This window comes from Heterodontus francisci, chromosome 39 (assembly GCF_036365525.1).
Source record: "Heterodontus francisci isolate sHetFra1 chromosome 39, sHetFra1.hap1, whole genome shotgun sequence".
Lineage (NCBI taxonomy): Eukaryota > Metazoa > Chordata > Chondrichthyes > Heterodontiformes > Heterodontidae > Heterodontus > Heterodontus francisci.
In genome coordinates, this window is record NC_090409.1 from 7,524,715 (window position 1) to 7,813,072 (window position 288,358).

Below are 288,358 nucleotides of genomic sequence, written 5' to 3' on the forward strand. Positions count from 1 at the left end.
ATGATACCAGGTGAACAGTAGAAGTGAGGAGAGCGTGTTCCCCTGATGGTTTAATATAGTCAGGATATGTTACCAGGTGAACAGTATAATTGAGGAGAGTGTGTTCCCCTGATTGTTTAATATGGACAGGATATGTTACCAGGTGAACAGTAGAAGTGAGGAGAATGTGTTCCCCTGATGGTTGAATATAGACAGGATATGTTACCATTTGCACAGTGTAAGTGAGGAGAGTGTGTTCCCCCGATGGTTTAATATGGACAGGATATTTTACCAGGTGAACAGGATCAGTGAGGAGAGTGTGTTCCCCTGCTGGTTTAATACACACAGGACATGTTACCAGGTGAACAGTATAAGTGAGGAGAGTGTGTTCCCCTGATGGTTAAATACACACAGGACATGTTACCAGGTGAAGAGTATAAGTGAGGAGAGTGTGTTCCCCTGATTGTTTAATACACACGGGACATGTTGCCAGGTGAACAGTATAAGTGAGGAGAGTGTGTTCCCCTGATGGTTTAATACAAACGGGACATGTCGCCAGGTGAACAGTATAAGTGAGGAGAGTGTGTTCCCCTGATTGTTTAATGCACACGGGACATGTTACCAGGCGAACAGTATAAGTGAGGAGGGTGTGTTCACCGGATTGTTTAATACACAAGGGAAATGTTACCAGGCGAACAGAATAAGTGAAGAGAGTGTATTCCCCTGATCGTTTAATATACAATGGACATGTCACTAGATAAACAGTATAAGTGAGCAGAGTGTGTTCCCCTGATTGTTTAATGCACACTGGACATGTTACCAGGTGAACAGTATAAGAGAGGAGACTGTGTTCCCCTGATGGTTTAATATACACAGGACATGTTACCAGGTGAACAGTATAAGTGGAGTGTGTGTTCCCCTGATGGTTTAATACACACGGGACATGTTGCCAGTGAACAGTATAAGTGAGGAGAGTGTGTTCCCCTGATGGTTTAATATACACAGGATATCTTACCAGGTGAACAGTAGAAGTGAGGAGAGTGTGTTCCCCTGATCATTTCATGTACACAGGTCATGTTACCAGGTGAACAGTATAAGTGAGGAGAGAGTGTTCCCCTGATGGTTTAATATAGACAGGATATGTTAGCAGGTGAACAGTATAAGTGAGGAGAGTTTGTTCCCTTGATTATTTAATACTGTCAGGACATGTTACCAGGTGAACAGCATAAGTGAGGAGAGTGTGTTCCCCTGACTGTTGAAAAGACAGGCTATGTTACCAGGTGAACAGTAGAAGTGAGGAGAATGTGTTCCCCTGATGGTTTAATATAGACAGGATATGTTACCAGGTGCACAGTGTAAGTGAGGAGAGTGTGTTCCCCTGATGCTTTAATATAGACTGGATATGTTACAAGGTGAACAGTATATGTGAGGAGAGTGTGTTCCCTTGAAGGTTTAATAAACACGGGACATGTTGCCAGGTGAACAGCATAAGTGAGGTGAGTTTGTTCCCCTGATTGTTTAATGCACACAGGACATGTTACCAGGTGAACAGCATAAGTGAGGTGACTTTATTCCCCTGATTGTTTAACACTGACGGGACATGTTGCCAGGTGAACAGTATCAGTGAGGAGAGTGTTTTCCCCTGATTGTTTAATGCACACAGGACATGTTACCAGGTGAACAGTATAAGTGAGGAGAGTTTGTTCCCCTGATTGTTCAATACTGACGGGACATGTTACCAGGTGAACAGTATAAGTGAGGAGAGTGTGTTCCCCTGATGGTTTCATACACCCAGGACATGTAACCAGGTGAACAGTATAAGTGAGGAGAGTGTGTTCCCCTGACGGTTTAATACACACAGGACATGTTGCCAGGTGAACAGTGTAAGTGAGGAGTGTGTGTTCCCCTGATGGTTTAATACACCCAGGACATGTTACCAGGTGAACAGTATAAGTGAGGAGAGTGTGTTCCCCTGATTGTTTAATACACACAGACATGTCTCCAGGTGAACAGTATAAGTGAGGAGAGTGTGTTCCCCTGATGATTTAATACAAACGGGACATGTCGCCAGGTGAACAGTATAAGTGAGGAGAGTGTGTTCCCATGATTGTTTAATGCACAAGGGAAATGTTACCAGGCGAACAGAATAAGTGAAGAGAGTGTGTTCCCCTGATGGTTTAATATACACAGGACATGTCACTAGACGAACAGTATAAGTGAGCAGAGTGTGTTCCCCTGATTGTTTAATGCACACTGGACATGTTACCAGGTGAACAGTATAAGTGAGGAGAGTGTGTTCCTCTGATGGTTTAATATAGACAGGATATGTTACCAGGTGAACAGTATAAGTTTAGAGTGTGTTCCCCTGATGGTTTAATATAGACAGGATATGTTACCAGGTGAACAGTAAAAGTGAGGAGAGTGTGTTCCCCTGATGATTTAATATGGACAAATATGTTACCAGGTGAACAGTAGAAGCGAGGAGAGTGTGTTCCCCTGATGGTTTCATATACACAGGTCATGTTACCAGGTGAACAGTATAAGTGAGGAGAGATTGCTCCATAATTGTTTAATGCACACTGGACATGTTACCAGGTGAACAGTACAATTGAGGAGAGTGTGTCCCCTGATTGTTTTATATAGACAGGATATGTCACCAGGTGAACAGTAAAAGTGAGGCGAGAGTGTTCCCCTGATGGTTTAATATAGACAGGATATGTTACCAGGTGCACAGTGTAAGTGAGGAGAGTGTGTTCCCCTGATGGTTTAATATAGACAGGATATGTTACCAGGTGAACAGTTTAAGTGAGGAGAGTGTGTTTCCCTGATGGTTTAATATAGACTGGATATGTTACAAGGTGAACAGTATATGTGAGGAGAGTGTGTTCCCTTGAAGGTTTAATAAACACGGGACATGTTGCCAGGTGAACAGCATAAGTGAGGTGAGTTTGTTCCCCTGATTGTTTAATGCACACAGGACATGTTACCAGGTGAACAGCATAAGTGAGGTGACTTTATTCCCCTGATTGTTTAACACTGACGGGACATGTTGCCAGGTGAACAGTATCAGTGAGGAGAGTGTGTTCCCCTGATGGTTTCATACACCCAGGACATGTAACCAGGTGAACAGTATAAGTGAGGAGAGTGTGTTCCCCTGAGTCTTTAATATAGACAGGATATGTTACCAGGTGAACAGGATAAGTGAGGAGAGTGTGTTCCCCTGATGGTTTAATATAGACTGGATATGTTACAAGGTGAACAGTATAAGTGAGGAGAGTGCGTTCCCCTGAAGGTTTAATAGACACGGGACATGTTGCCACGTGATCAGTATCAGTGAGGAGAGTGTGTTCCCCTGATAGTTTAATGCACACAGGACATGTTACCAGGTGAACAGTATAAGTGAGGAGAGTGTGTTCCCCTGATGGTTTAATACACACAGGACATGTCACCAGGTGATCAGTATAAGTGAGGAGTGTGTGTTCCCCTGATGGTTTAATACACACAGGACATGTTACCAGGTGAAGAGTATAAGTGAGGAGAGATTGCTCCCTAATTGTTTAATGCACACAGGATATGTTACCAGGTGAACAGTTAAAGTGAGGCGAGAGTGTTCCCCTGATGGTTTAATATAGACAGGATATGTTCCCAGGTGAACGGTAGAAGTGAGGAGAGTGTGTTCCCCTGAGTCTTTAATATAGACAGGATATGTTGCCAGGTGAACAGGATAAGTGAGGTGAGTTTGTTCCCCTGATTGTTTAATACTGACGGGACATGTTGCCAGGTGAACAGTATCAGTGAGGAGAGTGTGTTCCCCTGATAGTTTAATGCACACAGGACATGTTACCAAGTGAACAGTATAAGTGAGGAGAGTGTGTTCCCCTGATGGTTTAATACACACAGGACATGTCACCAGGTGATCAGTATAAGTGAGGAGTGTGTGTTCCCCTGATGGTTTAATACACACAGGACATGTTACCAGGTGAAGAGTATAAGTGAGGAGAGATTGCTCCCTAATTGTTTAATGCACACAGGATATGTTACCAGGTGAACAGTAAAAGTGAGGCGAGAGTGTTCCCCTGATGGTTTAATATAGACAGGATATGTTGCCAGGTGAACGGTAGAAGTGAGGAGAGTGTGTTCCCCTGATGGTTTAATATAGACTGGATATGTTACAAGGTGAACAGTATAAGTGAGGAGAGTGCGTTCCCCTGAAGGTTTAATAGACACGGGACATAGAACATAGAACATAGAACATACAGCACAGAACAGGCCCTTCGGCCCACAATGTTGTGCCGATCCTTTGTCCTCTGTCAAGGACAATTTAATCTATACCCCATCATTCTCCTTTATCCATATACCTATCCAAAAGCCTTTTGAAAGTCCCTAAAGTTTCTGACTCAACAACTTCCCCGGGCAAGGCATTCCATGCCTCGACCACTCTCTGGGTAAAGAACCTTCCCCTGACATCCCCCTTATATCTCCCACCCTTCACCTTAAATTTATGACCCCTTGTAACGCTTTGCTCCACCCGGGGAAAAAGTTTCTGACTGTCTACCCTATCTATTCCCCTGATCATCTTATAAACCTCTATCATGTCACCCCTCATCCTTCTCCTTTCTAATGAGAAGAGGCCTAGAATGTTCAGCCTTTCCTCGTAAGACTTATTCTCCATTCCAGGCAACATCCTGCTAAATCTCCTCTGCACCCTCTCCAAGGCTTCCACATCCTTCCTAAAATGAGGCGACCAGAACTGCACACAGTACTCCAAATGAGGCCTTACCAAGGTCCTGTACAGCTGCATCATCACCTCACGGCTCTTAAATTCAATCCCTCTGCTAATGAACGCTAACACCCCATATGCCTTCTTCACAGCCCTATCCACTTGAGTTGCAACTTTCAATGATCTATGCACATAGACCCCAAGGTCTCTCTGCTCCTCCACATGCCCAAGAACCCTACCGTTAACCCAGTATTTTGCATTCATGTTTGTCCTTCCAAAATGGACGACCTCACACTTTTCAGGGTTAAACTCCATCTGCCACTTTTCAGCCCAGCACTGCAACCTATCCAAGTCCCTTTGCAGACGACAATAGCCCTCCTCGGTATCCACAACTCCACCAACCTTTGTATCATCTGCAAATTTACTGACCCACCCTTCGACTTCCTCATCCAAGTCGTTAATAAAAATCACAAACAGGAGAGGACCCAGAACTGATCCCTGCGGCACGCCACTGGTAACTGGGCTCCAGGCTGAGTATTTACCATCTAAGACCACTCTCTGCCTTCTATCAGTTAGCCAATTCTTAATCCAACTGGCCACATTCCCCACTATCCCATGCCTCCTGACTTTCTCCATAAGTCTACCATGGGGGACCTTATCAAATGCCTTACTAAAATCCATGTACACCACATCCACTGGTTTACCCTCATCCACTTGCTTGGTCACCTGCTCAAAGAATTCAATCAGGCTTGTGAGGCAAGACCTACCCCTCACAAAACCGTGCTGACTGTCCCGAATCAAGCAGTGTCTTTCCAGATGCTCAGAAATCCTATCCCTCAGCACCTTTTCCATCAACTTGTCTACCACCGAAGTAAGACTAACTGGCCTGTAATTCCCAGGGTTGTTCCTATTCCCTTTCTTGAACAGGGGCACAACATTTGCCACCCTCCAATCACCTGGTACCACCCCCGTCAGCAGAGAAGATGAAAAGATCATTGCCAGCGGCTCTGCAATTTCATCCCTTGCTTCCCATAACATCCTTGGATATACCCCGTCAGGCTCGGGAGACTTGTCTATCTTCAAGTTATTCAAAAACCCCAACACATCTTCCCTCCTAACGAGCACTTCCTCGAGCTTACCAGTCTGCTTCCCACCGTCCTCTTCAGTAATACACCCCTTCTCATTCGTAAATACCGAAGAGAAGTACTCATTCAAAACCTCACTTATCTCTTCCGGCTCAACACAGTCTCCCGCTATTGTCCTTGACCGGACCTACGGTCCCCCTAGTCATCCTCATATTTCTGACATACGTGTAAAAGGCCTTGGGGTTTTCTTTTATCCTACCCGCCAAGCATTTTTCATGCCCTCTTAGCTCTCCTAATCCCTTTCTTCAGATCCTTCCTGGCCATCTTGTATCCCTCCAGAGCTATGCCTGTGCCCTTTTTCCTCAACTTTATATACGCATCCTTCTTCCTAACAAGACTCTCAACCTCTCTTGTCAACCACGGTTCCCTCACATGACCATCCCTTCCCTGTCTGACAGGGACATGCTTATCAATGGCCCCTACTATCTGCTCCTTGAAAAAGTTCCACATTTCGACCGTGCCCTTCCCTGCCAGCATATGCTCCCAACTTATGCTCCTCAGTTCCTGCCTGACAGCATCATATCTACCCTTCCCCCAATTGTAAACCTTGCCCTGTTGCACATACCTATCCCTCTCCATTACCACAGTGAATGCTACAGAATTGTGATCACTATCTCCAAAGTGCTCGCCCACCAACAGCTCTATCACTTGCCCTGGTTCATTACCTAGTACCAAATCCAATATTGCCTCCCCTCTGGTCGGGCAGTCTACATACTGAGTCAGAAAAGCTTCCTGGACATACTGCACAAACACTACCCCATCCAAACTATTCGATCTAAAGAGTTGCCAATCAATATTTGGGAAGTTGAAATCCCCCATAATTACTACCCTGTGACTTCTGCTCCTTTCCAAAATCTGTTTCCCAATCTGCTCTTCCACCTCCCTGCTGCTATTGGGGGGCCTATAGAAAACTCCCATCAAGGTGACTGCTCCTTTCCTGTTCCTGACCTCAACCCACAGTGCCTCAGTCGGCAGATCCTCCTCGAAAATTCTTTCAGCAGTTGTTACACTATTTCTAACTAACAATGCCACCCCCCCACCTCTTTTACCACCATTCCTAATCTTATGAAAACATCTATAACCAGGTACCTCCAAAAACCATTCCTCCCCCTCACCTATCCACGTTTCAGTGATGGCCACAACATCGTAGTCCCAAGTGCCCATCCACGCCTTCAATTCACTCACCTTATTCCTGATGCTTCTTGCGTTGAAGTATACGCACTTTAACTCTTCTCCGTGCCCATCTGTCCTCTGTGACAGTGCTACCTTCCCCAATACCTCACTACACTCTTTGTCTTTCTGAGTGGACCCACTGGTCCCTGGATTACAAGTCCGGTTCCCATCCCCCTCCCAAACTAGTTTAAACCCTCCCGAACAGTACTAGCAAACCTCCCTCCCAGGATATTGGTGCCCCTCTGGTTCAGATGCAGCCCGTCCTGTTTGAACAGGTCCCATCTTCCCCAGAATGCAGTCCAATTATCCAAGAACTGGAAGCCCTCCCTCCTACACCATTCCTGCAGCCACGTGTTCAGCTGTGCTCTCTCCCTATTCCTAGCCTCACTATCACGTGGCGCCGGCAACAAACCAGAGATAACAACTCTGTCCGTCCGAGCTTTCAGCTTCCAGCCTAACTCCCTAAACTCACATCTAACATCTGTGCCACCCTTCCTTCCTACGTCGTTGGTGCCAATGTGCACCACGACCTCTGGCTGCTCCCCCTCCCCTTTAAGGATCCTGAAGACGCGATCACAAACATCACGGACCCTGGCACCAGGGAGGCAACAAACCATCCGTGCGTCTCGCCTGCGCCCACAGAACCGCCTGTCCGTACTCCTCACCATCGAGTCCCCGATGACTAGTGCTCTCCCATTCTCCCTCCTTCCCTTCTGAGCCACAGTGCAGGACCCCGTGCCAGAGGCCTGGTCACTGCAGCCTGCCCCCGATAGGCCGTCCCCCCCAACAGTATCTAAAACTGTATACTTGTTGTTGAGGGGAACGACCACAGGAGATCCCTGCACTGACCTCTTCCCACCTCTAACTGTTACCCAGCTGCCTTTGATTTGTGGAGTAACGACCTCCGTGTGGCTTCTATCTATCAAACCCTCAGCTTCCCGAATGATCCTCAGTTCATCCAGCTCCAGCTCCAATTCCCTAACACGGTCTGATAGGAGCTGGAGACGGATGCACTTCCAGCAGGTGAAGTCGGCAGGGCCACCGGAGGTTTCCCTCACCTCGAACATTCTGCAGGAGGAGCAATACACTACACTGGCTGCCATTTCTTTTATTCAATTACCCCTTAGTTAAGTACAACTATAGATATTAACAAAAACAGTAAATAGCTTACCTGCTCAGTCCTTTTTGGTTAGAGGAGGAGGGTAAAAAGGGTCTTATTATTAGGTTAGAGGAGGAGGATGGGTGGGAGACACTACATGTGTAGTGGCTCGGGTTTACTCAGCTCCGCACCTTTAAGGAAAATACCTACCCAGGAGTCCTCGCTGCCGACCAGCTTCCGGTTCCTCCGGCGCCAAAAGAAACTCAAAGACAAGGAAAACAGTAAGTAAAACAGTAAGTACTTACTTTTAAAACACAGCTCCTGATGCCTTCACTCACCCACCGAAGAGTCGCTACCTTCTCCTGCTGCTCCGCCGGGAAATGAGGCCGAGTCCACGGAGCTCCGCACCTTTAAGGAAAATACCTACCCAGGAGTCCTCGCTGCCGACCAGCTTCCGGTTCCTCCGGCGCCAAAAGAAACTCAAAGACAAGGAAAACAGTAAGTAAAACAGTAAGTACTTACTTTTAAAACACAGCTCCTGATGCCTTCACTCACCCACCGAAGAGTCGCTACCTTCTCCTGCTGCTCCGCCGGGAAATGAGGCCGAGTCCACGGAGCTCCGCACCTTTAAGGAAAATACCTACCCAGGAGTCCTCGCTGCCGACCAGCTTCCGGTTCCTCCGGCGCCAAAAGAAACTCAAAGACAAGGAAAACAGTAAGTAAAACAGTAAGTACTTACTTTTAAAACACAGCTCCTGATGCCTTCACTCACCCACCGAAGAGTCGCTACCTTCTCCTGCTGCTCCGCCGGGAAATGAGGCCGAGTCCACGGAGCTCCGCACCTTTAAGGAAAATACCTACCCAGGAGTCCTCGCTGCCGACCAGCTTCCGGTTCCTCCGGCGCCAAAAGAAACTCAAAGACAAGGAAAACAGTAAGTAAAACAGTAAGTACTTACTTTTAAAACACAGCTCCTGATGCCTTCACTCACCCACCGAAGAGTCGCTACCTTCTCCTGCTGCTCCGCCGGGAAATGAGGCCGAGTCCACGGAGCTCCGCACCTTTAAGGAAAATACCTACCCAGGAGTCCTCGCTGCCGACCAGCTTCCGGTTCCTCCGGCGCCAAAAGAAACTCAAAGACAAGGAAAACAGTAAGTAAAACAGTAAGTACTTTTAAAACACAGCTCCTGATGCCTTCACTCACCCACCGAAGAGTCGCTACCTTCTCCTGCTGCTCCGCCGGGAAATGAGGCCGAGTCCACGGAGCTCCGCACCTTTAAGGAAAATACCTACCCAGGAGTCCTCGCTGCCGACCAGCTTCCGGTTCCTCCGGCGCCAAAAGAAACTCAAAGACAAGGAAAACAGTAAGTAAAACAGTAAGTACTTACTTTTAAAACACAGCTCCTGATGCCTTCACTCACCCACCGAAGAGTCGCTACCTTCTCCTGCTGCTCCGCCGGGAAATGAGGCCGAGTCCACGGAGCTCCGCACCTTTAAGGAAAATACCTACCCAGGAGTCCTCGCTGCCGACCAGCTTCCGGTTCCTCCGGCGCCAAAAGAAACTCAAAGACAAGGAAAACAGTAAGTAAAACAGTAAGTACTTACTTTTAAAACACAGCTCCTGATGCCTTCAGTCACCCACCGAAGAGTCGCTACCTTCTCCTGCTGCTCCGCCGGGAAATGAGGCCGAGTCCACGGAGCTCCGCACCTTTAAGGAAAATACCTACCCAGGAGTCCTCGCTGCCGACCAGCTTCCGGTTCCTCCGGCGCCAAAAGAAACTCAAAGACAAGGAAAACAGTAAGTAAAACAGTAAGTACTTACTTTTAAAACACAGCTCCTGATGCCTTCACTCACCCACCGAAGAGTCGCTACCTTCTCCTGCTGCTCCGCCGGGAAATGAGGCCGAGTCCACGGAGCTCCGCACCTTTAAGGAAAATACCTACCCAGGAGTCCTCGCTGCCGACCAGCTTCCGGTTCCTCCGGCACCAAAAGAAACTCAAAGACAAGGAAAACAGTAAGTAAAACAGTAAGTACTTACTTTTAAAACACAGCTCCTGATGCCTTCACTCACCCACCGAAGAGTCGCTACCTTCTCCTGCTGCTCCGCCGGGAAATGAGCCTGAATTACTTCTTCAAAGAACTCCAATAAATTGGTTAAACATGATTTCCCCTTTCAGAAAACCATGTTGATTCTGCCTGATTACCTTGACTTTTTCTAAATGCTCTATTACATATTTAATAATAGCTTCTAACATTGTTCCTAAGAGAGATGTTAAGCGAACTGGCCTGTAGTTTCCTGCTTTCTGTCTCTCTCCCTTTTTGAGTAAAGGAGTTTGTTATTTACCAATCGAATTCAACCTTCTCTGAATCTAGGGATTTTTGAAAAATCAAAACCAGCGCATCGACTATCTCACTAGTCACTCTTCAGGATCGGGGGACTGTCATTCCGCAGCTCCAACAATTTGCTCAGTATCACTTCCCTGGTGATTGTAATTTTCTTGGGTTTCTCCCTCCCTCCCTTCCATTTCCTGAATTACAGCTAATAGTGGGATGTTACTTGCATCCTCAATAGTGAAGATCAATGCAAAATAGCTGCTCAATTCATCTGCTATCTCCTTATTTTCCATTATTAATTTCGCAGACTCACTTTCTGTACGACTAATGCTCACTTTGTTAACTCTTTTCTTCTTTAAATATCTATAGAGACTCTTCCTATCTGTCTTTATATTTCTAGCCAGCGTTCCCTCGTACTCTAATGTTTCCTTCCTTATTAAGCTCTAGTTGTTCTTTGCTGCTTTTTATATTCTGTCTAATCTTCTGCCCTGCCACCCATCTTTGCACCGCTAAATGGTTTATCTTTAAGTTTGATACTATCTTTAGCTGTTTTAGTTATCCACGGATAATGCCTTTCAGCCTTTAGGTGTGATAGTTTTCCTAGTATCCTCTTTTCTCTGGTCATGGTGATTGTTTTAAGTTCCTCACTTCCTTTTGCCTCTTGATTTAGGTATATTTGGAAGGTTTGCTAAGTCTTCTACAATGAAAATATACACAAAATAGCTGTTCAGCACCTCCACCATGTCCTTGTTTCTCATTATTAATTCTGCAAACTCACTTTCTAGAGGATTAACACTAATTTTAGTTTCTATTTTCCTATTTAAATACTTGTATAAACTCTTATCCTCTATTTTTAGATTACTAGTTGGCTTTCTCCCACACTCCACCTTTCCCTCTTTTTTATCATTGATTGCTGGTTCTTAAAATGTCCAATCTTCTCACCCACCAACAATCTTTGCAGATTTGTCGTGTTTCTTTCAATTCAATATTATCCTTAACTTCATTATTTTGCCGCGTATGATGCAACCTTCTGCAAGAGCCTTTCTTTCTCATTGAGATACATCTTTGCTGAGAGTTATTAAGTATCTCCTTAAAAATCTGCCACTGCATCTCTACTGTACTACCTTTTAACCTAGTTTCCAAGTTCACTTTTGCCACCTATGCCTTCATATCCTTATAATTACCTTTATTTAGGATTTTTTTTTAAACTAGTCTTAGACCCACAGTTTTTCCTTCAGTCTGAACATTTAAATGCTATCATGTTATGATAATTGTTGTCTAAAGACTCCTTTTTTAGGAGGTTCTTCATTAATCCTGTCTCATTGAACATTACCAGTTCTAGAATAGTTTGCTCTCTGGTTGACTGCAGAACGTGCTGCTCCAAGGAACTGTCCTGAATACACTCAATGTGATAATTCTTTAGGCTACCTTTGCCAATCTGATTTGCCCAATCTACATGCAGATTAAAGTCACCCATAATTATTGTGGTACCCTTCTTCCACACCACATTCAGGAGGAGCAATACACTACACTGGCTGCCATTTCTTTTATTCAATTACCCCTTAGTTAAGTACAACTATAGATATTAACAAAAACAGTAAATAGCTTACCTGCTCAGTCCTTTTTGGTTAGAGGAGGAGGGTAAAAAGGGTCTTATTATTAGGTTAGAGGAGGAGGATGGGTGGGAGACACTACATGTGTAGTGGCTCGGGTTTACTCAGCTCCGCACCTTTAAGGAAAATACCTACCCAGGAGTCCTCGCTGCCGACCAGCTTCCGGTTCCTCCGGCGCCAAAAGAAACTCAAAGACAAGGAAAACAGTAAGTAAAACAGTAAGTACTTACTTTTAAAACACAGCTCCTGATGCCTTCACTCACCCACCGAAGAGTCGCTACCTTCTCCTGCTGCTCCGCCGGGAAATGAGGCCGAGTCCACGGAGCTCCGCACCTTTAAGGAAAATACCTACCCAGGAGTCCTCGCTGCCGACCAGCTTCCGGTTCCTCCGGCGCCAAAAGAAACTCAAAGACAAGGAAAACAGTAAGTAAAACAGTAAGTACTTACTTTTAAAACACAGCTCCTGATGCCTTCACTCACCCACCGAAGAGTCGCTACCTTCTCCTGCTGCTCCGCCGGGAAATGAGGCCGAGTCCACGGAGCTCCGCACCTTTAAGGAAAATACCTACCCAGGAGTCCTCGCTGCCGACCAGCTTCCGGTTCCTCCGGCGCCAAAAGAAACTCAAAGACAAGGAAAACAGTAAGTAAAACAGTAAGTACTTACTTTTAAAACACAGCTCCTGATGCCTTCACTCACCCACCGAAGAGTCGCTACCTTCTCCTGCTGCTCCGCCGGGAAATGAGGCCGAGTCCACGGAGCTCCGCACCTTTAAGGAAAATACCTACCCAGGAGTCCTCGCTGCCGACCAGCTTCCGGTTCCTCCGGCGCCAAAAGAAACTCAAAGACAAGGAAAACAGTAAGTAAAACAGTAAGTACTTACTTTTAAAACACAGCTCCTGATGCCTTCACTCACCCACCGAAGAGTCGCTACCTTCTCCTGCTGCTCCGCCGGGAAATGAGGCCGAGTCCACGGAGCTCCGCACCTTTAAGGAAAATACCTACCCAGGAGTCCTCGCTGCCGACCAGCTTCCGGTTCCTCCGGCGCCAAAAGAAACTCAAAGACAAGGAAAACAGTAAGTAAAACAGTAAGTACTTTTAAAACACAGCTCCTGATGCCTTCACTCACCCACCGAAGAGTCGCTACCTTCTCCTGCTGCTCCGCCGGGAAATGAGGCCGAGTCCACGGAGCTCCGCACCTTTAAGGAAAATACCTACCCAGGAGTCCTCGCTGCCGACCAGCTTCCGGTTCCTCCGGCGCCAAAAGAAACTCAAAGACAAGGAAAACAGTAAGTAAAACAGTAAGTACTTACTTTTAAAACACAGCTCCTGATGCCTTCACTCACCCACCGAAGAGTCGCTACCTTCTCCTGCTGCTCCGCCGGGAAATGAGGCCGAGTCCACGGAGCTCCGCACCTTTAAGGAAAATACCTACCCAGGAGTCCTCGCTGCCGACCAGCTTCCGGTTCCTCCGGCGCCAAAAGAAACTCAAAGACAAGGAAAACAGTAAGTAAAACAGTAAGTACTTACTTTTAAAACACAGCTCCTGATGCCTTCAGTCACCCACCGAAGAGTCGCTACCTTCTCCTGCTGCTCCGCCGGGAAATGAGGCCGAGTCCACGGAGCTCCGCACCTTTAAGGAAAATACCTACCCAGGAGTCCTCGCTGCCGACCAGCTTCCGGTTCCTCCGGCGCCAAAAGAAACTCAAAGACAAGGAAAACAGTAAGTAAAACAGTAAGTACTTACTTTTAAAACACAGCTCCTGATGCCTTCACTCACCCACCGAAGAGTCGCTACCTTCTCCTGCTGCTCCGCCGGGAAATGAGGCCGAGTCCACGGAGCTCCGCACCTTTAAGGAAAATACCTACCCAGGAGTCCTCGCTGCCGACCAGCTTCCGGTTCCTCCGGCACCAAAAGAAACTCAAAGACAAGGAAAACAGTAAGTAAAACAGTAAGTACTTACTTTTAAAACACAGCTCCTGATGCCTTCACTCACCCACCGAAGAGTCGCTACCTTCTCCTGCTGCTCCGCCGGGAAATGAGCCTGAATTACTTCTTCAAAGAACTCCAATAAATTGGTTAAACATGATTTCCCCTTTCAGAAAACCATGTTGATTCTGCCTGATTACCTTGACTTTTTCTAAATGCTCTATTACATATTTAATAATAGCTTCTAACATTGTTCCTAAGAGAGATGTTAAGCGAACTGGCCTGTAGTTTCCTGCTTTCTGTCTCTCTCCCTTTTTGAGTAAAGGAGTTTGTTATTTACCAATCGAATTCAACCTTCTCTGAATCTAGGGATTTTTGAAAAATCAAAACCAGCGCATCGACTATCTCACTAGTCACTCTTCAGGATCGGGGGACTGTCATTCCGCAGCTCCAACAATTTGCTCAGTATCACTTCCCTGGTGATTGTAATTTTCTTGGGTTTCTCCCTCCCTCCCTTCCATTTCCTGAATTACAGCTAATAGTGGGATGTTACTTGCATCCTCAATAGTGAAGATCAATGCAAAATAGCTGCTCAATTCATCTGCTATCTCCTTATTTTCCATTATTAATTTCGCAGACTCACTTTCTGTACGACTAATGCTCACTTTGTTAACTCTTTTCTTCTTTAAATATCTATAGAGACTCTTCCTATCTGTCTTTATATTTCTAGCCAGCGTTCCCTCGTACTCTAATGTTTCCTTCCTTATTAAGCTCTAGTTGTTCTTTGCTGCTTTTTATATTCTGTCTAATCTTCTGCCCTGCCACCCATCTTTGCACCGCTAAATGGTTTATCTTTAAGTTTGATACTATCTTTAGCTGTTTTAGTTATCCACGGATAATGCCTTTCAGCCTTTAGGTGTGATAGTTTTCCTAGTATCCTCTTTTCTCTGGTCATGGTGATTGTTTTAAGTTCCTCACTTCCTTTTGCCTCTTGATTTAGGTATATTTGGAAGGTTTGCTAAGTCTTCTACAATGAAAATATACACAAAATAGCTGTTCAGCACCTCCACCATGTCCTTGTTTCTCATTATTAATTCTGCAAACTCACTTTCTAGAGGATTAACACTAATTTTAGTTTCTATTTTCCTATTTAAATACTTGTATAAACTCTTATCCTCTATTTTTAGATTACTAGTTGGCTTTCTCCCACACTCCACCTTTCCCTCTTTTTTATCATTGATTGCTGGTTCTTAAAATGTCCAATCTTCTCACCCACCAACAATCTTTGCAGATTTGTCGTGTTTCTTTCAATTCAATATTATCCTTAACTTCATTATTTTGCCGCGTATGATGCAACCTTCTGCAAGAGCCTTTCTTTCTCATTGAGATACATCTTTGCTGAGAGTTATTAAGTATCTCCTTAAAAATCTGCCACTGCATCTCTACTGTACTACCTTTTAACCTAGTTTCCAAGTTCACTTTTGCCACCTATGCCTTCATATCCTTATAATTACCTTTATTTAGGATTTTTTTTTAAACTAGTCTTAGACCCACAGTTTTTCCTTCAGTCTGAACATTTAAATGCTATCATGTTATGATAATTGTTGTCTAAAGACTCCTTTTTTAGGAGGTTCTTCATTAATCCTGTCTCATTGAACATTACCAGTTCTAGAATAGTTTGCTCTCTGGTTGACTGCAGAACGTGCTGCTCCAAGGAACTGTCCTGAATACACTCAATGTGATAATTCTTTAGGCTACCTTTGCCAATCTGATTTGCCCAATCTACATGCAGATTAAAGTCACCCATAATTATTGTGGTACCCTTCTTCCACACCACATTTATTTCTTTTTGTATACTATCCTACAAAAAACAATGTAGGTCACTGAGCTCAGGGATGTTGCGTGAATTAGATTTAGTGTGAATTAGGATATGGACAGCAGAGTTTTGTACAGACTCTGGTTTATGGTGGTTTGTAACAGGGAGAGTAACCAGGACAGCATTGGAATAGTAGATTTGACAAAGACACAGACCAGATTTTATGCAGCAAATGGGCACTCATGGAGGAGGATATTTTGAAGGTGGTCGTTGTTAAGAACAGTAAAACAGTTAATCATGGTTTCTAGAATTAATAGCTGGATAGAGAGACTTACCAGGGACACCAACAATAGCGAGGATGGGATAATAAATGTGTTGAATCAGCATCAGTGCCCAGTGGATCCGATGCGCCAATGTTATCCAATAATAATCCGCAGTAAGATAATCAAACCAACAGGATAAACTCCTGTCCATTGTTGTAACATTCCAATCTATTCTGAGATTCTGATCTATCCTCTCCATCTCGCTGGAGCCGCTGATCCCTGTTAGTGCCGGGGGTGATACTCCTGCAGACATGATGGAAGAACACATTAAAAGGAGTCCTGTATTAATAGAAGAAGGAAACCCTCCACTGACGCAATTAGAGTCCATGGATTACATTAATTACAGTCACTGAACAAACAGGTTCAGTTAACCCCTTTCAATCCAACACTTTCTGTGCCACAATAAAGCAGAACATTTACATGGTCTGCATGGGATGTATGAGAGTTGTTGAGGAAAGGAAAGGTGCAAATAACAGAGGCACTGGCCAGGAGCTTCCAATACTCCTTGGATATTGGAGTGATGACAGGAGACTGGACGGTTGTAAATGTTAGATCTTGTTTAAAAAAAGGAGATATGGACTAAGCCCTGTATTTACTGACCAGTCAGTTTAACGTCCCTGGTGGGGAAATTTCAACCATCAACCAGGATACAGATACCTGCTGTTTTGAAAAACAAGGGTTTATAAATGTCAACTACCATGAACATGTTAAAGGCAAATTGTATCTAACAAGCTTGAAGGATTTATTTGATGGAGTAATATAGGGGATTTATGATGGTTGTACAGCTGGTGTTATGTATATAAACTTTCAAAAGACGTTTGATCAAGTGCGATTTAATAGACTTCTTCGGAAAACTGAACCCAATGATCAAAGTGACAGTGGTTGTGTAAACATCCAATTGGCTAAGGCACAGAAAATAGATTGTTTTTCAGGCTGGGGTGAGTATGCAGAGCTGTTCCAAAGCCATCAATAACAACAACAACATATATTTATATATGAACACACGAAGTAGGAGCAGGAGTAGGCCACTCGGCCCTTCGAGCCTGCTCCACCATTCAATAAGTTCCTGGCTGAACTGATTATTTCACATTTCCATCTACCCCCGGTAACCTTTCACCCCCTTGCTGATCAAAAACTATCCAGTTCTGCATTAAAAAAATTCAAATTCTCTGCTTCCACTGCCTTTTGAGGAAGAGAATTCCAAAGACTCTCGACCCTTTGAAATGAAACAATGTCTCCTCATCTCTGTCTTAAATGGGTGACCCCTTATTCTTAAACAGGTGCACCTTCCCCCCTCTGTCACCTAATGATCTGTGCCGAGCAAAGGACTCAGTTATATCCCCTTACACTCCCACCTCAATTAATTTCACGCTCGGTATGCCGTTGATCTCTTTTCCATCGTATCACCTCCTGCCTCACTTCCTTGACCAGGAGTCCTACACACACCACAACTAGTGGACACACTCACCCAGCTCAAGTATTTTCCCTCCACCTGGACCCCTCCCTCTGGCCTCTTACCCACTTTTGATCGTTTTATTGAGAAATGTCGGTGAAACATCGGCCATCACAATTTCTCTGCTCCCCTCACTCACTCTAATCTGTCCCCCTCTGAACTTGCTGCACTCCGTTCTCTCAAGTCTAATCCCGACATTGTGCTCAAACCTGCAGACAAGGATGGTGCTGTTGTTGTCCGGCGTACCGACTCCTACCTTGCAGAGGCTCAGCATCAACTCTCAGACACTTCTTCCTACTTTCCTCTCGACCATGAACCCACCAGCGAACATCAAGCTGCTGTCCGCAGGTCTGTAACTGACCTCATCTCCTCTGGAGATCTTCCCGCTACAGCTTCCAACCTCACAGTCCCACAACCACGGGCAACCCACTTCTACCTCCTTCCTAAAAGCCACAAACAGGACTATCCCAGCAGACTCATTGTTTCAGCCTGTTCCTGCCCCACTTGAACTTATTACTTCCTATCTTGAGTCGATTGTTTTCTCCCCTCGTCCAGTCTCTTTCCACCTACATCCGTGACTCTTCGGACGCACTACGTCATTTTGACAATTTCCAGTTCCTCTTCATGATGGACGTCCAATGTCTCTGCACCTTCCATCCCCCACCAGGACGGTCTTAGGGTTCTCTGCTTCTTCCTTAAACAGAGGTCCATCCAGTCCCCATCCACTACCACCCTCCTCCGCCTGGCTGAAATTGTTCTCACATTGATCAACTTCTCCTTCAGCTTCACTCATTTTGTACAGCTATAGAGTTATACAGACTATAGACAGACCCTTCGGCCCATCGTATCCATGCTGGCCATCAAGCACCTATCTATTCTAATCACATTTTCTGGCACTTGGCCCATAGCCTTGTATGCTATGGTGTTTCAAGTGCTTCTCCAAATACTTTTTAAATGTTATGAGGGTTCCTGCCTCTACCATCCCTTCAAGCAGTGTGGTCCAGATCCCAACCACCCTCTGGGTGAATTTGTTTTCCTCAATTCCCCTCTAAATCTCCTGCCCCTTCCTGTAAATCTCTACCCCCTGGTTATTGACACTTGCGCCAAGGGGAAAAAAAACGTTTCTTCCTATCTACGCACCTCATAATTTTGTATACTTCTATCAGTTCCCCCTCAGCCTTAGAGTCATAGAGTCTTACAGCATAGAAACAGGCCCTTCGGCCCACCGCGTCCATACCGGCCATAATGCCTATCCATACTAATTCCACCTGCCTGCATTAATTCCATATCCCTCTATGCCTTGCTCATTCAAGTACCTGTCCAGATGCCTCTTAACTGTCGCTACTGTTCCTGCCTCCACCACCTCCTCAGGCAGCTCATTCCTGATACCCACTATTCTTTGTGTGAAAAATGTACCCCTTTGATCCCCCTTAAACCTCGTCCCTCTCACCTTAATTCTATGTCCTCTAGATTTAGTCGCCCATACCATGGAAGCAGACTCTGGCCAACTACTCTACCTATGCCTCTCAGAATTTTATATACCTCTATCATGTCCCGTCTCTGCCTCCTTCGCTCCAGGGAAAACAGACCCAGCCTATCCAATCTCTCTTTATAACTCAAGCCCTCCAAACCAGGCAACATCCTTGTGAATCTTTTCTGCACCCTCTCAAGCTTCATCACATCTTTACTGTAGTGCAGCGACCAGAACTGCACACAGTACTCCAAATGCGGCCCAACCAACGTTATGTCTAACTGTAACATAACATCCCAACTCTTGTACTCAATGCCTCGACCGATGAAGGCATGCCAAATGGCTTCTTCACCACCCTGTCTACCTGTGTTGCCACTTTCAAGGAACTACGTACTTGCACCCCAAGATGCACCCGAAACTGATAAGTGGCAAGTCGCATTCATGCTGGAAAAGTGCCAGGACACGAACATTTCCAATAAGAGAGAATCTAACCATCTCCCCTTGACAGTCAATGGCGTTACCATCACTGAATCCCCTACTATTACCATTCTAGGGGTTATTATTGAACAGAAGCTGAATTGCAGCTACAACAGCAGGTCAGAGGCGAGGAATCGTGTACAAAATCATGAGAGGTATAGACAGGGTGGATAGCAAGAGGCTTTTTCCCAGAGTGGGGGTTTCAATTACGAGAGGATACGAGTTCAAAGTGAAAGGGGAAAAGTTTAGGGGGGATATGCGTGGAAAGTTCTTTACGCAGAGGGTGGTGGGCACCTGGAACGCATTGCCAGCGGAGGTGGTAGATGCGGGCACGATGGAGTCTTTTAAGATGTATCTAGACAGATACATGAATGGGCAGGAAGAAAAGAGATACAGAACCTTAGAAAATAGGCGACATGTTTAGAGAGAGGATCTGGATCGGCGCAGGCTTGGAGGGCCGAAGGGCCTGTTCCTGTGCTGTAATTATCTTTGTTCTTTGTTCTTTGAAACCCGAGGCGAGTAACTCATTTCCTGACTCCCCAAAGCCTTTCCACCATCTATAAGGCACAAATCAGGAGTGCGATGGAATACTCCCCACTTGCCTGGATGGGTGCAGCTCCAAAAGCATTCCAGGAACTCAACACCATCCAGGACAAAGCAGCCCTGCTTGATTGATTGATTGTGGCTGGCGTGTCATTGACTCCCTCCAGCACCAGCACACAGGGGCAGCAGTGTGTACCATCTACAAGATGCACTGCAGCAACGCACCAAGTCTCCTTAAACAGTACCTTCCAACCCCGCGACCTCTACCACAAAGAAGGACAAGGGCAGTGATGCATGGGAACATCACCACTGCAAGTTCCCCTCCAAGTCACACATCATCCGGGCGTGGAACTATATCGCTGTTCCTTCACTCTCACTGGGTCAAAATCCTGGAAATCCCTTCCTAACAGCACTGTGGGTGTACCTGCACCAGTTGGATCAAGAAGGCAGCTCACCACCACCTTCTCAAGAGCAATTAGCGATGGGCAATGAATGCTGGCCCAGACAGCCACGCCCACTTACCATGAAATAGTAAGAAGGTAACAGTAGTTCCTTCTGGCTGGACGACTGTGGAGAGGTGTGGGAGGAAGACACCAACATTGTAACAGGCTGCAGTACGTCTGTGAAGGACAAGGAGGGATAGATTGTCTTTGTAACAGTCACACAGCATGCCATTTTTAACAATCTTATCTGCATGCCCTGCCATAGAACTATTCACATGCATCCAAACTGCTGCTGCACCCCCATTAAAATTACACCCTTTATTTTCCATTGTCTCTCCTGTCCATCCTATGAAAAATGTATCATTTTGCGTTTCTGTTAATGTTTATCTACCATGTGTACGTCCATTCCATCAGTCTGTCTATATCCACTTGAGGTCTATCAATATCATCCTTATCGTGCAATACACTTCCAGGTTTTGTGGAAAGTGTAAATTTTACAATTATGCCAATTTCAGGGCGGCGCAGCGGTTAGCACCGCAGCCTCACAGCTCCAGCAACCCGGGTTCAATTCTGGGTAGTGCCTGTGTCGAGTTTGCAAGTTCTCCCTGTGTCTGCGTGGGTTTCCTCCGGGTGCTCTGGTTTCCTCCCACATGCCAAAGACTTGCAGGTTGATAGGTAAATTGGCCATTAGCAATTGCCCCTAGTATAGGTAGGTGGTAGGGAAATATAGGGACAGGTGGGAATGTGGTAGAATACGGAATTAGTGTAGGACTAGTATAAATGGGTGGTTGATGGTCGGTACAGACTCGGTGGGCCGAAGGGCCTGTTTCAGTGCTGTATCTCTAATCTACACTCAAGTCCAAGTGGCTAAAATATATCATGAAAAGTTACAGACCTAGTAACGACCCCTGTGGGAAACTTCCTTCAGTTCTAACAACAACCTTTCACCCCCTCTCTCTGCTTCCTGTCATGCAGACAACTTTGTCCCTTTTATTCCATGGGCTTTATCTTTGTCGACAAGCCTGTTAAGTGACACTTCATCAAATGCTGTTTGGAAGTAATAGGGAACAAAGAAATGGCAGAATAATTAAATACATACTTTGGTTCTTTCTTCTCAAAGGAGGACACAAATCAGTATTAATAGGGAAATGGTGTTGGGTAAATTGATGGGATTTAAGGTTGATAAATCCCCAGGGCCTGATAATCTACTTCCCAGAGTACTTAAGGAAGTGACTCCAGAAATAGTAGATGCATTGCTGGTCAGTCTTCAAAATTCTATTCTGGAACAGTTACAATGGATTGGAGGGTAGCCAATGTAACCTCATTATTTAAAGAAAGAGGTAGAGAGACAACAGGGAATTATCGAGGGGTTATCCTGACATCAGTAGTGGGGAAAATGCTGGAGTTCATTATAAAAGATGTAATAACAGAGCACTTGGGAAACAGTGACAGGATCGGACACAGTCAGCATGGATTTAGGAAAGGGAAATCATGCTTGGCAAATCTACTGGAATTTTTGAGGATGTAACTAATAGAATAGATAAGAGGGAACGAGTGGATGTGTTGTATTTGGACTTTAATAAGGCTTTCAATAAGGTCCCACACAGGAGATTAGCGTGCAAAAGTTAAATCCCATGGGATTGGGGGTATGGTACTGACATGGATAGAGAACTAGTTGGCAGACAGGAAACAAACAGTAAGAGTAAATGTAATATATCCAAGTTTGCAGATGACACAAAGCTGGGTGGGAGGGTGAGCTGCGAGGAGGATGCAGAGAAGCTCTAGTGTGATGTGGACAGGTTGAGTGAGTGGGAAATACATGGCAGATGCAGTATCATGTGGATAAATGTGAAGTTATCCACTTTGGTGTCAAAAACAGAAAGGCAGATTGTCTGAACGATGATAACTTTGGAGAGGGGGAGGTGCAGTGAGACCTGGGTGTCCTTGTGCACCAGTTGCTGAAAGTAAACATGCAGGTGCAGCAGGCAGTTAAGGAGGAAAATGGTATGTTGGCCTTCATAGCGAGAGGATTGAAATACAGGAGAAAGGGTGTCTTGCTGCATTTATACAAGGCTTTGGTGAGGCCAAATTCATCCACATTTGCCCCAGTCAGTTAATTTTGTTTTGGATTATTGTTTTAAAAGCTTTCCCAGCACCGTGGTTTAACTGGCTGTCCTCTATTTGCTGGACTTGTCCTTACACTCTTTTTAGGACAATGGTGTAACATTTACAATTCTCCAGTCCTTTGGCACCATCCCTGTGTATAAGGAAAACTATGGTCAGTTTCTTCACAATTTCAACTCTTATTTCCCTCAGCAACCAGGATGCTTTTTGTATTAACATCTTGAAGTGCAGCACGCGTTTCTAATACCTCCTGCCAAGAAAACATGCTATGCTGAATGAGAATTTTTAATTCACTGGTTGGAAACCAACATTAAACTTTGAAATTGGAAAGCTGGAATCCTGCATTTAACATTTTAAAAGCTGGTAGTCAAGATGGCCACCACAATTTGCATTGAAATACCTCACATTCCAGGACATCGAAGTGGAGATGTATGTCTTCAAAGCTCCCACCCACGACAATGTTTTGAACAATTGAGTAGATTATCTGGGATCACCCTCATTAGCAAGACATTCAAAGCCATCTTGCATCATTTGCTCGCGGAGACGTACCTGCAGGAGAAACATTTACAATATAATTGGAGAGAGATTTGGGATTCTTAGACATCCAAACTCATTAAAGGAAGAAAGGTACTGATAGACCATGTGACAGCCCCCCTCCCCCCCCCACCCCAGTCTATGTAAACATAGAACATAGAACATAGAACATACAGCACAGAACAGGCCCTTCGGCCCACAATGTTGTGCCGATCCTTTGTCCTCTGTCAAGGACAATTTAATCTATACCCCATCATTCTCCTTTATCCATATACCTATCCAAAAGCCTTTTGAAAGTCCCTAAAGTTTCTGACTCAACAACTTCCCCGGGCAAGGCATTCCATGCCTCGACCACTCTCTGGGTAAAGAACCTTCCCCTGACATCCCCCTTATATCTCCCACCCTTCACCTTAAATTTATGACCCCTTGTAACGCTTTGCTCCACCCGGGGAAAAAGTTTCTGACTGTCTACCCTATCTATTCCCCTGATCATCTTATAAACCTCTATCATGTCACCCCTCATCCTTCTCCTTTCTAATGAGAAGAGGCCTAGAATGTTCAGCCTTTCCTCGTAAGACTTATTCTCCATTCCAGGCAACATCCTGGTAAATCTCCTCTGCACCCTCTCCAAGGCTTCCACATCCTTCCTAAAATGAGGCGACCAGAACTGCACACAGTACTCCAAATGAGGCCTTACCAAGGTCCTGTACAGCTGCATCATCACCTCACGGCTCTTAAATTCAATCCCTCTGCTAATGAACGCTAACACCCCATATGCCTTCTTCACAGCCCTATCCACTTGAGTTGCAACTTTCAATGATCTATGCACATAGACCCCAAGGTCTCTCTGCTCCTCCACATGCCCAAGAACCCTACCGTTAACCCAGTATTTTGCATTCATGTTTGTCCTTCCAAAATGGACGACCTCACACTTTTCAGGGTTAAACTCCATCTGCCACTTTTCAGCCCAGCACTGCAACCTATCCAAGTCCCTTTGCAGACGACAATAGCCCTCCTCGGTATCCACAACTCCACCAACCTTTGTATCATCTGCAATTTTACTGACCCACCCTTCGACTTCCTCATCCAAGTCGTTAATAAAAATCACAAACAGGAGAGGACCCAGAACTGATCCCTGCGGCACGCCACTGGTAACTGGGCTCCAGGCTGAGTATTTACCATCTAAGACCACTCTCTGCCTTCTATCCGTTAGCCAATTCTTAATCCAACTGGCCACATTCCCCACTATCCCATGCCTCCTGACTTTCTCCATAAGTCTACCATGGGGGACCTTATCAAATGCCTTACTAAAATCCATGTACACCACATCCACTGGTTTACCCTCATCCACTTGCTTGGTCACCTGCTCAAAGAATTCAATCAGGCTTGTGAGGCAAGACCTACCCCTCACAAAACCGTGCTGACTGTCCCGAATCAAGCAGTGTCTTTCCAGTTGCTCAGAAATCCTATCCCTCAGCACCTTTTCCATCAACTTGCCTACCACCGAAGTAAGACTAACTGGCCTGTAATTCCCAGGGTTGTTCCTATTCCCTTTCTTGAACAGGGGCACAACATTTGCCACCCTCCAATCACCTGGTACCACCCCCGTCAGCAGAGAAGATGAAAAGATCATTGCCAGCGGCTCTGCAATTTCTTCCCTTGCTTCCCATAACATCCTTGGATATACCCCGTCAGGCCCGGGAGACTTGTCTATCTTCAAGTTATTCAAAAACCCCAACACATCTTCCCTCCTAACGAGCACTTCCTCGAGCTTACCAGTCTGCTTCCCACCGTCCTCTTCAGTAATACACCCCTTCTCATTCGTAAATACCGAAGAGAAGTACTCATTCAAAACCTCACTTATCTCTTCCGGCTCAACACACAGTCTCCCGCTATTGTCCTTGACCGGACCTACGGTCCCCCTAGTCATCCTCATATTTCTGACATACGCTTAAAAGGCCTTGGGGTTTTCTTTTATCCTACCCGCCAAGCATTTTTCATGCCCTCTCTTAGCTCTCCTAATCCCTTTCTTCAGATCCTTCCTGGCCATCTTGTATCCCTCCAGAGCTATGCCTGTGCCCTTTTTCCTCAACTTTATATACGCATCCTTCTTCTTCCTAACAAGACTCTCAACCTCTCTTGTCAACCACGGTTCCCTCACATGACCATCCCTTCCCTGTCTGACAGGGACATGCTTATCAATGGCCCCTACTATCTGCTCCTTGAAAAAGTTCCACATTTCGACCGTGCCCTTCCCTGCCAGCATATGCTCCCAACTTATGCTCCTCAGTTCCTGCCTGACAGCATCATATCTACCCTTCCCCCAATTGTAAACCTTGCCCTGTTGCACATACCTATCCCTCTCCATTACCACAGTGAATGCTACAGAATTGTGATCACTATCTCCAAAGTGCTCGCCCACCAACAGCTCTATCACTTGCCCTGGTTCATTACCTAGTACCAAATCCAATATTGCCTCCCCTCTGGTCGGGCAGTCTACATACTGAGTCAGAAAAGCTTCCTGGACATACTGCACAAACACTACCCCATCCAAACTATTCGATCTAATGTAGCTTTTTGTAGCTTTTTGTTACACACAGCAGACAAACTTTGCAAGCTAACCAATGCAAGACCCTGGTTGGGCTGTCTTACGCTCTCTTTCTCTCTCCAGGTAACATTGTAAATGTTGTAAGCTGTCTGTGACTGCAGAACATCCAAGTCCACCATTGCTACAGAGACCTGGGGAGAAAGCCACTGAGCATTACTGTCTCCAAGAAACCCCTGAACCAGGCGGACAAGCTGCATGTCCACTTCCACCAGCCAGAGACTTTGGAACCATGAATTCAGTCAGAGGAAAAATGAATTACCAGACACCACAAACTTTACATTAGTTTTACTTCTTCTGGACTCTAATCCAACCCAAACTATTCTCCATCACTCTGTAACCTATTTGTGTGTCCGTGTGATTCTCATGTGTGTGTGTGAGTATGAAAGTTGAAGCAGAGTTTACGATTTTACTTCAATCGATATTTGATTTTCAGTACAATAAAATAACCTCTTTCTTGTTTAAACTAAAGAAAACCTGCCTGATTGATTATTTTATGATCCTAGCACTTGAAGTATTAAACACTCACTGAATTGGTAAACACATGCACTATGCAAAAAGGAATAAAGCCTGTGGCATCGAACAAGGAGAGTGACAAGACGGGAGCCTTTCGACCCCTCCTCACCTGAAGTGTAACATAAATTTGGGGCTTGCATCTGGGATCAAAAACCAAAGACTGTTGAGAAATTGGGAGTGGGGAACCAAATGGTTCCCTAGCAAAACTTCAAAAACTTCAATATAGTTTTAATTGGGTTTTTCACTGCTGGAGTATTTAAATGTCCACATTTGAGGCAGTACCTTCCTAACCCAGAGTGAAGTAACTTGGGGCAGGTTAGATGCCCTATTCGTTGAAGAGTTGAGGATTGTACAAAATACAGTATAGTGCAGGAACAGGCGATTCGGCCCTCCAAGCCTGCGCCGATCTTGATGCCTGCCTAAACTAAAACCTTCTGCACTTCTGGGGACCATATCCCTCTATTCCCATCCCATTCATGTATTTGTCAAGATGCCTCTTAAACGTCGCTATCGTACCTGCTTCCACCACCACCCCCGGCAGCAAGTTCCAGACACTCACCACCATCTGTGTAAAGAACTTGCCTCACACCACCCCTATAAACTTTACCCCTCTCACCTTAAACCTATGTCCCCTCGTAACTGACACTTCCACCCTCTGTCCATGCCACTCATAACTTTGTAAGCCTCTGTCATGTCGCCCCTCCACCTCCGTCGTTCCAGTGAAAACAATCCGAGTTTATCCAACCTCTCCTCATAGCTAATGCCCTCCAGACATCCTGGTAAACCTCATCTGTACCCTCTCCAAGGCCTGCCCGTCGTTCTGGTAGTGTGGCGACCAGAATTGCACACAATATTCTAAGTGTGGCCTAACTAAATTTCTGTACAGAACTGAGCAGTAAGGGATTACTATCCGTCCAAAAGCTAGGAAAGCCGAAATCCGAAAACATGTGCCAACCATTTTGCCCTTGAACCTGAAAAATATAACAGGTTTAGAGTTGGAGGTCAATCATCTGAGCTCCAGGACATCACTGCAGGAGTTCTTCATGGTAGTGTCCTAGGCCCAACCATCTTTAGCTGCTTCATCAATGACCTTCCTTCCATCATAAGGTCAGAAGTGGGGATGTTCGCTGATTATTGCACAATGTTCAGCACAATTCGTGACTCCTCAAATACTGAAGCAGTCCATGTAGAAAACAAGCAACACTAGGACAATATCCAGGCTTGAGCTGCGAAGTGGCAAGTAACATTCGCGCCACACAAGTGCTGGGCAATGATCATCTCCAACAAGAGAGAGTCTAACCATCTCCCCTTGACATACATTTGCATTACCATCGCTGAATCCCCCACTATCAATATCCTGGCGTTACCACGGACCAGCAACTGAACTCCTTCTTTGGCCTCCATGTCTCGAGACACAATGGGTAAGTGCCTGGAGGTGGTCAGTGGTTTGTGAAACAACGCCTGGAGTGGCTATAAGGGCCAATTCTAGATTAACAAACTCTTCCACAGGTGCAGCAGATAAAATTGGTTGTCGGTGCTGTTACATAGTTGGCTCTCTCCTTGCGCTTCTGTCTTTTTTCCTGCCAACTGCTAAGTCTCTTTGACTCACCACACTTTAGCCCCGCCTTTATGGCTGCCCGCCAGCTCTGGTGATCGCTGGCAACTGACTCCCACGACCTGTGATCAATGTCACAGGACGTCATGTCGCGTTTGCAGACGTATTTAAAGCGGAGACATGAACGGCCGGTGGGTCTGGTACCAGTGACGAGTTTGCTGTACAATGTGTCCTTGGGAATCCTGCCATCTTCCATGTGGGTCACAGGGCCAAGCCATCTTACGCGCCGCTGGCTTAGTATATGCTGGGGATGTTGGCCGCCTCGAGGACTTCTGTGTTGGAGATATGGTCCTGCCACCTGATGCCAAGGATTCTACAGAGGCATCGAAGATGGAATGAATTGAGACGTCGCTCTTGGCAGACATACATTGTCCAGGTCTCGCTGCCGTAGGGTAAGGTACTAAGGACACAGGCCTGATACACGTGGACTTTTGTGTTCCGTGTCAGTGCGCCATTTTCCCACACTCTCTTGGCCAGTCTGGACATAGCAGTGGAAGCCTTTCCCATGCGCTTGTTTAATTCTGCATCGAGAGACAGGTTACTGGTGATAGTTGAGCTTAGTTAGGTGAACTCTTGAACCACTTCCAGAGTATGGTCGCCGATATTGATGGATGGAGCATTTCTGACGTCCTGTCCCATTATATTCGTTTTCTTGAGGCTGATGGTTGGGCCAAATTCATTGCAGACAGTTGCAAACCTGTCGATGAGTCTCTGCAGACACTCTTCAGTATAAGATGTTAATGCAGCATCTTCAGGTGAGAGGAGTTCCCTGATGAGGACTGTTCGGACTTTGGTCTTCGCTCTAAGACGGGCAAGGTTGAACAACCTGCCAGCTGAATCTGTGTGGAGGAAAAATCCTTCTTCTGAAGACTTGAACGCATGTGAGAGCAGCAGGGAGAAGAATATCCCAAACAGTGTAGGTGCGAGAACACAGCCCTGTTTCACGCCATTCAGGATAGGAAAGGGTTCTAATGAGGCTCCGCTATGCTCAATTGTACCTTTCATATTGTCATGGAATGAGGTGATGATACTTAGTAGCTTTGGTGGGAATCCAATCTTTTCTAATAATCTGAAGAGATCACGTCTGCTGACGAGGTCAAAGGCTTTGCTGAGATCAATGAAAGCACCGTAGAGGGGCATCTGTTGTTCGCGGCATTCCTGCTGTAGCTGGCGAAGGGAGAATAGCATGTTAATGGTGGATCTCTTTGCTGGAAAGCCACACTGTGCCTCAGGATAGACACGCTCAGCCAGCTTCTGGAGCCTGTTTAAGGCGACACGAGCGAAGACGTTCCCCACGATGCTCAGCAGGGAGATTCCACAGTAGTTGCTGCAGTCACCGTGGTCACCTTTGTTCTTTTAGAGGATGATGATATTGGCATCGCGCATGTCCTGTGGGACTGCTACCTCATCGCAGCAGAGGCAAAGCAGTTCGCAGAGTGCTGAAAGTATAGCAGGCATGGCAGTCTTGATGATTTCAGGGGTAATTCCGTCCTTCCCAGGGGCTTTTCCACTGGCTAGAGAATCAATGGCATCACTGAGTTCCGATGTTGTTGGCTGTACGTCCAGCTCATCCATGACTGGCAGAGACTGGGCTGCATTGAGGGCGGTCTCAGTGACAACATTCTCCCTGGATTACAGTTCTAGGTAGTGCTGCACCCAGCTTGTGGAGTAACCATATAAATACAGTGGCTGCAAGAACAGGTCAGAGGCTTGGAATCCTGCAGCGAGTAACTCACCTCCTGACTCCCCAAAGCCTGTCCACAATTGACAAGGTACAAGTCAGGAGTGTGATGGAATACTCTGCACTTGCCTGGATGTGTGCAGCTCCAACAACATTCAAGAAGCTCGACACCATCCAGGACAAAGCAACGCTCTAGATTTTCACACCCCATCAACAAACATTTACTCCCTCCACCATCAACGCACAGAGGCAGCAGTATGTACCATCTACAAGATTCACTGCAGCAACGCACCAAGGCTGCTTAGACAGCACCTTCCAACCCACGATCTCCACCACCTAGAAACACAGGGCAGCAAATTCATAGGAACAATACCATCTGCAAGTTCCCCTCCAAGTCACACACCATCCTGACTTAGAACTATATCGCTGTTCCTTCACTGTCGCTGGGTCAAAATCCTGGAACTCCCTTCCTAACAGCACTGTGGATGTACCTACCCGACATGGACTGCAGCGGTTCAAGAAGACAGATCACCAACTCCTTCTCCAGGGCAATTACAGATGGGTAATAAATGCTGGCCTAGCCAGCGTCGCCCACATCTCATGAATGAATAAAATAAAACAGCCATGAGCAAGAAGGGAGAGGTGGAAACACAAGGGGTCCTCCTTAGGCCAGAACAGACAATGCTGAGAACAGGAGTGATGCCCAAAAGCCTGTGTGTTTCCACTGTAACAATCACCTCCGAGCTGACTGCTGGACGTTGCAGTGAAATTGTGTCGGATTAATCAGGATACACCAGAACAGTTCAGGAAATGGGGCCCTGATGGGAAACACCGAAGACCAGGCTGTGACTTTAACTGTGGCAGTAAGACCCAGTATGCCCAACACAGAGAGTGCTGGAAAATTTAAGAAAATCCCTGCGAGATAGCAGGATTTTGTATCCCAAGGAAAAGTGACCTAATACCCCTCGAATGCAGCAAGGAAGCCCAAAGCCGTACTTGGGATAAAGGGGCCAACCGTTCCCTCCTGCTGGGAAAATGCACTCTCACGGCACAGTGGCGCAGTGGTTAGCACCGCAGCCTCACAGCTCCAGGGACCAGGGTTCGATTCTGGGTACTGCCTGTGTGGAGTTTGCAAGTTCTCCCTGTGTCTGCGTGGGTTTTCTCCGGGTGCTCCGGTTTCCTCCCACAAGCCAAAAGACGTGCAGATTGATAGGTAAATTGGCCATTATAAATTGTCACTAGTATAGGTAGGTGGTAGGGAAATATAAGAACAGGTGGGGATGTTTGGTAGGAATATGGGATTAGTGTAGAATTAGTATAAATGGGTGGTTGATGTTCGGCACAGACTTGGTGGGCCGAAGGGCCTGTTTCAGTGCTGTATCTCTAATCTAAATCTAATCTCCCCCAGAGAGGGCATCGAACGCTCAAGTATGAGTAAACAGTATTGGGGAAGGTAAATGCCCAGGACTCCATATCGAATATATCTGGAGTGCAGCTTTGTTTCAGGACTGGCAACCCTGGGGATTGTCCCTAATTTACCTGTAGACAGGGTGAACCTGTTCCTGGGTAATGATCTGGTCAGGGTGAAGGTGCCAGCTTCCGCAGCGGTTTTAGAGAGACTGAAATAGATGAGATAGACAGAGCAGTTACAGCAGAAGGCCCCTGACATTATTCCTGCCTTTGTGTTGTGCTGGTCCATGGTCAAACAAGCTCCATCGGAGGAGGCTGAACTGACAGTGCAGGCGGATGACCCTCCTGTCTAGTTATCCGAAACCTTCTTTGGGAATTCAGAGGACAAAAAGGATGTGTTAAACAGATCTTCCTTGGTCGAGGCTGAGCAAGCTGACCCAATGTTCAAAAAGTTAGCACAGACTGTCTAAAGTTAAACTGAAGCAGAGGGAGTTCCAGAGTGTGACTATTTAAAGAATGAAGTGACGATGAGGAAATGGAGACCTCCTTAGAGAACTGCGGATGAAGAGTGGACAGTGGCTCACCAGATAGTTGTTCTGCCCAGGTACCATAAGTAAATACTGGGAATAACTCAGGAATTCCAATGGCTGGATATGTCGCCATGAGAAAAATCCAAGCCTGCATATGACACTAGTTTGACTGGCCATGACTCCACAAAGATGTGATGGAGATCTGTAAAACTGTTCACATGTGCCAGGTTGTGGGGAAGCCACAACTTGAAATAAAAACTGCACCCCTAATTCCCAAACCAGCTTTTGGGGAACTCTTCAACAGAATGCTGGTGGATTGTGTGGGACCCTGACGAAAACAAAAGGGGTCAAGCAGTATCTTCTCACCATTATGGATGTGGAGAGGCTATTCCACGGAAGAACTATCTCTGCAAGGTAGTGGTGGAGGGGCTAAACCAACACTTTACCCACATGGGCTGCCTGATGAGATCCAGTTGGATCAAGGCACGAATTTCATTGTATTAGGAATGATGTCAAAAGAACAATTAAACACAATATTATAACCGAAGCATTAAAGATGCAGTCTAATTTAACCATTATCTGGAATGTGTAAACTTAGTTTTCAGGATGATAGCTTGTAACAATTAATCAAAATATTGCCCCTGTGGATTAGGGATGACATGTAACTTAAAAATTAAGTGGGATATTTTAGACTCTGTTTTAGTTAGCACGTCTAATTTAACAATTAAATAGATTATACACTATGTATTAGTGATGACTTCTAATTTAATGAACCAGAATATTATAGAGTGAATTAGTGATGACATCTAATTTAACAATTAAACATAATATTCCACACGGTGTATTACTGATGACATCGAATTTAACAATTAACCAGTATATTATCCCCTGTGTATTAGTGATGGCATCTAAAGTAACAATTAACCAGAATATTATCCCCTGTGTATTAGTGATGACATCAAACTTAACAAATAACCAGAATATTACACACTGTGTATTAGTGATGACATCTATTTCAACAATTAACCAGAATATTATACACTGTGTATATGTGATGACATCTAATTTCACAAATAACCAGAATATTATCCCCTCTGTATAAGTGATGACGTCTAATTAAACAATTAACCAGATTATACATCGTGTATTAGTGATGATAACTAATTTATCAATTAATCAGAATATTGTACCCTGTGTATTATTGATCATATCTAATGTAACAATTAACCATAATATTATACCCTGTGTATTAGTGATGACATCTAACTTAACCATTAACCACAATATTAGACACTGTGTATTAGTGATGACGTCTAATTTAGCAATTAACTGGAATATTATCCCCTGTGTATTAGTGATGACATCTAATTTAACAATTAACTGGAATATTATCCCCTGTGTATTAGTGATGACATCTAATTTCACAATTAACTGGAATATTATCACCTGTGTATTAGTGATGACATCTAATTTAACAATTAACCGGAATATTATACCCTGTGTATTAGTGATGACATCTAATTGAACAATTAACCAGAATATTATCACCTGTGTATTAGTGATGACATCTAATTTAACAATTAACCGGAATATTATCACCTGTGTATTAGTGATGACATCTAATTTAACAATTAACTGGTATATTATCACCTGTGTATTAGTGATGACGTCTAATTTAACAATTAACTGGAATATTCGCCCCTGTGTATTAGTGATGACATCTAATTCAACAATTAACCAGAATATTATCCCCTGTGTATTAGTGATGACATCTAATTAAACAATTAACTGGAATATTATCCCCTGTGTATTAGTGATGACATCTAATTTAACAATTAACTGGAATATTATCCACTGCGTATTAGGGATGACATCTAATTTAACAATTAACAGGAATATTATTCCCTGTGTATTAGTGATGACATCTAATTGAACAATTAACTGGCATATTATCCCCTGTGTATTAGTGATGACACCTAATTTAACAATTAACTGGAATATTCTCCCCTGTGTATTAGTGATGATGTCTAATTTAACAATTGACTGTAATATTATCCCCTGTGTATTTGTGATGACGTCTAATTTAGCAATTGACTGGAATATTCTCCCCTGTGTATTAGTGATGACATATAATTTAACAATTAACTTAAATATTATCCCCTGTGTATTAGTGATGACATCAAATTAAAAAAAAAATACTGGAATATTATCCCCTGTGTATTAGTGATGACATCTAATTTAACAATTAACATGAATATTATCACCTGTGTATTAGTGATGACGTCTAATTTAGCAATTAACTGGAATATTATCCCCTGTGTATTAGTGATGACATCTAATTTAACAATTAACTGGAATATTATCCCCTGTGTATTAGTGATGACATCTAATTTAACAATTAACTGGAATATTATCCCCTGTGTATTAGTGATGACGTCTAATTTAACAATTAACTGGAATATTCCCCCCTGTGTATTAGTGATGACATCTAATTCAACAATTAACCAGAATATTATCCCCTGTGTATTAGTGATGACATCTAATTTAACAATTAACTGGAATATTCGCCCCTGTGTATTAGTGATGACATCTAATTCAACAATTAACCAGAATATTATCCCCTGTGTATTAGTGATGACATCTAATTAAACAATTAACTGGAATATTATCCCCTGTGTATTAGTGATGACATCTAACTTAACAATTAACTGGAATATTATCCACTGCGTATTAGGGATGACGTCTAATTTAACAATTAACTGGAATATTATCACCTGTGTATTAGTGATGACATCTAATTTAACAATTAACCGGAATATTATACCCTGTGTATTAGTGATGACATCTAATTTAACAATTAACCGGAATATTATCACCTGTGTATTTGTGATGACATCTAATTTAACAATTAACCGGAATATTATCACCTGTGTATTAGTGATGACATCTAATTTAACAATTAACTGGAATATTATCACCTGTGTATTAGTGATGACGTCTAATTTAACAATTAACTGGAATATTCCCGCCTGTGTATTAGTGATGACATCTAATTCAACAATTAACCAGCATATTATCCCCTGTGTATTAGTGATGACATCTAATTTAACAATTAACTGGAATATTCGCCCCTGTGTATTAGTGATGACATCGAATTCAACAATTAACCAGAATATTATCCCCTGTGTATTAGTGATGACATCTAATTAAACAATTAACTGGAATATTATCCCCTGTGTATTAGTGATGACATCTAATTTAACAATTAACTGGAATATTATCCACTGCGTATTCGGGATGACGTCTAATTTAACAATTAACTGGAATATTATCCCCTGTGTATTCGTGATGACGTCTAATTTAACAATTAACTGGAATATTCTCCCCTGTGTATTAGTGATGACATCTAATTGAACAATTAACTGGCATATTATCCCCTGTGTATTAGTGATGACATCTAATTTAACAATTAACTGGAATATTATCCACTGCGTATTAGGGACGACGTCTAATTTAACAATTAACTGGAATATTATCCCCTGTGTATTAGTGATGATGTCTAATTGAACAATTGACTGTAATATTATCCCCTGTGTATTTGTGATGAAAACAAAGGTGACCGCGGTGACTGCAACAACTACCGTGGAATCTCCCTGCTCAGCATAGTGGGGAAAGTCTTTGCTCGAGTCGCTCTGAACAGGCTCCAGAAGCTGGCCGAGCGCGTCTACCCTGAGGCACAGTGTGGCTTTCGTGCAGAGAGATCGACTATTGACATGCTGTTCTCCCTTCGTCAGATACAGGAGAAATGCCGTGAACAACAGATGCCCCTCTGCATTGCTTTCATTGATCTCACCAAAGCCTTTGACCTCGTCAGCAGACGTGGTCTCTTCAGACTACTAGAAAAGATCGGATGTCCACCAAAGCTACTAAGTATCATCACCTCATTCCATGATAATATGAAAGGCACAATTCAACATGGTGGCTCCTCATCAGAGCCCTTTCCTATCCTGAGTGGTGTGAAACAGGGCTGTGTTCTCGCACCCACACTTTTTGGGATTTTCTTCTCCCTGCTGCTTTCACATGCGTTCAAATCCTCTGAAGAAGGAATTTTCCTCCACACAAGATCAGGGGGCAGGTTGTTCAACCTTGCCCGTCTAAGAGCGAAGTCCAAAGTACGGAAAATCCTCATCAGAGAACTCCTCTTTGCTGACGATGCTGCTTTAACATCTCACACTGAAGAATGCCTGCAGAGTCTCATCGACAGGTTTGCGTCTGCCTGCAATGAATTTGGCCTAACCATCAGCCTCAAGAAAACGAACATCATGGGGCAGGATGTCAGAAATGCTCCATCCATCAATATTGGCGACCACGCTCTGGAAGTGGTTCAAGAGTTCACCTACCTAGGCTCAACTATCACCAGTAACCTGTATCTAGATGCAGAAATCAACAAGCGCATGGGTAAGGCTTCCACTGCTATGTCCAGACTGGCCAAGAGAGTGTGGCAAAATGGCGCACTGACACGGAACACAAAAGTCCGAGTGTATCAGGCCTGTGTCCTCAGTACCTTGCTCTACGGCAGCGAGGCCTGGACAACGTATGCCAGCCAAGAGCGACGTCTCAATTCATTCCATCTTCGCTGCCTTCGGAGAATACTTGGCATCAGGTGGCAGGACTATATCTCCAACACAGAAGTCCTTGAAGCGGCCAACACCCCCAGCTTATACACACTACTGAGTCAGCGGCGCTTGAGATGGCTTGGCCATGTGAGCCGCATGGAAGATGGCAGGATCCCCAAAGACACATTGTACAGCGAGCTCGCCACTGGTATCAGACCCACCGGCCGTCCATGTCTCCGTTATAAAGACGTCTGCAAACGCGACATGAAATCGTGTGACATTGATCACAAGTCGTGGGAGTCAGTTGCCAGCATTCGCCAGAGCTGGCGGGCAGCCATAAAGACAGGGCTAAATTGTGGCGAGTCGAAGAGACTGAGTAGTTGGCAGGAAAAAAGACAGAGGCGCAAGGGGAGAGCCAACTGTGCAACAGCCCCAACAAACAAATTTCTCTGCAGCACCTGTGGAAGAGCCTGTCACTCCAGAATTGGCCTGTATAGCCACTCCAGGCGCTGCTTCACAAACCACTGACCACCTCCAGGCGCGTATCCATTGTCTCTCGAGATCAGGAGGCCCAAAAGAAAGAAAGAAAGAAAGAAGAATTTGTGATGACGTCTAATTTAGCAATTGACTGGAATATTCTCCCCTGTGTATTAGTGATGACATCAAATTTAAAAAATTACTGTAATATTATCCCCTGTGTATTAGTGTTGACATCTAATTTAACAATTAACATGAATATTATAACCTGTGTATTAGCGATGAAGTCTAATTTAGCAATTAACTGGAATATTATCCCCTGTGTATTAGTGATGACATCTAATTTAACAATTAACTGGAATATTATCCCCTGTGTATTAGTGATGATATCTAATTTAACAATTAACTGGAATATTATCCCCTGTGTATTAGTGATGACGTCTAACTTAACAATTTACTGGAATATTCCCCCCTGTGTATTAGTGATGACATCTAATTCAACAATTAACCATAATATTATCCCCTGTGTATTAGTGATGACATCTAATTTAACAATTAACATGAATATTATCCCCTGTGTATTAGTGATGACGTCTAATTTAACAATTTACTGGAATATTATCCCCTGTGTATTAGTGATGACATCTAATTTAACAATTAACCGGAATATTCTCCCCTTTGTATTATTGATGACATCGAATTTAACAATTAACTGGAATATTCTCCCCTGTGTATTAGTGATGACACATAATTTAACAATTAACCAGAATATTATCCCCTGTGTATTAGTGATGACATCTAATTTAACAATTAACATGAATATTATCCCCTGTGTATTAGTGATGATATCTAATTTAACAATTAACTGGAATATTATCCCCTGTGTATTAGTGATGACGTCTAACTTAACAATTTACTGGAATATTCCCCCCTGTGTATTAGTGATGACATCTAATTCAACAATTAACCATAATATTATCCCCTGTGTATTAGTGATGACATCTAATTTAACAATTAACCGGAATATTCTCCCCTTTGTATTATTGATGACATCGAATTTAACAATTAACTGGAATATTCTCCCCTGTGTATTAGTGATGACACATAATTTAACAATTAACCAGAATATTATCCCCTGTGTATTAGTGATGACATCTAATTTAACAATTAACATGAATATTATCCCCTGTGTATTAGTGATGACGTCTAATTTAACAATTTACTGGAATATTATCCCCTGTGTATTAGTGATGACATCTAATTTAACAATTAACTGGAATATTATCCCCTGTGTATTAGTGATGACATCAAATTTAAAAATTAACTGGAATATTATCCCCTGTGTATTAGTGATGACATCTAATTTAATAGTTAACTTAAATATTATCACCTGTGTATTAGTGATGACACATTATTTAACAATTAACCAGAATATTATCCCCTGTGTATTAGTGATGACATCTAATTTAACAATTAACATGAATATTATCACCTGTGTATTAGTGATGACGTCTAATTTAGCAATTAACTGAAATTTTATCCCCTGTGTATTAGTGATGACATCTAATTTAACAATTATCTGGAATATTATCCCCTGTGTATTAGTGATGACATCTAATTTAACAATTAACTGGAATATTATCCCCTGTGTATTCGTGATGACGTCTAATTTAACAATTAACTGGAATATTCACCCCTGTGTATTAGTGATGACATCTAATTCAACAATTAACCAGAATATTATCCCCTGTGTATTAGTGATGACATCTAATTTAACAATTAACTGGAATATTCGCCCTGTGTGTTAGTGATGACATCGAATTCAACAATTAACCAGAATATTATCCCCTGTGTATTAGTGATGACATCTAATTAAACAATTAACTGGAATATTATCCCCTGTGTATTAGTGATGACATCTAATTTAACAATTAACTGGAATATTATCCACTGCGTATTAGGGATGACGTCTAATTTAACAATTAACTGGAATATTATCCCCTGTGTATTCGTGATGACGTCTAATTTAACAATTAACTGGAATATTCTCCCCTGTGTATTAGTGATGACGTCTAATTTAACAATTAACTGGAACATTATCCCCTGTGTATTAGTGATGACATCTAATTGAACAATTAACTGGAATATTATCCCCTGTGTATCAGTGATGACATCTAATTTAACAATTAACTGGAATCTTATCCACTGCGTATTAGGGACGACGTCTAATTTAACAATTAACTGGAATATTATCCCCTGTGTATTAGCGATGACATCTAATTTAACAATTAACTGGAATATTATCACCTGTGTATCAGTGATGACATCTAATTTAACAATTAACTGGAATATTATCCCCTGTGTATTAGTGATGACATCTAATTGAACAATTAACTGGAATATTAGCACCTGTGTATTAGTGATGACATCTAATTTAATAATTAACTGGAATATCATCCACTGCGTATTAGGGACGACGTCTAATTTAACAATTGACTGGAATATTTTCCCCTGTGTATTTGTGATGACGTCTAATTTAGCAATTGACTGGAATATTATCCCCTGTGTATTAGTGATGACATCTAATTTAACAATTAACTTAAATATTATCCCCTGTGTATTAGTGATGACATCGAATTAAAAAATTAACTGGAATATTATCCACTGCGTATTAGGGATGACGTCTAATTTAACAATTAACTGGAATATTATCCCCTATGTATTAGTGATGACATCTAATTTAACAATTAACATGAATATTATCACCTGTGTATTAGTGATGACGTCTAATTTTGCAATTAACTGGAATATTATCCCCTGTGTATTAGTGATGACATCTAATTTAACAATTAACTGGAATATTATCCCCTGTGTATTAGTGATGACGTCTAATTTAACAATTAACTGGAATATTCACCCCTGTGTATTAGTGATGACATCTAATTCAACAATTAAAAAGAATATAAAAGGGCACGGTCGAAATGTGGAACTTTTTCAAGGAGCAGATAGTAGGGGCCATTGATAAGCATGTCCCTGTCAGACAGGGAAGGGATGGTCATGTGAGGGAACCGTGGTTGACAAGAGAGGTTGAGAGTCTTGTTAGGAAGAAGAAGGATGCGTATATAAAGTTGAGGAAAAAGGGCACAGGCATAGCTCTGGAGGGATACAAGATGGCCAGGAAGGATCTGAAGAAAGGGATTAGGAGAGCTAAGAGAGGGCATGAAAAATGCTTGGCGGGTAGGATAAAAGAAAACCCCAAGGCCTTTTACGCGTATGTCAGAAATATGAGGATGACTAGGGGGACCGTAGGTCCGGTCAAGGACAATAGCGGGAGACTGTGTGTTGAGCCGGAAGAGATAAGTGAGGTTTTGAATGAGTACTTCTCTTCGGTATTTACGAATGAGAAGGGGTGTATTACTGAAGAGGACGGTGGGAAGCAGACTGGTAAGCTCGAGGAAGTGCTCGTTAGGAGGGAAGATGTGTTGGGGTTTTTGAATAACTTGAAGATAGACAAGTCTCCCGGGCCTGACGGGGTATATCCAAGGATGTTATGGGAAGCAAGGGATGAAATTGCAGAGCCGCTGGCAATGATCTTTTCATCTTCTCTGCTGACGGGGGTGGTACCAGGTGATTGGAGGGTGGCAAATGTTGTGCCCCTGTTCAAGAAAGGGAATAGGAACAACCCTGGGAATTACAGGCCAGTTAGTCTTACTTCGGTGGTAGGCAAGTTGATGGAAAAGGTGCTGAGGGATAGGATTTCTGAGCATCTGGAAAGACACTGCTTGATTCGGGACAGTCAGCACGGTTTTGTGAGGGGTAGGTCTTGCCTCACAAGCCTGATTGAATTCTTTGAGCAGGTGACCAAGCAAGTGGATGAGGGTAAACCAGTGGATGTGGTGTACATGGATTTTAGTAAGGCATTTGATAAGGTCCCCCATGGTAGACTTATGGAGAAAGTCAGGAGGCATGGGATAGTGGGGAATGTGGCCAGTTGGATTAAGAATTGGCTAACTGATAGAAGGCAGAGAGTGGTCTTAGATGGTAAATACTCAGCCTGGAGCCCAGTTACCAGTGGCGTGCCGCAGGGATCAGTTCTGGGTCCTCTCCTGTTTGTGATTTTTATTAACGACTTGGATGAGGAAGTCGAAGGGTGGGTCAGTAAATTTGCAGATGATACAAAGGTTGGTGGAGTTGTGGATACCGAGGAGGGCTATTGTCGTCTGCAAAGGGACTTGGATAGGTTGCAGTGCTGGGCTGAAAAGTGGCAGATGGAGTTTAACCCTGAAAAGTGTGAGGTCGTCCATTTTGGAAGGACAAACATGAATGCAAAATACTGGGTTAACGGTAGGGTTCTTGGGCATGTGGAGGAGCAGAGAGACCTTGGGGTCTATGTGCATAGATCATTGAAAGTTGCAACTCAAGTGGATAGGGCTGTGAAGAAGGCATATGGGGTGTTAGCGTTCATTAGCAGAGGGATTGAATTTAAGAGCCGTGAGGTGATGATGCAGCTGTACAGGACCTTGGTAAGGCCTCATTTGGAGTACTGTGTGCAGTTCTGGTCGCCTCATTTTAGGAAGGATGTGGAAGCCTTGGAGAGGGTGCAGAGGAGATTTACCAGGATGTTGCCTGGAATGGAGAATAAGTCTTACGAGGAAAGGCTGAACATTCTAGGCCTCTTCTCATTAGAACGGAGAAGGATGAGGGGTGACATGATAGAGGTTTATAAGATGATCAGGGGAATAGATAGGGTAGACAGTCAGAAACTTTTTCCCCGGGTGGAGCAAAGCGTTACAAGGGGTCATAAATTTAAGGTGAAGGGTGGGAGATATAAGGGGGATGTCAGGGGAAGGTTCTTTACCCAGAGAGTGGTCGAGGCATGTAATGCCTTGCCCGGGGAAGTTGTTGAGTCAGAAACTTTAGGGACTTTCAAAAGGCTTTTGGATAGGTATATGGATAAAGGAGAATGATGGGGTATAGATTAAATTGTCCTTGACAGAGGACAAAGGATCGGCACAACATTGTGGGCCGAAGGGCCTGTTCTGTGCTGTCTGTTCTATGTTCTATGTTCTAATATTATCCCCTGTGTATTAGTGATGACATCTAATTTAACAATTAACTGGAATATTCGCCCCTGTGTATTAGTGATGACATCGAATTCAACAATTAACCAGAATATTATCCCCTGTGTATTAGTGATGACATCTAATTAAACAATTAACTGGAATATTATCCCCTGTGTATTAGTGATGACATCTAATTTAACAATTAACTGGAATATTATCCACTGCGTATTAGGGATGACGTCTAATTTAACAATTAACTGGAATATTATCCCCTGTGTATTCGTGATGACGTCTAATTTAACAATTAACTGGAATATTCTCCCCTGTGTATTAGTGATGACGTCTAATTTAACAATTAACTGGAACATTATCCCTGTGTATTAGTGATGACATCTAATTGAACATTAACTGGAATATTATCCCCTGTGTATTAGTGATGACATCTAATTTAACAATTAACTGGAATATTATCCACTGCATATTAGGGACGACGTCTAATTTAACAATTAACTGGAATATTATCCCCTGTGTATTAGTGATGACATCTAATTTAACCATTAACTGGAATATTATCTCCTGTGTATTAGTGATGACATCTAATTTAACAATTAACTGGAATATTATCCCCTGTGTAATAGTGATGACATCTAATTGAACAATTAACTGGAATATTATCACCTGTGTATTAGTGATGACATCTAATTTAACAATTAACTGGAATATTATCTCCTGTGTATTAGTGATGACATCTAATTTAACAATTAACTGGAATATTATCCCCTGTGTAATAGTGATGACATCTAATTGAACAATTAACTGGAATATTATCACCTGTGTATTAGGGACGACGTCTAATTTAACAATTGACTGGAATATTATCCCCTGTGTATTTGTGATGACGTCTAAATTAGCAATTGACTGGAATATTATCCCCTGTGTATTAGTGTTGTCATCGAATTTAACAGTTAACTTAAATATTATCACCTGTCTATTAGTGATGACACATTATTTAACAATTAACCAGAATATTATCCCCTGTGTATTAGTGATGACATCTAATTTAACAATTAACATGAATATTCGCCCCTGTGTATTAGTGATGACATCGAATTCAACAATTAACCAGAATATTATCCCCTGTGTATTAGTGATGACATCTAATTAAACAATTAACTGGAATATTATCCCCTGTGTATTAGTGATGACATCTAATTTATCAATTAACTGGAATATTATCCACTGCGTATTAGGGATGACGTTTAATTTAACAATTAACTGGAATATTATCCCCTGTGTATTCGTGATGACGTCTAATTTAACAATTAACTGGAATATTCTCCCCTGTGTATTAGTGATGACGTCTAATTTAACAATTAACTGGAATATTATCCCCTGTGTATTAGTGATGACATCTAATTGAACAATTAACTGGAATATTATCCCCTGTGTATTAGTGATGACATCTAATTTAACAATTAACTGGAATATTATACACTGCGTATTAAGGACGACGTCTAATTTAACAATTAACTGGAATATTATCCCCTGTGTATTAGTGATGACATCTAATTTAACAATTAACTGGAATATTATCACCTGTGTATTAGTGACGACATCTAATTTAACAATTAACTGGAATATTATCCCCTGTGTATTAGTGATGACATCTAATTGAACAATTAACTGGAATATTATCCCCTGTGTATTAGTGATGACATCTAATTTAACAATTAACTGGAATATTATCCACTGCGTATTAGGGACGACATCTTGTTTAACAATTGACTGGAATATTATCCCCTGTGTATTTGTGATGACGTCTAATTTAGCAATTGACTGGAATATTATCCCCTGTGTATTAGTGATGACATCTAATTTAACAATTAACTTAAATATTATCCCCTGTGTATTAGTGATAACATCGAATTAAAAAATTAACTGGAATATTATCCCCTGTGTATTAGTGTTGACATCTAATTTAACAGTTAACTTAAATATTATCACCTGTGTATTAGTGATGACATCTAATTTAACAATTAACTGGAATATTCGCCCCTGTGTATTAGTGATGACATCGAATTCAACAATTAACCAGAATATTATCCCCTGTGTATTAGTGAAGACATCTAATTAAACAATTAACTGGAATATTATCCACTGCGTATTAGGGATGACGTCTAATTTAACAATTAACTGGAATATTCTCCCCTGTGTATTAGTGATGACGTCTAATTTAACAATCAACTGGAATATTATCCCCTGTGTATTAGTGATGACATCTAATTGAACAATTAACTGGAATATTATCCCCTGTGTATTAGTGATGACATCTAATTTAACAATTAACTAAAATATTATCCACTGCGTATTAGGGACGACGTCTAATTTAACAATTAACTGGAATATTACCCCCTTTGTATTAGTGATGACATCTAATTGAACAATTAACTGGAATATTATCCCTGTGTATTAGTGATGACATCTAATTGAACAATTAACTGGAATATTATCCCCTGTGTATTAGTGATGACATCTAATTTAACAATGAACTGGAATGTTATCCACTGCGTATTAGGGACGACGTCTAATTTAACAATTGACTGGAATATTATCCCCTGTGTATTTGTGATGACGTCTAATTTAGCAATTGACTGGAATATTATCCAATGTGTATTAGTGATGACATCTAATTTAACAATTAACTTAAATATTATCCCCTGTGTATTAGTGATGACATCGAATTAAAACATTAACTGGAATATTATCCCCTGTGTATTAGTGTTGACTTCTAATTTAACAGTTAACTTACATATTATCACCTGTGTATTAGTGATGACACATTATTTAACAATTAACCAGAATATTATCCGCTGTGTATTAGTGATGACATCTAATTTAACAATTAACATGAATATTATCACCTGTGTATTAGTGATGACGTCTAATTTAGCAACTAACTGGAATATTATCCCCTGTGTATTAGTGATGACATCTAATTTAACAATTAACTGGAATATTATCCCCTGTGTATTAGTGATGACGTCTAATTTAACAATTAACTGGAATATTCCCCCTGTGTATTAGTGATGACGTCTAATTAAACAATTAACTGGAATATTATCCCCTGTGTATTAGTGATGACATCTAATTTAACAATTAACTGGAATATTCGCCCCTGTGTATTAGTGATGACATCTAATTCAACAATTAACCAGAAAATAATCCCTGTGTATTAGTGATGACATCTATTTAAACAATTAACTGGAATATTATCCCCTGTGTATTAGTGATGACATCTAATTTAACAATTAACTGGAATATTATCCACTGCGTATTAGGGATGACGTCTAATTTAACAATTAACTGGAATATTATCCACTCTGTATTAGTGTTGACATCTAATTTAACAGTTAACTTCAATATTATCACCTGTGTATTAGTGATGACACATTATTTAACAATTAACCAGAATATTATCCCTGTGTATTAGTGATGACATCTAATTTAACAATTAACATGAATATTATCACCTGTGTATTAGTGATGACATCTAATTTAACAATTAACATGAATATTATCACCTGTGTTTTAGTGATGACGTCTAATTGAGCAATTAACTGGAATATTATCCCCTGTGTATTAGTGATGACATCTAATTCAACAATTAACCAGAATATTATCCCCTGTGTATTAGTGATGACATCTAATTTAACAATTAACATGAATATTATCACCTGTGTTTTAGTGATGACGTCTAATTGAGCAATTAACTGGAATATTATCCCCTGTGTATTAGTGATGACATCTAATTCAACAATTAATCAGAATATTATCCCCTGTGTATTAGTGATGACATCTAATTTAACAATTAACTGGAATATTATCCCCTGTGTATTAGTGATGACATCTAATTAAACAATTAACATGAATATTATCACCTGTGTTTTAGTGATGACGTCTAATTGAGCAATTAACTGGAATATTATCCCCTGTGTATTAGTGATGACATCTAATTCAACAATTAACCAGAATATTATCCCCTGTGTATTAGTGATGACATCTAATTTAACAATTAACTGGAATATTCGCCCCTGTGTATTAGTGATGACATCTAACTTAAAAATTAACTGGAATATTATCCACTGCGTATTAGGGATGACGTCTAATTTAACAATTAACTGGAATATTATCCCCTCTGTATTAGTGTTGACATCTAATTTAACAGTTAACCAGAATATTATCCCCTGTGTATTAGTATTAACATCTAATTTAACAATTAACTGGAATATTATCACCTGTGTATTAGTGATGACATCGAATTCAACAATTAAACAGAATATTATCCCCTGTGTATTAGTGATGACATCTAATTAAACATTTAACTGGAATATTATCCCCTGTGTATTAGTGATGACATCTAATTTAACAATTAACTGGAATATTATCCCCTGTGTATTAGTGATGACATCTAATTTAACAATTAACTTAAATATTATCACCTGTGTATTAGTGATGACACATTATTTAACAATTAACCAGAATATTATCCGCTGTGTATTAGTGATGACATCTAATTTAACAATTAACATGAATATTATCACCTGTGTATTAGTGATGACGTCTAATTTAGCAACGAACTGGAATATTATCCCCTGTGTATTAGTGATGACATCTAATTTAACAATTAACTGGAATATTATCCCCTGTGTATTAGTGATGACATCTAATTTAACAATTAACTGGAATATTCTCCCCTGTGTATTAGTGATGACGTCTAATTTAACAATTAACTGGAATATTCCCCCCTGTGTATTAGTGATTACATCTAATTCAACAATTAACCAGAATATTATCCCCTGTGTATTAGTGATGACATCTAATTTAACAATTAACTGGAATAGTCGCCCCTGTGTATTAGTGATGACATCTAATTCAACAATTAACCAGAATATTATCCCCTGTGTATTAGTGATGACACATTATTTAACAATTAACTGGAATATTATCACCTGTGTATTAGTGACGACATCTAATTTAACAATTAACTGGAATATTATCCCCTGTGTATTAGTGATGACATCTAATTGAACAATTAACTGGAATATTATCCCCTGTGTATTAGTGATGACATCTAATTTAACAATTAACTGGAATATTATCCACTGCGTATTAGGGACGACATCTTGTTTAACAATTGACTGGAATATTATCCCCTGTGTATTTGTGATGACGTCTAATTTAGCAATTGACTGGAATATTATCCCCTGTGTATTAGTGATGACATCTAATTTAACAATTAACTTAAATATTATCCCCTGTGTATTAGTGATAACATCGAATTAAAAAATTAACTGGAATATTATCCCCTGTGTATTAGTGTTGACATCTAATTTAACAGTTAACTTAAATATTATCACCTGTGTATTAGTGATGACATCTAATTTAACAATTAACTGGAATATTCGCCCCTGTGTATTAGTGATGACATCGAATTCAACAATTAACCAGAATATTATCCCCTGTGTATTAGTGATGACATCTAAGTAAACAATTAACTGGAATATTATCCACTGCGTATTAGGGATGACGTCTAATTTAACAATTAACTGGAATATGATCCCCTGTGTATTAGTGATGACGTCTAATTTAACAATCAACTGGAATATTATCCCCTGTGTATTAGTGATGACATCTAATTGAACAATTAACTGGAATATTATCCCCTGTGTATTAGTGATGACATCTAATTTAACAATTAACTATAATATTATCCACTGCGTATTAGGGACGACGTCTAATTTAACAATTAACTGGAATATTACCCCCTTTGCATTAGTGATGACATCTAATTGAACAATTAACTGGAATATTATCCCTGTGTATTAGTGATGACATCTAATTGAACAATTAACTGGAATATTATCCCCTGCGTATTAGTGATGACATCTAATTTAACAATGAACTGGAATGTTATCCACTGCGTATTAGGGACGACGTCTAATTTAACAATTGACTGGAATATTATCCCCTGTGTATTTGTGCTGACGTCTAATTTAGCAATTGACTGGAATATTATCCCCTGTGTATTAGTGATGACATCTAATTTAACAATTAACTTAAATATTATCCCCTGTGTATTAGTGATGACATCGAATTAAACAATTAACTGGAATATTATCCCCTGTGTATTAGTGTTGACTTCTAATTTAACAGTTAACTTACATATTATCACCTGTGTATTAGTGATGACACATTATTTAACAATTAACCAGAATATTATCCCCTGTGTATTAGTGATGACATCTAATTTAACAATTAACATGAATATTATCACCTGTGTATTAGTGATGACGTCTAATTTAGCAACTAACTGGAATATTATCCCCTGTGTATTAGTGATGACATCTAATTTAACAATTAACTGGAATATTATCCCCTGTGTATTAGTGATGACATCTAATTTAACAATTAACTGGAATATTATCCCCTGTGTATTAGTGATGACGTCTAATTTAACAATTAACTGGAATATTCCCCCTGTGTATTAGTGATGACATCTAATTAAACAATTAACTGGAATATTATCCCCTGTGTATTAGTGATGACATCTAATTTAACAATTAACTGGAATATTCGCCCCTGTGTATTAGTGATGACATCTAATTCAACAATTAACCAGAAAATAATCCCTGTGTATTAGTGATGACATCTATTTAAACAATTAACTGGAATATTATCCCCTGTGTATTAGTGATGACATCTAATTTAACAATTAACTGGAATATTATCCACTGCGTATTAGGGATGACGTCTAATTTAACAATTAACTGGAATATTATCCCCTCTGTATTAGTGTTGACATCTAATTTAACAGTTAACTTCAATATTATCACCTGTGTATTAGTGATGACACATTATTTAACAATTAACCAGAATATTATCCCTGTGTATTAGTGATGACATCTAATTTAACAATTAACATGAATATTATCACCTGTGTATTAGTGATGACATCTAATTTAACAATTAACATGAATATTATCACCTGTGTTTTAGTGATGACGTCTAATTGAGCAATTAACTGGAATATTATCCCTGTGTATTAGTGATGACATCTAATTCAACAATTAACCAGAATATTATCCCCTGTGTATTAGTGATGACATCTAATTTAACAATTAACATGAATATTATCACCTGTGTTTTAGTGATAACGTCTAATTGAGCAATTAACTGGAATATTATCCCCTGTGTATTAGTGATGACATCTAATTCAACAATTAATCAGAATATTATCCCCTGTGTATTAGTGATGACATCTAATTTAACAATTAACTGGAATATTATCCCCTGTGTATTAGTGATGACATCTAATTAAACAATTAACATGAATATTATCACCTGTGTTTTAGTGATGACGTCTAATTGAGCAATTAACTGGAATATTATCCCCTGTGTATTAGTGATGACATCTAATTCAACAATTAACCAGAATATTATCCCCTGTGTATTAGTGATGACATCTAATTTAACAATTAACTGGAATATTCGCCCCTGTGTATTAGTGATGACATCTAACTTAAAAATTAACTGGAATATTATCCACTGCGTATTAGGGATGACGTCTAATTTAACAATTAACTGGAATATTATCCCCTCTGTATTAGTGTTGACATCTAATTTAACAGTTAACTTAAATATTATCACCTGTGTATTAGTGATGACATCGAATTCAACAATTAAACAGAATATTATCCCCTGTGTATTAGTGATGACATCTAATTAAACATTTAACTGGAATATTATCCCCTGTGTATTAGTGATGACATCTAATTTAACAATTAACTGGAATATTATCCCCTGTGTATTAGTGATGACATCTAATTTAACAATTAACTTAAATATTATCACCTGTGTATTAGTGATGACACATTATTTAACAATTAACCAGAATATTATCCGCTGTGTATTAGTGATGACATCTAATTTAACAATTAACATGAATATTATCACCTGTGTATTAGTGATGACGTCTAATTTAGCAACGAACTGGAATATTATCCCCTGTGTATTAGTGATGACATCTAATTTAACAATTAACTGGAATATTATCCCCTGTGTATTAGTGATGACATCTAATTTAACAATTAACTATAATATTATCCACTGCGTATTAGGGACGACGTCTAATTTAACAATTAACTGGAATATTACCCCCTTTGTATTAGTGATGACATCTAATTGAACAATTAACTGGAATATTATCCCTGTGTATTAGTGATGACATCTAATTGAACAATTAACTGGAATATTATCCCCTGTGTATTAGTGATGACATCTAATTTAACAATGAACTGGAATGTTATCCACTGCGTATTAGGGACGACGTCTAATTTAACAATTGACTGGAATATTATCCCCTGTGTATTTGTGATGACGTCTAATTTAGCAATTGACTGGAATATTATCCCCTGTGTATTAGTGATGACATCTAATTTAACAATTAACTTAAATATTATCCCCTGTGTATTAGTGATGACATCGAATTAAAAAATTAACTGGAATATTATCCCCTGTGTATTAGTGTTGACTTCTAATTTAACAGTTAACTTACATATTATCACCTGTGTATTAGTGATGACACATTATTTAACAATTAACCAGAATATTATCCCCTGTGTATTAGTGATGACATCTAATTTAACAATTAACATGAATATTATCACCTGTGTATTAGTGATGACGTCTAATTTAGCAACTAACTGGAATATTATCCCCTGTGTATTAGTGATGACATCTAATTTAACAATTAACTGGAATATTATCCCCTGTGTATTAGTGATGACATCTAATTTAACAATTAACTGGAATATTATCCCCTGTGTATTAGTGATGACGTCTAATTTAACAATTAACTGGAATATTCCCCCTGTGTATTAGTGATGACATCTAATTAAACAATTAACTGGAATATTATCCCCTGTGTATTAGTGATGACATCTAATTTAACAATTAACTGGAATATTCGCCCCTGTGTATTAGTGATGACATCTAATTCAACAATTAACCAGAAAATAATCCCTGTGTATTAGTGATGACATCTATTTAAACAATTAACTGGAATATTATCCCCTGTGTATTAGTGATGACATCTAATTTAACAATTAACTGGAATATTATCCACTGCGTATTAGGGATGACGTCTAATTTAACAATTAACTGGAATATTATCCCCTCTGTATTAGTGTTGACATCTAATTTAACAGTTAACTTCAATATTATCACCTGTGTATTAGTGATGACACATTATTTAACAATTAACCAGAATATTATCCCTGTGTATTAGTGATGACATCTAATTTAACAATTAACATGAATATTATCACCTGTGTATTAGTGATGACATCTAATTGAACAATTAACATGAATATTATCACCTGTGTTTTAGTGATGACGTCTAATTGAGCAATTAACTGGAATATTATCCCCTGTGTATTAGTGATGACATCTAATTCAACAATTAACCAGAATATTATCCCCTGTGTATTAGTGATGACATCTAATTTAACAATTAACATGAATATTATCACCTGTGTTTTAGTGATGACGTCTAATTGAGCAATTAACTGGAATATTATCCCCTGTGTATTAGTGATGACATCTAATTCAACAATTAATCAGAATATTATCCCCTGTGTATTAGTGATGACATCTAATTTAACAATTAACTGGAATATTATCCCCTGTGTATTAGTGATGACATCTAATTTAACAATTAACTGAAATATTCGCCCCTGTGTATTAGTGATGACATCGAATTCAACAATTAACCAGAATATTATCCCCTGTGTATTAGTGATGACATCTAATTAAACAATTAACTGGAATATTATCCCCTGTGTATTAGTGATGACATCTAATTTAACAATTAACTGGAATATTATCCCCTGTGTATTAGTGTTGACATCTAATTTAACAGTTAACTTAAATATTATCACCTGTGTATTAGTGATGACACATTATTTAACAATTAACCAGAATATTATCCCCTGTGTATTAGTGATGACATCTAATTTAACAATTAACATGAATATTATCACCTGTGTATTAGTGATGACGTCTAATTTAGCAACTAACTGGAATATTATCCCCTGTGTATTAGTGATGACATCTAATTTAACAATTAACTGGAATATTATCCCCTGTGTATTAGTGATGACATCTAATTTAACAATTAAATGGAATATTATCCCCTGTGTATTAGTGATGACGTCTAATTCAACAATTAACCAGAATATTATCCCCTGTGTATTAGTGATGACATCTAATTTAACAATTAACTGGAATATTTGCCCCTGTGTATTAGTGATGACATCTAATTCAACAATTAACCAGAATATTATCCCCTGTGTATTAGTGATGACATCTATTAAAACAATTAACTGGAATATTATCCCCTGTGTATTAGTGATGACATCTAATTTAACAATTAACTGGAATATTATCCACTGCGTATTAGGGATGACGTCTAATTTAACAATTAACTGGAATATTATCACCTGTGTATTAGTGATGATATCTAATTTAACAATTAATTGGAATATTATCACCTGTGTATTAGTGATGACATCTAATTTAACAATTAACTGGAATATTATCACCTGTGTATTAGTGATGATATCTAATTTAACAATTAACTGGAATATTATCACCTGTGTATTAGTGATGATATCTACTTTAACAATTAACTGGAATATTATCCCCTCTGTATTAGTGTTGACATCTAATTTAACAGTTAACTTAAATATTATCACCTGTGTATTAGTGATGACACATTATTTAACAATTAACCAGAATATTATCCCCTGTGTATTAGTGATGACATCTAATTTAACAATTAACATGAATATTATCACCTGTGTTTTAGTGATGACGTCTAATTGAGCAATTAACTGGAATATTATCCCCTGTGTATTAGTGATGACATCTAATTCAACAATTAACCAGAATATTATCCCCTGCGTATTAGTGATGACATCTAATTTAACAATTAACTGGAATATTCGCCCCTGTGTATTAGTGATGACATCTAATTTAACAATTAACTAGAATATTATCCACTGCGTGTTAGGGATGACGTCTAATTTAACAATTAACTGGAATATTATCCCCTCTGTATTAGTGTTGACATCTAATTTAACAGTTAACTTAAATATTATCACCTGTGTATTAGTGATGACATATTATTTAACAATTAACCAGAATATTATCCCCTGTGTATTAGTGATGACATCTAATTTAAGAATTAACATGAATATTATCACCTGTGTATTAGTGATGACGTCTAATTGAGCAATTTACTGGAATATTATCCCCTGTGTATTAGTGATGACATCTAATTTAACAATTAACTGGAATATTATCCCCTGTGTATTAGTGATGACATCTAATTTAACAATTAACTGGAATATTCGCCCCTGTGTATTAGTGATGACATCTAATTCAACAATTAACCAGAATATTATCCCCTGTGTATTTGTGATGACATCTAATTAACAATTAACTGGAATAATATCCCCTGTGTATTAGTGATGACATCTAATTTAACAATTAACTGGAATATTATCCACTGCGTATTAGGGATGACGTCTAATTTAACAATTAACTGGAATATTATCCCCTGTGTATTTGTGATGACATCAATTAGATCATGTCTGATCATCTACCACAATGTCACTTTCCCATGCTATCCCTTGATGCCATTTGTCTCCTGAAATCCATTGATTTCAGTCTTGAACATGCTCAGTGTTGATCTTCCACTGCCTCTGTGGTGGTGAATTCCAAAGATTTACCACCCTCTGAGTGAAGAAATTCTTCTTCATCTCAGTCTTAAATTGCTTACCCCTTATTCTGAGATTATGTCCCCTGGTTCAAGACTCACCACCCAGGGGAAACATCCGATCTGCATCCACCCCGTCACCCCCTGTACAAATGTTGTATGAGATCACTTCTCATTTTTTGAAACCCGGGAGAATACAGGCCCACTTTTCTCAATCTCTTCTCATCTGACAATCCTGCCATCCCAGGGATTGCCTGCTGAACCTCAGTTTCACTCCCTGCATGGCAAATATATACTTCTTGAGACAAGGAGACTAAGACTGTACACAATACTCCGGGTGCAGTCTCACCAAAGTTGTATACAATTGCAGCCAGACATCTTTACTCCTGTACTCAAAAACCCTTGAGATGGAGGCCAACATACCATTTGCCTTCCAAACTGATTGGTGCATCTGCACACTGGCCTTTAGTGATTCATGAACAAGAAGACCCACGTCCTTTTGGAAATCAACACTTCCCAACCTCTCACCAGTGAAAAAATATACTGTCTTTCTGTTTTTGTTTTACCATAGTGGATCAGTTGATACTTATTCATATTATATTCCAGCTGCCATATTCTTGCCCATTCTGTTCGCCAGCCAAATCCGCTTGAAGCCTCCTTGCATCCTCCTCACAACTAACTTTCCCACCTAGTTTTGTATTATCGGCAAATTTGTAAATATTACATTTGGTCCCCACATCCAAATCATCTATATAGATTGTGAACAGCTGTGGCCCTAGTACTGATCCTTGTGGTATCCCCACTCGTAACAGTCTGCCATCCTAAGAATGACCCGTTTATTCCCATTCTCTCTTTTCTGCATGTTAACCAATCAATCCATGGCAGCATATTACCCCAATCACATGTGCTGTAATTTTGTTTACTAACCTCCTGTGTGGGATCTTATCAAAAGTCTTTTGTAAATCCAAATACACCACATCCACTGGTTCTCCTTTAGTAATGCTGCAAGTAATATCCTCAGAAAACTTCAACAGATTTGTTACACATGATAACCCTTTCATAAATCCCCTTTGACTCCGCCAATTTTATCATTATGTTCTAAGTTATAGTTATCACAACCTTTACAATTGATTCTAAGATTTTTCCGATTACCGACGTTAAACTAACAGGTGTGTAGTTCTCATTCTCCATCTCCCACCCTTCTTAAATAGTGAGGTTACATTTGCTACTTTCCAGTCTTTAGGATCTCTCCCAGAATCTATAGAAGATTGAAAGATACCAACCAATACATCCACGATCCCGATTACCACCAGTCGTTGGCAAAATGCTGGGACTCTATTCTAGAGGATGTGATAAATGGACAGTTGGATAATAATCTGTTTGGGCATCGTAAACATGGATTTATGAATGAGAAATCATCATTGACGAACCTGTTGGACTTTTATTGAGGATGGTTACTAACAAAATTGATAAAGGGGAGTTGGTGGACGTGTTATACTTGGATTTTCAGAATGTTTTTGATAAAGTCCCCCACAGGAGGTTGGTAAGCAACATTGAAGTACAAGGGATAGGAGGTAAATACTGGCATGGATTAAAGATTGGTTAACAGGCAGAAAACAGAGAGTAGGAAGAAACGGGTCGTTCTCACTTTGGCAGCTGTGACTGGTTGGGTACCGCAAGGATCAGTACTTGGGCGCCAGCTGTTAACAATATATGTCAATGATTTGGATGTGGGGACCAAATGTAGTACTTCCAAGTTCTCAGATGACACATAACTAGGTGGGAATGTATATTGTGAGGTAGATGCAATGCATCTTCAAGGGGATTTGGATAGACATAGTGACTGAGCAAGAACTTGGCAAATGGAATATAATATGGGCAAATATGAGGTTATCCACTTTGGTAAGAGGAACAGATGTGCAGAGTATTTCTTAAATAGTAAAAAAATTCGGAAGTGTAGATGGACAATCGGACCCGGGTGTCAGTAAATCACTGAAAACTAACATGCAGGTGCAGCAAGCAATTAGGAAGGCTAATGTTCTGTTAGCCTTTATCACAAGATGATTTGAGTACAGGAGTAGTGAAGTCTTACTTCATGTGTATAGAACCTTGCTTCGACCACACCTGGAATATTGTGTGCAGTTTGGGTCCCCTTACCTTAGGAAGGATATTATTGCCATAGAGGGAGTGCAATGAAGCTTCACCAGACTTGTTCCCGGGATGGCGGGACTGTTCTATGAAGAGAGATTGGGGAAACTGGGCCGATATTCTAGAGAGTTTCAAAGAATGTGTCGGGATCTCATTGAAACGTACGAAATAATTAAAGGGATAGACATCGTAGATGCATGTACGAAAATTCCCCTGGTTGCGGAATCCAGAACTAATGGATAACATTTCAAAATAAGGGGGAAGCCACTTAGGACAGAGATGAGGAGAAAACTTTGACTCAGAGGTTTCTGAATCTTTGGAATTCTGCATCCCAGGCGGATGTGGAATCTCAGTCGTTGAGTATATTTAAAGTATAGATTGACAGATTTCTAACTGCAAATGACAAAAATGGGATATGGAGATTATGTGTGCAAAAGGCATTGAAGTGGATGATCAGCCATGGTCATATTGAATGGAGCAGCCTCGATGGGCTGAATGGCCTACTCCTGCTCCTATGTCCCTATGTTCGGAAGCTGCTTAACTCTTTCAAACTCGAGGTCAGTTTAGTCAGGCTGCTTTCGGAGGGTTTGGAATGTTTGACGGTACACTTCTGGTACTATCTCATGTACACCCAGGATAGCAATTTTAGTCATCTCATAATCTGATGAACTTTCATCTAGCAATAGTGAATAAATCTCATGGGATTTTCCTGTTACTTTGTTTTGTAAAAACAGTGTCCAGCTCTCTGACGGCCATTTCGGTTGCTTTACAAGCTTTTCACAAGTGACGAAAGATTCTGCCACATCCTCCTCATTGAACTTTGTCATGAACTGGGAGAACTTTAAGAGCTCAGTACATGGTCCTGAGCTAGGGGTAGCTCCCTCACTAGCTGTGCCTTCACTGGGTGTATGGGTCTTCCTCTAGATGTTTGAGCCGCCTTAACTCCCTTTCCTCCTTCTCCTTCTGGAACACTCTGACTTTTTCCCTTTCGTGACACTCACTCTGTTCTTTCTCGCTCTCTCTGGAATTCTAATTCTAGTCTATTCTGTTCTAGTTTTACCTTAGCTAACATTACTCTATCTGTTAGTGATTCTAACCCTGTTTGAGTCTTCAGCTTCAAGTGAAATATGGTTGGCCAAAAGTCTTAGGATTTCGGGTTTCCTACCTTTTGGACAGAGAGTAATCCCTAACTGTCCACATACATTACTCAACTCTTCAACAGCACACACACACACACCACAGTCCAGACCCTGAGTCTTATATATTTCCACACACACACACCACAGTCCAGACCCTGAGACTTATATATTTCCTCACACACACCACAGTCCAGACCCTGAGACTTATATATTTCCACACACGCACACCACAGTCCAGACCCTGAGACTTAAATATTTCCACACACACACACCACAGTCCATACCCTGAGACTTATATATATATACACACACACCACAGTCCAGACTCTGCGACTTATATATATACACAAACACACACCACAGTCCAGACCCTGAGACTTATATATATATATACACACACACACCACAGTCTAGATCCTGAGACTTATATATTTCCACGCACACACACCACAGTCCAGACCCTGAGTCTTATATATTTCCACACACACACACCACGGTCCAGACTCTGCGACTTATATACATACACAAACACACACCACAGTCCAGTCCCTGAGACCTATATATATATATACACACACACCACAGTCTAGACCCTGAGACTTATATATTTCCACACACACAGACCACAGTCCAGACCCTGAGACTTATATATATATATGTACACACACATGCCTGATAACCTTGATCCAGTTCGCTGATGAAATAATCTGAGTGTTGATGGGGATAGCATGATTTGCATTCTCTGTATGGACTTTCAAAAGGCTTGTGATCAAATGACATTTCATAGACTTGCTATGAAAAATGGAACATATGGATTAATGTGACAGTGATAGTGTAGATATGGCATTGAGTCAGGGGCAGAAAGCAGAGATGTGGTGAACAGGTACTGTTCAGACTGGTGGTGGAGGGGGAGTATACAGTGTTGTTTTCCAGGGGTCCACATTAGAACTATTGCTGTTCCTGACCTATAGATATGTAGATACATGATATCGATTTATATGTAAAAAAAAAACATAATTTCAACTCTTGCAGATGACATGAAACTAATAAATAAGGCTGGCAAGAGCACAGACCACAGAATTATCCAACCTCACATACCTTGTTTTTTTATCATTTATTCTGGACTCTAAACCAACACAAATTTAGTTCTCCATCTAAATTGTTTGTGTGTGATTTTCGTGTGTGTGTGTGCGTGAATGTGTAGCTTTTTTGTTATTTTATTTAGATAGTGTTGAGATTGTTACATATAACAAACACATGTCTTGTTTAACCTCAAGAAAACCTGTCTTATTGGTTCTTTCATGATCACAACAAAGGTAAAAGGTACAATTATCACTGAGGTGGTAAGCGCACGTCCACTGCTAAAAAGCAATAAATCATGTTGTGGTCAAATAAGAGACAGGATAAAAGGGGGGTCGGGGATCCTTTCTCACCTGGACGTAACAGAAATTTGGGGATTCTCATTATCGTAACCCAACGACAAACGAGACATTGGAAGTGGGAAAATCAGTTGATCCTGAGAAAAAAATAAATATGTCAATGTAGGTTTTATTGTTGTTTTCACTGCGGGAGCACAGGCACGTTCACATTCGAAGCCAGTATCTTCCAAAGCCACATCATACGAACATATGAACACACGAATTAGGAGCAGGAATAGGCCACTCGACCCCTCAAGTCTGCTCTGCCAAACAATAAGATCATAGCTAATCTGATTGTATCCACGACTCCTCATTCCCGCCTACCCCGATAACCACACCCCCTTGTTTATCAAGAATCTATCTATACCGGCCTTAAAATATTTAAAGACTCTGTTTCCACTGCCTTTTGAAGAAGACTTCCAAAACTCACGACTCTCTGGAGAGAGAAAACATCTAATCTCTGTCTTAAATGGGCGACCCCTTATTTTTAAATAGTGACCCCTAATTCTCGATTCTCACTTCCACCCTGTCACATTATTATTTTATTTATAGATACAGCACTGAAACAGGCCCTTCGGCCCACCGAGTCGGTGCCGACCAAGAACCACCCATTTATACTAACCCGACAGTAATCCCATATTCCCTACCACTTACCTACACTAGGGGCAATTTACAATGGCCAATTTACCTACCATCTGCAAGTCTTTGGCTGTGGGAGTAAACTGGAGCATCCGCTGAAAACCCACGCAGTTACAGGGAGAACTTGCAAACGCCACACAGGCAGTACCCAGAATTGAACCTGTGTCCCTGGAACTGTGAGGCTGCGGTGCTAACCACTGTGCCACTGGGCCGCAATCAACTTGCCTCTTACTCTTCTAAATTCCAGCGTACACAAGCCTAGCCTGTCCAATCTTTCCTAATAAGACAACCCGTCCATTCCAGGTATTGGTAGAGTAAACCGTCTCTGTACTGCTTCCAACACATTTACAGCCTTCCTTAGATAAAGAGACAAATACTGTACACAGTACTCCAGATGTGGTCTCACCAATGTCCTGTATAACTGAAGCATGACCTCCCTACTTTTGTATTCTATTACGCTTGCAATAAATGCTATCATTCTATTAGCGTCCCTACTTACATGCTGTACCTGCATACTAACATTTTGTGATTCATGCACTCGGACACCCAGATCCCTCTGCGTCAGAGCTCTGCAATCTCTTATCATTTAGATAATAAGCATTTTTTAATTCTTCCTGCCAAAGTAGGCAATTTCACACTTTCCCAAATTCTCCTCCATTTGCCAGGTCACTTACTCTATCTATATTCCTTTCTAGCTCCCTTATGCCCTCTTCAGTTCCTTTCCTGCTTATCATTGTGTCATCAGTAAATATAGCAACCATACCTTCCGTCCATTCATCCAAGTCCTTTGTATAAGATCCCCGTGGAACACCATTCATTACATCCTACCAACTCGAAAATAACCCATTTATGCCCACTGTCTGTTTCCTGTTCGCTTGCCAATCTACTATCCATGACAATATGTTACACCCTATACCATGAGCTTCTATTTTCGCCAAACCTTTGAAGTGGCACCTTACCAAATGCATTCTGGAAATCTAAGTCCAGTACATCCACCAATTTCTGTTTCTCCACAGCACATGTTATTACTACAAAGAACTCCAACAAATTGATTAAACATGATTTACCTTTCATAAAGGCATATTTGTTCTGCCTGATTACCTTGGATGTGAAGCTAAATGTTCTGCAGTTTCCTATATTCTGTCTCCCTCCTTTTTCGAATAAAGGAGTTACATACAGAGTGAAGTAACTTGGGACAGGTTAAACGTCCTCTCTGTTGAAAAGTTGAGTGATGTCGTTGGGCAGTTAGGGATTATTCTCCGTCCAATAGCCAGGAAATCCAAATCCCTAAAACTTGTGTCCAACCATTTTTGACTTGAAGCTGAAGACTCAAACAGGGTTAGAATCACTAACAGTTAGAGTAATGTTAGCTAAGGTAAAACTAGAACGGAGGAGACTAGAATTAGAATTCCAGAGAGAGCGAGAAAGAGCAGAGGGAGCGTCAAGAAAGGGTAAAAGAAAGAACATTCCAGAAGGAGAAGGAGGAAAGGGAGTTAAGGTGGCTCAAACAACAAGAGGAAGACCCAGGACACCCCGTGAAGGCACAGCTAGTGAGGGAGCTACTCCTAGCTCTGCACTGTCTGCTGAGCTCTGCAACTTCGCCCAGTTCATTCCAAAGATCAATGAGGAGGATGTGGCAGCAATTTTTCGTCACTTCTGAAAAGCTTGCAAAGTAGCTGGAATGGCCAGCAGAGAGCTGGATGCTGTTTTTGCAAAGGAAAGTAACAGGCAAAGCCCATGAGGTATATTCACTGTTACCAAATGAAGGTTCATCAGATTATGAGATGATGAAAAATGCTATCCTGGGCGCATATGAGATAACACCAGAAGCATACTGCCCAAAACTCTGAACTGTCCGAAAGCAGCCTGAAAAAACTTACCTCGGGTTTGAAAGAGATAAGCAGTTTAAGAACATAGGAACATAGGTGATGTAGTAGGCCATTCAGCCCATCGAGCCTACACCGCCATTCAATAAGATCCTGGCTTCTCGTCCACTTCAATTCCGTTTATCCCCCACCCTATCCCCACTTCCTTTAATGTCATTTGTATTTAGCAATCTGTCAATCTCAACATACTCAATGGCTGATATTCCACAGCCCTCCGGGGTAGAGGATTCCAAAGATTCACAACCCTCTGAGTAAATAATTTTCTCCTCAACTGTGTCCTAAGTCACTTCCCTCTTATTTGGAAATTGTGTCTGCTGTTTCTAGACTCCCCAAACAGGGGAAACATCTTACCTGTCTATACCTTTAAGTGCGTTGTAGGTTTCAATGAGATCACCCCTCACTCTTCGAAACTCTAGAGAATACAAGCACAGTTTGCCCAATGTCTCTTCATAGGACAGTCGCGCCATCCTGATGAAACTTCGTTGCCCTCCTTCGATGATAATAATATCCTTTCTAGGTTAAAGGGACCAAAACGAGTCACAGTACTCCAGGTGCTGTCTAACCAAAGTTCAATACAACTGATGCAAGGCTTCACTACTCCTGTACTCAAATCTTCTTGCGATATAGGCGAGCATACCATTAATCTTCTCATTGCTTGATGAACCTGCATGTTAACTTTCAGTGACTTATTGACGAGGACACCCAGGCTCCTTTGGACACCGACACTTTCTAATCTCTTAGCATTTAAGAAGTACTCTACATGGAAACACAGAAAATAGAAGCAGGATTAGGCCATTCGGCCCTTCGAGCTTGCTCTGCCATACATTATGATCATGGCTGATCATCCAACTCAATAACCAGTTCCCGCTTTTGCCCCATACCCTTTGATCCCTTTAGACCCAAGAGGTAGATCTAACTCCTTCTTGAAAACATACAATTTTTGGCCTCAACTGCTTTCTGTGGTAGAGAATTTTACAGGCTAACCAATCTCTGGGTGAAAACAAAATCTCCACATCTCAGTGCTGAAAGGTTTACCCCGTATCCTTAGGCTATGACCCCTGGTTATGGACTCCCCCACCATCGGAAACATCCTTCCTGCATCTACCCTGTCAGGTCCTATTTGAATTTTATAGGTTTCTATGAGTTCCCCTCTCACTCTTCTGAACTCCAGAGAATATAATCCTAACCAACTGAATCTCTCATCATACGTCAGTACTGCCATCCCAGGAATCAGTCTGTTAAACCTTCGCTGCACTCCCTCTATGGCAAGGGTATCCTTCCTCAGATAAGGAGAAGAAATCGGCACACAATATTCCAGGCGTGGACACACCAAGGCCCTTTATAATTGCAGCAAGACATTCCTGTTCCTGTACTCGAATCCTCTCGCTGTGACGGCCAACATGCCATTTGCCTTTTTTACCGCCTGCTGGACCTGCATGCTTAGCGACTGGTGTACGAGAACACCCAGGTCTCGCTCCGTATTCCCCTCTCTCAGTTTATAGCCATTCAGATAATAATCTGCCTTCCTGTGTTTGCTAACAAAGTTGATAAACCTGCATCTATCCACATTATACTGCACCTTCCGTGCAATAGCCCTCTCACTCAACTTGTCCAAATCACCCTGAAGCCTCTCTGTATCATCCTCAAAACTCACCCTCGCACCCAGTTTTGTGTCATCTGCAAATTTGGAGATATTACATTTAGTTCCCTCATCTAAATCATGAATATATATTGTGAATAGCTAGGGCCCGAGCACCAATCCCTGTGGTACCCCACTAGTCACTGCCTGCCATTCGGAAAAAAAGACCCATTTATCCCTACTCTGTTTCCTGTCTCCCAACCAATTTTCTAGCCATTGCAATACACTGCCCCCAACCCATGCGCTTTAATTATACACGCTAATCTCTAATGTGGGACTTTGTCAAAAGCCTTCTGAAAGTCAAAGTAAACCACATCCACTGGCTGCCCATGAGCTACTCTACTGATTACATCCTCGAGCAATTCTAGTAGATTTGTCAAGCAAGCCTTTCGTAAATCCATGCTGGCTCTGCCCAATTCTAGCACTGTACTCTAAGTGTTCTGTTATAAAATCTTTGGTAGTGGACTTTAGAATTTTCCCCACTACCGACGTCAGGCTGACTGGTCTATAATTCCCTGCTTTCTCTCTACTTCCCTTTTTAAATTGTGGGGTTATATTAGCTACCCTCCAATCTGTAGGAACTGTACCAGAGTGTGCAGAATATTGCAAAACGACCACCAATGCATCCACTATTTCTAGGGCCACTTCCTTACGTACCCTGGGATGAATGCCATCAGGCCCTGGCAATTCATCGGCCTTCAAACCCATCAGTTTCCCCAACACCATTTCTCTACTAATACTGATTTCCTTCAGTTCCTCTCTCTCACTAAGCCCTGTGTTCCCCAACATTACTGGTATAATATCTGTGCCCTCCTTTGTGAAGGCAGAACCAACGTATGCATTTAGTTGGTCAGCCATTTCTTTGCTCCCCATAATAAATACCTCTGTTTCTGACTGTAAGGACCTACATTTGGCTTCACCAACCTTTTTTTTTCTCTTCACATAACTATAGAAGCTTTTACAGGCAATTTTTACATTCGGCACAAGCTTACTCTCATACTCTATTTCCCCTTCTTAATCAATCCCTTGGTCCTCCTTTTCTGAATTCTAAACTGCTCCCAATCCTCATGCCTGTTGTGTTTTTGGCGAAGTTCCAAGACATTTACTTGCATCTATTGCGATCTCTAATTCCCTTTGTAAGACATGGTTTGGCTAACTTTTTCGTTTACTTTTGCGCCAGAGAGGGATAAAGAATTGTTGCAGTTCATCCATGCGCTATTTAAATGATTTCCATGGCCTATCCACCATCATCCCTTTAAGTAATTTTTACCAATCCGTCATAGCCAACTCTCACCTCATACCTTCGTAGTTTCCTTTACTAACATTCAGGACCCTAGTCTCAGAATCAACTATGTCTCTCTCCATCTTGAAGAATAATTCTATCATATTATGGTCGCTCATCCCCAAGGGGTCTTGCACCATTAGATTGTCAATTATTCCTCTCTTTTTACACAATACCCAGTCTATAATGGCCTGTTCTCTAGTTGGTTCCTTAATGTATTGGTGCAGAAAACCGTCCTATATATACTCCATGAATTCCTCGTCTACAGTATTGTGACTACTTTGATTTGCCCAATCTATATCCAGATAGGTGGTGGGAACTGAGGGGATGGCTTATTAGCTGCATCCCCTTTCCCCCACTTGCCCTTCCACCCCCCTTCCCTTTCCCAGCTCCACTCTCTCAGCTGAACCCCGGCGCACCCCCTCCCCCTCACAACCCCTTCACAGGCCCCCTCGCACCATCGTCCCCCTGCACAACCTTCCCCTGCACCCCCAACCACTTACAGCCCCCTTCCCAGCTCCCCCTCGCATCCCCTTCCCTCCCCCTCGCATCCCCTCCTCCCACCGGCATCCTCCTACTCCTGTGTAGGGGCCCTAACAACCCCACTGCCTTGTGGGCGTCTCGGGAGAGACCAAGGCTAAGGGAGTAAATCCTAACAGAAAATCCGGAGCAGAACCCCTTCGGCGGTCATGTGTCACCTTTGGCATGTTTCCGGCAGTTCCTGCAGCCATACCGGTGCCAAACGTCGTGCTCGGCACTTCTTTGGATCCCACCAGAATGGCCGAGAGGGGGGTTTTGACGCCTGGGCAACTCTCAAACTCCATACATTCGCCCAGGCATGCGCCATGGAGAGGTCACTCCATATTCGCCTCACAGCGACTAAAACAACATGGAAGGCAGCAGTCACTGGTTAGAAGTCCGGCTAAATTGGCGCAGAGATTGGGCGCCACGGGTTGCCTTTGACGGTCGGAGAGGGCATCGCACCTCACTGGACAGCTATCGCCTGCCTCAAAGCGGGAAACCCCCTTTCAATAAGGTTCTGTCTCGCCACAGTTCACATGCTTCAATGCATGCTTGGAGTGGTTCCTCGTGCTGCTGAATACATGTTTATCTGAGAGTGCTGAACACAGGCTGTCAGTGTACATGAGGGTGAAAATGATATATTCACTTCACTGTGTAATATTAGAGGTTTGCTGGGGAGTGGAGTTGTTCGCCATGCTACTGAATACATGTTCAAATGAGAGTGCTGAAAACAGGCTGTCAGTGCACATGAGGGTTTCCATGATATATTCACCTCACTGTGCAATGTTAGGGGTTTGTTTGGGAGTGGTGTGGTTCCTCGTGCTGCTGAATACATGTTTAACTAAGAGTGCTGAACACAGGCTGTCAGTGCACATGAGGGTGAAAATGAGATATTCACCTCATTGTGTAATGTTAGTGGGTTGTGGTGGGGAGTGGTTCCTCGTGCTGCTGAATACATGTATAACTGAGATTGCTGAACACAAACTGTCACTTCACCAGAGGGTGACGATGACATATTAACCTTACTGTATAATGTTAGGGCTTTTGTGCCAAGTGAAGTGGTTCGCCGTGCTACTGAATACATGTTCAAATGAGAGTGCTGAACACAGGCTGTCAGTGTACTTGAGGGTTTAAATGATATATTCACCTCACTGTGCACTTTTAGGGGTTTGTTGGGGAGTGGAATGGTTCCTCGTGCTGATGAATACAGGTTTAACTGAGAGTGCAGAACATAGGAGCTCAGTTCACATGAGGGTGAAAATGATATATTCACCTCACTGTGTTATGGTAGGGGAGTGATTCCTCGCGCTGCTGAATACATGTTTAACTGAGAGTGCTGGACACAGGCAGTCAGTGCACATGTGGGTGAAAATTATATATTCACCTCACTGTGTAATGTTAGGGGGTATGAGGGGTGGGTAGTGGCTCCTCGAGCTGCTGAATCCATGTTTAACTGAGAGTGCTGAACAAAGGCAGTCAGTGCCTATGAGGGTGAAAAAGATATATTCACCTCACAGTGTTATATTAGTGGTTTGGTGCGGAGTGGTTCCACGTGCTGCTGAAAACATATCTAACTGAGGGTCCTGAACACAGGCTTTCAGTGCACATGAGGGTGAAAATGATATATTCACTTCACTGTGTAATGTTAGGTGTTGGTGAAGAGTGGAGTGGTTCCTCGTGCTACTGAATACATGTTTAAATGAGAGTTCTGAACACAAACTGTCAGTGCACATGAGGGTGAAAATGATATATTCACCTCACTGTGCAATGTTAGGGGTTTGGTGGGGAGTGGAGTGGTTCCTTGTGCTGCTGAATACATGTTGAACTGAGAGTGTTGAACACAGTCTGCCAGTGCACATGAGGGTGAAAATGATATATTCACTTCACTGTGTAATATTAGGGGTTTGCTGGGAAGTGGAGTGGTTCCCCGTGCTGCTGAATACATGTTGAATTGAGAGTGTTGAACACAGTCTGTCAGTGCACATGAGGGTGTAAATGATATATTCACCTCACTGTGCAATGTTCGGGGTTTGGTGGGAAGTGGTTCCTCGTGCTGCTGAATACATGCTTAACTGAGAGTGCAGAACATCGGAGCTCAGTTCACATGAGAGTGAAAATGATATATTCAGCTCACTGTGTAATGTTAGGGGTTTGTACGAGTGGAGTGCTTCGCCATGCTACTGAATACATTTTCAAATGAGAGTGTTGAACACGATCTGTCAGTGCACATGAGGGTGAATATAATATATTCAACTAACTGTGTAATGTTAGGGGTTTGGTGGGGAGTGGTTCGTCGTGCTGCTGAATACAAGTTTAACTGAGAGTGCTGAACACAGTCTGTGAGTGCACATGAGGGTGAAAATGATATATTCACCTCACTGTGTAATGTTAGGGGTTTTGTGGGGAGTGGAGTGGTTCCACGCGCTGCTGAATACATGTTGAACTGAGAGTGTTGAACACAGTCTGTCAGTGCACATGAGCGTGAAAATGATATATTCACCTCACTGTGTAATGTTAGGGATTTGCTGGGGAGAGCAGTGGTTCCTCGTGCTGCTGAATACATGTTTAACTGAGAGTGCTGAACGTAGGAGCTCAATTCACATGAGGGTGAAAATGATATATTCACCTCACTGCAATGTGAGGGGTTTGGTGGGGAGTGGAGTGGTTCCACGTGCTACTGAATACATGTTCAAATGAGAGTGTTGAACACAGGCTGTCAGTGTACATGAGGGTTTAAATGATATATTCACCTCACTGTGCAATGTGCGGGGTTTGTTGGTAAGTGTAGTGGTTCCTCGTGCTGCTGAATATATGTTCATCAGAGAGTGCTGAACATAGTCTGTCATGCACATGAGGGAGAAAATGAAATATTCAACTCACCGTTTAATGTTCGGGGTTTAATGGGGAGTGGAGCGGTTCCTCGTGCTGCTCAATACATGTTTTACAGAGACTGCTGAACACAGGCTGTCAGTGCACATGAGGGTGAAAATGATATATTCACCTCACTGTGTAATGTTAGGGGTTTTGTGGGGAGTGGAGTGGTTCCTCGTGCTGCTGAATATATGTTGAACTGAGAGTGTTGAACACAGTCTGTCAGTGCGCATGAGGTTGTAAATGATATATTCACCTCACTGTGTAATGTTTGGGGTTTGGTGGGGAGTGGAGTGGTTCCCCGTGCTGCTGAATACATGTTTAATTGAGAGTGTTGAACACAGTCTGTCAGTGCACATGAGGGTGTAAATGATATATTCAACTCACTGTGCAATGCTCGGGGTTTGGTGGGAAGTGGTTCCCCGTGCTGCTGAATACATGTTTAATTGAGAGTGTTGAACACAGTCTGTCAGTGCACATGAGGGAGAAAATGAAATATTCAACTCACCGTTTAATGTTCGGGGTTTAATGGGGAGTGGAGTGGTTCCTCGTGCTGCTCAATACATGTTTTACAGAGACTGCTGAACACAGCCTGTCAGTGCACATGAGGGTGAAAATGATATATTCACCTCACTGTGTAATGTGAGCGGTTTGGTGGGGAGTGGAGTGGTTCCTCGTGCTGCTGAATACAGGTTGAACTGAGAGTGTTGACCACAGTCTGTCAGTGCGCATGAGGGTGTAAATGATATCTTCACCTCACTGTGCAATGTTCGAGGTTTGGTGGGAAGTGGTTCCTCGTGCTGCTGAATACATGTTTAAGTGAGAGTGCAGAACATCGGAGCTCAGTTCACATGAGAGTGAAAGTGATATATTCAGCTCACTGTGTAATGTTAGGGGTTAGTGACGAGTGGAGTGCTTCGCCGTGCTACTGAATGCATTTTCAAATGAGAGTGTTGAACACAGTCTGTCAGTGCACATGAGGGTGAATATAATATATTCAACTCACTGTGTAATGTTAGGGGTTTAGTGGGGAGTGGTTCGTCGTGCTGCTGAATACATGCTTAACTGAGAGTGCTGAACACAGTGTGTGAGTGCACATGAGGGTGAAAATGATATATTCACCTCACTGTGTAATGTTAGGGGTTTTGTGGGGAGTGGAGTGGTTACACGTGCTGCTAAATACATGTTGAACTGAGAGTATTGAACACAGTCTGTCAGTGAACAGGAGCGTGAAAATGATATATTCACCTCACTGTGTAATGTTAGCGGTTTGGTGGGGAGTGTAGTGTTCCTCGTGCTGCTGAAGACATGTTTAACTGGGAGTGCTGAACACAAGCTGTCACAGCACATGAGGGTGAAAATGATATATTCACCTCACAACTTAACAGAACATTACAGCGCAGTACAGGCACTTGGGCCCTCGATGTTGCGCTGACCTGTGAAACCATCTGACCTACACTATTCCATTTTCATCCACATGTCAATCCAATGACCACTTAAATGCCCTTAAAGTTGGCGAGTCTACTACTGTTGCAGGCAGGGCGCTCCACGCCCCTCCTACTCTCTGAGTAAAGAAACTACCTCGAACATCTGTCCTATATCTATCACCCCTCAACTTAAAGCTATGTCCCCTCGAGTTTGCCAACACCATCCGAGGAAAAAGACTCTCACTCTTAACCCTATCTATCCTTCTGATTATCTTATATGTCTCTATTAAGTCACCTCTGCTCCTCCTTCTCTCCAACGAAAACAACCTCAAGTCCCACAGCCTTTCCTCATAAGACCTTCCCTCCATACCAGGAAACATCCTAGTAAATCTCCTCTGCACCCTTTCCAAAGCTTCCACATCCTTCCTATAATGCGGTGAACAGAACTGCACGCAATACTCCAGGTGCTGCCGCACCAGAGTTTTGTACAGCTGCAGCATGACCTCGTGGCTCCGAAACTCGATCCCCCTACTAATAAAAGCTAACACACCATATGCCTTCTTAACAGCCCTATTAACCTGGGTGGCAACTTTCAGGGATTTATGTACCTGGACACCAAGATCTCTCTGCTCATCTACACTACCAAGATTCTTCCCATTAGCCCAGTACTCTGCATTCCTGTTACTCCTTACCTGCTGGGTAAGTAAAAACTATAAAATTGGGTGGTTTAAAATCACTTTCTTTTAATTTTGGTGGCAGCAGCTTTGACAGTAGCGGAGGTATGGAGCGAACCTGCAGCTGAGAGGTCAGTTTCGTTGCAAGTTAAAAGTTAATTCCTTTTTGTTTTCGGAGGACCAGGGGACTGCTGGGTCAGTAAAAACTATATATTTGGTTGGTGGCTGTACCCGAGACACTACGCATGTCGTGTCTCCCACCCACCCTCCTCCTCTAACCAAAAAAAAACGACTCTGCTGTGTTGAAGAACAAAGAAGAACAAAGATAAGTACAGCACAGGAACAGGCCCTTCGGCCCTCCAAGCCTGCGCCGATCCACATCCTCTCTCTAAACATGTCGCCTATTTTCTAAGGTTCTGTATCTCTTTTCTTCCTGCCCATTCATGTATCTGTCTAGATACATCTTAAAAGACTCCATCGTGCCCGCGTCTACCACCTCCGCTGGCAACGCGTTCCAGGTGCCCACCACCCTCTGCGTAAAGAACTTTCCACGCATATCCCCCCTAAACATTTCCCCTTTCACTTTGAACTCGTGTCCTCTCGTAATTGAAACCCCCACTCTGGGAAAAAGCCTCTTGCTGTCCACCCTGTCTATACCTCTCATGATTTTGTACACCTCAATCAGGTCCCCCCTCAACCTCCGTCTTTCTAATGAAAATAATCCTAATCTACTCAACCTCTCTTCATAGCTAGCGCACTCCATACCAGGCAATATCCTGGTGAACCTCCTCTGCACCCTCTCCAAAGCATCCACATCCTTTTGAAAATGTGGCGACCAGAACTGTACGCAGTATTCCAAATGTGGCCGAACCAAAGTCCTATACAACTGTAACATGACCTGCCAACTCTTGTACTCAATGCCCCGTCCGATGAAGGAAAGCATGCCGTATGCCTTCTTGACCACTCTATTTACCTGCGTTGCCACCTTCAGGGAACAGTGGACCTGAACACCCAAATCTCTCTGGACATCAATTTTCCCCAGGACTTTTCCATTTACTGTATAGTTCACTCTTGAATTGGATCTTCCAAAATGCATCACCTCGCATTTGCCCTGATTGAACTCCATCTGCCATTTCTCTGCCCAACTCTCTAATATATCTATATTCTGCTGTATTCTCTGACAGTCCCCTTCACTATCTGCTACTCCACCAATCTTAGTGTCTTCTGCAAACTTGCTAATCAGTCCACCTATACTTACCTCCAAATCATTAATGTATATCACAAACAACAGTGGTCCCAGCACGGATCCCTGTGGAACACCACTGGTCACACGTCTCCATTTTGAGAAACTCCCCTCTACTGCTACTCTCTGTCTCCTGTTGCCCAGCCAGTTCTTTATCCATCTAGCTAGTACACCTTGGACGCCAAGCGCCTTCACTTTCTCCATCAGCCTGCCATGGGGAACCTTATCAAACGCCTTACTGAAGTCCATGTATATGACATCGACAGCCCTTCCCTCATCAATCAACTTTGTCACTTCCTCAAAGAATTCTATTAAGTTGGTAAGACATGACGTTCCCTGCACAAAACCATGTTGCCTATCACTGATGAGCCCATTTTCTTCCAAATGGGAATAGATCCTATCCCTCAGTATCTTCTCCAGCAGCTTCCCTACCACTGAAGTCAGGCTCATCGGTCTATAATTACCTGGATTATCTCTGCTACCCTTCTTAAACAAGGGGACAACATTATCAATTCTCCAGTCCTCCGGGACCTCACCCGTGTTTAAGGATGCTGCAAAGATATCTGTTAATGTCCCAGCTATTTCCTCTCTCGCTTCCCTCAGTAACCTGGGATAGATCCCATCCGGACCTGGGGACTTGTCCACCTTAATGCCCTTTAGAATACCCAACACTTCCTCCCTCCTTATGCCGACTTGACCTAGAGTAATCAAACATCTGTTCCTAACCTCAACATCCGTCATGTCCCTCTCCTCGGTGAATACCGATGCAAAGTACTCGTTTAGAATCTCACCCATTTTCTCTGAGTCCAAGCATAACATTCATCCTTTGTCCTTTAGTGGGTCAATCCTTTCTCCAGTTACCCTCTTTCTCCTTATATATGAATAAAAGGCTTTGGGATTTTCCTTAACCCTGTTTGCTAAAGATATTTCATGACCCCTTTTCGCCCTCTTAATTCCTCGTTTCAGATTGGTCCTACATTCCCGATATTCTTTCAAAGCTTCGTCTTTCATCAGCCGCCTACACCTTATGTATGCTTCCTTTTTCCTCTTAGCTAGTCTCACAATTTCACCTGTCATCCATGGTTCCCTAATCTTGCCATTTCTATCCCTCATTTTCACAGGAACATGTCTCTCCTGAACGCTAATCAACCTCTCTTTCAAAGCCTCCCACATATCACATGTGGATTTACCTTCAAACAGCTGCTCCCAATCTACATTTCCCAGCTTCTGCCGATGTTTGGTATAGTTGGCCTTCCCCCAATTTAGAACTCTTCCTTTAGGACCACTCTCGTCTTTGTCCATGATTATTTTAAAGCTTACGGAATTGTGATCACTATTCCCAAAGTAGTCCCCTACTGAAACTTCAACAACCTGGCCGGGCTCATTCCCCAACACCAGGTCCAGTATGGCCCCTTCCCGAGTTGGACTATTTACATACTGCTCTAGAAAACCTTCCTGGATGCTCCTTACAAATTCTGCTCCATCTGGACCTCTAACACTAAGCGAATCCCAGTCAATGTTGGGAACATTAAAATCTCCTATCACCACCACCCTGTTGCTCCTACATCTTTCCATAATCTGTTTACATATTTGTACCTCTATCTCACGCTCGCTGTTGGGAGGCCTGTAGTACAGCCCCAACATTGTTACCGCACCCTTCCTATTTCTGAGATCTGTCCATATTGCCTCACTGCTCGAGTCCTCCATAGTGCCCTCCTTCAGCACAGCTGTGATATCCTCTTTGACCAGTAATGCAACTCCTCCACCCCTTTTACCTCCCTCTCTATCCCGCCTGAAGCATCGATATCCTGGGATATTTAGTTGCCAATCATGCCCTTCCCTCAACCAAGTCTCAGTAATAGCAATAACATCATACTCCCAGGTACTAATCCAAGCCCTAAGTTCATCTGCCTTACCTACTACACTTCTTGCATTAAAACAAATGCACCTCAGACCACCAGTCCCTTTATATTCATCATCTGCTCCCTGCCTGTTCTTCCCCTTAGTCACACTGACTTCATTATCTAGTTCCTTACAGGCTTTTGTTACTACCTCCTTACTGTCAACTGACCTCAATTGGTTCCCATCCCCCTGCCACATTAGTTTAAACCCTCCCCAACAGCGTTAGCAAAAGCACCTCCAAGGACATTGGTTCCAGTCTGGCCCAGGTGTAGACCGTCCAATTTGTAATAGTCCCACCTCCCCCAGAACCGGTCCCAATGTCCCAAAAATCTGAACCCCTCCTTCCTGCACCATCTCTCAAGCCACGCATTCATCCTGACTATTCTTTCATTTTTACTCTGACTATCACGTGGCACTGGTAGTAATCCTCAGATTACTACCTCTGAGGTCCTACTTTTTAACTTGGCTCCTAACTCCCTAAACTCTGCTTGTAGGACCTCATCCCGTTTTTTATCTATATCATTAGTGCCTATGTGCACAATGACAACTGGCTGTTCACCCTCCCCCTTTAGAATGTTCTGCAGCCGATCTGAGACATCCCTGACCCGTGCACCTGGGAGGCAACATACCATTCGGGAGCCTCGTTTTCGACCACAGAACCGCCTATCTACTCCCCTTACAATCGAATCCCCTACGACTATAGCCCTTCCACTCTTTTTCCCGCCCATCTGAACAGAAGAGCCAGCCACGGTGCCATGGACCTGGCTACTGCTGCCTTCCCCTGGTGAGCCATCTCCCCCAACAGTATCCAAAACGGTATACTTGTTTTGGAGGGAGATGACCGCAGGGGACTCCTGCGCTGCCTTCCTGCTCTTTCTCTGCCTTTTGGTCACCCATTCCCTTTCTCCCTCAGCAATCCTAATCTGCGGTGTGACCAATTCACTAAACGTGCTATCCACGACCTCCTCAGCATCGCGCATGCTCCAAAGTGAGTCCATCCGCAGCTCGAGAGCCGTCATGCGGTCTAACAAGAGCTGCAGTTGGACACACTTCCTGCACGTGAAGGAGTCAGGGACATCAGCCGTGTCCCTGAGCTCCCACATTGAGCAAGAGGAGCATGACACGGGTCTGAGATCTCCTGCCATTTTTAATCTTAAGCTTAACTTAGTTAAATGAAAAAGGAACGAAAAGTTTTTACCAATCACAATAAACCAGAGAAATCGAAAAAGCCTTACCTTATAAACACCCCACCGAGTCCTTTTTTTTTGGTTAGAGGAGGAGGGCGGGTGGGAGACACGACAAGTGTGGTGTCTCGGGTTCAGAAACCGCCCAAATATATAGTTGTTTACTTACCCAGCAGCCCCCTGGCCTCCGCCGAAAAACAAAAGGAAAGTAAATTTACTTTCAAACTGACCTTCCCAGCTGCTCACTCGCTCACTCACTGCTCCCGAAAAAGCTGCTGCAATGAAGGGAAAGTTATTTTAAACCACCCAAATATATAGTGTTTTACTTACCCAGCAGCCCCCTGGCCTCCGCCGAAAAACAAAAGGAAATTAAATTTACTTTCAAACTGACCTTCCCAGCTGCTCACTCGCTCACTCACTGCTCCCGAAAAAGCTGCTGCAATGATAAGGTAAGCTTTTTATTTAAAAATTTCTGTCCGTTGGATTGCCAAGCTAACAAGTTTTGACTTTTCTTTTTAATTTTTCAGTAGATTTGTTGGGAATTTAGAATAGTGGGATGTGGGATGTAAGGGTCGCCAAGAGTGTCCCTGCTGACTGCATCTGCTGGACGTGCACCCAAGTCCAGCTCCTCGAGAACCGCGTTAGGAAACTGGAGCTGGAACTGGATGAACTTCGGATCATTCGGGAGGCGGAGGGGGTTATTGAGAGGAGCTATGGGGAGGTAGTCACACCTCAGGTAAAAGAAGTAGGTAGATGGGTTACCGTCAGGGGAAGGAGAGGGAACCAGCAGGCAGTGCAGGGATCCCCTGTGGCCGTTTCCCTGAACAACAGGTATACCATTTTGGATACTGTTGCGTGGGACGACTTACCAGGGGTAAGCAATGGCGTACAGGTATCTGGCACAGAATCTGTCCCTGTTGCTCAGAAGGGAAGGGGGAAGAGGAGCAGAGCATTAGTCATTGGGGACACCATAGTTCGGGGAACAGATATGAGGTTCTGTGGGAAACAGAGAGACTCACGGTTGGTGTGTTGCCTCCCAGGTGCCAGGGTTCGTGATGTCTCGGATCGTGTTTTTGGGATCCTTAAGGGGGAGGGGGAGCAGCCCCAAGTCGTGGTCCACATAGGCACCAACGACATAGGTCGGAAGAGAGATGGGGATTTAAGACTGAAATTCAGGGAGCCAGGGTGGAAGCTTAGAGCGAGAACAAACAGAGTTCTTATCTCTGGGTTGTTGCCCGTGCCACGTGATAGCGAAGCGAGGAATAGGGAGAGAGAGAGGAGTTGAACACGTGGCTGCAGGGATGGTGTAGGAGGGTGGGTTTTGGTTTCCTGGATAATTGGGGCTCTTTCTGGGGTAGGTGGGACCTCTACAAACAGGATGGTCTTCACCTGAACCAGAGGGGTACCAATATCCTGGGGGGGTGGGGATTTGCTAGTGCTCTTCGTGGGGGGTGGGGGGGGGGGGTTTAAACTAATTCAGCAGGGGAATGGGAACCTAAATTGTAGTTCCAGTGTACAGGATGTTGAGAGTAGTGAGGTCAGGGATAAGGTTACAAGGACGCAAGAGGGCACTGGCAAGCAAGAACTTGGTTGAAAGAGTGTCTACTTCAACGCCAGGAGCATCCGGAAAAAGGTGGGTGAGCTTGCAGCATGGGTTGGTACCTGGGATCTCAATGTAGTGGCCATTTCGGAGACATGGGTAGAGCAGGGGCAGGAATGGATGTTGCAGGTTCCGGGATTTAGATGTTTCAGTAAGAAAAGAGAAGATGGTAAAAGAGGGGGCAGGAGTGGGGGGAGGCATTGTTAATCAAGGAGAGTATTACAGCGGCAGAAAGGACGTTTGAAGACTCGTCTACTGAGGTAGTATGGGCCGAAGCTGGAAACAGGAGAGGAGAGGTCACTCTGTTGGGAGTCTTCTCTTTACCTCCGAATAGTGCCAGAGATGTAGAGGAAAGGATAGCGAAGATGATTCCCGACAGGGGCGAGAGTAACAGGGTAGTTGTTATGGGGGACTTTAACTTTCCAAACATTGACTGGAAATACTATAGTTCGAGTACTTTAGATGGGTCAGTTTTGGTCCAGTGTGTGCAGGAGGGTTATCTGACACAGTATGTCGACAGGCCAACCAGGGGCGATGCCACAATGGATTTGGTACTGGTTAATGAACCCGGCCAGGTGTTAGATTTAGATGTAGCTGAGCACTTTGGTGACAGTGATCACAATTCAATTAGGTTTACCTTAGCGATGGGCAGGGACAGGGATATACCGCAGGGCAAGAATTATAGCTGGGGGAAAGGAAATTATGATGCGATTAGGCAAGATTTAGGATGCGTAGGATGGGGAAGGAAACGCAGGGGATGGGCACATTCGAAATGTGGAGCTTATTCAAGGAGCAGCTACTGCGTGTCCTTGATAAGTATGTACCTGTCAGGCAGGGAGGAAGTTGTCGAGCGAGGGAGGCGTGGTTTACTAAAGAAGTTGAAGCGCTTGTCAAGAGGAAGAAGGAGGCTTATGGTAGCATGAGAAGTGAAGGCTCAGTTAGGGCGCTTGAGAGTTACAAGCTAGCCAGGAAGGATCTAAAGGGAGAGCTAAGAAGAGCGAGGAGAGGACACGAGAAGTCATTGGCGGATAGGATCAAGGAAAACCCTAAGGCTTTCTCTCGGTATATCAGGAATAAAAGAATGACTAGAGTTAGATTAGGGCCAATCAAGGATAGTAGTGGGAAGTTGTGTGTGGAATCAGAGGATATAGGGGAAGCGGAAAATGAATATTTCTCGTCAGTATTTACAGTGGAGAAAGAAAATGGTGTCGAGGAGAATACTGAGATTCAGACTACTAGGCTAGATGGGATTGAGGTTCACAAGGAGGAGGTGTTAGCAATTTTGGAAAGTGTGAAAATAGATAAGTTCCCTGGGCCAGATGGGATTTATCCGAGGATTCTCTGGGAAGCTAGGGAGCAGATTGAAGAGCCTTTGTCCTTGATCTTTATGTCGTCATTGTGGACAGGAATAGTGCCGGAAGACTGGAGGATAGCAAATGTTGTCCCCTTGTTCATGATGGGGTGTAGAGACAGCCCTGGTAATTATAGACCTGTGAGCCTTACTTCGGCTGTGGGTAAAATGTTGGAAAAGGTTATAAGAGAAAGTTTTTATAATCATCTTGAAAAGAATAAGTTCATTATTGATAGTCAGCACGGTTATGTGAAGGTAGGTCGTGCCTCACAAACCTTATTGAGTTTTTCGAGAAGGTGACCAAACAGGTGGATGAGGGTAAAGCAGTGGATGTGGTGTATATGGATTTCAGTAAGGCGTTTGATAAGGTTCCCCATGGTAGGCTATTGCAGAAAATACGGAAGTATGGGGTTGAAGGTGATTTAGAGCTTTGGATCAGAAATTGGCCAGCTGAAAGAAGACAGAGGGTGGTGGTTGATGGCAAATGTTCATCCTGGAGTTTAGTTACTAGTGGTGTACCGCAAGGATCTGTTTTGGGGCCACTGCTATTTGTCATTTTTATAAATGACCTGGAAGAGGGTGTAGAAGGGTGGGTTAGTAAATGTGCGGATGACACGAAGGTCGGTGGAGTTGTGGATAGTGCCGAAGGATGTTGTAGGGTACAGGGGGACATAGATAGGCTGCAGAGCTGGGCTGAGAGATGGAAAATGGAGTTTAATGCGGAAAAGCGTGAGGTGATTCACTTTGGAAGGAGTAACAGGAATGCAGAGTATTGGGCTCATGGGAAAATTCTTGGTAGTGTAGATGAACAGAGAGATCTTGGTGTCCAGGTACAAAAATCCCTGAAGGTTGCCACCCAGGTTAATAGGGCTGTTAAGAAGGCATATGGTGTGTTAGCTTTTATTAGTAGGGGGATCGAGTTTCGGAGCCACGAGGTCATGCTGCAGCTGTACAAAACTCTGGTGAGACCGCACCTGGAGTATTGCGTGCAGTTCTGGTCACCGCATTATAGGAAGGATGTGGAAGCTTTGGAAAGGGTGCAGAGGAGATTTACTAGGATGTTGCCTGGTATGGAGGGAAGGTCTTACGAGGAAAGGCTGAGAGACATGAGGTTGTTTTCGTTGGAGAGAAGGAGGAGGAGAGGTGACTTAATAGAGACATATAAAATAATCAGTGGGTTAGATAGGGTGGATAGTGAGAGTATTTTTCCTCGGATGGTGATGGCAAACACGAGGGGACATAGCTTTACGTTGAGGGGTGATAGATATAGGACAGATGTTAGAGGTAGTTTCTTTACTCAGAGAGTAGTAGGGGCGTGGAACGCCCTGCCTGCAACAGTAGTGGACTCGCCAACTTTAAGGGCATTTAAGTGGTCATTGGATAGACATATGGATGAAAATGGAATCGTATAGGTCAGGTATTTTCACAGGTCGGCGCAACATCGATGGCTGAAGAGCCTGTACTGCGCTGTAATGTTCTAATTCTAATTCTAATTCCTTCCAAAGTGAATCACCTCACATTTTTCCGCATTAAACTCCATTTGCCATCTCTCAGCCCAGCTCTGCAGCCTATCCATGTCCCTCTGTAAGCAACAACATCCTTCGGCACTATCCACATCTCCACCGACCTTCGTGTCATCCGCAAATTTACTAACCCACCCTTCTACACCCTCATCCAGGTCATTTATAAAAATGACAAACTGCAGTGGCCCCAAAACAGATCCTTGCGGTACAGCACTAGTAACTAAACTCCAGGATGAACATTTGCCATCAATCACCACCCTCTGTCTTCTTTCTGCTAGCCAATTTCTGATCCAAAGCACTAAATCACCTTCAACCCCATGCTTCCGTATTTTCTGCAATAGCCTCCCGTGGGGAAACTTATCAAACGCCTTACTGAAATCCATGTACACCACATCCACTGTTTTATCCTCATCCACCTGTTTGGTCACCTTCTCAAAAAACTCAATAAGGTTTGTGAGGCACGACTTACCCTTCACAAAACCGTGCTGACTATTGCAATTGAACATATTCTTTCCAAGATGATTATAAATCCTATCTCTTATAACCTTTTCCAACATTTTAACCACAACCGAAGTAAGGCTCACAGGACTATAATTACCAGGGCTGTCTCTACTCCCCTTCTTGAACAAGGGGACAACATTTGCTATCCTCCAGTCTTCCGGCACTATTCCTGACGAAAATGACGACACAAAGATCAAGGACAAAGGCGCTGCAATCTCCTCCCTTGCTTCCTAGAGAATCCTAGGATAAATCCCATCTGGCCCAGGGGACTTATCTATTTTCACACTTCCCAAAATTGCTAACACCTCCTCCTTGTGAACCTCAATCCCACCTAGCCGTGTAGTCTGTATCTCAGTATTCTCCTCGACAACGGTTTCCTTCTCTACTGTAAATACTGATGACAATTATTCATTTAACGCTTCCCCTATCTCCTCTGATTCCACACACAACTTCCCACTACTATCCTTGATTGGCCCTAATCTAACTAGAGTCATTCATTTATTCCTGAAATACCTATAGAAAGTTTGAGGTTTGGTGAGGAGTGGTTCCTCATGCTGCTGACTACATGTTTAACTGAGAGTGCTGAACACAGTCTGTCAGTGCACATGAGTGTGAAAATGATATATTCACCTCACTGTGTAATGTTCGGGGTTTGATGGGAAGTGGTTGCTCGTGCTGCTGCATACATGTTTAACTGAGAGTGCTGAACACAGGCTGTCAGTGCACATGAGTGGGAAAATGATTTATTCACTTCACTGTGTAATGTTCGGGCTTTGGTGGGGAGTGGAGTGGTTCCTCGTGCTGCTGAATACATGTGAAAATGAGATTGCTGAACACAGGCTATCATTGCACATCAGGGTCAAAATGATATATTCACCTCACTGTGTAATGCAAGTTGTTTGGAGGGGTGGGGAGGGGTTCCTCGTGCTGCTGAAGACATGTTTAACTTTCAGTGCTGAGCACAGGCAGCCAGTGCATATGAGGGTGAAAATGAAATATTCACTTCACTGTGTAATGTCAGGAGTTTGGTGGGGTGTGGTTCCTCGTGCTGCGGCATGCTTGTTTAACTAATATTGCTGAACACTGGCTGTCATTGCACATCAGGGTGAAAATTATATATTCACCTGACTGTGTAATGTTAGGGTTGGGTGGGAAGTGGAGTGGTTCCTCGTGAAACTGAATACATGTTTAACAGAGACTGTTGAACACAGGCTGTCAGTGCACATGAGGGTGAAAATGATAAATTCATCTCACTGTGTAATGTTAGGGGTTTGGTGTGGTGGGGAGTGGTTCCTCGTGCTGCTGAATACATGTATAACTGAGAGTGCAGAACATCGGAGCTCAGTTCACATGAGAGTGAAAATGATATATTCAGCTCACTGTGTAATGTTAGGGGTAGGTGTCGAGTGGAGTGCTTCGCTTTGCTACTGAATACATGTTCAAATGAGAGTGTTGAACACAGTCTGTCAGTGCTCATGAGGGTGAAAATGATATATTCACCTCACTGTGGGATATTAAGGGTTTGGTCGGGAGCGTAGTGGTTCCATGTGCTGCTGAATGCATGTTTAACTGAGAGTGCTGAAAACAGTCTGTCAGTGCACATGAGGGTTAAAATGATGTATTCACCTCAATGTGTGGCATTAAGGGTTTGGTCGGGAGTGGAGTGCTTCCTTGTGCTACTGAATACGTGTTCATTTGAGAGTGCTGAACACAGGCTGTCAGTGCACATGACGGTGACGATGATATATTCACCTCACTGTGTTATGTTAGGGGTTTGGTGGGGAGTGGAGTGGTGGTCGTGCTGCTGAATACATGTTTAACTGAGAGTGCTCAACAAAGACTTGCAGTGCACATGAGGGTGAATATAATATATCCACCTCAGTGTGTAATGTTAGGGGATTTGTGAGGAGTGGAGTGGATCGTCGTGCTGCTGAATACATGTTTAACTGAGAGTGAAGAACATAGGAGCTCAGTTCACATGAGGGTGAAAATGATATCTTCGCCTCACTGTGCAATGTTAGGGGTTTCGGTGGGGAGTGGTTCCTCGTGCTGCTGCATGCATGTGTAAATGACATTGCTGAACACAGGCTGTCACTGCACATCAGGGTGAAAATGATATATTCAGCTCACTGTGTAATGTTAGGGATGGGTGGGAAGTGGAGTGTCTTTTCGTGATACTGAATACATGTTTAACTGAGAGTGCAGAACACAGGCTGTCAGTGCACATGAGGATGAAAATGATATGTTCACCTCACTGTGTAATGTTAGGGGTTTGGTGGGGAGTGGTTCTTCGTGCTGCTGAATACATGTTCAACTGAGAGTGCTGCACACAGACTGTCAGTGCACATGAGGATGAAAATGATATGTTCACATCACTGTGTAATGTCAGGGGTTTGGTGGGGAGTGGTTCCTCGTGCTGCTGCATGCATGTTTAAATTACATTGCTGAACAAAGGCTGTCAGTGCACATCAGGGTGAAAATGATATGTTCACCTCACTGTGTAATGTTAGGGGTTTGGTGGGGAGTGGTTCTTCGTGCTGCTGAATACATGTTTAACTGAGAGTGCTGCACACAGACTGTCATTGCACATGAGGGTGAAATGATAAATTCACTTCACTGTGTAATGTTCTTGGTTTGCTGGGAAGTAGGGTGGTTCCTCGTGCTGCTGAACACATGTTTAACTGAGAGTGCAGAACATAGGAGCTCAGTTCACATGAGGGTGAAAATGATATCTTCACCTCAGTGTGTAATGTTAGGGGTTTCTGTGGGGCGTGGAGTGGTTCCTTGTGCTGCTGAAAACATGCTTAACTCAGAGTGCTGAACACCGTCTGTCAGTGCACATGAGGGAGAGCATGATATATTCACTTCACTGTGTAATGTCAGGAGTTTGGTGGGGAGTGGTTCCTCGTGCTGCTGCATGCATGTTTAAATGACATTGCTGAACACAGGCTGTCACTGCGCATGAGGGTGACGATGACTGTGACACCTCACTGTGTAATGTTAGGGGTTTTGTCGCTAGTGGAGTGGTTCGCCGAGCTACTGAATATATGTTCAAATGAGAGTACTGAACACAGGCTGTCAGTGTACATGAGTGTTTACATGATATATTCACCTCACTGTGCAATGTTAGAGGTTTGTTGGGGAATGGAGTGGTTCCCCGTGCTGCTGAATACATGTTTAACAGAGAATGTTGAAAACAGGCTGTCAGTGCACATGAGGGTGAAAATGATATATTCACCTCACTGTGTAATGTTAGGGGATTGGTGTGGTGGGGAGTGGTTCCTCGTGCTGCTGAATACATGTTTAACTGAGAGTGTTGAACACAGTCTGTCAGTGCACACGAGGGGGAAAATGATATATTCACCTCACTGTGGGATATTAAGGTTTTGGTGGGGAGTGGAGTGGTTCCTTGTGCTACTGAATTAATATTCAACTGAGATTGCTGAACAAAGGCTGTCGGTGCACATGAGGGTGAAAATGATGTATTCACCTCACTGTGTGACATTAAGGTTTTGGTCGGGAGTGGAGTGGTTCCTTGTGCTAGTGAATGCATGTTCATTTGAGATTGCTGAACAAAGGCTGTCGGTGCACATGAGGGTGAAAATGATGTATTCACCTCACTGTGTGACATTAAGGTTTTGGTCGGGAGTGGAGTGGTTCCTCGTGCTGCTGAATACATGTGTATCTGAGAGAACTGAACACAGGAGCACATTGCACATGAGGGTGACGATGATATATTCACCTCACTGTGTTATGTTCGGGGTTTGGTGGGGAGCAGAGTGGTTCCTCGTGCTGCTGAATACATGTTTAACTGAGAGTGCTGAACACAGGCTGCCAGTGCACATGAGGGTGAATATAATATATTCACCTCCCTGTGTAATGTTATTGATTTGGTGCGGAGTGGAGTGGTTCCTCGTGCTGCTGAATACATGTTTAACTGAGAGAGCTGCACACAGGCTGCCAGTGCACATGAGGGTGAATATAATTTATTCACCTCACTGTGTAATGTTGGGGATTTGGTGGGGAGTGGTGTGGCGCCCCGTGCTGCTGAATACATTTTTAACTGAGAGTGCTGAACACAGGAGCTCAGTGCACATGAGGGTGAAAATGATATTTTCACCGAACTGTGTAACGTCAGGGATTTGGAGGGGAGTGGTTCATCGTGCTGCTGAGACATGTTTAACTGAGAGTGCTGATCACATGCTGTCAGTGCACATGAGGGTGAAAGTGATGTATTCACCTCACTGTGGAATGTCAGGTGCTGGTGTTGGGTGGTTCGCCGTGCTGCTGAATACATGTTCAAATGAGAGTGCTGAACACAGGCTGTCAGTGTACATGAGGGTTTAAAAGATATATTCACCTCACTGTGCAATGTTCGGGGTTTGTTGGTAAGTGGAGTGGTTCCTGGTGCTGCTGAATACATATTTTTCAGAGAGTGCTGAACATAGTCTGTCAGTGCACATGAGGGTGAAAATGAAAAATTCAACTCACTGTGTAATGTTCGGGTTTTAGTGGGGAGTGGAGTGGTTCCTCGTGCTACTCAATGCATGTTTTACAGAGACTGCTGAACACAGGCTGTCAGTGCACATGAGGGTGAAAATGATATATTCACCTCACTGTGTAATGTTAGGGGTTTTGTGGGGAGTGGAGTGGTTCCTCGTGCTGCTGAATGCATGTTTAACTGAGAGTGCTGAACACGAGCTGTCAGTGCACATGAGGGCGAAAATGATATATTTACCTCACTCCGTAGGAGAACTTTACAGCGCTGTTCAGGCCCTTCGGCCCTCGATGTTGCGCCGACCTGTGAAACCATCTGACCTACCCTATTCCATTTTCATCCAAATGTCTATCCAATGACCACTTAAATGCCCTTAAAGTTGGCGAGTCTACTACTGTTGCTGGCAGGGCGTTCTACGCCCCTACTACTCTCTGAGTAAAGAAACTACCTCTGACATCAGTCCTATATCTATTACCCCTCAACTTAAAGCTATGTCCCCTCGTGTTTGCCATCACCATCCGAGGAAAAAGACTCTCACTATCCACCCTATCTAACCCTCTGATTATCTTATATGTCTCTATTATGTCACCTCTGCTCCTCCTTCTCTCTAACGAAAACAACCTCAATTCCCTCAGCCTTTCCTCGTAAGACCTTCCCTCCATACCAGGCAACATCCTAGTAAATCTCCTCTGCACCCTTTCCAAAGCTTCCACATCCTTCCTATAATGCGGTGACCAGAACTGCACGAAATACTCCAGGTGCGACCTCACCAGAGTTTTGTACAGCTGCAGCATAACCTTGTGGCTCCGAAACTCGATCCCTCTACTAATAAAAGCTAACACACCATATTCCTTCTTAACAGCCCTATTAAACTGGGTGGCAACTTTCAGGGATTTATGTACCTGGACACCAAGATCTCTCTGCTCATCTAAACTACCAAGAATCATCCCATTAGCCCAGTACTCTGCATTCCTGTTACTCCTTCCAAAGTGAATCACCTCACACTTTTCCGCATTAAACACCATTTGCCATCTCTCAGCCCAGCTCTGCAGCCTATCAATGTCCCTCTGTAACCAACAACATCCTTCAGCACTATCCACATCTCCACCGATCTTCGTGTCATCCGCAAATTTACTAACCCACCCTTCTACACCCTCTTCCAGGTCATTTATAAAAATTACAAACAGCAGTGGGACCAAAACAGATCCTTGCGGTACACCACTAGTAACTAAACTCCAGGATGAACATTTGCCATCAGCCACCACCCTCTGTCTTCTTTCAGCTGGCCAATGTCTGATCCAAAGCACTAAATCACCTTCAATCCCATACTTCCGTATTTTCTGCAATAGCCTACCGTGGGGAACCTTATCAAACGCCTTACTGAAATCCATATACACCACATCCACTGCTTTACCCTCATCCACCTGTTTGGTCACCTTCTCAAAAAACTCAATAAGGTTTGTGAGGCACGACCTACCCTTCACAAAACCGTGCTGACTATTGCTAATGAACTTATTCTTTTCAAGATGAATATAAATCCTATCTCTTATAACCTTTTCCAACATTTTGCCCACAACCGAAGTAAGGCTCACAGGTCTATAATTACCAGGGCTGTCTCTGCTCCCCTTCTTGAACAAGGGGACAACATTTGCTATCCTCCAGTCTTCCAGCACTATTCCGGTCGACAAAGATGACATACAGATCAAGGACAAAGGCTGTGCAATCTCCTCCCTGGCTTCCCAGAGAATCCTAGATAAATCCCATCTGGCTCAGGGGACTTATCTATTTTCACACTTTCCAAAATTGCTAACCCCTCCTCCTTGTGAACCTCAATCCCATCTAGCCTAGTAGTCTGTATCTCAGTATTCTCCTCGACACCATTTTCTTTCTCTACTGTAAATACTGACAAAAAATATTCATTTAACGCTTCCCCTATCTCCTCTGATTCCACACACAACTTCCCACTACTATACTTGATTGGCCCTAATCTAACTCTAGTCTTTCTTTTATTCCTGATATACTTATAGAAAGTTAGAGGTTTGGTGGGGAGTGGTTCCTCGTGCTGCTGACTACATGTTTAAGTGAGAGTGCTGAACACAGTCTGTCATTGAACATGAGGGTGAAAATGATATATTCACCTCACTGTGTAATGTTCGGGAACAAAAACAAGAAATGCTGGATTCACTCAGCAGGTCTGGCAGCATCTGTGGAAAGAGAAGCAGAGTTAACGTTTCGGGTCACTGACCCGAAACGTTAACTCTGCTTCTCTTTCCACAGATGCTGCCAGACCTGCTGAGTGAATCCAGCATTTCTTGTTTTTGTTTCAGATTTCCAGCATCCGCAGTATTTTGCTTTTAGTGTAATGTTCGGGGTTTGGGGGGGAGTGGTTCCTCGTGCTGCTGAATACATGTTTAACTGAGAGTGCTGAACACAGGGTATCAGTGCACATGAGGTTGAAAACGATATATTCACCTGACTCTATAATGATAGGGGTTTGGTGGGGATTGGAAGGGTTCCCCGTGCTACTATGTGCATGTTTATCTGAGAGTGCTGAACACAGGAGCTCAGTGCACATGAGGGTGAAAATGATATATTCACCGCAATGTGTAACATCAGGGATTTGGTGGGGAGTGGTTCCTCGTGCTGCTGAATACATGTTTAACTTTCAGTGCTGAGCACCGGCAGCCAGTGCATATGAGGGTGAAAATGATATATTCAACTCATTGTGTCATGTTAGGGGTTTGGAGGGGTCGGGAGTGGTTCCTCGTGCTACTGAATGCATGTTTAACTGAGAGTGATGAACATAGTCTGTCAGTGCATATGAGGGTGAAAATAATATCTTCACCTCACTGTGTAATTTTAGGGGTTTGGTGGGGAGTGGAGTGGTTCTTCGTGCTACTGCATACATGCTTTACAGAGACTGCTGAACACAGGCAGTCTGTTCACATGAGGGTGAACATTATACATTCACCTCACTGTGTAATGTTAGGGGTTTGGTGTGGTTTGGAGTGGTTCCTTGTGCTGCTGCATGCATGTGTAACTGAGAGTGCTGAACACAGGCTGTCAGTGCACATGAGGGTGAAAATGATATATTCACCTGACTGTGATGTTCGGGGTTTGGTGGGCAGTGGAGTGGTTCCTCGTGCTGCTGAACACATGTTTAACTGAGAGTGCAGAACATAGGAGCTCAGTTCACATGAGGGTGAAAATTATATCTTCACCTCACTGTGTAATGTTAGGGGTTTCGGTGGGGCGTGGAGTGGTTCCTTGTGCTGCTGAAAACATGCTTAACTCAGAGTGCTGAACACCGTCTGTCAGTGCACATGAGGGTGAGCATGATATATTCACTTCACTGTCTAATGTCAGGAGTTTGGTAGGGATTGGTTCCTCGTGCTGCTGCATGCATGTTTAAATGACATTGCTGAACACAGGCTGTCACTGCACATGAGGGTGACGATGATATATTCACCTCACTGTGTAATGTTAGGGGTTTTGTCGCTGGTGGATTGGCTCGCCGAGCTACTGAACATATGTTCAAATGAGAGTACTGAACACAGACTGTCAGTTGACATGAGGGTGTAAATGATATATTCACTTCACTGTGCAATGTTGGGGGTTTGTGTGGTGTGGAGTGGTTCCAAGTGCTACTGAATACATGTTTAACAGAGAGTGCAAAACACAGGCTGTCAGTGCACAAGAGGGTGGAAATTATATATTCACCTCACTGTGTAATGTTCGGCGTTTGCTGGGGCTTGGAGTGGCTCCGTGTGCTGCTGAATACATGTTTAACTGAGAGTGCAGAACACAAGCTGTCAGTGCACATGTGGGTGAAAATGATAAATTCACTTCACTGTGTATTGTTCGGGGTTTTGTGGGGAGTGGAGTGGTTCCTCGTGCTGCTGAATACATGTTTAACTGAGAGTGCTGAACACAGGGTATCAGTGCACATGAGGGTGAAAATGATATATTCACCTTACTCTGTAATGTTAGGTGTTTGGTGGGGAGTGGAAGGGTTCCCCGTGCTACTAAGTGCATGTTTAACTGAGAGTGCTGAACACAGGAGCTCAGTGCACATGAGGGTGAAAATGATATTTTCACCGAACTGTGTAACGTCAGGGATTTGGAGGGGAGTGGTTCATCGTGCTGCTGAAGACATGTTTAATTGAGAGTGCTGATCACATGCTGTCAGTGCACATGACGGTGAAAGTGATGTATTCACCTCACTGTGGAATGTCAGGTGCTGGTGTTGGGTGGTTCCCCGTGCTGCTGAATACATGTTTAACTGAGAGTGCTGAACACAGGCTGTCAGTGCACATGAGGGTGAAAATTATTTATTCACCTCACTTAGTAATGATAGGGGTTTGGTGGGAAGTGGAGTGTTTCCTCGTGCTACTGAATGCATGTTTAACTGAGAGTGCTGAACACAGGCAGTTAGTGCATATGAGGTTGAAAATGGAATATTCACCTCATAGTGTCATGTTAGGGGATTGGTGTGGAGTGGAGTGGTTCCAGGTGCTGCTGAACACATGTTTAAATGTGAGTGCTGAACACAGGCTGTCAGTGCATATGAGGGTGAAAATGATATTTTCAACGCACTGTGTAATCTTAGGGCTGTGGTGGGGAGTGGTTCCTCGTGCTGCTGAATACATGTTTAAGTGAGATTGCTGAAGACAGTCTGTCAGTGCACTTGAGGGTGAAAATGATATATTCACCTCACTGAGTAATGTTAGGCGTTTTGCGGGGAATGGAGTGGTTCCCCGTGCTACTGAATACATGTTTAACTGAGTTTGCTGAACACAGTCTGTCACTGCACATGAGGGTGAACATGTCATATTCACCTCTCTGCGTAATGTTAGGGGTTTCGTGCTGAGTGGTGTGGTTCCTCGAGCTGCTGAATACAGGTTTAACTGAGAGTGCTGAACACAGGCGGTCAATGCACGTGAGGGTGTAAATGATATATTCATCTCACTGTGTAATGTTAGGGGTTTGGTGGGGAGTGGGGTGGTTCCTCGTGCTGCTGAATACATGTTTAACTGAGAGTGCTGCACACGGGCTGTCAGTACACACGAGGGTGAAAATGATATATTCACCTCACTGTGTAATGTTAGGGGCTTGGTGAGGAGCGGTTCCTCGTGCTGCTGAATACATGTTTAACTGAGAGTGCTGCACACGGGCTGTCAGTACACACGAGGGTGAAAATGATATATTCACCTCACTGTGTAATGTTAGGGGCTTGGTGAGGAGCGGTTCCTCGTGCTGCTGAATAGATGTTTAATGAGAGTGCTGAGCATAGGCTGTGATTGCACTTGACGGTGAAAATGATGTATTCACCTCACTGTGTAATGTTAGGTGTTTGGTGGGGAGTGGAGTAGTTCCTCATGCTGCTGAATACATATTTAACTGAGAGTGCAGAACACAGGTTGTCAGTGCACATGAGGGTGAAAGTGATGTATACACCTCACTGTGTAATGTTAGGTGTTTGGTGGGGAGTGGAGTGGTTCCTCATGCTGCTGAATACATATTTAACGGAGTGCTGAACACAGGCTGTCAGTGCACATGAGGGTTAAAATCATATATTCACCTCACAGTTTAATGTTAGGGGTTGGGTGGGGAGTGGAGTGGTTACACGTGATTCTTAACACATGTTTAACTGTGAGTGCTGAACACAGGCTGTCAGTGCATATGAGGGTGAAAATGATATATTCAACGCACTGCATAATGTTAGGGTTGTGGTGGGGAGTGTTTCCTCGTGCTGTTGAATACACGTTTAACTGAGAGTGCTGCACACAGGCTGTCAGTGCACATGAGGGTGACTATGATATATTCACCACACTATGTAATGTCAGGCTGTGGAGGGGTGCGGAGTGGTTCCTCGTGCGGCTTAATGCATGTTTAACTGAGAGTGCTGAACACAGGCTATCAGTGCACATGAGGGTGTAAGTGATATTTTCACCTCACTGTGCAATGTTTGGGGTTTAGGTCGGGTGTGGAGATGTTCATCGATCTTCTGAAACACATGAGCTACTGAGAGTGCTGAACAGAAGCTGTCAGTGCACAAAAGGGTGCAAATGATGAATTCACCTCACTGTGTAATGTTAGGGGATTGGTGGGCAGTGGAGTGGTTCCTCGTGCTGCTGAACACATGTTTAACTGAGAGTGCAGAACACAGGAGCTCAGTTCACATGAGGGTGAAAATGATATCTTCACCTCACTGTGTAATGTTAGGGGTTTCGGTGGGGCGTGGAGTGGTTCCTTGTGCATCTGAAAACATGCTTAACTCAGAGTGCTGAACACCGTCTGTCAGTGCACATGAGGGTGAGCATGATATATTCACTTCACTGTGTAATGTCAGGGGTTTGGTAGGGAGTGGTTCCTCGTGCTGCTGCATGCATGTTTAAATGACATTGCTGAACACAGGCTGTCACTGCACATGAGGGTGACGATGATATATTCACCTCACTGTGTAATGTTAGGGGTTTTGTCGCTAGTGGAGTGGTTCGCCGAGCGACTGAATATATGTTCAAATGAGAGTACTGAACACAGGCTGTCAGTGTACATAAGGGTTTAAATGATATATTCACCTCACTGTGCAATGTTAGAGGTTTGTTGGGGAATGGAGTGGTTCCTCGTGCTGCTGAATACATGTTTAACAGAGAATGTCAAACACAGGCGGTCAGTGCACATGAGGGTGAAAATGATAAATTCACCTCACTGTGTAATGTTAGTGGATTGGTGTGGTGGGGAGTGGTTCCTCGTGCTGCTGAATACATGTTTAACTGAGAGTGCAGAACATAGGAGCTCAGTTCACATGAGGGTGAAAATGATATCTTCACCTCACTGTGTAATGTTAGGGGTTTCGGTGGGGCGTGGAGTGGTTCCTTGTGCTGCTGAATGCATGTTTAACTGAGATTGCTGAACATAGTCTGTCAGTGCACATGGGGCGGAAAATGATATATTCTCCTCACTGTGGGATATTAAGGGTTTGTTCAGGAGTGTGGTGGTTCCTTGTGCTGCTGAATGCATATTTAACTGACAGTGCAGAACATAGGAGCTCAGTTCACATGAGGGTGAAAATGATATATTCACCTCTCTGTGGGATATTAAGGGTTTGTTCAGGAGTGTAGTGGTTCCTTGTGCTGCTGAATGCATGTTTAACTGAGAGTGCTGAACACCGTCTGTCAGTGCACATGGGGCGGAAAATGATATATTCTCCTCACTGTGGGATATTAATGTTTTGGTGGGGAATGGAGTGGTTCCTTGTGCTACTGAATACATGTTCAACTGAGATTGCTGAACAAAGGCTGTCGTTGCATATGGGGGTGAAAATGATGTATTCACCTCACTGTGTGATATTAAGGGTTTGGTCGGGAGTGGAGTGGTTCCTTGTGCTACTGAATACATGTTCATTTGAGAGTGCTGAACACAGGCTGTCAGTGCACATGAGGGTGAACATGATATATTCACCTCACTGTGTTATGTTAGGGGTTTGGTGCGGAGCGGAGTGCTTCCTCGTGCTGCTGAATACATGTTTAACTGAGAGTGCTGAACACAGGCTGCCAGTGCACATGAGGGTGAATATAATATATTCACCTTACTGTGTAATGTTCGGGATTTGGTGGGGAGTGGAGTGGCGCACCGTGCTGCTGAATACATTTTTTAACTGAGAGTGCTGAACACAGGAGCTCAGTGCACATGAGGGTGAAAAATATATATTCACCTCACTGTGTAATGTTCGGGATTTGGTGGGGAGTGGAGTGGCGCACCGTGCTGCTGAATACATTTTTTAACTGAGAGTGCTGAACACAGGAGCTCAGTGCACATGAGGGTGAAAAATATATATTCACCTCACTGTGTAATGTTAGGGATTTTCTGGGGAGAGAGGTGGTTCCTCGTGCTGCTGAATACATGTTTAACTGACAGTGCTGCACACAGGCTGTCAGTGCACATGAGGGTGAAAATGATATATTCAACTCAGTGTGAAATGTTGGGGTTTGGTGGGGAGTCGTTCCTCGTGCTGCTGAATACATGTTTAACTGAGAGTGCAGAACAGAGGAGCTCAATTCACATGAGGGTGAAAATGATATATTCACCTCACTGTGTAATGTTAGGGGTTTAGTCACGAGTGGAGTGGTTCCTGGTGCTGCTGAATACATATTTTTCAGAGAGTGCTGAACATAGTCCGTCAGTGCACTTGACGGTGAAAATGATATATTCACCTCACTGAGTAATGTTAGGCGTTTTGCGGGGAATGGAGTGGTTACCCGTGCTACTGAATACATGTTTAACTGAGAGTGCTGAACACAGTCTGTCACTGCACATGAGGGTGAACATGTCATATTCACCGCACTGCGTAATGTTAGGGGTTTCGTGCTGAGTGGTGTGGTTCCTCGACCTGTTGAATACAGGTTTAACTGAGAGTGCTGAACACAGGCTGTCATTGCACGTGAGGGTGAAAATGATATATTCATCTCACTGTGTAATGTTAGGGGTTTGGTGAGAAGCGATTCCTCGTGCTGCTGAATAGATGTTTAATGAGAGTGCTGAGCACAGGCTGTGATTGCACATGAGGGTGAAAATGATGTATTCACCTCTCTGTGTAATGTTAGGTGTTTGCTGGGGAGTGGAGTGGTACCTCATGCTGCTGAATACATATTTAACTGAGAGTGCAGAACACAGGCTGTCAGTGCACATGAGGGTGAAAGTGATGTATACACCTCACTGTGTAATGTTAGGTGTTTGGTGGAGGGCCGTTCCTTGTGCAACTGAATAGATGTTTAACTGAGAGTGCTGAACACAGGCTGTCAGTGCATATGAGGGTTAAACTGATATATTCACCGCACTGTGTAATGTTAGGGGTTTGGTGGGGAGTGGAGTGGTTCCGCGTGCTGCTGAACACATGTTTAACTGAGAGTGCTAAACACAAGCGGTCAGTGCACATGAGGGTGAAAATGATATATTCAACTCACAGTGTAATGTTAGGTGTTGGGTGGGGAGTGGAGTGGTTCATCGTGCGACTGAATACTTGTTTAACTGAGAGTTGTGAATACAGGCTGTCAGTGCCCATGAGGGTTGAAATGATATATTAACCTCACTGTGTAATGTTAGGGGTTTGGTGGGGTGGGGAGTGGTATCTCGTGCTGCTGAATACAGCTTTAACTGAGATTGCTGAGAACAGTGGCTCAGTGCACTTGAGGGTGAAACTGATGTATTCACCTCAGTGTGTAATGTTAGGTGTTTGGTGGGGAGTGGAGAGGTTCCTCGTGCTGCTGAATACATGTTTAACTCAGAGTACTGAGCTCAGGCTCTCAGTGTGCATGAGGGTGAAAGTGATGTATTCACCTCACTATGTAATGTTAGGGGTTTGGTGGGGAGTGCAGTGATTCCTCGTGCTGCTGAATACATGTTTAACTGAGATTGCTGAAAACAGGGGCTCAGTGCACTTGAGGGTGAAACTGATGTATTCACATCACTTTGTAATGTTAGTGGTTTGGTGGGGAGTGGAGAGGTTCCTCGTCCTGCTGAATAAATGTTTAACTGAGAGTGCTGAACAAAGGCTATCAGTGCACATGAGGGTGAAAAAATATATTCACCTCACTGTGTAATGTTAGGTGTTTGGTGGCGAGTGGAATGGTTCCTCGTGCTGCTGAATACATGTTTAACTGAGACTGCTGAACACAGGGGCTCAGTGCACTTGAGGGCGAAAATGATGTATTCACCTCACTGTGTAATGTTCGGGTTTTGGGGGTGAGTGGAGAGGTTCCTCGTCGTGCTGAATACATGTTTAACTGAGAAAGCTGAACACAGGCTGTCAGTGCACATGAGGGTGTAAATGATATATTCTACACACTGTGTAATATTATGTGTTTGGTGGGGAGTGGAGTGGTTCCTCATGCTGCTGAATACATGTTTAACTGAGAGTGGTGAACACAGGCTGTCAGTGCACGTGAGGGTGAAAGTGATGTGTTCAGCTCACTGTGACATGCTAAGGGTTTGGTGGGGAGTGGTTCCTCGTGCTAATGAATACATGCATAACTGAGCGTGCTGAACACAGGCTGTCAGTGCACATGAGGGTGTAAATGATATATTCTACACACTGTGTAATATTATGTGTTTGGTGGGGAGTGGAGTGGTTCCTCATGCTGCTGAATACATGCATAACTGAGCGTGCTGAACACAGGCTGTCAGGGCACATGAGGGTGAAAATGATATATTCTTTCACTGTGTAATGTTAGGGTTGTGTGACGAGAAACGTGATTCCTCGTGCTGCTGAATACTTGTTTAAATGAGAGTGCTGAACACAAGCTCCAAGTGCACATGAGGGTGAAAATGGCATGTTCACCTCACTGTGTAAAGTTAGGCGTTTGGTGGAGAGTGGTTCCTCGTGCTCCTGAATACATGTTTAACTGATAGTGCTGAACACAGGCAGACAGGGCACATGAGGGTGAAAATGATGTATTCACCTCACTGTGTCATGTTAGGGGTTTGGTGGGGAGTGGAGTGGTTCCCCGTGCTACTGAATACATGTTTAACTGAGAGTGCTGAACATAGGCTGTCAGTGCACATGAGGGTGAAAATGATATATTCACCTCACAGTGAAATGTTAGTGGTTTGGTGATGAGTGGAGTGGTTCCTCGTGCTTCTGAATACATGTTTAACTGAGAGTGCTGAACACAGGCTGTCAGTGCAAATGTGGGTGAATATGATATATTCACCGCACTGTGTAACGTTCGGGGATTTGTGGGGAGTGGAGAGGTTCCTCATGCTGCTGAATACATGTTTAACTGAGAGTGCTGAACACAGGCTGTCAGTGCACATGTGGGTGAATATGATATATTCACCGCACTGTGTAATGTTCGGGGATTTGTGGGTAGTGGCGTGGTTCCTCGTGCTGCTGAATACATGTTTATCTCAGAGAGCTGTACACAGGCTATCAGTGCACATGAGGGTGAAAATATATATTCACCTCAATGTGTAATGTTCGGGGTTTGGTGACGAGTGGAATAGTTCCCCGTGCTGTTGAATACATGTTTAGCTGAGAGTTCTGAACACAGGCTGTCAATGCACATGAGGGTGAAATTGAAGTATTCACGTCAATGTGTAATGTTGGGGGTTTGGTGGGGAGTGGATCCTCGTGCTACTGAATACATGTTTAACTGAGAGTGCTGAACACAAGCTGTCAGTGCACATGAAGGTGAATATGATATATTCACCTCACTGTGTAATGTTCGGGTTTAGTGGGGAGTGGAGTGTTTCCTCGTGCTGCTGAACACATGTTTAGCTGAGAGTGCTGAACACAGGCTGTCAGTGCACATGAGGGTGAAAATGATGTATTCACCACACTGTGTAATGTTAGGGGTATTTCGGGGAGTGGAGTGATTCCTCGTGCTGCTAAATAAATGGTTAACTGAGAGTGCTGAGCACAGGCTGCCAGTGCACATGTGGGTGAAAATGATATATTCATCGCACTGTGTAATATTATGGGTTTGCTGGGGTGGGGAGTAGTTCCTCGTGCTGCTGAATACATGTTTAACTGAGAGTGCTGAACAAAGGCAGTCAGTGCACATGAGGGTGAAAATGATATATTCGCCTCACTGTAATATTATGGCTTTGTTGGGGAGTGGATCCTCGTGCTGCAGAATAAATGGTTAACTGAGAGTGCTGCGCACAGGCTGTCAGTGCACATGTGGGTGAAAATGATATATTCACCTCACTATGTAATGTTCGGGGTTTGGTGGGGAGTGGAGTGTTTCCTGGCGCTACTGAATACATGTTTAACTGAGAGTGCGGAACACACTCTGTCAGTGCACATGACGTTAAAATGATATATTCACCTCACTGTATAATGTTGCAGGTTTGGTGGGGTGGGGTGTGGTTCCTCGTGCTGCTGAATACATGTTTAACTGAGAGTGCTGAACACAGGAGCTCAGTGCACATGAGGGTGACGATGATATATTCAATCACTGTGTAATCTCAGGCGTTTGGTGAGCAGTGGAGTTGTTCCCCGTGCTGCTGAATACATGTTTAACTGAAAGTTGTGAATTCAGGCTGTCAGTGCCCATGAGGGTTGAAATGATATATTCACCTCACTGTGTAATGTTAGGGCTGTGGTGGGGTGGGGAGTCGTTCCTCGTGCTGCTGAATACATGTTTAACTGAGAGTGCTGAACACAGGCAGTCAGTGCACATGAAGGTGAAAATAATATATTCACCTCACTGTGTATTGTTACGGGTTTGGTGGGTAGTGCAGTGGTTCTTCGTGCTGCTGTATACATGTTCAACTGAGAGTGCAGAACACAGGCTGTCAGTGCACATCAGGAAGAAAATGATATAATCACATCACTGTGTAAAGTTAGGGGTTTGGTGGGGAGTGGAGTCGTTCCTCGTGCTGCTCAATACATGTTTAACTGAGAGTGCTGAACACAGGCTGTCAGTGCACATCAGGTTGAAAATGACATATTCGCCTCACAGTTATATTACGGCTTTGGTGGGGAGTGGATCCTCCTGCTGCTGAATACATGGTTAACTGAGAGTGCTGAACACAGGCAGTCAGTGCATATGAGGGTGAAAATGATATATTCACTTCACTGTGTAATGTTCGGGCTGTGGTGGGGTGGGGAGTGGTTCCTCGTGCTGCTGGCAACATGTTTAACTGTGCGTGCTGAACACAGGCTGTCAGTGCACATCAGGGTGAAAATTATATATTCACTTCACAGTGTAATGATAGGGGTTTGGTAGGGACTGAAGTGGTTCCTCGTGCTGCTGAACACATGTTTGACTGAGAGTGCTTTAAACAGGGGCTCATTGCACTTCAGGGTGAAATCGATGTATTCACCTCACTGTGTAATGTTAGGGATTTGGTGGGGAGTGGAGAGGTTCCTCGTGGTGCTGAGTACTTGCTTTGCTGCCTGTGATGAACACGGGCTGTCAGTGCACATGAGGGTGAAAATGATATATTCACCTCACTGAGTGATATTAAGGGTTTGGTCCGTCGTGGAGTGATACCTCGTGCTGTTGAATACATGTTCAACTGAGAGAGCTGAACACAGGCGGTCAGTGCACATGAGGGTGAAAATGATATATTCGCCTCACTGTAATATTATGGCTTTGGTGGGGAGTGGATCCTCGTGCTGCTGAATACATGTTTAACTGAGAGTGCTGAACACAGCTGTCAGTGCAGATCAGGATGCAAATGATGTATTCATCTCACTATGTAATGTTTGCGGTTTTGTGAGAGTGGAGTGGTTCCACGTGCTGCTGAATACATGTTTAACTGAGAGTGCTGAACACGGGCTGTCAGTACACATGAGGGTGTAAATGATATATGCATCTCACTTTGTAATGTTAGGGCTTTGGTGGGGAGTGGTTCCTCGGCTGCTGAATACATTTTTAACTGAGAGTGGGGAACACAAGCTTTCCGTGCACATGAGGGTGAAAATGATATATTCAGCTCACTCTGTAATGTTCGGGGTTTTTTGCGGAGCGGAGTGGTTCCCCGTGCTACTGAATACATGTTTAACTGAGAGTGCTGAACACAGGCAGTCAGTGCACATGAGGGTGACGATGATATATTCACATCACTGTTTAATGTTAAGGGTTTGGTTGTGAGTGGCGTGGTTCCCCTTGCCACTGAATACATGTTTAACTGAGAGGGTTGAATACAGGCTGTCAGTGCACTTGAATTTGAATATGATATATTCACCTCACTGTGTAATGTTAGGGGTTTGGTGGGGTGGGGAGTGGTTCCCCGTGCTACTGAATACATGTTTAACTCAGAGTGCTGAATACAGGCTGTCAGTGCACTTGAATTTGAATATGATATATTCACCTCACTGTGTAATGTTAGGGGTTTGGTGGGGTGGGGAGTGCTTCCCCTTGCCACTGAATACATGTTTAACTGAGAGTGTTGAATACAGGCTGTCAGTGCACTTCAATTTGAATATGATATATTCACCTCACTGTGTAATGTTCGGGGTTTAGTGGGGAGTGGAGTGGTTCCCCGTGCTACTGAATACATGTTTTACTGAGAGTGCTGAACACAGGAGCTCCGTGCACATGAGTGTGACGATGATATATTCAATCACTGTGTAATCTCAGGCGTTTGGTGGGGAGTGGAGTTGTTTACCCTGCTGCTGAATACATGTTTAACTGAAAGTTGTGAATTCAGACTGTCAGTGCCCATGAGGGTTGAAATGATATATTCACCTCACTGTCTTATGTTAGGGCTGTGGTGGGGTGGGGAGTGATTCCTCGTGCTGCTGAATACATGTTTAACTGAGAGTGCTGAAGAAAGGCAGTCAGTGCACATCAGGTTTGAAAATGATATATTCGCCTCACTGTAATATTATGGCTTTGGTGGGGAGTGGATCCTCGTGCTGCTGAATACATGTTCAACTGAGAGTGCTGAACACAGCTGTCAGTGTTGATCAGGTTGCAAATGATGTATTAACCTCACTATGTAATGTTAGGGGATTTGTGAGAGTGGAGTGGTTCATCGTGCTGCTGAATACATGTTCAACTGAGCGTGCTGAACACAGGCTGTCAGTGCACATGAGGAAGAAAATGATATATTCAGCTCACTATGTAATGTTCGGGGTTATTTGCGGAGCGGAGTGGTTCCCCGTGCTACGGAAGACATGTTTAACTGAGAGTGCTGAACACAGGCTCTCAGTGCACTTGAATTTGAGTATGATATATTCACCTCACTGTGTAATGTTAGGGGTTTGGTGGGGTGGGGAGTGGTTCCCCGTGCTACTGAATACATGTTTAACTGAGAGTGTTGAATACAGGCTGTCAGTGCACTTGAATTTGAATATGATATATTCACCTCACTGTGTAATGTTCGGGGTTTGTGGGGAGTGGAGTGGTTCCCCGTGCTACTGAATACATGTTTTACTGAGAGTGCTGAACACAGGAGCTCCGTGCACATGAGGGTGACGATGATATATTCAATCACTGTGTAATCTCAGGCGTTTGGTGGGGATTGGAGTTGTTACCCGTGCTGCTGCATACATGTTTAACTGAAAGTTGTGAATTCAGGCTGTCAGTGCCCATGAGGGTTGAAATGATATATTCACCTCACTGTGTAATGTTAGGGCTGTGGTGGGGTGTGGAATGATTCCTCGTGCTGCTGAATACATGTTTAACTGAGAGTGCTGAAGAAAGGCAGTCAGTGCACATCAGGGTGAAAATGATATATTCGCCTCACTGTAATATTATGGCTTTGGTGGGGAGTGGATCCTCGTGCTGCTGAATACATGTTTAACTGAGAGTGCTGAACACAGCTGTCAGTGCAGATCAGGATGCAAATGATGTATTCATCTCACTATGTAATGTTTGGGGTTTTGTGGGAGTGGAGTGGTTGATCGTGCTGCTGAATACATGTTCAACTGAGCGTGCTGAACACGGGCTGTCAGTACACATGAGGGTGTAAATGATATATGCATCTCACTTTGTAATGTTAGGGCTTTGGTGGGGAGTGGTTCCTCGTGCTGCTGAATACATGTTTAACTGAGAGTGCTGAACACAGCTGTCAGTGCAGATCAGGATGCAAATGATGTATTCATCTCACTATGTAATGTTTGGGGTTTTGTGGGAGTGGAGTGGTTCATCGTGCTGCTGAATACATGTTTAACTGAGAGTGCTGAACACGGGCTGTCAGTACACATGAGGGTGTAAATGATATATGCATCTCACTTTGTAATGTTAGGGCTTTGGTGGGGAGTGGTTCCTCGTGCTGCTGAATACATTTTTAACTGAGAGTGCGGAACACAAGCTCTCCGTGCACATGAGGGTGAAAATGATATATTCAGCTCACTCTGTAATGTTCGGGGTTTTTTGCGGAGCGGAGTGGTTCCCCGTGCTACGGAATACATGTTTAACTGAGAGTGCTGAACACAGGCTCCAAGTGCACATGAGGGTGACGATGATATATTCACCTCACTGTTTAATGTTAAGGGTTTGGTTGTGAGTGGCGTGGTTCCCCTTGCCACTGACTACATGCTTAACTGAGAGTGTTGAATACAGGCTGTCAGTGCACTTGAATTTGAATATGATATATTCACCTCACTGTGTAATGTTAGGGGTTTGGTGGGGTGGGGAGTGGTTCCCCGTGCTACTGAATACATGTTTAACTCAGAGTGCTGAGTACAGGCTGTCAGTGCACTTGAATTTGAATATGATATATTCACCTCACTGTGTAATGTTAGGGGTTTGTGGGGAGTGGAGTGGTTCCCCGTGCGACTGAATACATGTTTAACTGAGAGTGCTGAACACAGGAGCTCCGTGCACATGAGTGTGACGATGATATATTCAATCACTGTGTAATCTCAGGCGTTTGGTGGGGAGTGGAGTTGTTTACCCTGCTGCTGAATACATGTTTAACTGAAAGTTGTCAATTCAGGCTGTCAGTGCCCATGAGGGTTGAAATGATATATTCACCTCACTGTCTTACGTTAGGGCTGTGGTGGGGTGGGGAGTGATTCCTCGTGCTGCTGAATACATGTTTAACTGAGATGCTGAAGAAATTCAGTCAGTGCACATCAGGTTTAAAAATGATATATTCGCCTCACTGTAATATTATGGCTTTGGTGGGGAGTGGATCCTCGTGCTGCTGAATACATGTTTAACTGAGAGTGCTGAACATGGGCTGTCAGTACACATGAGGGTGTAAATGAATATGCATCTCACTTTGTAATGTTAGGGGTTTGGTGGGGAGTGGTTCCGCGTGCTGCTGAATACATTTTTAAATGAGAACGCTGAACACAATCGCTCCGTGCACATGAGGGTGAAAATAATATATTCACCTCACTGTCTAATATTAGGGGTTTGGTGGGGAGTGGAGTGGTTCCTCGTGCTGCTGAATACATGTTTAACTTCGAGTGCTGAACACAGGCTGTCAGTGCACATGAGGGTGAAAATGATATATTCAGCTCACTCTGTAATGTTCGGGGTTTTTTGCGGAGTGGAGTGGTCCCCCGTGCTACTGAATACATCTTTAACTGAGAGTGCTGAACACAGGCAGTCAGTGCACATGAGGGTGAAAATAATGTATTCACCTCACTGTGTATTGTTCCGGGTTTGGTGGGTAGTGCAGAGGTTCTTCGTGCTTCTGATTACATGTTCAACTGAGAGTGCTGAACACAGGCTGTCAGTGCACATGAGGGAGAAAATGATATAACCACCTCACTGTGCAAAGTTAGGTGTTTGGTGGGGAGTGGCGTGGTTCCTCGTGCTTCTCAATACATGTTTAACTGAGAGTGCTGAACACAGGCTGTCAGTGCACATCAGGGTGAAAATAATATATTCACCTTACTGTGTATTGTTAGGGGTTTGGTGGGTAGTGCAGTGGTTCTTCGTGCTGCTGAATACATGTCTAACTGAGAGTGCTGAACACAGGCTGTCAGTGCACATGAAGGAGAAAATGATGTAATCACCTCACTGTGTAAAATTAAGGTTTCGGTGGGGAGTGGAGTGGTTCTTCGAAGTCCTGAATACATGTTTAACTCAGAGTGCTGAACACTGACTGTCAGTGCACATCGGGGTGAAAATGATATATTCGCCTCACTGTAATATTATGGCTTTGGTGGGGAGTGGATCCTCGTGCTGCTGAATACATGTTTAACTGAGAGTGCTGAACACAGCTGTCAGTGCAGATCAGGATGCAAATGATGTATTCATCTCACTATGTAATGTTTGGGGTTTTGTGGGAGTGGGGTGGTTCATCGTGCTGCTGAATACATGTTCAACTGAGCGTGCTGAACACGGGCTGTCAGTACACATGAGGGTGTAAATGATATATGCATCTCACTTTGTAATGTTAGGGCTTTGGTGGGGAGTGGTTCCTCATGCTGCTGAATACATGTTTAACTGAGAGTGCTGAACACAGCTGTCAGTGCAGATCAGGATGCAAATGATGTATTCATCTCACTATGTAATGTTTGGGGTTTTGTGGGAGTGGAGTGGTTCATCGTGCTGCTGAATACATGTTTAACTGAGAGTGCTGAACACGGGCTGTCAGTACACATGAGGGTGTAAATGATATATGCATCTCACTTTGTAATGTTAGGGCTTTGGTGGGGAGTGGTTCCTCGTGCTGCTGAATACATTTTTAACTGAGAGTGCGGAACACAAGCTCTCCGTGCACATGAGGGTGAAAATGATATATTCAGCTCACTCTGTAATGTTCGGGGTTTTTTGCGGAGCGGAGTGGTTCCCCGTGCTACGGAATACATGTTTAACTGAGAGTGCTGAACACAGGCTCCAAGTGCACATGAGGGTGACGATGATATATTCACCTCACTGTTTAATGTTAAGGGTTTGGTTGTGAGTGGCGTGGTTCCCCTTGCCACTGACTACATGCTTAACTGAGAGTGTTGAATACAGGCTGTCAGTGCACTTGAATTTGAATATGATATATTCACCTCACTGTGTAATGTTAGGGGTTTGGTGGGGTGGGGAGTGGTTCCCCGTGCTACTGAATACATGTTTAACTCAGAGTGCTGAGTACAGGCTGTCAGTGCACTTGAATTTGAATATGATATATTCACCTCACTGTGTAATGTTAGGGGTTTGTGGGGAGTGGAGTGGTTCCCCGTGCGACTGAATACATGTTTAACTGAGAGTGCTGAACACAGGAGCTCCGTGCACATGAGTGTGACGATGATATATTCAATCACTGTGTAATCTCAGGCGTTTGGTGGGGAGTGGAGTTGTTTACCCTGCTGCTGAATACATGTTTAACTGAAAGTTGTCAATTCAGGCTGTCAGTGCCCATGAGGGTTGAAATGATATATTCACCTCACTGTCTTACGTTAGGGCTGTGGTGGGGTGGGGAGTGATTCCTCGTGCTGCTGAATACATGTTTAACTGAGATGCTGAAGAAATTCAGTCAGTGCACATCAGGTTTAAAAATGATATATTCGCCTCACTGTAATATTATGGCTTTGGTGGGGAGTGGATCCTCGTGCTGCTGAATACATGTTTAACTGAGAGTGCTGAACATGGGCTGTCAGTACACATGAGGGTGTAAATGAATATGCATCTCACTTTGTAATGTTAGGGGTTTGGTGGGGAGCGGTTCCGCGTGCTGCTGAATACATTTTTAAATGAGAATGCTGAACACAATGGCTCCGTGCACATGAGGGTGAAAATAATATATTCACCTCACTGTCTAATATTAGGGGTTTGGTGGGGAGTGGAGTGGTTCCTCGTGCTGCTGAATACCTGTTTAACTGAGAGTGCTGAACACAGGCTGTCAGTGCACATGAGGGTGAAAATGATATATTCAGCTCACTCTGTAATGTTCGGGGTTTTTTGCGGAGTGGAGTGGTCCCCCGTGCTACTGAATACATCTTTAACTGAGAGTGCTGAACACAGGCAGTCAGTGCACATGAGGGTGAAAATAATGTATTCACCTCACTGTGTATTGTTCCGGGTTTGGTGGGTAGTGCAGAGGTTCTTCGTGCTTCTGATTACATGTTCAACTGAGAGTGCTGAACACAGGCTGTCAGTGCACATGAGGGAGAAAATGATATAACCACCTCACTGTGCAAAGTTAGGTGTTTGGTGGGGAGTGGCGTGGTTCCTCGTGCTTCTCAATACATGATTAACTGAGAGTGCTGAACACAGGCTGTCAGTGCACATCAGGGTGAAAATAATATATTCACCTTACTGTGTATTGTTAGGGGTTTGGTGGGTAGTGCAGTGGTTCTTCGTGCTGCTGAATACATGTCTAACTGAGAGTGCTGAACACAGGCTGTCAGTGCACATGAAGGAGAAAATGATGTAATCACCTCACTGTGTAAAATTAAGGTTTCGGTGGGGAGTGGAGTGGTTCCTCGAAGTCCTGAATACATGTTTAACTCAGAGTGCTGAACACTGACTGTCAGTGCACATCGGGGTGAAAATGATATATTCGCCTCACTGTAATATTATGGCTTTGGTGGGGAGTGGATCCTCGTGCTGCTGAATACATGTTTAACAGATCGTGCTGAACACAGGCTGTCAGTGCACATCACCGTGAAAATGATATATTCACTTCACTGTGTAATGGCAGAGGTTTGGGAGGGAGTGGCGTGGTTCCTCGTGCTGCTGAATACATGTTTAACTGAGAGTGCTGAAAACAGGGGCTCAGTGCACTTGAGGGTGAAATCGATGTATTCACCTCACTGTGTAATGTTAGGGGTTTGGTGGGGAGTGGAGAGGTTCCTCGTGGTGCTGAATACATGTTTAACTGCGTGTGCTGAACACGGGCTGTCAGTGCACATGAGGGTGAAAATGATATATTCACCTCACTGAGTGATATTAAGGGTTTGGTCGGGCGTGGAGTGATACTTCGTGCTGTTGAATACATGTTCAACTGAGAGAGCTGAACACAGGCTGTCAGTGCACATGAGGGTGAAAATTATGTATTCACCTCACTTGGTGATGTTAGGGGTTTTGTGGGGAGGGGAGTGGTTCATCCTGCGGCTGAATACATGTTTAACTGAGAGTGCTGAACACCGGAGCTCAGTGCACATGAGGGGTGACGATGGTATATTTACCTCACTGTTTAATGTTAAGGGATTGGCTGCAAGTGGACTGTTTCCCCCTGATACTGAATACATGTTTAACTGAGAATGTTGAATACAGGCTGTCAGTGCACATGAGTTTGAATATGATATATTCACCTCACTGTGTAATGTTAGGGGTTTTGTGGGGAGTGGAGTGGTTCCTCGTGCTGCTGAATACATGTTTAACTGAAAGTGCTGAACACAGGCTGTCAGTGCACATCAGGGTGAAGATAATATATTCACCTTACTGTGCATTGTTACGGGTTTGGTGGGTAGTGCAGTGGTTCTTCGTGCTGCTGAATACATGTTTAACTGAGAGTGTTGAATACAGGCTGTCAGTGCACATGAGTTTGAATATGATATATTCACCTCACTGTGTAATGTTAGAGGTTTTGTGGGGACTGGAGTGGTTCCTCGTGCTGCTGAATACATGTTTAACTGAAAGTGCTGAACACAGGCTGTCAGTGCACATCAGGGTGAAAATAATATATTCACCTTACTGTGTATTGTTACGGGTTTGGTGGGTAGTGCAGTGTTTCTTCGTGCTGCTGAATACATGTTTAACTGAGAGTGCTGAACTCAGGCTGGCATTGCACATGAGGGAGAAAATGATATAATCACCTCACTGTGTAAAATTAAGGGTTTGGTGGGGAGTGGAGTGGTTCCTCGTGCTGTTGAATACATGTTTAACTGAGAGTGCTGAACACAGGCTTTCAGTGCACATGAGGGTGAAAATGATGCATTCACCTCACTGGGTGATGTTAGGGGTTTGGTGGGGAGGGGTGTGTTTCCCCCTGCTGCTGAATACCTGTTTAAGTGAGAGTGCGGAACAGAGGAGTTCAGTGCACATGAGGGTGAATATGATTTATTTCCCGCACTGTGTAATGTTAGGGGTATTTTGGGGAGTGGAGTGATTCCTCGTGCTGTTGAATACATGTTTAACTGAGAGTGCTGAACACAGGCTTTCAGTGCACATGAGGGTGAAAATGATGTATTCACCTCACTGGGTGATGTTAGGGGTTTGGTTGGGAGGGGAGTGTTTCCCCCTGCTGCTGAATACATGTTTAACTGAGAGTGCGGAACACAGGGGTTCAGTGCACATGTGGGTGATTATGATTTATTCACCGCACTTTGTAATGTCAGGGGTATTTTGGCGGGTGGAGTGATTCCTCGTGCAACTGAATAAATGGTTAACTGAGAGTGCTGAACACAGGCTTTCAGTGCACAGGAGTGTGAATATGATATATTCACCTCACTGTGTAATGTTCGGGTTTTGGTGGGGAGTGGAGTGGTTCCTCGTGCAGCTGAATACATGTTTAACTGCGAGTTCGGAACTCAGGCTGTCAGTGCAGAGGAGTGTGAATATGATATATGCACCTCAGTATATAATGTCAGGGGTTTGTTGGCGAGTAGTGTTGTTCCTCATGCTGTTGAATAATTGCTTAACTGAGAGTACTGAACACCAGCAGTCAGCGCACATGAGGGTGAAAATGATATATTCACCTCACTGTGCAATGTCAGGGGTTTTGTGAGGAGTGGAGTGGTTCCACGTGCTGCTGAATACATGTTTAACTGAGAGTGTTGAACACAGGCTGTCAGTGCACAGGATAGTGAAAATGATATATTCACCTCACTGTGTAATGTTCGGGTTTTGGTGAGGAGTGGAGTGGTTCCTCGTGCAACTGAATACATGTTTAACTGCGAGTTCGGAACTCAGGCTGTCAGTGCAGAGGAGTGTGAATATGATATATGCACCTCAGTGTGTAATGTTCGGGTTTTGGTGGGGAGTGGAGTGGTTCCTCGTGCAGCTGAATACATGTTTAACTGCGAGTTCGGAACTCAGGCTGTCAGTGCAGAGGAGTGTGAATATGATATATGCACCTCAGTATATAATGTCAGGGGTTTGTTGGCGAGTAGTGTTGTTCCTCATGCTGCTGAATAATTGCTTAACTGAGAGTACTGAACACCAGCAGTCAGCGCACATGAGGGTGAAAATGATATATTCACCTCACTGTGCAATGTCAGGGGTTTTGTGAGGAGTGGAGTGGTTCCACGTGCTGCTGAATACATGTTTAACTGAGAGTGTTGAACACAGGCTGTCAGTGCACAGGATAGTGAAAATGATATATTCACCTCACTGTGTAATGTTCGGGTTTTGGTGAGGAGTGGAGTGGTTCCTCGTGCAACTGAATACATGTTTAACTGAGAGTTCGGAACTCAGGCTGTCAGTGCAGAGGAGTGTGAATATGATATATGCACCTCAGTATATAATGTCAGGGGTTTGTTGGCGAGTAGAGTTGTTCCTCATGCTGCTGAATAATTGCTTAACTCAGAGTACTGAACACCAGCAGTCAGTGCACATGAGGGTGAAGACGATATATTCAGCTCACTGTGTAATATTAGGGGTTTGGTGGGGTGTGGAGTGGTTCCTCGTGCTGCTGAATACATGCTTAACTGAGAGTGCTGAACACAGGCTGTTAGTGCACAGGATTGTGAATATGATTTATTCACCTCCCTGTGTTATGTCTGGGGTTTGGTCGGGAGTGGCGTGGTTCCACGTACTGCTGAATACATGTTTAACTGAGAGTGCTGAACACAGGCTGTCAAGCACATGATAGTGAATATGATATATTCACCTCTCTGTGTAATGTCAGGGGTCTGCTGGGGAGAGGAGTGGTTCCTCATGCTGCTGAATACATGTATAACTGTGCTGAGCATAGGCAGTCAGTGCACATGAGGGTGAAAATGATATAGTCAACTCACTGTGTGATGTTAGGGCTTTGGTGGGGAGTGGAGTGGTTCCTCGTGCAGCTGAATACATGTTTAACTGAGATTGCTGAACACTGGCTGTCAGTGCTCATGAGGGTGAAAATGATATATTCACCTCACTGTGTATTATTAGGGGTTTGGTGGGCTGGGGAGTGGGTCCTCGTGCTGCTGAATACATGTTTAACTGAGATTGCTGAACACAGGCTGTCAGTGCACATGAGCCTGAATATGATATATTAACCTCACTGTGTAATAAAGGATTTTGGTGGGGTGTGGAGTGGTTCCTCGTGCTGTTGAAGGTATGTTTAACTGAGAGTTCGGAACTCCGGCTCTCAGTGCACAGGAGTGTGAATATGATATATTCACGTCACTGTGCAATGTTAGGGGTTTGGTGTGGAGTGGAGTGGTTCCTCATGCTGCTGAATACAGGCTGAGCTGAGAGTGTTGAACACACGCTGTCAGTGCACATGAGGGTGAAAATGATATATTCACCTCTCTGTGTAATTTCTGGGGTTTTGTGGGGAGTGGAGTGGTTACTCGTGCTGCTGAATACATGTTTAACTGAGAGTGCTGAACACAGGCTGTCAGTGCACAGGATCGTGAATATGATATATTCACCACTCGGTGTAATGTTAGGGTATTGGTAGGGAGTGGAGCGGTTCCTCGTGCTACTGAATACATGTTTATCTGAGAGTAATGAACACAGGCTGTCAGTGCACAGGATAGTGAATATGATATATTCACCTCACTGTGTAATATTAGAGGTTTGGCGGGGTGTGGTGTGGTTCCTCGAGCTGCTGAAGACATGCTAAACTGAAAATGCTGAACTCTGGCAGTCAGTGCACATGAGGGTGAAAATGATATATTCACATCACTGTGTAATTTTGGGGGTTTGGTGGGGAGTGGAGTGGTTCCTCGTGCTGCTGAATACATGTTTAACTGAGAGTGCTGAACACAGGCTTTCAGTGCACATGAGGGTGAATATGATATATTTACCTCACTGTGTAATGTTAAGGGTTTGGTGCGGAGTGGAGTTGTTCCTTGTGCTGCTGAATGCAGGTTGAGCTGAAAGTGCAGATCACAGGCTGTCAGTGCACATGAGGGTGAATTTGATATATTCAGCTCTCTGTATAATGTCAGGGGTTTGGTGGGGAATGGCGTGGTTCCAAGTGCTGCTGAATACATGTTTCACTGAGAGTGCTGAACACAGGCTGTCAGTGCACAGGATAGTGAATATGATATATTCACCTCACTGTGTAATGTTGGTGGTTTGGTGGGGAGTGGCGATGTTCCTCGTGCTGCTTAATACATGTTTAACTGAGAGTGCTGAACACAGGATGTTAGTCAACAGGATTGTGAATATGATGTAGTCACCTCACTGTGTAATGTTACGGGTTAGGTGGGGAGTGGAGTGGTTCCTCGTGCTGCTGAATACATGCTAAACTGAGAGTGCTGAACACTGCCATTCAGTGCACATGAGGGTGAATATGATTTATTCACCTCCCTTTGTAATGTCAGTGGTCTGCTTCGGAGAGGAGTGGTTCCTCATGCTGCTGAATACATGTATAACTGTGCTGAGCATAGGCAGTCAGTGCACATGAGGGTGAAAATGATATATTCAACTCACTGTGTATTATTAGTGGCTTGGTGGGGTGGGGAGTGGTTCCTTGTGCTGCTGAATACATGTTTCACTGAGAGTGCTGAACACAGGCTGTCAGTGCACATGAGTGTGAATATGATATATTCACTTCACTGTGGAATGTTAGGGGTATGGTGAGGAGTGGAGTGGTTCCCCGTGCTGCTGAATACATGTTTAGCAGAGAGTGCTGAACACAGGCTGTCAGTGCACATGTGGGTGAAAGTGATATAGTCACTTCACTGTGTAATGTTAGGGCTTTGTTGTGGAGTGGAGTAGTACCTCGTGCTGCTGAATACATGTTTAACTGAGAGTGCTGAACACAGGCTTTCGGTGGACATGAGGGTGAATATGATATATTCACCTCACAGTGTAATATTAGGGGTTTGGTGGGGTGTAGAGTGGTTCCTCATGCTATTGAAGACATGTTTAACTGAGAGTGCTGAACACAGGCAGTCAGTGCACATGACGGTGTAAATGATATATTCACCTCACTGTGTATTGTTCGGGTTTTGATGGGGAGTGGAGTGGTTCCTCGTGCTACTGAATACATGTTTAACTGAGAGTTCGGAACTCAGGCTGTCAGTGCACAGGAGTGTGAATATGATATATTCACCTCACTGTGTAATGTTAAGGATTTTGTGGGGAGTGGAGTTGGTCCTTGTGCTGCTGAATGCAGGTTGAGCTGAAAGTGCAGATCACAGGCTGTCTGTGCACTTGAGGGTGAAAATGATATATTCAGCTCACTGTGTAATATTAGGGGTTTGGTGGGGAGTGGCGTTGGTCCTTGTGCTGCTGAATACATGCTTAACTGAGAGTGCTGAACACAGGCTGTCAGTGCACAGGATTGTGAATATGATTTGTTCACCTCCCTGTGTAATGTTGGTGGTTTGGTGGGGAGTGGCGTGGTTCCACGTGCTGCTGAATACATGTTTAACTTGGAGTGCTGAACACAGGCTGTCATGCACAGGATAGTGAATATGATATATTCACCTCACTGTGTAATATTATTTGTTTGGTGGGGTGTGGAGTGGTTCCTCGTGCTGCTGAAGACATGCTAAACTGAGAGTGCTGAACACTGGAAGTCAGTGCACATGAGTGTGAATATGATATATTCACTTCACTGTGTAATATTAGGTGTTTGGTGAGGAGTGGAGTTGTTCCTTGTGCTGCAGAATACATATTTAACTGAGACTGCTGAACACAGGCTGTCAGTGCACATGAGCCTTAAAATGATCTATTCACTTCACTGTGTAATGTTACGGCTTTGTTGTGGAGTGGAGTGGTTCCTCGTGCTGCTGAATACATGTTTAACTGAGAGTGCTGAACACAGGCAGTCAGTGCACATGAGGGTGAAAATGATATATTCACCTCACTGTGTAATGTTAGAGGTTTATTGGGGAGTGGAGTGTTTCCTCGTGCTGCTGAATACATGTTTAACTGAGAGTGCTGAACACAGGCTGTCAGTGCACATGAGTGTGAAAATTATATATTCACCTCACGGTGTAATGTTTGGGGTTTGTTGGGGAGTGGAGTGGTTCCTCGTCCTGCTGAATACATGTTTGACTGAGAATGCTGAACATAGGCTGTCAGTGCACATGAGGGTGAAAATGATATATTCACCTCACTGTGTAATATTAGGGGTTTTGTGGGGAGTGGAGCGGTTCCTCGTGCTGCTGTATACAGCTTCCATCCCCTGCCTCTGCTGAGTGAGCACAGGAAGATCCCAGCCTCCATCCCCAGGTTCTGCTGAGTGAGCACAGTAAGATCCCAGCCTCCATCCACAGCCTCTGCTGAGTGAGCACATGAAGATCCCAGTCTCCATCCCCAGCCTCTGCTGAGTGAGCACAGGAAGATCCTAGCCTCTACTGATTGTGCACAGGAAGATCCCAGCCTCTGCTGTGTCAGCTCCAGCTCAACACAGAGGATCCCGAAGCCACGCCCACTCATTGACATCACCAGGATATTGCCCATGCCCTCTACTGGCTTAGTCTTCTGTGTGCCACCGACTTTAACCACCTTCCACCGCAATGGCCGCCTTTCTCTGGAGCATGCGCAGTGTCTCTGTGCGGCTGGATTTGTGGCTGCGCGGTGGCCACCTGTGGAGTGTGTACGGCATATTCATTGCCTCTTGGAATGCTGGGTAGGATGGCCTCCATTGAGGTTTCCTTCAAGAATTTGGAAATAATGTTCTCTGATGTGACTAAGTTTAAATTATTGAATAATTCATGCTGAACCCAGAGTGACAGGACCCTCTGTCATGGTTCAGTCCTGCATTTGATGATTTACAGCTTTGTCCATAGATTTGGTCTCCTTACCTAATGAAGGATATACTTAACATGGAAAGTTCTCCAGACAAGCTCCTGGACTTTTGTATTGTCCCATCAGGAGAGACTGAGTAGACTAGACTTAAGGAGAATGAGAAATGATCTCATCAAAAACTCCCACAGCATGGATTAGATATGAAGTAAATCTCCCTCTACATTGCCTCATCAAACAATACAGGGAATGTACAGCATGGGTTAGATACAGATAACAGCTTCTTCTAGACCTTCCAATCAAACATTGTCAGGACAGGTACAGCAAGGTTGCTCAGCACAGAGTAAAGCTCTTTCTACAGTGTCCCATTAAACACACATCAGCCAATATTGAGCAGGGCACAGGGGCTTTGGTTACCAGGTACTGCATCGATGTCAAAAAGCAATGTGATTCTGCCCATCTGGTCCTCTCCTTGTCCCTTTAAAGGTGGCGAGTTTGTGTCAAACTTACATTTTGAAATTGTGTTCTGTACACCAAAGTCAAAGTCATGACCATATATCAAGAAATGCAGGGCTGTTGATACCAACCCCGAGGGAACTCAACTATGTACTTTCCTACAGTTTGGAAAAAAAATGTTTTATTTTGAGATACAGCACTGAAACAGGCCCTTTGGCCTGCTACATTAACCCCAAATTCCCTACTAGATCCCCAAATTCTCCTACCACCTACAAACGCTCGGGGCAATTTACTTATCAACCTGCAAGTCTTTAGCTGTGAGAGGAAACCGGAGCACCCGTCGGAAACCCATACAGTCACAGGGAGAACTTATAAAGTTCACATCGGCAGCACCCAGAATCAAACCCAGGTCGCTGGAGCTGAAAGACTCCGGTGCTCGCCACTGCGCTACTGTGCAGTTCACAACAACTCTCTGTCAAGAGGGTGTCAGATTGAGTATAATCTGGGAAAACGTGTCTTGTCCACTTTGTCAGGAAGAATAGCAAAACAGTATATAATTTAAATGGAGAGAGATTGCAGAACTCTGCTGTACAGGGTGATTTCGGTGTCCTGGTACATGATTTAACAGAAAGTTAGTCTGCAGGTACAGCAAGTGATTAAGAATGCAAATGAAATGTTGTAATTTATTGCAAGGAGAATGGAATATAAAAGCGGGGATGTTTTGCTATGGTTGGCATTTTTCAGAACACAGCTGGAGTATTGTGAACCGTTTTGGTGTCCTTACTTAAGGATAGAATTGCAGTGGAAGTAGTTCAGAGAAGGTTCACTCAACTGATTCCTGGGATAAGGGGTTATCTTTTGAGGAAAGGTTGGACAGGTTGGGTCTGTATCAATTGGAGCTTAGAAGAATGAGAGGCGATCTTATTGAAACATATGAGGTCCTGAGGGGAATTGACAGGGTGGATGCTAAGAGAATGTTTCCCCTTGCGGAAGAGACTGTAACAAGGGGACACAGTTTAAAAATTAGGCTCTCCCATTTACGATGGAGATGAGGTGTTTTTTTTCTCTCAGAGGGTTATTAGTCTGTGGAATTCTCTTCCCCAGAGAGCAGTGTAGGCAGAGTCATTGTATATTTTTTAAGGCTGAGTTAGACAGATTCTTGATTGACAAGGGAGTCAAAGGTTATAGTAGGCGGACAGGAACATAGAGTTGAGGCCACAATCAGATCAGCCATAATCTTATGAAATGGGAGAACAGGCCAAATGGTCAACTCCTGCTCATAATTCATATGTTCGTATGTTTGCTGTGACACAACTAATTTTCTATCCATGCTGCTACTGTCCCTTTTATTCCATGACTGTAACTTTACTGACAAGCCTGTTATGTGGCACTTTATCAAATGCCTTTTTGAAGACCATGTACACACTGCAATGGGATACCCTCATTAACCCTTTCTGTTCCTGCAAACAAAAAAACTCAAACAAGTTAGTTAAACATGATTTTCCCTCAACAAACCCATGCTGGATTTCCTCAGTTAATCCACATTTATCCAAAGTGACTATTACTTTTGTCCTGAATTCTCGTTTCCAAAAGCTTTCCCATGACCAAGATTAAACTGACTGACTGTAGTTGCTGGGCTTGTCCTTACACCCTTTTTGAGGAAGGGTGTAATATTTGCAATGCTCCACTCCTTTGGCATCACCCCTGTATCTAAGGAGGATTGGAAGACTCTGTCCAGTAAATCCTCAATTTCCACTTTTACTTCCCTCAGTAACATTGCATCTCATCAGTTACTGGTAACTTATCAACTTTAAGTACAGCCAGCCTATCTAATGCCTCTTCAACAGTTTTTATGCCACCTTGAAGCCTTGTGTCTGTATATAGGGTTAGTGCGTGTTGATATAAGGTGAATATATGACTAGTTGATATTCATTTAGGCCATTTAGCCCCTTACACCTGTTCTGCCATTCCGTGAGGTCATGACTGATCTGTGACCTAACTCCAGACACCCTCCTTTTGTCCATTATATCTTAATAGCATTGGTTGGCAAGTATTTATTAATCTCAGATTGAAAATTTGCAATTTACCTAGCATCATTTGTTGTTTGCGGAAGAGAGTTCCAAACTTCCACCACACTTTGTGTGTACAGGTGTTTCCTAATTTCACTGCTGAAAGGTCTGGCTCTCATTTCTAGAATATGGCTCCAAGTCCTGGATTCCCCAAGCAGTGGAAATAGTTTTTCATCATCTACCCTATGTTCAGTTTTCTTTTTGATGAACCTTAATAGCCATTGAGTCGACATTGGCCCAAATTGATGGCAGTGATTCAACTTTATTCTGCACAAGTAAGATATGATACCTCACAGTGTCTGAACAGTAGTTTACAATGTGTCATTTATCTGACCCAGTATTTCGCTTGGGTAAAATTCATGGTGATTAAATATCTGCAGCTGTGGGTGAAATCACTTGTCTCATCCTCCAAGTGCCTTTTGAAATCTTCTACACCTTCTGGCTATTTGGACACTCTTTGTATAACCCTTACAGTAATACAAACACGCTAAATTTCACGAGACCGATCATTGACTTACTACTATCCTCTTATTACAATTACAGGTATAGACATTCACAAGGCCCTGTTTTACTCAGGTTTCTGTCTAATAACCCGTGAGATCACATTTTTTCCTCCCGCTGAAGTTATCAGTGTAAGTGTGACAATGCAAAGAGGCATCTTTTACACTGTAGACATGTAACATTCTTGACGGACCAATGATTCCAAATAGAGGTCCCTCCCAACACCATCCCCTGTCCTGTCTTGAACCATAACACCAGTCCTCCTTTACTCATTATCACATTCCAAATAAGATGCATAGTCTACATTCTCATGGGAACAAGGCTGCCTCTGTTTGCTGTTCTGTTCTTTTATTTCTGATGTTCTTTTAGTTTAATTGAATTACCCAGATTACCCATTAGCTCTATTTGAGTGTCGCACATATCCTGCTTTCAACCCTTTCCTATTGTTATAGCATCCAGAAGGCAGATCATTCCCTGACAGGAATACATACCAGCAAAGCAACAAAAAGATTTGTCTGGATGATCTGGAGATTACATTGCAGCAGTGTTGGAACTTATACATTTTCCAGTTAAGTATGTATACTGATTATGAATTAGAGAATATACTGGATGACCGACCAAACATTTCAACACTGGAACAGTTCCAGAAACTGACCAGGTGAGCATCACCTAACGCAGGACATGTTCACTGACACAGCACCTGGAAACTGACCAGGTGAGCATCACATAACCCAGGACATGTTCACTGACACAGCACCTGGAAACTGACCAGGTGGTCATCACACAACCCAGAACACTTTCACCGACCCGGCACCTGGAAACTGACCAGGTGAGCCTCGCCTAATCCAGGACATGTTCACTGACTCAGCACCTGGAAACTGACCAGGAGATCATCACCTAACCTAGACATGTTCACTGACCCAGCACCTGGAAACTGACCAAGTAACCATTTCTGATCTCAACACTCAAACTGTCCCAGCACCCAGAAACTGTTCCAATGCCAATTAACTGAACCAGTAACCTTCAAGAGAGCCATCGCCCAAAAATGATGTCAAAGCACGGCCTGAGTGAGAGATTTTAACTTATGTTGCAGAGTCAAAGAATAATCTAGTCTGGATAAAACGTTCAGATGGATTAAATAGTAAATGTTTAGAGCACGACATTTCAACACTGACATCACTAAACAGATGCCTGTTTAAGATACAACTTCACACAAAGGGGTTTAATGCTCAGACAGCTGGGGAGGAGCTGTGATACAAGGGGAGATATATTTATATAGTTACACATTGGCCAGAAACACTCACTGACCTGGCTGAAATCATTTTCAATCCACATATCCACAAAACCTCCTCGCATTTTCTGTGAGAAATTCTGTCTTTGTTCCAACTTTTAAAAGCAAATAATCAGTTCACGACAAGCCGATTTTACTCAAAAGAGAATTGTGTAGAATTTCTCAGGTTACATGATCGAATTAGTGCTTGTATGTTGAACACCGGAGTTCCACCCATAATTACCACTCATTGTTGGAATTGAACAGAACATTTTAAATGGAGATTTGAAGGAGGGACAGTCAGGGCAATCTAATAATACCATCACTATCACTTCAATCGCCAAACTGCCTGATTGGACAATGGGATGCAGATCACACAGACACAGGTCAACTTACCTGTTTAACTGCACGGGTCTGGCTCAATAATGAAGATTCAATTCGTTGCAGTGGACAATAAATTTTGCTTTTAAAAATATGTTTTTTAGGAGTAATGTCTGAGGAAATGAGATCTTATTCAAAGCTCAGTCTTTACTGGGCTGAACAATGGACAATGACTAGGATTGCTGGAGCAGTACCAGCTCAGTTTCACACACACAGAATACAGATTCTCACCTGTTTCTCACAGCTTAAAGAGATCCCACAAATCACAGGAATGGAAATCACACCACAACATATAGAACAGAAAATACTGGATATTCTCATCAGGTCAGGCAGTATTTGTGGAGAGAGAAACAGATTTAATGTTTCAGATCTGTGACCCTTCAGCAGAACTGAGAAAAGTTAGAAATGTAATAGGTTTTGAGCAAGTGAAAGGGGGGAGATGGAAAGAAGAACAAAAGAGACAGTCTGTGATAGGGTGGAAGATGGGAATCATCACAACAAATATGGGACTGTCGATAAACTGCCTTTAGATATGTCTCTGCTATGAATGATGAGGGAGTTTCCATAATGCACAGTTCGAAAAATCACGATTGAACAAAAGGAGAACATCCTTTCAACAGAGAATTATTCATCCATTCAAATAATCATGGACTGTCCACAATTCTTCTTTGTAGAAATCTCCATCCAAATGTAGAGTGCTGCCAATAAATCTCCTTTGGAGCAACAATAATTAAAAATAAGGGATACTTTATAAAGTTCCTTCAGATTAATCTGCATCAAATAAAACAGAACTGTCTATCGAGAGTCTGAGGGAACTGAAATTCAAAATACTAAGGCACGATCCTTAAACCAACTTCAGGAAATCAATAGCCCGAACAATAAGAGACTGTGCATAATGCACCTACAAGGGTCCATTTACAAAATAAAAGACCATCTATAAATCACCTTCAGTGAATTCTCTGGAAATGTAATAAAGTACTATCTGGGAATCACCTTCAGAGAACTCAGCAAAACCCACTCTTACCTTTTAATGGTCGTTCAGGTTTGTCTCTTATTCTCAGACCTCCCATACCTCCCTTCATTTCAACCATTGACTGTGGGTATTCTTGTGGTTGAATATCAATAACATGTAATTTGTAAATTCTCTCAACATATTTTCTTTCATGTTATTAATATCAGAAAGTGAGATTATTTGAATATCGCTATAATTCTTTTTGATTTTATGCATTTGTAGCAAATTGAACATCACAAAAACCAGCATAATAAATATTGCTGAGATTTAACACAGAGAACAGGGTTGGAGATTTGAGAAGTGAAATTGTTGGGCAATGCCTTTGTGCAGCTGTGATGACTGAGTGGTTAAGGTGTTGGACTGGAAATCCCACGGGGTTTCTCTGTACATGTTTGAACCTGGATCACAGCGGATCCGTCAAGTCTGAAGCTCAATGATGGTAACAATTTTCCATCATCTTCTTCCTCAGAAAGGATGTAGGACATTTCAATAACAGTTTTAAGGATAATTGGCTGAAAAACCTGGATTACATCCCTCTAAAGTAGCTGCGTCTGTTTTAAAGCATTAATCCAGCAAAGGACCTGTTAAACTGACAGTTCAAAATGGAAGCTTGGCTGAATGAAACAAGTGTTCTACAGCCTGTCTGGAAAGCTACAGATAAAGAGGCCTCCAGAGGCTGTGGAAACTGTTGTAAATACCAGCTGCTGTCTGGTAGAATCAGTCTGTATAAGCACAGGGCAGAGACAATCGGAAATCACTGGAAGGCTTGTGTTTGTCAGCCACTGAAAACTGCATCAGAGAACACAGTCCACAAGACAGTCCAGGAGACAGAGGAGTGGGAAGGGGACCTCAAAGAGAGTCAGGAAAAACACTAAAGAGAAAATCCACAAATAATTAAACTCTCCATCCTGAAACAGACGAATTGGCCATTCCGAGTTTCCAGTTACACCACTGACTGAAAGTTGTCTGAATCACCATCTGTGTGCGATTGGTCAGCTGGTAGGACAATCGCCTCTGAGTTAGATGGTTCAAACCCTCTGACAAGTATATATATTTCAATGAAATCACTTCTCATTCCTCTAAACTCCAGAGAACATAAGCCCATTCTACTCCATGTCTGCTCAGTGAACAGCCCTGTCATCCCAGGAATCAATCTAATGAACCTTTGTTTCTCTCCCTCGAAAGAAAGTACATCCTTCTTTAGGTAAGGAGACCAACACTGTACATAATATTTCAGTTGTGGTTTCAGCAAAGGCCTGTACAATTGCAGCAAGACTGCCTCACTCCTGTACACAAGTCCTTACAATAATGGCTAAAATATCATCTGTCTTCCTGATTTCTTGTAGTACCTGTCCATAAACTTTCTGTGATTTTTATACAAACATCCCCAAATCCCTCTGAATATCAACATTTACAAGTCTCTCACTTCCGTAAAAAAAACACTACTTTTCCATTTCTCCTGTGAAGTTGGATAAGTTCACATCTCACAATAATATTCTCTATCTGCCAGCTTTTACCCCAATCATTCAAACTGTCTACATCCAGTTACAGGCTCTTTACAACCTTCTCACCATTTAAACTCACATCTCACTTTGTATCATCAGTAAACCTGGAGATATGACCCACGGTCCCTTCATTTGTGACATTGAAATAGACTGTTCCGAACTGAGGGCCAAGAACTGATCCTTTCAGCTCTCTGCTAGTGACACCCTGCCATCCTGTTTATGTCTGAATCAATGGGAGTATTTGCTGTGATCTTCACTTATTGAGCTCAATGTTGAGTCTCGAATACTGTACACTGCCTGATTTGAAAAATGATGCGCTGTTCCTCGAGCTTCCATTGATCATCAGTCGAACAGTGTTCAGGAGGCTGAGGACAGAGAGGGAAGAGTGGGAGTGAAGCAGAGAAATAAAATGATAATCATTTGAATTCTCTGCTCTTTAGCCTCGCACTATTATCCCCTCTGTCATTTCATCTCTCCTGCTTTCCACATTATCACAACCCTTTCCTTTTGTTTCTTCCCCCTCCCTGCTTCCCTGCCTCTGTCCTGTTACATCTTTAACTTCTCCCAGATCTGATGAAAAGTCATCGACCTGAAACATTACCTCTGTTTCTCTCTCCACTGAAGCTGTCAGAGCTGCTGAGTATTTCCAGCGTTTTCTGACTGGTTTTCAGATTTGCAGCATTTGCAGTAATTCACATTAGCAGCAGCGTCTATGCAGTTTCCGTTGCCAAATAGTAAACGAGTTAAATTCAAAACTCAATTCCGCACATAGGTTCGAAACCTGTTCGCAGCGTATCAGCTTAGTGTTTCAAGTAGTTACCTTTGGAGATCCCTGTTAGTGTTTCAATTAGTTAACTTTGGAGATCCCTGTTAGTGTTTCAAGTAGTTACCTTTGGAGATCCCTGTTAGTGTTTCAATTAGTTAACTTTGGAGATTCCTCTGAGTGGTTGAATTAGTTAACTTTGGACATCCCTGTTAGTGTTTCAGTTAGCTAAATTTGGAATTTCCTGTTAGTGTTTCAATTCGTTAACTTTGGAGATTCCTGTTAGGGTTTCAATGAGTGAACTTTGGAGATCCCTGTCAGTGTTTCAAATAGTTAACTTTGGAGATTCCTGTGAGTGGTTGAATTAGTTAACTTTGGACAACCCTGTTAGTGTTTCAATTAGCTAAATTTGGAATTTCCTGTTAGTGTTTCAATTCGTTAACTTTGGAGATTCCTGTTAGGGTTTCAATGAGTGAACTTTGGAGATCCCTGTTAGTGTTTCAAGTAGTTAACTTTGGAGATCACTGTTACTGTGACAATCAGTTGACTTTGGCGATTCCTGTTTGTGTTTCAATTAGTTAACTTTGGAGATTCCTGTTAGTGTTTCAGTTGTTTAACTTTGGAGATCCCTGTTAGTGTGACAATTAGTTATCTTTGGAGATTCCTGCTAGTGTTTCCATTAGTTAACTTTGGAGATTCCTGTTTGGCTTTCAATTAGTTAACTTTGGAGATTCCTGTTCGTGTTTCAATTAGTTAACTTCGGAGATTCCTGTTAGTGTTTCAATTAGTTAAATTTGGAGATCCCTGTTAGTGTTTCGATGAGTTAACTTTAGAGATTCATGTTAGTGGTTGAAATAGTTAACTTTGGAGATCCCTGTTGGTGTTTCAATTAGTTAACTTTGGAGATCACTGTTCGTGGTTGAATGAGTTAACTCTGGAGATCGCTGTTACTGCTGCAATTAGTTCACTTCGGAGATCACTGTTAGGGTTTGAATTAGTTAACTTTGGAGATCACTGTTACTGTTCCAATCAGTTAACTTTGGAGATCCCTGTTAGCGTTTCAATTAGTTAACTTTGGAGATTCCTGTTAGTGTTTCAAGTAATTAACTTTGGACATCACAGTTAGTGTTTCAATTAGCTAACTTTGGAGATTCCTGTGAGTGGTTGAATTAGTTAGCTTTGGAGATCCCTGTTAGTGTTTCAATTAGTTAACTTTGGACATCACTGTTAGTGTTTCAATTAGTTAACTTTGGAGATCCCTGTTAGTGTTTCAATTAGTTAACTGGGGAGATCACTGTTACTGCTGCAATTAGTTAACATCGGTGATCCCTGTTTGGGTTTCAATTAGTTGACTTTATAGATCACTGTTAGTGTTTAAATTAGTTAACTTTGGAGATACCTGTTACTGTTTCAATTAATTAACTTTGGAGGCCCCTGTTAGTGTTTAACTTAGTTAACTTTGGAGATCACTGTTACTGTGACAATCAGTTGACTTTGGCGATTCCTGTTTGTGTTTCAATTAGTTAACTTTGGTGATTCCTGTTAGTGTTTCAGTTGTTTAACTTTGGAGATCCCTGTTGCTGTTACAATTAGTTCACTTTGGAGATCCCTGTTAGTATTTCAATTCGTAAACTTTGGAGATTCCTGTTAGTGTTTCAATTAGCTAACTTTGGAGATTCCTGTTAGTGTTTCAATTAGTTAACTTTGAAGATCACTGTTAGCGTCTCAATTGGTTAACTTTGGAGATTCCTGTGAGTGGTTGAATTAGTTAACTTTGGAGTCCCTGTCAGTGTTTCAATTAGTTAACTTTGGAGATCCCTGTTAGTGTTTCAATTAGTTAACTGGGGAGATCACTGTTGCTGCTGCAATTAGTTAACATCGGAGATCCCTGTTTGGGTTTCAATTAGTTGACTTTAAAGATCACTGTTAGTGTTTAAATTAGTTAACTTTGGAGATACCTGTTACTGTTTCAATTAATTAACTTTGGAGGTCCCTGTTAGTGTTTAAATTAGTTAACTTTGGAGATCCCTGTTACTGTGACAATCAGTTGACTTTGGCGATTCCTGTTTGTGTTTCAATGAGTTAACTTTGGTTATTCCTGTTAGTGTTTCAGTTGTTTAACTTTGGAGAGTCCTGTTAATGTTTCAATTAGCTAACTTTGGAGATTCATGTTAGTGTTTCAATTAGTTAACTTTGAAGATCACTGTTAGTGTTTCAATTAGTTAACTTTGGAGATCCCTGTTCGTGTTTCAATTGATTAACTGTGGAGATCACTGTTACTGTTACAATCAGTTGAATTTGGAGATTGCTGTTTGTGTTTCAATTAGTTGACTTTGGAGATCCCTGTTCGTGTTTCAACCATTTAACTTTGGAGATCCCTGTTAGTGCTTCAATTAGTTAACTTTATAGATCCCTGTTAGTGTTTAAATTAAATAACTTCGGCGATCCCTGTTAGTGTTTCAATTAGTTAACTTTGGAGGTGCCATTAAGTGTTTCAATTAGTTAACTTTGGCGATCCCTGTTAGTGCTTCAATTAGTTAACTTTGGAGATCACTGTTACTGTTACAATCAGTTGACTTTGGAGATTCCTGTTTGTGTTTCAATTAGTTAACTTTGGAGATTCCTGTTAGTGTTTCAGTTGTTTAACTTTGGAGATTCCTGGTAGTGTGACAATTAGTTATCTTTGGAGATTCCTGCTGCTGTTTCTATTAGTTAACTTTGGAGATTCCTTTTCGTGTTTCAATTAGATAAATTCGGAGATTCCTGTTCGTGCTGCAATTAGTTAACTTTGGAGATCCCTGTTAGTGTTTCGGTGAGTTAACTTTAGAGATTCCTGTTAGTGGTTGAATTAGTTAACTTTGGATATCCCTGTTAGTGCTTCAATTAGTTAACTTTGGAGATCTCTGTTCATTGTTGAATGAGTTAACTCTGGAGATCCCTGTTCCAGCTGCAATTAGTTAACTTCGGAGATCCCTGTTTGTGTTTCAATTAGTTGACTTTGGAGATCCCTGTTAGTGTTTAAATTAGATTACTTTAGCGATCCCTGTAAGTGTTTCAATTAGTTAACTTTGGAGGTGCCATTAAGTGTTTCAATTAGTTAACTTTGGGGATCCCTGTTTGTGTTTCAATAAGGTAACCTTGGAGATCCCTGTTACTGTTACAATTAGTTAACTTTGGAGATCCCTGTTAGTGTTTCAATTAGTTAACTTTGGAGATCACTGTTACTGTTACAATCAGTTGACTTTGGAGATTCCTGTTTGTGTTTCAATTAGTTAACTTTGGAGATTCCTGTTAGTGTTTCAGTTGTTTAACTTTGGAGATTCCTGTTAGTGTGACAATTATTTATCTTTGGAGATTCCTGCTGCTGTTTCCATTAGTTAACTTTGGCGATTCCTGTTCGTGATTCAATTAGATAAATTCGGAGATTCCTGTTAGTGTTGCAATTAGTTAACTTTGGAGATCCCTGTTAGTGTTTCGGTGAGTTAACTTTAGAGATTCCTGTTAGTGGTTGAATTAGTTAACTTTGGATATCCCTGTTAGTGTTTCAATTAGTTAACTTTGGAGATCTCTGTTCATTGTTGAATGGGTTAACTCTGGAGATCCCTGTTCCAGCTGCAATTAGTTAACTTCGGAGATCCCTGTTTGTGTTTCAATTAGTTGACTTTGGAGATCCCTGTTCGTGTTTCAACTAGTTAACTTTGGAGATCCCTGTTAATGCTTCAATTAGTTAACTTTATAGATCCCTGTTAGTGTTTAAATTAGTGAACTTTGGCGATCCCTGTTCCTGTTTCAATTATTTAACTTTGGAGATGCCATTAAGTGATTCAAGTAGTTAACTTTGGAGATCCCTGTTAGTGTTTCGGTGAGTTAACTTTAGAGATTCCTGTTAGTGGTTGAATTAGTTAACTTTGGAGATCCCTGTTAGTGTTTCAATTAGTTTACTTTGTACATCAATGTTCGTGGTTGAATGGTTTAACTTTTGAGATCCCTGTTACTGTTGCATTTCCTTAACTTCGAAGATCCCTGTTTGGGTTTCAATTCGTTAACTTTGGAGGTCCCTGTTAGTGTTTCAATTAGTTAAATTTGGAGATCCCTGTCAGTGTTTCAGTGAGTTAAATTTGAAGATTCCTGTTAGTGGTTCAATTAGTTAACTTTGGGGATCCCTGTTTGTGTTTCAATTAGTTAACTTTGGAGATCCCTGTTAGTGTTTCAATTAGTTAACTTTGGAGTCCCTGTTAGTGTTTCAATTAGTTAACTTTGGACATCACTGTTAGTGTTTCAATTAGTTAACTTTGGAGATCCCTGTTAGTGTTTCAATTAGTTAACTGGGGAGATCACTGTTACTGCTGCAATTAGTTAACATCGGAGATCCCTGTTTGGGTTTCAATTAGTTGACTTTAATGATCACTGTTAGTGTTTAAATTAGTTAACTTTGGAGATACCTGTTACTGTTTCAATTAATTAACTTTGGAGGCCCCTGTTAGTGTTTAACTTAGTTAACTTTGGAGATCACTGTTCCTGTGACAATCAGTTGACTTTGGCGATTCCTGTTTGTGTTTCAATTAGTTAACTTTGGTGATTCCTGTTAGTGTTTCAGTTGTTTAACTTTGGAGATCCCTGTTGCTGTTACAATTAGTTCACTTTGGAGATCCCTGTTAGTATTTCAATTCGTAAACTTTGGAGATTCCTGTTAGCGTTTCAATTAGCTAACTTTGGAGATTCCTGTTAGTGTTTCAATTAGTTAACTTTGAAGATCACTGTTAGCGTCTCAATTGGTTAACTTTGGAGATTCCTGTGAGTGGTTGAATTAGTTAACTTTGGAGTCCCTGTTAGTGTTTCAATTAGTTAACTTTGGACATCACTGTTAGTGTTTCAATTAGTTAACTTTGGAGATCCCTGTTAGTGTTTCAATTAGTTAACTGGGGAGATCACTGTTACTGCTGCAATTAGTTAACATCAGAGATCCCTGTTTGGGTTTCAATTAGTTGACTTTATAGATCACTGTTAGTGTTTAAATTAGTTAACTTTGGAGATACCTGTTACTGTTTCAATTAATTAACTTTGGAGGTCCCTGTTAGTGTTTAAATTAGTTAACTTTGGAGATCACTGTTACTGTGACAATCAGTTGACTTTGGCGATTCCTGTTTGTGTTTCAATTAGTTAACTTTGGTTATTCCTGTTAGTGTTTCAGTTGTTTAACTTTGGAGATCCCTGTTGCTGTGACAATTAGTTCACTTTGGAGATCCCTGTTAGTATTTCAATTCGTAAACTTTGGAGAGTCCTGTTAATGTTTCAATTAGTTAACTTTGAAGATCACTGTTAGTGTTTCAATTAGTTAACTTTGGAGATCCCTGTTCGTGTTTCAATTGATTAACTGTGGAGATCACTGTTACTGTTACAATCAGTTGAATTTGGAGATTGCTGTTTGTGTTTCAATTAGTTGACTTTGGAGATCCCTGTTCGTGTTTCAACCATTTAACTTTGGAGATCCCTGTTAGTGCTTCAATTAGTTAACTTTATAGATCCCTGTTAGTGTTTAAATTAAATAACTTCGGCGATCCCTGTTAGTGTTTCAATTAGTTAACTTTGGAGATCACTGTTACTGTTACAATCAGTTGACTTTGGAGATTCCTGTTTGTGTTTCAATTAGTTAACTTTGTAGATTCCTGTTAGTGTTTCAGTTGTTTAACTTTGGAGATTCCTGTTAGTGTGACAATTAGTTATCTTTGGAGATTCCTGCTGCTGTTTCTATTAGTTAACTTTGGAGATTCCTGTTCGTGTTTCAATTAGATAAATTCGGAGATTCCTGTTCGTGCTGCAATTAGTTAACTTTGGAGATCCCTGTTAGTGTTTCGGTGAGTTAACTTTAGAGATTCCTGTTAGTGGTTGAATTAGTTAACTTTGGATATCCCTGTTAGTGCTTCAATTAGTTAACTTTGGAGATCTCTGTTCATTGTTGAATGAGTTAAGTCTGGAGATCCCTGTTCCAGCTGCAATTAGTTAACTTCGGAGATCCCTGTTCGTGTTTCAACTAGTTAACTTTGGAGATCCCTGTTAGTGTTTAAATTAGATAACTTTAGCGATCCCTGTTTGTGTTGCAATTAGTTAACTTTGGAGGTGCCATTAAGTGTTTCAATTAGTTAACTTTGGGGATCCCTGTTTGTGTTTCAATTAGTTAACTTTGGAGATCACTATTACTGTTACAATCAGTTGACTTTGGAGATTCCTGTTTGTGTTTCAATTAGTTAACTTTGGAGATTCCTGTTAGTGTTTCAGTTGTTTAACTTTGGAGATTCCTGTTAGTGTGACAATTAGTTATCTTTGGAGATTCCTGCTGCTGTTTCCATTAGTTAACTTTGGCGATTCCTGTTCGTGTTTCAATTAGATAAATTCGGAGATTCCTGTTAGTGTTGCAATTAGTTAACTTTGGAGATCCCTGTTAGTGTTTCGGTGAGTTAACTTTAGAGATTCCTGTTAGTGGTTGAATTAGTTAACTTTGGATATCCCTGTTAGTGTTTCAATTAGTTAACTTTGGAGATCTCTGTTCATTGTTGAATGAGTTAACTCTGGAGATTCCTGTTCCAGCTGCAATTAGTTAACTTCGGAGATCCCTGTTTGTGTTTCAATTAGTTGACTTTGGAGATCCCTGTTCGTGTTTCAATTAGTTAACTTTATAGATCCCTGTTAGTGTTTAAATTAGTTAACTTTGGCGATCCCTGTTACTGTTTCAATTATTTAACTTTGGAGGTGCCATTAAGTGTTTCAATTAGTTAACTTTGGCGATCCCTGTTAGTGCTTCAATTAGTTAACTTTGGAGATCCCTGTCAGTGTTTCAATTAGTTAACTTTATAGATCCCTGTTAGTGTTTAAATTAGTTAACTTTGGCGATCCCTGTTACTGTTTCAATTATTTAACTTTGGAGATGCCATTAAGTGTTTCAAGTAGTTAACTTTGGAGATCCCTGTTCGTGTTTCGGTGAGTTAACTTTAGAGATTCCTGTTAGTGGTTGAATTAGTTAACTTTGGAGATCCCTGTTAGTGTTTCAATTAGTTTACTTTGTACATCAATGTTCGTGGTTGAATGGTTTAACTTTTGAGATCCCTGTTACTGCTGCATTTCCTCAACTTCGAAGATCCCTGTTTGGGTTTCAAGTCGTTAACTTTGGAGGTCCCTGTTAGTGTTTCAATTAGTTAAATTTGGAGATCCCTGTCAGTGTTTCAGTGAGTTAAATTTGAAGATTCCTGTTAGTGGTTCAATTAGTTAACTTTGGGGATCCCTGTTTGTGTTTCAATTAGTTAACTTTGGAGATCCCTGTTAGTGTTTCAAGTAGTTACCTTTGGAGATCCCTGTTAGTGTTTCAATTAGTTAACTTTGGAGATCCCTGTTAGTGTTTCAATTAGTTAACTTTGGAGATTCCTGTGAGTGGTTGAATTAGTTAACTTTGGACAACCCTGTTAGTGTTTCAATTAGCTGAATTTGGAATTTCCTGTTAGTGTTTCAATTCGTTAACTTTGGAGATTCCTGTTAGGGTTTCAATGAGTGAACTTTGGTGATCCCTGTTAGTGTTTCAAGTAGTTAACTTTGGAGATCACTGTTACTGTGACAATCAGTTGACTTTGGCGATTCCTGTTTGTGTTTCAATTAGTTGACTTTGGAGATCCCTGTTCGTGTTTCAACTAGTTAACTTTGGAGATCCCTGTTAGTGCTTCAATTAGTTAACTTTAAAGATCCCTGTTAGTGTTTAAATTAGTTAACTTTGGCGATCCCTTTTACTGTTTCAATTATTTAACTTTGGAGGTGCCATTAAGTGTTTCAATTAGTTAACTTTGGCGATCCCTGTTAGTGCTTCAATTAGTTAACTTTGGAGATCCCAGTCAGTGTTTCAATTAGTTAACTTTATAGATCCCTGTTAGTGTTTAAATTAGTTAACTTTGGCGATCCCTGTTACTGTTTCAATTATTTAACTTTGGAGGTGCCATTAAGTGTTTCAAGTAGTTAACTTTGGAGATCCCTGTTAGTGTTTCGGTGAGTTAACTTTAGAGATTCCTGTTAGTGGTTGAATTAGTTAACTTTGGAGATCCCTGTTAGTGTTTCAATTAGTTTACTTTGTACATCAATGTTCGTGGTTGAATGGTTTAACTTTTGAGATCCCTGTTACTGCTGCATTTCCTTAACTTCGAAGATCCCTGTTTGGGTTTCAATTCGTTAACTTTGGAGGTCCCTGTTAGTGTTTCAATTAGTTAAATTTGGAGATCCCTGTCAGTGTTTCAGTGAGTTAAATTTGAAGATTCCTGTTAGTGGTTCAATTAGTTAACTTTGGGGATCCCTGTTTGTGTTTCAATTAGTTAACTTTGGAGATCCCTGTTAGTGTTTCAAGTAGTTACCTTTGGAGATCCCTGTTAGTGTTTCAGTTAGTTAACTTTGGAGATCCCTGTTAGTGTTTCAAGTAGTTACCTTTGGAGATCCCTGTTAGTGTTTCAATTAGTTAACTTTGGAGATTCCTGTGAGTGGTTGAATTAGTTAACTTTGGACATCCCTGTTAGTGTTTCAGTTAGCTAAATTTGGAATTTCCTGTTAGTGTTTCAATTCGTTAACTTTGGAGATTCCTGTTAGGGTTTCAATGAGTGAACTTTGGAGATCCCTGTCAGTGTTTCAAATAGTTAACTTTGGAGATTCCTGTGAGTGGTTGAATTAGTTAACTTTGGACAACCCTGTTAGTGTTTCAATTAGCTAAATTTGGAATTTCCTGTTAGTGTTTCAATTCGTTAACTTTGGAGATTCCTGTTAGGGTTTCAATGAGTGAACTTTGGAGATCCCTGTTAGTGTTTCAAGTAGTTAACTTTGGAGATCACTGTTACTGTGACAATCAGTTGACTTTGGCGATTCCTGTTTGTGTTTCAATTAGTTAACTTTGGAGATTCCTGTTGGTGTTTCAGTTGTTTAACTTTGGAGATCCCTGTTAGTGTGACAATTAGTTATCTTTGGAGATTCCTGCTAGTGTTTCCAATAGTTAACTTTGGAGATTCCTGTTTGGCTTTCAATTAGTTAACTTTGGAGATTCCTGTTCGTGTTTCAATTAGTTAACTTCGGAGATTCCTGTTAGTGTTTCAATTAGTTAACTTTGGAGATCCCTGTTAGTGTTTCGATGAGTTAACTTTAGAGATTCATGTTAGTGGTTGAAATAGTTAACTTTGGAGATCCCTGTTGGTGTTTCAATTAGTTAACTTTGGAGATCACTGTTCGTGGTTGAATGAGTTAACTCTGGAGATCGCTGTTACTGCTGCAATTAGTTCACTTCGGAGATCACTGTTAGGGTTTCAATTAGTTAACTTTGGAGATCACTGTTACTGTTCCAATCGGTTAACTTTGGAGATCCCTGTTAGCGTTTTAATTAGTTAACTTTGGAGATTCCTGTTCGTGTTTCAATTAGTTAACTTCGGAGATTCCTGTTAGTGTTTCAAGTAATTAACTTTGGACATCACAGTTAGTGTTTCAATTAGCTAACTTTGGAGATTCCTGTGAGTGGTTGAATTAGTTAGCTTTGGAGATCCCTGTTAGTGTTTCAATTAGTTAACTTTGGACATCACTGTTAGTGTTTCAATTAGTTAACTTTGGAGATCCCTGTTAGTGTTTCAATTAGTTAACTGGGGAGATCACTGTTACTGCTGCAATTAGTTAACATCGGTGATCCCTGTTTGGGTTTCAATTAGTTGACTTTATAGATCACTGTTAGTGTTTAAATTAGTTAACTTTGGAGATACCTGTTACTGTTTCAATTAATTAACTTTGGAGGCCCCTGTTAGTGTTTAACTTAGTTAACTTTGGAGATCACTGTTACTGTGACAATCTGTTGACTTTGGCGATTCCTGTTTGTGTTTCAATTAGTTAACTTTGGTGATTCCTGTTAGTGTTTCAGTTGTTTAACTTTGGAGATTCCTGGTAGTGTGACAATTAGTTATCATTGGAGATTCCTGCTGCTGTTTCTATTAGTTAACTTTGGAGATTCCTGTTCGTGTTTCAATTAGATAAATTCGGAGATTCCTGTTCGTGCTGCAATTAGTTAACTTTGGAGATCCCTGTTAGTGTTTCGGTGAGTTAACTTTAGAGATTCCTGTTAGTGGTTGAATTAGTTAACTTTGGATATCCCTGTTAGTGCTTCAATTAGTTAACTTTGGAGATCTCTGTTCATTGTTGAATGAGTTAAGTCTGGAGATCCCTGTTCCAGCTGCAATTAGTTAACTTCGGAGATCCCTGTTTGTGTTTCAATTAGTTGACTTTGGAGATCCCTGTTCGTGTTTCAACTAGTTAACTTTGGAGATCCCTGTTAGTGTTTAAATTAGATAACTTTAGCGATCCCTGTTTGTGTTGCAATTAGTTAACTTTGGAGGTGCCATTAAGTGTTTCAATTAGTTAACTTTGGGGATCCCTGTTTGTGTTTCAATTAGTTAACTTTGGAGATCACTATTACTGTTACAATCAGTTGACTTTGGAGATTCCTGTTTGTGTTTCAATTAGTTAACTTTGGAGATTCCTGTTAGTGTTTCAGTTGTTTAACTTTGGAGATTCCTGTTAGTGTGACAATTAGTTATCTTTGGAGATTCCTGCTGCTGTTTCCATTAGTTAACTTTGGCGATTCCTGTTCGTGTTTCAATTAGATAAATTCGGAGATTCCTGTTAGTGTTGCAATTAGTTAACTTTGGAGATCCCTGTTAGTGTTTCGGTGAGTTAACTTTAGAGATTCCTGTTAGTGGTTGAATTAGTTAACTTTGTATATCCCTGTTAGTGTTTCAATTAGTTAACTTTGGAGATCTCTGTTCATTGTTGAATGAGTTAACTCTGGAGATCCCTGTTCCAGCTGCAATTAGTTAACTTCGGAGATCCCTGTTTGTGTTTCAATTAGTTGACTTTGGAGATCCCTGTTCGTGTTTCAACTAGTTAACTTTGGAGATCCCTGTTAGTGCTTCAATTAGTTAACTTTATAGATCCCTGTTAGTGTTTAAATTAGTTAACTTTGGCGATCCCTGTTACTGTTTCAATTATTTAACTTTGGAGGTGCCATTAAGTGTTTCAATTAGTTAACTTTGGCGATCCCTGTTAGTGCTTCAATTAGTTAACTTTGGAGATCCCTGTCAGTGTTTCAATTAGTTAACTTTATAGATCCCTGTTAGTGTTTAAATTAGTTAACTTTGGCGATCCCTGTTACTGTTTCAATTATTTAACTTTGGAGATGCCATTAAGTGTTTCAAGTAGTTAACTTTGGAGATCCCTGTTCGTGTTTCGGTGAGTTAACTTTAGAGATTCCTGTTAGTGGTTGAATTAGTTAACTTTGGAGATCCCTGTTAGTGTTTCAATTAGTTTACTTTGTACATCAATGTTCGTGGTTGAATGGTTTAACTTTTGAGATCCCTGTTACTGCTGCATTTCCTCAACTTCGAAGATCCCTGTTTGGGTTTCAATTCGTTAACTTTGGAGGTCCCTGTTAGTGTTTCAATTAGTTAAATTTGGAGATCCCTGTCAGTGTTTCAGTGAGTTAAATTTGAAGATTCCTGTTAGTGGTTCAATTAGTTAACTTTGGGGATCCCTGTTTGTGTTTCAATTAGTTAACTTTGGAGATCCCTGTTAGTGTTTCAAGTAGTTACCTTTGGAGATCCCTGTTAGTGTTTCAATTAGTTAACTTTGGAGATCCCTGTTAGTGTTTCAATTAGTTAACTTTGGAGATTCCTGTGAGTGGTTGAATTAGTTAACTTTGGACAACCCTGTTAGTGTTTCAATTAGCTAAATTTGGAATTTCCTGTTAGTGTTTCAATTCGTTAACTTTGGAGATTCCTGTTAGGGTTTCAATGAGTGAACTTTGGAGATCCCTGTCAGTGTTTCAAATAGTTAACTTTGGAGATTCCTGTGAGTGGTTGAATTAGTTAACTTTGGACAACCCTGTTAGTGTTTCAATTAGCTAAATTTGGAATTTCCTGTTAGTGTTTCAATTCGTTAACTTTGGAGATTCCTGTTAGGGTTTCAATGAGTGAACTTTGGTGATCCCTGTTAGTGTTTCAAGTAGTTAACTTTGGAGATCACTGTTACTGTGACAATCAGTTGACTTTGGCGATTCCTGTTTGTGTTTCAATTAGTTGACTTTGGAGATCCCTGTTCGTGTTTCAACTAGTTAACTTTGGAGATCCCTGTTAGTGCTTCAATTAGTTAACTTTATAGATCCCTGTTAGTGTTTAAATTAGTTAACTTTGGCGATCCCTTTTACTGTTTCAATTATTTAACTTTGGAGGTGCCATTAAGTGTTTCAATTAGTTAACTTTGGCGATCCCTGTTAGTGCTTCAATTAGTTAACTTTGGAGATCCCAGTCAGTGTTTCAATTAGTTAACTTTATAGATCCCTGTTAGTGTTTAAATTAGTTAACTTTGGCGATCCCTGTTACTGTTTCAATTATTTAACTTTGGAGGTGCCATTAAGTGTTTCAAGTAGTTAACTTTGGAGATCCCTGTTAGTGTTTCGGTGAGTTAACTTTAGAGATTCCTGTTAGTGGTTGAATTAGTTAACTTTGGAGATCCCTGTTAGTGTTTCAATTAGTTTACTTTGTACATCAATGTTCGTGGTTGAATGGTTTAACTTTTGAGATCCCTGTTACTGCTGCATTTCCTTAACTTCGAAGATCCCTGTTTGGGTTTCAATTCGTTAACTTTGGAGGTCCCTGTTAGTGTTTCAATTAGTTAAATTTGGAGATCCCTGTCAGTGTTTCAGTGAGTTAAATTTGAAGATTCCTGTTAGTGGTTCAATTAGTTAACTTTGGGGATCCCTGTTTGTGTTTCAATTAGTTAACTTTGGAGATCCCTGTTAGTGTTTCAAGTAGTTACCTTTGGAGATCCCTGTTAGTGTTTCAGTTAGTTAACTTTGGAGATCCCTGTTAGTGTTTCAAGTAGTTACCTTTGGAGATCCCTGTTAGTGTTTCAATTAGTTAACTTTGGAGATTCCTGTGAGTGGTTGAATTAGTTAACTTTGGACATCCCTGTTAGTGTTTCAGTTAGCTAAATTTGGAATTTCCTGTTAGTGTTTCAATTCGTTAACTTTGGAGATTCCTGTTAGGGTTTCAATGAGTGCACTTTGGAGATCCCTGTTAGTGTTTCAAGTAGTTAACTTTGGAGATCACTGTTACTGTGACAATCAGTTGACTTTGGCGATTCCTGTTTGTGTTTCAATTAGTTAACTTTGGAGATTCCTGTTGGTGTTTCAGTTGTTTAACTTTGGAGATCCCTGTTAGTGTGACAATTAGTTATCTTTGGAGATTCCTGCTAGTGTTTCCAATAGTTAACTTTGGAGATTCCTGTTTGGCTTTCAATTAGTTAACTTTGGAGATTCCTGTTCGTGTTTCAATTAGTTAACTTCGGAGATTCCTGTTAGTGTTTCAATTAGTTAACTTTGGAGATCCCTGTTAGTGTTTCGATGAGTTAACTTTAGAGATTCATGTTAGTGGTTGAAATAGTTAACTTTGGAGATCCCTGTTGGTGTTTCAATTAGTTAACTTTGGAGATCACTGTTCGTGGTTGAATGAGTTAACTCTGGAGATCGCTGTTACTGCTGCAATTAGTTCACTTCGGAGATCACTGTTAGGGTTTCAATTAGTTAACTTTGGAGATCACTGTTACTGTTCCAATCGGTTAACTTTGGAGATCCCTGTTAGCGTTTTAATTAGTTAACTTTGGAGATTCCTGTTCGTGTTTCAATTAGCTAACTTCGGAGATTCCTGTTAGTGTTTCAAGTAATTAACTTTGGACATCACAGTTAGTGTTTCAATTAGCTAACTTTGGAGATTCCTGTGAGTGGTTGAATTAGTTAGCTTTGGAGATCCCTGTTAGTGTTTCAATTAGTTAACTTTGGACATCACTGTTAGTGTTTCAATTAGTTAACTTTGGAGATCCCTGTTAGTGTTTCAATTAGTTAACTGGGGAGATCACTGTTACTGCTGCAATTAGTTAACATCGGTGATCCCTGTTTGGGTTTCAATTAGTTGACTTTATAGATCACTGTTAGTGTTTAAATTAGTTAACTTTGGAGATACCTGTTACTGTTTCAATTAATTAACTTTGGAGGCCCCTGTTAGTGTTTAACTTAGTTAACTTTGGAGATCACTGTTACTGTGACAATCAGTTGACTTTGGCGATTCCTGTTTGTGTTTCAATTAGTTAACGTTGGTGATTCCTGTTAGTGTTTCAGTTGTTTAACTTTGGAGATCCCTGTTGCTGTTACAATTAGTTCACTTTGGAGATCCCTGTTAGTATTTCAATTCGTAAACTTTGGAGATTCCTGTTAGTGTTTCAATTAGCTAACTTTGGAGATTCCTGTTAGTGTTTCAATTAGTTAACTTTGAAGATCACTGTTAGCGTCTCAATTGGTTAACTTTGGAGATTCCTGTGAGTGGTTGAATTAGTTAACTTTGGAGTCCCTGTTAGTGTTTCAATTAGTTAACTTTGGACATCACTGTTAGTGTTTCAATTAGTTAACTTTGGAGATCCCTGTTAGTGTTTCAATTAGTTAACTGGGGAGATCACTGTTACTGCTGCAATTAGTTAACATCGGAGATCCCTGTTTGGGTTTCAATTAGTTGACTTTATAGATCACTGTTAGTGTTTAAATTAGTTAACTTTGGAGATACCTGTTACTGTTTCAATTAATTAAATTTGGAGGTCCCTGTTAGTGTTTAAATTAGTTAACTTTGGAGATCACTGTTACTGTGACAATCAGTTGACTTTGGCGATTCCTGTTTGTGTTTCAATTAGTTAACTTTGGTTATTCCTGTTAGTGTTTCAGTTGTTTAACTTTGGAGATCCCTGTTGCTGTGACAATTAGTTCACTTTGGAGATCCCTGTTAGTATTTCAATTCGTAAACTTTGGAGAGTCCTGTTAATGTTTCAATTAGCTAACTTTGGAGATTCATGTTAGTGTTTCAATTAGTTAACTTTGAAGATCACTGTTAGTGTTTCAATTAGTTAACTTTGGAGATCCCTGTTCGTGTTTCAATTGATTAACTGTGGAGATCACTGTTACTGTTACAATCAGTTGAATTTGGAGATTGCTGTTTGTGTTTCAATTAGTTGACTTTGGAGATCCCTGTTAGTGCTTCAATTAGTTAACTTTATAGATCCCTGTTAGTGTTTAAATTAAATAACTTTGGCGATCCCTGTTAGTGTTTCGGTGAGTTAACTTTAGAGATTCCTGTTAGTGGTTGAATTCGTTAACTTTGGAGATCCCTGTTAGTGTTTCAATTAGTTTACTTTGTACATCAATGTTCGTGGTTGAATGGTTTCACTTTTGAGATCCCTGTTACTGCTGCATTTCCTTAACTTCGAAGATCCCTGTTTGGGTTTCAATTCGTTAACTTTGGAGGTCCCTGTCAGTGTTTCAATTAGTTAAATTTGGAGATCCCTGTCAGTGTTTCAGTGAGTTAAATTTGAAGATTCCTGTTAGTGGTTCAATTAGTTAACTTTGGGGATCCCTGTTTGTGTTTCAATTAGTTAACTTTGGACATCACTGTTAGTGTTTCAATTAGTTAACTTTGGAGATCCCTGTTAGCGTTTCAGTGAGTTTACTTTGGAGATCTCTGTCACTGTTACAATCAATTGACTTTGGAGATACCTGTTAGTGTTTCAATTAGTTAATTGTGGAGATCACTGTTACTGTTTCAATCAGTTGACTTTGGAGATTCCTGATTGTGTTTCCGTTGGTTAACTTTGGAGATTCCTGTTTGGGTTTCAATTAGTTAACTATCGGAGATCCCTGTTAGTGTTTCAATTAGTTAACTTTGGAGATCACTGTTACTGTTCCAATCAGTTGAGTTTGGAGATTCCTGTTTGTGTTTCAATTAGTTGACTTTGGAGATCCCTTTTAGTGTGACAATTAGCTAACTTTGGAAATTCCTGTTCGTGTTTCAATTAGTTAAATTTGGAGATCCCTGTTCGCGTTTCAATTATTTAACTTTGGAGATTCCTGTGAGTGGTTGAATTAGTTAACTTTGGAGATCCATGTTAGTGTTTCAATTAGTTAACTTTGGACATGACTGTTAGTGTTTCAATTAGCTAACTTTGGAGATTCCTGTGAGTGGTTGAATTAGTTAACCTTGGAGATCCCTGTTAGTGTTTCAATTACTTAAATTTGGACATCACTGTTACTGTTTCAATTGGTTAACAGTGGAGATCACTGTTACTGTTACAATCAGTTGACTTTGGAGATTCCTGTTTGTGTTTCAATTAGTTGACTTTGGAGATCCCTGTTCGTGTTTCAATTAGTTAACTTTGGAGATCCCTGTTACTGCTGCAATTAGTTAACATCGGAGATCCCTGTTTGGGTTTCAATTAGTTGACTTTATAGATCCCTGTTAGTGTTTAAATTTGTTAACTTTGGAGATACCTGTTACTGTTTCAATTAAGTATCTTTAGCGGTTCCTGTTAGTGATTCAATTAGTTAACTTTGGAGGTTCCTGTTCGTGTTTCAATCAGTTAACTTTGGAGATCCCTGTTACTGTTACAATTAGTTGACTTTGGAGATTCCTCTTAGTGGTTGAATTAGTTAACTTTGGAGATCCCTGTTACTGTTGCAATTAGTTAACTTTAAGATCCCTGTTAGGGTTTCAATCAGTTGACTTTGGAGATTCCTGTTTGTGTTTCAATTATTTAACTTTGGAGATTCCTGTTAGTGTTTCAGTTGTTTAACTTTGGAGATCCCTGTTAGTGTGACAATTAGTTATCTTTGGAGATTCCTGCTAGTGTTTCCATTAGTTAACTTTGGAGATTCCTGTTTGGGTTTCAATTAGTTAAGTTTGGAGATTCCTGTCCGTGTTTCAATTAGATAACTTCAAAGATTCCTGTTAGTGTTACAATTAGTTAACTTTGGAGATCCCTGTTAGTGGTTGAATTAGTTAACTTTGGAGATCACTGTTAGTGTTTCAATTAGTTAACTTTGGACATCACTGTTAGTGATTCAATTGGTTAACAGTGGAGATCACTGTTACTGTTACAGTCAGCTGACTTTGGAGATTCCTATTTGTGTTTCAATTAGTTGACTTTGGAGATCCCTGTTCGTGTTAAATTAGTTAACTTTGGAGATCCCTGTTACTGCTGCAATTAGTTAACATCAGAGATCCCTGTTTGGTTTTCAATTAGTTGACTTTATAGATCCCTGTTAGTGTTTAAATTAGTTAACTTTGGAGATGCCTGTTACTGTTACAATTAGTTGACCTTGGAGATTCCTCTTAGTGGTTGAATTAGTTAACTTTGGAGATCCCTGTTACTGTTTCAATTAGTTAACTTTGGAGGTTCCTGTTCGTGTTTCAATCAGTTAACTTTGGAGATCCCTGTTACTGTTTCAATTAGTTAACTTTAAGATCCCTGTTAGTGTTTCAATTATTTAACTTTGGAGGTGCCATTAAGTGTTTCAAGCAGTTATCTTTGGAGATCCCTGTTAGTGTTTCAGTTACTTAACTTCGGAGATTCCTGTTAGTGTTTCAATTAGTTAACTTTGGACATCACTGTTCGTGGTTGAATGGTTTAACTTTTGAGATCCCTGTTACGGCTGCAATAAGTTAACTTCGGAGATCCCTGTTTGGGTTTCAATTAATTAACTTTGGAGATCCCTGTTAGTGTTTCAATTAGTTAAATTTGGAGATCCCAGTTAGTGTTTCGATGAGTTAACTTTAGAGATTCATGTTAGTGGTTGAATTAGTTAACCTTGGAGATGCTTGATAGTGTTTCAATTAGTTAACTTTGGGGATCCCTGTTAGCGTTTCAGTTAGTTAATTTGGAGATCACTGTTGCTGTTACAATAAGTTGACTTTGGAGATTCCTGTTAGTGTTTCAATTGGTTAACTTTGGAGATTCCTATTCGTGTTTCAATTATGTAACTTTGGAGATCCCTGTTAGTGGTTGAATTAGATGACTTTGGAGATCCCTGTTAGTTTTTCAATTAGTTAACTTTGGAGATCCCTCTTAGTGTTTCAATTAGTAAACTTTGGAGATACCTGTTTGTGTTTCAAATTGTTAAATTTGGAGATTCCTGTTCGTGTTTCAATCAGTTAACTTTGGATATCGCTGTTACTGTTACAATTAGTTCACTCTGGAGATCCCTGTCAGTATTTCAATTCGTAAGCTTTGGAGATTCCTGTTAGTGTTTCAATTAGTTAACTTTGGACATCACTGTTAGTGTTTCAATTTGCTAACTTTGGAGATTCCTGTTAGTGTTTCAGTTAGTTAACTTTGGAGATCCCTGTTAGCGTTACAATTGGTTAACTTTTGAGATTCCTGTGAATGGTTGAATTAGTTAACTTTGGAGATCCCTGTTAGTGTTTCAATTAGTTAACTTTGGAGATTCCTGTTAGTGTTTCAATTAGTTAACTTTGGAGTTCCTTGTTAGTGTTTCAATTAGTTAACTTTGGAGATTCCTGTCATTGTTTCAATTAGTTAACTTTATAGATCCCTGTTAGTGTTTCAATTAGTTAACTTTAAGATCCCTGTTAGTGTTTCAATTAGTTAACTTTGGAGATCCCTGTTAGCGTTTCAATTAGTTAACTTTGGATATTCCTGTGAGTGGTTGAATTAGTTAACTTTGGAGATCCTTGTTAGTGTTTCAATTAGTTAACTTTGGACATCACTGTTAGTGTTTCAATTGGTTAACAGTGGAGATCACTGTTACTGTTGCAATCAGTTGACTTTGGAGATTCCTGTTTGTGTTTCAATTGGTTCACTTTGGAGATCCCTGTTCGTGTTTCAATAAGTTAACTTTGGAGATCCCTGTTACTGCTGCAATTAGTTAAATACGGAGATCCCTGTTAGTGTTTCAATTAGTTAACTTTGGACATCACTGTTCGTGGTTGAATGGTTTAACTTTTGAGATCCCTGTTACGGCTGCAATAAGTTAACTTCGGAGATCCCTGTTTGGGTTTCAATTAATTAACTTTGGAGATCCCTGTTAGTGTTTCAATTAGTTAAATTTGGAGATCCCAGTTAGTGTTTCGATGAGTTAACTTTAGAGATTCATGTTAGTGGTTGAATTAGTTAACCTTGGAGATGCTTGATAGTGTTTCAATTAGTTAACTTTGGGGATCCCTGTTAGCGTTTCAGTTAGTTAATTTGGAGATCACTGTTGCTGTTACAATAAGTTGACTTTGGAGATTCCTGTTAGTGTTTCAATTGGTTAACTTTGGAGATTCCTATTCGTGTTTCAATTATGTAACTTTGGAGATCCCTGTTAGTGGTTGAATTAGATGACTTTGGAGATCCCTGTTAGTTTTTCAATTAGTTAACTTTGGAGATCCCTCTTAGTGTTTCAATTAGTAAACTTTGGAGATACCTGTTTGTGTTTCAAATTGTTAAATTTGGAGATTCCTGTTCGTGTTTCAATCAGTTAACTTTGGATATCGCTGTTACTGTTACAATTAGTTCACTCTGGAGATCCCTGTCAGTATTTCAATTCGTAAGCTTTGGAGATTCCTGTTAGTGTTTCAATTAGTTAACTTTGGACATCACTGTTAGTGTTTCAATTTGCTAACTTTGGAGATTCCTGTTAGTGTTTCAGTTAGTTAACTTTGGAGATCCCTGTTAGCGTTACAATTGGTTAACTTTTGAGATTCCTGTGAATGGTTGAATTAGTTAACTTTGGAGATCCCTGTTAGTGTTTCAATTAGTTAACTTTGGAGATTCCTGTTAGTGTTTCAATTAGTTAACTTTGGAGTTCCTTGTTAGTGTTTCAATTAGTTAACTTTGGAGATTCCTGTCATTGTTTCAATTAGTTAACTTTATAGATCCCTGTTAGTGTTTCAATTAGTTAACTTTAAGATCCCTGTTAGTGTTTCAATTAGTTAACTTTGGAGATCCCTGTTAGCGTTTCAATTAGTTAACTTTGGATATTCCTGTGAGTGGTTGAATTAGTTAACTTTGGAGATCCTTGTTAGTGTTTCAATTAGTTAACTTTGGACATCACTGTTAGTGTTTCAATTGGTTAACAGTGGAGATCACTGTTACTGTTGCAATCAGTTGACTTTGGAGATTCCTGTTTGTGTTTCAATTGGTTCACTTTGGAGATCCCTGTTCGTGTTTCAATAAGTTAACTTTGGAGATCCCTGTTACTGCTGCAATTAGTTAAATACGGAGATCCCTGTTAGTGTTTCAATTAGTTAACTTTGGGGATCCCTGTTAGCGTTTCAGTTAGTTAATTTGGAGATCACTGTTGCTGTTACAATAAGTTGACTTTGGAGATTCCTGTTAGTGTTTCAATTGGTTAACTTTGGAGATTCCTATTCGTGTTTCAATTAGGTAACTTTGGAGATCACTGTTACTGTTCCAATCAGTTGAGTTTGGAGATTCCTGTTTGTGTATCAATTAGTTGACTTTGGAGATCCCTTTTAGTGTGACAATTAGCTAACTTTGGAAATTCCTGTTCGTGTTTCAATTAGTTAAATTTGGAGATCCCTGTTCGCGTTTCAATTATTTAACTTTGGAGATTCCTGTGAGTGGTTGAATTAGTTAACTTTGGAGATCCATGTTAGTGTTTCAATTAGTTAACTTTGGACATGACTGTTAGTGTTTCAATTAGCTAACTTTGGAGATTCCTGTGAGTGGTTGAATTAGTTAACCTTGGAGATCCCTGTTAGTGTTTCAATTACTTAAATTTGGACATCACTGTTACTGATTCAATTGGTTAACAGTGGAGAACACTGTTACTGTGACAATCAGTTGACTTTGGAGATTCCTGTTTGTGTTTCAATTAGTTGACTTTGGAGATCCCTGTTCGTGTTTCAATTAGTTAACTTTGGAGATCCCTGTTACTGCTGCAATTAGTTAACATCGGAGATCCCTGTTTGGGTTTCAATTAGTTGACTTTATAGATCCCTGTTAGTGTTTAAATTTGTTAACTTTGGAGATACCTGTTACTGTTTCAATTAAGTATCTTTAGCGGTTCCTGTTAGTGTTTCAATTAGTTAACTTTGGAGGTTCCTGTTCGTGTTTCAATCAGTTAACTTTGGGGATCCCTGTTACTGTTACAATTAGTTGACTTTGGAGATTCCTCTTAGTGGTTGAATTAGTTAACTTTGGAGATCCCTGTTACTGTTACAATTAGTTAACTTTAAGATCCCTGTTAGGGTTTCAATCTGTTGACTTTGGAGATTCCTGTTTGTGTTTCAATTAGTTAACTTTGGAGATTCCTGTTAGTGTTTCATTTGTTTAACTTTGGAGATCCCTGTTAGTGTGACAATTAGTTATCTTTGGAGATTCCTGCTAGTGTTTCCATTAGTTAACTTTGGAGATTCCTGTTTGGGTTTCAATTAGTTAACTTTGGAGATTCCTGTCCGTGTTTCAATTAGATAACTTCAAAGATTCCTGTTAGTGTTGCAATTAGTTAACTTTGGAGATCCCTGTTAGTGGTTGAATTAGTTAACTTTGGAGATCACTGTTAGTGTTTCAATTAGTTAACTTTGGACATCACTGTTAGTGATTCAATTGGTTAACAGTGGAGATCACTGTTACTGTTACAGTCAGCTGACTTTGGAGATTCCTATTTGTGTTTCAATTAGTTGACTTTGGAGATCCCTGTTCGTGTTAAATTAGTTAACTTTGGAGATCCCTGTTACTGCTGCAATTAGTTAACATCAGAGATCCCTGTTTGGTTTTCAATTAGTTGACTTTATAGATCCCTGTTAGTGTTTAAATTAGTTAACTTTGGAGATGCCTGTTACTGTTACAATTAGTTGACCTTGGAGATTCCTCTTAGTGGTTGAATTAGTTAACTTTGGAGATCCCTGTTACTGTTTCAATTAGTTAACTTTGGAGGTTCCTGTTCGTGTTTCAATCAGTTAACTTTGGAGATCCCTGTTACTGTTTCAATTAGTTAACTTTAAGATCCTTGTTAGTGTTTCAATTATTTAACTTTGGAGGTGCCATTAAGTGTTACAAGCAGTTATCTTTGGAGATCCCTGTTAGTGCTTCAGTTACTTAACTTCGGAGATTCCTGTTAGTGTTTCAATTAGTTAACTTTGGACATCACTGTTCGTGGTTGAATGGTTTAACTTTTGAGATCCCTGTTACGGCTGCAATAAGTTAACTTCGGAGATCCCTGTTTGGGTTTCAATTAATTAACTTTGGAGATCCCTGTTAGTGTTTCAATTAGTTAAATTTGGAGATCCCAGTTAGTGTTTCGATGAGTTAACTTTAGAGATTCATGTTAGTGGTTGAATTAGTTAACCTTGGAGATGCTTGATAGTGTTTCAATTAGTTAACTTTGGGGATCCCTGTTAGCGTTTCAGTTAGTTAATTTGGAGATCACTGTTGCTGTTACAATAAGTTGACTTTGGAGATTCCTGTTAGTGTTTCAATTGGTTAACTTTGGAGATTCCTATTCGTGTTTCAATTATGTAACTTTGGAGATCCCTGTTAGTGGTTGAATTAGATGACTTTGGAGATCCCTGTTCGTGTTTCAATTAGTTAACTTTGGAGATCCCTCTTAGTGTTTCAATTAGTAAACTTTGGAGATACCTGTTTGTGTTACAAATTGTTAAATTTGGAGATTCCTGTTCGTGTTTCAATCAGTTAACTTTGGATATCGCTATTACTGTTACAATTAGTTCACTCTGGAGATCCCTGCCAGTATTTCAATTCGTAAGCTTTGGAGATTCCTGTTAGTGTTTCAATTAGTTTACTTTGGACATCACTGTTAGTGTTTCAATTTGCTAACATTGGAGATTACTGTTAGTGTTTCAGTTAGTTAACTTTGGAGATCCCTGTTAGCGTTACAATTGGTTAACTTTTGAGATTCCTGTGAATGGTTGAATTAGTTAACTTTGGAGATCCCTGTTAGTGTTTCAATTAGTTAACTTTGGAGATTCCTGTTAGTGTTTCAATTAGTTAACTTTGGAGTTCCTTGTTAGTGTTTCAATTAGTTAACTTTGGAGATTCCTGTCATTGTTTCAATTAGTTAACTTTATAGATCCCTGTTAGTGTTTCAATTAGTTAACTTTAAGATCCCTGTTAGTGTTTCAATTAGTTAACTTTGGAGATCCCTGTTAGCTTTTCAATTAGTTAACTTTGGATATTCCTGTGAGTGGTTGAATTAGTTAACTTTGGAGATCCCTGTTAGTGTTTCAATTAGTTAACTTTGGACATCACTGTTAGTGTTTCAATTGGTTAACAGTGGAGATCACTGTTACTGTTGCAATCAGTTGACTTTGGAGATTCCTGTTTGTGTTTCAATTGGTTCACTTTGGAGATCCCTGTTCCTGCTGCAATTAGTTAAATTCGGAGATCCCTGTTAGTGCTTCAGTTACTTAACTTCGGAGATTCCTGTTAGTGTTTCAATTAGTTAACTTTGGACATCACTGTTCGTGGTTGAATGGTTTAACTTTTGAGATCCCTGTTCCGGCTGCAATAAGTTAACTTCGGAGATCCCTGTTTGGGTTTCAATTAATTAACTTTGGAGATCCCTGTTAGTGTTTCAATTAGTTAAATTTGGAGATCCCAGTTAGTGTTTCGATGAGTTAACTTTAGAGATTCATGTTAGTGGTGGAATTAGTTAACCTTGGAGATGCTTGATAGTGTTTCAATTAGTTAACTTTGGGGATCCCTGTTAGCGTTTCAGTTAATTAATTTGGAGATCACTGTTGCTGTTACAATAAGTTGACTTTGGAGATTCCTGTTAGTGTTTCAATTGGTTAACTTTGGAGATTCCTATTCGTGTTTCAATTAGGTAACTTTGGAGATCACTGTTACTGTTCCAATCAGTTGAGTTTGGAGATTCCTGTTTGTGTTTCAATTAGTTGACTTTGGAGATCCCTTTTAGTGTGACAATTAGCTAACTTTGGAAATTCCTGTTCGTGTTTCAATTAGTTAAATTTGGAGATCCCTGTTCGCGTTTCAATTATTTAACTTTGGAGATTCCTGTGAGTGGTTGAATTAGTTAACTTTGGAGATCCATGTTAGTGTTTCAATTAGTTAACTTTGGACATGACTGTTAGTGTTTCAATTAGCTAACTTTGGAGATTCCTGTGAGTGGTTGAATTAGTTAACCTTGGAGATCCCTGTTAGTGTTTCAATTACTTGAATTTGGACATCACTGTTACTGTTTCAATTGGTTAACAGTGGAGATCACTGTTACTGTTACAATCAGTTGACTTTGGAGATTCCTGTTTGTGTTTCAATTAGTTGACTTTGGAGATCCCTGTTCGTGTTTCAATTAGTTAACTTTGGAGATCCCTGTTACTGCTGCAATTAGTTAACATCGGAGATCCCTGTTTGGGTTTCAATTAGTTGACTTTATAGATCCCTGTTAGTGTTTAAATTTGTTAACTTTGGAGATACCTGTTACTGTTTCAATTAAGTATCTTTAGCGGTTCCTGTTAGTGTTTCAATTAGTTAACTTTGGAGGTTCCTGTTCGTGTTTCAATCAGTTAACTTTGGAGATCCCTGTTACTGTTACAATTAGTTGACTTTGGAGATTCCTCTTAGTGGTTGAATTAGTTAACTTTGGAGATCCCTGTTACTGTTGCAATTAGTTAACTTTAAGATCCCTGTTAGGGTTTCAATCAGTTGACTTTGGAGATTCCTGTTTGTGTTTCAATTAGTTAACTTTGGAGATTCCTGTTAGTGTTTCAGTTGTTTAACTTTGGAGATCCCTGTTAGTGTGACAATTAGTTATCTTTGGAGATTCCTGCTAGTGTTTCCATTAGTTAACTTTGGAGATTCCTGTTTGGGTTTCAATTAGTTAACTTTGGAGATTCCTGTCCGTGTTTCAATTAGATAACTTCAAAGATTCCTGTTAGTGTTGCAATTAGTTAACTTTGGAGATCCCTGTTAGTGGTTGAATTAGTTAACTTTGGAGATCACTGTTAGTGTTTCAATTAGTTAACTTTGGACATCACTGTTAGTGATTCAATTGGTTAACAGTGGAGATCACTGTTACTGTTACAGTCAGCTGACTTTGGAGATTCCTATTTGTGTTTCAATTAGTTGACTTTGGAGATCCCTGTTAGTGTTTCAATTAGTTAACTTTGGACATCACTGTTAGTGATTCAATTGGTTAACTGTGGAGATCACTGTTACTGTTACAGTCAGCTGACTTTGGAGATTCCTATTTGTGTTTCAATTAGTTGACTTTGGAGATCCCTGTTACTGCTGCAATTAGTTAACATCAGAGATCCCTGTTTGGTTTTCAATTAGTTGACTTTATAGATCCCTGTTAGTGTTTCAATCAGTTAACTTTGGAGATGCCCGTTACTGTTACAATTAGTTGACTTTGGAGATTCCTCTTAGTGGTTGAATTAGTTAACTTTGGAGATCCCTGTTAGTGTTTCAATTAGTTAACTTTGGAGGTTCCTGTTCGTGTTTCAATCAGTTAACTTTGGCGATCCCTGTTACTGTTTCAATTAGTTAACTTTAAGATCCCTGTTAGTGTTTCAATTATTTAACTTTGGAGGTGCCATTAAGTGTTTCAAGCAGTTATCTTTGGAGATCCCTGTTAGTGTTTCAGTTACTTAACTTCGGAGATTCCTGTTAGTGTTTCAATTAGTTAACTTTGGACATCACTGTTCGTGGTTGAATGGTTTAACTTTTGAGATCCCTGTTCCGGCTGCAATAAGTTAACTTCGGAGATCCCTGTTTGGGTTTCAATTAATTAACTTTGGAGATCCCTGTTAGTGTTTCAATTAGTTAAATTTGGAGATCCCAGTTAGTGTTTCGATGAGTTAACTTTAGAGATTCATGTTAGTGGTTGAATTAGTTAACTTTGGAGATCCTTGTTTGTGTTTCAATTAGTTAACTTTGGACATCACTGTTCGTGGTTGAATGAGTTAACTTCGGAGATTCCTGTTACTGCTGCAATTAGTTAAATTCGGAGATCCCTGTTTGGGTTTCAATTAGCTTACTTTGGAGATCCCTGTTATTGTTTCAATTAGTTAACTTTGGGGATCCCTGTTAGCGTTTCAGTTAGTTAATTTGGAGATCACTGTTGCTGTTACAATAAGTTGACTTTGGAGATCCCTGTTAGTGTTTCAGTTGGTTAACTTTGGAGATTCCTATTCGTGTTTCAATTATGTAACTTTGGAGATCCCTGTTAGTGGTTGAATTAGATGACTTTGGAGATCCCTGTTAGTGTTTCAATTAGCTAACTTTGGAGATTCCTGTTAGTGTTTCAGCTAGTTAACTTTGGAGATCCCTGTTAGCGTTTCAATTGGTTAACTTTGGAGATTCCTGTGAATGGTTGAATTAGTTAACTTTGGAGATCCCTGTTAGCGTTTCAATTGGTTAACAGTGGAGATCACTGTTAATGTTGCAATCAGTTGACTTTGGAGACACCTGTTTGTGTTTCAATTGGTTCACTTTGGAGATCCCTGTTCGTGTTTCAATTAGTTAACTTTGGAGTTCCCTGTTACTGCTGCAATTAGTTAACATCGGAGATCCCTTTTTGGGTTTCAATTAGTTGATTTTAAAGATCCCTGTTAGTGTTTTAATTAGTTAACTTTGGAGATACCTGTTACTGTTTCAATTAGTTATCTTTGGACATCACTGTTAGTGTTTCAATTAGTTATATTTGGAGATTCCTGTTAGTGTTTCAATTAGTTAACTTCGGAGATTACTGTTAGTGTTTCAATTAGTTAAATTTGGAGATCCCTCTTAGTGTTTCAATTAGTTATCTTTGGAGATTCCTCTTAGTGATTCAATTAGTTATCTTTGGAGATTCCTGTTCGTGTTTCAATTAGTTAACTTTGGAGATTGCTGTTAGTGTTTCAATTAGTTACCTTTGGAGGTTCCTGTTCGTGTTTCAATCAGTTAACTTTGGAGATTCCTGTTAGTGTTTCAATTAGTTAACTTTGGAGGTTCCTGTTCGTGTTTCAATCAGTTGACTTTGGAGATCCCTGTTACTGTTTCAATTAGTTATCTTTAAGATCCCTGTTAGTGTTTCAATTAGTTAACTTTGGAGATCCCTGTTAGTGTTTCTATTAGTTATCCTTGGAGGTGCCATTAAGTGTTTCAAGTAGTTATCTTTGGAGATCCCTGTTAGTGTTTCAATTACTTAACTTCGGAGATTCCTGTTAGTGTTTCAATTAGTTAACTTTGGACATCACTGTTCGTGGTTGAATGGTTTAACTTTTGAGATCCCTGTTACTACTGAAATAAGTTAACTTCGGAGATCCCTGTTTGGGTTTCAATTAGTTAAATTTGGAGATCTCTGTTAGTGTTTCAGTGAGTTCAATTTGGAGATTCCTGTTAGTGGTTGAATTAGTGAACTTTGGAGATCCCTGTTTGTGTTTCAATTAGTTAACTTTGGAGACCCCTGTTAGTGTTTCAATTAGTTTACTTTGGACATCACTGTTGGTGGTTGAATGAGTTAACTTCGGAGATTCCTGTTACTGCTGCAATTAGTTAACTTTGGAGATCCCTGTTAGCGTTTCAATTACTTAACTTCGGAGATTCCTGTTAGTGTTTCAATTAGTTAACTTTGGACATCACTGTTCGTGGTTGAATGGTTTAACTTTTGAGATCCCTGTTACTGCTGAAATAAGTTAACTTCTGTGATCCCTGTTTGGGTTTCAATTAGTTAAATTTGGAGATCTCTGTTATTGTTTCAGTGAGTTCAATTTGGCGATTCCTGTTAGTGGTTGAATTAGTTAACTTTGGAGATCCCTGTTTGTGTTTCAATTAGTTAACTTTGGAGGCCCCTGTTAGTGTTTCAATTAGTTAACTTTGGACATCACTGTTGGTGGTTGAATGAGTTAACTTCGGAGATTCCTGTTACTGCTGCAATTAGTTAACTTCGGAGATCCCTGTTTGGGTTTCAATTAGTTTACTTTGGAGATCCCTGTTAGTGTTTCAATTAGTTAACTTTGGAGATCCCTGTTAGTGTTTCAGTTAGTTAACTTTGGAGATCACTGTTGCTGTTACAATAAGTTCACTTTGGAGATTCCTGTTAGTGTTTCAATTGGTTAACTTTGGAGATCCCTATTCATGTTTCATTTAGGTTACTTTGGGGATCCCTGTTAGTGGTTGAATTAGTTAACTTTGGAGATCCCTGTTAGTGTTTCAATTAGTCAACTTTGGAGATCCCTGTTAGTGTTTCAATTAGTTAACCTTGGAGATCTCTGTTAGTGTTTCAATTAGTAAACTTTGGAGATTCCTGTTCGTGTTTCAATCAGTTAACTTTGGAGATCCCTGTTACTGTTACAATTAGTTAACTTTGGAGGTCCCTGTTAGTGTTTCAATTCGTAAACTTTGGAGATTCCTTTTAGTGTTTCAATTAGTTAACTTTGGACATCTCAGTTCGTGTTACAATTAGTTAACTTTGGAGATTCCTGTTTGTGTATCAATTCGTTAACTTTGGACAACTCTGTTAGTGTTTCAATTAGTTTACTTTGGAGATCCCTGGAGCCAAAACAGCTCAGAATTCTCTCCACTACTTTGTATTGATTTTTTTCAAATGCGCCTTTTAAATGGAGAAACGGATAATTAATCAGGAACATTTTTTTAATAACTAAACAAAGTATTAAGCACAGTTAGAAATAAACAGACAAAACAGCAGGAAACAAACATCTTAAACTCGAGCTGTGCAATGTTTGTAAGGACAAACATCAGCTCGAGGGAATGAGTGAACACACAGTTTAATATTAATGATTTTGTGTATTTAACACTGTCTGTCACTGTGTGTGAAACAACCATAGGATTCCAAACTGGGGAAAGTAGCAGGTTGGATAACAAACTGCTTATAAAACATTAATCAGGGTAAGGCCCACCGCGTCCATGCCGACCATAATGCCTATCTATACTAATCCCACCTGCCTACATTAATTCCACATCCTACTATGCCTTGCTCATTCAAGTCCCTATCCAGATGCCTCTTAAATGTTGCGACTGTTCCTGCCTCCACCACCTCCTCAGGCAGCTCATTCCAGATACCCAATATTCTTTGTGTGAAAAATTTACCCCTTTGATCCCCTTTTAACCTCCTCCCTCTCACCTTAAATCTAAGCCCTCTGGTTTTAGTCACCCCTACCATGGGGAACAGACTCTGGCTATCTACCGTATCTATACCTCTCATAATGTTATATACCTCTATTATGTCTCCTCTCAGCCTCTTTCACTCCAGGGAAAACAGACACAGCCTATCCAATCTCTATTTATAACTCAAGTCCTCCAAACCAGGCAACATCCTTGTGAATCCTTTCTGCACCCCCTCTAGCTTAATCACATCTTTCCTGTCGTGCGGTGACCAGAGCTGCACATAGTACTCCAAATGCAGCCGAACCAACGTTATGTGCAGCTCTAACCTGACGTCCCAACTCTTATACTGAATTCCTCTGCCGATGAAGGCAAGCATGCCATACACCTTCTTCACCACCCTGTCTACTTGTAATAGTGTTTGATGGAGTAGAGTGTGAGGAGGATCGTGTGCATCATAAACACTGGCATGAAACATCTGGGCCGAATGGCCTGATTCTGTACTGTAAATTCTATGTAACATTAAAGGTAGTGCTAGGTTGTTCAGGAGTGATGTCAGGAAGCACTTCTTCACATAGAAGTTGGTGGAATTGTGAACTTCACAACTCCTAATAAGATGCTGAGGTTATCAGGCAGAGCTATTAACGGATATGGAACCAATGTGGGTAACTGAAGTTCAGATATAGACCAGCCATGATCTAAATGAATGATGGAACAGGTTTGAGGGGCTGAATGGCCTCCTCCTGATCCTGTGTTGCCTGAAATTTGCTTGGAGTTGTGTTAGAAATGCAGTACAGCGCCTCTCACTTTCACATCCTCTAAATCTGCAACACAGATTTTCATCAACATGAGATCCTTTCTGTTTCAAAAGCAAACTACTGTGGATCTTGGAAATCTGACATGGAATCAGAAAGTGCTGGATACACTCAGCTGGTCAGACAGCATCTGTGGAAAGAGTTCTGATGAAGGGGTTGTGATGAAATTTTATTGACCTGAAGTGTTAACTCTGTTTCTCACTCCACAGATATTCTCTGACCGATGAGTGATCCCAATATTTTCTGCTCCAACTCTTTAACTAGTTCTGGGCATCCACTGTGCTGATCCTTTACTCGACCCACTTCATGATCTGTGGTGGTGGGGATTCACCACGCTAATCTCCTTGGTACAGATTCAGTGCTGGTCTGGGAAATATTAAATTAAATCTTAATAAATAAATTACACTAAACTAATCAAACTCTGTGAAAGGTGAATAATTGTAATCTCCATTGGCGATGGATAACTTTCTGTTTCAGACTGACAGTAACACATGGTAACTGAGTAACACTGAAACTGGAATCAGTTTCTGTGTTTTGTATGAGATGATCTTTCAGCCATTCTCATTTTACAGACTGGATTGTAAGTCTCTGATTAATAAATGTTCAGTGTTTATCACACCAGGAATCTGGTTCAGCCATTGTTAAATTTAACAGGATAGACTGATTGTCCCCTCCTTTAAACAATAGAGAAGAGATTCGCCCTGGATGCTCATCTGGAACAAGTTCCAAAATAATGTTTCTGTCTGCGAATCTTTCATGTGTGAGGTGGATGTGATAACCACTAGACTGTGGAAACCTCTGCTTCTTTCATCAACCACGATTCAGAAGGATGTGTTGATGGAAAAGCTGAATGGAGAGAATGTCCCCAATTCCCACTGAGCCGCACTGACCCCAAGCTGCAGATTAAATCATATTAACCTCAATCTCTAACAGCGAGATGCTGCAGAGAGATAAGTGTCCCGAATCAAGGGGAGACTTTCTGATACTGCTGGTGAATTTCATTTATATCAAACACTCCTTGTTTCGGAGCTGGGAATCAAGAGTCCGTTTGAGTCTATTGGAAAGTCCAGTGAATGTCTTTGTATTGCTGGCTTATCTCTCTCTGCTCCAATCAGCAAATAACTGATTGTAACCCGAAGGTTTAGAGAGTGTCTCACAGTCAACCCTCTGTCCAAACCAAACTCCCACATCCCACATCCCAGCATTAGAATTGCTGCTTCCTGGAGGCGGAGGGAGGCCGATTCGCATTGGATTCGAGATTAACATTCAGCATCTTATCCTGATAAAGTCGCCAGCACAGAAGGAGACCATTGTGTGTTTATTCTCAGGCTGCTGAGAGGTCTCCTCCCCTTTTCCAGATCCTGACTTCAGAGATTTCTCCTGTTAAATATGAACAAAATGCAACGTGTGTTTGCAGCTGTTTCAGTTTCAGCTTTGTCGCAGTGATCGGAACATGAAAATAGCAGGAGACCATTCTGCCCCTCGAGTCTGCTCCACAGTTCAGTTAGACCCTGGTTCATGTGTATGTTAACTCGAGCTACCTGCCATGATTCTACAAACCATCATACCGTGGCTGAATAAAAATCTATCAATCTCAGATCTGAAATTGTCAATTCACCCTCAGCTTCATCTGCTTGTTTGAGGATAGAATTTATGAAACAGTGTCTCAAAAATACCCCAGTTAAGGAAAGGACCATCACCTTGTATCACAGTGAAAGCAAATCTGGGGCTGCATTTTGCCAGCCTTTCTATATCGTGGGTCGTGTCGGGGGTTGGGTTGGGCGGAGGGTGTAAAAAGCTGGTACAATCTTCATGTGGTCATGCTGTGCCACTCTTACTAAGGACAATGATGGGCGATGCCATGCCACGTCATATAGCTTATCCATGAAAGCACCTGCTGTACCTGTTCACAACAATGTCTGCCCTGTTAGGAGCCTTCGGTTAAGCGAAGGATCAACTTTATTTATCACATGGAATTGGGTTTGTCTCATCCTATATTGTGTGATCCGCTTCTCCTGAGGATCCATATGTGCCAGAGAGAAAATCAACAAGCAGGTGTGGTCCACGTCGAGGCCCGCAGTCGTGAGCAGCAACCCCCAAAGGGAGCTCGCTATTCGATGTCAGAGTACCACTGTCAGAGGCGATTGTACATGTAGAGGGGGTGGTGACACGTCTCTGTGCCCTGCTCAATGCTGACCTGCAGCCCATGGGCTTCGGTGAACATCTTCGACCTTCAATCCTCATACTGACAGCTGTTCTCACGCCTGACGCCTCTGAAGCCTTTTAGAAGCACACTGGAGATCTTTGAGAGGTCACACAGTCAGCAGTTCACCGCTGCATCAGGGAGGTCACCACTGCCCTGCACCGGAGTGCCAGTGCACATCTCCACCTCAGGATGGACTCTCACAGCCAGGCCCAGAGGTTTCAACACCATTGCTGGAGAACCATAGGATTTAATGTTCATAGACAGGACCCATGTGGTCATCAGGTCTTCTCGACAGGCTACCACCTACAGACATTACCATTAAAGGTACCCTTTCAATCCAGGTGCAGCTGGGATGTGATCACCGGAGATGCTTCATGCAAATCTGTGCTTGCTTCTCAGGCAGCGGCCATGACACCTGGATTCCTGCCCCAGTCCCAGTTCCCACCGTTGTTCACTGAACTGGCTCAGATGGAGAGGTGGCGTCTTGGAGATAAGGGCGATCCTTTGCAGACTTGACTCCTAATACCAGTGAGAGACCCCATCACTGCTGCAGAGGAGAGATTCAACGCCTGCCACTGAGCTACAAGAGCCGCCATTGAGCAGGAGAGCACCATGCTGAAAACGCACTTCCAATGCCTGGATAGAAAGGTTGGTGCCCTGCACTAGGGACCGAAAAGGCCACCTCCTTTCTTTGTTGCTCACTGTGTTCTGCAAGACTACACACCCAATAGGGGGCAGGACTAGTCTGATGAGGAGAGATGTCAGCAGACTTCTTCCTCAGACTATGAGGATGCTGAGGACCTACAATAGGAACGACGCCTGGGAGGGCAGAGGGCACCCAGGCTCTGCATCCCGGGCTAGCAGTGAGCTCGGGATGTAAGGAAGTAGCTTATCAGACAAAGGCTCTCTGCTCCATAGGAACTGACCAGAGTTCTGCAAGTCACACATCATCCTCGCTGACCGGCTGTGCACCAGTCCACATCTACAACATCCCTGTGTAAAGCATTAGAGGCAGCAGCTGACTGAGCCAATGTCCATGTCACTGCATCCCTGGAGATCCTCATGAATAATAGTGGCATAGCAATGATGTTATTGCATACATTAACTCTCCTGTCGGGTCAACAGTGCAAAGGGATATGACATTGATGCTGCATGCTGGCACACATCATTCACACAGAGAAAAGGACACACATGTTGGTGAAGAATATTCCGTGAAAGATGTATTTACATTGCTGTGACACCCATACACCCATTTGTGTCAGTGTGTTCTCTTTAAACGTTTACAAGTGCCCCTTCTCGGTGCAGCTCTATCAGCCTGACTGGAGGAAGTCTGCTGATCTGATTAGATTAGATTAGATTAGAGATACAGCACTGAAACAGGCCCTTCGGCCCACCGAGTCTGTGCCGACCATCAACCACCCATTTATACTAATCCTACACTAATCCCATATTCTTACCAAACATCCCCACCTGTCCCTATATTTCCCTGCCACCTACCTATACTAGTGACAGTTTATAATGGCCAATTTACCTATCAACCTGCAAGTCTTTGGCTCGTGGGAGGAAACCGGAGCACCCGGAGAAAACCCACGCAGACACAGGGAGAACTTGCAAACTCCACACAGGCAGTACCCGGAATCGAACCCGGGTCCCTGGCGCTGTGAGGCTGCGGTGCTAACCACTGTGCCACTGTGCCGCCCTGGGCTGTGGATGACTTCGGCGGTCGTCCTCTGCACGCGTGAGGCCTGGAGGACCCCGGATGGCTGGGGGGTGGGGATCCTGCATCATCACAGAACCCTCCACAGCTGTCGTAGCTGCTGGAGCTTCAATCACAGGCGGAGGGGCATAGGGACGGAGGGGTGGAGGGGCCGGCGTCTACATTGGACTCAACTGGAGGGGGGTGCAGATATGGTGTGCTGTCTCCCCTTCTCCATCTCAGGGGTCTTTGCAACCCCTCTGCTCTCCCGGGGATGACTAGTGTCCATGCCCCTGATCCCTCACTCTCTTTCCCACTGCTGAATGGATGTCATGGCCATGGCGAGGGATTGTAGTTCAGTGTGAATCAATGAAATCTGACTCACCGGGAGTGCTGCCGCCACCTCAATGGATGACACCAGGTGCTCATATGCCTGGGATGTGGCAGCTGTCATGGTCTGGATGGACTCCCCCATCGTCTGCTCAGGGCTTTGCATGTCCTGTGGCATGTCCGCCTGCTTTTGCCAGAACATATCCATCAGCTCCAGAATGCTCTGGTCTGTCGACAGCAGAGTGTCATCTGTAGTCGGGAACAGCATGGGTCCGACCACTCACAGCCCTCGAACCATCAGGGGCTTCAGCTGTTTCAGCTGCTCGGATGCGCATGCAGTGCTCTCACCAGATTGTGACCCACACTCGAAGGCCGGGCGGATACTCACCGAGGTGACAGTATTTGCTCAGGTGGAAGGTGTGTTAGTATCCTGGGACGCTGCTTCCTCGGAAGCTACATCCTCCTCCGAGGTGTGAACAATCAGGCTCGGCTCTGTTTTTCATCTGGAGACACAATGGGAACAGGACATTGTCAGTCTTAATCTAGCACATTTCATAATTTCAGCAGCATTGCATCACAGAACTAACATTCCACATTGATCATCTTTCATATCAATTGGAAGTATGTCCACCATGGACCGCGATGTCTACTTGACCGAGTGAGCACAGCGACTTGCTTAGTGCTAATTGCAGGATCTCCTCCTTGGCGTCCATTAGCCTTTGTATGTTGGCTGGACCTCCACCGGTGTGGGATACCTCCCTCGAATTGTGAGTTCACTTCACCTGGAGGAGCAACAAGGCAATATGGATGGTACTTCAACAGCACGACATATTCCAAAGGAAGGTTTCTGGCCACAAAGGTGGTGGTGGTGGCGGTGGGGGTGGGGGGGGGGGGGGCGGGGGGTTGCTCGGTGTGAACTACTGAGTGAGGCACTCATGTAGTTGCCATTCCCCAAGCACTGGACAGGGGTAAGTTCTGTCATACATTGAATCATTCACGTCGCATCTTCCATCCCTGTCCAACCTCAACTTCTTCGGCACGGTCGTGACACACATGTATCACGATGTGTGGGTGAACCCAGTTTCAGTGGAGTCCTGATATGAATTGACATTTATTCTCGCGCTTCTTAGCAGGTCATTCATCCCTTTGTGACACTGCACCCAGTGGCACCAGGGCCATTGATCTCCAGTGCCACCTCCAGCCATGGTCATGCGGGACGGTCTCTTTCTACCATCACTGGGGAAGAGGACCTCCTGCCTTGCCCGCATAACCTGGAGGAGAGCGGTCAGGGAGACATCACCGCAACCTGGTCCCACCCTGGCATGCCCCACTGCCTCCATGCAGGCAAATATCTTCTCTGACAAGTGGGACAATCCTGGGAACTCCTTTGTGGGTGCAGGTATAGCTGCTGTGCTGGCTGCCTTTTAAATAGGTCCCCAGCATATGTTTATCAGCAGTGTAGGTGTCCATCATGGTGTCAGCTGTCCCGCCCCTCCACGTAATATGAGGGGCACCTTGTGTGGCCGCTTTGACTATGAACCCCGACGCATAATATTGCGTTGCTCTGAGATGATAGCTCAGTGTGAGCACGCTGCTGAGTTCTGAGTGTGCTGCAATGAGATGTGGGGCACTCGTAAAATTCAGGCCCATGTGTGTTATGACCTATACAGGGAGCACCGTTGAAAGCCCGGTTCAGTGGCCCATACAGAGTAATAAAGAGAATTCGCCAGGTAAATTATATAATTGACAGCCCAAATCGTAGGAACAATCAAAGAATGTGCCACATCATTATGTTAAAACAGGATCACAGCCGGGAAGTAGACAAACAAGTATGTCAGACAGTCAGGAAAGAGGAGGGCGAATAGACAATGAGGATGAGTTATAGGGAGACCTGGAGGATTTGCCAAATCAAACCCCCAAGTGTCCAGTTCACTAACACTGAAGTTTTCAAGAATCTATACACCGTACTCCCTATTTATACACAGAACAGAGAGGAGACCTAATAAAGCTGCTCACTGCGTTTACAGGGATCTGCAGTGGCAAACCAGGATTCACAACGCTAAACCTGCACGATGTGGATGTATAAGTGAACCCTCCTGTAAAACAAAATCCCTATTGTCTAGGTCCCAGGAAACTAACCCAGTCTCGGGAGGAAATTCAGTATATGCTGGAGCACAAGCTGATTGAGCCCAGTCAGAGCAGTTGGAGTTCCCCAGATGTGCTTGTGCCCAAACCCAACGGTCAACAAAGTTCTGCATTGATTACAGGAAGATTAATACAGTGACCAGAGCTGATTCCTACCCAATTCCCCTACTGGTAAACTGCATAGATAGAGTGGGAAATGACAGCTACCTAACCAAAAGAGACTTATTAAAAGGGTACTGGCAGATTCCCTTAACCATCCAAGCTAAAGAGTTCTCGGCTTTTGTCAGCCCAGGTGACATATTCCTGTGTGGAGTGATGCTCTTTGCATTAAAAAATGCCCTGGCCAACTTCCAAAGACTGATGAACCAGGTACTGGCTGGCCTGCCCAATTGTGTAGTGTACCTGGATATTCTGTTAGTGTACAGGAGGACCACTTTGACCAGTTAGAAACCCTCTTCTGAAAGTTACAGTAGGCTGACTTCGTGGTACATCTTGCCAAGAGTGAGCTTACTAAAGCTCACACAACCTACCGAGGGCATATTGTGGGTCAAGGGGATGTGCTGCCCACAGAAGCAAAGATACAGGTGCTGATAGTTTTTCACACTCCCGCGACCCAAAGGGAAATAATGCGATTTTTGGGGATGTGTGGGCTTTGGTGCAAGTTTGTCCCAAACATCAACACGATAACCGCCCCACTGAGACACTTGTTACAGAAAAGAACTAAGGTGGTGTGGTCATGGAGGAACCAAGCAGCTTTCGAGAGGCTGAAAACATTCTTAACCAACTAACCAGTGCTGGCAGCTGCAATTTGAACAATCCATTTAAAGAAGCAGTGGATTCTAGTGACCTAGGAGTAGATGTCATTCTGCTTCAAGATGATGAGTTAGGCATTGACAGACCAGTTGGATACATCTCCAAAAAATATAAATGAACATCAAAGGAGATACTCTACTGTGGAGAAGGAAGTCCTGGACCGTTGCTGGCTCTCAAAGGTTTGGAGGTATATATCCAAAATGGATATCGAGAGCCCATAGTTTATAACGAAAACAAACATTTGACACACATATAAAAATTCAAAACGGATAATGTGAGGCTTTATCATTGCAGCCTGTATTTACATCCTTACCACCTAAAGATTATCCACATTGCAGGAAAACATAATGCACTAGCTGACACTTTATCTAGAGCCTAGCTCAGCACAGAATTACCCCAGTTAATGAAAACTGAACCAGAGCCGGGCTATGTCACTATGAGACTGATGAGTGAGTGTTTGAGGAGAACACAATCACTCACTTACACTTTTCATCCGGTAACACTTCTCCTGTGTATTAAATCATCACGGGAGAAACGTCGCCTCCCTCATACTGTTCACTTGGTAACATGTCCAATGGCCAGTAAACCATCAGGAAGACACACTCACATCACTTATACTGTTCACCTGGTAACAGGTCCCGTGAATATTAAACCATCAGTGAAACACACGAACATCACTTATACTGTTCACCTGGTAACATGTCCCTTCAGTAATAAACCATCAGGTGAACACACTCACATCAATTATACTGTTCAACTGGTAACATGTCCCGTGTGTATTAAACCATCAGGGGAACACACTCACCTCACTTATACTGTTCACCTGGTAACATGTCCCGTGTGCATTAAACCATCAGGGGAACACACTCACCTCACTTTCACTGTTCACCTGGTAACATGTCCCGTGTGCATTAAACATCAGGGGAACACACTCACGTCACTTATACTGTTCACCTGGTTACATGTCCCGTGTGTATTAAACCATCAGAAGAACACACTCACCTCAATTATACTGTTCAGCTGGTAAAATTTCCCCTGTGTATTAAAACATCAGAAGAACACACTCACCTCACTTTTGTTGTTCACCTGGTAACATGTCTCGTGTGCCTTAAACGATCAGGGGAACACACTCACCTCTCTTATACTGTTCACCTGGTAACATGTCCCGTGTGTATTAAACCATCAGGGGAACACACTCACCTCACTTATACTGTTCACCTAGTTACATGTCCCGTGTGTATTAAACCATCAGAAGAACACACTCACCTCACTTTTGTTGTTCACTGACCCGAAACGTTAACTCTGCTTCTCTTTCCACAGATGCTGCCAGACCTGCTGAGTGAATCCAGCATTTCTTGCTTTTGTTACTTCACATATACTGTTCACCTGGTAACATGTCCCATGTGTATAAAACCATCAGGGGAACAGACTCAACACACTTATACTGTTCCCCTGGTAACATGTCCCGTGTGTATTAAACCATCAGGGGAACAAATTCAACGCACTTATATGTTCACCTGGTAACATTTCCCGTGTGCATTAAACCATCAGGGGAATACACTCACCTCACTTATACTGTTCAACTGGTTATATGTCCCGTGTGCATTAAACCATCAGGGCAACACAATCAAATCACTTATACTGTTCACCTGGTAACATGTCCCGTGTGCATTAAACCATCAGGGGAACACACTCACCTGACTTATAATGTTCACCTGGTTACATGTCTTGTGTGAATTAAACCAGCAGGGGAAAACACACAACTCACTTATATTGTTCATCTGGTAACATATCCCGTGTGTATTAAACCATCAGAGGAACACACTCACCTCACTTATACTGTTCACCTGGTAACATATACCGTGTGTATTAAACCATCAGGGGAACACACTCACATCACTTATAATGGTCACCTGGTTACATGTCCCGTGTGCATTAAACCATCAGGGGAATGCACTCTCACCTCACTTATGTTGTTCACCTGGTAACATCTGCAGTGTGAATTAAACCAGCATGGGAAAACACTACTCACTTATATTGTTCACCTGGTAACACGTCCTGCGTGTATTAAACCGTCAGGGGAACACTCTCGCCTCACTAATACTGTTCACCGGGTAACATGTCCCATGTGTATTAAACCATCAGGGAAACAACTCACCTCACTTGTACTTTTCACCTGTAACTTGTGCCGTGTTTATTAATCCATCAGGGAAACACACTCACCTCACTTGTACTGTTCACCTGGTAACTTGTGCCGTGTTTATTCAACCATCAGGGAAACACACACAACTCACTTGTACTGTTCACCTGCCATGATGTCCCGTGTGTATTAAACCATCAGGGGAACAGACTCATCCCACTTATACTGTTGACCTGGTAACATGCCCCGTGTGTGTTAACCCATGACAGGAACACACTCACCTCTCTTACACTGTTCACCTGGTAACATGTCTTGTGTGTATTAAACCATCAGTGGAACACACTCACATCACTTATAATGGTCACCTGGTTACATGTCCCGTGTGCATTAAACCATCAGGGGAATACACTCTCACCTCACTTATATTGTTCACCTGGTAACATCTCCAGTGTGAATTAAACCAGCAGGGGAAAGCACACAACTCACTTGTACTGTTCACCTGGTAACATGTCCCGTGAGTATTAAACCTTCAGGGGAACACTCTCACATCACTTATACTGTTCTCCTGGTAACATGTCCCGTGTGTATTAAACCATCAGGGGAACACACTCACCTCACTTATGCTGTTCACCTGGTAACATGTCCCGTGTGCATTAAACCATCAGGGGAACCCACTCACATCACTTATATTGTTCACCTGGTAACATGTCCCGTGTGTATTAAACCATCAGGGGAACACACTCACCTCAATTCTACTGTTCAGCTGGTAACATTTCCCCTGTGTATTAAACCATCATGGGAACACACTCACCTCACTTATAATGTTCACCTGGTTGCATGTCCCGTATGCTTTAAACCATCAGGGCAACACACTCACGTCACTTAGACTGTTCACCTGGTTATATGTCCCGTGTGTATGAAACCATCAGTGGAACACACGCACCACAATTTTACTGTTCAGCTGGTAACATTTCCCCTGTTTATTAAACCATCAGGGGAACACACTCACCTCACTTATATTGTTCACCTGGTAACATCTCCAGTGTGAATTAAATGTTTGGAGCACGACATTTCAACACTGACATCACTAAACAAATGCCTGTTTAAGATACAACTCCACACAAAGGGGTTTAATGCTCAGACAGCTGGAGAAGAGATGTGATACAAGGGGAGATATATTTATATGGTTACACATTGTCCAGAAACACTCACTGACCTGGCTGAAATCATTTTCAATCCACATGTCCACAAAACCTCCTCGTATTTTCTGTGAGAAATAATGTCTTTGTTCCAACATTTAAAAGCAAATAGTCAGTTCACTACAAGCCGCTTTTACACAAAAGAAAATTGTGTAGAATATCTCAGGTTACATGATCCAAATATTGCTTGTATGTTGAACACCGGAGTTAAACCCATAATTACCACTCATTGTAAGAATTGAACAGAAAATTTTAAATGTAGATTTGAAGGAGGGATACTCAGGGCAATCTAATAATACAATCCCTGGTCACTATCACTTCAATCGCCAAACTGCCTGATTGGACAATTAGATGCAGATCACACAGAGACAGGTAATCTTACCTGTTGAACTGCACGGGTCTGGCTCAATAATGAAGATTCAATTCGCTGCAGTGGACAATAAATTTTGCTTTTAAAATATGTTTTTTTAGGAGTTATGTCTGAGGAAATGAGACCTTATTCCAAGCTCAGACTTTACTGAGCTGAACAATGGACAATGATTTATCCCTCGGATTGCTGGAGCAGTACCACACACACAAAGAATACAGATTCTCACCTGTTTCCCACAGCTTAAAGATATCCCACAAATCACAGGAATGGAAATCACACCACAACATATAGAACAGAAAATACTGGATATTCGCATCAAGTCAGGCAGTCTTTGTGGAGACAGAAACAGAGTTAATGTTTCAGATCTGTGGCCCTTCAGCAGAACTGAGAAAAGCTAGAAATGTAATAGGTTTTGAGCAAGTGAAAGGGGGGAGGATGGAATGAAGAACAAAAGAGACATTCTGTGATAGGGTGGAAGATGTGAAACATCACAATGAATATGGGACTGTCGATAAACTGCCTCTGGAGAAGTCTCTGCTCTGAATTATGAGGGTATTTCCATAAAGCACAGTCAGAAAAATCACCATTGAACAAAAGGTGAACATCCTTTCAATGGAGAATTATTCATCCATTCAAATAATCAGGGACTATCCACAATTGTTCTTTGTAGAAATCTCCATCCGAATATAAAGTGCAGTCCATAAATCTCCTTTGGAACAATAATCATTAAAATAAAGGATAGTTTATAAAGTTCCTTCAGATTAATCTGCATCAAATAAAACAGAACTGTCTATAGAGAGTCTGAGGGAACTGAAATTCAAAATACTAAGGCACGATCCTTGAACCAGCTTGAGGAAATCAGTAGCCCGAACAATAAGAGACTGTGCACAATGCAACTACAAGGGACAATTTACAAAATAAAAAACTATCTATAAATAAACTTCAGTGAATTCTCTGGAAATATAATAAAGTACTATCTGGGAATCACCTTCAGGGAATTCAGCAAACCCCACTCTTACCTTTTAATTGTCATTCAGCTTTGTCTCTTATTCTCAGACCTCCCATAACTCCCTTCATTTCAACCATCGACTGTGGGTATTCTTGTGGTTAAATATAAATAACATGGAATTTGTAAATTCTCTTAACATATTGTGTTGCATGTCATTAATATCATAAAATGAGATTATTTTAATGATCTCTGTGATTCATTTTGATTTTATGTATTTGTACAAATTGAACATCACAAAATCCGCACAATACGTGTTGCTGAAATTTAACAGACAGAACAAGGTCGGAGATTTGAGAAGTTAAACTGTTGGGCAATGCCTTTGTGCAGCTGTGATGACTGAGTGGTTTCGGTGTTGGACTGGAAATCCTCCGGGGTTTCTCTGTACAAGTTTGAACCTGGATCACAGCGGATCCGTCAAGTCTCAGGCTCAATGTTGGTAACAATTTCCTATCATCTTCTTCCTCAGGAATGATGTTAGACATTTCAATAATGGTTTTAAAAATATTTGGCTGAGAAACCTGGATTACATCCCTACTCAAGTAGATGATTCTGTTTTAAAGCATTAATCCAGCAAAGGACCTGTTAAACTGACAGTTCACAATGGAAGCTTGGATTAATTATACAAGTGTTCTACAGACTGTCTGGAAAGCTACAGATAATGAGGCCTCCAGAGACTGTGGAAACTGTTGAAAACGCCAGCTGCTGTCAGGTAGAATCAGTCTGCATAACCACAGGGCAGAGACAATGGAAAATCACTCGAAGGCTTGTGTTTGTCAGCCATTGAAAACTGCATCAGAGAACACAGTCCACAAGACAGTCCAGGAGAGAGAGGAATGGGAAGGGGTCCTCAAAGAGAGTCAAGGAAAACATGAAAGAGAAAATCCACAAATAATGAAATTCTCCATCTCCAGAAACAGAATAATTGACCATTCCGAGTTTCCAGTTACACCACTGACTGAATGTTTGTCTGAATCACCATCTGTATGCTGCAGGTCAGTTGGTAGGACACTCGCCTCTGAGTAAGAAGGTTCAAACCCTCTGACAATGTTATTCATTTCAATAAAATCACCTTTCATTCCTCGAAACTCCAGAGATCATAAGCCCATTCTACTCAATGTCTGCTCAGTGAACAGCCCTGTAATCCCAGGAATCAATCTAATGAACCTTTGTTTCTCTCCCTCGAAAGAAAGTACATCCTTCCTTAGGTAAGGAGACCAACACTGTACACAATATTTCAGTTGTGGTTTCAGCAAGGCCTGTACAATTGCAGCAAGTCTACCTCACTCCTGTACACAAGTCCTTACAATAATGGTTAACATATCATCTGTCTTGCTTATTTCTTGCAGTACCTGTCTATCGACTTTCTGTGATTCTAATACAAACATCTTCATATCTCTCAGAAAATCAACATTGACAAGTCTTTCACTTTCTTAAAAACACTCTACTTTTCCATTCCTCCTATTAAATTGGATAAGTTCACAACTCCTGACAATATTCTCTATCTGGCAGCTTTTTTCCCCAAACATTCAAACTGTCTACATCCAGTTGCAGGCCCTTTACAACCTTCTCACTATTTCAACACACACCTCACTTTGTATCATCAGTAAACCTGGAGACATGACCCACTGTCCCTTCATTTGTGACATTGAAATAAATTGTTCGTAGCTGAGGAGCAAGTACTGATTCTTTCAGCTCTCGACCAGATATGCACTGCCATTCTGTTTATGTCTGTATCAATGGGAGTATTTGTTATGATCTTCATTTGTTGAGTTCAATGTTGAGTCTGGAATGCTGGATACTTGCTCATTGGAAAAATTATGTGCTGTTCCTCGAGTTTCCATTGATCTTCAGTAGAACAGTGTAAGGAGGCCAAGGACAGAGAGGAAAGGGTGGGAGTGAAGCACAGAAACAATCTGACATTAATTTGAATTCTCTGCTCTTCAGCCTCGCAATGTCATCCTTTCTGTCATTTCATCTCTTCTGCTTTCCACCTTATCACAAACCTTTCATTTTGTTTCATCTCCTCCCCGTTTCCCTGCCTCTGTCCTGTTACATCTTTAACTTCTCCCAGATCTGATGAAAAGTCATCGAAATGAAACATTAACACTGTTTCTCTCTCCACTGATGCTCTCAGACTTGCTGAGTATTTCCAGCGTTTGCTGACTGGTTTTCAGATTTACAGCATCTGCAGTAATTCACATTAGCATCAGCATCTGTGCAGTTTCCGTTGCCAAATAGCAAAAGAGTTAGATTCAAAACTCAGGGTGTATCTCACTGTGGGTCATGATGTACATAGTGTGTCAGTGAGTGTGTTAATATTAATCTGTGTGCTCCTTCAGTGTGTTAATATTCCTGAGGACAGTGGGGGTGTTTTACACTTCACAGGGTGTATCTGACAGTGGTTCATGATACACACAGTGTGTCAGTGAGTGTGTTAATATTAATCTGTGTTCTCTGTCAGTGTGTTAGTATTCCTGAGAACAGTGGGGGCGTTTTACACTTCACAGGGTGTATCTGACTGTGCGTCATGATGTACACAGTGTGTCAGTGAGTGGGTTAATATTAATCTACGTTCTCTGTCATTCTGTTAATATTCCTGAGGACAGTGGTGGTGTTTTACACTTCACAGGGTGTATCTGACTGTGGGTCATGGTGTACACAGTGTGTCAGTGAGTGTGTTAATATTAATCTGTGTTCTCTGTCACTGTGTTAATAATCCTGAGGACAGTGGGGGTGTTTTACACTTGACAGGGTGTCTCTGACTGTGGGTCATGATATACACAGTGTGTCAGTGGGTGTGTTTATATTAATCTCTGTTCTCTGTCACTCTGTTAATATTCCTGAGGACTGTATGGGTGTTTTACACTTCAAAGGATGTATCTGACTTTAGGTCATTATGTACACAGCGTGTTAGTGAGTGTGTTAATATTAATCTGTGTTCTCAATCACTGTGTTAATATTCCTGAGGACAGTGGGGGTGTTTTACACTTCACATCGTGTATCTGACTGCGGATCATGATGTACACAGTGTGTCAGTGGGTGTGTTTATATTAATCTCTGTTCTCTGTCACTCTGTTAATATTCCTGAGGACTGTGGGGGTATTTCACACTTCAAAGGATGTATCTGACTGTAGGTCATTATGTACACAGTGTGTCAGTGAGTGTGTTAATATTAATCTGTGTTGACCGTCACTGTGTTAATATTCCTGAGGACAGTGGGGGTGTTTTACACATCACAGGGTTTTTCTGACTGTGGGTCATGATGTACACAGTGTGTCAGTGAGTGTGTTAATATCAATCTGTATACTCTGTCAGTGTGCCAATATTCCTGAGGACAGTGTGGGTGTTTTACACTTCACAGGGTTTTTCTGACTGTGGGTCATGATGTACACAGTGTGTCAGTGAGTGTGTTAATATCAATCTGTATACTCTGTCAGGGTGTTAATATTCCTCAGGACATTGGGGGTGTTTTACAATTCACAGGGTGTATCTGACAGTGGTTCATGATATAAACAGTGTGTCAGTGAGAGTGTTAATATTAATCTGTGTTCTCTGTCAGTGTGTCAATATTCCTGAGAACAGTGGGGGTGTTTTACACTTGACAGGGTGTATCTGACTGTGCGTCATGATGTACACAGTGTGTCAGTGAGTGTGTTAATATTAATCAGTGTTTTCTGTCACTCTGTTAATATTCCTGAGGACAGTGGTGGTGTTTTACACTTCGCAGGGTGTATCTGACTGTGGGTCATGGTGTACACAGTGTGTCAGTGAGTGTGTTACTATTAATCTGTGTTCTCTGTCACTGTGTTTATAATCCTGAGGACAGTGGGGGTGTTTTACATTTCAAAGGATGTATCTGACTGTAGGTCATGATGTACACAGTGTGTCAGTGAGTGTGGTAATATTAATCTGTGTTCTCTTTCAGTGTGTTAATATTCCTGAGGACAGTGGGGGTGTTTCACACTTCACAGGGTGATTCTGACCGTGTGTCATGATGTAAATAGTGTGTTAGTGAGTGTGTTAATATTAATCTGTGTTCTCAATCAGTGTGTTAATATTCCTGAGGACAGTGGGGGTGCTTTACACATCACATCGTGTATCTGACTGCGGGTCATGATGTACACAGTGTGTCAGTGAGTGTGTTAATATTAATCTGTGTTGACCGTCACTGTGTTAATATTCCTGAGGACAGTGGGGGTGTTTTACACTTCACAGGGTGATTCTGACTGTGGGTCATGATGTACACAGTGTGTCAGTGTGTTTGTTAATATCAATCTGTGTTCTCTGTCAGTGTGTTAATATTCCTGAGGAGAGTTGGGGTTCGTAACACTTCACAGGATGTATCTGACTGTGGATCATGATGTACAGTGTGTCAGTGTGTGTGTTAATATTAATCTGTTTTCTCTGTCAGTGTGTTAATATTCCTGAGGACAGTGGGGGTGTTTTACACTTCACAGGGTGTATCTGACAGCCAGTCATGATGTAAACAGTGTGTCTGTGAGTGTGTTATTATCAATCTGCGTTCTCTGTCAGTGTGTTAATATACCTGAGGACAGTGGGGGTGTTTTACGCTTCACAATTTGTATCTGACTGTGGGTCATGACGTACACAGTGTGGCAGGGAGTGTGTTCATTTTAATCTGCGTTCTCTGTCTGGGTGTTAATATTCCTGAGGACAGTGGGGTGTTTTACACTTCACACGGTGTATCTGACTGTCGGTCATGATGTACACAGTATGTCAGTGAGTGTGTTAATATTAATCTTTGTTCTCTGTCAGTGTGTTAATATTTCAAAGGACAGTGGGGGTGTTTTACACTTCACAAGGTGTATCTGACTGTGGGTCATGAAGTGCACAATGTGCCAGTGAGTTTTTTTAATATTAATCTGTATTCTCTGTCTGGGTGTTAATATTCCTGAGGACAGTGGGTGTGTTTTACTCTTCACAGGGTGTATCTGACTGTTGGTCATGATGTACACATTGTGTCAGTGAGTGTGTTAATTTTAATCTGTGTTCCTAATCAGTGTGTTAATCTTCCGGAGAAATATGGGGGTGTTCTACACTTCACAGGATGTATCTGACTGTGGATCGTGATGTACACAGTGTGTCAAGAGTATGTTATAATTAATCTGTGCTCTCAGTCAATGTGTTAATATTCCTTCGGACAGTGGGGGTGTTTTACACTTCACAGGGTGATTCTGATTGCAGGTCACGACGTACACAGTGTGTCAGTGAGTGTGCTAATATTAATCTGTGTTCTCTGTCAGTGTGCCAATATTCCTGAGGACAGTGTGGGTGTTTTACACTTCACAGGGTTTTTCTGACTGTGGGTCATGATGTACACAGTGTGTCAGTGAGTGTGTTAATATCAATCTGTATACTCTGTCAGGGTGTTAATATTCCTCAGGACATTGGGGGTGTTTTACAATTCACAGGGTGTATCTGACAGTGGTTCATGATATAAACAGTGTGTCAGTGAGAGTGTTAATATTAATCTGTGTTCTCTGTCAGTGTGTCAATATTCCTGAGAACAGTGGGGGTGTTTTACACTTGACAGGGTGTATCTGACTGTGCGTCATGATGTACACAGTGTGTCAGTGAGTGTGTTAATATTAATCAGTGTTTTCTGTCACTCTGTTAATATTCCTGAGGACAGTGGTGGTGTTTTACACTTCGCAGGGTGTATCTGACTGTGGGTCATGGTGTACACAGTGTGTCAGTGAGTGTGTTACTATTAATCTGTGTTCTCTGTCACTGTGTTTATAATCCTGAGGACAGTGGGGGTGTTTTACATTTCAAAGGATGTATCTGACTGTAGGTCATGATGTACACAGTGTGTCAGTGAGTGTGGTAATATTAATCTGTGTTCTCTTTCAGTGTGTTAATATTCCTGAGGACAGTGGGGGTGTTTCACACTTCACAGGGTGATTCTGACCGTGTGTCATGATGTACACAGTGTGTCAGTGAGTTTGTCAATATCAATCTGTGTTCTCTGTCAGTGTGTTGATATTCCAGAGGACAGTGGGGGTTCATAACACTTCACAGGATGTATCTGACTGTGGATCATGATGTAAATAGTGTGTTAGTGAGTGTGTTAATATTAATCTGTGTTCTCAATCAGTGTGTTAATATTCCTGAGGACAGTGGGGGTGCTTTACACATCACATCGTGTATCTGACTGCGGGTCATGATGTACACAGTGTGTCAGTGAGTGTGTTAATATTAATCTGTGTTGACCGTCACTGTGTTAATATTCCTGAGGACAGTGGGGGTGTTTTACACTTCACAGGGTGATTCTGACTGTGGGTCATGATGTACACAGTGTGTCAGTGTGTTTGTTAATATCAATCTGTGTTCTCTGTCAGTGTGTTAATATTCCTGAGGAGAGTTGGGGTTCGTAACACTTCACAGGATGTATCTGACTGTGGATCATGATGTACAGTGTGTCAGTGTGTGTGTTAATATTAATCTGTTTTCTCTGTCAGTGTGTTAATATTCCTGAGGACAGTGGGGGTGTTTTACACTTCACAGGGTGTATCTGACAGCCAGTCATGATGTAAACAGTGTGTCTGTGAGTGTGTTAATATCTATCTGCGTTCTCTGTCAGTGTGTTAATATACCTGAGGACAGTGGGGGTGTTTTACGCTTCACAATTTGTATCTGACTGTGGGTCATGACGTACACAGTGTGGCAGGGAGTGTGTTCATTTTAATCTGCGTTCTCTGTCTGGGTGTTAATATTCCTGAGGACAGTGGGGTGTTTTACACTTCACACGGTGTATCTGACTGTCGGTCATGATGTACACAGTATGTCAGTGAGTGTGTTAATATTAATCTTTGTTCTCTGTCAGTGTGTTAATATTTCAAAGGACAGTGGGGGTGTTTTACACTTCACAGGGTGTATCTGACTGTGGGTCATGAAGTGCACAATGTGCCAGTGAGTTTTTTTAATATTAATCTGTATTCTCTGTCTGGGTGTTAATATTCCTGAGGACAGTGGGTGTGTTTTACTCTTCACAGGGTGTATCTGACTGTTGGTCATGATGTACACATTGTGTCAGTGAGTGTGTTAATTTTAATCTGTGTTCCTAATCAGTGTGTTAATCTTCCGGAGAAATATGGGGGTGTTCTACACTTCACAGGGTGTATCTGACTGCGGATCATGATGCACACAGTGTGTCAATGAGTGTGTTAATATTAATCTTTGCTCTCTATGAGTGTTTTGATAGTCCTTTGGACTGTTTGTGTGTTTTACATTTCTCAGGCTGTATCTGACTTTGGTTCATGATGTACACAGTGTCCCAGTGAGTGTGTTAATATTAATCTGTGCTCTCTGTCTGGGTGTTAATATTCCTGAGGACAGTGGGTGTTGTTTTACATTTCTGAGGCTGTATCTGACTGTGGGTCATGACGTACACAGTGTGGCAGTGAGTGTGTTAATATTAATCTGTGTTCTCAATCAGTGTGTTAATATTCCTGAGGACAGTGGGGGTGTTTTACACTTCACAGGGTGTATCTGACTTTCGGTCATGATGCACCCAGTGTGTCAGTGAGTGTGTTGATATTAATCTGTGTTCTCTGTCAGTGTGTTAATATTCCTGATGACAGTGGGGGTATTTTGCACTTCACAGGGTGGATCTGACTGTGGGTCATGATGTACACAGTGTGTCAGTGAGCTTGTTAATAATAATCTGTGTTCTCTGTCAGAATGTTAATATTCCTGAGGGCAGTGGGTGTGTTTTACACTTCACAGGGGATATCTGACTGTTGGTCATGATGGACGCAGTGAGTCTCTGAGTGTGTTAATATTAATCTGTGTTCTCTGTCAGTGTGTTAATATTCCTGAGGACAGTGGGGGTATTTTACACTTCACAGAGTATTTCTGACTGTGGGTCATGAAGTACCCAGTGTGTCAGTGGGTGTGCTTATATTAATCTGTGTTCTCTGTCAGTGTGTTAATATTCCTGAGGACAGTGGGAGTCTTTTACTCTTCACAGGGTGTAGCTGACTGTGCGTCATGATGTACACAGTGTGTCAGTGCTTGAGTTATTATTAATCTTTTTCTCTGTCGGAGTGTTAATATTCCTGAGGGCAGTGGGGGTGTTTTCCACTTCACAGGGTGTATCTGACTGTGGGTCATGATGTACCATGTGTGTCAGTGAGTGTGTTAATATTAATCTGCGTTCTCTGTCAGTGTGTTAACATTCCTGAGGACAGTGGGTATGTTTTACACTTCACAGGGTGTATCTGACTGTAGGTCATGATATACACAGTGTATCAGTGAGTGTGTTAATATTAATCTGTGTTCTCTGTCAGTGTGTTAATGTTCCTGAGGGCAGTGAGGGTGTTTTACACTTCACAGGGTGTATCTGACTGTGGTTCATGATGTACACAGTGTGTCAGTGAGTGTGTTAATATTAATCTGTGTTCTCTGTCAGTGTGTTAATATTCCTGAGGACAGTGGGGGTTTTTACACAACACAGGACGGATCGGACTGTGGATCATGATCTACACTGTGTCTCTGTGAGTTTGTTAATATTAATCTGTGTACTCAATCAGTGTGTTAATATTCCGGTGGACAGTGGTGTTGTTTTGCACTTCACAGGGTGTATCTGACTGTGGATCATGATGTACACAGTGAGTCAGTGAGTGTGTTAATATTATGCCGTGTTCTCTGTCATTGAGTTAATATTCCTGAGGACACTTCGGGTGTTTTACACTTCACAGGGTGTATCTGACTGTGGCTCTTTATGTGCACAGTGTGTCAGTGAGAGAATTAATATTAATCTGTGTTCTCTGTCAGTGTGTAAATATTCTGGAGGACAGTGGGAGTGTTTGACACTTCACAGTGTGTATCTGACTGTGGGTTATGTCGTACAAAGTGTGTCAGTGGGTGTGTTAGTATTAATCTGTGTTCTCTGACAGTGTGTTAATATTCCTGAGGACAGTGGGGGTGGTTTACACTTCACAGGGTGTACCTCACTGTGGCTCATGACGTACACAGTGAGTCAGTGAGTGTGTTAATATTATGCCGTGTTCTCTGTCATTGAGTTAATATTCCTGAGGACACTTCGGGTGTTTTACACTTCACAGGGTGTATCTGACTGTGGCTCTTTATGTGCACAGTGTGTCAGTGAGAGAATTAATATTAATCTGTGTTCTCTGTCAGTGTGTAAATATTCTGGAGGACAGTGGGAGTGTTTGACACTTCACAGTGTGTATCTGACTGTGGGTTATGTCGTACAAAGTGTGTCAGTGGGTGTGTTAGTATTAATCTGTGTTCTCTGACAGTGTGTTAATATTCCTGAGGACAGTGGGGGTTTTTTACACTTCACAAGGTGTATCTGACTCCGGATCATGAAGTACACAGTGTGTCAGTGAGTGTGTTAATATTAATCTGTTTTCTCTGTCTCTGTATTAATATTCCTGAGGACAGTGGGGGTGACTTACACTTCACAGGGTGTATCTGACTGTGGTTCATGATGTACACAGTGTGTCAGTGAGTGTGTTAATATTAATCTGTGTTCTCTGTCAGTGTGTTAATATTCCTGAGGACATTGGGGGTGTTTTACACTTCACAGGGTGTATCTGACTGTGGGTCATGATAGACACATTGTGTCAGTGATTGTGTTAATATTAATCTGTGTTCTCAATCAGTGTGTTAATATTCCGGAGGACAGTGGAGGTGTTTTACACTTCACAGGGTGTATCTGACTGTGGTTCATGATGTACACAGTGTGTCTGTGAGAATGTTAATATTAATCTGTGTTCTCTGTCAGGGTGCTAATATTCCTAAGGACATTGGGGGTATTTTACATTTCACAGGGTGTTTCTGACTGTGGTGCATGACGTTCACAGTGTGTCAGTGAGTGTGTTAATATGATTCTGTGTTCTCTGTCAGTGTGTTAATATTCCGGAGGACAGTGGGGGTGTTATGCACTTCACAGGGTGTATCTGACTGTGGGTCATGACGTACACAGTGAGTCAGTGAGTGTGTTAATATTAATCTGTGTTCTCTGTCAGTGTGTTAATATTCCGGAGGACAGTGGGGGTGTTATGCACTTCACAGGGTGTAGCTGACTGTGGTTCATGATTTACACAGTGAGTCCGTGAGTGTGTTAATATTAATCTGTGTTCTCAATAAGTGTGTTAATATTCCAGAGGACAGTGGGGTTGATTTACACTTCTCAGGGTGTTTCTGACTGTGGGTTATGACGTACACAGTGTGTCAGTGAGTGTGTTGATATTAATCTGTGTTCTCTGTCAGTGTGTTTATATTCCTGAGGACAGTGGGGGTGTTTTATACTTCACAGGGTGTATCTGACTTTGGGTCATGATGTACACAGTGTGTCAGTGACTGTGTTAATATTAATCTGTGTTCTCTGTCAGTGTGTTAATATTCCTGATGACAGTGGGGGTGTGTTGCACTTCACAGGGTGTATCTGACTGTCGGTCATGATATACACAGTGTGTCAGTGAGTGTGTTAATATTAATCTGTGTTCTCTGTCAGTGTGTTAATGTTGGTGTGGACAGTGGGGGTGTTTTACGCTTCACAGTGTGTATCTGACTGTGGATCATGATGTACACAGTGAGTCAGTGAGTGTGTTAATATTATACCGTGTTCTCTGTCATTGAGTTAATATTCCTGAGGACACTGGGGGTGTTTTACACTTCACAGGGTGTAACTGACTGTGGTCATGATGTAGGCAGTGAGTCCGTGAGTGTGTTAGTATTAATCTGTGTTCTCTGTCAGAGTGTTAATATTCCTGAGGACAGTGGGGGTGTTTTACACTTCACAGGGTGTATCTGACTGTGGGTCTTTATGTGCACAGTGTGTCAGTGAGAGAATTAATATTAATCTGTGTTCTCTGTCAGTGTGTAAATATTCTGGAGGACAGTGGGAGTGTTTGACACTTCACAGTGTATATCTGACTGTGGGTTATGTCGTACAAAGTGTGTCAGTGGGTGTGTTAGTATTAACCTGTGTTCTCTGACAGTGTGTTAATATTCCTGAGAACAGTGGGGGTGGTTTACACTTCTCAGGGTGTACCTCACTGTGGCTCATGATGTACACATTGTGTCAGTGATTATGTTAATATTAATCTGTGTTCTCAATCAGTGTGTTAATATTCCGGAGGGCAGTGGAGGTGTTTTACACTTCACAGGGTGTATCTGACTGTGGTTCATGATGTACACAGTGTGTCTGTGAGAATGTTAATATTAATCTGTGTTCTCTGTCAGGGTGTTAATATTCCTGAGGACATTGGGGGTATTTTACATTTCACAGGGTGTTTCTGACTGTGGTGCATGACGTTCACAGTGTGTCAGTGAGTGTGTTAATATGGTTCTGTGTTCTCTGTCAGTGTGTTAATATTCCGGAGGACAGTGGGGGTGTTATGCACTTCACAGGGTGTATCTGACTGTGGGTCATGACGTACACAGTGAGTCAGTGAGTGTGTTAATATTATTCCGTGTTCTCTGTCAGTGTGTTAATATTCCGGAGGACAGTGGGGGTGTTATGCACTTCACAGGGTGTATCTGACTGTGGTTCATGATGTACACAGTGAGTCCGTGAGTGTGTTAATATTAATCTGTGTTCTCAATCAGTGTGTTAATATTCCAGAGGACAGTGGGGGTGATTTACACTTCTCAGGGTGTTTCTGACTGTGGGTTATGACGTACACAGTGTGTCAGTGAGTGTGTTGATATTAATCTGTGTTCTCTGTCAGTGTGTTTATATTCCTGAGGACAGTGGGGGTGTTTTATACTTCACAGGGTGTATCTGACTTTGGGTCATGATGTGCACAGTGTGTCAGTGACTGTGTTAATATTAATCTGTGTTCTCTGTCAGTGTGTTAATATTCCTGATGACAGTGGGGGTGTGTTGCACTTCACAGGGTGTATCTGACTGTCGGTCATGATGTACACTGTGTGTCAGTGAGAGCGTTAATATTAATCTGTGTTCTCTGTCAGTGTGTTAATGTTGGTGAGGACAGTGGGGGTGTTTTACGCTTCACAGTGTGTATCTGACTGTGGATCATGATGTGCACAGTGAGTCAGTGAGTGTGTTAATATTATACCGTGTTCTCTGTCATTGAGTTAATATTCCTGAGGACACTGGGGGTGTTTTACACTTCACAGGGTGTAACTGACTGTGGTCATGATGTAGGCAGAGAGTCCGTGAGTGTGTTAGTATTAATCTGTGTTCTCTACCAGAGTGTTAATATTCCTGAGGACAGTGGGGGTGTTTTACACTTCACAGGGTGTATCTGACTGTGGGTCTTGATGTGCACAGTGTGTCAGTGAGTGTGTTAATATTAATCTGAGTTCTCTGTCAGTGTTTAAATATTCCGGAGGACAGTGGGAGTGTTTTACACTTCACAGGGTGTATCTGACTGTGGGTTATGTCGTACACAGTGTGTCAGTGAGTGTGTTAGTATTAATCTTTGTTCTCTGTCAGTGTGTTAATATTCCTGAGTACAGTGGAGGTGGTTTACACTTCACAGGGTATGTCTGACTGTTGGTCATGATGTACGCAGTGAGTCCGTGAGTGTGTTAATATTAATCTGCGTTCTCTGTCAGAGTGTTAATATTCCGGAGGACAGTGGGGGTGTTTTATCCTTCACAGGGTGTATCTCACTGTGGGTCATGATGTACACATTGTGTCAGTGTGTGTGTTAATATTAATCTGTGTTCTCTGTCAGAGTGTTAACATTCCTGAGGACAGTGGGGGCGTTTTACACTTCACAGGGTGTATCTCACTGTGGGTCATGATGTACACATTGTGTCAGTGTGTGTGTTAATATTAATCTGTGTTCTCTGTCAGAGTGTTAATATTCATGAGGGCAGTGGGGGTCTTTTACGCTTCACAGGGTGTATCTGACTGTGGGTCATTATGTTCCCAGTATGTCAGTGAGTGTGGTTATATTAATCTGTGTTCTCTGTCAGTGTGTTAATATTCCTGAGGACAGTGGGGGTGTTTTATACTTCACAGGGTGTATCTGACTGTGGGTCATGATGTACACTGTGTGTCAGTGAGTGTGTTAATATTAATCTGTGTTCTCTGTCAGTGTGGTAATATTCCTGAGTACAGTGGGGGTGTTTTACAATTCACAGGGTGTTTCTTACTGTGGTGCATGACGTTCACATTCTATCAGTGAGTGTGTTAATATGAATATGTGTTCTCTGTCAGTGTTTTAATATTCCGGAGGACAGTGGGGGTGTTATGCACTTCACAGGGTGTATCTGACTGTGGGTCATGAGGAACACAGTGAGTCAGTGAGTGTGTTAATATTATTCCGTTTTCTCTGTCAGTGTGTTAATATTCCTGAGACAGTTGTGGTGTTTTACACTTCACAGGGTGTATTTCACTGTGGTTCATGACGTACACAGTGTGTCAGTGAGTGTGCTAATATAAATCTGTGTTCTCTGTCTCTGTGTTAATATTCCTGAGGAGAGTGGGGGTGTTTTACACTTCACAGGGTGTATCTGACTGTAGGTCATGATGTACACAGTGTGTCAGTGAGAGTGTTAATATTAATCTCTGTTCTCTGTCAGAGTGTTAATATTCCTGAGGACAGTAGGGGTATTTTACACTTCACATCGTATATCTGACTGTGGGTCACGATGTCCGCAGTGAGTCCGTGAGTGTGTTAATGTTAATCTGTGCTCTCTGTCAGTGTGTTAATATTCTGAGTGCGTTGGTTGTGTTTTCAACTTCACAGAGTGTATCTGACTGCCGGTCATGATGTCCCCTGTGTGTCAGTGAGTGTGTTGATATTAGTCTGTGTTCACTGTCAGTTGGTTAATATTCCGGAGGACAGTGTGGGAGTTTTGCACTTCAAAGGGTGTATTGGACTGCGGTTATTACGTCCACAGTGTGTCAGTGAGTGTGTTAATATTAATCTGTGTTCTCTGTCATTTTGTTAATATTCCTGAGGACAGTGGGGGGGTTTAACACTTCACAGGGTGCATCTGACTGTGCTTCGTAATGTACGCAGTGTGTCAGTGAGTGTGTTAATATTAATCTGTGTTCTCTGTCAGGGTGTTAATATTCCTGAGGACATTGGGGGTGTTTTACAATTCACAGAGTGTTTCTGACTGTTAGTCATGAAGTACACAGTGTGTCAGTGAGTGTGCTAATATAAATCTGTGTTCTCCGTCAGTGTGTTAATATTCCTAAGGACAGTGGGGGTGTTTTCCACTTCACAGAGTGTATCTGACTGTGGGTGATGAAGTACGCTGCGTGTCAGGGAGTGTGTTGATATTGATCTGTGTTCTCTGTCAGTGTGTTAATATTCCTGAGGACAGTGTGCATGTTTTACACTTCACAGGATGTATCTGACTGTGGTTCATGTTGTGCACAGTGTGTCAGTGAGTGTGTCAATATTAATCTCTGTTCTCTGTCTCTGTGATAATATTCCTGAGGACAGTGGGGGTGTTTTACACTTCACAGGGTGTATCTGACTGTGGGTCATGATGTACACAGTCTGTCAGTGTGTGTGTTAATATTAATCTGTGTTCTCTGTCTCTGTGTTAATATTCCTGAAGACAGTGAGGGTGTTTTACACTTCACAGGGTGTATGTGACTGGAGGTCATGATGTACACACAGTGTTAGTGATTGTGTTCATATTAATCTGTGTTCTCTGTCAGTGTGTTAATATTCCTGAGGACAGTGGGGGTGATTTACACTTCACCAGATGTTTCTGACTGTGGGTTATGACGTACACAGTGTGTCAGTTAGTGTGGTATTATAAATCTGTGATCTCTGTCACTGTATAAATAGTCCTGAGGACAGTGGTGGTGTTTTCCAATTCACAGAGTGTATCTGACTGTGGGTGATGATGTACCCTGTGTGTCAGTGAATGTGTTAATATTAATCTGTGTTCTCTGTCAGAGTGTTAATATTCCTGAGGTCAGAGGGGGTGTTTAACACTTCACAGGGGAAATCTGACTGTGGGTGATCATGTACGCAGTGAGTCCGTGAGTGTGTTAATATTAATCTGTGTTCTTAATCAGTGTGTTAATATACCTGAGAGCAGTGGGGGTGTTTTCCACTTCAACGAGTGTTTCTGACTGTCGGTCATGATGTACCCTGTGTGTCAGTGAGTGTGTTGATATTAGCCTGTGTTCTCTGTCGGAGTGTTTATATTCCTGAGGACAGTGGGGATGTTTTACACTTCACAGGGTGTATCTGACTGTGGTTCATGATGTACACAGTGTGTCAGTGAGTGTGTCAATATTAATCTGTGTTCTCTGTCTCTGTGTTAATATTACTGAGGACAGCGGGGGTGTTTTACACTTCACAGGGTGTATCTGAATGGAGGTCATGATGTACACAGTGTGTCAGTGAGCGTGTTAATATTAATCTGTGTTCTCTGTCAGTTTGTTAATATTCCGGAGGACAGTGGGGGTGTTTTACAATTCACAGGGTGTATCTGACTGGAGGTCACGATGTTCACAGAATGTCAGTGATTGTGTTAATATTAATCTGTGTTCTCTGTCAGAGTGTTAATATTACTGAGGACAGTGGGGGTGTTTTACACTTCACAGGGTGTATCTGACTGTGGGTCATGATGTACACAGTGTGTCAGTGAGTGTGTTAATATAAATCTGTGTTCTCTGCCAGTGTGTTAATATTCCTGAGGACAGTGGGGGTGTTTTCCGCTTCACAGAGTGTATCTGACTGTGAGTCATGATGTACACAGTGTGTCAGTGATTGTGTTGATATGAATCTGTGTTCTCAGTCAGTGTGTTAATATTCCTGAGTACAGCGGGGGTGTTTTACACTTCACAGGGTGTATCTGACTGTTGTTCATGATGTACACAGTGTGTCAGTGAGTGTGTCAATATTAATCTGTGTTCTGTGTCTCTGTGTTAATATTACTGAGGACAGCGGGGGTGTTTTACACTTCACAGGGTGTATCTGAATGGAGGTCATGATGTACACAGTTTGTCAGTGAGTGTGTTAATATTAATCTGTGTTTTCTGTCACTGTGTTAATATACATGAGAGCAGTGGGGGTGTTTTCCACTTCACCGAGTGTTTCTGACTGTCGGTCATGATGTACCCTGTGTGTCAGTGAGTGTGTTGATATTAGCCTCTGTCCTCTGTCGGAGTGTTTATATTCCTGAGGACAGTGGGGGTGTTTTACACTTCACAGGGTGTATCTGACTGTGGTTCATGATGTACACAGTGTGTCAGTGAGTGTGTTAATATTAATCTGTGTTCTCTGTCAGGGTGTTAATATTCCGGAGGACATTGGGGGTGTTTTACAATTCACACAGTGTTTCTGACAGTGGTTCATGACGTCCACAGTGTGTCAGTGAGTGTGTTAATATAAATCTGTGTTCTCTGCCAGTGTGTTAATACTCCTGAGGACATTGGGGGTGTTTTCCGCTTCACAGAGTGTATCTGACTGTGAGTCATGATGTACACAATGTGTCAGTGATTGTGTTGATATTAATCTGTGTTCTCTGTCAATCTGTTAATATTCCTGAGGACAGTGGGGGGTTTTTGCACTTCACAGGGTGTATCTGACTGTGGTTCATGATGTACGCAGTGTGTCAGTGAGTGTGTTAATATTAATCTGTGTTCTCTGTCTCTGGGTTAATATTCCTGAGGATAGTGGGGGTGTTTTACACTTCACCGGGTGTTTCTGACTGTGGGTTATGACGTACACAGTGTGTCAGTGAGTGTGCCAATAGAAATCTGAGTTCTCTGTCACTGTGTTAATATTCCTGTGGACAGTGGGGGTGTTTTACACTTCACAGGGTGTATCTGACTGTGGTTCATGATGTACACAGTGTGTCAGTGAGTGTGTTAATATTAATCTGTATTCTCTGTCAGTTTGTTAATATTCCTGAGTACAGTGGGGGTGTTTTACACTTCACAGGGTGTATCTGACTGGAGGTCATGATGGACACAGAATGTCAGTGATTGTGTTAATATTAATCTGTGTTCTCTGTCAGAGTGTTAATATTACTGAGGACAGTGGGGGTGTTTTACACTTCACAGGGTGTATCTGACTGTGGGTCATGATGTACACAGTGTGTCAGTGAGTGTGTTAATATTAATCTGTGTTCTCTGTCAGGTGTTAATATTACTGAGGACAGTGGTGGTGTTTTACACTTCACAGGGTGTATCTGACTGGAGGTCATGATGTACACAGAATGTCAGTGTTTGTGTTAATATTAATCTGTGTTCTCTGTCAGTGTGTTTATATTCCAGAGGACAGTGGGGGTGTTTTACACTTCACAGGGTGTATCTGACTGTGGTTCATGATGTACACAGTGTTGCAGTGAGTGTGTTAATATTAATCTGTGTTCTCTGTTAGGGTGTTAATATTCCGGAGGACATTGGGGGTGTTTTACAATTCACAGGGTGTTTCTGACAGTGGTTCATGACGTCCACAGTGTGTCAGTGAGTGTGTTAATATAAATCTGTGTTCTCTGTCAGTGTGTTAATATTCCTGAGGACAGTGGGGGTGTTTTCCGCTTCACAGAGTGTATCTGACTGTGAGTCATGATGTACACAGTGAGTCAGTGAGTGTGTTAATATAAATCTGTGTTCTCTGCCAGTGTGTTAATATTCCTGAGGATATTGGGGGTGTTTTCCGCTTCACAGAGTGTATCTGACTGTGAGTCATGATGTACACAGTGGGTCAGTGAGTGTGTTAATATTAATCTGTGTTCTCTGTCAGTGTGTTAATATTCCGGAGGACAGTGGGGGTGTTATGCACTTCACAGGGTGTATCTGACTGTGGTTCATGATGTACACAGTGAGTCCCTGAGTGTGTTAATATTAATCTGTGTTCTCAATCAGTGTGTTAATATTCCAGAGGACAGTGGGGGTGATTTACACTTCTCAGGGTGTATCTGACTGTGAGTCATGATGTACACAGTGAGTCAGTGAGTGTGTTAATATTAATCTGTGTTCTCTGTCAGTCTGTTAATATTCCTGAGGACAGTGGGCGTGTTTTACACTTCACAGGGTGTATCTGACTGGAGGTCATGATGTACACAGAATGTCAGTGTTTGCGTTAATATTAATCTGTGTTCTCTGTCAGTGTGTTTATATTCCTGAGGACAGTGGGGGTGTTTTACACTTCACAGGGTGTATCTGACTGTGGTTCATGATGTACACAGTGTGTCAGTGAGTGTGTTAATATTAATCTGTGTTCTCTGTCAGGGTGTTAATATTCCGGAGGACATTAGGGGTGTTTTACAATTCACAGGGTGTTTCTGACAGTGGTTCATGACGTCCACAGTGTGTCAGTGAGTGTGTTAATATAAATCTGTGTTCTCTGCCAGTGTGTTAATATTCCTGAGGACATTGGGGGTGATTTCCGCTTCACAGAGTGTATCTGACTGTGAGTCATGATGTACACAGTGAGTCCCTGAGTGTGTTAATATTAATCTGTGTTCTCAATCAGTGTGTTAATATTCCAGAGGACAGTGGGGGTGATTTACACTTCACAGGGTGTATCTGACTGTGGTTCATGATGTACACAGTGTGTCAGTGAGTGTGTTAATATTAATCTGTGTTCTCTGTCAGGGTGTTAATATTCCGGAGGACAGTGGGGGTGTTTTACACTTCACAGGGTGTATCTGACCGTGGGTCATGATGTACACAGTGTGTCAGTGATTGTGTTGATATTAATCTGTGTTCTCTGTCAGACTGTTAATATTCCTGAGGACAGTGGGGGTTTTTTACACTTCACAGGGTGTATCTGACTGTGGGTCATGACCTACACAGTGTGTCAGTGAGTGTGGTAATATTATTCCGTGTTCTCTGTCAGTGTGTTAATATTCCTGAGGACAGTGGTGGTGTTTTACACTTCACATGGTGTATCTGACTGTGGTTCATGATGTACGCAGTGCGTCAGTGAGTGTGTTAATATTAATCTGTGTTCTCTGTCTCTGGGTTAATATTCCTGATGATAGTGGGGGTGTTTTACACTTCACCGGGTGTTTCTGACGGTGGGTTATGACGTACACAGTGTGTCAGTGAGTGTGCCAATAGAAATCTGAGTTCTCTGTCACTGTGTTAATATTCCTGTGGACAGTGGGGGTGTTTTACACTTCACAGGGTGTATCTGACTGTGGTTCATGATGTACACAGTGTGTCAGTGAGTGTGTTAATATTAATCTGTGTTCTCTGTCAGTTTGTTAATATTCCGGAGGACAGTGGGGGTGTTATGCACTTCACAGGGTGGATCTGACTGTGGTTCCTGATGTACACAGTGTGTCAGTGAGTGTGTTAATATTATTCCGTGTTCTCTGTCGTTGTGGTAATATTCCTGAGGACAGTGGGGGTGTTTTACACTTCACAGGGTGTATCTGACTGGAGGTCATGATGCACACAGAATGTCAGTGATTGTGTTAATATTAATCTGTGTTCTCTGTCAGTGTGTTAATATTCCTGAGGACAGTGGGGGTGTTTTACACTTCACAGGGTGTATCTGACTGCGGATCATGATGTACACAGTGTGTCAGTGAGTGTGTTAATATTAATCTGTGTTCTCTGTCTCTGTGTTAATATTGCTGAGGACAGTGGGGGTGTTTTACACTTCACAGGGTGAATCTGACTTGAGGTCATGATGTACACAGACTGGCAGTGGTTGTGTTAATATTAATCTGTGTTCTCTGTCAGTGTGTTAATATTCCTAAGGACAGTGGGGGTGACTTACACTTCACAGGGTGTTTCTGACTGTAGGTTATGACGTACAGAGAGTGTCAGTGAATGTGTTAATATAAATCAGTGTTCTCTTTCACTGTGTTAATATTCCTGAGGACAGTGGGGGTCTTTTACACTTCACAGGGTGTATCTGGCTGTGGTTCATTATGTATACAGTGTGTCAATGAGTGTGTTAATATTAATCTGTGTTCTCTGTCAGTGTGTTAATATTCCTGCGGACATTGGGGGTATTTTACACTTCACAGGGTGTATCTGACTGAGGATCATGATGTACACAGTGTGTCAGTGAGAGTGTTAATATTAATCTGTGTTCTCTGTTACTGTGTCAATATTCCTGAGGACAGTGGGGGTGTTTTACACTTCACATGGTGTATCTGACTGTAGGTCATGATGTTCACAGTGTGTCAGTGAGAGTGTTAATATTAATCTGTGTTCTCTGTCAGAGTGCTAATATTCCTGAGGACAGTGGGGGTATTTTCCACTTCACAGGGTATATCTGACTGTCGGTCATGATGTACGCTGTGAGTCCGTGAGTGTGTTAATATTAATCTGTGCTCTCTGTCACTGTGTTAATATTCCGGAGGACAGTGGTGGTGTTATGCACTTCACAGGGTGTATCTGACTGTGGTTCATGATGTACACAGTGTGTCAGTGAGTGTGTTAATATTATTCCGTGCTCTCTGTCGTTGTGGTAATATTCCTGAGGACAGTGGGGGTGTTTTACACTTCACAGGGTTTATCTGACTGGAGGTCATGATGCACACAGAATGTCAGTGATTGTGTTAATATTAATCTGTGTTCTCTGTCAGTGTGTTAATATTCCTGAGGACAGTGGGGGAATTTTACAATTCACAGGGGATATCTGACCGTGGGTCATGATGTGCGCAGTGAGTCCGTGAGTGTGTTAATATTAATCTGTGCTCTCTGTCACTCTGTTAATATTCCGGAGGACAGTGGGGGTGTTATGCACTTCACAGGGTGTATCTGACTGTGGTTCATGATGTACACAGGGTGTCAGTGAGTGTGTTAATATTATTCCGTGTTCTCTGTCGTTGTGGTAATATTCCTGAGGACAGTGGGGGTGTTTTACAGTTCACAGGGTGTTTCTGACTGTGGGTTATGACGTACAGAGAGTGTCAGTGAATGTGTTAATATAAATCAGTGTTCTCTTTCACTGTGTTAATATTCCTGAGGACAGTGGGGGTATTTTACACTTCACAGGGTGTATCTGGCTGTGGTTCATGATGTACACAGTGTGTCAGTGAGTGTGTTAATATTAATCTGTGTTCTCTGTCAGTGTGTTAATATATCTGAGGACAGTGGGGGTGTTTTACACTTCACATGGTGTATCTGACTGTAGGTCATGATGTTCACATTGTGTCAGTGAGAGTGTTAATATTAATCTGTGTTCTCTGTCAGAGTGCTAATATTCCTGAGGACAGTGGGGGTATTTTCCACTTCACAGGGTATATCTGACTGTCGGTCATGATGTACGCTGTGAGTCCGTGAGTGTGTTAATATTAATCTGTGCTCTCTGTCAGAGTGTTAATATTCCGGAGGACAGTGGGGGCGTTTTACACTTCACAGGGTTTCTCTGACTGCGGTCATACTTTACACTGTGTCAGTGAGTGTGTTAAAATTAATCTGTGTTCCCTGTCAGTGTGTTAATATTCCGGAGGACATTGCGGGTGTTTTACACTTCACAGGGTGTATCTGACTGCGGATCATGATGTACACAGTGTGTCAGTGAGAGTGTTAATATTAATCTGTGTTCTCTGTCAGGGTGTTAATATTCCGGAGGGCAGTGGTGGTGTTTTACAATTCACAGAGTGTATCTGACTGTGAGTCATGATGTAAGCTGTGTGTCAGTGAATGTGTTGATATTAATCTGTGTTCTCTGTCACTGTGTTAATATTCCGGAGGACAGTGGGGGTGTTATGCACTTCACAGGGTGTATCTGACTGTGGGTCATGACGTACACAGTGTGTCAGTGAGTCTGTTAATATTAATCTGTGTTCTCTGCCAGTGTGTTAATATTCCGGAAGACATTGGGGGCGTTTTACACTTCACAGGGTGTATCTGACTGTGGGTCATGATGTACACAGTGTGTCAGTGAGTGTGTTAATATTAATCTGTGTTCTCTGTCACTGTGTTAATATTCCGGAGGACAGTGGGTGTGTTATGCACTTCACAGGGTGTATCTGACTGTGGTTCATGATGTACACAGTGTGTCATTGAATGTGTTGATATTAATCTGTGTTCTCTGTCAGTGTGTTAATATTCCGGAGGACAGTGGGGGTGTTATGCACTTCACAGGGTGTATCTGACTGTGGTTCATGATGTACACAGTGTGTCAGTGACTGTGTTAATATTATTCCGTGTTCTCTGTCGTTGTGGTAATATTCCTGAGGACAGTGGGGGTGTTTTACACTTTACAGAGTGTATCTGACAGGAGGTCAAGATGTACACAGAATGTCAGTGATTGTGTTAATATTAATCTGTGTTCTCTGTCACTGTGTTAATATTCCTGAGGACAGTGGGGGTGTTGTACACTTCACAGGGTGTTTCTGACTGTGGGTTATGACGTACAGAGAGTGTCAGTGAATGTGTTAATATAAATCTGTGTTCTCTTTCACTGTGTTAATATTCCTGAGGACAGTGGGGGTATTTTACACTTCACAGGGTGTATCTGACTGTGGTTCATGATGTACGCTGTGAGTCCGTGAGTGTGTTAATATTAATCTGTGTTCTCTGTCAGTGCGTTAATATTACTGAGGACCGTGGGGGTGTTTTACAATTCACAGGGTGTTTCTGACTGTGGTTCATGATGTACACAGTGTGTCAGGGAGTGTGTTAATATAAATCTGTGTTCTCTGTCACTGTGTTAATATTCCTGAGGACAGTGGGGGTGTTTTACCCTTCACAGGGTGTATCTGACTGTAGGTCATGATGTTCACAGTGTGTCAGTGAGAGTGTTAATATTAATCTGTGTTCTCTGTCAGATTGCTAATATTCCTGAGGACAGTGGGGGTATTTTCAACTTCACAGGGTATATCTGACTGTCGGTCATGATGTACGCTGTGAGTCCGTGAGTGTGTTAATATTAATCTGTGTTCTCTGTCAGTGTGTTAATATTACTGAGGACCGTGGGGGTGTTTTACAATTCACAGGGTGTTTCTGACTGTGGTTCATGACGTACACAGTGTGTCAGTGAGTCTGTTAATTTACATCTGTGTTCTCTGTCACTGTGTTAATATTCCGGAGGACATTGGGGGTGTTTTACACTTCACAGGGTGTTTCTGACTGCGGATCATGATGCACACAGTGTATCAGTGAGTGTGTTAATATTAATCTGTGTTCTCTGTCAGGGTGTTAATATTCCGGAGGGCAGTGGGGGTGTTTTACAATTCACAGAGTGTATCTGACTGTGAGTCATGATGTAAACTGTGTGTTAGTGAATGTGTTGATATTAATCTGTGTTCTCTGTCACTGTGTTAATATTCCTGAGGACAGTGGGGTTGTTGTACACTTCACAGGGTTTATCTGACCGTGGGTCATGATGTACACAGTGTGTCAGTGAGTGTGTTAATATTAATCTGTGTTCTCTGTCAGTGTGTTAATATTACTGAGGACAGTGGGGGTGTTTTACACTTCACAGGGTTTATCTGAATGTGGGTCATGAAGTACACAGTGTGTCAGTGAGTGTGTTAATATTAATCTGTTTTCTCTGTCTCTGTATTAATATTCCTGAGGACAGTGGGGGTGACTTACACTTCACAGGGTGTATCTGACTGCGGATCATGAAGTACACAGTGTGTCAGTGAGTGTGTTAATATTAATCTGTTTTCTCTGTCTCTGTGTTAATATTCCTGAGGACAGTGGGGGTGTTTTACACTTCACAGGGTGTATCTGACTGTGGTTCATGATGTACACAGTGTGTCAGTGAGTGTGTTAATATAAATCTGTGTTCTCTGTCACTGTGTTAATATTCCTGAGGACAGTGGGGGTGTTTGACACTTCACAGGGTGTATCTGACTGTGGTTCATGATGTACACAGTGTTTCAGTGAGAGTGTTAATATTAATCTGTGTTCTCTGTCAGGGTATTAATATTCCGGAGCGCATTGGGGGTGTTTCACAATTCACAGGGTGTTTCTGACTGTGGTTCATGACGTACACAGTGTGTCTGTGTGTGTGTTAATATACATCTGTGTTCTCTGTCACTGTGTTAATATTCCTGAGGACAGTGGGGGTGTTTTACACTTCACATGGTGTATCTGACTGTCGGTCATGATGTTCACTGTGTGTCAGTGAGAGTATTAATATTGCTCTGTGTTCTCTGTCAGTGCGTTAATATTACTGAGGACAGTGGGGGTATTTTCCACTTCACAGGGTATATCTGACTGTGGGTCATGATGTACACAGAATGTCAGTGAGTGTGTTAATATTAATCTGTGCTCTCTGTCAGATTGTTAATAATCCGTAGGACATTGGGGGTGTTTTACACTTCACAGGGTGCATCTGACTGCGGATCATGATGTACACAGTGTTTCAGTGAGAGTGTTAATATTAATCTGTGTTCTCTGTCAGTTCTGTTAATATTACTGAGGACAGTGGGGGTGTTTTACACTTCACAGTGTGTATCTGACTGCGGATCATGAAGTGCACAGTGTGTCAGTGAGTGTGTTAATATTAATCTGTTTTCTCTGTCTCTGTGTTAATATTCCTGAGGACAGTGGGGGTGACTTACACTTCACAGGGTGTATCTGACTGCGGATCATGAAGTACACAGTGTGTCAGTGAGTGTGTTAATATTAATCTGTTTTCTCTGTCTCTGTGTTAATATTCCTGAGGACAGTGGGGGTGTTTTACACTTCACAGGGTGTATCTGACTGTGGTTCATGATGTACACAGTGTGTCAGTTAGTGTGTTAATATAAATCTGTGTTCTCTGTCACTGTGTTAATATTCCTGAGGACAGTGGGGGTGTTTTACACTTCACAGGGTGTATCTGATTGTGGTTCATGATGTACACAGTGTGTCAGTGAGTGTGTTAATATTAATCTGTGTTCTCTGTCAGTGTGTTAATATTCCTGAGGACAGTGGGGGTCTTTTACACTTCACAGGGTGTATCTGAATGTGGGTCATGATATACACAGTGTGTCAGTGAGTGTGTTAATATAAATCTGTGTTCTCTGTCACTGTGTTAATATTCCGGAGGACATTGGGGGTGTTTTACACTTCACAGGGTGTATCTGACTGCGGATCATGATGCACACAGTGTATCAGTGAGTGTGTTAATATTAATCTGTGTTCTCTGTCAGGGTGTTAATATTCCGGAGGGCAGTGGGGGTGTTTTACAATTCACAGAGTGTATCTGACTGTGAGTCATGATGTAAACTGTGTGTTAGTGAATGTGTTGATATTAATCTGTGTTCTCTGTCACTGTGTTAATATTCCTGAGGACAGTGGGGGTGTTGTACACATCAAAGGGTTTATCTGACTGTGGGTCATGATGTACACAGTGTGTCAGTGAGTGTGTTAATATTAATCTGTGCTCTCTGTCAGTGTGTTAATATTACTGAGGACAGTGGGGTTGTTTTACACTTCACAGGGTTTATCTGACTGTGGGTCATGATATACACAGTATGTCAGTGAGTGTGTTAATATTAATCTGTGTTCTCTGTCAGGTGTTAATATTCCGGAGGACATTGGGGGTTTTTTACACTTCACAAGGTGTATCTGACTCCGGATCATGAAGTACACAGTGTGTCAGTGAGTGTGTTAATATTAATCTGTTTTCTCTGTCTCTGTATTAATATTCCTGAGGACAGTGGGGGTGACTTACACTTCACAGGGTGTATCTGACTGTGGTTCATGATGTACACAGTGTGTCAGTGAGTGTGTTAATATTAATCTGTGTTCTCTGTCAGTGTGTTAATATTCCTGAGGACATTGGGGGTGTTTTACACTTCACAGGGTGTATCTGACTGTGGGTCATGATAGACACAGTGTGTCAGTGAGTGTGTTAATATAAATCTGTGTTCTCTGTCACTGTGTTAATATTCCTGAGGACAGTGGGGGTGTTTTACACTTCACAGGGTTTATCTGACTGTGGTTCATGATGTACACTGTGTGTCAGTGAGTGTGTTAATATAAATCTGTGTTCTCTGTCACTGTGTTAATATTCCTGAGGACAGTGGGGGTGTTTTACACTTCACAGGGTTTATCTGACTGTGGTTCATGATGTACACAGTGTTTCAGTGAGAGTGTTAATATTAATCTGTGTTCTCTGTCAGGGTATTAATATTCCGGAGCGCATTGGGGGTGTTTCACAATTCACAGGGTGTTTCTGACTGTGGTTCATGACGTACACAGTGTGTCTGTGAGTGTGTTAATATACATCTGTGTTCTCTGTCACTGTGTTAATATTCCTGAGGACAGTGGGGGTGTTTTACACTTCACATGGTGTATCTGACTGTCGGTCATGATGTTCACTGTGTGTCAGTGAGAGTGTTAATATTAATCTGTGTTCTCTGTCAGTGCGTTAATATTACTGAGGACAGTGGGGGTATTTTCCACTTCACAGGGTATATCTGACTGTGGGTCATGATGTACACAGAATGTCAGTGAGTGTGTTAATATTAATCTGTGCTCTCTGTCAGATTGTTAATAATCCGTAGGACATTGGGGGTGTTTTACACTTCACAGGGTGCATCTGACTGCGGATCATGATGGACACAGTGTTTCAGTGAGAGTGTTCATATTAATCTGTGTTCTCTGTCAGTTCTGTTAATATTACTGAGGACAGTGGGGGTGTTTTACACTTCACAGGGTGTATCTGACTGCGAATCATGAAGTACACAGTGTGTCAGTGAGTGTGTTAATATTAATCTGTTTTCTCTGTCTCTGTGTTAATATTCCTGAGGACAGTGGGGGTGACTTACACTTCACAGGGTGTATCTGACTGCGGATCATGAAGTACACAGTGTGTCAGTGAGTGTGTTAATATTAATCTGTTTTCTCTGTCTCTGTGTTAATATTCCTGAGGACAGTGGGGGTGTTTTACACTTCACAGGGTGTATCTGACTGTGGTTCATGATGTACACAGTGTGTCAGTTAGTGTGTTAATATAAATCTGTGTTCTCTGTCACTGTGTTAATATTCCTGAGGACAGTGGGGATGTTTTACACTTCACAGGGTGTATCTGATTGTGGTTCATGATGTACACAGTGTGTCAGTGAGTGTGTTAATATTAATCTGTGTTCTCTGTCAGTGTGTTAATATTCCTGAGGACAGTGGGGGTGTTTTACACTTCACAGGGTGTATCTGAATGTGGGTCATGATATACACAGTGTGTCAGTGAGTGTGTTAATATAAATCTGTGTTCTCTGTCACTGTGTTAATATTCCTGAGGACAGTGGGGGTGTTTTACACTTCACAGGGTTTATCTGACTGTGGTTCATGACGTACACAGTGTGTCAGTGAGTCTGTTAATTTACATCTGTGTTCTCTGTCACTGTGTTAATATTCCGGAGGACATTGGGGGTGTTTTACACTTCACAGGGTGTATCTGACTGCGGATCATGATGCACACAGTGTATCAGTGAGTGTGTTAATATTAATCTGTGTTCTCTGTCAGGGTGTTAATATTCCGGAGGGCAGTGGGGGTGTTTTACAATTCACAGAGTGTATCTGACTGTGAGTCATGATGTAAACTGTGTGTTAGTGAATGTGTTGATATTAATCTGTGTTCTCTGTCACTGTGTTAATATTCCTGAGGACAGTGGGGGTGTTGTACACTTCACAGGGTTTATCTGACTGTGGGTCATGATGTACACAGTGTGTCAGTGAGTGTGTTAATATTAATCTGTGTTCTCTGTCAGTGTGTTAATATTACTGAGGACAGTGGGGGTGTTTTACACTTCACAGGGTTTATCTGACTGTGGGTCATGATATACACAGTGTGTCAGTGAGTGTGTTAATATTAATCTGTGTTCTCTGTCAGGTGTTAATATTCCGGAGGACATTGGGGGTTTTTTACACATCACAAGGTGTATCTGACTCCGGATCATGAAGTACACAGTGTGTCAGTGAGTGTGTTAATATTAATCTGTTTTCTCTGTCTCTGTATTAATATTCCTGAGGACAGTGGGGGTGACTTACACTTCACAGGGTGTATCTGACTGCGGATCATGAAGTACACAGTGTGTCAGTGAGTGTGTTAATATTAATCTGTTTTCTCTGTCTCTGTGTTAATATTCCTGAGGACAGTGGGGGTGTTTTACACTTCACAGGGTGTATCTGACTGTGGTTCATGATGTACACAGTGTGTCAGTGAGTGTGTTAATATAAATCTGTGTTCTCTGTCACTGTGTTAATATTCCTGAGGACAGTGGGGGTGTTTTACACTTCACAGGGTGTATCTGACTGTGGTTCATGATGTACACAGTGTGTCAGTGAGTGTGTTAATATTAATCTGTGTTCTCTGTCAGTGTGTTAATATTCCTGAGGACATTGGGGGTGTTTTACACTTCACAGGGTGTATCTGACTGTGGGTCATGATAGACACAGTGTGTCAGTGAGTGTGTTAATATAAATCTGTGTTCTCTGTCACTGTGTTAATATTCCTGAGGACAGTGGGGGTGTTTTACACTTCACAGGGTTTATCTGACTGTGGTTCATGATGTACACTGTGTGTCAGTGAGTGTGTTAATATAAATCTGTGTTCTCTGTCACTGTGTTAATATTCCTGAGGACAGTGGGGGTGTTTTACACTTCACAGGGTTTATCTGACTGTGGTTCATGATGTACACAGTGTTTCAGTGAGAGTGTTAATATTAATCTGTGTTCTCTGTCAGGGTATTAATATTCCGGAGCGCATTGGGGGTGTTTCACAATTCACAGGGTGTTTCTGACTGTGGTTCATGACGTACACAGTGTGTCTGTGAGTGTGTTAATATACATCTGTGTTCTCTGTCACTGTGTTAATATTCCTGAGGACAGTGGGGGTGTTTTCCACTTCACAGGGTATATCTGACTGTGGGTCATGATGTACACAGAATGTCAGTGAGTGTGTTAATATTAATCTGTGCTCTCTGTCAGATTGTTAATAATCCGTAGGACATTGGGGGTGTTTTACACTTCACAGGGTGCATCTGACTGCGGATCATGATGTACACAGTGTTTCAGTGAGAGTGTTAATATTAATCTGTGTTCTCTGTCAGTTCTGTTAATATTACTGAGGACATTGGGGGTGTTTTACACTTCACAGGGTGTATCTGACTGCGGATCATGAAGTACACAGTGTGTCAGTGAGTGTGTTAATATTAATCTGTTTTCTCTGTCTCTGTGTTAATATTCCTGAGGACAGTGGGGGTGACTTACACTTCACAGGGTGTATCTGACTGCGGATCATGAAGTACACAGTGTGTCAGTGAGTGTGTTAATATTAATCTGTTTTCTCTGTCTCTGTGTTAATATTCCTGAGGACAGTGGGGGTGTTTTACACTTCACAGGGTGTATCTGACTGTGGTTCATGATGTACACAGTGTGTCAGTTAGTGTGTTAATATAAATCTGTGTTCTCTGTCACTGTGTTAATATTCCTGAGGACAGTGGGGGTGTTTTACACTTCACAGGGTGTATCTGATTGTGGTTCATGATGTACACAGTGTGTCAGTGAGTGTGTTAATATTAATCTGTGTTCTCTGTCAGTGTGTTAATATTCCTGAGGACAGTGGGGGTCTTTTACACTTCACAGGGTGTATCTGAATGTGGGTCATGATATACACAGTGTGTCAGTGAGTGTGTTAATATAAATCTGTGTTCTCTGTCACTGTGTTAATATTCCTGAGGACAGTGGGGCTGTTTTACACTTCACAGGGTTTATCTGACTGTGGTTCACGACGTACACAGTGTGTCAGTGAGTCTGTTAATTTACATCTGTGTTCTCTGTCACTGTGTTAATATTCCGGAGGACATTGGGGGTGTTTTACACTTCACAGGGTGTATCTGACTGCGGATCATGATGCACACAGTGTTTCAGTGAGTGTGTTCATATTAATCTGTGTTCTCTGTCAGGGTGTTAATATTCCGGAGGGCAGTGGGGGTGTTTTACAATTCACAGAGTGTATCTGACTGTGAGTCATGATGTAAACTGTGTGTTAGTGAATGTGTTGATATTAATCTGTGTTCTCTGTCACTGTGTTAATATTCCTGAGGACAGTGGGGGTGTTGTACACTTCACAGGGTTTATCTGACTGTGGGTCATGATGTACACAGTGTGTCAGTGAGTGTGTTAATATTAATCTGTGTTCTCTGTCAGTGTGTTAATATTACTGAGGACAGTGGGGGTGTTTTACACTTCACAGGGTTTATCTGACTGTGGGTCATGATATACACAGTGTGTCAGTGAGTGTGTTAATATTAATCTGTGTTCTCTGTCAGGTGTTAATATTCCGGAGGACATTGGGGGTGTTTTACACTTCACAAGGTGTATCTGACTCCGGATCATGAAGTACACAGTGTGTCAGTGAGTGTGTTAATATTAATCTGTTTTCTCTGTCTCTGTATTAATATTCCTGAGGACAGTGGGGGTGACTTACACTTCACAGGGTGTATCTGACTGCGGATCATGAAGTACACAGTGTGTCAGTGAGTGTGTTAATATTAATCTGTTTTCTCTGTCTCTGTGTTAATATTCCTGAGGACAGTGGGGGTGTTTTACACTTCACAGGGTGTATCTGACTGTGGGTCATGATAGACACAGTGTGTCAGTGAGTGTGTTAATATAAATCTGTGTTCTCTGTCACTGTGTTAATATTCCTGAGGACAGTGGGGGTGTTGTACACTTCACAGGGTTTATCTGACTGTGGTTCATGATGTACACTGTGTGTCAGTGAGTGTGTTAATATAAATCTGTGTTCTCTGTCACTGTGTTAATATTCCTGAGGACAGTGGGGGTGTTTTACACTTCACAGGGTTTATCTGACTGTGGTTCATGATGTACACAGTGTTTCAGTGAGAGTGTTAATATTAATCTGTGTTCTCTGTCAGGTTATTAATATTCCGGAGCGCATTGGGGGTGTTTCACAATTCACAGGGTGTTTCTGACTGTGGTTCATGACGTACACAGTGTGTCTGTGAGTGTGTTAATATACATCTGTGTTCTCTGTCACTGTGTTAATATTCCTGAGGACAGTGGGGATGTTTTACACTTCACATGGTGTATCTGACTGTCGGTCATGATGTTCACTGTGTGTCAGTGAGAGTGTTAATATTAATCTGTGCTCTCTGTCAGTGTGTTAATAATCCGGAGGACATTGGGGGTGTTTTACACTTCACAGGGTGCATCTGACTGCGGATCATGATGTACACAGTGTTTCAGTGAGAGTGTTAATATTAATCTGTGTTCTCTGTCAGTTTTGTTAATATTACTGAGGACAGTGGGGGTGTTTTACACTTCACAGGGTTATCTGCCTGTGGGTCATGATATACACAGTGTGTCAGTGAGTGTGTTAATATTAATCTGTGTTCTCTGTCAGGTGTTAATATTCCGGAGGACATTGGGGGTGTTTTACACTTCACAGGGTGTATCTGACTGCGGATCATGAAGTAGACAGTGTGTCAGTGAGTGTGTTAATATTAATCTGTGTTCTCTGTCAGTGTGTTAATATTCCTGAGGACAGTGGGGGTGTTTTACACTTCACAGGGTGTATCTGACTGTGGGTCATGATATACACAGTGTGTCAGTGATTGTGTTAATATAAATCTGTGTTCTCTGTCACTGTGTTAATATTCCTGAGGACAGTGGGGGTGTTTTACACTTCACAGGGTTTATCTGACTGTGGCTCATGATGTACACTGTGTGTCAGTGAGTGTGTTAATATAAATCTGTTTTCTCTGTCACCGTGTTAATATTCCTGAGGACTGTGGGGGTGTTTTACACTTCACAGGGTTTCTCTGACTGTGGTTCATGATGTACACAGTGTTTCAGTGAGAGTGTTAATATTAATCTGTGTTCTCTGTCAGGGTATTTATATTCTGGAGCGCATTGGGGGTGTTTCACAATTCACAGGGTGTTTCTGACTGTGGTTCATGACGTACACAGTGTGTCTGTGAGTGTGTAAATATACATCTGTGTTCTCTGTCACTGTGTTAATATTCCTGAGGACAGTGGGGGTGTTTTACACTTCACATGGTGTATCTGACTGTCGATCATGATGTTCACTGTGTGTCAGTGAGAGTGTTAATATTAATCTGTGTTCTCTGTCAGTGTGTTAATATGACTGAGGACAGTGGGGGTATTTTCCACTTCACAGGGTATATCTGACTGTTGGTCATGAAGTACACAGAATGTCAGTGAGTGTGTTAATATTAATCTGTGCTCTCTGTCAGATTGTTAATAATCCGGAGGACATTGGGGGTGTTTTACACTTCGCAGGGTGCATCTGACTGCGGATCATGATGTACACAGTGTTTCAGTGAGAGTGTTAATATTAATCTGTGTTCTCTGTCAGGGTGTTAATATTCCGGAGGGCCGTGGGGGTGTTTTACAATTCACAGACTGTATCTGACTGTGAGTCATGATGTAAACTGTGTGTCAGTGAATGTGTTGATATTAATCTGTGTTCTCTGTCAGTGTGTTAATATTCCGGAGGACAGTGGGGGTGTTTTACACTTCACACGGTGTATCTGACTGTGGGTCATGACGTACACAGTGTGTCAGTGAGTGTGTTAATATTAATCTGTGTTCTCTGTCTCTGTGTTAATATTCCTGAGGACAGTGGGGGTGTTTTACACTTCACAGGGTGTATCGGACTGTGGTTCATGATGTACACATTGTGTCAGTGAGTGTGTTAATATTAATCTGTGTTCGCTGTCAGTGTGTTAATATTACTGAGGACAGTGGGGATGTTTTACACTTCACAGGGTGTATCTGACTGTGTGTCATGATATACACAGTGTGACAGTGAGTGTGTTAATATTAATCTGTGTTCTCTGTCAGGGTATTAATATTCCGGAGGGCATTGGGGTTGTTTCACAATTCACAGGGTGTTTCTGACTGTGGGTCATTACGTACACAGTGTGTCAGTGAGTGTGTTAATATACATCTGTGTTCTCTGTCAGTGTGTTAATATTCCGGAGGACATTGGTGGTGTTTTACAATTCACAGGGTGTATCTGGCTGTAGATCATGATGTGCACATTGTGTCAGTGAGTGTGTTAATATTAATCTGTGTTCTCTGTCTCTGTGTTAATATTCCGGAGGACATTGGTGGTGTTTTACACTTCACAGGGTGTATCTGACTGCGGATCATGATGTGCACTGTGTGTCAGTGAGTGTGTTAATATTAATCTGTGTTCTCTGTCTGTATGTTAATATTCCTGAGGAAATTGGGGTGTTTTACAGCTCACAGTGTGTATCTGACTATGAGTCATGATGTACATGGTGAGTCAGTGAGTGTGGTAATATTAAACTGTGTTCTCTGTCAGTGTGTTTTTATTCCTGAGGACAGTGGGGGTGATTTACACTTCACAGGGAGTTTCTGACTGTGGGTCATGACGTACACAGTTTCTCTGTGAGCGTGTTAATATGAATCTGTGTTCTCTGTCATTGTGTTAATATTGCTGACGGCAGTGGGGGTGATATGCACTTCACAAGGTGTATCTGACTGTCGGTCATGATGTACACAGTGTGTCAGTGAGTGTGTTAATATTAATCTGTGTTCTCTGTCAGTGTGTTAATATTCCTGAGGACAGTGGGGGTATTTTACAATTCACAGGGGATATCTGACTGTGGGTCATGATGTGCGCAGTGAGTCCGTGAGTGTGTTAATATTAATCTGTGCTCTCTGTCACTGTGTTAATATTCCTGAGGACAGTGGGGGTGTTTTTCACTTTACAGGGTTTATCTGACTGTGGCTCATGTTGTACACTGTGTGTCAGTGAGTGTGTTAATATAAATCTGTGTTCTCTGTCACTGTGTTAATATTCCTGAGGACAGTGGGGGTGTTTTACACTTCACAGGGTTTATCTGACTGTGGTTCATGATGTACACAGTGTTTCAGTGAGAGTGTTAATATTAATCTGTGTTCTCTGTCAGGGTATTAATATTCTGGAGCGCATTGGGGGTGTTTCACAATTCACAGGGTGTTTCTGACTGTGGTTCATGACGTACACAGTGTGTCTGTGTGTGTGTTAATATACATCTGTGTTCTCTGTCACTGTGTTAATATTCCTGAGGACAGTGGGGGTGTTTTACACTTCACATGGTGTATCTGACTGTCGGTCATGATGTTCACTGTGTGTCAGTGAGAGTGTTAATATTAATCTGTGTTCTCTGTCAGTGTGTTAATATTACTGAGGACAGTGGGGGTATTTTCCACTTCACAGGGTATATCTGACTGTGGGTAGTGATGTACACAGAATGTCAGTGAGTGTGTTAATATTAATCTGTGTTCTCTGTCAGATTGTTAATAATCCGGAGGACATTGGGGTTGTTTTACATTTCACAGGGTGCATCTGACTGCGGATCATGATGTACACAGTGTTTCAGTGAGAGTGTTAATATTAATCTGCGTTCTCTGTCTCTGTGTTAATATTTCTGAGGACAGTGGGGGTGTTTTACACTTCACAGGGTGTATCTGACTGCGGATCATGATGTGCACTGTGTGTCAGTGAGTGTGTTAATATTAATCTGTGTTCTCTGTCTGTATGTTAATATTCCTGAGGACATTGGGGGTGTTTTACAGCTCACAGTGTGTATCTGACTATGAGTCATGATGTACACGGTGAGTCAGTGAGTGTGGTAATATTAAACTGTGTTCTCTGTCAGTGTGTTTTTATTCCTGAGGACAGTGGGGGTATTTTACAATTCACAGGGGATATCTGACTGTGGGTCATGATGTGCGCAGTGAGTCCGTGAGTGTGTTAATATTAATCTGTGCTCTCTGTCACTGTGTTAATATTCCTGAGGACAGTGGGGGTGTTTTACACTTCACAGGGTTTATCTGACTGTTGCTCATGATGTACACTGTGTGTCAGTGAGTGTGTTAATATAAATCTGTGTTCTCTGTCACTGTGTTAATATTCCTGAGGACAGTGGGGATGTTTTACACTTCACAGGGTTTATCTGACTGTGGTTCATGATGTACACAGTGTTTCAGTGAGAGTGTTAATATTAATCTGTGTTCTCTGCCAGGGTATTAATATTCTGGAGCGCATCGGGAGTGTTTCACAATTCACAGGGTGTTTCTGACTGTGGTTAATGACGTACACAATGTGTCTGTGTGTGTGTTAATATACATCTGTGTTCTCTGTCACTGTGTTAATATTCCTGAGGACAGTGGGGGTGTTTTACACTTCACATGGTGTATCTGACTGTCGGTCATGATGTTCACTGTGTGTCAGTGAGAGTGTTAATATTAATCTGTGTTCTCTGTCAGTGTGTTAATATTCCGGAGGGCCGTGGGGGTGTTTTACACTTCACAGGGTGTATCTGAATGTGGGTCATGACGTACACAGTGTGTCAGTGAGTGTGTTAATATTAATCTGTGTTCTCTGTCTCTGTGTTAATATTCCTGAGGACAGTGGGGGTGTTTTACACTTCACAGGGTGTATCTGACTGTGGGTCATGATATACACAGTGTGTCAGTGAGGGCGGCACAGTGGCGCAGTGGTTAGCACCGCCGCCTCACAGCTCCAGGGACCCGGGTTCGATTCCGGGTACTGCCTTTGTGGAGTTTGCAAGTTCTCCCTGTGTCTGCGTGGGTTTTCTCCGGGTGCTCCGGTTTCCTCCCACAATCCAAAAGACTTGCAGGTTGATAGGTAAATTGGCCATTATAAATTGTCACTAGTATAGGTAGGTGGTAGAGAAATATAGGGACAGGTGGGGATGTGGAAGGAATATGGGATTCGTGTAGGATTAGTATAAATGGTTGGTTGATGTTCGGCAAAGACTCGGTGGGCCGAAGGGCCTGTTTCAGTGCTGTATCTCTAATCAATTAATCTGTGTTCTCTGTCAGGGTATTAATATTCCGGAGCGCATTGGGGGTGTTTCACAATTCACAGGGTGTTTCTGACTGTGGGTCATGACGTACACAGTCTGTCAGTGAGTGTGTTAATATACATCTGTGTTCTCTGTCTCTGTGTTAATATTCCGGAGGACATTGGTGGTGTTGTGCACTTAACAGAGTGTATCTGACTGCGGATCATGATGTACACAGTGTGTCAGTGAGTGTGTTAATATTAATCTGTGTTCTCTGTCAGAGTGTTAATACTCCTGAGGAACGTGGGGGTATTTTACACTTCACAGGGTATATCTGACTGTGTGTCATGATATACACAGTGTGTCAGTGAGAGTGCTAATATTAATCTGTGTTCTCTGTCAGAGTGTTAATACTCCTGAGGAACGTGGGGGTATTTTACATTTCACAGGGGATATCTGACTGTGGGTCATGATGTGCGCAGTGAGTCCGTGAGTGTGTTAATATTAATCTGTGCTCTCTGTCAGAGTGTTAATATTCCTGAGGACAGTGGAGGCGTTTTACTCTTCACAGGGTGTCTCTGACTGCGGATCATACTTTACACTGTGTGTCAGTGAGTGTGTTAATATTCTTCTGTGTTCTCTGTCAGTGTGTTAATATTCCTGAGGACAGTGGAGGCGTTTTACACTTCACAGGGTGTCTCTGACTGCGGATCATACTTTACACTGTGTGTCAGTGAGTGTGTTAATATTCATCTGTGTTCTCTGTCAGTGTGTTAATATTCCTGAGGACAGTGGGGTGGGGGGGAGGGTTTACACTTCGCAGTGTGTATCTGACTGTGGGTCATGATGTGCACTGTGTGTCAGTGAGTGTGTTAATATTAATCGGTGTTATCTGTCAGTGTGTTAATATTCCTGAGGACAGTGGTGGTGTTTCATACTTCACAGGGTGTACCTGAGTGCGGGTCACGATGTACACAGTGTGTCAGTGAGTGTGTTAACAATAAGCTGTGTTCTCTGTCACTGTGTAAATATTCCTGAGGACAGTGGGGGTGTTTTACACTTTACAATCTGTTTCTGACTGTGGGTCAGGACGTCCACAATGTGTCAGTGAGTGTGTTAATATTAATCTCTGTTCTCTGTCAGTGTGTTAATATTCGTGAGGACATTGGGGGTGTTTTACAGCTCACAGTGTGTATCTGACTTATGGTCATGATGTACACGTTGTGTCAGTGAGTGTGTTAATATTAAACTGTGTTCTCTGTCAGTTTGTTTGAATTCCTGATGACAGTGGGGGTGATTTACACTTCACTGGTAGTTTCTGACTGTGAGTCATGACGTACACAGTGTCTCTGTGAGTGTGTTAATATTAATCTGTGTTCTCTGTCTGTGTGTTAATATTCCTGAGGACAGAGGTGTTGTTTTACACTTCACAGGGTGTGTCTGTCTGTGGATCATGATGTACACAGTGAGTCAGTGAGTGTGTTCATATTAATCTGTGTTCTCTATCATTGTGTTAATATTCCTGAGGACAGTGGGGGTATTTTCCACTTCACAGGGTGTATCTGACTGTCGGTAATGATGTACCCAGTATGTCAGTGAGCGTGTTAATGTTAATATGTGTTCCGTGTCAGTGTGTTAATATTCCTGAGGACAGTGGGGGTGTTTTACACTTCACAGGGTGTATCTGACTTTGGTTCATGATGTACACAGTGTGACAGTGAGTGTGTTAATATTAGTCTGTGTTCTCTGTCAGTGTGTTAATATTCCTGAGGACAGTGGTGGTGTTTTACACTTCAAAGGATGCATCTGTCTGTGTGTCATGATGTCCACAGTGTGTCAGTGAGTGTGTTCATCGTAATCTGTTTTCTCTCTCAGTGTGTTAATATTAAATGCATGCAACATTTCAATAAGACAGAGAGAATGGAAAGGTAAGAGAGGTCACCTTGATTATAAAAGGAGACATTAGGACTGGAGTTAGAAATGATCTTGGCTTGAAGATGACGAAATGGAAGCAGTATAAATTGAGATTAGGAAGACCAAGGCTCAGAAAATGCTGGTGCGAGTAGTTTATAGCTCCTCTAACAGTAATTATACCATTTGACAGTGCATTAAACAAGAACTTTTTGGATTTGTGGCAGAGGTAATGTACTAATTGTTGGGGATTTAATCTTCACATTGACTGGACCAAACCTACCCCCACCCCTCCAACCCAATCTCTTCCACTCCCGTCCCACATTCTCCCCCACTCCCAACCCCAACCCCACAACCCACCCCTGCTTCCCTCTCCTCCCTCCGCTCCTCACCCCCACTCTCACCTGCCCTCCCTCCCCTCCTCCCGCCACACGCTCCCCCACACCCCTCCACACACATTCTCCCCCACTCGCAACCCCAATCCCACAACCCACCCCTACTTCCCTCTCCTCCCTCCGCTCCTCGCCCTCACACTCACCTGACCTCCCTCCCCTCCTCATGCACTCTCTCCTCCCATACCCTCCTCCCCTCCCCTCTCCTCCACGCCCCCACTCAGCTCCCCCAGTCTCCTCACCTCCCCTCCTCCCCACCTCACTCTCCTCCCTTTCCTTCACGCACTCCCCCACTCCACCACTCACCTACCACCTCCCCTTACCCACTTACCACCCCAACTCCCTTTCCTCATGCCACTACTCTCCCCTTACACACACCTCGCCTCCCCCCACTCCCCAAACGTTCAGTGACTACCCTGCCCCATAAACTCTCCCCTCCCCATCCCTCTCCCGTCGCACGACCTCCCCTCCTCCCCTGCAATTCCTTCATCTCAAGCCCCTCCCCTACTCAATGACGCAACTCATTGACCCCACTCACTGACCTCACTCACTGACCCCACTCACTGACCCCACTCACAGACTCCACTCAACGGACGCAATCACTGACCCCACTCACTGACTCCACTCACTGACCCGACTCACTGACCCCACTCACTGTCTCCACTCACTGACCCAACTCACTGACTCCACTCATTGACCCCATACACTGACTCCACGCACTGACTCCACTCACGGTCTCCACTCACTTCTCCACTTACACTTCTCCACTCACTGACCCGACTCACTGACCCCACTCACTGTCTCCACTCACTGACCCAACTCACTGACTCCACTCATTGACCCCATACACTGACTCCACGCACTGACTCCACTCACTGACCCCACTCAAAGACTCCACACACAAACTCCACCCTCTGACCCCACTCACTGACCTCACTCATTGACACCACTCACAGACTCCACTGACCGACTCCACTCATTGACCAGACTCACTGACCGCAATCACTGACCCCAATCACAGACTCCATTCACAGACTCCAATCACTGACTCCACTCACTGACCCAACTCACTGACTCCACTTACGGTCTCCACTCACTGACCCCAATCGCTGACCCCTCTCACTGACTGCACGCACTAACCCCACTCACTAAACCTACTCACTAAACCGACTCACTGACTCCACACATTGACTCCACTCACTGACTCCACTCATGGTCTCCACTCACTTCTCCACTTACACTTCTCCACTCACTGGCCCCACTCGCTGACCCCACTTACTGACTGCACTCACTAACCCCACTAACTGAACCTACTCACTAAACCAACTCACTGACTCCACTCACTAAACGCACCCACTGACCCCACTCACTGAACCCACTCACTGACCCCACTGACTAAACGCACCCACTGACCCCACTCACTAAACTCATTCACTGACCCCACTCACTGACCCCACATACTGTCTCCACTCACTGTCTCCACTCACTGTCTCCACTCACTGTCTCCATTTACTCACCCCACTCACTCACCCAACTCACTCACCCCACTCACAGACCCCACTCATTGATCTCACTCACTGACCCTACTTACTGACCCCACATACTGACGCAACATACTGACTCCACTCACTGACCCAACTCACTGACCCTAATCACTGACTCCACTCACAGACTCCACTCACGGACCCCACCCACTGACCCCACTCACTGACCCCACTCACTGACTCCACTCCCGTACCCCACTTACTGCCCCACCACTATACCCACTCACTGACCCCACTCACTGACTCCACTCAATGACCGCTCTCACTGACCCTACTCACTAAAACCACTCACTGACCCCAATCACTGACTCTACTCACTGACTCCACTCACTGAGCCCACTTACTAAACCCATTCACTGACCCCATTCACTGACCCCACTAATTGACTCCACTCACTGACTCCACTCACTGACTCCACCAACTGACCCCACTTACAGAGCCCACTCACAGACCCCACTCACTGACCCAACTCACTGACCCCACTCACTGACCCCACTGACTGACCCCACTCACGGACCCCACTCACTGACCCCACTCATTGTCTCCACTCACTGTCCCCACTGACTGTCTCCACTCACTGACACCACTCACAAACCCCACTCACTAAACCCATTCACTGACCCCACTCACTGACCCCACTCACTGACCCCACACACTGTCTCCAATCACTGTCTCCACTCACTGTCTCCACTCAATGACTCCAAAGACTGACCCCACTCATTGTCTCCATTCACTGTCTCCACTCACTGTCTCAACTCACTGATCCCACTCACAAACCCCACTCACAAAACCCATTCACTGACCCCACTCACTGACCCCACGCACTGTCTCCAATCACTGTCTCCACTCACTGTCTCCACTCACTGTCTCCACTCACTGACTCCACTCACTGACTCCACACACAGCCTTCACTCACTGTCTCCAATCACTGTCTCCACTCACTGTCTCCACTCACATACTCCATCCTAAAACCCCACTCACTTACCCCACTCACTGACCCAACTCGCAGACCCAACTCAATGACTCCACCCACTGACCCCACTCACTGACCCCACTCACCGACGCCACTCACCGACGGCACTTACCGACCCAACACACTGACCCCACTCACTGACCGCACTCACTGACCCCACTCACTGACCCCACTCATTTTCTCCACACAGTGACTTCACACAGTGACTCCACTCACTGACCCCATTCACTGACCCTACTCACTTTTGAAACTCACAGGACCCATTTACTGACTCCACTCACTGACCCCACTAACAGACCGCACTCACTGAACCCACGCACTGACGCCACTCACTGTCTCCACTCACTCTCTCCACTCACTGACCCACTCACTGACCCCTCTCACAGACCCCACTCACAGACCCCACTCACTGACCCCACTCATTGACCCCACTAACAGTCTCTACTCACTGTCTCCACTCACTGTCTCCACTCACATGCCCCACTTACTGACCCCGCACACAGACGCCACTCACTGTCCCCACACCCTTTCTCCATTTACCGTCTCCACTCACTGACTCCACGCACTAACCCCACTGACTGACTCCACTCTCTGTCTCCACTCACTGACTCCACGCACTGAACCCACTCACATACTCCACTTACTTACCCCACTCACTTACCCCACTCACTTACCCAACTCACTGACCCAACTCGCAAACCCAACTCAATGACTCCACTGACTGACCGCTCTCACGGACCCCACTCACCGACGTCACACACCGACGCCACTCACCGACCCCACTCACCGACCCCACTCTGTGACCCCACTCGCTGACCCCACTCATTGACCCCACTCACTGACCCCACCACTAAACCCACTCACAGATCCCAATCACTGACTCCACGCGCTGTCTCCACTCAATGACCCCACACACTGACCCCACTCACTGTCTCCCCTCACTGTCCCCACTCACAGACTCCACTGACTGACTTTACTCACTTACTCCAATCACTTGGTCCACTCATTGACTCCACTCACGACCTCCACTTACTGACTCCACTTACTGAACTCACTCACTGAGCCTACTCTCTCGACCCAATCACTGACTCCACGCACTGTCTCCACTCATTGTCTCCACTCACTGGCTCCACACACTGACTCCACTCATTGACACCACACACTGACCCAACTCACTGACCCCACTCACTGACAAAACTCACTGACCCCATTTACTGACTCCACTCACATAACCCACTCACAGACCGCAATCACTAAACCCACTCAGTGAACCCACACATTGACTCCATTCACTGTCTCGACTTACTGTATAACCTCACTGTCCCCACTCACTAACACCATTCACTGTATCTACTCCCTGCTCCACTCACTGACCCCATTCACTGGGCCCACTCACTGAACCCACTCACTGACCCCACTTACTAAACCCACTCACTCACCCCACTCACTGACCTCACTCACTGACTCCACTGACTGACTCCACTCACTGACCCCACTCACTGACCCCACTTAATGTCCCCACTCACTGACCCCAACCACTGACCCCACTCACATTATGGAAAGATGTAGGAGCAACAGGGTGGTGGTGATAGGAGATTTTAATTTTCCCAACATTGACTGGGATTCACTTAGTGTTAGAGGTCTAGATGGAGCAGAATTTGTAAGGAGCATCCAGGAGGGTTTTCTCGAGCAGTATGTAAATAGTTCAACTCGGGAAGGTGCCTTACTGGACCTGGTGGTGCGGAATGAGCCCGGCCAGGTGGTTGAAGTTTCAGTAGGGGATTACTTTGGGAATAGTGATCACAATTCCGTAAGTTTTAGAATACTCATGGACAAAGACGAGAGTGGTCCCAAAGGAAGAGTGCTAAATTGGGGGAAGGCCAACGGTACCAAAATTCGGCAGGAGCTGGGGAATGTAGATTGGGAGCAGCTGTCTGAAGGTAAATCCACATGTGATATGTGGGAGGCTTTTAAAGAGAGGTTGATTAGCGTGCAGGAGAGACATGTTCCTGTGAAAATGAGGGATAGAAATGGCAAGATTAGGAACCATGGATGACAGGTGAAATTGTGAGACCAGTTGAGAGGAAAAAGGAAGCATACATAAGGTCTAGGAGGATGAAGAAAAACGAAGCTTTGAAAGAATATCCGGAATGTAGGACCAATCTGAAACGAGGAATTATGAGGGCTAAAAGTGGTCATGAAATATCTTTAGCAAACAGATTTAAGGAAAATCCCAAAGCCTTTTATTCATACATAAGGAGCAAGAGGGTAACTAGAGAAAGGATTGTCCCACTCAAGGACAAAGGAGGAAAGTTATGCGTGGAGTCAGAGAAAATGGTTGAGATTCTAAACGACTACTTTGCATCGGTATTCACCGAGGGGAGGGACATGTCGGATGTTCAGGTTAGGGACAGATGTTTGATTACTCTAGGTTAAGTCGGCACAAGGAGGGATGAAGTGTTGGGTATTCCAAAAGGCATTAAGGTGGACAAGTCCGCTGGTCCGGATGGGATCTACCCCAGGTTACAGAGGGAAGCGAGAGAGGAAATAGCTGGGGCCTTAACAGATATCTTTGCAGCATCCTTAAACACGGGTGAGGTCCCGGAGGACTGGAGAATTGCTAATGTTGTCGCCTTGTTTAAGAAGGGTAGCAGGGAAAATCCAGGTAATTATAGACCGCTGAGCCTGACGTCAGTGGTAGGGAAGCTGCTGGAGAAGATAGTGAGGGATAGGATCTATTCCCATTTGGAAGAAAATGGGCTTATCAGTGATAGGCAACATGGTTTTGTGCAGGGAAGGTCATGTCCTACCAACTTAATTAGAATTCTTTGAGGAAGTGACAAAGTTGATTTATGAGGGAAGGGCTGTAGATGTCATATACATGGACTTCAGTAAGGCGTTTGATAAGGTTCCCCATGGTAGGCTGATGGAGAAAGTGAAGGCGCTTGGGGTCCAGGGTGTACTAGCTAGATGAATAAAGAACTGGCTGGGCAACAGGAGACAGAGAGTAGCAGTGGAAGGGAGTTTCTCAAAATGGAGACGTGTGACCAGTGGTGTTCCACAGGGATCCGTGCTGGGACCACTGTTGTTTGTGATATACATAAATGATTTGGAGGAAAGTATAGGTGGGCTGATTAGCAGGTTTGCAGACGACACTAAGATTGGTGGAGTAGCAGATAGTGAAGGGGACTGTCAGAGAATACAGCAGAATATAGATAGATTGGATAGTTGGGCAGAGAAATGGCAGATGGAGTTCAATCAGGGCAAATGCGAGGTGATGCATTTTGGAAGATCCAATTCAAGAGTGAACTATACAGTAAATGGAAAAGTCCTGGGGAAAATTGATGTACAGAGAGATGTGGGTGTTCAGGTCCATTGTTCCCTAAAGGTGGCAACGCAGGTCAATAGAGTGGTCAAGAACGCATACGGCATGCTTTCCTTCATCGGACGGGGTATTGAGTACAAGGGTTGGCAGGTCATGTTACAGTTGTTTAGGACTTTGGTTCGGCCTCATTTGGAATACTGCGTGAAGTTCTGGTCGCCACATTACCCAAAGGATGTAGATGCTTTGGAGAAGGTGCAGAGGAGGTTCACCAGGATGTTGCCTGGTATGGAGGGCGCTAGCTATGAAGAGAGGTTGAGTAGATTAGGATTATTTTCATTAGAAATACGGAGATTGAGGGGGGACCTGATTGAGGTGTACAGAATCATGAGAGGTATAGACAGGGTGGATAGCAAGAAGCTTTTTCCCAGAGTGGGGGATTCAATTACTAGGGGTCACGAGTTCAAAGTGAGAGGGGAAAAGTTGAGGGGGGTTATGCGTGGAAAGTTCTTTACGTAGAGGTTGGTGCCTGGAACGCGTTGCCAGCGGAGGTGGTAGACGCGGGCACGATAGCGTCTTTTAAGATGTATCTAGACAGATACATGAATGAGCAGGAAGCAAAGAGATACAGACCCTTAGAAAATAGGCGACATGTTTAGTTAGAGGGTATGGATTGGCGCAGGCTTGGAGGGCCGAAGGGCCTGTTCCTGTGCTGTAATTTCCTTTGTTCTTTGTTCTTTGTGTAGTCTTCATTTCTACACTCGGGGAATAGAAACATAGAAAACAAATTGGAGCAGGGGTAGGCCATTCGGCCCTTCCGGCCTACTCCGCTATTTAGAAAAGTTCATGGATGATCCTCTAATTCAGTACCCACTTCCTGCTTTCTCCCCATATCCCTTGATCGTTTTGGCATTAAGAAATATATCAATCTCCTTAAATATATTTAAACACTTGACCTCCACTGCCTTCTGCGGTAGGGAATTTCACAGGTTTACCACCCTCTGAGTAAAGATATTTCCCCTGATCTCCGTTATAAATTGCATGCCCCATATCCTTAGACTGTGTCCCCTGGTTGTGTACTCCCCAGCCATGGGGAACATCCTCACTGTATCTAGCCTGCCTATAGTACTTTTAGAATTGTATACATTTCTATGAGATCCCCCCTCATTCTTCTAAACACGACTGAGGGAGGGAGACATGCTCTGCACTAAGCTGGTGATTTGATTGTGAGTAGGTCGTCCTCAATCCCACACTCAGGGGGTGAAAAATCAGGCTTGCTCAGCAGTAGGCTGGGGATTGATCGTGAATATGTGGTCCTCAGTATAACAATGTGGGGGTGTGGTATTAGAGTAGCTCAGCAAAGAGCTGCGGATTGAGTGTGAGTGTGTGGGCCTCATTACCAAACACGGGGAGGTGTGTGTGGGATCAGACTAGCTCAGCACTAGAAGTGGGATTGAGTTTGAGTGTGTGGTCCTCAGTACTACACTCAAGGTGTGAGGGATCAGACTAGCTCAGCACAAGGATTGGGATTGAGTTTGTGTGTGTGGTCCTCAGTACCACAGTCGGGAGTAAGCGATCTGACTAGCTCAGCACAAGGATTGGGATTGAGTTTGAGTGTGTGGTCCTCAATACTACACTCAAGGTGTGAGGGATCAGACTAGCTTCGCAATAAGTTGGGTAATAAGTGTGAATGGGTGGTCCTCAGCACCACGCCGTGGGGGTGTAGGGATCAGACTAGCACAGCCTTAGGCTGACGATTGAATGTGAGTGTCTGGGCCTCGGCACCAAATCGGGGAGCGTTGTGTGGGAGCAGGCACGCTCAGCACTAGATTGGTGTTTGTGCGTGAGTGTGTTGTCCTCAATGCCACACTCGGGCAGTGAGGGATCAGAGTAGATCAACACTTGGCAAGGGATTTAGTGTGAGTGTGTGGTCCTCAGTACCACACTTTGTGGTGGGGGGGTAACATATCAGACTTTCTCAGAACTAGACCCGGGATTGAGTGTGAGTATGCAGTCCTCAGTACCAAACTCTGCGTTGAGGGATCAGAATAGATCAGCACTAGGCAGGGGATTGAGTGTGAATGTGTCCTCCACAGTACCACACTCGAGAGGTGAGGCATCTAATTATCGCAGCCAGAGGCTGGTGACTGAATTTTAGTGTATGGTCCTGAATACCACATTGGGAGGGTTGAGCGACCCGAATAGCTCAGTAGTAGACTGGAGAATATGTGTGAGTTTGTGCTTCTCAGTGCCAAACTCGGTGCGGGAGGCATCAGACGAGCCATCAGAAGACGAAGATCTGTGTGTGGAAGTGTGATCCTCAGTACCATATTCGGGTAGTGAGGGATCATACTAACTCAAAACTAGGCTGGGTATTGAGTGTGAGTGTGTGCTCTTCAACTCCATAATCGGGAATGGGGGTCAGTCTAGCAAAAAGTAAGCCATATATTGAATGTGAAAGTGTTGTCCTCAGGACCGTACTCGGGGTGTGAAGGTTCAGACTAGCTCAGAAAAAGATGGGGGATTGATTATGTGTTTGTAGTTCTCAGTACCCCGCTCTGAGGAGGATGATCACATGTTCTCAGCAGTAGCCTCGGGATTGAAGGCGACTATGTGGTCCAAGAAACATATAAACATCGACAATAGGAGCAGGAGTAGGCCAGTCGGCCCTTGGAGCCTGCTCCGCCATTCATTATGATCATGGCTGATGATATAACACAGTAACCTGTTCCCGCTTTTCCCCCATATCCTTTGATCCCTTTCGCCCCAAGAGCGATATCTTCCTCCTTCTTGAAAACAATCAAGGTTTTGGCCTCAGCTGGCTTCTGTGGTAGAGAATACCACAGGCGAAACACTCTCTGGGTGAAGATATTTCTTCTCATCTCAGTCCTGAAAGGATTACCCCGTATCCTTAGACGATGACCCCTAGTTCTGGACCACCCCCCCCCACCATCGGGAACTTCCTTCCTGTAGCTACCCTTTCAAGTCCTGTTAGAATTGTATAGGTTTCTATGAGATCCGCCGTCACTCTTCTGAACTCCAACGAATACAATCCTAACCGACTCAATTTCTCTTCATACATCAGTCCCGAAATCCCTGGGATCAGTCTGATAAACATTCGCTGCACTCCCGCTAAAGCAAGAACATCCTTCCTCAGATAAGGAGACCAAAACTGCACACAATATTCCATGTGTGGCCTCACCAAGGCCCTGTATAATTGCAGCAAGTCATCCCTGCTCCTGTACTCGAATCCCCTCGCTATGAAGGCCAAAATACCATTTACACTTTTTACCGCCTGTTGCATCTGCATGCTTACCTTCAGCGACTGGTTTACGAGAACACCCAGGTCTCGCTGCATATTCTCCTCTCAGTGTATAGCCGTTCAGATAATAATCTGCATTCCTGTTTTTGCTACTAAAGTGAATAACCTCACATTTATCCACATTATAATGCATCCGCTGTGCATTAGTCCACTCATTCAACTTGTCCAATTCACCCTGAATCCTCTCTGCATCCTCCTCACCATTCATCCTCCCACCCAGTTTTGTATCATCTGCAAATTTGGAGATATTACATTGAGTTCCCTCATCTAAATCATTAATATATATTGTGAATATCTGGGGTCCTAACACCGATCACTGTGGTACCCCACCAGTCACTGTCTGCCATTCGGAAAAAGACCTGTTCATTCCTAATCTTTGTTTCCTGTCTGCCAACCAATTTTCTATACATCGTAATGCACTGCCCCCAATCCCATGCGTGATAATGTTACACACTAACATCTTACGTGGGCCTTCTGAAAGTTCAAATAAACCACATCCACTAGTTCCCCCACATCAACTCTACTAGTTACATCCTCGAAGAATTCTAGTAGATTTGTGAAACATGATTTCCTTTTCGTAAATCCATGCTGATTCTGTCCGATTCTACCACTGTTCTCCAAGTGCTCTGCTATAAAATATTTTATTATGGACTCTAGAATGTTCCCCATTACTGATGTCAGGCTGACTGGTCTATAATTCCCTGCTTTCTCTCTACCTCCCTTTTTTAATAGTGGGGTTACACTAACTACACTCCAATCTGTAGGAAATGTTCCAGAGTCCATTGAATCTTGAAAGATGACCACCAATGCATCCAATATTCCTAGGGCCACTTCCTTAAGTACTCTGGGATGTAGATTAGCAGGCCCTGGAGATTTATCGGCCGTCAATCCCATCAATTTCCCCATTTCTCTACTAATACTGATTTCCTACAGTTGCTCCCTCTCACTAAACCCTGCGTTCCTGAACATTTCTGGTATGTTATTTGTGTCCTCCTTTGTGAAGACAGAACTAAAGTATGCACTTAGTTGGTCAGCCATTTCTTTGTTCCCCATAATAACTTCCTCTGTTTCTGACTGTAAGGGACCTACACTTGTCCTCATCAATTGTTTTCTGCTCACATACCTACAGAAACTATTAGTCAGTTTATATGTTCCCTGCAAGCTTACTCTCATATTCTATTTTCCCCTTCTTAATCAATCCCTTGGTCCTCCTTTGATGAATTCTAAACTGCTCCCAATCCTCACGTCTGTTGTTTTGTTTTGTTTTTCTGGCTAATTTGTATGCCTCTTCTTTCGATCTAACACTATCTTTAATTTGCCTTGTAAGCCATGGTTTGGCTACCTTTCCTGTTTTACTTTTCCGGCAGACAGGAATAAACAATTGCTGCAGTTGATCCATGCATTCTTTCAATGTTTCCCATTACCTATCCACCGCCATCCCTTTAAGTCACGGTTCCGAATCCATCATAGCCAACTCGCGACTCACAGCTTCATAGTTTCCTTTATTAAGATTCAGAACCCTAGAGTCAGAATCAACTGCATCACTCTCCACCTTGTTGAAGAATTCTATCATATTATGGTCGCTCATCCCCAAGGAGGCTCACAAAGCTAGATTGTTGATTATTTCTCTCTTATCCTGAGTAACACCCTCGGGGAATGAGGGAATCTGACTAGCTCAGCACTAGGATGGGATTGAGAAAGTTTGTGGTCCTTAGTATCAAATCGGGGTCTGAGCTTCTGGGATCAGGCGAGCTCAGCACTATCCTGGGGACTGATTGTGAGTGTGAGGTCCTCAGTACCAAATTATTGGGGTGTCAGTGTGGGATCAGATGTGCTCAGCAATAGGCTGGTGATTGAGTGTGAGCGTGTGTTCCTCATTACCACAGTGAGGTGAGGCTGGGGTGAAGGATCAGACTAACTCAGCACGAGAATTAAGATTGATTGTGAGTATGTGGTCCTCAGCACCACATTCGAGAGTGGGGGATCAGAGTAGCTGAACACTAGCCTGGGGATTGAATGTGAGTGTGTGGACCTGAGTACCACATTCGGGGATCAGGGATGAGACTAGCCCAGCTCTAGGTTGGGGTTTGAGTGTGATTGTGCTGCAGTCAGGACCACATTGTGGGGGTTCATGTGAAGGAACAGGTGCGCCCAGCACTAAGTTGTTGATTGGGTATTAACGTTTGCTCCTCATTACCACACTCGGAGAGTGATGGAACAGACTAGCTCAGCCCTAGGTTATAGATTGCATGTTTGTGTGTGGTCGTCAGTAACACAGTGAGGTGTGGGTTGGGGTGAAGGGTCAGACTAACGCAACACGAGATTGGGGACTGAGTGTGTGTGGTCCTCAGTACCGCACTCAGCGTTTTAGCAATCAGACTCGATCAGCCCGAGGCTGGAGATTGAATAGAAGTGTGTCGTCCTCAGTAACAAACTCGGGACAGATTGATCAGACAAACTCAGCATAAGGCTGGGGACTAAGTGTGAGTGCGTTGTCCTCAGTACAACACATGTGGGGTGATGGATCAGACGAGCTCTGCACTAGGCTGGGGATTGAATAGGACTATGTGGTCCTGAGTAGCACACTCGAGGAATGAGAGAATCAGACTAGCTCAGCTCTCGGCTTGAGATTGAGTGTGAGTGTGTCGTCCTCAGTAACACACTCGTTTAGTGAGGAATCAGACTAGCTCAGCAATTGTCTGGGGATTGAATAGGACTATGTGGTCCTGAGTAGCACACTCGAGTAATGAGAGAATCAGACTAGCTCAGCTCTCGGCTTGAGATTGAGTGTGAGTGTGTCGTCCTCAGAAACACACTCGTTTAGTGAGGAATCAGACTAGCTCAGCAATTGTCTGGGGAATGAGTGTGTGTGTGATCCAAAGCACCACGCTGTGCGGGTGTGCAATTAGATTACATTAGCTGGGGAATTAATGTGAGTGTGTGGGCCTCGGTTATACACTTGGGGGTGTTGGGATCAGATTATCTCAGCACTAGGCTAGAGATTGAGTTTAAGTGTGTGGTCCTCAGTGACAATTTGGGGAGGCGTATGCGGGATCAGAAGAGCTCAGCGTTAGATTGGGAATTCAGTGCAAATGTGAGGTTCTCAATGCCAAACTGGGGCTGTGAGAGAACAGACTATATCAGCACTAGGCTGCGGTTTGAGTGCGAGTGTGTGGTCCTCAGTACAACATTGTGGGTTTGTCAGTGAGGGAGCAGATGTGCTCAGCCCGAGGCTGGTGATTGAGTGTTAGTGTGTGGTCCTCAGTAACAAATACACATACACACAGGCAGAAACACGCATTCACTACAGCCCAGGCACTAATTACCAGAAACACACCATAGCACCGCCCTGACACACACACATGCATACACAAACACACACACTCGTGCGCACTCCACTCAGGCCCTACCACATACACACACACACCATAGACCAGACGCAAACAGACACAAACACACTCTCACACACGTGCACATACACACACACTCACACGTACTCTGAAACACACACATACACAGGCACACTCACGCAGACGCACACGCACAAACACACCACAGGCCAGGCCCTGGGACACGCAATCACGCACATACACACGCACATCCCGTAATATGCTCCTCTTGCGCTATGTGGGAAATCAGGGACGCTTCCAGTGTTTCTGACGACCATGTGTGCAGGGATTGTGCATATGCAGCTACTAGCTAACAGTATTACGGAGCTGGAGCTGCGGGTGGATTCGCTGTGGAGCATCCGTGATGCTGAGATCATCGTGGGTTGCACGTTAAGCAACATGGTCACACCGCAGGAAAATACTGAAAAGGCAGAAAGGGAATGGGTGACCACCAGGCAGAGTAAAGGAAGGCAGATTGTGCAGGAGTCCTGTGTTGCCACCCCCCCCCCCCCCCTAAGAGATATTCCACTTTGGATATTGTTGGGGGACGTGGCTCAGGGGAAACCAGCAAGAGCCAAGATCATGGCACCATGGGTGACTGCTGCGCAGGAGGACTGTAAGAAGAGTGGATGGACTATAGTGATAGGGGATTCTATTGGAAGAGGAACACACAGGCGTTTCTGCATCCGAAACAGAGACTCCAAGGTGGTATATTGCCTCCCTGGTGCTAGGGTCAAGGATGTCTCTGAGCCGCTGCAGGGCATTTTGAGGGGAGAGCATGAGAAACTAGTTGTTGTGATTCATATAGTTCCCAAACACATAGGTAAAAAAAAAGGATGAGGTCCTACCAGCTGATTATAAGGAGATAGGACGCAAATTAAAAATTGGGACCTCAAAGGTAGTAACCTCAGCATTACTACCAATGCCAGGGACTAGAGAGGGCAGAAATAGCAGGATATATCAGAGGAATACGTGGCTGGATAAAAGGCGAGAGGGTTTCAGATTCTTGGGATATTGGGACCAGTTCTGGGGAAGGTGGGACCAGTACAAGCAGGACGGGCTGCTTCTGGGCAGGACAGGGACCAATTTCCTCGATGGGATGGGAGGGGCAGGAGGGGGGGGTTTGCTAGTTCTGTTGGGGAGGATTTAAACTAGAACGGCAGATGGAAATCTGAGCAGGGAGACAGAGAAGAGGGAAACAAGGATGGAAAGGAAAGACAGAAAGGTAAGAAACAAAAATGGAAGGCAGAGAAAGCAAGGGCGAAAAACAAATCGGCCATAGAGCAAAATAACTGTAAGATGATTAACAACATTAAAAAGACTTGTGACTTAATGTGCGGAGTATTCGTAATTTATGCAGATGAATTAACAGCACAAATAGACATAAAGGGTTATGATATAGTAGCGATTACGGAGACAAGGCTGCAAGGTGACCAAGGATGGGAATTGAACATCCAGGGGGATTCAATTTTTAGGAAGGACAGGCAAGAAATGGAAAGGAGGAGAGGTAGCTTTGTTAGTAAAGGAGGAAATCAATGCAATAGCGTGTAAGGATATTGGATTGGAAAAGCATGATGTGTAATCTGTATGGGTTCAGCTAAGATACACGAAGGGGCAGAAAATGTTGGTCTGGGTTCTCTCTAGGTCCCCAAACGGTAGTGGAGATGTAAGGGATGGCATTATACAGGAAATTAGAGACGCCTGCAATAAGGGGACAATGGTAATCATGGATGAAATTCATCTACATATGGATTGGTCAAATCAAATTAGCAATAATATTGTGGAGGAGGATTTCCTGGAGTGTATACGTGACGTTTCTTTAGACCAATACGTTGAGGAACCAACAATAACTATCCTAGACTTGTGAAGAAGCGACCATAACATGATAGAATTCTTCATTAAGATGGAGAGTGAAGTAGTTGAATCCGAAACTAGGGTCCTGAATCTAAATAAAGGAAACTATGAAGGTATGAGGGGCGAATTGACTTTGGTGGATTGGGGAACTTTACTAAAAGGGTTGACGGTGGATAGGCACTGGATAATATTTAAAGAACGTGTGCATGAATTGCAAAACGTATTCATTCCTGTCTGGGGCAAAAATAAATCTGTAAAGGTCGCTCAACTGTGGCTTACAAAAGAAATTGGGGAGAGGATTAGATCCAAAGAAGAAGCATATTAAATTGTCAGAAAAAGCAGCAATTCTGAGGATTGGAAGCAGTTTAGAATTCAGAAAATGAGGACAAAGAGGTTGAATAAGCTGGGGGAAATAGAGTTTGGGAGTAAACCTGCGGGGAACATATAAATATCTGAAGAAAAAAAAGATTAGTGAAGACAAATGTCAGTCAGTAACGTGGGAAATGATGATGAGGAACAAATAAATGGCAGAATAATTAAATGCATACGTTGGTTCTGCCTTCACAAACGAGGATACAAGTATCTCTCGGAAAGGTTAGGAAACCAACAGTCTAATGAGAGGGAGCAACAGAAGGAAATCAGTATTAGGAAGAAAAATAGTGTGAGGGAGGTTAATGGGGTTAAAGGCTGACAAATCTCCAGGGCCTGATAATCTACATCCCAGAGTACCAAAGGAAGTTGCCCTGGACATTGTGGATGCATTGGTGGTCATCTTCCAAAATTATACAGACTCTGGCGCAGTTCCTACAGATTGGAGGCTGGCAAATGTAATCCCAGTATTTTTTAAGGAGGAAGGGAAGAAAACAGGTAGCTACAGACCATTTATCCTTATCCTTAGGGTGGCACAGTGGTGCAGTGGCTGGCACCGCAGCCTCACAGCTCCAGCGACCCGGGTTCAATTCTGGGTACTGCCTGTGTGGAGTTTGCAAGTTCTCCCTGTGTCTGCGTAGGTTTCCTCTGGATGCTCCGGTTTCCTCCCACAAGCCAAAGACCTGCTGGTTGATAGGTTAATTGGCCATTATAAATTGCCCCTGGTATAGGTAGGTGGTAGGGAAATATAGGGACAGGTGGGGATGTGGTAGGAATATGGAATTAGTGTAGGATTAGTATAAATGGGTGGTTGATGGTCGGCACAGACTCGGTGGGCCGAAGGGCCTGTTTCAGTGCTGTATCTCTAAACTAAACATCAGTAGTGGAGAAACTGCGAGAGTCTATTCTAAAGGATGTGATAGCAGAACACCTGGAAAACATAAACGGGATTGTGCAAAGACAGCATGTGTTTACAAAAGGGAATTCATGCTTACCAAATCTACTGGAGTTTTTGAGGATGTAACCCGTAGAATAGTTAAGGGAGAACCAGTGGATGTGGTGTATTTGGATTTTCAGAAGGCTTTTGATAGGATCCCGCATGAAAGGTTAGTGTGCAAAATTAAAGCACATGGGATTGGCGGTACTATACTGGCATGAATTGAGAATTGGTTCACAGAGATGAGGCAGAGAGTAGAAATAAACTGGTCTTTTTCCGGATAGCAGTAAGCAACCAGTGGGGTACCGCAGGGATCAGTGCTTGGGCCCTAGCTCTTCACAATTATGTTCATGACTTGGGTGAGGGAACTAAATGTAACATTTTGAAGATTGCAGACGACATAAAGTTTGGGGGGGGGAGCGGTGGAGGCGGGGAATGTGAGCTGTGAGAAGCATGCAAAGAGGCTCCAATATGATTTGGACAAGTTTCATGAGTGGGCAACTGCATGACAGATGCAGATTAACGTGGATAAATATGAAGTTATCCACTTTGGTTGTAAAAACAGAAAGGTTGAATATTATCTGAGTGGTAGTAGATTGGGAAAGAGGGAGGTTTAACGAGACCTGGGTGTCCTTGTACACCAGTCGCTGAAAGAAAGCATTCAGGTCAAGCAAGCAGGTCGGAAGGCGAATGGTATGTTGGCCTTCATTGCAAGAGGATTTGAGTACAGGAGCAAGGATATCTTACTAAAGTTATACAGGGCCTAGGTGAGACAACAGCTGAAGTACTGTGTGCAGTTTTGGTCTCCTTATCAGAGAATGGATGTTCTTGCCATGGAGGTAGTGCAAAGAAGATTTGCTAGACCGATTCCTGGAATGGCAGGATTGACGTATGAGGGGAGATTTGGTCGACTAGGTCTATATTCACTATAGTTTAGATGAATGAGAGGGGATCTCATAGAAACTTTTAAAATTCTAACAGGACGAGACAAGCTATGGGCAGGGAGGATGTTCCCGATGGCTGGGGAGTCCAGAATCAGGGGTCACAGTGTCAGGATACGGGGTATGCCATTTAGAACCGAGGTGAAGAGAAATAGCTTCACTCAGAGGACCGTGAATCTATGGAATTCTCTACCGCAGAAGGCAGTGGAGGCCAGGTCATTAAGAATATTGAAGAAGGAGATAGATATATTCATTAATGCCAAAGGGATCAAGGGATATTGGGAGAAAGTGGGAACAGGGTACTGAATAGGACGATCAGCAATGATCTGTTTACAATGGCGGAGCAAGCCCGAAGGGCCGAATGGCCTACTCCTGCTTCCATTTTCTATGTTTCTATGCACGCATACATATACACACAACGGCCGAGGCCGTGATACACACACACCAAAGCACAGGGCCTCACACACACAGAAACTCACACACAATCGCACATTATTTGGGCGGCACAGTGACGCATGGTCAGCACCGCAGCCTCACAGCTCCAGCGACCTGGGTTCAATTCTGGGTTCTGCCTGTGTGGAGTTTGCAAGATCTCCCTGTGTCTGCGTGGGTTTCCTCCGGGTGCTCCGGTTTCATCCCACAGCCAAAAGACTTGCAGGTTGATAGGTAAATTGACCATTGTAAATTGCTCCGAGTATAGGTAGGTGGTAGGGAAGCATAGGGACAGGTGGGGATGTGGTAGGAATTTGGGATTAGTATAAATGGGTGGTTAATGGTAGGCACAGACTCGGTGGGCCGAAGGGCCTGTTTCAGTGCTGTATCTCTAAATCAAAATCAAATCAATACACACACACACATTTCATACATACTCCTCACCAGACATAGGCAGAAACATGCACACACAAAAAGACACATACACACACACGAAGAGCACAATGCAGGCAGGGATATGCAGTGCTACCATTTTAACTGCCATGCAGTTTGGCCCTTTTAAATTATATCCATTATGTTCAATTTAAGCCATATGCACTGTAGCCATTTTAAGTAATTTGCAGTGTGGTCATTTTAAGTGATATGCCCTGCCATCATTTAAATTAATTGCCCCACCCCCACTCCTGCCTCACCATGGGAAACATGTCCTGCTCCCACTCCACCCATCACCAAGAGGAACAGGCTCCGCCCCCACTTTCCAGTAACCATGGGGTAAATTCGCTGCCCTCACTACCCCGTCACGATGGGGAACAAATCCCACTCCACGCCAGCTCACCATGGAAGCAGGGTCCAAATCCACTCCGCTGTCACATGAAGTTAAGGCTCCGCAACCACTCACCTGGAACCATGGGGAACATGCTCCGGCCACAATCCCTGTCATCATAGGGAACAAGGTCCCCCATTCCTCCTTCACCTTAGTGTCAGGCCCTGCACCGCGCCCCCGTCACGATGGGGAAACGTCCCCACATCCACTCTGCCGTCGTCAAGAGCAACAGGCTCTGAACACACTCCCGCGTCAACATGGCGAACAATAAGCGCCCCCTCTCCCTCATTTCCACGATGAACAGGCCATACCCTCACTCCTTTGTCGCCATAGGAACAGGTTCTGCACCCACACATCGTCACCAGAGCAACAGGACCCGCTCTTTCTCTGTCAACATAGCATCAGGCCTCGGCCCAGTTCTGCCACCCCAGAAGCAGGCCGCAACTCTGCTCTTCACCAGAGCGATAGGCCCTGTCCCCCATTATGTCATCACACCACCATAGCAAGGGGAGTCCGCTGTCATCAAAGCGACAGGCTCATTACCTGCTCTGTTACCATAGTAATGGGTCACCCGCTGACACCATAGCAACTGTCCGCGCCACTACTTGTCACCACAGCCGCAGGTCCCACCCCCGCTCTTTCATCATGGTGAGAGGATCCGCCCTCGGCTGCTGGAAATAGTCGGTGAAGCAGTTACTTTCATTGTTGAAGTAATTCAACAATTGGAGTAAAGGGATATTTCGTCACATTCTTCAACTGCGCTCTGAACTGACTCTGGGTCACGGCATAAATTGCAGTATCTGTGCAGCAACTGAGGAGTGCAGCATGAAGCCCGATTCCTGCAGTGAACCAGATGTTTCTCAATACACAGAATCCAAAAACCACATCCGCCGCCATATCGAATTTGCCATAAACAATGCCCATAGCAGGAGTAAATTGGCTGAGATAAATAACTGCAAAACGATGGATCTCTTTCGGCTCTCCATCTCTGGGTCTCTCTGACTCTCCCTACCGCTGTGAGCCCGGAGTCAACTGCGTCCTCTGCTGCTCATTAAATCTGTCTGACGTTGACAGCATTGAGCAGCAGAATCACCACGAATGGGACGCTCAGTGTTACAATGTAATGGAGGAGCTCGATTGATCCTCATAACCGAAAGAACACAACATACATTGGTATATCACAAAACCAGGGGATGTTCCCCTGCCAATACAAACAGCAACATAAAATGCAAGAAGATGTTCTTTCAACAGTCACTGTTCCCAAAACCACACCCGCCGTTTTATCTCTGCAATAGTTATTTTTCAGCTTTGGTCATCAAATGGCCACAGATCGATCAAAGGTAAAAGTGACGGTGAACCAGGCAGAACAGTTTGTGGCTCTATAAACCAGGAAGGCATAGATATTGCACAGACGGATGGAATAGAGGAACTGAAACTGTTTCACATAAACAATGGGAAGATGCCAGGAAACCAGGTCGAAGAAAATGAGCAGTAGATACGCCACCGCCATTGCCACCACGTTGTGAGTGACACATTTGGAGAGACTGCACTTTTCCCGAGACAGGATCCCAATTGCCAGCTAGTGAACTGTGAGGAAGGGAAATAAACAGAAAAATTATACATAAGGCTAGGAGAAAAGTTACTAGTTTGAGGACTTATTGAGATTTATAAATGTGTTCCTTTATCCTGTGATGTATTGATACGATTGGACTTGAATGAAAAAAACTGCAAGTTCTGTGATAAGGTGGAAGTCAGGAGATATTAAGTGAAAAAAAGGACGATACTGAAATTTTTGAATTCATTGTTGATCCCAGACACTACCATCACCATCCACGGGTATGTCCTGTCCCATTGGCAGGACAGACCCTGCAGGGGTAGCGGCACAGTCGTATGGTCAGAGGGATTACCCCTGCGGGTCCTCAGCATCGACTCCCATGAAGTCGCATTGCATCCAGTCAAGCATGGGCAAGGAAACCTCCTGCTGATTACCACCTACCGCCACCACTTCAGCTGATGAATCAGTACTCCTCCATGGTGAACAGCACTTGGAAGAAGCACTGACGATGGCAAGAATGCAGAATATACTGTGGGTGGGAGAATTTAATGTTCATCACCAAGACTGGCTCTGCAGCAGCACTACTGACCGAGCGGGCCGAGTCTGTGGCAGGTGGTGAGGGGGACAGCACAAGGGAAAAGTATAGGTACCACGTCCTCACCAATCTGCCTGTCACAGATGCATTTGTCCATGTCTGTGTTGGTAGAAGTGACCACCGCATATTCCTTGTGGAGACAAAGGCGCAGCGTCACAGTAAGGCTATCCACAATCGGGATGGGTGGCACTACCAACATGCTAAATTGAATAGATTTTGAACAGATCTAGCAATGCAAAACTGGACAGTCAGGAGGTGCTGTGGGCCATCAGCAGCCGCAGAATTGTATTCAACCACAATCTGTAATCTCATGACCCAGCAGATCACCCACTTGTCCATTGCTATCAAGCTGGGGGACAAACCCTGATTCAATGAAAGATGCACGAGGGCATGCCAGGAGAGAAACAGGCATATCTCAAAATGAGGTGCAAACCTGGTGAAGCTATAACCGGGACAACCTGCATGCCAAAACGCATAAGCAGCGTGTGATACAGAACAAGGCAATCCCGTAACCAACGGATCTGCAATCTGAAATCTGTATTGCTGCCACATCGAACCATGAATGGTGGTGGACAAGTAAACAACTAACTGGAGGAGATGTTTCCACAAATATCCCCACCCTCAATGATGGGGGAAGCCAGCGCATCATTGAAAAATATAAGGCTGTAGCATGTGCAACGTCCTTCAGCCTGAAGTGCAGAGTGGATGATCCATCTCGGTCTACTCCTGAATTCCCCAGCATCACAATTACCTGTCTTCAGCCAATCTGGTCCAGGCCGCATGATATCAAGAAATGACTAACGGCACTGGATACTGCAAAGGCTATGGGCTCTGACAACATTTCTGCAATAATACTGACGACCTGTGCTCCAGAACTTGCCGTGCCTCTCGCTAAGCTGTTCCAGTACAGCTACAAGACTGGCATCTACCCGGCAAAGTCGAAAATTGCCCAGGTATGTCCTGCACACAAAAAGCAGGGCAAGTCCATTCCTGCCAATTACTGACAGTTCTATCAAGCGGCTCTTGCTAAGCAATAACGTGCTCAGTGACGCTCAATTTGTTTCCGCCAGGGCCACTCAGATTCTGATCTCATTACAGCCTTGGTTCAAACATGGAAAACGAGCTGAACTCAAGAGGTAAGGTGAGGTGCGAGTGACTGCCTTTGGCATTAAGGCAGCATTTGACCGAGTATGGCATCAAGAAGCCTGGCAGAACTGGAGCCAATGGGAATCAGGAGGAAAACTATCCGCTGTTTGCAGTCTTGCCTGGCGCATAGGAAGATGGTTGTAGTTGTCAGAGTTCAATCATCTCAGCTCCAGGACGTCACTGCAGCAGTTCCTCATGATAGTGCCCTACGTACAACCATCATCATCTTCTTCATCACTGACCTTCCTTCAATCATCAGGTCAGAAGTAGGGATGATCGCTGAAGATTTCACAATGTTCAGCACCATTCAGGACTCCTCAAATACCGAAGCAGTTCGTGTAGAAATGCATCAAGGCATCGACAATATCCAAGCATGGGCTGATAAGTGGCAAGTAACATTCACATCACAAGGTGCCAGACAATGACCATCTCCAAAAAAAGAAAATTTAACCATCTCCCCTTGACATTCAGTGGAATTGCCATCGCTGAATCCCCCACTATCAACATGCTGTGGTTTACTATTGAACAGAAACTGAACTGTAGTATCCATATAAATACCGTGACTACAAGTGCAGGTCAGAGGTTTGGAATCCTGCGGCAAGTAACTCACCTCCTGTCTCCCCAAAACCTGTCCACCATCTACAATGCTGAAGCCAGGAGTGTGATGGAATGCTCTTACCTTGCCTGGATGCGTGCGGCTCCAACAACACTCAAGAAGCTCGACGTCATCCAGGACAATGCAACTTGCTTTATGTTCACCGCATCCACAAACGTTCACTGCCTCCTTCACTGATGCGCAGCGGTAGCAGTGTGTATCATCGACAAGATGTACTGCAGCAATGCACCAAGGCTCCTTCATCAGCACCTTCCAAACCCGCGACCTCTAGCACCTAGAAAGACAAGGGCAGCAGATGCATTGGAACACTACCACCTGCAATTTCCCCTCCAAGCCACACACCATCCTGACTTGGAACTATCACCGTTCCTTCACTGTCGCTGTGTCACAATCCTGGAACTCCCTTCCTAACGTACTGTGGGTGCACCTACCCCACATGGACTGCAGCAGTTCATAAAAGGCATCTCACCAGCTTCTGTAAGGCAATTTGGAATGGAAAATACATGCTGTCCTAGCCAGCGTAGCACACATCCCATGAACCAATAGTAATAACAGCATGCTCATCTCCCTCCTTTCCCTGTCTGGTTAACAAACTGCTCCATCTGTAATCTCTCCCGGTTGCGATGAAGAGCCACTGACCTGAAACATTAACTCTCTTTGCCTCCACAGATGCTGCCAGACTGATGAATATTTCCAGCTTTCTCTGTTTTTTTTTAAATTTCATATTTGTTGCATCTGCAGCATTTTGCTCATTATTAGGAAGTCAAATGGTGGACTAACTGAGAGATTTCCTCATTTGTCATTGCCAGCACGGGACTCAATTATTCAAAAGCAATAATTGGAAATGGCTGCACCGAAAAATCAGTGAAATAAATAATCTCAATCGTCACTAAGTTAACTGTAAACCGGGAGAACGGTCAGAAAATTTTACATCAGGTTGGGAGTAAAAACAATAGTTTGAAGGATTTGGGGGTAACATTTGTATATTTCCTCCTGCATTCAGTACGTATCTAATTATTGCACCTGCGACAGAGTTTTCTGATGGACACAAGGAATTGAATTTAATTGAGCCCTCGACCCGAGATCAGTGTGGTGAGGACAGCAGAACCAGTCACTTCCGGTAAAACAGCAGGCCTGGGACCAGGAACATGATTGGAGACCCGGACCCCAGGTAAGTGTAACAAGGACAATGTAGCCAGTCAAGGAGTGGGCCACTGCCAGTAATACATCAGGCCTGGGACCTGGACCATTGTTGGATAGAGGACCTCAGGTAACTGTGACAATGTTGCTGGGGCCAATCTGTGAGTGAGGAGCAATCAACTGATCTGCCATACCTGGGAGCAAGTCCAGTGTTGGTGCGCCGGACCTGAAGTAAGTGTGGCAAGCACACTCTGGCCAGTCAGCCAGTTGGGGGTCACTGACAGTAATACACAAAGCCTGAAACCTTTATCTGGAGACCCAAACACCAAGTATGTGTGGCGGGATTGCTGGGTCCTTTTAGAGAATGAGGGCCACTGGCAGTACTACACAAGGACTGCGACAAGGAGCATTATGGAAGCCTTGGGCCACAGCTAAGTGTGGTGAGCACACCAATGCATGTCAAAGAGAGTGGGGCCACTACCACTTATACCCAACGCCTGGTACCAGGCTCATTGCTGGAGCTCCGGACTCCAGATAAGTGTTGCGAGCACACTGGCGCTGATCAGTTTGTGGAACAAAGAACAAAGAACAAAGATAATTACAGCACAGGAACAGGCCCTTCGGCCCTCCAAGCCTGCGCCGATCCAGATCCTCTATCTAAACATGTCGCCTATTTTCTAAGGTTCTGTATCTCTTTTCTTCCAGCCCATTCATGTATCTGTCTAGATACATCTTAAAAGACGCCATCGTGCCCGCATCGACCACCTCCGCTGGCAACACGTTCCAGGCACCCACCACCCTCTGTGTAAAGAACTTTCCACGCATATCCCCCCTTAACTTTTCCCCTTTCACTTTGAACTCGTGTCCTCTTGTAATTGAATCCCCCACTCTGGGAAAAAGCCTCTTGCTATCCACCCTGTCTATACCTCTCATGATTTTGTACACCTCAATCAGGTCCCCCCTCAACCTCCGTCTTTCTAATGAAAATAAACCTAATCTATTCAACCTCTCTTCATAGCTAGCGCCCTCCATACCAGGCAACATCCTGGTGAACCTCCTCTGCACCCTCTCCAAAGCATCCACATCCTTTTGGTAATGTGGCAACCAGAACTGCACGCAGTATTCCAAATGTGGCCGAACCAAAGTCCTAAACAACTGTAACATGACCTGCGAACTCTTGTACTCAATACCCCGTCCGATGAAGGAAAGCATGCCGTATGCCTTCTTGACCACTCTATTTAGCTGCGTTGCCACCTTCAGGGAACAGTGGACCTGAACACCCAAATCTCTCTGGGCATCAATTTTCCCCAGGACTTTTCCATTTACTGTATAGTTCACTCTTGAATTGGATCTTCCAAAATGCATCACCTCGCATTTGCCCTGATTGAACTCCATCTGCCATTTCTCTGCCCAACTCTCCAATCTATCTATATTCTGCTGTATTCTCTGACAGTCCCCTTCACTATCTGCTACTCCACCAATCTTAGTGTCGTCTGCAAACTTGCTAATCAGTCCACCTATACTTTCCTCCAAATCATTAATGTATATCACACACAACAGAGGTCCCAGCACGGATCCCTGTGGAACACCACTGGTCACACGTCTCCATTTTGATAAACTCCCTTTTACTACTACTCTCTGTCTCCTGTTGCCCAGCCAGTTCTTTATCCATCTAGCTAGTACACCTTGGACCCCATGCGCCTTCACTTTCTCCATCAGCCTGCCATGGGGAACCTTATCAAACGCCTTACTGAAGTCCATGTATATGACATCGACAGCCCTTCCCTCATCAATAAACTTTGTCACTTCCTCAAAGAATTCTATTAAGTTGGTAAGACATGACCTTCCCTGCACAAAACCATGTTGCCTATCACTGATAAGTCCATTTTCTTCCAAATGGGAATAGATCCTATCCCTCAGTATCTTCTCCAGCAGCTTCCCTGCCACTGAGGTCAGGCTCAGCGGTCTATAATTACCTGGATTATCCCTGCTACCCTTCTTAAACAAGGGGACAACATTAGCAATTCTCCAGTCCTCCGGGACCTCACCCGTGTTTAAGGATGCTGCAAAGATATCTGTTAAGGCCCCAGCTATTTCCTCTCTCGCTTCCCTCAGTAACCAGGGATAAATCCCATCCGGACCTGGGGACTTGTCCACCTTAATGCCCTTTAGAATACCCAACACTTCCTCCCTCCTTATGCCGACTTGACCTAGTGTAATCAAACATCTGCTCCTAACCTCAACATCCGTCATGTCCCTCTCCTGGGTGAATACGGATGCAAAGTACTCGTTTAGAATCTCACCCATTTTCTCTGAGTCCAAGCATAACATTCCTCCTTTGTCCTTTAGTGGGCCAATCCTTTCTCTAGTTACCCCCTTTCTCCGTATATATGGAGGCCACTGCCAGTAATACATCAGGCCTGAGACTAGGTAGAACTTGGATTCCAGGTAGGTTCTTGTGGTTTCCAGGGCCGATAAGGGAGTGGGTGCCATTGCCAGAACTACTCTAGTCCTGGGACATGGAGAATCGATGGAAACCCGGACCCGAGTTAATTGGGCGGGGCGGGGGCTATTCTGGAGCTACTCAGGCAGTGTGTGACACTCCCCCTACCACTGCAGCTCTTGGACCAGGCCAACTGAAAGTGCCCAATACCAGAGGTTAGTGTGTCTGTGTAGACAAGGTCTGTCAAGTAGCGGGGGCACTGCTGGTACGACACCAGACCAGAGTCACTCACACTGCTGGAGAGCCTGGAACCAAGGGATACTTTGGGGTCAATAGGGCCGGTCAGAGAGTGGTTGCAACTGCGGGATCGACTACAATCCTGGGTCCTGGACGATCATAAGATCATAAGAAGTAGGAGCAGGAGTAGGCCGTCCGGCCCCTCGAGCCTGCTCCGCCATTCAATAAGATCATGGCTGATCTTTTCGTGGACTCAGATCCACTTACCCGCGCTCTTACCGTATCCATTAATTCCTTTATTGTTCAAAAGATATCTACCTTAGCTTTAAAAACGTTTACTGAAGAAGCGTCAACTACTTCACTGGGCAAGGAATTCCATAGATTAACAACCCTCTGGGTGAAGAAGTTCCTTCTTAATTCAGTCCTAAATCTGCTCCCTCTAATCTTGAGGCTATGCCCTCATATCCTAACTTCACCTGCCAGTGGAAACATCCTCTCTACTTGCATCTTATCTATTCCCTTCCTAATTTTATATGTTTCTATAAGATCCCCCCTCATTCTTCTGAACTCCAATGAATATAATCCCAATCTACTCAGTCTCTCCTCATAAGCCAACCCCACCAACTCCGGAATCAACCTAGTGAACCTCCTCTGCACCCTCTCCAGTGCCAGTACATCCTTTCTCAAGTAAGGAGACCAAAACTGCACACAGTACTCCAGGTGCGGCCTCACCAGTACCTTATACAGTTGCAACATAACCTCTCTGCTTTTAAACTCAATCCCTTTAGCAATGAAGGACAAAATTCCATTTGCCTTCCTAATTACATGTTGTACCTGCAGACCAACCTTCTGCGATTCATGCACAAGGACACCCAGGTCCCTCTGCATGGCAGCATGCTGCAACTTTTTACCATTCAAGTCATAATCCTTTTTACTGTTACTCCTACCGAAATGAATGACTTCTCACTTATCAACATTGTATTCCATCTGCCAGACCTTTGCCCACTCACTCAATGTATCTATGTTCCTCAGCAAAGTTTCACAGACATCTGCACACTTTGCTCTGCCACACATCTTAGTGTCATCTGCAAACTTTGACACCGTACACGTGTTCCCCAACGCCAAATCATCTATATAAATTGTAAATAATTGCGGTCCCAACACCGATGCCTGAGGCACTCCACTAGTGACTGATTGCCAATCAGACTATCACTCATTTATCTCCACTCTCTGCTTCGTGTTAGTCAACCAATCTTCTATCCATGCTAATACTTTACCCCTAACGCCATGCATCCTTATCTTATGCAGCAGCCTCTTGTGCGGCACCTTGTCGAAGGCTTTTTGGAAATCTAGGCACACCACACCCCATTGTCCACCTTGCTCGTAATGTCATCATAGAATTCCAAAAGATTTGTCAAGCATGACCTGCCCTTCATGAACCCATGCTGCGTCTGCCCAACGGGACAGTTTCTATCGAGATGCCCAGCTATTTCTCCCTTGATAATAGACTCAAGCATCTTCCCCACTACAGAGGTTAAGCTAACCGGTCTATAATTCCCCATCTTTTGTCTACCTCCTTTTTTAAACAGTGGCGTCACATCTGCTGTTTTCCAATCTGCTGGGACTACCCCGGAGTCCAGCGAATTTTGGAATATTACCGCCAGTGCACCTGCTATTTTTCCCGCCAACTCTTTTAGAACCCTGGTATGCATTCCATCCGGGCCAGGAGACTTATCAATCCTTAGCTCCATTAGCTTGCCAACACTACCACTTCCGTAATAATGATTGTTTCCAGGTCCTCACCGACGTTCATCTCTTTGTCAATTACTGGCATGTTATTAATGTCCTCCACTGTGAAGACCAATACATAATACCTGTTCAATGCCTCGGCCATTTCATCACATCCCATAACAAAATTCCCCTTCTCATCCTCTAAAGGACCAACGTTTACTTTAGCCACTCTTTATCTTTTTATATATTTATAGAAACTTTTGCTATCTGTCCTTATATTCTGTGCTAGTTTTCTCTAATGTTCTATATTACTTATCTTTATAGCTCTTTTTGTGGCTTTGTGTTGACCTTTAACCTTTTCCCAATCTTCTAGTTTCATGCTGTTTTTGGCCACTTTGTATGCCTTCTCTTTCAATTTGATAGCCTCCCTTATTTCCTTAGGCACCCATGGCAGATTACCCCTTTTCTTCCAGTCCTTCCTTTTCACTGGAATATACTTTTGTTGAGCACTTTGCCAACTACCTGCTCGCCAACTGTCCCACCATAAAATCTTTGTTTCCAGTCCACTTTAGCCAAGTCCTCCCTCATTCTATTGTAGTCCCCCTTTTTCAAGCGCAGGACTCTGGTATTGGATTTTATCTTCACACTCTCCATCCACTTTAAATTCAACCATACTGTGATCACTCCTTCCAAGAGGATCCCTAACCATGAGGTCATTAATTATTCCTGTCTCATTACACAGGACTAGATTTAGGATAGCTTGCTCCCTCGTCGCTTCCATTACATACTGTTCAAGAAAACTATCACGGATACACTCAACGAACTCCTCCTCAAGGCTACCCTGGTTGAGCTGGTTCGACCAATCTCCATGTAGATTAAAATCCCCCATGATAATCGCCGTACCATTTTTACAGGCATTAGTTATTTCTTTGTTTATTGCCAGCCCCAATGTGATGTTATTATTTGGTGGCCTATAGACTACGCCTATCAATGACATTTTCTTCTTAGAGTTTCTAATTTCCACCCAAATGGTATCAACCTCATTCTCCATAGAACCTATATCATCTCTCAGCACCGCCCTGATGTCGTCCTTGAATATCAGATCTACACCACCTCCCTTACCTTCCTGTCTGTCCTTCCGAATAGTCTGGTACCCCTGGATATTTAACTCCCAGTCATGAATAACCTTTGACCATGTCTCCGTAATGGCTACCAAATCATATTCATTCGCGATGATTTGTGCCGTTAACTCATCAATCTTATTACGAATGCTATGAGCATTCAGGTAAAGTGCCTTTTTGCTAGCTTTCTTACCCTCATGATTTCCAATGTCTCTAATAATAACTCCTGAGTTATCCTTCCTTTCTGCTTCTTTCATAGTCTGCCTTGAACTTAAACCCTCCTGCACACATGTTAACCTGCTGCTTACCTTTTTATTTACCATCATACTCTCTGCCGTTTTCCCTTTCCCTTCCCCCCGAGTCACTAGTTTAAAGTCCTGGAGACCACCCTATTTATCCGTTTCGCTAGAACACTTGTTCCAGATCGGTTCAGGTGGAGACCGTGCCATCGGTACAGATCCCCCGGTTCCAAAACTGATGCCAATGCCCCATGAAATGGAACCCCTCTTTCCCACACCAATCCCTTGGCCACGTGTTTACTTCCCTAACATTCTTACCCTAAGTCAATTTGCACGTGGCTCGGGCAGTAATCCGGAGATTATGACCCTCGAGGACCTGTTCCTTAATTTCGTTCCTAGTGCTTTATAATCCCTAAACAGGTCCTCCATCCTAGCCTTGCCTATGTTGTTAGTCCCAACGTGGACCACAACAACTGCATCCTCCCCCTCCCGCTCCAATATCCTTTCAAGCCTGTCAGAGATGTCCTGCACCCTGGCACCGGGCAGGCAACACACCATGCGGGACTCCCGATGCGGCTTCTAATTATAGAATCCCCTGGAACTACCACTTGTCCTTTTGCTCCCCCCTATTGAATGGCCTTCTGCACCATGATGCCATGGTCAGTTGGCTTATCCTCCACGCAGCCCTTTTCCTCATCCACACAGGGAGCAAGTATCTCGTACCTGTTGGATAAGGTCAAAGGCTGAGGCTCCTCCTCTCCTGAACTCAGGATCCCCCTACCTGCCTCACTTGCAATCACACCCTGTTGTCCCTGATCACTAACTGAATTTGAATTACTTAATCTGCCAGGTGTGACTGCCTTCTGAAACAAAACGTCCAGGTAACTCTCCCCCTCCCAGATGTGCCACAGTGTTTGAAGCTCAGATTCCAGATCATCAACTCTGAGCCAGAGTTCTACCAGCAACCAACACTTGTTGCAGATGTGGTCCTTGACGTTCACAATGGGGTCAGCCAGCTCCCACATCTTACAGCGACAGCACATCACCTGCCCAGCCATCTCTACTTAGTTAATTACTTTATTACTTTATATAAATTTATGAGTTAAATACTTTCTGAAACTTCTCTGCTATGGCTTTTTTCAAATAACCAATTAATAGATAAATCAAAAAAAGAAAGTAAAAAAAGAAAGTAAATTTTTCACCAATCACACGATACAGAGGAAATAAAAAAGCTTTGGGCCACTGCCCAAATATATAGGTTTTTACTTACCCAGCATTCCCCCGGTCCGCCGAAACAAAAGGCAATTCACGGGTTTTGGCACGTTTTTTTTGAAACCTCCGGTCCTTCTGCTCCTCGGGCTGCTCTGGCTCCTCTCTCTCTCTCTCTCTCTCTTTGTCTCAAGGGTTTTGGCGCGCTTTTGGAAAATTCTGGTGCTGCTGCTCCTCGAGCTGCTCTGGCTCCTTTCTCTCACGGGTTTTGGCGCGTTTATTTTTGCAACCTCCTTTCCTGCTGCTCCTCGGGCTGCTCTGGCACCTCTCTCTCTCTCACGGGTTTTGGCGCGCTTTTTGAAACCTCTGGTCCAGCTGCTCCTCGGGCTGCTCTGGCTCCTCTCTCTCTCTCACGTGTTTTGGCGCGTTTATTTTTGCAACCTCCGTTCCTGCTGCTCCTCGGGCTGCTCTGGCTCCTCTCTCTCTCACGGTTTTTGGCGCGCTTTTTGTAACCTCTGCTCCTGCTGCTCCTCGGGCTGCTCTGGCTCCTCTCTCTCTCACGGGTTTTGGCGCGCTGTGGTCGCAGGCCCCAGATAAGTATATTCAGAGAGTAGGGCCCACTGAGAATACTACACCGGGCCTAGAACCAGATGCATTGCTGGAGCACCACACATCAGGTAAGTATGGACAGGTTTCAAGGCCAGTCAGGGATTTTGGCCCACTGCCAGTACTACACAAGACCTGGGAGCAGGACGTTCACTGGAGTTCATACCAGACATAATTATGATGGGGTTCCAGGGATCAGTAAGGGAACAGGAGCCACTGTCAGTTTTACAGCTGGCCTGGGCCCATGACCATCGCTGGAATTCCATAACCAGGATAAATGTGGCACTATCGCCTGAGCCAGTTAGGAAGTTGGGGACACTTCCAGTGTAAGACTACACGTGGAACCATGCCCATCCTGGAGACCCAGACCCCATGTATCTGTGGCCGTGTCGCCGGGGCTGGCTACGTTGCAGGGGTAACTGCTGGCAGTGCACCAGTCCTGGGGGCAGGACCATCACTGGACCCCAGATAAGTGAGGTGGTGCAGCCGGGGCCAGTCAGGGAGCAGGGGCCACTGCTCGTACGACACTAGGCCAGGCATCATGAGCGGCCTTGGAGTCCCAGACCCCAACTAAGTGTGGTGAGGTTACTGGTGCCAGTCCAGTAGCCTCTGGAAGGTGACTGAGAGTGCTCGTTGAGTGCGGGGGTGTTTAATGGAGAAGCAGCCTTTGCTGCCAGCTGTTCATCCATGGGCCACAGATTAGGGCGGTGCAGTGGTTAGCACCGCAGCCTCACAGCTCCAGTGACCCGGGTTCAATTCTGGGTACTGCCTGTGTGGAGTTTGCAAGCTCTCCCTGTGTCTGCGTGGGTTTCCTCCGGGTGCTCTGATCTCCTCCCACATGCTAAAGACTTGCTGGTTGATAGGTTAATTGGCCATTATAAATTGCCCCTGGTATAGGTAGGTGGTAGGGAAATATAGTGTCAGATGGGGATTTGGTAGGGATATGGTATAAATGTAGGATTAGTATAAATGGGTGGCTGAAGGTCGGCGCAGACTGTTTCAGTGCTGTATCTCCAAATTTAAAAAATGACCTCCAATCCCGCAAGAAGGCTACCTTGTTTTACTGGGCGACCTGCACAACAGGCAGGCCTCCCAAAAACAACCTGTGTAATTCCAGTTCAAGGCCTGAAATTGACCGCTGGGCGTGAAGGTCGTATTAGTCACCATTCGATGGGCCCCTCCGCCTCCTATCCTGACTTGCAGGGGCCCTTGTCATTCAGCCCACGTTTTAAATGAAATAATGGCGATGGGATTGGGAAATAGAATTTTAAGAAACCAGGGATTTCAGCTGATTTCAGGACTGGACTGAGAAGTTAATAAAATAGGAGAATCCAATAAGCACAGTTAATAACTGGTTATAATAATCAGCAACACCCACCCCCCACCCCCCACCACCCGCATCCCCCCCCCCCCCCCCCGCACCTCACTAAATAGTGACGAGGACAGGAACAGATTGCCGGAGGTCTTTTATCAGCAATGTGATGAATGACTGTTTTTCGGACTCGAGGGAGGTGTACAGTGCTGTGCCCCAGGGTTCAGTAACAGGACCATTGGTGTTTCTGACGTACGTTAAAGACATAGACTTCAATTTACACGTCACACTGTCGAAGTTTGTAGAAATCATGAAGCGTAGAAGTATAGTGAAGAATGAAGAAGATAGTCATAAATTTCAAGCACGCATAGTAATGGAGGTCGAATGGGCAGAAACAACAGCAACTTGCATTTGTATACTGACATTAATGTATTTAAAATATGTGAAGATGCTTCACAAGCAAATAAGATAAGAAACTAAGATCCGAGTCACATAAGGTGATTGTAGATAAGATGACCAAAAGCTGGAGCAAAGAGATCTGTTTTATGGCGTGTCGTAAATGCAGAAAGCGAGGTGGAGAGGAGTCAAGAGTGTATTACAGAGCATCGTGCCCAAACAACTGGAAGTACAACTAACAATGGTGACGAGATTAAAGCCAGGGATGCACAGGAGACCAGTATTAGATGAACACAGGTATCTTAAGGCGTTGTTGGGTGGGAGGAGATTACTGAGATAGGCGGCTGGACGTCTGTAGGAGGCGAAGCCCCCAGTGCTGGGATTGGTGGCCATTGTCGATACTGCAGATGTCCTGAACCTAGGCTCAGCGCTGGAATCTGACCCAAGGTGAGTGAGGCATAGTCACCAAGGCCAGTGTGCAAGGGCCCAGCAAGGGGATTGGAGGCGTGGTCATAAAGCCAAGAGGAAGGGGTGTCCTGGGAGGTTCACTGTTTCCTGACTGAGGCCATCCATGGGCCGCGGATTTCCCACGGTGGAGGGAGAATACTAGCCCCGCAGGGAGAGTGCCCCATTATACAAAGCGCCCGCTCCACGTGGCAGATGTTCCCCCCAATGCTGGTTAGATCCAAGCGGTGGAGGGAAGGAGGCATTAAGTGCGCTCTTAAATGCCTAAATTGGCCCTGGATTGGATGGTCATCTTCGGCCTATCCCACCCCCAGCAGGATCATTTGGTGATGGGGAAACAACAGGCCCTCTACCACCGCCATCCATCGCGATTCTATGCCCGCCCCCACCTGCCTCTGACATCGACTCACGGGGGCCCATATCATCCAGCCCAGGGAATAGTGAGGCCGTAGAGGAATTTGAATACAAGGATGTGAATTTTAAAGTCAAGACATTACCTAATGGACAGCCAATGTGGACCAGCGAGCACAGAAATGATTAATGAACGGGAGTTACACTGAGTTAACACATCAGCAGCATAATTTTGGAAGTTTACAGACAGTAGAATATGGGAGATTGTTAGGAGGGCATTGGAATGGTCACGCCTAGAGGTAATAAAGGCATGAATTAGGGTTTTGAGCAGTGAAGCTGAGACAGGTAAGATGTCAGGCGATGTTACAGAGGTAGAAATTGGCCATTTTAATGAAAGTGCATATATGTGATCGGGAGCTCGTCTCAGAATCAAATATGACACCAAGGTTGCAAACAGTCTGGCTTAGTCTCAGACAGTTTCCAGGGAGCTGGTGGCTAGGAAATGGAGCTTAGAGCGGGGACATAAATGTGTGAAACAAAAAGACAGAAAGAGGTAACAATAGTCAATAGTTCTGGCAACATCAGTGGAGATAGGAACAGAGTTAATGTTTCAGGTGTGTGACCTTTCATCAGTTCTGAATATTTCCAACAGTTTCAGCAGTTATTTATTTCAGGTAACCAGCATCCCTAGTATTTTGCTTCTGTTATAGATGTGTAAGGGAAGACATATTAGAAGGATGTATTTGCAGAGACGATACAAGCTGCACATTACAACTCTAAAAGGAATGCAAGAACAGAGAGAACTGGGGTGCTTGTATATAAATATTTGACAGTTATGGGACAAGGTAAAAAAACTTAATAAAACATATGGTACTGGCCTTGATAATAGATTCATAGAGAACAAATGATAGGAAGTTACGTTAAATGTATATGAAACACTACGGCACATCCCAGAGCAAGTCACATGGAACAGCATTATTTCAATAATACCTTTCCCAGGATCAGGGAGTTCAGTTAAGTGGAGTGATTGGGAAAGCTGCGATTGTTCTCTTTCGAGCAGTGAAGGCGAGGGGGTTATTTAATAATGGAGTTCAAAAACATGAAGGGATTTGATTGGGTAATTAACGTTGGTGATTCCAGTGTCAGTAAGTTCAACATTATGAAGACACAAATTGAAAGTAATTGGCAAATAACTCGAGGGGAAATTAGGAGGATTTTCTTACCCAGCGAGTTGTTGGGATCTGGAATTCACTGCCTGAAAGCAGTGGAAGCAGTTTCGACAATATCTTTCAAAAGGGAATTTAACAAATACTTGAAATGGAAAAAAAAAACAGGTGTCTGCCGAAATAAGAGGGGAGTAAACTTAATTAGATCGCTCTTTCAAAGAGGCAGAGGCGACACAATGGAACGGGCTGAATAGCCTTGTTCAGTGCTGCATCAATCTCTGATTCCATGAGCAAGTAGCAGAGAATGAAGATGAGCGACAGATAGAGAGGGTGAAAGAGAGAATGGAAACTAGAGAAATAAAGACAGGTTTATGTTTTTTTGGTCAGGCTCAGAGATTGTGATTCATAATCTGCCTGTGCCATTCCTATGAGGCAGGTGACACACAAGCTTGATGTTGCCTCTTCATTTGCATGACGTCTACCTGCCGGAAAACCTGATCTACGCTACTATCTGTCTGCACACTTAATAGAAGCCGAACAGTTTGAGATGCTGCTTTGTAGCATCCGGCACTGGAGAAGTGCACACACCGGAGGGCGAGGTCACAAACGGGTTATCATACTCAAATAAGAAAGTTGCTGGAGCAGCATACAAGAGAATGCTGATAGGCATGGACATTGAGATACTTTGTCCATTGGCAGGCCTGTCAGACATTCTGTTGTCACTGTCAAACTGCATGGAGGAGTGCAGTTCTAACATGTCACAGGATATTCCACAGAGCTTGAAGCCCATTCTCTCCCCTTTGGAAGTGGTTACTAACTCCATGACAGCACTCGCTAGCCCAGCCATGATACAGCGTTTGGTGGAGGACAATGTCTCAGCTTCCACTGCAGCATAGGGGGCAGACGCCCAACATCTCATTACTGCAGTGGAAGCTCAGACTGAGGTCATGAGATCCATGCTTGCTGCCATGCAGGATAAGACTGCTGCCATCCTGGCTGTGCATATCTGTGCTCAAAGAGGTTTGCAAGCTCTCACAGCAGTCAAGCACTCTATGATTTCGCAGATTACTAGGATTGCTGAGGTGTCGCCCCGTGTGAGTGGTCGTGGCTCCGTGGAGCACGAACCTGCTGTCGTTTCTCAGGATGACAGTATTTGTTCTCCCTTGACTGCCACTCCACCAGTGTCCTTGCTGTTACCCATCAGCCAGCCAAGGCTTCTGCTGCCCATGTTGATGTGGTGCTGTCGGAATCCGAGCCCTCAAGACACGGAACTGTTGGAGGGCGTCATGCAGTGCCTTCTGAAGACTCCCCCAGTGAAAGTCAGCAGCCTTCCACCAGTCATGCTGCTGTCACTGGGGAAGCGCTGTCTCGAAGCACTGGGGAAGTGAGAGTGGATATTGCTGAGGCACTAGGCATAATTCTTCAGTCATCCTTACACTCAGGTGTGGCACTAGAGGACAGGAGAATTGCAAACGTTACACCTATGCTCAAAAAAGGCTGCAAAGGTAAGTCCAAGAACTACAGTCCAGTTAGTTTAGTTTCAGTGTTGGGGAAAATTTTAGAAAGAATAATTAGGGGCAAAACAATAATCTCATGTACAAATGTGGGATAATTACTGAGTGCAGGCACAGAACTGATAAGGGGAAATCATGCTTGCTGAATTTTATAATGAGGTAACAGAAAGGGTTGGTGAGGAGAATGTTGTTGATGTGATGTGCACAGACGTTCAAAAGGTGTTTGATACAGTGCCACACAAAAGACCTGTGAGCAAGGTTACAACCCATGGACTAAAAGGTATGGTAGCAACATTGATACGAAATTCCCTGAGTGACAGAAAACAAGGAGTAATGGTTAAATTACATAAAAACATAGAAAAATACGACCAGCAGTAGGCCATTCGGCCCTTCGATCCTGCACCGACATTCAATATTATCATGGCTGATCATCCAAACTCAGTACCCTATTCCCTCTTTTTGCCGTATCCCTTGATCCCTTTAGCCAGAAGAACTATACACAACTCTTTCTTGAACATATTTAACGATTTGGCCTCAACTGCTTTCTGTAGTAGAGAATTCCAAAGGTTTAGCAAGCTCTGGGTGAAGAAACCCCTCCTCATCTCATTCCTAAATGGCGTCCCCCTTAACCTTAGACTGTGACACCAGGTCCTGGACTCCATGCCATCGGGAACATCCTTCCTGCATCTAGTCCATCTAGTCCTTTTAGAAGTTTATAGGATTCCATGAGATCCCCTCTCATTAGAGTCATAGAGTGGTACAGCATAAAAACAGGCCCTTCTGCCCACTGCGTCCACGCCGAATATAATGCCTATCTATACTAATCCCACCTGCCTGCATTAATTCCATATCCCTCGATGCCTTGCTCATTCAAGTACCTGTTCAGTTGCCTCTTAAATGTTGCTACTGTTCCTGCCTCCACCATCTCCTCAGACAGCACATTCCAGATACCCACTATTCTTTGTGGGGAAAATTTACCCCTCCGATCCCCTTTAAACCTCCTCCCTCTCACCCGAAATCTATGCCCTCTAGTTTTAGTCACCCCTACCATGGGAAACAGACTATGGCTACCTACCCTATCGAGGCCACTCATAATTTTATACAACTCCATCATGTCCCCCCTCAGCGTCCTTCGCTCCAGGGAAAACAGACACAGCCTATCCAATCTCTCTTTACAACTCAAGCCCTCCAAACCAGGCAACATCCTTGTGAATCTTTTCTGCACCAATTCTAGCTTAATCACATCTTTCCTGCAGTGCGGCGACCAGAAATGCACACAGTACTGCAAATGGGGTCTAACCAACGTTACATACAACTGTTGCATGACGTCCCAAATCTTGTACTCAATGTCTCGGCCGATGAAGACAAGCATGCCATACGCCTTCTTCATCACACTGTCTACCTGTGTTGCCACTTTCAGGGAACTATGTCCTTTCACGCCAAGGTCTCTCTGTTCAACAACGCACCCCAGGGCCCTGCCATTCACTGTATATGTCCTGCCCCGATTTAACTTCCCAAAATACATCACTTCGTACTTGTCTGCATTAAATTCCACTTGCCAATCCCTTGCCCGCTTTCCCAGCTTATCTATATCTTGTTGTAACCTTAGACAACCTTCTTCACTGTACACTATACCACCAATTTTGGTGTCATCAGCAAACTTACTAATCATGCCCCCTACATTCACAACCAAGTCATTAATATACAGAACAAATAACACAGGGCCCAGCACCAATCCCTGCGGCACACCACTGGTCACCAGCCTGCAATCTGAGAAACAATATTCCACTACCACCTTCTATCACCAAGGCAGGTTTGTACCCAATTGGCTAGCTCGTCCTGGATCCCATGTGTTCGAACCCTGTGGACCAGTCTACCATGCAGGACCTTGTCAAAGGCCTTGCTAACGTCCATGTAGACAACGTACAACGCATTGCCCTCGTCAATCCTCTTGGTTACCTCCTTCGAAAAACTCAATCAAATTCGTCAGACATGATTTCCCATGCACAAATCCTTGCTGACTATCCCTAATCAGAACATGCCTTTCCAAATGCACATAAATCCTGTCTCTCAGATACCCATCAAATAACTTTGTCACCACTGATGTACGGCTCCTCAGCCTGTAGTTCCCTGGATTATCCCTGCTGCCCTTCTTAAATAAAGGCACAACATTAGCTACCTTCAGTCCTCTGGTACCTCACCCGTGGCTAACAATGTTACAACAATAATAAAAACAAGAAATGCTGGAACCACTCAGCAGGTCTGGCAGCATCTGTGAAAAGAGAAGCAGAGTTAACGTTTCGGGTCAGTGACCCTTCTTCGGAACTAACAAATATTAGAAAAGTCACAGGTTATAAGCAAGTGAGGTGGGGGTGGGGCAAGAGATAACAAAGGAGGTCTAGATTGGACCAGGTCACATAGCTGACCAAAAGGTCACGGAGCAAAGGCAAACAGTATGTTAATGGTGTGTTGAAAGACAAAGCATTAGCACAGATTATGTAATGTAAAGCAGACACACTGTGAGCAATGCTTTACATTGGGGAGACCAAGCGCAGACTGGGTGACCGCTTTGCGGAACATCTCCGCTCAGTCCACAAGCAGGACCCTGAGCTTCCGGTTGCTTGCCATTTTAACACTCCCCCCTGCTCTCATGCTCACATCTCTGTCCTGGGATTGCTGCAGTGTTCCAGTGAACATCAACGCAAACTCCAGGAACAGCATCTCATCTACCGATTAGGCACACTACAGCCTACCGGACTTAACATTGAGTTCAATAATTTCAGAGCATGATAGCCCCCCATTTTACTTTCATTTGTAGTTATTTTTTTCTTCCTTTTTTTTACATTCTTTTTTACAATCTTTTTTTTTGCATTTATTTCATTTCATCTTAGTTTATTCAGTTTGCTTACCCACTTTTTTTTTCAGGCTTGCACTTGCTGCTGTTCAATATTCACTGTATTAATACCTAATCTGTGCTAATGCTTTGTCTTTCAAGGCACCATTAACATATTGTTTGCCTTTGCTCCATGACCTTTTGGTCAGCTGTGTGGGCTGGTCCAATCTAGACCTCCTTTGTTATCTCTTGCCCCACCCCCACCTCACTTGCTTATAACCTGTGACTTTTCTAATATTTGTCAGTTCCAAAGAAGGGTCACTGACCCTAAATGTTATCTCTGCTTCTCTTTTCACAGATGCTGCCAGACCTGCTGAGTGGTTCCAGCATTTCTTGTTTTTATTTCAGATTTCCAGCATCCGCAGTATTTTGCTTTTATTTTAATGTTACAACAATCTCTGCCAGGGCCCCAGCAATCTCCTCCCTTGCTTCCCATAGCATCCTGGGATACACCTGGTCAGGCCCTGGGGATTTATCCACCTTACTGCGCTTCAAAACCTCCAACACATCCTCCTTTGTAATGTTGATATGCTACAGGATATCGCTGTTCCCCTCTTGAACTCACCAGCTTCCATGACCTTTTCCACGGTAAATACGGTCGAGAAATATTCCTTTAAGACCTCGCACATTTGCCCTGGCACCACACATAGATTGCTACAGTGATCCTTAAGGGGACCTACTCTTTCCCTAGCTAGCTGTTTACTCTTGATATACTTACAGAATCTTTTAGGATTCTCCTTTGTCGTATCTGCCAAAGAAATCTCATGGCCCCTTTTCGCCCTTCTAATTTTCTTCTCAAGTGTAGTCCTGCATCGTTTACACTCCTCGAAAGACTCATATGATCCCAGTGCCTCTACCTGGCAAATGCCTCCTTTTTTGTCCTGACCAGACCCTTAATATCCCTTGTCAACCAAGGTTCCTTAAACTTGCCAGCCTTGCCCTTCCATCTAACAGGAACATGCCAGCCCATATTCTTACTATCTCACTTTTGAAAGCCTCCCACTTGCCGGACGTCCCTTTTCCTGTAAACAGCCTCTCCCAGTCAACTTTTGAGAGTTCCTGCCTGATGCCATAGAAATTAGCCTTCCCCCAATTTAGGACTTCAACATGAGGACCAGTCCTATCTTTGTCCATAACTATCTTGAAGCTAATAGAGTTATGGTTACTGGTCCCAAAGTGCTCCCCCATTGACAAATCATCAGCTGCCCAACCTCATGTCCTAAGTGGAGGTCGAGTGTAGTCCCTTCATAGTAGGGCCATCCATGTAGTGCTTCAGAAAATTATCGTGGACTCACTTAACAAAGTCTTCCCCATCTGATCCCTTCGGCACTAAAGCAGACCCAGTCAATATTAGGGATGTTAAAATCACCTACTATTCTTTGGCCTCCTTATCTCGACAGCCAATGGATAAGCGCCTGGAGGTGGTCAGTGGTTTGTGAAGCAGCGCCTGGAGTGGCTACAAAGGGCAATTCTAGAGTGACAGGGACTTCCACAGGTGCTGCAGAGAAATTTGTTTGTCGGGGTTGTTACACAGTTCGCTCTCCCCTTTCGCCTCTGTCCTTTTTGCTGCCAACTACTAAGTCTCTTAGACTCGCCACACTTTAGCCCCGTCTTTATGGCTGCCCGCCAGCTCTGGCGAACGCTGGCAACTGACTCCCACGACTTGTGATCAATGTCACAGGATTTCATGTCGCGTTTGCAGACGTCTTTAAAGCGGAGACATGGACGGCCGGTGGGTCTGATACCAGTGGCGAGCTCGCTGTACAATGTTTCTTTGGGGATCCTGCCATCTTCCATGCAGCTGACATGGCCAAGCCATCTCAAGCGCCGCTGACTCAGTAGGGTGTATAAGCTGGGGATGTTGGCCGCCTCGAGGACTTCTGTGTTGGAGATACGGTCCTGCCACCTCATGCCAAGTATTCTCCGGAGGCAGCGAAGATGGAATGAATTGAGACGTCGCTCTTGGCTGACATACGTTGTCCTGGCCTTGCTGCCACAGAGCAAGGTACTGAGGACACAGGCCTGATACACTCGGACTTTTGTGTTCCGTGTCAGTGCGCCATTTTCCCACACTCTCTTGGCCAGTCTGGACATAGCAGTGGAAGCCTTTCCCATGCACTTGTTGATTTCTGCATCTAGAGACAGGTTACTGGTGACAGTTGAGCCGAGGTAGGTGAACTCTTGAACCACTTCCAGAGCGTGGTCGCCAATATTGATGGATGGAACATTTCTGACGTCCTGCCCCATGATGTTCGTTTTCTTGAGGCTGATGGTTAGGCCAAATTCATTGCAGGCAGCCGCAGACCTGTCGATGAGACTCTGCAGGCACTCTTCAGTGTGAGATGTTAAAGCAGCATCGTCAGCAATGAGGAGTTCCCTGATGAGGACTTTCCGTACTTTGGACTTCGCTCTTAGACGGGCAAGGTTGAACAACCTGCCCCCTGATCTTGTGACTATTACAACGCTATAATTCCTACACCTCTCTGTGATTGCTCTACATATATGCTCCTCCACTTCCCTCTGAATATTGGGGGGCCTAAAGTATGATCCCATCAAAGTGATCACCCCTTTCTTATTTCTAATTTCTACCTATATAGTCACGCTGGACATTCCCCCCGGGATATCCTCTCCAAGTACAGCCGTGATGTCCTCCTTAATCAATAGTGCAACTCCCCCTCTTCTCTTACCTCCACCTCTGTCACGTGAGAAGGATCAGTACCCTGGAACACAGAGCTGCCTGTCCTGTGCATCCCTCAACCAAGCTTTCGTAATAGCTATAATATCACAATCCCATGTAGCGATCCATGCTCTGAGTTCATCTGCCTTACCTCTTGGGCTTCTTGCATTAAAGCAAATGCAGTTTAGCCTATCAGACCTTCCACGCTCCCTGCCCTGCCCCTGCCCGGCCTGCCTATTGGACTTGCGTGCTTTAACCTCTACATTTGCCTCAACTAGCTCATAGGAGGGATTACTACTTTGGGTCCCAACGCATTCTCCTAAACTCTAGCGGATACAAGCCTAATCGACCGAATTTCTTATCATGCGTCGGTTGCGTCATCCCAGGAATCAGTCTGGACTCGCTACATTCGCTCCATCGCATGAACATCCTTCCTCAGATAAGGAGACCAAATCTGCACACAGTACTCCATATGTGGTCTCACTAAGACCTTGTATAATTGCAGCAAGACATTCTTGCTCCTGTACTCGAATCCTCTCGCTGTGAAGGCCAACATACCATTTGCCTTCTCGACTGCCTACTGCACCTGCATGCTTACTTTCAGCGACTGTTGCACAAGGACACCCAGGTCTCGCTGCACCTCCCCCCTTCCCAATCTGTCACCTTTCAGATAATAATCTGTCCTTCTGTTTTTGCCACCAAAGTGGGTAACCTCACATTTATCCACATTATACTGTTTCTGCCATGTATTTGCCCACTCACTCAACTGTCTAAATCACATTGGTGCTTCTCTGCATCCTATTCACAGCTCCCACTCCCACCCAGTTTTGTGTCGTCTGCAAACTTGGATATATTACATTTAATTCCCCCATCTTTATAATTAATATATATTGTGAATAGCTGGGGTCCTAGCACTGATCCCTGCGGTACCCACTAATCACTGCCTACCACTCAGCAAAATAACTGTTTATTCCTACTCTTTGTTTCCTGTCTGCCAACCAGTTCTCTACCCATGTCATTACCTTACCCCCAAACTCATGTGCTTTAATTTTGCACGCTAATCTCTTATCGAAAGCCTTCTGAAAGTCCACATGCACCTCATCCACTGGTTCTCCCTTATCTACTCTATTAGTTACATCCTCAAAAATTTGCAGTACATTTGTCAAGCACAATTTCTCTTTCGTAAATCGATGTTGACTTTGTCCGATCCTGTAATTGTTTTCCAAGTTGTCTGCTATTATATCTTTCATAACGGACTCTAGAATTTTCCCCTACTGATGTCATGCTCATTGGTCGATAATTCCTTGTTTTCTCTGTACCTCCTTTTTAAAATAGTGGGTTACATTAGCTCCCCTCCAATCCATTGGAACTGTTCCAAACTCTATAGAATTTTGAAACATGACCAGCAATGCATCCATGGTTTCTGGGGCTACTTTCTTCAGTACTCTGGGATGTAGATCACCAGGCCGGGGCATTTATTCGCCTTCAATCCCATCAATTTCCTGAACACCATTTCCCTACTAAAACTGATTTCATACATTTCCTCCTTCTCACTAGAGCCTAAAATCCCCAACATTTCTGAGAGGTAATTTGTGTCCTCTTTGTGAACACAGAACTAAAGTATGTATTTAATTGGTCTGCCATTTGTTTGTTCCCCATTATAAATTCCCCCATTTCTGACTGGAAGCGACCCACATTTGTCTTCGATGATCTTTTTATCTTCACATATCGAAGCTTTTACAGTCAGTTTGTTTTTAATGGTTTATGGAAGCTTACTCCCATACTCTATCTCCCTTCTTAATCAATCCCTTTGTCCTCCCTTGGTGAATTCTAAACAGCTGAAACAGGCCCTTCAGCCCACTGAGTCTGTGCCCACCATCAACCGCTCATTTATACTAATCCTACACTAATTCCATATTCCTACCACATCCCCACTTGTCCCTATATTTCATTGCCACCTACCTATACTAGGGGCAATTTATAATGGCCGATTCACCTATCAACCTGCAAGTTTTTGGCATGTGGAATTTACAAACTCCGCACAGGCAGTACCCAGAATTGAACCCGGGTCGCTGGGGCTGTGAAGCTGTGGTGCTATCCATTGCGCCACTGTGCCGCCCTAGTTGCTTTTGAGTGCCACAGTTAAGCAACCCTTCCTGTTTTATTATTGCACCAGATGGGAATGAACAATTGTTGTAATTCATCCATACACTCTTTAAATGCTGGCCATTGACTATCCACTGTCAACCTTTTCAGCAACGTTCCCCAATCTATCATAGCCAACTTGCGCCTCATACCTTCATATTTTCCTTTATTTAGATTTTGGACCCTAGTTTCGAAATCAACTCTCTCACTCTCCACCTTAATGAAGAATTCTTAATATTATGGTCGTTCTTCCCCAAGGGACCCCTCACAACAAGATTGTTGACTAATCCTTTCTAATTACATAATATCCAGTCTAGGATGGCCTGTTCTCCACTTGGTCCCTCAACGTATTATTCCAAAAAACGATTACGTACTCACTCCAGGAATTTCTCCTCTACAGTATCATTGCTAATTTAGTTTGTTCGATCTGTATGTAGATTAAAATCACCCATAATTACAGTTGCAACCTTATTGCCTGCGTCTCTAATTTCCTGTCTAATGCCATTCTCTACCTGACCACTGCTATTTGGGGGCTTACATTATTGTGAATACTCCACGCATTGAGACATAATGACTTTAGGCTTGTTTTTTTAACATTCTTAGTCATCATAGCAATATTCAGCATTTTGGTCCTATTTGTTTCATGCCATTGATTTCCATGCCTTCCACTTTTGAATTTTTGTTTCCTATCTTTCGTTTCTATCCTTGTTTCCTCCTCCTCAGTCTCCCTGCTTAGGTTCCCATCCCCCTGCCATTCAAGTTTAAATCCTCCCCAACAGCATCAGCAAACATCCCAGCGAGGACATCGTTTCTGGTCCCACCTGGGTGTAACCCTTCCTGATTGCACAGGTCACACCTTTCCCAGAACTGGTCCCGATGTCCCAGGAATGTAACATGCTTCATCCTGCACCATTTCTCCAGCCACGCATTCATCTGCTCTACTCTCCTGTTCCTATACTTACTAATACGTGGCACATGAAGTATTCCTGAGATTGCCACCTTTAAGGTCTTGCTTTTTAATTTAGCTCCTAACTCCATAAATTCATCTTTCACCACCTCATGCCTTTTTCTACATACGTCATTGGTACCGACATGCACTACCACCACTGGCTGTTCATCCTCCCCTTCAGAATGTCCTGCAGCCGCTCCGAGACATCCTTGGCCATAGCGCCAGTGAGGCAACATATCATCCTAGAGTTTCGTTTACAGCCACTGAAACGCCTGTCTGTTCCCCTTACAATTGATCTCCTAACACTATGTCTCTCCCAATCTATTTCTCCCCTTCTGTGCAGCAGAGCCATCTCTGGTGCCACGAACTTGGCTGTTGCTGCTTTCCCCTGGGAGGCCATCACACCCGCCCCCACCACCCCCCACACCCACCACACACACACACAATAGTATCTAAAGTACTATATATGCTTGAGAGAGGAATGTCCACAGGGGAGTCCTGCACTACCTGCCTTTACCTACTACTCTGCCCGGTGAGGACCCAATACATTTCTGTCTGTGCAGCCATGACCTGCGGTGTGACCACCTCGCTAAAAATGCTATCCGCGACGTCTGCAGCATCGTGGAAGCTCACAGTGTATATACCCACTGCTCCAGCTCTGTACTGCGGATAGCCAGTAACTGCTGATGGATACACTTACTGGATGCATGGTCATCAGGGATACTGTAAGCGTCCCTGATTTCCCACATAGTGCAGGAGGAGCATATCAATGGTGCGAGCTCTCGTGCCATGATTCACCTTTAGATTAATTAGTTACTCCCTATAAAAATACTAAATACAGTAGCGGCCTTGTTCTACTCCAAACACTACCCACTACAATCTAAAGTTCTTAATAAATTACACTAATTTAAAAAGAACACTTCAGTAGTCCTCACCTTATCACTTGTACGATAGTTTTTGAGGTTCTTTTCTGTTTCAAGAAAAACGTTCCCATTATTTTTAAGCTATTTAAATGCACTACCAGCTGTTACTTACACAGCCAATCACCTTGCAGATTTCCCGTGCTGTCACTATAAGTTTCTTTTCCCCCTATTTCGAATGTCAGCATGCGCTAGTTCACAGAGGGAGTGAGAGCCAGCCGTGGCTCTGGTCACTAGGTCTGTAAGGGCTTTGAGAACCGCACTCTCTTTTTCCGGTCCCAATTAGATGAGGCTGCTCCCAGGTCCGCCAGCCGCCGCTCCAGTCGCCAGCTATGTAAGAGCTTCAAGCCCCGCCCTCTCTTTTTCAAGTCCTGCTCCGGATACGCCTCCTTCCAGCTCCTCCAACCACTGCACCAGTCACCAGGTAAGTCTTTGGGCTGGAAGAATGTGTGTAGTGGAGAGCCACAGGGAAACTTGCTTGTACTGATATTTATATTAATGACCTAGACCTTGGTGTACAGGGCACAATTCCAAAATTTCCAGATGATACGGAACTTGGAAGCATTGTGAACGGGGGGAGGACAAATGGCAGATGAGTTCAATGCTGAGAAATGTGAAGTGATTCATTTTAGCAGGATAAATTTGGAGAGACAATATAGCTTAAAGCGTACAACTCTAAAGGGGGTACAGGAGCAGAAGGACGTTTGGATATATGTGCATATATCATTGAAGGCGGACGGAGAGGTTGAGAAAGTGGTTAATAAAGCATACAGTATCCTGAGCTTTATTAATAAAGGCATAAATTAGAAGAGCAAGGATGTTACGTTGAACATGTATAACTCTCTAGTTCGGCCTGAACTGGAGCATTGTGTTAAGTTCTGGGGAGTGCACATTAGGAATGACGTGAAGGTACTGGAGAGAATACAGAAAAGATTCACGTGAATGGTTCCAGGTGTGAGAAATTTCCGTTATGAAGATCCATTGGAGATGTTGGGACTGTTTTCCTTGGAGAGGAGAAGGCTGAAAAGAGATTTGATAGAGGTATCCAAAATTCTGAGGGGTCTGGTCAGAGTAGATAGGGAGAAACTGCTCCTACTCGTGAAAGATTCAAGAAAGGATGGCACAGATTTAAACTGATTGGTATAAGAACTAAAAGGAACATGAGGAAACACGTTTTCAAGCCACGAGTGGTTAGGATCTGGAATGCACTGCATGAGAGTGTGATGGATGCAGGCTAGATCGAGGGATACAAAAGGGAATTATACTGTTATCTGGAAAGGAAGAATGTGCAGGGTGACAGGGAGAACGCATGAGAATGGCACCAGGTGAGTTGTGCATTCGAACTGTCGGTGTGGCCACGATGGGCCGAACGGCCTCCTTCTGCTAGCACCCCGGCCAGCCTGGAAGCCCTGCACATTGTGATGGATATGACTGGCAATGCAGCTCACAGCATTTTATGATTCCAAACTTCCACAGCACCAATGGAGCCGCAGGGATGTGGTTCGTGGCCAGGAAGAGAAACAGAGGGAAAGAAATTCACCATAAAAAGGAATTAGAAAAGGTCTTTAAGGCGAAAAAAGTTGCAGGAATTTTGGAAATGGATGGGGAAATAGAAACAATCGGAGGGGCGAAGCTATGGAGCAACTTGATCACATGAGTGAGATTATTAAAATTGAGGTATTGTTGGAACAAGAGGCAATGTAGTTCCGTGAGCAAAGGAATGTTGGGTGAACAGAATATGGTTCAAATTAGAATCGGGCGGTAGAGGTTTGGATGACCACAAGGTTGCAGAGAGTAGAATGTGGGAGACAGGCTTGGGCTGCGTGGGAATAGTCAAGCCTCAAGGTAACAAAGGGATTGATGAGGGTTTCAGCAGTCGATGAGCGGAGCTGTCTTTATGTTTCTCTATCTGTCTCCCTCACTCTCGCTATTTCATTTTGTACCGCTCTATTGCTACTCCTCTATCTCTCTTACACATCCTATTGCTCTCACTCTGTCTTCCTTTCCTTATCTTGCTGACCTCGTTCTCTGTATACTTCTGCTTCCCATCTCGGTCTCTTTGTCACTCTCACTGCCTCTCTCTTTCATACCCTGTCTCACTCTGACTCTCTACCTCTGTGCTTCCTTCCCCTGTGAATCTCTTTATACTGTTACGACCGAGTTGGGAGGAGTGCATTGTTTATTTTTGTTCCATTTTTCCACAGAACACAAATATATTATTCTTTTTTCCCCACTTACCGATAGAGTTACTGATAGAATCTATTTTTATCCCTTAATGAAATACGCCAGCAAAGTTTCTTTCAAAGGCCAACAAAATTACCAGCTTAATATAAAGCAAGTCTTAACCAGTAATTAGCACATAGATTGAAATATAAAATCTCTCCTGTTACCTTAGACTCCGCGCCCCCCTCACACACACACACACACATACACTAGCTAACCCCACAAAATAGATTCCCTCTTTCCAGCTCGAGTACAGAAAATAAGAATGCGATGGTCAAATTAATAGTTAACTCTAGAAGAAAAAAGTGGAAGGTATGGAAAGATGTCCGATGTCCTGTTTGGTTTAGTGTCCAACTATTTATAGATGGCTGTCACTGGGATCTTCCTAGAACATGTCTTGTCAGGTAACGTTGAAAATCCGTTTGGGCATGTTTTCCAGGGAAAATGCAGTCGCACGGGTTTCAGGCAGTTACTTACACTTGCTTTTTGTCTTCTCAAGAAATGGAAAATCGTTAGTATTTTTTTCAATTGGATGAACAGACTCAGCTGGAGTTTTGCTCACTTGGCAAGTTTTCTCCAACTATCTTTTCAAGGCATTGTCCTTATCCCAACTAAATGCCTCAAGTGAGCCATGAACAATGTCACAAGAGTCAAGTCTGTTGACCCCGATAAATATTGACCTGTCACTTCATTGTATCCATCTTTTTCCAAGTCAGAAAAAGAAAACCGTCTGGGCAACTGTTTGAAGACAGATTTTTAGAACATTACAGAGCAGTACAGGCCCTTCGGCCCTCGATGTTGCGCCGACCTGTGAAACCTTCTGACCTACACTATTCCATTTTCATCCATATGTCTATCCAATGACCACTTAAATGCCCATAAAGTTGGCGAGTCTACTGCTGTTGCAGGCAAGGCGTTCCACGCCCCTACTACTCTCTGAGTAAAGAAACTACCTCTGACATCTGTCCTATATCTATCACCCCTCAACTTAAAGCTATGTCCCCTCGTGTTTGCCATCACCATCCGAGGAAAAAGACTCTCACTATTCACCCTATCGAACCCTCTGATTATCTTATATGTCTCTATTAAGTCACCTCTCCTCCTCCTTCTCTCCAACGAAAACAACCTCAAGTCCCTCAGCCTTTCCTCGCAAGACCTTCCCTCCATACCAGGAAACATCCTAGTAAATCTCCTCTGCACCCTTTCCAAAGCTTCCACATCCTTCCTATAATGCGATGACCAGAACTGCACGCAGTACTCCAGGTGCGACTGCACCAGAGTTTTGTACAGCTGCAGCATGACCTCGTGGCTCCGAAACTCGATCCCCCTACTAATAAAAGCTAATACGCCATATGCCGTCTTAACAGCTCTATTAACCTGGTTGGCAACTTTCAGGGATTTATGCACCTGGACACCAAAATCTCTCTGCTCATCTACACTACCAAGAATCTTCCCATTAGCCCAGTACTCTGCATTCCTGTTACTCCTTCCAAAGTGAATCACCTCACACTTTTCCGCATTATACTCCATTTGCCATCTCTCAGCCCAGCTCTGCAGCCTATCTATGTCCCTCTGTACCCTACAACATCCTTCGGCACTATCCACAACTCCACCGACCTTCGTGTCATCCGCAAATTTACTAACCCACCCTTCTGCACCCTCTTCCATGTCATTTATAAAAATGACAAACAGCAGTGGCCCCAAAACAGATCCTTGCGGTACACCACTAGTAACTAAATTCCAGGATGAACATTTGCCATCAGCCACCACCCTCTGTCTTCTTTCAGCTAGCCAATTTCTGATCCAAAGCTCTAAATCACCTTCAACCCCATACTTCCGTATTTTCTGCAATAGCCTACCATGGGGAACCTTATCAAATGCCTTACTGAAATCCATATACACCACATCCACGGCTTTACCCTCATCCACCTGTTTGGTCACCTTCTCGAAAAACTCAATAAGGTTTGTGAGGCACGACCTACCCTTCACAAAACCGTGCTGACTATCGCTAATGAACTTATTCTTGTCAAGATGATTATAAATCCTATCTCTTATAACCTTTTTCAACATTTTACCCACAACCTAAGTAAGGCTCACAGGTCTATAATTACCAGGGCTGTCTCTACTCCCCTTCTTGAACAAGGGAACAACATTTGCTATCCTCCAGTCTTCCGGCACTATTCCTGTCGTCAATGACGACATAGAGATCAAGGACAAAGGCTCTGCAATCTCCTCCCAGACTTCACAGAGAATCCTCGGATAAATCCCATCTGGCCCAGGGGACTTATCTATTTTCACACTTTCCAAAATTGCTAACACCTCCTCCTTGTGAACCTCAATCCAATCTAGCTTAGTAGTCTGTATCTCAGTATTCTCCTCGACAACATTTTCTTTCTCTACTGTAAATACGCCTTACAGTAACTGTTAAAAATCCAGACATCTCAGTGACACTTTGTGAAAATAAAAATCCAGGGACAATTTTTTTCAGTTTCAAAACATGAATCTTCAAAATTTGACAAAAAAGGGAAGCAGTCATAACACCTCCACCCTTGGAGGAACGAAGCTGTATTTTAAAAAGCGGTTCATTACAAAGTGTGTACAAAAATAGAAGATGAACAAAAGCACATTTTCACACTCAATGCTCATACACTCTTGACCTGTCCCTAATACTATTTTGTTTTGTGTCATCTTTGCATTCAGCTAACTCAAAACAAAGTTACATTCTACATAAAACATCTTCAATTGAATTATTTTTGGCTGCAGTTTGGAAAATCTTTAAGTGATAAGGTTGCAATCGTAAACCCCATTGGAAAAATCTGGTATTCTGTTTTTCGATTTATCTTTTGCAAAGTTGGAAATCAGCTAACTGTAATTTTTTAAACATAGCTTCCAGATGTTCCAAGTCCTGATTCCAAGTGTCACTGTATGCTAGCACATGATCACAGTTAGGAACACTGGCTAACACTTTGTTTATTAGTCTCTGAAAGGTTGCCGAGGCATTTGCAGTCTGAATGGCATCACTCGGCGTTGGAAAAGGCCGTCGGGTGTGACAACAGCCAGTTTTCCTTAGCTCGTGGTGTTAAAGAAACTTGCCAGCATCCCTTTAACACATCTATCTTTGTAAGGAACATAGCTTTGAGCACACTGTCAATAAAGTCTTACAAGCGAGGAATTGTGTAGTAGTCCAGCTTATTTACTACATTAACTTTCCTGTAGTCCTTGCAGAGTCCAGTTGAACCGTCAAGTTTCGGCACGAATGCTGCTGGCGAACTCCAGCTGCTTTGACTAGGTTCAATTAGGTGGTTTTCCAACAAGTATTGGATTTCTGCTTTACTTGGGCCTGTTTCTCTCGACATAAGATATAAGGATGATGTTTTATAAGAGAGGATTCCCCTGCATCCACATCATGTGTGACTACGGTTTTACATCCTGGCTTAATCCTACAGCCTCTTTTAAATGTTGTGAGTAGCCTTGTTAGGTCTTCTCGTTGTTTTGCGTCTACATATGAAAGCATAGTGTCCAATCTTCCTAGCAATTCAGTATTAGCTAACCTGCTAATAGGAGGTTATATTTGAGAATTGTCTAAGCCTCCTTCTGCCTTATCCTCACTATCCCCTCCATCCTTCTCTGTCCCTACTACCTGGCATCCTGTGCATGTTTATTCTCCACTTGGCGATGATATTGTTTCAGCATATTGATATGACACAACCGATTCTGTTTCCGGCGATCTGGGGTGTCAATCAACTAATTTACCTAATCCACTCCTTTCATCACATCATAAGGACCACAGAACCATGTTTTTAAAACTGTACCTTCTAACGGTAGTAATCTTCTGGTTGGAAAATTGAGGTTTTTTAATTCTGTGTGTCCACTTTTTGATAGTGATTTCAGATGCTTTAAGGTATTATTGCGCCACATCACAAGATTTCTTGAGCCTTTTCTGGAACATGGATACATAGTATCATACGAAAGATCTATCCCTTTGTTCTCAGAACCTGTCTTTGATAAGTTTTAGAGGACCTCTTATTTCATGTTTGTAAACGAGTTCAAAAGGCTTAAAACATGTAGACTAATTCAGTGAATCTCCGATGGCAAATACATGTAAGTCTAGCCTTTCATCCAAACATGGGAATTCCTTGACGGTTTGTTGTAATCATTGCTTTGAATGTTTGATGATAGCTTTCAAATGATGCAGATTTTAATTGTTTGATACCAAACTTGTCCATAACTTCTTGAAATATCGTAGACATGAAATTAGAACCTGGATCTGTTTGAACTTCAAGTGGTAATCCATATCGCTTAAAGAACTGGTTTAACTTTTTGATGACTACTTTAGCAGTAATTGTCCTCACGGGTTTGGCCTCTGGCAATCGAATCGCCATATCCATGATAGTGGGGATATATGTATGTACCACTTTTGTTTTTTGGCCAGAGACCTGTGCAGTCTAGCAACATCCTACAAAATTATACTTCAATAATTGGAATGGGAATTAGGGTTGCCGGTTTTATAGTAGGTTCTGGTTTCCCTACCATTTGGAACGTATGGCATGACCTACGAAGCTACTTCACGTTCTTTGTGAGGCTTGGCCTGCAATAAAGCTTACCTATACGTGATTTGGACTTCCAGAATCCAACATGCCCTACTAGAGGAATGTCATTTGTGAAACTTAATAATTCCATGTGCTACAACTATCTGTCGAACAACTGTCCAGTCTTCGTCCACGGGTCAATGAGGCGGTCTACACTTCCTCATCAGAACCATGTCTTCAACATATTAGCCTTCTGGAACTCCTTTTGCCACAGCTTCTAGCCGACTGTGCAATTCTATGTAACTGTCGATCAGCTGGCACTGCTGCAATTATAAAAGATTTGTTATACATCTCATTTGGATTATCTAAATCTCCAAGGAAAGTTTGATATACTTGGCTATCTGTGGTGTCAATTTTACCTCCGACAATGGAACTTGTTTAGCAAACGCTTGGGTTACTAGACACTCAGAAAAAAAAGTCCTGTGACCTGTTCTTGTATTTGTTCTGTTCCTTCAAATTCACTTCGTTTCTCTGTGATTTCAGGACAAACTGATACCATTGCTCCAATCATTGCCTGGGAGTATCTCAATTCTTTCCACTGGAAAATTATGGATAACTGCTTCAGTTGCCATCTCAGTGATTAGGTCTCACATCTAGGGGCGCTCCATTCAAAGGTATGCACATATACTCCCCGATAATACCATTAACCAAAATTTTAACGTATAGTGCGTTCTCTAGTAGAAATGTTACACTTTTCCCCAGCATAAAAGCTGCTCCTGTACACTTAAGTATAACGATAGGTTTGCCTGCCAAACTTTAGGGATATGGAGTTACCTTTCCTTTGACAAGATTTTTTTATACATTCATGGGATGTGGATGTCACTAGCCAAGCCAGTATTTATTGCCCATCCCTAATTGCCCTTGAGAAGTAATGGTGAACTTTCCTCTTGAACCGCTGCAGTCCATGTGAGGTAGATACATCCACTATGCTGTTAAGAAGGGACTTCCAGGAATTTGGCTCAGGGACAGTGAAGGAACGGTGATATCATTCCAAGTCAGGATGATGTGTGGATTGGAGACGAACTTTCAGGTGGTGGTGTTCCCATGCATCTGCTGACCCTTTCCTTCTAGGTGGTAGAGGTCTCGGGTTTGAATGGTTGTGTCTCAGGAGCCCTGGCGAATTTCAAAGAACAAAGAACAGTACAGCACAGGAACAGGCCATTCGGCCCTCCAAGCCTGTGCCGATCTTGATGACTGCCTAAACTAACACTTCCTGCACATCCGGGGCCCATATCCCTCTATTCCCTTCCTATTCATATATTTGTCAAGATGTTTCTTAAACATCGCTATCGTATCTGCTTCCACCACGTCCCCTTGCAGCAAGCTCCAGGCACTCACCACCCTATGTGTAAAGAACGTGCCTCGCACATCCCCTCTAAACTTTGCCCCTCGCACCTTAAACCTATGTCCCCTCGTAACTGACTCTTCCACCCTGGGAAAAAGCTTCTGACTATCCACTGTGTCCATGCCGCTCATAACTTTGTAAACCTCTGTCATGTCGTCCCTCCACCGCCGTGGTTCCAGTGAAAACAATCCGAGTTTTCCCAATATAGCTAATGCCCTCCAGACCAGGCAACATCCTGGTAAACCTCCTCTGTACCCTCTCCAAAACCTCCACGTCCTTCTGGCAGTGTGGTGACCAGAATTGCACGCAATATTCTAAATGTGGCCTAACTAAGGTTCTGTACAGCTGCAACATTACTAGCCAATTTTTATACTCTATGCCTCGACCGATGAAGGCAGGCATTCCGTATGCCTTCTTGACTACCTTATCCACCTGCGTTGCCACTTTCAGTGACCTGTGGACCTGTCCGCCCAGATCTCTCTGCATGTCAATACTCCGAAGGGTTCTGCCATTTACTGTATACCTCCCACCTGCATTAGACCTTCCAAAATGCATTACCTCACATTTGTCCGGATTAAACTCCATCTGCCATTTCTCCGCCAAAGTCTCCAACTGATCTATATCCTGGTGTATCCTCTGACAATCCTCATGATTATCTGCAACTCCACCAACCTTTGTGTCATCCGCAAACTTACTAATCAAACCAGATACATTTTCCTCCAAATCATTTATATATACTACAAACAGCAAAGGTCCCAGCACTGATCCCTGCGGAACACCACTAGTCACATCCCTCCATTCAGAAAAACACCCACCCACTGTTACCCTCTGTCTTCTGTGACTGAGGCAGTTATGTATCCATCTTGCCAGCTCACCTGTGATCCCGTGTGGCTTCACCTTCCTTTTGCATCAGTCTGACATGAGGGACCTTGTCAAAGGCTTTACTAAAGTCCATATAGACAACGTCCACCGCCCTTCCCTCATCAATCATCTTCGTCACTTCCTCAAAAAGCTCAATCAAATTAGGAAGACACGACCTCCCCTTCACAAAACCATGCAGTCTCTCGCTAATATGTTCGTTTGTTTCCAAATGGGAGTAACTCCTGTCCCGAAGAATCCTCTCTAATATTTTACCTACCACTGACGTAAGGCTCACCAGCCTATAATTTCCTGCATTATCCTTACCACCCTTCTTAAACAAAGGAACAACATTGGCTATTCTCCAGTCCTCTGGGACCTCACCTGTAGCCAATTAGGATGCAAAGATTTCTGTCATGGCCCCAGCAATTTCTTCCCTTGCCTCCCTCAGTATTCTGGTGTAGATCCCATCAGGCCCTGGGGACTTATCTACCTTAATGCTTTGCAAGAAACCCAACACCTCCTCCTTTTTGATAATGAGATGACGGAGACTATCTGCACTCCCTTTCCTAGGCTCATCATCCACCAAGTCCTTCTCCTTGGTGAATACTGATGCAAAGTACTCATTTAGCACCTCCCCCATTTCCTCTGGCTCCACGCATAGATTCCCATCTCTGTCCTTGAGTTGGCCATCCCTTTCCCTGGTTACCCTCTTGCTCTTTATATATGTATAAAAAGCCTTGGGATTTTCCTTAATCCTGTTTGCCAATGACTTTTCATGACCCCTTTTAGCCCTACATTCCCTTTTGTTTTTGGACCTGGCTTTATGGCTGCGATTAAAGCTACAGCCTGGTCTATTTTACGCTCAGTCAGAGCACTTTTCTCTGCATTAACTTTGTGTAACCAAAAAGGTCTCATGGGTTTAACTCACAGTTTCCAGCATTCTAAGCAAAGATGTTCCACCTTTTTCCAATGATATCACTTCAGCTTGTGGACCTGGATTCTACGTTTAGCCTCTTCATGTCTTTCCTAAGGAGGGGATCCTGGGGCGTTCTCAGCTGTTCCTTTTTGTTCTCGGTTATTTGCCTTCCTTTCACTCTCCCACTTTCTATACTTCTCGGGCTTCTTGGGTTAAGGACAAAGGGTCGTGGCTTGTTCACAGCTCAAATATCATCTGCGATTTCCACTGCTTTCCTGGCTTTTAAAACCTTCAGGTTCCCTACATGAGTTATCACAAGTGGGGAGATTGAATCTTTAAACTCTTCCAGGAGAATCAATTCTCTTAGGTTCTCATACTGTCCGTATCCAATGATCAAAATTAATTTGATTTACCGTCTCGAATTCTACATAGATCTACACAGCCAATCCCCATATCTTCCGAAATTTCTGTTGGCAGGCTTCAGGGACTATCATAGGGCAGCGAGAAGAATCTTTTTAGCCACCTCATAATCGGCAGAAGCCTTTTCAGAAAGCATGTCACTAATTTCTTGAACCTTGCCAATCTACCTATTGTGCATAAGCAGTGTCCAGCTTTCCTTTACCCATTTCAATTGTTCGATTATTTTCTCACAAAAAATGCAAAATGCCTCTCCGTCCCTTCCGGATAACTTAGGGAGAGTATGTGTAAATGTAAAGAGATGTTCGTTGGGTCCTGGGCTGGACTCACCTTCTTCCTAATCAGAACTTACCCTGGCGTCAAGACGCACTTTTTGTCTTCGTTCCATCTTTCTTAAGCTGAATTCATTTGTTTGTCCTTCTCTTTCTCTTCGAAATTCAAGCCTAAGTATTTCCAATGTTATTGCTGTTTCATTTTCCTTTTTTCCTTGTCAAGTCTTCTTACTTCTATTTTTTTATTCCTGCTCGACTCTTTTTTTTTCATTTGTAACTGAATTTTAACCAATTGTGCTGCATCAATAACTGACCCACTATCTTCTTCTTCTTCCAATTTCAGATGTTGGGTGATTCCATTATTTATTGCTGATTTTTTAGCACCCGATTTCAATTCTAACCCCAACTGTGCTACCAACTCTTTCTGTTGATCTTGGTTGAAGTTTACAAGTCACTGAGGGGCAAATTTTCCTTTCCCCAAAAACAGGCAGCTGCTGTCCATGGCATTCCGGGGGTATAGCCTTCACCGTATTGTGCAACAAACCTGGTTCTTTTATTGTTTTTTCTTTAAATTATTATTTCCCGCACAATGAACACAATTAGCGGGGAATTTAATCCCCACAACAGCCCCAGTTAACATGTTATGATGAAAGCGGAGGCACTGTTAATTTCATCCCACTGCTCCAGAGGTCAAAGCACATCATATATAGTTACCACCTACTGAAGATTAGCCAAAAAAAACACTTTATTTGTCCCCAAGAATAAAGCACACCAAACTAAGTTCTTTAAACAACGAAACATTAGTTGTGTAAATAAGTCTAAACTACTAATGAGATAAATCAATTTGTATGAAAACACCTTATTTCCTTAACCATCATGGACACACTCATACATTAAATAAACGGTCAACCGGGGAAAACCTAGTTTGGGTTTGCAGCTGTTTTCTTAGGAATAAACAGAAAGAAAATGATTGAGTTTATAATGTTCTGGTCGGATGCATTCGGTACGGTGAGGTGCTCCAGAGTCGAACAGTCGGATGCCAATCGAAGCCTCTGCAGGCGAGTTTGATGAACAATCTGTAATGGGTAGGGGTTCATGGCAATTTAACTGCAGCAGGCTTCACACGAGTCTTTCAGCAAAATGTAGCAACAGGTCTGATTGGGTTTTGAAGTCGCAGCCGAGCATTAGAAGCTTTATAACATAGAACATAGAAGAATACAGCACAGTACAGGCCCTTCGACCCACGCTGTTGTGTCGAAACTTTAACCTACTTTAAGATCAAACTACCTACCAACCCTTCATTCTACTATCATCCATGTACCTATCCAAGAGTCGCTTAAATGTCCCTAATGTATCTGGTTCTACTATCAACACTGGCGGCACATTCCACGCAACCACCACTCTCTGTGTAAAGAACCTACCTCTGACATCTCCCCGAAACCTTCCTCCAATCACCTTAAAATTATGCCCCCTGGTGATAGCCCTTTCCGCCCTGGGAAAAAGTCTCTGGCTATCCACTCTATCTATGCCTCTCATCATCTTGTACCCCTCCAACAAGTCACCTCTCATCCTTCTTCGCTCCAATGAGAAAAGCCCTAGCTCCCTCAATCTTTCTTCGTAAGACATGCCCTCCAGTCCAGGCAGCATCCTGGTAAATCTCCTCTGCACCCTCTCTAAAGCTTCCACATCCTTCCTATAATGAGGCGACCAGAACTGAACACAATATTCCAAGTGTGGTCGAACCAGGGCCGTCTAGAGCTGCAGTATAGCCTTGCGGTTCTTAAACTCAATCCCCTTGTTTATGAAAGCCAACACCCCATATGCCTTCTTAACAACCCTATCAACTTGGGTAGCAACTTTGAGCGATCTATGGACATGGACCCCAAGATCCCTCTGTTCCTCCACACTACCAAGAATCCTGTCTTTAAGTCTGTATTCTGCATTCAAATTCTACCTCCCAAAATGAATCACTTCACACTTTTCCAGGTTGAACTCCATCTGCTACTTCTCAGCCCAGCTCTGCATCCTGTCAATGTCCCCTTGCAACCTACAACAGCCTTCCACACTATCCACAACTCCAGCAATCTTCGTGTCATCGGCAAACTTACTAACCCAGCCTTCCACTTCCACATCCAAGTCATTTATAAAAATCACAAAGAGCAGAGGTCCCAGGGCAGATCCCTGCGGAACACTACTGGTCACCGAGCTCCATGCTGAATACTTTCCATCCACTACCACCCTCTGACTTCTATTGGCCAGCCAATTCAGTATCCAGACAGCCAACGTTCCCTGTATCCCATGCCTCCTCACCTTCTGAATGAGTCTACCATGAGGAACCTTATCAAACGCCCAGCTAAAATCCATATACACCACATCCACTGCTCTTCCTTCATCAATGTGTTTTGTTACATCCTCAAACAATTCAATAAGGCTTGTGAGGCATGACCTGCCCCTCACAAAGCCATGCTGACAATGTCTAATCAAACCATGCTTTTCCAAATAATCATAAATCGTTGGGATTCAGGATCTCCAAAAAAACAGAAGGCAGCAGGAAACACATTGGATGCAGTGATTGTGCAGAGACAGGAGACGACATGAATATGCCACCTTTCAAATATAGGAATTCTTTTTCTGTGAGACCTCGTTTTCAATGGGTCTTCCTCTCTTGCTTCTGGCAGGTCAGGCAAAGATCTCAAAATGCGTCTTGCTTGACCTAGCCCGTGGCTTTATAAAGTGTCCAAAGTGAAAAAGAAACATTCTTGAACATGGTGACATGTCCAGATACAGAGTCTCCACCGTCACTCGAAAAACTGCTCTGTGTCAGGTCAACCCTATGTTTTCCTTGAAATTGCTCGTTTCCCTGTACTTGTGCAAGTTCAACTTCCTTTCCAAGCACCCATAAAGGTCAGCTGTTGCTATGAACGTCCTTGCAAAACTTTGCAACATTTCAACTATTTGCAGGCCTCTTAACTGCCCTCTTCAAATCATTTTTTCAGTCCTTTGAAACACACAGACTTCTAAGATGTTATTACCAACAACAAAACACTTTTAGAAAATGTGCAATTTTAAAACGAACTGTAACGTTATTCTCACATCTTGTGTATCAAGACACATGCAACAATTAACTTTAACTTTATTTGCTGTGCATTAGATTGCAATCATAATAAACAAGCATGTGCATCATTTCACTCGCTGCATTAGTTATTTGTCCATTTAAACAATTGCAAATTTAATACCCTGAGTAGTCTATGTGAAGGCTAATTTAACAATTAACTGCTATCTTAATCACACTCTGCACGAGTTACCAAGCACACAATAACATGATTTATGAGTTTATTACACTGTGTGTCATTTATCCAGAAGAATTTAGGAATAAACTGTGAGCTAATTCCCCCGGAAGCTGTTAAGAAGTACAATATAACAAATCCATCAAATCCATATATATAAGTGGTGCGGGCGGGGGCTAAGGTAAGAGGAGAACTTTGTGCTTTTGTTGTGCTTCATTACTGGTTACGAGTTGCTTTATAATGAACAGATCAATTTGTTCATTGATGAAAGAAACCTGGTTTGTCTGTTTCATTATGGGATAAAAATAGAGTCTATCAATAACTGTATTGGTAAGTGGAAAACAAAAGAATAAATAAAAGTTGTGACCTGTGGAAAAGTGGAACGAGAATAAACAATGCAGTCCTCCTGCCTCGACCATAACAGTATAGAGAGCTACAGAGAGGAAGGAAGAACAGAGGTAGACAGTCAGATTGAGAGAGGGTATGAAAGATCGAGGCAGTGCGAGTGACAAAGAGAGCGAGATGGGAAATAGAAGTATACAGAGAATGAGGAGAGCAAAATAAAGAAAGAAAGATAGAGCGACAGCAATAGGATGAGTAAGAGAGATAGACGTGCTAAAAGAGAGTGGCACAAAGTGAAACAGAGACAGCGAGGGAGACAGACAGAAAACAGAAACAGACACCTCTGCTCATCTGCTGCTGAATCCCTCATCAAGCCCTTAGTTACCTTTGGGCCTGATATTCCCACGCAGTCCTGGCTGGTCTCCCACATTCTACTCTCTGCAACCTTGTGGTCATCCAAGCTCTTCTGCCCTATTCTAATTTGAACCATATTCTATTCACCCAACAACCCCGTGCTCACATACCTACATTGCTTCTTGTTCCAACAGCACCTCAATTTTAATATTCTCACTCGTGTGATCAAATTGTTCCATGCCTTCGCCCATCTAATTATCCCTATTCCCCATCCATTCCCAATATCCCTGCAACTTGTTCACCTTAAGGATTTTTTCTAATTCCCTTTTTATGTTGAATTTAATTCCCTCTATCTCTCTCCCTGGCCACGAATTGCATCTTTACAGCTCCATTGGTGCTGTGGAAGTTTGAATCCCTAAAATGGTGTGAGCTGTACCACTGGTCACACCCAAAACATTGTACAGGACACCCAGGCTGGCCAGGGCGCTAGTGTGGGCGAAACATGTGTGTGTGTGAGCAGCGTGAGCAGGGGGTTGAATATGGTGTCAATCAGTCATTCCGGCAGCTTTGATGCATTTCATTGAAACTTGGTCTGTTCTTGTCCACTGACCGCCTATATTAGTTACCCTCAGCTGAACATACATTCAGCAGCACAAGAAATCACCTCGAACGTTATTTAACAGGACAAGGCATCAACATATAGGTGAGGGCTTTTGACTTACTTCTGCTATTGTAAAGTGTGAATGGATTTCTCGACGTTGTGTTGTGAACTGTTGCAGACATACAGGGAGGCCAGAGAATTTGGTCATCCAACTCTTGACGAGGTATGGGAAATGTCTTTAGAATGCCTCTGGATCTGCAACATGAGCAACAAATGGAGCAAGGCTACGGAGAGGGGAAGCTCTGTAAAGAGGAAGTATGAGGGCCTCTGCCCTACCCACCCCGCTCTCCCCAAGAACAATAAGAGCAGTGGCACTAATACACACCCCTGAGGAACACCACTCTATACTTACATCGAGTCTGAACAAGAACGTTTCACCACTTCTCGATGTTTTCTTTTCCTTAGCCAATGTTTTATCCATACTATTACTGACCCTTTAATACATAGGGTTCAGTTTTCCTAACCTATCGAATGAATGGCACTTGATAAATCGCCTTTTGTAAGCCCATAAACATAACTTAAATCACACCACCCTCATCAATCCTCTCCACTGTTTTATCAAAGAACTCCATAAGGTTGACCTCACCACCACCTTTCTCCACAGCTCCACTGTTGTAAAATTATCAGACTTTTTATCCAACATGCAGTACTGCATGAATAGAAATTTCCTCCAATTAAATATTGGGAAGACTGAAACCATTGTTTTCATTCACCACTCCAAATTCTCTTCTCTTGACATTGATTCCACCCTTCCCTTGGTAATACTCTCAGATTACGTCAGTTTTTTCGCAACCTCGGTGTGATAATTGACCACAAAATGAGCTTTCGACCTCATATTTTTGCCATCACTGCAACCACCTATTTCGCCTCTGTAGCATCGCCCAACGTCACCCTTTCTCATCTCACCTGCTGCTGAAACCCTCGCTCATGCCTTCATTACATCAAGACTGGACTATTCCAAAAGACTCTTGGCTGGTCTTCCACATTCTATTCTCTGGAAATGTAGGTCATTCAAAACTCTGCTGCACGGATCTTAGCACCAAGTCCTGTTGACCTGTCGCCGACCTTCATTGGATCCAAGTCAAATAACTTTTTGATTTTAAAATCCTCAACTTTGTTTTCAAATCCCTCAGCCTTGTACCTATCTATCTTTGTAATCTCCACCAGACCTGCAAACCTCGTAAATACCTGTGCTACTCTAGTTTTGGCCTCTTGTGCATCCCTAAGTTCTATCTCTGCACCACTGTTAGCAGTGCCTTCAATTGCTAAGGCCCCAAGCTCTACAATAACGTTCCAACGGTGCTCCACCTCTCTGCCTCCCCTCCTCACTTTCCTCCTTTAAGTCACTCCTCAATACCGCCCTCTTTGATCAAGCTTTTGGTCGTCTGAGCTAATAGTTTCTGCTGTGCCTCAGTGTCATACTTTGTTTTATAATGCTCCTATGAGCATTGAGATGTTTTATTTCATTAAAGGTACTATAGAAATATAAGTTGTTGCTGTTTTTGTTGAAGTTTACCACACATGATTTGTCATTTGGCTATCCATGCTGCTTGCTATTTACTATCCCATGTTTTTCCAAGCAAATAACATTTTATTCCTGGATTGTGACCTCCTGTAATTTTCGCAGTAGTGACCTTAAGATTGACTAGTTAGTACTTGCAGGCTTTGCCGTATCTCCTCATTTTTCTTAACAAAAGGTGCAACATTTGTAAATCCCCAGCCCTCTGTCACCACGTCCATATCCAAGGAAGACTGAAAGATTCTGGTCAGTGCCTCTGCTATTTCCGTCATTCCTTCCCTCAGGAAGCCTCATGCGTCTCCTCCAGTCAGGGTATATATTCTAATTCATTGTGGTACAAAAAGTCTTGAAATGAAACGGGTTAGATGAACCTGTTTTTTTCAGTGAGTGTGAATAATTCCAGTCTCCATTGACCCTAATTGTGTCACTGGAGGGTTTCCCTCTTCTACAAATAAGGGGCTCCTTTCAATGTGTTATCTCTTCATGCCAGCGGAAGCATTACCCTCGGCACTAAAAGAGGACAGCATCATGACAAACAAATGGAGCACAGGTGCAGTGAGTGAAAGCTCTGCAACGAGGGAGGAGGAGGAGGGGGCCCTGTCCTACCCACTCAGAGTTTTCTAAGAGCACACTTCTTACCTACAACTAATCCAGGAGCAGTGTCTGAGGCAAATGTGATTCAATAAGGAAGTACGCACAGAGCTGTGCCACCACCTGCAACAGGAGCTGGAGCCTCATACCAGGGTGAGGACGGAGGTTTCAGGGACTGTTAAGGTCACTGTTTCATTGAACTTATCTGCATCCAGATCAATCCAGGCATGAACTGGTGACATATTCAACATAGGGGCGGCACAATGGCGCAGTGGTTAGCACCGCAGCCTCACAGCTCCAGGGACCCGGGTTCGATTCTGGTTACTGCCTGTGTGGAGTTTGCAAGTTCTCCCTGTGTCTGCGTGGGTTTTCTTCGGGTGGTCCGGTTTCCTCCCACAAGCCAACAGACTTGCAGGTTGGTAGGTAAATTGGCCGTTATAAATTGTCACTAGTATAGGTAGGTGGTAGGGAAATATAGGGACAGGTGGGGATGTTTGGTAGGAATATGGGATTAGTGCAGGATTAGTATAAAGATGGGTGGTTGATGGTCGGCACAGACTCGGTGGGCCGAAGGGCCTGTTTCAGTGCTGTATCTCTAATCTAATCTAATCTAAAAAATCATGAGAGGAATCGACAGGGTGGATAGCAAGAGGCTTTTCCCCAGAGTGGGGGATTCAATTACTAGAGGACACGAGTTCAAAGTGAAAGGGGAAAAGTTTAGGGGGGATATGCGTGGAACGTTCTTTACGCAGAGGGTGGTGGGTGCCTGGAACGCGTTGCCAGCGGAGGTGGTAGATGCGGGCACGATGGCGTCTTTTAAGATGTAGAACAAAGAACAAAGAACAACGATAATTACAGCACAGGAACAGGCCCTTCGGCCCTCCAAGCCTGCGCCGATCCAGATCCTCTCTCTAAACATGTCACCTATTTTCTAAGGTTCTGTATCTCTTTTCTTTCTTCCCATTCATGTATCTGTCTAGATACATCTTAAAAGACTCTATCGTGCCCGCGTCTACCACCTCCGCTGGCAACGCGTTCCAGGTGCCCACCACCCTCTGCGTAAAGAACTTTCCACGCATATCCCCCCTAAACATTTCCCCTTTCACTTTGAACTCGTGTCCTCTAGTAATTGAAACCCCCACTCTGGGAAAAAGCCTCTTGCTGTCCACCCTGTCTATACCTCTCATGATTTTGTACACCTCAATCAGGTCCCCCCTCAACCTCCGTCTTTCTAATGAAAATAATCCTAATCTACTCAACCTCTCTTCATAGCTAGCGCCCTCCATACCAGGCAACATCCTGGTGAACCTCCTCTGCACCCTCTCCAAAGCATCCACATCCTTTTGATAATGTGGCGACCAGAACTGTACGCAGTATTCCAAATGTGGCCGAACCAAAGTCCTATACAACTGTAACATGACCTGCGAACTCTTGTACTCAATGCCCCGTCCAATGAAGGAAAGCATGCCGTATGCCTTCTTGACCACTCTATTTACCTGCGTTGCCACCTTCAGGGAACAGTGGACCTGAACACCCAAATCTCTCTGGACATCAATTTTCCCCAGGACTTTTCCATTTACTGTATAGTTCACTCTTGAATTGGATCTTCCAAAATGCATCACCTCGCATTTGCCCTGATTGAACTCCATCTGCCATTTCTCTGCCCAACTCTCTAATCTATCTATATTCTGCTGTATTCTATAGATAGATTCTATAGACAGATACATGAATGGGCAGGAAGAAAAGAGATACAGTCCCTTAGAAAATAGGCGACATGTTTAGAAAGAGGATGTGGATCGGCGCAGGCTTGGAGGGCCGAAGGGACTGTTCCTGTGCTGTAATTTGCTTTGTTCTTTATAGAGTCACAGAGAGTGATATAGTCAGAGAGTCATTTACAGCACAGAAGCAGTCCATTGGGCTCAATCGAGTCCATCTCGGTTCTCTGTGGAACAATGTGCTCCCTGTCGCCCTGCAAGTGCATTTCCTACAAGTGCATTTCCTACAAGTGCTCATCCAGTTTCCTTTTGAAATCCTTGATTGTGCCTGCTTCCACGAACTCATGGGAAACAAATTAAGGGTAATTACCACTCGCTACAGCAAAACGTTCTGCCTCACATTCCTCCTGCATCTCTTGCTCAAAACTTACAAACTGTGGGCCCGAATCGTTTTTTTTCCATCTGTTAATGGGAACATCTTTTTCCTAGTCTTTATTTATTAGATCATGGGAGGGGGATGTCGCTGGCTAGGTCAGTATTTATTGCCCATCCCGAATTGCCCTTGGGCAGGGGGTGGTGAGCTGCATTCCTGAACAGCTGCAGTCCATGTTGCGTAGCTATACCCACAGTGCTGTTAAGGATGTAGTTCCAGGATTTTGACCCAAAAGCAGTGAGGAAACGGTGATATAATTCCAAGTCAGGATGACGTGTGGCTTGGAGCAAAACATGAAGGTGGTGGTGTTCTCATGCATCTGCTGCCCTTGTCCTTCTAGGTTCGAGAGGTCGCTGGTTTGGAAAGTGCTGTCGAAGAAGCCTTTCTGCATTTAGTCAGTGCATCTTGTAGATAGTACACACTGCAGCCACTGTGCGTTGGTGGCGGAGGAAGTGGCTGTTTGTGAATGTGTTTCCTATCATGCGGGTTGCTTTGTCTTGGATGGTTTCCGGCTTCTTGAGTGTTGTTGGAGCTGCACCTATCCACGGAAGTGGTGAGTATTCCATCACACTCCTGACTTGTCCCTTGTAGGTGGTAGACAGGCATTTCGGAGTCAGGAGATCAGTTACTCGCCGCAGGATCCGCAGCCTTTGAACTGCTCTTGTAGCCACGGTATTCATGTGGCTACTCCATTTCAGTTTCTGGTCAATGGTAACCACCAGTATGTTGATAATGCGGCATTGAGCAATGTAATGCCATTAACTATCAATGGACGATTGGTAAATTCTCTCTTGTTAGAGGTGGTCATTGTTTGGCACTTGTTTCGCGCAAATGGGCAATGGTTAGCACCGCAGCCTCACATCTCCAGTGACACGGGTTCAATTCTGGGTACTACCTGTGTGGAGTTTGCAAGTTCTCCCTGTGTCTGCGTGGGTTGCCTCTGGGTGCTCCGGTTTCCTCCCACATGCCAAAGACTTGCAGGTTGACAGGTAAATTGGCCATTATAAATTGCCCCTAGTATAGGTAGGTGGTAGGGAAATATAGGGACAGGTGGGGATGTGGTAGGAATATGGAATTAGTGTAGGATTAGTATAAATGGGAGGTTGATGGTCGGCACAGACTCGGTGGGTCGAAGGGCCTGTTTCAGTGCTGTATCACTAAACTAAACTAAACAAATCCCACTTATCAGCCCAAGCCTGTATATTGAATAGGACTTGCTGCACTTAGATACGGCTGTTTCAGTATCTGAGGTGTCGCAAATGGTGCTGAAAATTGTGCAATCGTACGCGAACAGTAAGTGGTGGTCTGAGGTTTGTGCAGCTTTTTGTGTTGAGGACATAGCAGGGCAATTTTCAACATTGTCAGGTGGATGACAGAGTTGTAACTGTGCTGAAATGGCTTAGCTAGGGATGCAGCAAGTTCTGGAACACAAGTCTTCAGTACTTTGGCGGAATTTCCGTCAGGTTGCAGTATCCAGCGCCATCCGCCATGTTTTGATGTAACGTTGTTTGAATCGGATCGGCTGAAGGCTGCAATCTGTAATGTTAGGACCCTCCGGAGTAGGCCGAGATGTGTCACCCACTCAGCACATCTGACAGAAGATGAATGGAAATGCTGCAGCCCTAACATTTGCTCTGATGTGCTGGTCTCCCCATCATGGAGGTTGGGGATTTTTGTGGAACCTCCTCCTCCTGTCAGTTGTTTAATCGTCCACGATTGGATGTGGCAGGACTGCAGAAGCACATCTGTTCCGTTAAGTTGAGAGATCACGTAGGCCTGTCTATTGAACGCTGCTTCCGCAGTTTGGCATGCATGTACTCTTGTGTTGCATCTTCGGTAGGCTGACACCTCATTTGTTACGTATGCCTGATGCTTCTCCTGGCATGCCCGCCTGCATTCTTCATTGAACCTGGGTTGGACCCCGGTGGATGGCAATTGCAGAGAGAGGAATATGCAGGGCCATGAGGTTACAGATTGTGGGTGATTCTGGTGCAGCTGATGGTCCGCAGCACCTCATGGATGCTTAGCATGAGTTGCAATATCTACTCAAAATCTATCCCATTTATTATAGTGGTAGTGCCTCACAACATGATGGAGGGTACCCTCAATGAGAAGATGGGATTTCGTCTCCACAAGGACTGAGCGATTTTCACACACTCCAATATTAGCATGGACAGATGCATCTGCAACATGTAGATTGGTAAGGACAAAATCAAGCAGGTTTTTACCTCTTGTTGGTTCTCGCACAGCTGCCGCAGACCCAGGCTGGCAGCTATGTCCTTTAGGACTCGCCAGCTCGGTCAGTAGTTTTGCTACCGTGCTACACTTGGTGATGCACATTGAAGTCGCCCACCCGGTGTACATTCTGTGCTCTATCAATGGCTCTTTGACACAGTAATACTATTCCTGCTGCTTTGCTATACCGAGAAAGTGTATAGTGGACTGTACTACAATGCCTTTGAAGCCCCTAAGGTAAGTGCAGTGTTTGATGCCTCATCACACGGCTAATAGATTTCCTTCACTAACTGAGTAACGTCAGTTAAGTGGCTCTCTCAATTCTGGAGTCATTCGTGAAGGGAAATAGTTTATCCTCGTTTTCTCTACATAGGACAGCAACGAGGTTTTCCTGCGTGCCCCCTGCCTCCATGTGGAAAGTAGTATCAGGGTTGGGTGAGATCAGAAAAGTTTCCTTGGCGACCACTTTCTTCAATTATATTACTGCTTCCATGCTCTCTTCAGACTGTCCGGGTTAAATCTGGTCATCATCATCATCATTAGGTAGCTCATAAACAAGAGACGCAGTCTCTGCAATTCGAGGGATGAGGGTCCACGCATACCCCAACAGCCTGAGGATAGGACACAGCGTAGTCTTTGAGGTGGCCAGGGATAAATGCTGGATGAGAGTTCACTGATAGCCCACCTGGTTGAGGGTAGGGCACAGGGCAGTATTTGAGGTGGGCAGGGGTACACACTGAACGAGGGTCCGTTGGCACCATGAGGTGGCACCATGGCACCAGCCTAAGGATAGGGCACAGGGCATTATGTGAGGTGAGAATGGATGGACACGAGATGAGGGTCCATTACTACCCCATCAGGCTGAGGATAGGACTCGGGCCTTATTTGAGATGAGCAGGGTTAAACGCTGGATGAAGGACCCCTGATATGCCACCAGCCTGAGGATAGGACAAAGATCAGTCTTTGAGGTGGGCAGGGCTAGACGCTCGATGAGGGTCCACTGATACCCCACCAGACTAAGGATAGGTCACAGGGCAGTATTCGAGTTGGACAGGTGTAGTCACTGGATGAGGGTCCTCTTATTTCCCACCAGTTTGAGGATAGGACACAGGACAGTATCTGAGGTGGACAGGGGTTGACACTGAATGGTCTTGACCTGATGTTGGTCTGGGTTCATGCTAGATGATACAATCTGGCTACCTAGGAAGCTGACACGATCTTGCACCAGCTGAGCCTTACCTAGATGATCTTTTAGTCCAGCTGTCAAAGTAGTTGCAGTAGTTCCTGTAAAATGATTAAATGTGTGGAAACGGTCTGTGATGATGAGGAGGAGATCATCCTCATATTTCAGCAAGCAGGAAAGCCGTGAAAACCTCATAAGTGCCCCAGCCATACGTTTGTGGAAAATAGTCGGGTTATTGTGGAATCTTTATGGAAGACATGTCCAGTGGTATCTCTGGTCCTCAGAAGACAATGCAAATATAAATTGTTCCTCTAGATTTGCTGGGATGCCAAGGTGGAGAAAGCAGCTCTGTCGGATTGCATCGACCTTACAGTCATCAGAGGTGGCTGGTTAATACATGAATATTGGGGGTACGCAGGACACCAGAGTAGGGGGTATGTTTTAAGGGTCTACAATGTACAAATATAGGCATAATTAAGTACTGTCTACATCGCTACCCTGTTCCCAACAGTCCCTGACCATTATGTAGGGTTACATTAAAGGGTGAATGGACTCTGACTTGAAATCAGATAGATATGTCTAGATAGAGGTGAAAGGATCATCGCATTGTTAAGTCGGCAAAACTGTCAAAGCCTTATAGAACTTGGGGCACACTGTTTGTAGTGTCGGGCAGCGGAATTATGGTGCTGGAGTCAGCTAACATTAATTGTTGGTGGCTTCCAGTGTCAGGAGTGTGGAGTACCGGTCTACCACTAACATCGCATTTGTGAGGGGAAACAACCTCTCCCTGGAGCTCCATTAGGCTCAATGGGAATATTGAGCCATTTACCCAGTTGGCTGATGCATTGTAACAAGCCGCCGACACCCATTACTGATCTGCCTGGTCTCTATTACTGCCTCCATGCGCGTCAGCTGCTGCTGCTCATGGCCGGGACACGTCTGTCTCAGAAGATAGAGGATATCTGCTGGTGTCAGCCTCATCAATGACCCTATTGCAGCAATGGCAGGCAAAGTGGCCCAGCCTGGAGTATAGCAGCAATCAGTGTTACTGTGAGTATCACCCTTGTGCTGATAGTGGCTGGTATTAATATGATAAACAGAACGTGACAGGAAGGGGCAGTGATTACAAATACAAGAGTAAATCAGCAATCAAGGCTAGATGTTATAAAAATAATAAATGGACTAAACTAAAGACTCTGTACCTGAAAGCACGTAGCATTCGAAACAAAACAGATGAATTGATTGTACAAATAGAAATATATAATACACCATGCTCGCCATCACAGAGACATCGCTGCAGGATGACAGATTGGGATCTGCATATTGAAGGGTACATGACATTTAGGAAGGACAGAAAGCTGCAGAGCTACTGACTCTGCTAAAAAATGATGGTATTAGCACAATAAAGTGGGATTACCTAAATTCAGGAAACCAGGTGTAGAAGCAGTTTGAGTGGCGATGAGAAATGGTAAAGGTAAGAATTCACTTGTGGCACTGGTGTACAGGCCACCAAAACGTAACCACGTGGAGGACAGAGTACATTGGAAGAAATAATTACTGCTTGTCAGCAAGGTACGACGATAGTCATGGGGGATTTTAATCTACATATAAAGTGGAAGAATTGGATGGGTAAAGCTAGCCTAGAAGATGAGTTCAGAGACTGCTTTTCGGATAGTTTCTTAGAACGGCACGTTCAGGAGCCAACTGGAGAGCAGGCCATAGTAGACCTTGCATTGTGCAACAGAACAGGATTAATTAATAATTTCACAGTAAAGACGCCCCTAGATTGCATAAATCATAATATGATTGAATGTTGTGTTCAGATTGATGGAGAGAAGAATATGTCCAAGACGAGTATGTTAACTTTAAACAATGGGCAATTATGAGGTCAAGAAAGCAGAGCAAGCTCAAATTAACTGGCAAATTAGGCTAAGAAATATGCCAATCGAGATGTATTGGCAGACATTTCAGAATATACAGAATAGATACATCCCAACGGGAAGGAAAATTTCCAAAGGGAGGGCCCACCACTCATGTTTAACTAAAAGAAGATAAGAGATGATCAAACTTCAAGAAAAGCATGTAATTGTGCAAAGATGGGTGACATGCCAAAAAAGGACAGAATATGAACAGCAACAAAAAATGACCAATAGAATTATATGTTAGGAACAATCAGAGTACGAGACAAAACTAGCTAGAAATATAGAAACAGATAGTAAGAGTTTCCATAGATATTACAAAAAGAAAACAGTGAGGAAAATGAACGTTGATCCTATAGAAACTGAGTCTAGGAATTAATAAGGAAAAATAAGGAGATGGCAGATGAACAGAACGGGTATTTTGCAGTGGTCTTTACTATGGAGCAAGCAAGTAGCATCCCAGAAATAGCTGTAAGTCCGGAAATGGGAGGGAAGAACTCAAGGAAATTACCATCAAACGGAACTGGTACAGATTAAATTGTTGGCGTTGCGGGCTGACAAGTCCCGAGCCCTTTTGGACTTTATCTTAGGGTTCTAAAAGTAGTGTCTTGTGAGATAGTTGATGCACTGGCTTTAATTTTTCAAAATTCCCTAGATTCGGAGAAGGGTTCATTTGATTTGTATATAGCGAATTAACTGCTTCATTCGAAAAAGGAGGGAGACAGAAAGTCGGAAATTACAGGCCAGTTATCTTAACATCAGTCTGAATGAGCTATTAGAAGCTGTTATTAAAGATGTCATAGCAGGCACTTAGAAGATATCAGAATAATCAGGCAGAGTCAGCATGGTTTTGTAAAAGGTAAATCATGTTTAACCAATTTATTTAAGTTCTTTGAAGAAGTAACTCATGCTGTAGATAAAGGGGAACCAGTACATGTACTGTCCATAGATTTACAGAAGGCATGTGATAAGGTATCACATCAAAGGTTATTGAGGAAAATAAAGCTCATCTTGTAGGTGGTAACATATTGGCGTGGACAGAGGGTTGGCTAACTGACAGGCAGCAAACAGTCGGCATAAATGGGACATTTTCTAGTTGGCAAGATGTAACGAGTGGTGTGCCACAGGGATCAAGGCTGGGGCCTCAAATTTTTACATTATATGTGAATGCCTTGAATGAAGTGACCGAAGGTATGGTTGCTAAATTTGCTGATGACACAAAGATAGGTAGAAAATAAATTGTAAACAGGAAACTGAAAACAGGACTGGGCGGCACAGTGGCGCAGTGGTTAGCACCGCAGCCTCGCAGCTCCAGCGACCCGGGTTCAATTCTGGGTACTGCCTGTGTGGAGTTTGCAAATTCTCCCTGTGACTGCATGGGTTTCCTCCAGGTGCTCCGGTTTCCTCCCACATGCCAAAGACTTGCAGGTTGACAGGTAAATAGGCCATTATAAATTGCCCTTAGTATAGGTAGGTGGTAGGGAAATATAGGGATTGGTGGGGATGTGGCAGGAATATGGAATTAGCGTAGGATTAGTCTAAATGGGTGGTTGATGGTAGGCACAGATTCGGTGGGCCGAAGGGCCTGCTTCAGTGCTGAATCTCTAAACTAAACTAAACATAAGGAGGCTACAAAGGAACATATAAATGTTAACTGACTTGGTAAAGATATGGCAAATGGAGTATAATGTGGGAAAATGTGAAACTGTCCATTTTGGCAGTAAGAATAAACAAGATTCATATTACCAAAATGTTGAGATATTGCAGAGCTCGCAGATGCAGAGGGATCTGGCTGCTCCAGTGCTTGAACCTCAAAAGGTTATTGTGAGGTGCAGTAAGTAATTAGGAAACCTAATAGAATGTCGTCATTTGTTTCGAGTGGAATTGAATACAAATGAACCGGGCCAGGTGGTTGACGTTTCAGTAAGGGACTACTTTGGGAATAGTGATCACAATTCCGTAAGTTTTAGAATACTCATGGAGAAAGTTGAGAGTGGTCCTAAAGGAACAGTGCTAAATTGGGGGAAGGCCAACTATACCAAAATTCGGGAGGAGCTGGGGAATGTAGATTGGGAGCAGCTGTTTGAAGGTAAATACACATTTGATATGTGGGAGGCTTTTAAAGAGAGGTTGATGAGCGTGCAGGAGAGACATGTTCCTGTGAAAATGAGGGGTAGAAATGGCAAGATGAGGGAACCATGGATGACAGGTGAAATTGTGAGACTAGCTAAGAGGAAAATGGAAGCATACATAAGGTCGAGGCGGCTGAAGAAAGACGAAGCTTTGAAAGAATATCGGGATTGTAGGCACAATCTGAAACGAGGAATTAAGAGGGCTAAAAAGGGTCATGAAATATCTTTAGCAAACAGGGTTAAGGAAAATCCCAAAGCCTTTTATTCATATATAAGGAGCAAGAGGGTAACCAGAGAAAGGAGTGGCCCACTCAAGGAAAAAGGAGGAATGTTATACGTGGAGTCAGAGAAAATGGGTGAGATTCTAAACGAGTACTTTGCATCGGTATTCACCGAGGAGAGGGACATGACGAATGTTGAGGTTAGGGACAGATGTTTGATTACTCGAGGTCAAGTCGGCATAAGGAGGGAGGAAGTGTTGGATATTCTAAAAGGCATTAAGGTGGACAAGTCCCCTGGTCCGGATGGAATATATCCCTGGTTAGTGTGGGAAGCGAGAGAGGAAATAGTTGGGACCTTAACAGATATCTTTGCAACATCCTTAAACACGGGTGAGGTCCCGGAGGACTGGAGAATTGCTAATGTTGTCCCCTTGTTTAAGAAGGGTAGCAGGGATAATCCAGGTAATTATAGAGCGGTGAGCCTGACGTCAGTGGTAGGGAAGCTGCTGGAGAAGATACTGAGGGATAGGATCTATTCCCATTTGGAAGAAAATTGGCTTATCAGTGATAGGCCAACATGGTTTTGTGCAGGGAATGTCATGTCTTACCAACTTAATAGAATTCTTTGTGGAAGTGACAAAGTTGATTGATGAGGGAAGGGCTGTAGATGTCATGTACATGGACTTCAGTAAGGCGTTTGATAAGGTTCCCCATGGTAGGCTGATGGAGAAAGTGAAGGCGCATGTGGTCCAGGGTGTACTAGCTAGTTGGATAAAGAACTGGCTGGGCAACAGGAGACAGAGAGTAGCAGTGGAAGGGAGTTTCTCAAAATGGAGACGTGTGACCAATGGTGTTCCACAGGGATCCGTGCTTGGACCACTGTTGCTTGTGATATACATAAATGATTTGGAGGAAAGTATAGGTGGTCTGATTAGCAAGTTTGCAGACGACACTAAGATTGGTGGAGTAGCAGATACTGAAGGGGACTGTCAGAGAATACAGCAGAATATAGATAGACAGGAGAGTTGGGCAGAGAAATGGCAGATGGAGTTCAATCAGGGCAAATGCGAGGTGATGCATTTTGGAAGATCCAATTCAAGAGTGAACTATACAGTAAATGGAAAAGTCCTGGGGAAAATTGATGTACAGAGAGATTTGGGTGTTCAGGTCCATTGTTCCCTGAAGGTGGCAACGCAGGTAAATAGAGTGGTCAAGAAGGCATACGGCATGCTTTCCTTCATCGGACGTGGTATTGAGTACAAGTGTTGGCAGGTCATGTTACAGTTGTATAGGGCTTTGGTTCGGCCACATTTTTGGAATACTGCGTGCAGTTCTGGTCGCCACATTACCAAAAGGATGTGGATGCTTTGGAGAGGGTGCAGAGGAGGTTCACCAGGATGTTGCCTGGTATGGAGGGCGCTAGCTATGAAGAGAGGTTGAGTAGATTAGGATTATTTTCATTAGAAAGACGGAGGTTGAGGGGGGACCTGATTGCGGTGTACAAAATCATGAAATGTATAGACAGACTGGATAGCAAGAAGCTTTTTCCCAGACTGGGGGATTCAATTACAAGGGGACACGAGTTCAAAGTGCAAGTGGAAAAGTTTAGGGGGGATATGCGTGGAAATTTCTTTATGCAGAGGGTGGTGGGTGCATGGAACGCTTTGCCAGCGGAGGTGGTAGACGCGGTCACGATAGCGTCTTTTGAGATGTATCTAGACAGATACATGAATGGGCAGGAAGTAAAGAGATACAGACCCTTAGAAAATAGGCGACAGGTTTAGATAGAGGATTTGGATCGGCGTAGGCTTGGAGGACCGAAGGGCCTGTTCCTGTGCTGTAATTTTCTTTGTTCTTTGCTCTTTGTTCTTTGTAGGAAGGTTATACTTCAGTTACTTGGGAATTGGTGACACCACATCAAGAGTGCTATGTACATTTTTGGTCTCCTTATTTCAGGAAGGATGTAGATGCATTGAAGCAGATCAGAGAAGGTTTACGAGACTAATGCCTAGAATGGGCGAGCTGTTAGGAAAGGTTGAACAGACTAGGGTTGTATCCACTAGAGTTTAGAAGATTAAGAGGCGACTTTATTGAAACACATAAGATCTTGAGGGGTATTCACAAGGTGGATGTGGAAAGGGTCTTCTCCCTTGTGGGGAATCTGGAGCCTGTACTCACTGTTTACACATAAGAGATCTTGCATTTCAGACAGAGACGAGGAGAATTTTTCTCAGAATGTTATGAGATTTCTGAACTCTATTCCTCAAAAGGCGGTGGAAAATGAGTATTTATCTATTTTAAAGGCAGAGGTAGATAGCTTCTTGATAAGTAGCGGGGTAAGGGGTAATCAGGGTTGTTGGGAATGTGGAGTCAAGGTTGAAATCTGATCAGCCATGGTTTTATTGAATGGTGCACCAGGTTTGAGGGGTGGACTGGCTAATATCTGCTCCTAATTCTTATGTTTATATGTCTCCGGCACAGTGGCCCACACTGGAGGGTCGTGGGAAACACTGATACTGTCAGCCACAGCAATGTGCTCATGGCAGCAGTCTCAAGCATAGTGTCGCAGCCTCAGGGATAGCGGAAATCCCTGTCCATGCTCGCATCACTACAACCCCTACTGCTGCAGTCACAGACACCATGGTCCAGCGTCCAGGAAAGAGGGAATACCTGTTCCTGTCAGCCTCACTACTGCTCCTGTTGGAGTAGTCACTGGCACACTGGCAGACCCAGGAAGATAGCGGGAATCAATGTTAATGGCAGTCTCACGAATGTGTCTGTTGCAGCATTCATAGGCATAGTGACCCCTGCTGGAGGATCGTGGGAATCACTGATATTTTCATCCTCACCAAAGTGCCAAAAGCAGCAGAAATGTCCATCGTTGCATAGCCTGGAGTAGAACGGGATTCAATGTTACTATCAGTTTCATCAATCTGCTTATTGCATCAATGAAACACACAGTAGCCTTGCCTGGTGGATAGCGGGAATCACTGTTACTTCCTGTTTCACCAATTTCCGTGTTGTAGCAGTTACAGGCACAGAGATCCAGCATGAAGGATAGCGGGAATTACTGCTACTGTCCATGTCACCAAAGTGCCCATTACAGGAGTCACAAGCACAGTGGCCCAGCCTGGAGGGTCGATGAATCATTTGTACTGTCAGTTTCACTAATGCCTCTATTGCAGCAGCCACAAGCACAGAGGCCCAGCCTGGAGGATAGTCGGATCACTGTTACTGTCAGTCTCACCAAAGTGCCCATTACAGCAGTCACAGGCACAGTGGCCGAGCCTGGAGGATAGCAAGAATTACTTTTGTTGCTAGCGTCAACAATGTGTTTATTGCAGCAGTTTATTGCAACACAATGGCACTGCATTGAAGGTAGCGGAAATCACTGTTGCTATCAGCCTCAGGAGTCACAAGCCCAGTGGTCCAGCTTGAGGAACTTGGAAATCATTGTCAGCTTCATCAATGTGCCTACTGCATCAGTTATAGGCACAGTGGCTAATCCTGGAGGATATCAGGAATGACTGTTCCTGTCAGTCTCCCCAGTGTGTCGATTGCAGCAGTCACAGACAGTCACATAGCCAGGAGTAGAGAGGGAATCACTGTTACTGTCAGTCTCACTAATGTCTCGACAGCAGCAGTCACAGGCATAGTGACCCCTGCTGGAGGATGGCAGGAATCACTGTTAATGTCAGTCTCACCAATGTGCCTATTGCAGCAGTCACAGGCACAGTGGCCCATCCTGGAGGACATCGGTAATCACTGTTGCTGTCAGCTTGACTAATGTGCCTACATCAGCAGTGACAGGTGCAGTGGGCCAGCCTGGAGGACATCGGACATCATTGTTGCTGTCTGCTACACCAATGTGCCTAATTGCAGCAGTGACAGGCACAGTGGCCTCTGCTGTAGGATAGCAGGATTAATTGCTACTGTCAGTCTGCACAATATGCCTATTGCAGCAGTCATATACATCATTGTAAAGCCAGATGTAGAGCATGAATTACCTTTGTTGACAGCATGAGCAATGTCGCTATTGCAGCAGTCACAGGCACACTGACCTGTCCTAGACGATAATAGCGAACATTGTTAATGCCAGCCTCACTAAGGCACCTGTTTCAACAGTCACAGGCACAATGGTTTGGCCTCGCGAATATGAGGAATTATTCTTATTGTCAGCCTCACCAATGTGCCTCATGCAGCAAACGCAGATGCAGTCACATAGCCTGGAGTAGAGAGGGAATTACTGTTAATGCCAGTCTCACCAATGTGCTTATTGCAGTAGACACATACACAGTGGCCCACCGGGAGGTTAACGGGAATCGTTGGTACTGTAAGCCTCACCAAAGCACCCGGTTGCATCAGCACCGGGCTCAGTGGCCCAGCTCAGAGGACAGCGGGAATTACTGCTACTGTGAGCCTCATTAATGTCCCTGTTGCAGCATCACAGGCACAGTGGCCCCTGCCATTATATAGCGGGAGTCACTGTTACTGTCAGTCTCATCAATGTCCCTATTGCAGCAGTCACAAGCACAGTGGCGTTTGCTGGAGAATAGCCAGAATAATTGTTCTTCATCAGCCAGTTTTTATCACAGGTATAGTGTCCCCTGCTGGAGAATAGCGGGAATCGCTTTTTTTCAGCCCCATCAATGTGTCCTTTGCAGCAGAAACAGACACAGTGGCCCAGCGTGGAATCATTATTACTGTCAGCCTCAGCAACGTCCCTATCGCAGCAGTCACAGGCACAGTAGTCCCTGCTGTAGGATACCGGGAACCAATTCTGCAGTCATAGAGTCATAGAGTGATAGAGTTTTTCAGCACCGAAACAGGCCCTTCGACCCTTCGTATCTGTGCCGCCATCAAGAACCTATCTATTCTAATCCCATTTTCCAGCACGTGGCCTGCAGCCTTGCATGCTATGGCTTTTCAAGTGCACATCTAAATACTTCTTAAATGTTGCAACTGTTCCTGCCTCCAGCACCGTTTTAGGTGTGTTCCAGATTCCAGCCATCATCTGGGTGAAAATATTTTTACTCAAATCCCCTCTAAACCTCTTGCCCCTTGCATTAAATATATACCCCATGGTAATAAAGGCAGGTATCCCATATGCCTTCCTAACCACCTTATCTAAATATGTTGCTGCTTTCAGTGATCAATGGACATTTACACCAAGGTCTTTTGGACCCTCTGTACTTCCTATGGTCCGACCATCAATTGTATATTCGCTTGCCTTTGTTCGTCCTCGTTTGATGTGTCACCTCATACTTCTCAGGATTATATTCCATTTACCACTGCTCTGCTCATTTTACCAGCCCATCCCTATTGTCCTGTAATCTAAGGCTTTCCTCTTCACTATTTATGACACCACCAATTTTCGTGTCATCTGTGAACCTACTGATCATACCTCCTCCTCAGCCTCACGAATGTGCCTTTTGCAGCTATCACAGACAGTGTAGCCCAGCGTGGAGGTTAGCAATAATCCCTGTTACTGTCAGCTTCATCAATGTGCCTACTACATCAGTCACAGGCACAGTGATCCACCATTCAAGATAGCAGAAATCAGTGCTTTTTCCGTCTTCCGTCTTGGCTGCGTGACAGGAAACTAGAGTACTAGTTGATGGATTTTATTTTCAGATTGGAAGAAGGTTTATAGTGGAGTTCCCCAGCGATCAGTGTTGGGACCCTTGCTTTTCCTGATACACATTAATGACCTAGAACTTGTTGTACAGGCCACGGAATTGGAAGCATTGTGAACTGTGAGGAGGATTGTGTAAAAATTCTAAAGGACATCGGCAAGTTGGTGGAATGGGCAGAAAGGCGGCAGATGAAGTCCAATGCAAAGAAATGTGAGGTGATTAATTTTGTTAGGAAGAACATGGAGAGACAATGGAAAATAAAGGGAACAATTTTAAAGGGCGTGCAGGAGCAGAGGGACATGGGTGTATTTGCGCATAACTCATTAAATGTGGCAGGGCAGGTTGAAAGAGCGGTTAATAAAGCGTCCAGTACCCTGGGCTTTATTAATTGGGGCATAGAGCTCAAGAGCAAGGAGGTTTTATTGAACTTGCATAAGACACTAATTCGGCCTCAGCTGGAGCATTCTGACCAATTCTCGGCGCTGCACTTAAGGGAACACGTGAGTGCATTGGAGAGAATGCAGAAGAGATGGACGAAAATGGTTCCAGAGGTGAGGAATTTCAGTTAAGAACATTAATTGGAGAAGTGAGCACTGTTTTCCTCGAAGAAGAGCAGTCTAAGAGGAGATTTGATAGAGGTACTCAAACCATGAGGGGTATGGATAGCGTAGCTTAAGAAGAAACTGTTCCCACTCGTGAACGAGAGCGTAGAGATTTAAAGTATTTGGTAAGAGGAAAAACTCTTTCAAGCAGGGAGTGGTTATGGTCTGGAATACATTGGATGAGAAAGTGGTTGAGGCAGGTAAAATTGAAGTATTCAAAAGAGAATTAGACAGGGGGATGGGTTACAGAGTGGAAGTAGAGTAGGGGGTGATGCACAGCCAAATATAGGAGAGAAATTAAGTCAGTCAGGAAGGCAGAGAAAATAGGGACCTGTTATGGTACAAGCAAATAATGCAAGCCTGGATTGCAACTATTTTAACTCAAGGAGTCTTAAAAGTAAGACAGGTGAATTGAGAGCGTTGATTAACACATGGGAATATGATATTATTGCACTCACAGGGACATGGTTGAGGGAAGAGCAGGATCGGCAGCTCACTATTCCAGGATGTTGTATCTTCAGGCGTGACAGGAAGACGGGCGTGTAAAAGAGGAGGTGGCATTGCACTGTTGATCAAGGAGTAAATTACTGCAGTAAGGAGGGATGATATCTGAGATGGTTCCTCAAATGAGGCTATATGGGTAGAACCTAATTACAAAAAAAGGGGGCAATCACTTGGCTGGGAGTGTACTGCTGGCTTCCAAATAGTCAGTGTGAGATAGAGGAGCAGATGTGTAGGCAAACCTCAGAGAGGTGTAAAAAAAATAGGGTAATAACAGTCGGGGATTTCAACTTCCCCAATTTTAAATGGGATAGTCTTAGTGCAAAAGTGTGTACAGGATAGCTTTTTAAGCCAGCATGTAGAAACTCCTACAAGGGAAGTGTCAGTACTGGACTCAATCTTCGAGAACGAAGCTGGACAAGTGGTATAAGTGTCAGTGGAAGAGCATTTCGGGGATAGCGACCTTTAAGATTTAAACTCCGGAAAAGGACAAAGATGGACCGGAAATAAAGGTACTGAAATGGGGAAGGTCGATTTCAATATGTAAAAACAGGATCTGGCCAAAGTGGACTCGAAACAGCTATTTGTAGGAAAGTCTAGATCAGACCAGTGGGAGTCATTCAAAAAAGAAATAGTGAGAGCTCAGCGCCAACATGTTCCCATAAAGGTGAACGGTAAGACCAGCAAGTTCCGGGAACCCTGGGTGACAAGGGTTGGTTCAGATATGGTGAAAAAGGAGGCTCATGGCAGATACAGCGGCTGAAAACAGCCCTGAGGAGTATAAATTGAGGAGAGGAGCATGAAAAATCACTGGCAGACAAGATAAAGGAAAATCCCAAGGCGTTTTATAAGTATATTAAGGGCAAGAAGATAACCAGCAAAAGAGTAGGGCCCATTAGGGACCAAAGTGGCAATGTCTGCATGGAGCTGGAGGACGTAGATGAAGTTTTAAATAGTTAATTTACATCTGTGCTCATTATGGAGAAGGACGATGTATGTGTACAGATCAAGAATGGGGATTGTGGCATTCTCGAACAAATTAGCATTGAAACGGAGGTGGTGTGAGCATTTTTAGATGGCTTAAAAGCGGGTCAATACCCAGGCTCAGATGAGATGTATCCCAGGCTGTGATCTGAGGCAAGGGAGGAGATAGCAGGGGCTCTGACATAAATTTTCAAATCCTCTCTGGCTACAGGAGAGGTACCAGAGGATTGGAGGACAGATAATCTGGTGCCATTATTCAAGAAGGGTAGCAGCGATACACCAGGTAATTAAAGGTCGGTGAGTCTAACATCAGTGGTAGGGAAATTATTGGAAAAAAATCGGAGGGACTGGATAAATCTCCACTTGGAGAGGCAGGGTTAATCAAGGATAGTCAGCCTGGCTTCGTAACGGGGAAATCATGTCTAACAAACTTGGCTGAATATTTCGAGGAAGTGATGTGTAGATGAGGGTAAGGCGGTTGATGTAGTTCACATGGACTTCCGTAAGGATTTTGATAAGGTCCCACATGGGAGATTGATTCAGAAGGTAATAGCCCATGGAATCCAGGGCAATTTGGGAAATTGGATGCAAAATTGGTTTAGTGGCAGGAGGCAGAAGGTGATGGTCGAGGATTGTTTTTGCGATTTGAATTCTGTGACAAGTGGTGTCCCACAGGAATCAGTGCTGGGACCTTGCTGTTTGTAATGTACATAAATAAAGACGTGAATATAGGAGGTATGATCACTAAGTTCATAGATGACACGAAAATTGGTGGTGCTGTAGATAGTGAGGAAGAAAGCCTTAGATTACTATGTCTGGTGTGTAATAAACAATCAGGGAAACATACACGCCTCACGTATACTGTTCATTTGGTATCATATCCCGTATGTATTAACCCATCAGGAGAACACAGTCGCCTCAGTTATACTGTTCACCTGACAACATGTTTCGAGTGTATGAAATCGTCAGGAGAGCGCAGTCTCCAATCTTAAACTATTCACCTGGTAACACGAACCGTGAGTAATAGACCATCAGGGAAAAACATTCGCCTCACTTATACTGTTCACCTGGTAATAGGTCGCGTGTGTATTAAACCACCAGGGGAATACACTCGTATCACTTATACTGCTCACCTGGCAACATATCCCGTACGTAGTATTGCATCAGGGTAACACACTCGCCTCAATATACCGTTCACCTAATAACATGTCTCCAGTGAATTAAAACAAAAGTGGAGCGCAGTGTACTTCCGTATACCGTTCACCCAGTACCATGTTCCGTATGTATTAAACCATCACGGGAACACACTTGCCTCACTTATACTGTTCAGCTGGTAACACGTCCCATGTGTAACAAAGCATCAGGGGAACACATTCGCCTCACTTTTACTATTCACCTGGTAACATGTCCCGTGTGTATTAAACCATCATTCAAACTCACCCCCCTCACTTCTACTGTTCACCTGGTAACAAGCCCCGTGTGCATAAAGCCATAAAGGGAACACAGTCGCCATACTTATACTGTTCACCTGGTAACATGGCACGTGTGTTAAACAATCAGGGGAACACACTGCCTCACTTGAACTACTCACTGGTAACATGACCCATGTGTATAAAGCCATCAGGGGAACACACTCGCCTCACGTCTGCTGCTCACCTGCAAACACGTCCCGTGTGTATTGAATCAGCAAAAGAACACACTCCCCTCACTTACACTATTAAACTGGTAACACGTCCCGTCTATTTTAAACCATCAGCGGAACATACACGCCCCACTTACACAGTTTACATGGTAACATGTCCCGTGTGTACTAAACATCAGTGGACTACAATCGGCTCACTTATACTGTTCACCTGGAAACATGTCCCGTGTGTATTAAACATCAGGGTAAATCTCGCCTCATTTATATTGTTGACATGGTAACATGTCCCGTGTGTATTACACCATCAGAGGAACAAACTGACCTTACTTATGCAGTTCACCTGGGAACATGTCCCGGGGGTATTAATCCGTCAGGGGAATTCTCTCGCCTCATTTATGAACTTCTTCCGGTAACATGTGCCGTGTCTAATAAACCATCAGTGGAACACCCTCGCCTCACGTTCACTGTTCACCTGCTAACATGTCCCGTGTGTATTAAAACATCAGGGGAACACATTCGCCTCACTTATACATTTCACCTGATAACATGTCCAGTGTGCATTAACATATCGGGGAAAGCACTCACCTCCCATATTCTGTTCACCTGGTAACATATACAGTGTGTATTAATCCAGCAGCGGAGCACGCTCGCCTCACTTATAGAATTCACTTGGTAGCATGTCCCCTGTGTATTAAACCATTAGGGAAACACACTCGCCTCACGTATGCTATTCACCTGCTAAAAAGGCCCGCGTGTAACAAATCATCAAGGGAACACACTCCCCTCACTTAGACTGTTCATCTGTTAAAAACTCCTGGGTGCATTAACCATTAGGTGAACGCACTCCCCTAACTTATACTTTTCACCTGGTAACACATCCCGTGTGTATTAAACTATCAGGCGAATACTCTCGCCTCACTGGTACTGTTCACCTGTTAACATGTACCGTGTGTATTAACTCACCAGGGGAACACACTCGCCTCACAAAAGCCTCACCTGCTAAAATGTCCCGTGTTTATGAAACCATCAGGGGAACGCGCTCACCACACTTATACGGTTCACCCGGTAAAATGGCCCCTGTGAATTTAACCATCCACGGAACTCACTCCCCTAACGTATACTGTTCACCTGGTAACAGGTCCCGTGTGTATTCAACATCAGGGGAACACATGCCTTGCTTATGTTGTTGACATAGTAACGTTTCCCGTGTGTGTCACACAATTAGGGGAACAAAGTGACCTCACGTATACTGTTCACCTGGCAGCATGTCCCATCTGCATTAATCCATCAGGGGAACAAACTTATCACATCGATAATGTTCACGTGGTAACATGCCCCGTGTGTTTTAAACCATCAGAGGAAAACACTCGCCTCACTTATACTTTTGACATGGTAACATATCACCCGTGTGTTAAACCAGCAGGGGAAAACGTTCGCTTCACTTATACTGTTCAACGGTAACATGTCCAGTGTGTGTTAAACCATCCAGGCACTACAATCGCCTCACTTATACTGTTCACCTGCTACCATGTCCTGTGTATATTAAACCATCAGGGAAACGCACTCGCCTCACTTATACTGTTCACCTGGTAAAATGTCCCGTGTGTGTTAATGCATCAGGGGAACACACACGCTCCACTTCTACTGTTCACATGTAACATGTCCCAGCTGTACTTAACAATCAGGGGAGCACACCCATCTCACTTTTACTATTCACCTGGTAACATGTCCCATGTGTTTTAAACCACCATCGAACCTCATCTACCTCACTACTACTGTTCATCTGGTAACATGTCCCGTGTGCAATAACCATAAGGGGAATACACAAGCCAAACTTATGATTTTCACCTGGTAACATGTAACGTGTGTTAAACCATCAGGGGAATGCACTCGCCTCACTTGTACTGCTCACTGCTAACACATCCCGTGTTTATTAAAGCATCAGGGGAACACACTGAACCTCCTTATAATGTTCACCTTGTAACATGCCACGTGTGTATTAAGCCACCATGGGAACACACTCACCGCACTTATACAGTTCACCTAGTAACATGAGCCATGTGTATAAAGCAATCAGTGGACCACGCCCACCTCACGTCTGTTGCTCACCTAAAAACACGTCCAGTGTGCATTATACCAGCAAGGGAACACGCTCGCCCCACTTATACTTTTAAACTGATAACACGTCCCGTCTGTTTTAAAGCATCAGGGGAACAAACTCGCCTCACGTCTACTGTTCACCTGCTACGACTTTGCGTGTGTATTAAACTAGCTGGGGAACACACGTGCCTCACTTATACTGTTCAAATGGAAACATGTTCCGTGTGTATTGAACCATCAGGGGAACATAATCCCCTCACTTAAACTAATCTTCTGTTAATAAATCCCGTGTGCATTAAACCATCAGGGGAACGCACTCGGCTCACTTGTATTTTTTTGCCTGGTAATACGTCCTGTCTGTATTAAACCATCAGGCGAACACACTTGCCGCACTAAGATCGTTCACCTCGTCAGATGTCCCGTGTGTATTAAGCCATCTTTGGAACACACACGCCTCACTTATACTGTTCACCTGGTAACATGGCCCGTGTGCATTTAACAGAAGGGGATAACTTGCCTCACTTGTATTGGTGACATGGTAACATGTTCCGTGCGTATTTAACCATCACGGAACACGCTCGCCTCACATATACTGTTCACCTAGCAACATGTCCAGTGTGCATTAAACCATCAGCAGAACACACTCACCTCCCTTATACTGTTGACGTGGTAACAAGTCCCGTGTTATCAATTCACCAGGAGAACACACTCGCCTCCCTTATACTCCACATCTGGTAACATGTCCGTGTGTCTGAAACCATCAGGGGAACACTCTCTCCTCACTTATACTGTTAACCTGGTAACATGCCTCTTGTGTGTTAAACGATCACGGGAACACATTCGCCTCACTTATGCTGTTCACCTGCTGATATGTCTCGTGTGTAATAAACAAGAAAGGGAACACATTCCACTCACATATACTATTCACTTGGTAGCACATCCCGCGTGCACTACAACGTCAGGGAAACACAGTCTCCTCACTTACGCTGCTCACCTAGTAACATGTCCCGTGTGTTTTAAACCATCAGAGGAAAACACTCGCCTCACTTATACTTTTGACATGATAACATATCACCTGTGTGTTAAACCATCAGGGGAAAACGTTCGCTTCACTGTTACTGTTCACCTGGTAACATATGCCGAGTGTATTAAATCATCACGAGAACACGGTCGCCTCACTTATACTGCTCACCTGCCAGTGTGCATTAAAGCATCAGCAGAACACACTCACCTCCCATATACTTTTCACCTGGTAAGATGTCCCGTGTGTATCAAACCATCAAGGGGACACACTCTCCTCACTTATACTGTTCACCTGGTAAGATGGCAGTTTTGTATTAAAGAATCAAAGGAGCACACCCGCCTCAATTTTACTATTCACCTGGTAACATGTCCCGTGTGTATTAAACAATCGGATAAACACACCCGCCGCACTTCTACTGTTCACCTGGTAACATGTCCCGTGTGCAATAAGCCATAAGGGGAATGCACTTGCCATACTTATGCTGTTCACCTGGTAACATGTCACGTGTGTTAAGCCATCAGGGGAACACACTCGCCTCATTAGTACTGCTCACTCGTAACACGTCCCGTGTTTATTAAAGCATCAGGGGAACACACTGATCTCCCTTATAACGTTCACCATGTAACATGCCACGTGTGTATTAAGCCACCAATGGAACCCACTCACCGCACTTATACTGTTTACCTGGTAATATGACCCATGTGTATAAAGCCATCAGGGGACCACACTCGCCTCACGTCTGCTGCTCACCTGCAAACACGCCCAGTGTGTATAAAACCAGCAAAGGAACACACTCGCCCCACTTACACTTTTAAACTGGTAACACGTCCCGTCTGTTTTAAAGCAGCAGGGGAGCAAACTCGCCTCATTTAGACTGTTCACCTGGGAACATGTCCAGTGTGCATTAAAGCATCGGCAGAACACACTCAACTCCCTTAAACTGTTGACGTGGTAACATGTCGCGTGTGTATTAATTCACCAGGGGAACCCACTCGCCTCACTTATACTCTTCACCTGGTAACATGTGCCGTTTATATGAAACCATCAGGGGAACACTCTCTCCTCACTTATACTGTTCACCTGGTAACATGCCCCTTGTGTGTTAAAACATCATGGGAACACATTCGCCTCACTTATGCTGTTCACCTGCTGATACGTCTCGTGTCTAATAAACAAGAAAGGTAACACACTGCACTTACTTATACTATTCACCTGGTAGCACATCCCACGTGCATTAATACGTAAGAGAAACACAATCTCCTCACTTACTCAGCTCACCTGGTAACATGTCCCGTGTTTATTAAACAATCAGGGGAATGCACTCGCCTCACCTATGCTGTTCACATGCTAAAAGGCCACGTGTGAAAAAAACCATCAAGCAAGTCACTCGCCTCACTTATGCCATCCGCATGGTAAGATGTCGCGTGTGTATTAAACCAACAGGGGAACAGTGTCATCCCAATTATACTGTTCACCTGGGAACATGTCCCATGTGTATCCAACCATCCGGGGAACACATTCACATCACATATAATGTTCTCCTCGTAACATGTCCCGTGTTTATTAATCCATCCGAGGAACTCACTCGCCTCCCGTATACTGTTCAACTGGTAACATGTTCCTTGTGTAATAAACCATCAGGGGAACATACTCGCCTCACATATGCTGTTCACCTGGTAACATGTCCCGTATGTATTAAAACATCAGGCGAACACACACACACCACACTTATTCTGTTCACATGGTGACATGTGCCGTGTGTATTAAACCATCAGGGGAGCACGCTCACCACACTTAAACTGTTCACCTGGTAACAAGTCCCTAATATAATAAACTATCAGACGCACACACACATACACACATACACAAACACAGACACACACACACACACACATGTACACATGCACACACTAGACACGCACAGATACACAGCAGAGGCACTAAGCCAGACGCATAGAAGCACACACACACACGCATACGCGCGCACACACACACACACACACACACACACACACACACACACACACAAACACACACAAACAAACACACACACACCTGCACACAGCCAAGCACAATTACGTCACAGCCTTGGTACTAGGCTATACACACACAGAGGTACATACACACACACGCGCTCACAGACACAAACAGACATCACACCCCAGTCACTGAGCCAGACCTACACGCAAACACACACACACACAGACGCAGACGCAGACACACAGACGAGATCTCACACGTACTCACGCACGCAGACATACACATCACGCCCCAGGAACTGAGCCACACACAACAGACACACAAACTCTCTCTCTCACACACACACACACACGCACACATTGACTGCAGGTGAGGTCCCAGAGGACTGGAGAATAGCCATAGTTGTTCCTCTGTTCAAGAAGGGTAGCAAGGATAATCTAGGAAATCATAGGCCGGTGAGCTTTACGTCAGTGGCAGGGAAATTATTAGAGAGGATTCTTCAGGACAGGATCTACTCCCATTTGGAAACAACAGAACTTATTAGCGAGAGGCAGCATAGTTTTGTGAAGGTGAGTTCGCATCTCACCAATTTGATTGAGCTTTTTGAGGAAGTGACAAAGATGATTGATGAAGGAAGGGCAGTGGATGTTATCTATATGGACTTCAGTAAAGACTTTGACAAGGTCCCTCATGGCAGACTGGTACAATAGGTGAAGTCACACGGGATCAGAGGTGAGCTGCCAAGATGGATACAGAACTGGCTCGGTCATAGAAGACGGAGGGTTTCAGTGGAAGGGTGCTTTTCTGAATGGAGGTATGTGACTAGTGGTGTTCCGCAGGGATCAGTGCTGGAACCTTTGCTCTTTGTAGTGTATATAAAAGATTTGGAGGAAAATGTAGCTGGTCTGATCAGTAAATTTGCAGACGACGCAAAGGTTGGTGGAGTTGCAGATAGTGATGTGGATTGTCACAGGATACAGCAGGATATAGATCGGTTGGAGACTTGGGCGGGGAAATGGCAAATGGAGTTCATTTTTTTATTTATTTATTTAGAGATAAAGCACTGAAACAGGGCCTTCGGCCCACCGAGTCTGTGCCGACCAACAACCACCCATTTATACTAATCCTACAGTAATCTCATATCCCCGATCACCTCTCTACACTACGGGCAATTTACAATGGCCAATTTACCTATCACCTGCAAATCTTTGGATGTGGGAGGAAACCGGAAAACCCGGCGAAAACCCACGCAGACACAGGGAGAACTTGCAAACTCCGCATAGGCCAAACCCAAAATGGAACCCGGGTCCCTGGAGCTGTGAGGCTGCGGTGCTAACCACCGCACCACTGTGCCGCCCACATCCGGACGAATGTGAGGTAATGCATTTTGAAAGGTCTAATGCAGGTGGGAAGTATACAGTAAATGGCAGAACCCTTCGGAGTATTAACAGGCAGAGAGCTTTGGGTGTACAGGTCCACAGGTCACTGAAACTGGCAACGCAGGTAGATAACGTAGTCAAGATGGCATACAGCATGCTTGCCTTCATCGGTCGGGGCAGAGAGTATAAAAATTGACCAGTCATGCAGCAGCTGTACAGAAATTTAATTAGGCCACATTCAGAATATTGCAAGCAGTTCTGGTCGCCAGAAGGACGTGGAGGCTTTGGAGAGGGTACAGACCAAAAAGAAAGGATTCTTGTGTGGAGGGTTTGGTACGGTAAGGTTTTCCTTTATTTTTTATCACTTAATCTCTGTATCAATATAGAGCAGAGGGGATGGAAGCTACGGCAGTTACATGATCATCTTGCAGGATTTGGGAGGTAAGGGTCACCACTTGTGTCCCTGCTGACTTCACCTGTGAGAAGTGCAACCAACTCCAGCTCCTCACAGACCTCGTTAGGGAACTGGAGCTGGACCTGGATTTACTTTGGATCATTCAGGCGGCTGAGGGGGAGATAGAGAGCAGTTATAGGGAAGTACTGACACCTAAGTCACAGGATAAAGGTAGCTGGGTGACCGTCATGGGAGGGAAAGGGAATAGGTGCACAGTGCAGGGATCCCCTGTGGCCGTTCCCCTCAATAATAAGTATACCGTTTTGGATACGGTTGGGGGGGACGACCTACCAGGGGAAAGCCACAGCGGCCAGGTCTCTGGCACTGAGCTTGGCTTTGTGGCACAGAAGGGAAGGGGGGAGAATAGGAGAGCGATAGTGATAGGAGATTCAATGGTTAGAAGAACAGACTGGAGATTCTGTGGTCGCGAACGAGACTCCCAGATGGTATGTTGCCTCCCGGGTGCCAGGGTCAGGGATGTCTCGGATCGAGTCTACAGGATTCTTAAGGGGGAGGGGGAGCAGCCAGAAGTCGTGGTACACATCGGTACCAATGACATAGCTAGGAAAAGGGATGAGGGCCAGAAAAGCGAAAATAGGGAGTTAGGTTGGAAGCTAAAAGGCAGGACGAGCAGGATAGTAATCTCAGATTGATATCGGTGCCACGTGCTAGTGAGACGAGAAACAGAGAGCGAGTGCAGCTGAACACGTGGCTACAGAGCTGGTGTCGGAGGGAGGGCTTCAGATATGTGGATCATTGGTATTCCTTCTGGGGAAGGTGAGACCTGTACAGGAAGGACGGGTTGCATCTGAACAGGAGGGGCACCAATATCCTGGGCGCGAAGTTTGCTAGAGCTCTTCGGGAGGGCTTAGACTAGCTTGGCAGGGGGGTGGGAACCGGAGCTACGGATCAGTGGATGGGGTAGCTGTTGAACAGGTAGATACAGAGTGCAGAGAGTCTGTGAGGAAGGTTAGACAGTTGACAGGCCAAAGATACAGCCAGTATGATGGATTGAAGTGTGTCTATTTTAACGCAAGAAGTGTTAGGAATAAGGGTGATGAACTTAGAGCATGGATCAGTACTTGGAGCTACGATGTTGCGGCCATTACGGAGACTTGGATATCACAGGGGCAGGAATGGATGTTTAATGTTCCGGGATTTAGATGTTTCAAAAGGAATAGGGAGGGAGGTAAAGGGGTGGGGGAGTGGCACTGCTAATCAGGGATAGTATCGCAGCTGCAGAAAGGGAGGTCGTCGAGGAGGGTTTGTCTACTGAGTCATTATGGGTGGAAGTCAGAAACAGGAAAGGAGCAGTCACTTTATTGGAGTTTTCTATAGACGCCCCAATAGCAACAGAGACACGGAGGAACAGATTGGGAGGCAGATTTTGGAAAGGTGCAGAAGTAACAGGGTTGTTGTCATGGGTGACTTCAACTTCCCTAATATTGATTGGAACCTCCTTAGTCCATGGATATGACATCTACAACCCTTCCCTCATTAATCAACGTTGTCACTTCCTCAAATAATTCTATTAAGTTGGTAAGACATGACCCTCCCTGCACAAAACCATGTTGCCTATCACTGATAAGCCCATTTTCATCCAAAAGGGATTAGATCCTATCCCTCAGTATCTTCTCCAGCAGTTTCCCCACCACTGACGTCAGGCTCACCGGTCTATAATTACCTGG